The sequence below is a fragment of the Rattus rattus genome, chromosome 9 (genome assembly GCF_011064425.1).
Source record: "Rattus rattus isolate New Zealand chromosome 9, Rrattus_CSIRO_v1, whole genome shotgun sequence".
NCBI lineage: Eukaryota > Metazoa > Chordata > Mammalia > Rodentia > Muridae > Rattus > Rattus rattus.
Genome location: NC_046162.1, coordinates 61,635,411 through 61,856,519, shown reverse-complemented (window position 1 = coordinate 61,856,519; position 221,109 = coordinate 61,635,411). Strand labels below are relative to the sequence as shown.

Sequence of the window (221,109 nt, the reverse complement as noted above, 5' to 3'; positions counted from 1 at the left end):
GATTTGTTGATCTGGGCAGGTGGTCCTGGGTTCTATAAGGAAGCAGGCTAAGCAAGCCACAGGGAGCAAGCCAGTAAGCAGCACCCCTCCACAGCCTCTGCATCAGCTCCTGCCTCCAGGTTTCAGCCCTGAGTTCTTGCCCCTGACTTCCTTTCACGAAGTGCGCTGTAAAATGAAATTAACTCTTTCCTCCCCAAGTGGCTTTGGTCGTGGTGTTTATCACAGCAACAGAGACCCACCTAGAAGAGAACCCGAGGGACACAGTTGGATACACAGGGCCCTGGCAGGCAGGCACACAGAGCTTGAGTCCACCATCTCTACCCTGCTCCCCATAATAATAAAAGTTTGAGTCTACAGATCAGTGAGATATTTCTACTCCTCTCTCGCTGCAAAACGGTAAATAAAGTTACTCTTTTATTATTTTGATTGTTTTTTTTAATATCCATGGGTGGTTTTGCCTGCATGTATGTCTCTGTGACGGTGTCAGATGCCCTGCAACTGAAATTACAGACAAGTGTGAACTGCCATGTGGGTGCTGGGATTCGAACCTGGGTCCTCTGGAAGAGAAGCCAGTGCTTCTGACCACTAAGCTATCTCTCCCAGTAAAAAACTTTAAAAACAATCCTGAGTTCTAAGTTTCTTCCCATACTTATTACCCTTCAACTTTTCTGTTTTGTTTTGTTTTAGATAAGTCTTACTCTGTAGCCCAGGCTAGCCTGGCTGAAAATCAATACATGGTCTAGACTAGCTTCGATGCACAGCAATCCTCTTGCCTCCTGCCTCAGTGGTGGAATTGTATGTGCTTACTTTCAGACTTGATTAACTCAATTCTATTTTCTCTCTCTCTTTCTTTCTTTGTTTCTTTCTTTCTTTCTTCCTTCTTATCTAAGACAATGTCTCACCTATGTAGCTCTGGCTAGCCTGAAACTTGTTATGTAGACCAGGCTGGCCTTAAATTCACAGAGATCTGTCTGCCTTTGCTTCCCAGCTGTTAGGGTTAAAGCTTTGTACTACTACACACAGTCCTATAAATCTATTTCCTTGCTTGGAAAATGTGTGAAAACAATTGTTGTCTCTACCTCTGGGTGGCTGCCTTAGTTAGGGTTTTACTGCTGTGAACAGACACTATGACCAAGGCAACTTTACTTTATTTTATTTTTTTATTTTTTTCGGAGCTGAGGATGGAACCCAGGGCCTTGTGCTTGCTAGGCAAGTGCTCTACCACTGAGCTAAATCCCCAACCCACCGAAGGCAACTTTATAAAAGACAACATTTATTTGGGGCTGGCTTTCAGGTTCAGAAGTTCAGTCCATTATCGTCAAGGTGGGAACATGGCAGCATCCAGGCAGGCATGGTGCAAGAGGAACTGAGAGTTCTACATCCTCATCTGAAGGCTGCTAGGAGAAGACTGACTTCTAGGCAGCTAGGACGAGGGTTTTAAAGCCCATGCCCACAGCGACACACCCACTCCAACAAGGCCTCACCTCTTTTTTTTTTTTTTTTTTTTAAAATTAAGGCAATTTATTTAAACAGTTGACTTAGGCATCTGCAATGGTGACTTCAACCTCCACTCCTGGCTCAAAACTGATGGAAATAATCTGCTTAACAATCTCAGAAGGACTGTGTAAGTCAATGAGTCTCTTGTGGATTCTCATCTGGAAACGATCCCACATCTTGGAACCTCTGCCGCAACGTGTTTTTCTGGTAGTGATTCTCAGTGTCTTGGTAGGCATGCGCACCGGTCCTTTCACTTTCAGATTCTTCTCCTTTGCGCCTCTGATCAAGTCCGCACAAACCTTCTCCAGCGACTTCACGTTGCGGCTGGTGAGCGTGATTCGAATCCGGTGAATGCCACTTCGCCACTTTGGGCTCCAGGGGAGTCTTCCCGGTATCTTTAAATGCCATGGCTGAGGCGCAGCTTCCTGACCGACTTGTTCCTCAGCAGGAGCGAACAGCGGTGAGTCAGGACAGAGCAGAATGGACAAGGACAAGGCTCCGCAGCACGCACCACAGGTCTCAGAAAGCAGGACCACACCTCTTAATAGTACCACTCTTTGGGCCAAGCATATTCAAACCACTAGAGACAGTGGCCATAATCATTGAGTAGGATAATTCAAGTAAAAAATATTAGCATGAGGGCTGAAGTGATGGCTCAGTGGTTAAGAACACTTGCTGCTTTTACAGAGGACTGGAGTTTGGTTCCCCAGCACCTCCATAGTGGCTTGCGTTTGCCTGCATTTCCAGTTCTGGGAGATCAGAAAACCTTCTTCTGGCTTCTTCCCCACTACAGACATATGGTATAGATACATACTTGCAGACAAAAACTAACACACATAAAATAAAACAAATCTTTAAAAAATGAGTAGTTGTATTTTTACAGGTTTTTTGTTTTTTGTTTTTGGTTTTTTTTCAGAGCTGGGGACCGAACCCAGGGCCTTGCGCTTGCTAGGCAAGCGCTCTACCACTAAGCTAAATCCCCAACCCCGAGTAGTTGTATTAAAAAAAAAAAATAGCATGGTGTCTGTCGTAGAGAATAGCTCACAATGCTGCTCTGTGGGGTGGAAGCAGGGAGAGCAGGAGTTCAAGTCTGTCCTTAGCCATGCTTTCAAGTTTTGAGTTGAAGCCCAGCCTGGGCTATTCCAGACCCTATATCAAAACAAAACCCAAACCAAAAGTCAAACAGTTTGCTATTGCAGTAATAAATCTAGGGATGCATTTTAAAAGTGTTGAATAGGGCTGGAGATCTGGCTCAGTGGTTAAGAGCACTGACTGCTCTTCCAGAGGTCCTGAGTTCAATTCCCAGCAACCACATGGTGGCTCACAACCATCTGTAATGGGATCTGATGCCCTCTTCTCGTGTGTCTGAAGACAGCTACAGTGTACTTACATATAATAAATAAACCTTTTAAAAAGAGTGTTGAACAATTGCTCTTTTGGTCAAGTGTGGGGCAATCTGAGTATCAAAATGAATAACAGTGGTGGATTTGGTTTTGTTTTCTTGCTGTTTTGAGACAGGGTTTCTCCGTGTAGACCTGGCTATCCTGGAACTCACTCTGTATGCTAGGCTTTCCTTGAATTCAGAGATTTGGTATCTGCCTCTGCCTCCCAAGTGCTGGGACTAAAAGTGTGTACCACCACCACTGGCCCAATGATGGTGGGTTTTTTTTTTTTGTTTTGTTTTTTTTTCCCCCGGAGCTGGGGACCGAACCCAGGGCCTTGTGCTCGCTAGGCAAGCGCTCTACCGCTGAGCTAAATCCCCAACCCCCCAATGATGGTGTTTTAGGGCCAGCACTTGGGAGGCAGAAGCACGAGATCTCTGTGAGTTTGATGCCATCCCAGTTTATTCAGTGAGTACCAGGAGAGTACTATACAGTGAGACCCTATTTTGAAGAAAAACCAAAACCAAAACCAAAAAATGGCAAAGAAAATGGGCCTACTGATTCCTACCTTTAATCCTGGCACTGGGGAAGCTGAGAAATTTGAGGCCAGCTGGGGTTATTAGAGAGTACAAGGTCAGTCTGGGCTACATAATAAGACTCTTGTCTCAAAAAGACAAAACCAAACAAAAGCTTACAGTGTACCAAAGCCAAACAAAAGAGGACTATCAGCAGCTATCGGTCCTCGTGAAACCCTGAAAGAGTTCCTACTAATAAATGTATCCGAATCATAGTATCTATTTACTTACTGATTGAAACAAAGTCTCAATATGATGCTTCCTTCCAAGGCTTGACTGGAACTCTCTGTGTACCCCAGCCTGGCCTTGACTTGTAATCCTCCTGTCTCAGCCTTCCAAAAATAACCAGATAACAAAAGGATAATGGAAGGGGGCCCACTGATGGAGTGCCTGTAATCCTGGCAATGGGGATGCAGAAAATTTTGAGGCCAGCATGTGTGAAGGCCTGGGCTTGATTTCCAGCACTACATAAAACAAGTGTGATGGATAACACTCCCAGCTCTTGGGGAAGATCAGAAATTTAATATAAACTCACTACATAATGAGTTGGAGTCTAGCCGGGGACATAGGAGACCCTATCTTTTTTTTTTTTTTTTTTTTTTTTTTTTTTTTTTTTTTTCGGAGCTGGGGACCCGAACCTGGGCCTTGCGCTTGCTAGGCAAGCGCCTACCGCTGAGCTAAATCCCCAACCCTAGGAGACCCTATCTTAAAAAGGTGGATATGAGAGAAGAGAGACAAATCATCAGTCAAGAGCACTAGCTGGCTCCTCTTCCCAGGTTCAATTCCCAGCACCCACACAGAGGCTTACAACTGTCTGCAATTCCGTTTGAGGGTATCTGATGCCCTCTTCTGGCCCCCTTTGGTACCAGGTAAGTATGTGCAAAGACATGCATAAGACAAAACACCCACACACATAAAATGAAAGTTTTATCTTTAAAATAAGTTTCCAATATCAGGACAGGCAGGGTGGTGCATGCTTGTGAGCCTAGCAAATTGGGCAGGAGGATCAGGAATTCAAGTTCATTCTTGTCTACTTAGTGACTTTGACATCAATCTAGGATACAGGAGACCCTATTTCAAAACAAAACAAAACATTAACACGAGGAGAGGTGATCAAAGTGAATGGAATAAATATTTTAATTGTTTTTTTCAGAGCTGGGGACCGAACCCAGGGCCTTGCACTTGCTAGGCAAGTGCTCTACCACTGAGCTAAATCCCCAACCCCAATATTTTAATTTCTTTCTCTTTATCATTTATGTTATTTTACGTCATGACTGCTTGCCTGTGTGTGTCTTTATGTATGGCTGAATACTGCTGGATAGCAATTCCTCTGAAAATCTTCAACACTGCAGGGAAGCTCCATCAGCTTTAGGAAGTTCCTGAAACAGATGAGATTCACCTCTCCTGCCCCAAGCATATATATATAAGCAGTAAGGACTGCTGAGCAACATGCTAAGACTGGACCAGCTACCTAGAAGAGTCTCAAGGTAACCACATGGAAGAGGCTGGGACTGGCTGAACTGCCTGTGTGTTATGCAGTGTGTGTGCTCCAGGTACCCAGCTTTTGTGACCTATCAGTCATGCTGGGATAGGTTTTCGGCATTACAGCTGTGTATAGTTACCTCTCACCCATACTCCAGTAAGTAATCGCAATAAAACTCATGTGTTCACCAAGTTGGACTTGGGAGGTATCTGTACTTTGGTCTGTTTTCAGTTCCTTATCTGGGGTAAGTAGATGCTTATTCATGTCTCCTGAGGGGCAATGCCACACAGTATGTACCACATGCCTGCAGTGCCTATGGAGGCCAGAAAAGGGCATAAGATCCCCTGGAACCAGAATTACACCCTACGTGAGTGCTGGGAATCAAACCTGGGTCCTCTGCAAAAAACAGAAAGCATTCTTTTTTCTTTTCTTTTCTTTCTTTCTTCTTCTTCTTCTTTTTTTTTTTTTTAAGATTTATTTCATATATGTGAGTACACTGTCACTGTCTTCAGACCCCAGAAGAGGGCATCAGATCCTATTACAACCACCATGTGATTGCTGGGATTGAACTCAGGACCTCTGGAAGAACAAGCAGTCAGCGCTCTTAACCATTGAACCATCTCTCCAGCTCGAAAGCATTCTTAACTTCTGAGCCTCCTCTCCATCCTCCAAGATTTCTATCTTAATCTTCAAATATTCCTTGTGAGGGGGCTTCCAGAATAGCTTTTCTATGGGGTATTTGGTCAAGACTGTGATTTTTATGTTGGGGTAATACTCCTTCCATCCCTTGGTGAATAAGGAAGACCTTGCTTCTGTAAGCCAGTTTCCCACAGAAGGTACCTATGATAGTTTGCAGGGGAAATCTGACTCTGACTAGAATATTGGTGTGTTGGTTTGAATAAGAATGGCCCCCATAGTCTCATATAGTTGAATGCTTAGATGCCAGAGAGCTGAGCTGCTTGAAAAGATTAGAAAGATTAGGAGGTGTGGGTTTGTCAGAGGGAGTGTCAGGTCCAGTCTCCCTCTTCCTCTCCCCCCTCCCTCTCCTCCCTCCCTCCCTCTCCCTCTCTCTCCCTCTTCCCCTTTCCAACGCCCGTCTCCTGCTGTGAGTCAGGAGTCGGGCTATAGCTCTCAGATACTGCTCCAGTGCCTACCTGCATTCTGTCAGGCTCCCTGCCATGCTAATAACAGACTACACCTCTGCGATTGTAAGCTCCCCCTGCCCCCCCATTAAATGCTCTCTAAGAGTTGCCTTGGTTATGGCGTCTCTTTCCAACACTGAAACAGTGACTAGACAGTTGGTTTTTAACAGATCCTCGCATTTCAGCAAATTATCTACTTCTTGATTAGAGCTGACATGTTAGAAGTCCAAAGTCTGTTTGGTTAGCATTTCTAGAGGAAGCCTCCAGCTGCTACCAGAGTAAAGGACATGGTTTAGGATCCAACTGCTCTCTAGACTGCCTTGGAAGGAGTCCTTGGACTTTCAGCTCTGCCCACACCCTCACCTTCTCCGGTGCCAGGTACAAACCCCTGAGGCTTGCTAGTTGACTGGGGAGAGCTCCAGGTTTAACAAGAGAACTTGTCTTAAAATAAGGTGGAGGGGGCTAAAGAGATGACTTAGCTGTTAAGAGCTGTCTCTGTATCTATGTATGTGTGTATATATATGGAAAAATAGTAAAAAAGCTCTTGGCAGCCATGTGTTTGAGATTCTCTCTTCAAGATTGTGGACCCCTTCCTTGCTATGCCTTGATTTATAGGTAATTTTAAGATAGGTCGTTCATTAGTTTTCCCTCTCATGTAGTTTCACTTAGATTTTGTTGAGGAAGTTCTTATATAGCCCAGGCTAGCTTTGAACTCCCTACGTAGCCAAGGATAAGCTTGAGTTAAGCCTCAAGCGGGGCTATACCTAGTTTTAGACACTCGTTAATTATTTACAACTATTAGGTCATTTTATTGGTTATCTGACTTCCTGTCTGGAATGGAAGCCCTTTGAGAAGAGAGACTTTTTTGCTACTTCTTAAGTAATGCTCTCATGTATCAATGTAAAAAATACCCTCCTTGGACTTCGGAGGCGAGCCTCTACTACAAAGTCCAGCCCGGGCTACAAGAAACCCCGTCCAAAAGCAACAACAAAACAAACAAACAAAAAACACTTAAAAGTACTCTAGCTCTCATGCTACTGTATAGTATTATACTGTGTATTATTACAAATACAGGATGGGTTTGACTGTAAACAAGAGCATAAGAAAGATTTCTGAGCACCATTAAAGGAGCAAGTGGACACCTCCCAGTCCCACACACGCCCTGCCCTGCTGAACTTTCCCTCCGGAAGCGCTTGAGGCGCTCCGACGCGAGCGCGCATGCGCGGCCCGCTGGGGTCGCTCGGGGCCGGGCGTGAAACCAAGCGGTGAGGGAAAGGTTCCGCCTCCGGGCCTGCAAGGCGCCTGCGCCTTCGGGATTCCCGTCGGGACGCATTCTTGTTCCCTCCCTCCCAACACCCCCCCCCCCCCCAATATCTTCCCGCCCCCCCCTCCACTGCCAGCTGCGCGCGCCCGGTGGGCGTGGGAGGAGGCGTGGAAACAGGGAGGAGGCGGGTGTCGCGGGAGGGAAGGAGCGAACCGGAGAGCGTCGTCCTGAGGAGGAGTGAAGGCGGCAAAATGGCGGACCGCTTCTCCCGCTTCAACGAGGACAGAGACTTTCAGGTAAACACGGGCGTCGCCAAGGACCCCCCCCCCCGGAGGGCTCGCAGCGAGCCTGGGGCCGCCTCCCTCCGGTTCTCCTATCTTTCTCTCCTTCTGCTCTCCGCTCCGCCTTGCAAGCCGGCTCTCTTTTCTGCCTCTCATTTCTCTAGGGGCCTCCCAGCCTGAGATGAGGCCGTGTCTCCGGCTTCATCCCTATTCACGTCGTCTCTTAAACTAGGGTTTCCTCCTATTTGCCTCTGGCTTTCCGCTCCCCGGCCAGGCGCTTTGGTGGGGACGACGCTTAGGTTGTCTCCGGGCCTGTGCAGTCGGAGGGCTGGCCCCCAGGGGAGAGGGCTGGGGTTGGGAAGGCTTGGGCCAGCGGTTTTCAGGCCAGGGCTATGGAGCCATTGGATTTGCTCGCACCGATCTTCCTGGGAATCTTCTCTCCGTTTTCTCGTTGTGATAAACAAGCCCTTTATCGTCTATCTAACCTAGTCTTCACCCTGGAAAAGGGTACCCTTACTTATCAAAGACGCCTTTTTTGTTGAGGGGAGCCATCGAGCTTTCTCTGGGCATAAATAATAACTGCTGTTGTTTACAGGCCGTTAATTGGGTTGGGAAACAGTAAGGTATAGGTCTGTGGACTGGTGTAAACTTTACTTCGAGTTCTATCAAGATTTGTTAAGAAGCATAATATAATGGCCTTTCCAAGCGGGAGATAACTCCCTAAACCTTGATTTTTCTTTCTTCATTTGCAAATGAAGTCTGGGAAAGATGACCGTAGATTGGCAGGCATTAAAGAAAAAACAAAAACAAACTAACAAAAACAAAAAAACAAAAAAACAAAAAAAGAAAAACAAGGCCGAATTAGAATAATTCGGCTTTTAGCTGTTGAAATTGTTACTGCGGAAATAGTTGGAGACAATAAAGGATTTAGTAGCCTTTGGGTATTTCTAGGTAAAAATACATCCTTAGTTGAAAATCACTGCATTACTACCGCATCTCCTGGCAACAGCAATTTAGGTCAAGGAATGAGCCTCCGAACTCAAGTTTTGCTATTCCTCTGAGCTTATCCAGCGCAGCTCTAGCTGGGTCAGAAGGCAATTGGAAGGGTTTGGATTCTTGGAGATGATCGGACTGATAAATACACAAGGCAATTGGACTGGTAAAATCAACGCTTTAATAGTCTTGTGTGTAGAATGCTATGAGAAGTTTTGCAGCAGTAAGGGATTTGGGAGTTGCTGGAAAAGCCTTGTGGTCATGTGCCTGCTGCAGAAGCTGCATCACAGCACGGCATCTCAAGGTGTTTTAAGGATTTATCTCAGAACCTCCGAAGTTTAAGGTAATTCATTTTGGACATTTGAGAATGCTGTCTGTCTGCCTCTCAGTCTTCCTTTCTTTCTCCCTGTATAGCAAGCTCTATGAAACAGGTATAAAGAATGTAAGCTTTATTAGTTTTTATTAATTTAAAATTGTTTAGGAGACATACTGATGATGGAAAACTTCCAATGCTTCTCACAGAAGAGAATTTCAAGGTGACCTAATAAAATTGAAAATGGACAGTTTTGAGGAAAAATGGCCCTCAACTGTTTCAGCAGGCTCAAACGGGATTTTGATTGATTGAAGATATTGAAAACTGGCTATTAGGATGTGAGCGTTGTCATTTGGAAACTAATCAGGGTGATTCTTCCGTGCTTTAGTTGAGGTAATGTAAAATCTGATTTATGGGCTAATGAGACAGCTTAGTGGGTGAAAAGCCTTTGCCCCACCTCAGTTTGACCCCTGGAAGGTGGAAGGAGAGCCCCAACTCTGAAAAGTTGTCTTCTGACCCCAACATGTATGTCCCCTCACATAGTATACAAATAATAAAAAATTAAAAATATAATAATAAGAAGTAAGAGCCTTAGAGTGGCTGAGCGAGTTTGCATCAAATCTGACCTGAGTGGCGCCTGGGGATCCAAAAGGTGGAAGGAAAGAACCAAATCAGTTCCCCAGAGCTGACCTCTGACAGCCCCCATGAAGTAAATAATAATAAAAAGTTTTTAAAACCAGAAATAGATTATCCTTTGAGCTCTTTGATGTTAGTATATACATTTTAATTGTATTTTCTGCACTTGCTCTGACATAACCCACTTACAATTCTAAATGTCCTAGTGTTTTGCATTGGAAATGGAAAAAAAAAAATCAAAGCCATGTCTTTTTTTTTTTCCGGAGCTGGGGACCGAACTCAGGGCCTTGCACTTGCTAGGCAAGCGCTCTACCACTGAGCTAAATCCCCAACCCCTCAAAGCCATGTCTTATATATCCCATACTAGCCTCAAATCTGTAATGTAGTCAGGGATGACTTTGAGTTTCTGATTCTCCTTCCTTAACCTCCAAAGTTCTGGGATTACAGGTGTAGTCTTTCATACCCAGGATTTTGCTCATGATACTAGCAAGCACTTTTACCCACTGAGTTAAATCACCAATTCAGAAATAGAGTTATTTTATTTTAAATTATGGGGTGTGTGTGTGTGTGTGTCTTTTAGGGCTGGGGATATAATATGTTCAGTAGTAAGAGTATTCCCCTAATATGTGAAGGACTTGATCCTTAGCAGCATGGTAGTAATAATAGTAACAAAATAATAAAATGAGAATAGTTAATATATTTATCTCTGAATGTTTTGATAAAAGAAAAAAATATTGGGGCTGGAGAGATGGCTCAGCGGTTAAGAGCACTGACTGCTCTTCCAGAGGTCCTGAGTTCATTCCCAGCAACCACATGGTGGCTCACAACCATCTGTAATGGGGTCTGGTGCCCTCTTCTGGTGTGTGTGAAGACGGCTACAGTACTCTCATATGCATAAAATAAATAAATGAATCTTATAAAAGAAAATATTGACCAACTGTCAGTACTGTCTTTTGGTTTAGAGCCAGCTATTGAAGAGGGAGTGAAACAGGAAGATGCTCTTTGAGTAATTTATCTTGAAACATGTTTCAAGTTTAGGTTATTGAAGTTAAATGTAGCCTTTTAAGGTTTTAAGTAGTTGAGCATAACAAGACCCTTCTTTAAAAAAAAAAAAAAAGTGGAGGCTGCTTCTGGTGGTAAGCTAGCTCCCCTAGTCCCAGACCTTTGGAGATAGAGGGAAAGTTAAGGTTTCCATGGTATCTTTTGCTATATCAGCTAGTTTGAAGCTAGCCTGGGTTCTGTGAGACACATTTCTCAAAAATTAAATGAGGTGCCTCTAAGATGGTTCAGCTAGTAAAGGCACTTCCTCCCAAGTCTCATCACCTGAATTTGATTCCCAGGACCCACATAACAGGAGAAAACTGACTCCCACAGGTTGTCCTCTGACTAGCTCCACATGTGCGCTCCCACAAACACCACAAATCAAATTTTGAGACGTTAAGAAAATGAGAAAAAAAAAAGCATTATTCTTCAGGTTCTGTGTATATCTCAGTTTTTATAATAATACCTAAGAAGTAGCTGCTATCCATAATTGTGGCTTAGATAGTTAAGTAACTTAGTTAATATATCAGTTATATCATAGGGATTAAATTTAGATTGGCTTTTCCACCCAAATACATTTACTTATTTTTTTGTTTTTCAAGGGTTTCTCTGGATAGCCCTGCCTGGAACTCTCTCTGTAGACCAGGCTGGCTTCAACTCACAGAGCTCTGCCTTCTGAGTGCTGCGATTAAAGGCGGGATGTATCACCACTGCTCATTGAAAATAATCTTTTTTTTTTTTTTTTAACATTTATTTATTATGTATACATCATACAGCTCTCTGCCTGCATGTACACCTGAAGGCCAGAAGAGGGCACCAGGTCTGATTTCAGATGGTTGTGAGCCACCATGTGGTTGCTGGGAATTGAACTCAGGACCTCTGGAAGAGCAGACAGTGCTCTTAACCTCTGAGCCATCTCTCCAGCCCATCTTTTTTTTTTTTTTTAAAGATTTATTTATTTTATGTATGTGGGTACACTGTTGCTTTCTTCATATACACCAGAAGAGGGCATCAGATCCCATTACAGATGGTTGTGAGCCACCATGTGGTTGCTGGGAATTGAACTCAGGACCTCTGGAAGAGCAGTCAGTGCTCTTAACTGCTGAGCCATCTCTCCAGCCTGAATATAATTTTTTTAAAGGTTGTGGTTTTGTTTTTTCAAAGTGATATGTATATGTGAGTATCAGTGAGGGTTGAGCTTGGTGCGTGCAGCGTCTGTGGAAGCCAAAGAGGGTGGGGGTGGGGTTAGAAGCAGTTGTGAGTTGCACCATCGATGTCCTTACAGGGTGGCAGACGCCAAATTCTGAGTCTTCTGTAAGAGTACTTACTGTATGTTCTTACTACCAAGTCATCTCTCTTAACCCCTAGATTGACCTTTTTACCTTTTCACTGTAGCTGTCTTCAGACACCAGAAGAGGGCATCAGATCCCATTACAGATGGTTGTGAGCCACCATGTGGTTGCTGGGAATTGAACTCAGGACCTCAGTCACTGCTCTTAACTGCTGAGCCATCTCTCCAGCCCTTTAAAAAAAATTACATATGCGCGTGTGTTGTGTGTCTTGTGTGTATTGTGTGTGGGCACACTTGCCACAGTGTATGTATAAAGGTAGGGTTAGGTCACTACCTTATAGAGTTTGTTATCTCCTTCCACCTTTATGAGTACTTTTGGGATTGAACATAGGTAGTCAGGCTTGCATGGCAAATGCATTTAGTTGCTGAACCCCTGAACATGTATTCACAACCATTTTTTCCACTAGCAATTTTATCTGCTGTTTGTTTATTTATTTATTTTAAAGATGGGGGCTCACATAGCTCAGGCTGGCCTCACACTGAGTAGCATTAAATGTCAAATTCTTCTGCTTGTCAAATGCTGGGGTTGTAGGCATATGCCACCATGTCCACTTGTCCAGATTGAACCCTGGGCCTTGTTTGAGTGAGACTAATAGTACCAACTGAACTGTATCTCTAGCCTGGATTTTATATTTTATACAAGTATAATTGAGTCATGAATTATGAAGGGTAGATTTATAGGTCACACAAATAAGTGGCTTTTTAAACAGGCCATACAATTACAGTTTTTCTCTGTTCTGTTTTGTCCAGATCTGTATTTTGTTTTTCAAGGACTTCTTGACCCGTTTCTTACCAAGTAGCACTTATTATAAAGGATACATTGTTTTGTTTCAGTTTTAGACTTTTACCCTCTACTCTCTCACATTGACTGTACTTCCCACTCCCAACCCCAGGATTAGGGCCTGGATCTCAAGTAGCATAAACTGCCCTCAAATATACTGTGCAGCCCAGGATGGCCTTGAATTAATTCTGCCTATGCCGCCAGAGGGCTGGGATTACAGATGGTCAGCATGCACCACTCTCCACAGTGAGGCGGGCTCTCGCTGAATTGCCTAGGATGGCCTTTAACTGTTCTGTTGTCTCAGTAGGCTCTGTTTGAGTTTGTAGTCCTCCTGCCTCAGCCTCCAAATTACTGGGATTGCAGGCCTGCATTACCAGTCATGGCTTTTGGTGGGCAATGCTGGGTACTGAGTCAAGTGCTGCACACGTGTAGCTTTTCAAAGTGAAATTTTATCTTTGGAAATCTTTAATCTAGATTTTGTTTGTCTAATAAAGCTTTAATGACTCCTTTAGAATCTGACCTCAGATTCTGAGTGAGACATCACCTCTTTCTGCATTTACAAAATAAGACATTTGTTCACAGATTCAAATTTTACATAAACTAATGAAAATATATAATGTAATCAACAGTAAGATAACATTTTGTATCTAATCATTAAAGTTTTAGTTATACATTATATGTAGCTGTAAAGTGCTATTGAGCTTAGCATTTTGTGATTGTGCAGCTTTTAGTGGTGATGTGGCAAAATACTAGTGATCAAGTCTTCTTTAGTTTTGTATTATAGAGGACTAATGGTTCTTGTTATGTGCATTAGATTTTTTTAATGAAAAAAGGTGGGGTTGGGGATTTAGCTCAGTGGTAGAACGCTTGCCTAGCAAGCGCAAAGCTCTGGGTTCGGTCCCCAGCTCCGAAAAAAAGAAAAGGAAAAAAAAAAAAGAAGAAAAGAAAAAAGGTTACAACAGTAGATGGGAATGTGAAAATAAAATACATCTTTTTTTTTTTTTTTTTCCAGTCAGGGCCTTACTTTGTAGTCTACCCTTGCCTGAGACTCAGGGCAGTTCTCCCAAGTGCTGGGATTGCAGCATGAGCTGCCACATTTGCTTCATAGGCATATTTTTTAAAGATTAGAATAATTTGTTTATTCTTGAGTTTTTTAGAGACAGGGTTTCACTATGTAGCCTTGGCTGGACTGAAACTCAATAGAAATGTGCCTGCCTCTGTCTCTGCCTCAAGTGGTGGGATTGTGTGTGGCAGGCTTCAGAAGAATTATTTAAAAAAATTGTTTAAGAGATTATTACTGACTGCTCACAAATATCCTGGTGTTTTTTTGGAAATCCAAATAGATCCTGGTTTTTCTACTTTGGCCAAACTGATCATACAAGTGCATGTGTTTGGGTCATGTGTGCGTGCGTGCATGCATGCATGCAAAGTCAATTTGTTAGAATTAGTTCTCTCCACCATGCTGATCTCAGAGATAAAACCCATTTCAACAGCTTTGTTAACACAAGGGCTTTTACTTGTTGAGCCATCTTGCTAGCCCTCCCTTGATTTTTGACTGAACTGAAAATAATCTGGCACTGTAGTCTGTATTTCAGTTTGTCCACTATGTATGCACCTCTCATTCTGTAGCCAGTTGAACTGAGACTGCAGAGACCAGGAAGTGAGCCCAGTGTGGATATCTTGTTGTCAACAGCCCTGGGCTGGTCCAGTACCAGGGGATAGGAGTAGGCCTACCCAGATGGACTGAAGGAGCAGGGCCTGGCCCCCACCTTTTTATCCTCAGAGTGCTGGCTTGGAGATGGGAGAGGGATTTGGGAGCCTGGTGTTTACTAAGCAGATCCAGACCGAGTGCCCTTCTCACCTATTAGCATGGGGAAATAAAATAATGATAATAATAAAAGTAACATTTGCTCAAGAACTTTCTAGAATCTGCACAGTGTTAAATAGCAGTAAGAAAGCCATCTGTTACTTATGTAGTATGTTTATAGGATTCCTTTTGGGGGCCCTCTTCCCTTCCCTCCCCTTAGACTAGGTATCAAAAATTAGGGATCAATCATGCCATAAAAGCCTTTTACCATTGAGTTGTGAGCCTAGCATCTTTTGTGAGCCATTTGTGATAATAGAATAGGACTCTGAGAAGACATTTACTTGAAAAGAAGTTATCTATTTAGGTCACAGAAACAGGTTTTGTGTGTATGTTTGTGTGTACCTGTGTCTACTACTGTGGACTAGAGTTGCTATTCCAATGCAAGTGTGCAAAGGATAACAAATGGACAGGTTTTCATTACTGTTTTCTATAGTGGTGAATGACTGTTAATCTGCACTTGAGCTCCCAGTGGGTGATCATGTTTGTAGCCACACACCAGAGTTCTCTACACCAGCTTAATTTTGATATGCCTTGACTAGCTCAATGGCTGGGCACTTCCAAACCTCCCCAAAGCTAGCACACACTTCCCTCCAGTATTCTTTAGTTAACACTTTCTAAATCTATATTTTATCTTTGCTGCCTAACCCAAGCAGGGGAGTGGCCCTGGGGCTGCTTCCCTGACTTAAGAGTTGGCAGGCCCTTGATTCTGGTCTCTGCTTCCCCCATCTTGGTGTGGTCCTTCCTACGCCTCTCTCTGCGGAATCCCCTTTTTTCTTGCTCGGGAATCCTAAAAATCCTGCCTCTTTCACCCTGCCCAGCCGTTGGTCACTGGCTCCTTATTGATCAGTCAAAAACCTATTGAGAGGGGTTGGGGATTTAGCTCAAATGCTAAGGGTCCCTGTCCCCAATGGGTTGTTTTTTGTTTTTTTTTTTTTTCTTTTTTCTTTTTCTTTTTTTTTTTTTTTTTTTTTGGAGCTGGGGACCCGAACCCAGGCCTTGAGTTTGCTAGGCAAGCGCTCTACCACTGAGCTAAATCCCAACCCCAAGATACTTATTTTAAAAAGAGGTCTTTTGATGGGAGAATGGGTTTAGAAAGAACTATGGCTACAATGCTGTTGTGGTGGTGTTTACTTTGTCTCACCCTGGCGTAGGAGTCTCAGAGTAGACTCGGGCAACTGTACTATTAGTCTGATCCTTATTTAAGGCTGTTCTTGTATGATAAAGATCAGAGAAAAAATAGATGTTCTTGTACTTTTCTTTTTTTCCCTTGATTTTGTGTGTGTGTGTGTGTGTGTGTGTGTGTGAGAGAGAGAGAGAGAGAGAGAGAGAGAGAGAGAGAGAGAGAGAGAGAGATTGTTGTTAAAATAAGGCTTTACGGGGTTGGGGATTTGGCTCAGTGGTAGAGCGCTTGCCTAGGAAGCGCAAGGTCCTGGGTTCGGTCCCCAGCCCTGGAAAAAAGAAATAAAAAAAAAGAAATGGCATTTTGGGGTTGGGGATTTAGCTCAGTGGTAGAGCGCTTGCCTAGGAAGCGCAAGGCCCTGGGTTCGGTCCCCAGCTCCGAAAAAAAAAGAAAAAAGAAAAGGAAAAAAAAAAAGACAAGGCCTTATATTATCTAGTACTTTTGTTGTTTCGTTATAAAATTCTAATTAGAGTACTGTAGAGGGATTCTTTGATTATATTCTCAGCTCTGGTCCCTTCCCTTCCTCTTCTCCCTTCTCTTTTCTGTTTTTCTGTCCTTCTTGAGATAGGGACTTCTTATGTAGCCCAACCTGGTCCTAAACTCTAAATCCCCCTTCCCTTGCTACTTGATTTGGGTGCTAGGATTAGATACATGCCCCCACACCTAGCTTCTTAGGTCTTAATGATATTGTATAACCAAAATACAATTTTGGTTTGAGACAGGGTCTCTATGGTTCTTGGCTGACCCAGAACTCTATGTAAATGAGGCTGGCTTCCAACTCATAGAAATCCACATTTCTCTCTCTGGAATTAAAGCCTGGCCCTTGTTTTACTTTCTTCTTGAGCGAGTATCTCAACACTAACTCATGTTCTCCTAAAATTTACTGTGTATCCCAGATTGGCTTTGACCTCTTGGCAGTCTCTTTGTCAACGTACTTCAGTCTGGTATTATAATTATGAGCCTGACTCAAAAGAAAAATATTCTTTTGATACTGGGTCTCACATAGCCTGGGACTGTTTGTCACTGTAACCTTGAATCTTCTGTCTCCACCTCTTGGTTGCCAGGATTACCACTGTGTACCACCATATCCACTTTACGTGGTGCTGCAAATTGCATCCAGGGCTTTATACATAGTAGGCAAGCACACTACCAACTGAATTAGTCCTTCAAGGTAAAAGTTTTGACTTAATTATGTATTAATTGTTAGTGTGGTATGTGCTTCTGGACACATACATATCACATCTATGTGTGGAGATCAGAAGACAGTTCTTTTGCCAAGCAGATTCCTGGAATGGATCTCTTCTTGGACTTGGTAATAAGTGCCTTTACCCATTTTTCTAGCCCAATGACTTAAAAATGTTTTGTTTTGTTTTGTTTTTTTTAAAGATTTATTCATTTATTATATATAAGTACACTGTAGCTGTCTTCAGATACACCAGAAGAGGGCATTGGATCTCTTTACAGATGGTTGTGAGCCACCATGTGGTTGCTGGGAATTGAACTCAGGACCTCTGGAAGAGGAGTCGGGTGCTCTTAACCACTGAGCCATCTCTCCAGCCCCTTAAAAATGTTTTTTAAAACAGTTAACTATCCTGATTTGCTCCTTTACACCTGGGATACTTACATTTTATGCACTTTCTCTCTCTCTCTCTCTCTCTCTCTCTCTCTCTCTCTCTCTCTTTTAAGAATTATTTATTTATTAAAGAGGGTATCAGATCTTATTACAGGTGATTGTGAGCCACCATGTGGTTGTTGGGAATTGAACTCAGGACCTCTGGAGGAGCAGTCAGTGCTCTTTTTTTTTTTTTTTTTTACTTTTTCTTTTTTTTCAGAGCTGGGGACCGACCCAGGGCCTTGCGCTTGCTAGGCAAGCGCTCTACCACTGAGCTAAATCCCCAACCCCAACAGCAGTCAGTGCTCTTAACCGCTGAGCCATCTCTCCAGCCCTTTATACACTTTCTATTTGGGTCATGTGTTCTAAAGTTTCCTTGTTCTGGGGGTTAAACACACGGTGTCGTACATGTTGAACACATGCTCCATGACTGAGTTAGAGTCTTAGATTCCTTAAAACCTACCAGCTGTGGTGGCATTTGCCTTTGATCCTATCACTCTGAAGTCCGAGGCCAGCCTGGTCTACAAAGTGAGTTTCAGGACAACGAGGACTGTTACATAGAGAAACTCTGTCTTGAAGGGAAACAGAGTTCAGTGGTACAATGCTAGTTTTGTCATGTCAAAAATATGATCCAAAGTGGATGGGGAGAAGGAGAAAAAAGCTAATAGTATCAAAAGATTTTTATTTTGGTTTGGAGATAGAGTTCAGCAATGGAATGCTTGCTTACCATTCTTAAGTTTCTAGGTTCAGTCCCTAGTACTGGGGGGCAAAATACTTATTTTCTGAAAGAGAGTGGTGAAGTTTGTGTTTGTTTGGTTTTTTTAAGGTAGTTTTATGTAGCTCAGGCTGGACTAGAACCCCCAGTTCTGAATATTTCCACCTTTAACTCCCAAGTGCTAGGAGTCAGACCTGTTCTCTGAACATGGTAATTAATGAAGTCTTATTTTGATTTCCTTGTTTTTTGTTTTTGTTTTGTTTTGAGACAAGTAAGGACTTGTAGCCCTGGCTGACCTTGAACTTGAGGTTGTTCCCTGCTTCTGCTTTAGGAATGTAGGATTACAGGCATATGTCACACTAGATTTGTAGTGTCTTGAGTTGTGAATCTGGTGTATATAGAGGTTTTTGTCTTTTTCTTGTGATTTGATCAATTCTAATATTATTAATAAAAATGTATTCTAGCTTGAGGTATATGTCTATTTCTTGAATTCTGCTATGGTTTCTCCCTTGAAACACTTGCTTGTGTGTCTGCCCTTACTTCCCTTGCCATTTAGACTTGCCATTTAGACTTAAGTGAGAAAGTCTTACGGGGATCACCAAAGGAATTAAAAATGACTACACAGATATTAAAACAAGTCATTGCTATTACAGCAGATACCAGAAGGTGTGGTGTTGATTTACCTCTGATAAAAAGCAAATTGACCATTTGACTGTGGAACTGTAACCAGATATGCTTATTGTATATTGTATTAGTCACAGTAGAAAGTTCCATGTGCTCACAATAAAAAACAGTGGCGAATGCCTTTATAGTCCTATAGCATTCGGTAGGCAGAGGCAGGTGGATCTTTGAGTTTGAGGCCAGGAAAGCCAGGGCTACACAGAGAAACACTGTCTCCAGTACCCCCTCCCCACCTACTCCCCCCAAAAAAGGATAGTGTAATGTATTACACTAGTTTTGTTTGTTTGGAGACAGGATCTCACCGTATAGCCCCGATTGCCCTGGAACTTGTTTGTAGACCAGGCTGACCTTCAGCTTCCAGAGATCCTGTCTGGGGTTACTTTCCAGGTGCTGGGATTAAAAGCATGCATCAACACACCTGCCCCCACCCCCTTTAAGATTCGTTATTATGCTGTTTGTTTATTTTGGTTTTCTGGGACATGGCCTCTCTGACTCTGGGTGCTAGAATTAAAGACATGTACCACCTCTGTTCACTTTAAATTGCAGTAAACTTTATACTGATACTACAATGCCATTAATGTCCAGAATGTAATTTTTTTTTCAAAACAGGGTTTGTGTAGTCCACCATCATTTGGCCTAGTTTTCTTTTTCTTTTCTTTTTTAAAAAAGATTTATTAGTTTATTTTATGTATATGAGTACACTGGAGCTGTCTTCAGACACACCAAAAGAGGGCATCAGATCTCATTACAGATGGTTGTGAGCCACCATGTGGTTGCTGGGAATTAAACTCAGGACCTCTGGGAGAGCAGTCGTCTTAACCACTGAGCCATCTCTCCAGCAAACCCCCCCCCCCCATGTTCTTTTTTAAAGACTGGTTTTATGTTTTCTTCTTGAGACATTCCTTTTCAATTCCATTGTCTCCATAGTAAAATTTACTTCTTAGGAATGTGTAAAGAAGCTGCAAGCAATAAAGTTTTATTTATTTGGTGACAAAGGAGAGGGGGATTGGGTTTGTTCATAGTTTAAATATGAAGCTGTCTTGTATGGGTCTGTTTCGTGCCACTTTTTCAAAATTTGAAGTTTAAGCCAGGTGTGATGGCACATACATTTAATCCTAACACTCAGGAAACAGAGCAGGTGGATCTTCTGAGGTTCAAGGCTAGCCTGGTCTACATAATGAGACTGGCTTTTTAAAAAAGACTTTTTTTTGGTGCTGGAGAGATGGCTCAGCAGTTGAGAGCACTGACTGCTCTTCCAGAGGTCCTGAGTTCAATTCCCAGCAACCACATGGTGGCTCACAACCATCTGTAATGGAATCTGATGTCCTCTTCTAGTGTGTCTGAAGACAGGTGTAATATAGTGATATAAATAAAATAAATAAATCTTTTTTTTAAAAAAGACCTTTTATTTATTTATTTTTTTTAAATTGTGTTTGGATGAGTGCAGTCTGTGAGTACCACAGTGTGCTTGTGGAGGTCAGAGCACAACTATGGTAGTCTAGCTAGCTCATGGGTTATGGAAATCAAACTTTCTTTCTCCTGTTTTTTCATCTTCCTTCCGTTTTTCAACTGTAGAAGGTGAAATCAAAATCATTGTTATAATTTTTTTTTCTTCTTGAAACAGTCCTGGCCTTGGACTTGCTATATAACAAAGGATGACTTTGAATTTCTCATCCTCCTGCCTCTGCCTCCCAAGTACTGAGATCTAGGATTACTGGTGTATGCCACCACACTCATTCTGTGTAGTGTTGGAGCTTGAACCCAGAGCTTTATGCATGTTTGGCAAACATTATTTTCAACTGAGCTGTGTCTCTGCTCCCCTGCCCCCATCATTATATGGTTTGGATTTAGGAAGTCCCAATTAGGGTCAGCAAATAGCTTAGTGGATAGAGATGTTTGCCACCAGCCTTAGAACCCGAGAAAACTGACTCATCCATTTGTCCTCTGACCCCCATATGTGTGCTGCGACACAAATGTGCACACTTTCACACAGGTACACATACCAATAAATGCATTAGTAATTTTAAAAGTGGAAAATATAGATCATTATATTTGAATTGTGAGGTAGGGCAACAGTTACATGTTAGGTATTAGGTAATCTCTAAGCAATGTTGATAAATGAGGTAGAAGTGGCAGTTTTTGCCAGTGGCCCCAGCTCTTGAAACAGTACAAGAAGATCAGAAGTTCAGTGTCACCCTCAGGTCCTTAGAGTGAGTCCAAGGACAGTGTGGGGCCACAGGAGACTGTCTCAAGAAGCAAACAAACAAAAAAGAAATTTTAGTTGGTGAGAACAGAGAAAGACAGAGACATCTGTGTAATATACTTAAGCCAGAGTCTTGTCAAAGGTAGACTAAGGGGTGTGCCAAAGATAAAAATCACTTTAAACTTGGCATGGACCTCATCTAGATGGAGAAAGTCAGATGTTTACAGCTTTGTTAATAATTGATATGATCATTCATCAGAAACTTAGAATCTGGACCAGCGAAATGGTTTAACCAGTGCGCTTGCTGGGAAGCCTAATGACCTGGGTTTGATTGCCAGAACCTACAATAAAGTGGGAAGAGTCAGCTTCACAGTGACCCTCTGCTGTCCACATGAGGAAGCCTCACAGTGACCCTCTGCTGTCCACATGAGGATCATGGGTATTTATGTGCTCTCTGTTACACCTTCAAGTGAGTGCTGGGGCGAGTGCATACACACAAATAAAGTGAACTAAAAATAAATTACTAAAAGCTTTAATTTAGTAATAAAACCACGTTGAGGGGGGGTCAGGTGTGGTGCCTCAAGCCTTTAACCACTCAGAAGGCAGAGGCAGGAGGATCTCTGATTTAGAGGCCAGCCTGATCTACTAAGCTGGAACTGGTTTGCTCAGTAGACTAAATAGAGAGAACCCTGTCTCAAAAAACAAAAAACAAATCCACTTTGAATCCCCTGACTTTCGTTATAAGCAACATTTTCGTTACTGTTTTTTATTTTTATTTTATTTATTTATATGTTTATATGTGAGGGCACATGTGCCCCAGTGGGTTTGTGGAAGTTAGGGTGATGTTTTTGGCAAGTGGTTCTCTTTTCACTGTATGTTCCTGGAAATGAAGTCAGGATATCAGTGTTGTGCACTAAGTGCTTTTGCCTTCTCAGCCATCAGTTCTCAACCTTCCTAATGCCGCAACCCTTTAATGCAATCCCTCATGTTGTGGTGACCCCAACCATAGGATTATTTTTGTTGTTACTTCATAACTATAATTTTGCTGTTATGAGTTATAAAGTAAATGTTTTCGAAAGGTCTTAGGTGACCCATGTGAAAAGGTCATTTGACCCCCTCCTACCCACAAAAAGAGTTTCAACCCACGTGTTGAGAATACTGTTCTAAGCCATCAGGACAGCCCTCATCAGTGCTTTAGGGGCGGAGCTGGAGGTAGGGTGCCTGCTAAGAAATCTGAAGTGTGCTGTCTTATTGCAGTGACAATTAGCTTGATTATGGCTGCGTATTACATTGTAAAGGCATATTTATCTCTCAGCAGATCTTCTGCAAAGAACAATGCTGGCAAATCAAACAGTGGGATCCAACTTTTATGTACCTTCCTCTACTAGGACATTTTGTTTTGTTTTGTTTTGTCTTATATTTTGAAAAAGGTTTTGCTGTGTAGCCCAGTAAAGGATGATGGGGTGGAATTATCAATCCTTCTGCCTCTCTCTCTGCCTCCTAGAATTACAGGTGTACTCCACCAAACCTACAGGATAAAGAAAAATGAAATAGGGCTAGAGAGAGAGAGAGATGGCTCCATGGTTAAGAGTGCGCTCTGCTCTTGCAGAGCACTTGATGGAGTCCAGTTCCCAACCACATCAGGCAGCTCACAACTCCAGTATCAAGCACCTCTGGCCTCGTTGACAACTGTACTCCCTTACACACACACACACACACACACACACACACACACACACACACACACACACACACCATGAAAAGTAATAATACACCCCTAAGCACCCCTCCACATACCACACACACACCATTAAAAGTAATAATACACCCCTAAGCACCCTCCACCACCCCCCACTCCCACCCCACCCCCTCGTATTACTGTGTACCTTGGCTGTCCTGGAACTCACTGTAATCCAGACTGGCCTTGAACCTAGAGATCAGCCTGCTTCTGCCCCTGAAGTGTTGGGATTAGAGGGTCCCCCCTGCCAACTATAATAAATATTGAAAACAACAAAGGAAAAGCCAACACAATGACTTTTGCAGACAAGCCTGATCGTCTGAGTTTGATCCCTAGAACCCTAGTGGAATAAAGAACCAACCCCTGGAAATTGGCCTCCGACCTCCACATATATTGCATAGCACATTCATGAATGTGCAGGCACACACATATAATAAGTAAACATAAAAAATTTTTAAAAAGAAATACTGTCTATGAAAGTAAAAGAGATGGCTCAGAGGTTAAATGCACTGACTGTTCTTCCAGAGGACACCGGTGCAGTTCCCAGCATCTACATGACAGCTGGCTATAACTATCTGTAACAGGAACTGACGCCCTCACACAAACGTACCTGCAGACAAAACACCAGTGCACACACAATGATGGAGAAAGAGAAGAAGAAAGTAAAAGGGCACCGTGCAGCCAGTTTAAGCATAGGTGTCACAGTGCTTTATAATGTTTTTTGTTAACGATTAGACAGTTGTTAGGGGAAAAGAGGTCAGAATTCTAGATTTAGTCCTTTTTTTTTTTCCTTTTTTAATTTCCAGGTCTTGTGATTGAGTGTAGCACTTCTTGCATTCAAGGCAAATACTTAATCTCTGAGGAGGTTCTCCAGCCCCCAGATACAGACTCTTTTAAATTCTTTTTTTTTTTTTTTTTTGGTTCTCTTTTTCGGAGCTGGGGACCGAACCCAGGGCCTTGTGCTTCCTAGGCAAATGCTCTACCACTGAGCTAAATCCCCAACCCCCTCTTTTAAATTCTTATTATATTTATTAAATTTGTTTGAATGTTTTGTCTGTCTGTCTGTATATGTACTGTGTGCATGTCTAGTGCTTAGGGAGGCCAGAAGAGGACGCTGGATCCCTGGAACTGGAGTTACAAATGGTTGTAATTTGCTATGTGGGTGCTGGGAACTGAACCCCTCTAAGACAAACAGTGCTCCTAACCACTGAACCATCTATGTCTCCAGCCCAAGGCAGACGCTGAAGCTTTTTGTTTTGTGTTGCTTTGCCTGCCTGCCTGCCTGCCTGCCTGCCTGCCTGCCTGCCTTTAACAGTTTCTTCCTTTCATTTTGTTATTTTCTTGTCTGTGCTAGTGGTTGAATTTCTTAGTTCTTAGAATCTTGTGCATATTAGGCAACCCCCACCCCACAAGACAGGTAGCTCTGGTTATCCTGGAACCCACTCTGGCTTTGAACTCAAGAAACCTGTCTTCCTCTGCCTCCCAAGTACTGGGATTGAAGGTGTGTGCTTGTCTTACCAGGCCCTTACGTTGTAGTGAAGATTCTGTGCATGTGGAGACTCACATGACATAGCTTGTATGTGGAGGTCAGATGGTGACTTTATGGAGTCGTTTTTTCTTTCTACCCCTACATGGATGGGTTCTGGGGGTCGACCTCAGGTCGTCAGGCTTGCATCTTTGGGCAGCAAGACTTACTTACCTTCAGAGCCACCCTTCCTCTCCTGAGCTGCTTTTTATGGGTGAGTTTATACTTTCCATCCCCCATGACTGATCAAGGACCTTTGTGTGCTGATGAGGAGCTCTACCACTGAACTACATCCTCTGGTGGCAGTTTTTAAAGAAAATAACTTTATTTATTTGGCAGTATGTGGGGTATGTGTGTTCCATGGCACACATGTGTCTGTCAGAGGACAGCTTGGCTGAAGTAGGTTCTCTTTTTTTCCACCATGAGTGCTAGCAATCAAACTCAAGTGGTCAGGCATGGTGACACATGCCTTTACAATGTTGAGCCATTTCACTGGGCCTTGTAGATTTTTTTTTAAGATTCTCAATTTGTAGGTCAATTTTGTTTTTATACCAAAAATAAAAAGATAAAGTAACTTGTAATTGACTAGATTATCAGTTACTTTGATAATAATTACTTTAGAAAACTAACTGCAGTTTGTTTGTTTTTCCAGGGTAATCACTTTGATCAGTACGAAGAAGGACACTTGGAGATTGAGCAAGCGTCCCTTGACAAGCCTATAGAATCGGTAAGATGACCCCTGCTTATTTTGGGTCTTAGCCAGTTAGTTAGGTAGAGCTCGTGTGACACTTGATGTGAGTGAGGTTAAACGATGTACAACTGACAGCACAGTTCAGAGCCGTTCTCTTGCATGCCCTAGAGCAATCAGGTGGACTTTTGGGTATGATTTAATAATGTTAGAAAATCAGTGTAAACCAGAGAAAAGGTTAGGATTTAAAGGAAAAAAATGTCATTTTTGGCCCATATTAAACTTTGATAAAAGATAGAAAGTTGGGTGTAATTTTTTTTTAAATCGAATAAAGGAGTAAAATGTATTTTGATCCTTTAATATCATTTCTGGGCACCATAGTCACGTGTGACATGTTGTAGTAGAAACAGTTATGAAGTAGCAGACATTAGACCCCTGAGACGTGGTCAGCTTGGTCTCTGTCGCGTAAGAAATGTCTGCTGGGTTTTGGGTTTTGGTTTCCAGGTCAAAAGTTAGTTACTTTTGCCTTTTCACACTCTTAGTCTATGACAGTAATGATACCAAGCCATAGAACAGGAGATTTTTCTCTGCCTCTTAATTTAAAACGAGTGATGATGGCACAGGCCTTTAATCCTAGCACCTGGGAGGCAGAGGCAGGTGAACCTCTATGAGTTTGAGGCCAGCCTGGTCTACACAGTGAGTTCCAGGACAGCCAGGGATACACAGAAAAAACCCTGTTTTTGGGGCGGAAACAGTCTTAAGTTTTGGACGTAAAACATAATGTTATTTAAAACAACTGTCCATTGTTAAAGTGTCTGAGCTTGTTATTGTCAGTAGTTAAAATTTGTTCTTACGTGTATATACTTAAAAAGATTTCATGAGGCATTGGAAAAACTTGAGTAGATAAAAAGTCAGACAGAAATCCTAAGTTTTATATCAGTCAAGATAGACCCCCCTCTCCCTGTAAGAAACACTAGCTTTTTCTTTTGTGAAATAATAAAGCAGTTGAGAAAGTATCGATAATTTAGCTTTTGCTGTCAAAGCTGTGACATAGTAAAGGATCAACATATATTTATGTTCCTAATTAGGTTGGTGTCGTGTGTGTTTGTGTGTGTGTTTAGATGTTTACAGAAATTTACACAACTTGGGGTGTTCGACATTTTTCTTCCACAGCAGTTGGCCCATATTAGCTAAGCAGCCATGATCTGGTTTGTATTGCACGGTCTGCCTTTTTTAATTTCTTCTCTAGGGTTTCTTTCTCCCTACCTCCCCTTCTTATTTCTGTCTTTCTGGTCCAGTGAACACTGCATATAGTACTTTCTGTCTTAATGTGCTGGCATGATGCTAGACTAGGCATGGCGGTAATCGATGACGCATGCGATAATGCTGCAGAGGGAGAGTTCACATCTGATAATGTGCTGAAAGTCCAGTCTTACATTTGAACGTAAGATTAAAATGCCAAGCCCACTCTGCTAGGTTAAAGCCCACCAAGGCTTGTGCCTTGTTCTGTATCAGAGATTATCATCAGGCAGAATTTTATAATGAAATGTGTAGGCAAGATACATGATTTGTACTTAAATAATTTAGTTTTCCATTTTAATTTAAAAATATTTCTTTGCATCAGTTTTAAGAGCAAAATCCCTAGTTGTTAAAGCTTCCCAGTCTCATCGTGTGAGGCTCACAGATGTGTTGTTTCTGCTGAGCACTTGACTTGTCAGTATCAAGAAGTTTCACTAGCCTGAAACTGTAGCCTGCTTCATTCCTAATGTACTTAATGAGTATTTCTTTTAAAGCATTGACATTTAGCCCTTTTAAATTCTGTGTAGGTCCATATTATAATTTTTTAAGCCATTCTTATGACATGAGACTAATGATACTATTTCCTCACAGTGCCCAGGATTTTTTTTTTCTTGGACATGTCGTATTCGTAAGCAAAGCACTGTGACAAGACAGTTTGCTTGTGTAATCATTGCCGAGTAATCTCAGTGAGTAAGAGTAGAGTCGGCTTAAGTCTTGCTTATTAGAGAATGTTAATCTCTCCCTCTAAAATAACACATGGTGCTGTGCTCAGACCAGATCTTTACTTTTTAAAACAAATGTGTGGTCAGAGATGTATATGTTACATTAAGCTATACTTCTGGTGAAAAATTATTTCTGGAGTCTGTAAGCATACACAATCAATTGTAAATTGATAGTTTAGATAATAGTAGGAAGATTTTCGTAGGATGCACTATGTTAAATAGAAATAGGACTCAAAAAGAAAAGAAAAATGGGACCCAGAAAACACAGAGCTTTGTTTCTGCTACCTAGTCATTTGGAAATAAACTTTGAAGTTTTAAAAGAACACCTATATGATTGACATCACAATAGGTAGGTGGTGAGAGCGCCCAGCAGATAGTATGTGCTTAGTTGGGGGCTGGCTGGCTATCTCGAGCTGCTTTGTTCGAAGCGGGAATGTTGCTTTTAACACAAAAAGCCTCTGCTGAATTAGATCTTTCTCTGCAGCAATATCTTGAGAGGTGCTGACTGTTTTGCTACAGCATGCAACTCAAAAGTGGCTGGGAGTACACAGCTTTGGGAGTCTACAGATCATTGCAGGAGCTAAAATGTAGTCATTTAAATACATGAGCAAGGCGATCTGCAACAACTGGGACTGTGGAGGTCTGCACAGGTTTGTGTCAAGAATATGCCTATATGAAGGGCTATTATGAGTATGGAATTAAGGCTATTTGATTCATAATAGAGCATATTTGATACAAATCAGCAAAATATAAAATGAGATATAAAAAAGATAGTAACGAATTATTCATTAACCAAACTTCTGAAGTCTGGATTTGTTAGTGAGATGTACAGTTATTCAATTTTAGTAGGCAAATGTTAAAAACAAAATTTATAAAGTACAAAATTCATAAAAAAACAAGATTGAAAAAGTACTCTAATATTTGCTGTAAAGTTTTATTTTCTTTTATTTCAACTACCAAAGTATCCTTTTGGTCAAGAGTAAAATATTTTCTAAGGAAATTGAATTAGAATTGGCAGTTAAAATTGATTATCTGAATTATAGTAAAAGAACAAAACAGTTTTTCCTTACTGCAAACAACTTTTTTAGTTTCAACTTTAAAAGTTGTTAGTTATGAGATTTTAACATTCAAAGCACAATTATGACCTCTATATATTTAAAATATTGGGAAAACTAAATGTAATCAAAGCTATAGCCCAGTCTTAGATTCTGTTGTAATTACAAGAATCAGTTAGTACAATTTAGGACATAGGATTTTTTTATGACCTTTATTTTAGTTTGAAGCTGATAAATCAGATGGGATAATGAAGTTGAACAAAAGAAAAAAATGCCTGCATCATAGACTTGGAAAAAATGCTGTTATTGGTACAATTGGAAGCACAGCTTTCCACCAGATTAGTTGCTTTTTAATTCTAACTGACTGATAGAATCCTGACTTTAGGAGTTGTCAGGTTGAGTGGGTTTTAAAAGTTAGTGCTGAGTTTTCCAAATATCTAGTTGCTAGTGTTTAGTCTACCTCATGTAGGGATTTATTAGTACATGTATACCTGGAGTATTGTTATGTTGCATATCTGTGTAGATCTGTGGACTCCACTAGTTCCAAAATGTAACTCTGTGAGCCTGCTGATTTGACTCTTAGCAGTGACCTTCTGTGGACTGCACAACAAACAGTCTGCTTCTTGGAGCTGAATGGTGTAGCATTACTCTATGGCTTTTCTCTCTAGTCTCCATTGTCATCTGTAGTGAGCTATAGATTTTTTTTTGTTTGGGGAATTTTTACAGATTTGTTCTTTGCATGGGTTCACCTGGTAGCGTTGGTTCTTGCTTATAGAGTCTCTAATACACAATCAGCAAGCTTACAACCCACTCAAGAGACTTAGCATTTTTGTCCTACTGAGAACGGGCTAAATCATATAAATTAAATCCGGTTGTCAACTAAAAGAAAACTGAGTGTGGGATTGATAATCATCTAGTCACCGATGTATCTGAAGTGGTTTTCTCTTGAGAAAAGAGGTTCTGTTTTCTAGTATCAAAACTTGTAGTCAGCCCTTGCAATAAAATACATTTTAATCTGTGTTTTGGCATGTGCTGTGGTGCTGTTGCCCAATGATCCTAGTTCCTGGAGTGGTGTATAGTTACATGGAGCAGAGAGCAGTTCCTGAGGTTTATACGAGTTCAATGATAGATAAGAATGCTGGGGACCAGCTAGAATAGTTATTGAGGTTTTGTTTGTTTTTCTAGCATTGGTATTACATTTTCAACATATTGGTGGTTATAGAGCACTTTTTCATTTGAAGATCCTCCCATTTAAAAACTCTAACATAATAGACACGAACACATGTCGGTACTTCAGAATTTTAATTTACTTTTGAATTTAGAAATAGAAAGCCAGAACACGTCAATTGAGGTAATCATACTTCCTTCCCCGCAAAAGAGTTTTCAGTTCAGCTTCATTTGAACGCAGTAGGATTTCATTTTCAGCTGAAGATCATAAAGCTGCCATTTTGAACAACTCTGAAACCCTGAGTCAGACAGAATATTGTCTTTCTGTATCCTCCTTAAGAACATTTCATTTGCCTTATTTCTTAGTTTAAAATAGAAATAGCCTTGTAATTCTTGTTTTATGTAGAGGAGTACTCTGTAGCTGTTGTCTTCAGACACCAGAAGAGGGCATTGGATCCCATTGCAGATTGTGGTGAGCTACCACGTGGTTGCTGGGAATTGAACTCGGGACCTTTGGAAGGCAGCCACTGCTCTTAACTGCCAAGCCATCTTTCCAGCCCCCTCCTTGTAATTCTTGCATGTACATTTAAATTGAAAATAATCTGTCCTGTTACTACCACGAGTCTTCCATCTATTGTACATTGTTTGAAAAGACTAAAAGATTAATTTTTGTTTCTATGAAATATTTGAAACTCAAATTACATCTATGTGTAGATAGTAGATATTAACTTTTTTTGGGAAGTGGAGATAGGGTCTCCCTATTGCCCAGTTTGGCTTAGATGCCAGTATGTAACTTAAGATGGCTGTGGACACATGACAATCCTGCTTTAACCCTTGAGTGCTAGAATCTCAGGTGTGAACCACCACACCGGGCTGTTTTGTTGTTTGTCAAGACAGAGTTTCTTCCAGCCATTACTGGCTTCAGACCCAGAAGATTATCCTGGGCTCTGAACCTCCTTCCTCTTCTTACCACTGAGATTGTAGGCACACGACATTCTCATTCATTCTCTCTCCTCTCTCCCTCTCTCTCTCTCTCTCTCTCTCTCTCTCTCTCTCTCTCTCTCTCTCTCTCTATTATGTTGCTCTGGGTGTCCTGTAACTCATTATGCTGACCTCAAACTCACAGAGATCCACCTGCTGGAATTACTCCTTCCTCTTCTTACCACTGAGATTGTAGGCACACGACATTCTCATTCATTCTCTCTCTCTCTCTCTCTCTCTCTCTCTCTCTCTCTCTCTCTCTCTCTCTCTCTCTCTCTATTATGTTGCTCTGGGTGTCCTGTAACTCATTATGCTGACCTCAAACTCACAGAGATCCACCTGCTGGAATTAAAGGAGTGAGCCATCATGCCTGGCTTTCTCTTATTCTGTGGTCCTGGAACTCACTGTGTAAATAAGTTGGATTTTCTTTCTCAAGTGCTGGAATTGTAGGCATGTGTCATTATAAGGCCTGGCCTTATATATTATATTTTTATTACCTTAAAAAATAAAAATTTGCAATTATTACAGTGACAAAAATGGTAAAAAAAAATTGCCGAGTCTTCTAAGATTTTTTTCCAATTGTTAACAATCTTAGAGTTCTATTTAGTGCTCATTTCCTGTGTTTGTCATGATTACCTGTTTAAGTTTTTAATCAATCTACCATTATAAATTGTCTTGGGACTCTAATATGGGAAAACACAAAATCACAATCCTAAAGAAAATATTTAGTTTTCTGCAAGCCCCTTGTTTATTGATGGTGAAAATTTTTATAGTTCAGAGATTGGCAAGTGTCATTTTATTGTAAAAGTGTTTTTTTCCTTGTATTCAAAGTATGTGCTACCACACCTGGCCTCACCTCCTTCCTTTCTCTTTTCTTGTTTTCTTTTCTTTTCTTCTCTCTTAATTTATACGGTGGGCTGGAGAAATGACCAAGTGGTTAAGAATGAGTGTTATTCTCACAGAAGACCCAATTGATTCTCAGCACTCACATCAGGGAAGCTCATAGCTGCCTGTTAACTGCAGCTTCAGGGTATCCGACACTTCTGACCTCCTCAGGGACACACACACACACACACACACACACACACACACACACACACACACACACACACCAATTAAAAAGAACTTTACAGGTTTTTTACAATTTGTACAGGTATACAATTTCTTTTCCTTTTTTTTCTTTTCTTTTCTTTTCTTTTTTTCGGAACTGGGGACCGAACCCAGGGCCTTGCGCTTGCTAGGCAAGCGCTCTACCACTGAGCTAAATCCCCAACCCCAATATTTTTTTATCTTAGCCACCAGCACCTTATTTTTTTTCCTTTTTGGTAGGAGATCATACTGAATAGTTTGTAACAAGCCACACAGCAGCTTTTTCTGTCAGAAGCAGATAGTTTAAAATGATAGGAGAGGCTCAGGTTGTCTTCGGTTATTCGTTTACTTGAGGGGCTGGTGGGGAGATGCGTGTGCTGTTTTGTGGTCTGTCTTAGTCAGAAGGACTCAGCAGCGTGGTCAATAGTTTATAGTCTGGAACATTCCATTCTCTGCTCCTGCTTAGAGAAATTGAGCAAAGTATATTTAGTTAAAGAATAGTTTAATATTAGGTTTTAGAAGAGCAATGCCACTATTATTCCATATCAGTGGCTTTCTCCAAGGTGACAGCCAGCCTCTTGAGTGGTGGTGTAAAAGTGCTGCTAATGTGTAAACCTAAACTCTCCTTTGTTCTCCTTTAACATTTGCTCTCCCTTTCACTGTTGTCAGTCACAACACGCTGCTCTGAATCTCTCAGCTGCTCTTGACTCGTGATTTTACTTATGCTTCAGTCTTCTTTAATAAATACATTACTTGCAAGCAGTGAATTGAAAACAAGACAAAAAAAAAAAATAAAACGACCATTAGTGATCGGACAGTTTCTTACTTTGTGTTACATTTAACTGTTCTTTTGACAGCCCAGTTTTTAAAGCCAGGTTCGTATGGAAATGCTTTCACTCCACTTGCACTGCTTTTGGAAATAGCATACTGCTTCATCTGTCTGTTTATTTTAGTGCATTCATAATATAACACAGTAAGCATAATGTCTCATCTCATGTGGCCAAAGATTGACTTCTTTAAAAACAAAACAAAACAGAAACAGATGATAACAAAATGGGGGAGAAACAACAATTTTTGTCAGCATTACTTAATACATAAATCTTTGTGCCATACACAGAGCATTTGTGTAGCCAGAGAGTAACAATAACGAACTACAATTGTTATTTATTTAATTTTTTGAGATAAGATCTTACTTCTTAATTCTGACTGTCACTGAACCCTAGGTGAGCCTCCTGCTTTAGCCTCCTTGCTGCTGGGATTATAAGGAACGTTCCCCACATCAAGCTCAAGCATATACTCTAATAAGAGTCATTTCGCTATCCTTGTCATTTCCAAAGGTACTAAAGTAGCTAAATTTGTTTGATAGTAAGGACAATAAAAGTATTTTGCTGGGGTTGGGGATTTAGCTCAGTGGTAAAGCGCTTGCCTAGGAATCGCAAGGCCCTGGGTTCAGTCCCCAGCTCCGAAAAAAAAAAAAAGAACCAAAAAAAAGTATTTTGCTGTACGCTGCTTTCATGTAACTTTGTTGTTGCTGTTGTTTTTTAATTTAAAATTTTTATATATACTGAAGTTCTTTAGAGTAAGATCCTCAGGACTGGGGGAGATGCTGCTTTTCTTAGCAGTGTAGAAGAGAAGAGGAACAGCAGTAGTGTCCAGTGAAGTCTTCGTGATGTTTACTAACGTGAGCATCATCCCTGGGTGTTGCACAGAGCCTTCTTTTCTAGTTCTCTCCAGTTTTAGCAAAATAATTTCTAGTGCCCTTTTACTGTACCTTGTATGTGTGAGAGTCTATCATACATCACAGTAGTTCCTTTTGTTTTAAAAACAGCCTTTCATTTTTTCAAAACACCTTGGAACTCCATACAATTATGTAATCCAAGCTTTACTTAATTAGAAGGCCAAGGCGGGGGAAAACATGAGAGTTCTTGGGAGCTAGGGATACAATTTAGTTAGTAGAGTGCTTGCCTAGCGTGCCTGAAGCTTTAGGTCCAGTCTCCAGCACTATGTAAACCAGGCACAAGCATGCACGTCTGTAATCTTAGCCCTAGGGAAGTAGAGGCAGAAGAATGAAATGTTTAAGGTCATCCTTGGTCTGTCTGTAGCAAGTCTTAAGACCAGCCAGTGCTAATGAGACCCTGCCTGAGAGATTATACTATGATTTCTCCTGCAGTAAACTCGCAGCCACTCAGCTGCATGCTGTTTTAAACCTGTGGAAGAATTTTTTTTTTTTTAAAGAAAACAGACTGGAAATGGTCCCACAAATCTTTAATCCCAGCACTCAGGAGGCAGAGGCAGGTGGATCTCTGTGGACTCTAGACCAGCCTGGTCTACAGAGTGAGTTTCAGGACAGCCAGGGCTACACAGAACCCCACCCCACCCCACCCCACCCCCACCCCCCAAAAAAACGAAAGCAAAAGGTAAAAAAGAAAGAATGAAAGAGAGAAAGAACAGATAGATAGTTTACTAGGCTTTATTAATTTATTTTGGGTATAAGAAAATTCCAAAAATGACAGATTAGTGTTATAAATTACACGGACTATATAGTAAAGATTTTTTGGTTTATTTTAATTATGTATGTGGTGCTGGGAATTAGACTCAGCCTAGTGAGTGCTAGGCAGCCGCTCTTCTCCGAGTTGCAGCCCAGCTTTTCAGTCTTTTCTAGATTGATAGTATCCCCCACCGCCACCCCCACCCTCCACAGTATTCAGTAGTTCTTTTGCTTGGACTTGTTACTTCACAGTAGTCTTAAAATGTAGAGAAGTGGGGTTGGGGATTTAGCTTAGTGGTAGAGCGCTTGCCTAGCAAGCCCAAGGCCCTGGGTTCGGTCCCCAGCTCCGAAAAAAGAAAAAAAATATATATATATAGAGAGAGAAGTAAGCAGAGGGCTATGGAAGTTTTTGATTTCTTGACTCTTCATATAGTAGCTGACATTTAATTGTTGTTTCTGGTATCTTTTCATACGATTTACATTGAAATACCGTTCCAGATGAGACATTATGTATGTCGACCCCACATGCACTAATGGTTCTTTACTGTTGACTTATTGCTAGGCCTGTTTCATTCTAACATCTTAGCGTTTTTGTTAGACTACACGTTGAAATGCATCACTCAGTCTGTGCTTGAGCTCATTTTATTTTTTGTTTACTCGATTTAACTTCTTGTTTTACTAACCTCAATGTTTTCAGTTTAATATTGGCTGCATGCTGGTTATATTTATATGTTATATATAAGCCAATCAAGCCTAGCCTGGATTTGGTGGTTGTCTCCATTTCTCGTGCTGGGGTAGCCTTACACTTACAGCTTACTTTATGTCCTGAAAGCCTGAAACATCAACAAAGTAACTAAGCACAATGCAGATTTTCTTTTCTTTTCTTTAAAAAATTTTTAAAAAGATCTTAAAGTGGTGCTGTCTAGGTGGTGGATATGATTGTATAAATACCTTGATTTTATGCTTTTTAAGGTTAGCTTTAAAACTTTATAAGTGGATTCTCCCCCTCCCCCCTTGCTTTAAGTGTTCTGTACAGAAGTTGCCCAGCACACTATCAGAAAGAACCCTTCCCCCATATGTTCTTCCCATATACAATACTAGCCAGCATTTCTTTTTACATTAATGTCCCTTTTACTGGGCACATTTATTCTTTTATTAGCACCTTTTTTGCATGCGTATATGTAGATTATCTCTTGTTCATCACCTATTTTAACGTCACTAGGAAGGGAAGAATATATTATTGGAATATTTTTGGTTTGTCTCTCTGTTCTGTCTGTCAGGATAATATTGGACACCGCTTACTCCAGAAACATGGGTGGAAGCTGGGCCAGGGATTGGGAAAATCTCTTCAGGGTAAGTTTTTTAAATTTACTAAAATGATGACGACAACGATGATAATAAAAAAAAAAATGAGAAAATGTTTATGAAGCAAATCTTGTATCCAGATGTATTTGTTGTCTTTTTAAACAAGTATTGGTTTTCTCCCATCTTTTCCCTGCTAGAATAGCCTGTTTCTCCTTCAACCTTAAGTCATTGTATAACCTTCCTCCATATTCATCAGTAAGTGGTGAGAATAAGTTGCTGTGTCATTAAAACTTACAGGGCTATACATAGTAGGGTAACCCAACCTGTTTGAATTTTGCATATGGAGGTGACAATGGTGAACAACAAGGAGCTTATGTTAAGTTCTCTTTATGCTTTTCAGTGATGTTTATGTGGTTACTGTGTCATAAAGAGAATCATTAAGCAGCCAGGCTTCACTTTCAGCCTTCTCAGTTCTCCCTGAAGCCAGGGATCTTCCTGTGCTCCTTTGCTTTGTACTCAGAGTGGATGTGGTGGTAGAGAAGAAAGTTAACCTGTATAAAATGTAAACTGAAAGAAGAAGTTTCCTAGAACTGTCCAAGCTGAGGCCAGTTCTCAGATCTGGTTCTGGAAACTACATGGTTTAAAGTTTTTATTATATTTTTCCTTTTAACTATCCTAGTCCTTTGGGTAAAATACTAACATGTCTGCTTCTTGCTAGTTGCAACCAACTATGTTTATTATTTTAGTTCTTTCTGGTTGGGAAACTATTGATAGTTGCAGATTTGATATATGATTGCCAGCTCAGAAACGAGGGGAAACTGCATCTGACCACATAGGGCCTTATATAAAGGGAGGTTTGAAGGTAATTGTGCCAGTTGTCCTTTGAATTTTGTAAATGGTCACATGAATGCTGAGGTCTAATCAGTGTGTTCAGGTGAGCAAAAGAACAGGGAATGCTACAGAGTCTTTGGTGGGCTACAGGGGACCCATGTTAGCTTTTCTTTATGCTCTCTTAGCAAAACTTGCTTTTGCCAGGCAGATGTGGTAGTAATTCCAACATTTGGGAGGTGGAGGCAGGAGTTTTGAGTTCAGCCTGGGCTACCTGGTGAGACTCTGTCTCAAAAAATTAAACCAAGCTGGGTAGTGGTGGTGACAGCCCATGCTTTTAATTCCACCATTTGGGAAGCAGAGGTGGGCAGATCTGAGTTTGAAGCCAGCCTGGTTTACAGAGCCAGTTCCAGGATACCAGGGCTCTACAGAGAAACCCTGCCTTGAAAAACAAACAAAAACCAAAACAACAAAAACTGAACCAAAACCCTAGCAAACTGCTTTTGGCTTGTTGGTGAGATGGATTCAACTGGAGGCTTCATGTGTGTATTTTACCAATGCATAGGGCAGACATTCTGCTACATCCCTATCCCTGCCTTTAAAATTCTCCTTTTTAAAGTTTTTATTCCATCTTTTTGTTTTGGGTTTCGGTTTTTTTGGTTTGGTTTGGTTTTTTTGGGATAGGGTTTCTTTGTGTAGTGTATCCCTGGCTGTGCTGGAATGCAATCTGTAGACCAGGCTGGCCTTGAACTTGGGAGATCCCCTGCCGCTGCCTCTCTAGTGCTAGGATTGAAGGCAATCACCACCATCCTGGCTTTTAAGTTCTTACAAAAAAAAAAAAAACAAACCCAAAAACACAAATGTAAAAGTAACTTTCTCCTGTTATAATTGTTGTCTGGCAGGCGTACTGCCTCTGTCTGCTAACCTATGACTAGTTCTAGTCCTAGAAGTTTGTAGCCTCTGTACAATATAATCTAGGCCTAGAATATTTTCGCCTCTGATGTTGCTGCTGAATTAGCTCACTCTTTCTAGTTCCTTCTGAACTCTAGCTGGCTGGTTCAGCTCAGCTGTTGTGGCTCAAACTCCTCTCCCAGTTGATTTATTCAATCTGTCATTTCTCATTCTCATTCTCTTGCTCATTCTGTCTTTATCTGTGTCTAGCTTGTTCTCTTCAGCCTATCTCTCCCTGTAAAACTGCTTCCTCCTCTCCTTCTCAACCCTCTCTATGCACTGCTCTCTATGAACTCTACTGTATTCTTGTATTGCACTCTCTTCCTCCTGTCTCCCCCTTAAGTAGCTTCCTTTTCCTCTCTCTTCTGGTAAGAGTTGGGCATATCCTGCTCTGTCAAATCTTTCTCTGATCTGTCACCTTTTTTTTGCCACTCACTGAGATATCCCTTGCAAACAAATGGGTGCTTCCTTCTACAAATTAACTTTACCTTCATTGTTTGGGATTAAAGATGTGTGCTAAGGGCTGAGCCACACACTAAATAGAAAAAGGTTCAAATATCCTATAACACTCAAAATTTACTTAAAAATTGTATTCAGGGATGGCACACAGGAGATAATCAGTAAATATATTTTAAAAAATTTTTTGAATATTAACCTTTTCCTTTGTAGAGATAATACAAACATTTGACTGCCGTTAAAATTACTTTTCAAGTGGCATACAAATGTCCTGCAGAAATGCAAGAATGCTGTATTACTTAGAGCAATTTGTATGGTAGAGACCATAGGTTTTGTAAAAGTTCAAAATCAAAATTAAAGACAGGCTAGGTGCATTCCTTTAATTCTAGCACTCTGGAGGCAGAGGCGGGTGGATCTCTGAGTTTCTGTTTGTAGCCAGCCTAAACTACATAGCAAGTTTTAGCCAGTTAGGGTTATATACCTGAATAAGTTAGCAGATACATTTGAATCCAAAAGTAATTCATGTTGAGTGTCAGAAATTTTATAATTAGAGCATGGGAAGGGAAGTATTCTTTTCTTTTTGTGTTTTTGTGGGGTTTTTTCTTTTTCTGGTACCAGGGATCAACTCTTGTTTCATGCATGGTATGCAAATCTTCTGTCACTAAGCTGCACCCTTCAGCCTGCATGTGTGTGTGTGCGCGCGCGTGCATGCATGCATGCGTGCGTCAGTGCGTCAGTGTCAGAAAGGCTAGGTAAATGGATACTTATACAGACCTGGGTGGCCTCAGAAATAGGCCTGCCTCTGCACTCACTAAGTGCTGGGATCACATCCACTACCACCCATCCATCTAAGGTTTTTAAAAAAGACTGTTGAATTTTGATACTCTTTACCGTTTTACTTTCTTGAAAAGAATGTTTTGCTGAGATAGATATTACTGTGTGATTCAGGGTAGCCTCAAGCCCCCATGTTTCTCTTGGGTCTGATTCCCAGGTGTTGGGAATCTAGCTAGGTGTGAAGTACCATACCCAGTGAGCTCTTAGAGACACGAATCAAGCTTATTGGTTATATCTCTAGCTCCATGGTAACAGGCACACGGCAAGCTCACCATAACTCAAATATGTTTATTCAAAAATGTAAGGGATAACGGGGGTGGTTTTGGCGCTTGTGTTTACTCCCAGCACTTAGGCAGAAGCAGACAGATCTGAGTTTGAGGCCAGCCTGGTCTACAGAGTTAGTTCCAGGAAACCAAATATATACAAACTCTGATGGGAGGGGGTGGGGAAAACATAAATAAATAAACAAGGTTATTTGAAGTTTAATTTTGCTTTGCTATATTTTTTGAGACAGGATCTTGTAACATAGCCCTTGCTGATCTCAAACGACGTGTAGACCTGACTTGTCTTTTTTTTTTTTTTTTTTTTAAGATTTATTTATTTATTATATATGAGTACACTGTAGCTGTCTTCACACACACCAGAAGAGGGCATCAGATCCCATCACAGATGGTTGTGAGCCACCACGTGGTTGCTGGGAATTGAACTCAGGACCTCTGGAAGAGCAGTCAGTGCTCTTAACCTCTGAGCCATCTCTCCAGCCCCCCTGACTTGCCTTCATCTTGTACTTATTATCATCCTGACTCTTGAATGCTGAGATTACAGCTTTTATTTTTTATTTATTTTCTTCTTTTTGGGCTGGGAGTAAGGCTGGAACAGGACCTCCTTTTAGCCTAGGTTGGCCCTGAACTATGATCCTGCAGCCTCAGCTTGTTAAATGCTAGAATTACATATTTTTGCCACCATGCCCTGCCTCTTTTCTAGTCTGCTTGTGCTAAAACGTACAACTAATTGTTCTATCATAGCATCTTTCTCCTCTCTTCGTTCTTTTGTTTTGTTTTATTATGTTATTATCCATCCGGGGATTTTGCATACCTTTGTCCATGTCCACACTCTATTACAGAGCTACACTCCAGGCCTTTTTTGTTTTAATCTCTGACTTTGTTCTTTTGAAACAGGGTCTCACTTATATAGCTCAGACTGACTCTGGACTTTGTTTTGTGATGGCTAGGATGGTGTCACTTGGCTATTTGAAGTGTGTAGTTTAGTAACAATAAATATATTTACATTGTTGATCTTTTAAAAATAGCTAATCAAAAATCTTTTAAAGCTAGTCAGAAATCTTTTAAAGATTAATGGTCAAGTTAATTTTGTAAAAAGTAATCTGTAGCAAATTCTTTTTACTGTTATAAGTCTTTGCTGTAAATAATTATATAAGAAGAAAGCCCTGTTAGTCTAATAAAAATGAAAACTCCCTTTTGGTATCATACACTTTCAGTGCATGTTATTCTAGACTCATACATTATTGTGAATTCTATACATTTATCAACTCTCATTCTTGGTTTGAATTTACAACTCTTAACATGTATGTAACCGTTTACTAAAAATTAAACCTGGTCTTCTCAGGGTTTTTGTTTTGTAGGTTTTTGTTTATGTTTTGTTTTGTTTTTTTTTGTCAAGAATTGGAATACTGTTTCAGCGCATGCAAGGCTTTTCCAGGTAGCAGGCTACTTCTTGGGTTTTCCATGTCCATAGTGGGCACTGGCAGGGTTGAGGAGAAAGTGTGTTGACTCTAGAATAAACTTTTTTATGTTGGAATATACTTTTGGATTTAGTTTTGCATTTGAATTTTATTATTTGATCTCTCCTTTTGTTAATTGTAGTGTTTTAAATGCTCTTTAAACCCTTACTGTACATGGCACATACTAATTGTTAACTGTAAAAATAAAGACATGCAGAAAAGATATCTGTCCTCTGCAGGAGAGAACCCAGCTTGTGAGAAACATTTTGAACTATTATGTATCATAGAAGCAGAGGATATACTTAATTCAGAACAAAAGCCCAAGAATGATTTTCAGTTGTAGTTTGTGACCATTAGACTGGATGCATTTCAAAAAAAAATTAAAACATTTTTGCAGCTTTGCAGTGGAATCCTTGGTTTGCTGTAAGATATCTCACTCATTAGGTTCAACCTGGAGGTGGTGCCGAAACCTCCTTTGCTTCATGGTCTACGCTTTCCTTGGTTTGGCTGCTTTGTTTTAATGGCAAACTAAAAGTTGCAGTCTTGGGAAAAATGAGCGAGGTCTGATACTGTTGCAGTATCATCTTGTCTAGAAAAGTTAACGGCTGAGTGAGACCCTCACACATTACTGAGCTACTAACTTATCTGGCTATGCATGGTGGCCAGTGCCTATATTACCTTGAGTTCAAAGTGAGACCCTAGCTCAAAAAGACATTGTTTCTGCCTTTTAAGCTTATTTCCCAGAACAACCCCCCCCCAAAAAAAAAAAAAAACAACCTCCTTTAACTATTTGATACCTTTGAAGGTTTTTTTTGTTTGTTAGTTTTTGGTTTTGTTTTAGACCAGGGCCCATACCATGACTTATATTTTTGTGACTTAAGTTATTGTTAATTTTTATTTTATTATTTTATGTACTAGCTGTTTTGCCTGCATATTTGTCTGTGTACCACATGTATGCATGGTGCTCACAGAGGCCCCGAGAAGGCATTGGATCCTGTGAGACTGTAGTTACAGATGATTGGAAGCCCTGCTGTAGGACAAGGAATTGAACCTATGTCTTCTGGGAGAAAGCAGCCAATGCTCTAAACTGGGGAGTTATCTCTCCAGTCCCGCCCCCCCTCCTTTTTTTTAGCTGTCTAGACACACCAGAAGAAGGCATCGGATCCCATTACAGGTGGCTGTGAACCATCATGTGATTGATGGGAATTGAACTCAGGACCTCTAGAAGAGGAGCCAGTGCTCTTAACCCCTGAGCCATCTCTCCAGCCCCCAGCCCCTTATTTTTTAAAGCCTTGTTTTTATCTATGTGTATGTCTGTGTGATTGTTTGGCGGTATCTGTATGAGTGAACATGTGAAGGTCAGAGGACAACTTTCAGGAGGCAGTTCTCTTCTTTCCCCATGTAGGTTTTAGAAATTGAACTCAAGAAAAGGCTTGGCGACAAGTGCCTTTACCCACTGAGCCATGTCATGGACCTCTTTGAAGGTTTGCAGAGGGAAAGGGTTTTTTTTACAACACAACAGTCATGATTCAGCCAGCCAAGTTTTTGTTGGGATTGTAGGAGGTGACCAGCTGTGGTCCATTTCTTGAACAAAATTAAGAATGTGATCATCCTGAATATTCTATTGGTCTTCTTGAGAATGAGCATTTTCAGTTACTTTTATGCTTCATTTGGGTCAGGAGCAGTGTCCTGTTGTGTTGTTTGTTTTTGTGATTGTATCTTGCTCTGTAGCTTAGGATCCCTTCCTCCTGCCATTGCTTCCTGATCGTGTGGGCCACAGTTAGATATTTTAAATGTTTAAAAAGGTACATTTATTTGTTTATAGCTTATGCGTGGGTCATATGCATATGGAAGTCGGAGGACAACTTGTGGAAATTGGTTTTCTCTACCATTGTGTCATTAGGATCAGACTCAGCTTATCAGGGGCCTTGATGCCTTTTCCCACTGGGCCATTTTGCTAGACTTAGACATTTGTCAATTTTCTTTCTTTCTTAATTAGTATGTATATGCATGTGCTATGTACACAGTGTGCTCAGGTACGTAGTACCATGGCATGAATGTGGAGGTTAGAATTGGTTATTTGCTTCCCCCTTTTTAAGTCAGAGTCAGTCAGTAGTCCCTCCTCTTCCTCTTACCCCTCCCCCCTTTTTCTTTCCTCCAGATGTGCATATACTGTAAACTAGCTGGCCCAAGAGTTTCTGAGTTATTCTCCTGTCTCTACCTCTTATCCTGAAGTAGGAATGGTAGGATTACGGGTAGCCACCATTGTACCTGGCTTTTTATGTGGGTCCTGGGGCTTAAACTCAGGTTGTCAGACTTACACAACTACTGTTTTTACCCACGGAGCCATCTTCCCAGCCCTCATTTGTTTTCATTCCTTCCCTCCCTCCTTCCTTTCTTCCTTCCCTCCTTCTGTCCCTCCCTCCTTCCTTTCTTCCCTCCCTCTCTTCCTTCTTCCGCTTTTCTTTTTTCTTTTGGGCACTGGCAGGGGTAGTGTGGGGATGGTAGTGCTTGATACAGGGTGTCTCACATAGCCCTGGCTGTCCTGGAATTCACCATGTAGACCAGGTAGGTCTCTGATTCACAGAGATCTGCCTGCCTCTGCCTCACAAGTGTTGGGATTAAGGTCAAGTGCTGGAAATAAGAATGCATGCCACCAGGCCTTGCTCCTTCCACTTTTTTGAGACAAGGTCTCAGAGTCTGGTATCAAAGGCATTATATAACCAAGGATGACCTTGAACTCTTGATCCTCCTATATCCAGAGTGCTGAAATTTTGGGTATGCATCTGGCTTTATAGGTACTAGGGATTGAACCCAGAACTTTTTGTTGTTGTTATTGTTGTTTGATTTTTTGTTTTGTTTTTGTGGGGGGGAGTAGTTATTTATTTTTTGAGACAGGGTTTCTCTATGTAGCCCTGGCTGTCCTGGAACTCACTTTGTAGGCCTCGAATTTACAGAGACAGGCCTGGAGAGCCTAGGATTTCTTGCACTCTGCCAATTGACCAAATCCCCAGCCCTGTTGATCAGCTTTCTTTATATATTCTGTGACAGATGGTTTTTTGAGTGGCATATTTGTAAAAGTACAATCTACTTTTCCCTGAGAAATTTAGGAAAATGAAAATAATATTAAGTATATATTATAGGCCAGTTGTTGATCTAGGATCTATGTTTCTCATTGTCTTGTTTAATAAAATAAATAGATTGTAGTATTTTTTCAGGGGGATAAGTTGAAACAGTGTCTCACTTCCCTGAGACTGGCCTCAGGCTGAGGATAGCCAAAACTGGCCTGAACTCTGATCCTTCTGGGTCAGCTCCCGAATGCAGGATCACAGGTGCCTCAGTGTGTTTGTTTTGAGATGAGGTTTCACTGTGTAGACTGTGCTGGCCTCCAACTCTCAGTGGTCCTCCTGCCCTTGTCTTCCTAGTACTGGCATTATGAGTACCAGGCCAAGTTAAGTATGGTCATTTTATGAATTGGAACAGTTTTAGAAAAGTCCCAGAGCTACTGAGTATCTGCCATTTAAGTATAAGCATGACCTTAAATCTACTTTATGCCCCTTTTCCTTTCAGAGAAAGCTGATACTGAAAATAGGAATGGATTGGGGGAGGTCAGGAAACATAGCTCCTCTGAATCACGAAGCAAGGTATGGATTGTCAGGAAAGGCTTGTGCCTAGTATGGCGGTTCCCTCTGACCCAGGCTTCTGGAAGGTAAAGAGTCAAGATTCCCGGTGTGAGGCCTGTAGTCTGAGGCCAACTTGTCTCCATAGCTTACTTTACACAGAGCTTACGTAGTTTAGGAAGCACTGACTCTTCTTCCTGAGAGATAAGTAGGTCTAGTACATTTATCAAAGGCAAGCCTAGTCTTAGTAATCTCTGAGTTAGATTTAGTATTATATAAAATCATAAAGGTATTATTAAAAACTATTATGTAAATAAAAACATACCCTTAGTATTATATAAAACTAGTATTATATAATAATAAATGTAGTATTATATAAAAGTATAGATTTAGTATTATATAAAAGCATAGATTTAGTATTATAAAAGTATAGATTTAGTATTATATAAAAGTATAAATTTTATAATATTTGGGTTCTATTTTATCATTTTATGTGTATGAGTGTTTTACCTTCATGTATGTCTGTGTATCACATTTATGCTTGGCTTGAGGGAGTGGAGAGCTTCCGCGTGAGTGCTGTGGATCAGGGCCTTAACCGCTGAGCCAGCTCTCCAGCTTGCCTTTAATGCTTTTTTAAGCAAACTCCTACTATATAATCTGTAATCCGGGCTGGCATTGAATTTGTAAACCAAATGCTAAGATTATAGATGAACACCAACACATCTGGCTGTCTTTAATCTTCTTAGTAGAATTTAGTTGATATAGATTTAAAAAAAGGATAAACCCAGATAGTAAATAGAATTCAGTCTCGAGTAAGATGTTTAATTTTTTTTAAAAAAGATTTGTCTTTAGAGTCAAGAAAGATGGCTCTGTGGTTAAGAGCACTTGTCGCTCTTATGCAGGACCTGGATTCACTTTCCAGCATCCACAAGTGGTTCCAACCATCAGTAACTCCACTTTCAGGAGCTCTAATGCCTTTAGCCTTCAGGCACCAGTACACATGTGCACATGCATACATGCCATACATGCAGGCAAAACATTAGCACATAACATACATCTTAAATTTAGAAGAATTACTTATGTTTACATGTGCATTTCTTTGGGACTCTATGCTGCATGTCGGGGGCTCCCTGCACAGGACTGAAGAGGGAGCTGGAAGTACAGTTGTGACCTTCCCCAAGCTAGCGCTGGGCTCTGAGCTCCAGTCCTTCTGAAGAGCAGTATGCATTTTTAATCACTAAACCATCTTTCTAGCCCCAAGAGATCTAATTTTAAAGCTAAAATGACAGTGGTGGGGGGCGAGAGCTAGAGCTCAGCAGTTTAGAGCATTGTTGCTCATGCAGAGGACCACGGTTCGATTCCCAGCACCCACATGATCATGTGTAATTCTAGTTCCAGAGGATTCTACACTCTCTTCTGACTTCTGTAGATACCAGCCTTGTACATGGTGCACATATATTCAGGTAAAACACTGATGATGCATATAAAATCTTAAAAATACATACATGTAAGACAGAAAGGGCAGCTAATGACACATACTTTTAATCCCAGATCTTGGGGGACAGACACAAGTGTATCAGTCTAGTCTACACAGCATGTTCTAAGACCTCCAAAGCTAAGGCAGTGAGAACTTATTTCAAGAAACAAAATACAGTACTAGAAGGAAAGGGATTGGAGAACGGTAGCAGGAAGGAAATAGTGAACAGTAGACAGATGAAAAGTGCATCGTGGAAAAGATCACTTGGTTTTCATTATAGGGGTTGTCTGTCTGTCTGCCTGTTGTTTTTTGATGTAAAGGTTTTCTCTGTGTAGCCCTGGCTGTGCTAGGATTAAAAGTGTACCACATTGCTTGACTCATTAGGGTTATCATATCTAAAGAGTTCATCAAGGAGCTAGAGAGATGGTTTAGCAGTTAAGAGCCTATGTATACGGCTCTTAGCAGAAAATTAGAGTTTGGTTCCCAGAACTCCTCTATCAGGTGGCTCAAACTGTTTGTAACTCTAGTTCTAGGGGATTCAGACACTGCCAGCCTCATATGCATGTACACATAGTAACACATACACACATTCATAATGAAAAATAATAATTAAAATTTAAAGGATATATGAAGAGATTAATTATGTAGTAAGTTCATGGCATAAAAATAATTTCAAATTAAAATTGGAAGTAGAAAGCAATTTTTGTTTTTATCATTCTTCTTACTGTTTTTCTGGTTATAAAGAAAAGAAGGTAGGGCCGGAAAGAACTGGGTAGAGCTCAGTCACTATAAAGTGTGAACATCTACGTTTGATCCCTAGAGCCCATGAAAAAAGCCAGTTACTGTGGTGTACACTTACGATCCGAGCTGCAGAGGCAGAAACTGGCAGCAGCCTCCAGGTCAAAGAGAAACCCAGACTCTGTCTCTAAAAATGAGGATGGCATCTGAGGAACAATACCCAGGCTTACCTCTAACCTACACGCACGCATGCACGCACGCACGAACGAGTTGAGAAGTAGCTTGGACATTTCAAAGTAAATTAATTTGGAAGAATAACTAAATAAAAGGGGTTTTTTTTTGTTTGTTTGTTTATGAAGCAGGGTCTCATGTAACTCAGATTAGCCTCAAGCTTGCTATAGATGATGACCTTGAATTCCTGATCTCAGGCCTCTGCCTTCCAAATGCCAAAATTATAGGTCTACACCACCACCACGCTGCCTAACTAAATGCAAAACCACCTTTTTGTTTGTTTGTTTGTTGGTTGGTTTTCTTTTAAAGGTAGGTCTCACTATGCAGGCCTGGCAGCCCTAAGACTTGCACTATGTAGACCAGACGAGCCTCAGACTGAAAGAACTCATCTACCTTTGCCTCTCAAGTGCGGGATATGTCATGTGCCACAAAGCTCAACGTAAAGAAGCTTTTCTAGAGATCATTTTTATTGGGTTTCATTTTTTAAAAATGTTTGTGGATGATGATGTTCTGTGTGTGCTGTGTATGGAGGTCAGAGGTAGTCTGCCTCTGCATTTGCATATCCTGCTAGTGTAACAGTATTCTCCTCTCTCTAAAATAAAATTCCCATTTTTCAGATTCAGAAATTGACTCTTATTTTCTGAGATAAGCTTCTTTTGTGGCTCTGTGTTATTTAGGCAGGCCCTGAACTTCTGCCTCCAGTTCTTGGGTGTCTGTTTCACAGGTAATACACCACCATACCTGACAAGAAGTTTCCATTTCAAACAATAATTTTTCCAAGATTCTATAGCAAATAAGTAGTAGAATCACGCTAAAACATGTGCATTTTTCTGTTTAATAGAATCCTCATGAATAGGTTATTCCTATATTTATGGATTTATTTAGTGATTCTAGGTATTAAGCCCAGGACTTTTTTTATGCTGGTCAAGTGCTTTACCACTGAGCTCTTTCTGTGTTTAAAAAAAAAAAAAAAATCCATGCCTTTAATTTAGTTCTCAGGAAGCTAAATTAGGTAGTAAAAATCTTTCACAGGTTTTTATAGATTTTCTTTCTTTTGTTTTTGTTATTGTTTTGTTTTTCGAGATAGGGTTTCCTGTGTAGCCCTGGATATCTTGGAACTCGATCTGTAGACCAGGCTGGCCTCAAGCTCAGCGATCCACCTGTCTCTGCCTCCTGGGTGCTGAGATTAAATGTGTGTGCCATCATGACTGGCATGGTTGGTTGGTTGGTTCGTTGGTTGGTTGGTTGGTTGGTTGGTTGAAAGATTTTCTGATCTCCCAAAAGAAAATACTAAAACTTTGGTTCCTTATAATTTTCTCATTTTTATTTTTTGCAACACACACACACACACACACACACACACACACACACACACACACACACACACACACACGTGCACGCTCAATTTGCATGTTTTTTATTTATTGGGGACAAAATATCATGATGTGTGTGGAGATCAGACAGTACCACTTGGGAGTTCCCACCGTGTAAATCCTGCTGATGACTCAGGTTGTCAGTTTGGTGGCAAGCTAAGCACCTTTTACCCACTGAGCACCAGCTCTCCTTGCTTTCTTTGTTTATTTGTTTGGTTTTAGTTTTGGTGTTTGAGGCAGGGTCTCTCTGTGTAGATAGGTGGGCTTCAGGTTTGAGATGTTCTCCTTGCCTTATCTCCTGAGTACTGAGATCACAGGTATGAGCCACTCCCTTCCTTATGTTTTTTTATTTTCCTTCTCTATGGAATTTTTAGTGTTCTACATTGTATAATTTTTATTATTATTTGTGTATTTCTTTTATCCTTCCTGAACCGTAAGTTTCTAAAGACTTGTAATTGATAGGTTTTTGCATGTTCTTTGTTGTTACTTTGCCTGGTTTATTCTGTGTATGTTTTACAACTCCTTAGAATAACCCAAAACAACATTAATACTTGAAGACAGATGGGGCCAAGCATGATGTCTCGGTAGGTAAATGTGCTAGCTGTCAAGCTCAACATGTTGAGCTTAGTACCTAAGATCCACACGGTGGAAGGAGAGTATTGACCTCTGCCAGTTGTCCTCTGACTGCTGGTCACATATGCACACCATGGTATTCATCACCAAGACCACTACCCCAGTAAATAAATAAATAAATAAATAAATAAATAAATAAATAAATAAATAAATAAATAAATGGGTGAATGAAGAAATGTGTAAAAATGCCAGTTTTTTCTCCTGATTACTTAATTCCCAGAAATAATGACTCTTAAGACTAACTATTTATTAATAAACACCTAGGCCATAAGCTTCAGCTTGTTCTCTGATTTGTTCTTAACTAATTATTCCTTTATTCCAACCTGGGTTCAGCTATGTGCTGACTTAATCTGTCTCCTCAGCATTCTGTGGCCAATCTCTCCAGTCGATTTCCCAGAATCTCTTCCTGACAGTATCCCACCTCCTATTTTCTGCCTCAGTTCATTGGCCATAAGCTTTTTTATTGACAGATGATGCTTATGAGATTCTGTATACATGTAAATAGGGTGGGGGAGAAGGGGGAGTTAGGAGTTGAGCAGGTGGGGTGTTCTAGAGGCTGGGGCAGGAGGTTCATAACAGGCTGCCCTGGGCTATGTAACATAACTGGGCGTGAGGAGAATAAACATGTAAACTCATTCCTACTTAGGACTTAGAGGGAAACAGATATAACAAAAATACAATATGAGTATTATAATGGTGATACTAGAAAATTGAACAATTTAACTTAGAATGTCAGTTTATTTAACAATTGAGCAGGCAGAAATGTTACATTATAAGAATATTGAAGCAAGCAACTATTTCACATCTGACCAAATGTATTTGCTAGTAGATGTATGAGACACAGGTATCTATGGGTTGTTGGTATCTTTTCCATAAGAAACGGTAGTTATCACTTTTATTTAAAAGATTATTTTATTTTTTAGTTATTTACTTTACATTCCGATTACTGCCCCCCCTTCCTGTCACCCCCTCCCACAATCCTTCCCCATCCCTCTTCCCTTCTCTGAGTGGGCAGGGACTTCTCTGGGCATCCCCCAAACCTGACACTTCAAGTCTGGGAGACTAGGTTCTTTCTCTCCCACTGAGGCCAGACAAGGCAGCCCTGCTAGAAGAACATATCCCACATACAGCCAGCAGCTTTTGGGATAGCCTCTGCTCCAGTTTTTCGGGATCCACACAAAGACCAAGCTGTTGGGGAGGCCTAGGTCCAGCCCGTGTTTATTTAAAATTTTTATTCCATTTGTCTGTTGTGTGTTTATGAGTTGTGTGTATGGAGGTCAAAGAATAATTTGAGGGGGTTGTTTCTTTCCTTCTATCATTTGATTCCCAGATATTTGAACTCAGATTATCAGGCTTGGTGGTAAGCACCTTTTCCTGCTGAGCCATCTTGCTTGCTTACCCATCCCCAACCTCTGTCCACCTCCCACTTTGGTATTTTTTTCAGATAGTCTTATGTGGCCAAGGTTTCCCTGAGTCTTACTCATTAGGTAGCTGAAGATTCCTCTGAACTTCTGATCCTTTTGCCTCTGCCACTCTAGTTGACATTACATTTATGCAATGTTGGGATCTATGCCAACATGCCCTGCAAATCTGATTTTGTCTTTTTTTGTTGTTTTTGCTTTGGGACTCTGTGAAGCCCTGGCTTTCCTGAAACTCATTATGTAGATCAGGCTGACCTTGAACTTCAAGATGTCTGCCTGCCTCTACCTCTGCCTCCCTAATATTACCTGATTTTTTTTTTTTATTCCTCTTCTCCCCACCCCCTCATTAATACAGACCATATGTAGAACTAACTGGTCTGAACTCGGAGGGATCTTCCTCAATCTTCTGAGTGCTGAGGTTAAAGGCCTGTGCCTGTGCATGAGTGTTATGTGTGTGTTTGAATGCCATGATGTGTGTGTGGTCACAGGACAACTTTGTAGAGTTAGTCTTCTCCCTTTCCTTTTTACATAGGTTCCAAGGATTGAACTCAGATAGTCCAGCTTCACAGCAAGCTTTCCTCTGCTGAGTGAGCTTTTGTCAGCTGCAAACACATCACTTTAGATCATAACATTCCACTCTGGTTCCTAAAGTCACATTTTCATTTCATGATCAAAAACACATTTAGTCCATTTCTTGTAAGTCCCCATAATCTTTACCATTCTCACCATAGAACCCAGGTTGCAAAAAAATAGATGTGACACCTTTGTAATTCCAATGTGGGAGAATCAGAGACAGACAGATCCTTTAGACTGACTAGCTAGTCTAGGCTGCATGGTGAGCTCCATGAGAGAGCTCTTCTCCAAAAACAAGCTGAATGGCACCTAAGGAGCAATACGGGAGTTGTCCTGTGGCCATCTTAAGCACGAGCACCCTTGCACTTATGCAAACAGGTGGCTTTGAATCCTTGTGATGACTTGTAGTGTTCAGCAGCCTTCTGAATAGTAATGTGTTTATAAAGCTTGCTTTCTTTGTTACCTCTTGATCTATATGACAGTATTGAAAATAGAGAAGATAACATCTACTCATACCATCCTCTGGTTGTAAAAAGGCATTGTTTGGTGGTTGTCTTCTCTTGGAGAAATGGACTTTTATAGCCTAGCCTTTTAGGGGAACAACCCTTAAAAATCTGTGCTAAGGAATTCATGAAAGTATGTGTGTGTGCTGGGGTGGGCAGCTGTGAAAGTACAAGGAAAGTGGTTTACAGGAAGCTGGAAAGTCCTTGGGGGTTTTAAAATAATCCTGCAATAGTAACCATTGTGGTTTTAGAACACTTGTAACACAACCAATGGTAGGAGATACAACTGGAAGAAGCCATTTGCTTGTTGAGATAGCTCTGTAGCTCCCCAAATATTTTCTACTGTTCAGACTTTAGAATCAAAGTGAAGCATACAGACTGTTATTAAATCTTCCTAAGTCCTTTGTTTTGGATGAGCTAATAACGTCACTCAGTGAACACTGGATTAATTACTGAAATGTATGCGGTCACTGTGTAAGCACATTCTTTGTTGTGGTCGTGGTGGGCATTGCTTTTGTTTTTCAGTCCAGGTCTCCTTCTTGCTCTCCAGTTCTGCCCGGCTTAGAATGCACTGTGTATTTAGTCCCCGCTAGCCTCAGATTTGCCATAGTTCTCATCCTGAGCCTAATTCCCAAGTGCTGGTAATTCCTGATGTGAGTCACCATGCCTGACTTTTTTGGAGTTCTTTGATTAAAAGATATCTACATAAGGGTGGCTGGGGATATGAATCAGACAGTACCTGTGTCTGCAATCTGCAGATCTAAGTTTGGGTTCCTAGTTCATATCTATAAACATGGCAATAACAGAAACAGAAAATCTCTCGGGCCTGCTAGCCAATCTGAAAACTCTGGGATCACTGAAAGAACTTATCTCAAAAAATAAGGTGAAAAGACAAAGAAGACCCCTGAGGTTGAACTCTAGCATCTATATGCCAGTGTTGTACACGTTCAAGGCACAAACACACACATACACATGTGAGCACATAGACACAATCAAAATAAAGGAAAGCATCGATCATTAGACTGGAGTAGCTTAATGACAGCATTTGCGAGTTCATGGATTCTATTCTCCCCACTACAAAGACAAAACAATAAATAGATATAGAAACAAATTCCAGTTTATTAGCAAAACATCATTTAGCTTTATTTAGAAAATAAGGTTATCTGTCCAGTACGCTTACTCACTTACTCAGTAGGTATGGTTCTGAAGTGGAGTAGATTCTCCTTCCTTTTTTTTTTTTTTTTTTTTTTTTTTTTGGTTCTTTTTTTTTTCGGAGCTGGGGCCTGAACCCAGGGCCTTGCGCTTGCTAGGCAAGTGCTCTACCACTGAGCTAAATCCCCACCCCAATTCTCCTTCCTTTATGTGGATCCCAGGACTCAAGTTGTCAGCTTGCAGGGCAAGTGCCTTACCCCCGAGCCAGTTTATTGGCCACAGGTCATTTTCTTAAAATTGGGGACAGTGAAAGACACAACAAAAATAGTCTTAATAATTTAATAGAATTTAAATAAAAATTTCCATGCTTGAAAATAAGGAACTGAATTTAGCTTGTTTTAAAAAGAAGTTGGCTGTTCAAGAGAATATACACTTTGCTACTGCTGTGTTTGCCTTTTTTCTTTTTTTTTCCGGAGCTGGGGACCAAACCCAGGGCCTTGAGCTTGCTAGGCAAGTGCTCTACCATTGAGCTAAATCCCCAACCCCCTGTGTTTGCCTTTTTAAAAAAATGATCATGGGGCTGGAAAGATGGTTCAGTGGTTTAGAGCTCTGGCTGCTCTTCCAGTAGACCTGGGTTGAGTTTCCAGCATCAGCATGGTGGGTGGTTCACAGCTGTCTGTAACTCCAGGATGAAACACCTTTACAGACACACATACTGGCACAACACCAATGGACATAAAATTTAAAAGGAAGGAAAGCCGGGTGGTGGTGGTAAATGCTTTTAGTCCCAACACTTGGGAGGCAAAGGCAGGTGGATTTCTATGAGTTCAAGACCAGCCTGGTCTCCAGAATGAGCTCCAGGACAGACTACACAGAAAAACTGTCATTAAAAACAAATAATAAAAGCTTAAAAACTTGATTGTTACAAATTGTTATTTGGTTATTCTGAATGATATTCTTCATGATAAGCTCAGTCATTAATTGAAAATAAGTAAGGGGATTTTATAAAAAAAACCATGGTGCAGTCTCTTCCTATTTATATTCTTTGGAGTCTGTTTCCCACTGTGATTTTGTTCCTTTGACCTGTGTGTTCTCCTTAATAGCATAATAAAATAGTGTAATAATATAGTGTAATAATATAGCATAATAATGTAGTGTAATAATTAATGCAAGCAGTAACTTCATCTTCAGGTCGTTGTGTAATGTGGGTATTTACTGAGTTAACTCTGGAGAAATTATTAATGATGGCTCTTTTGAAGCTTCTTCTCTGGAGTTATTTCTCCTGGAGTTGGTCTAGTTCTGTGCAGAAGGATAGATGTGGGGGTCTATGAAGTCTTTTTAACAGGAAGCAGCGGTCCGAGCTAAGCCCCTTAGTTTACTCATCGTTAACAGCACTCAATTCTTTAAGCACTAAAGATCTAAAGTTGTTTTCTAGACTTCTAGTTATTTTAAAGTGGTCTTAACCCTGTCTCCTTAGGCTCCTTACATAGTTCTTTAATGAAAAAACAACAGATCGGTGTCTGGTTGGTTCCATCTAATTTTTACTGTGATTTATTTAAGGAGTCCCATCTTGGACTCCGAATACTGATTTGCCAGAATGAGTCTGTTAAGTGAAAGGTTGGAAGCTAGAGTTAGTTTTCTCCCTTTAACAGACTGACATCCTGACCCAGCCCCCACCCCTGGGTTATTACTGAAGAGGAGATTGTTCGTGTTCTCAAGTAGCAGTACAAAAATCTCACACCCCATCTGACCAGTACAAAAACAGCTGCTGTAGCACAAAATGTCCTTCCTCCAGCCTCACTGAAATCGGGGGAGGGACAAAAGCCCAATTGGTACTTTACCCCTGTCCTGTCTGCCTGCTAGAAGGCCTGTTTCCTACCCTGATGGTTTCTGCCTAACAAACCGTGTTTCTTTTTTACAGCATTATGATCCTGGACTTGTTGTGGTGATGGTAAACTTAGCAGTGGTAATTTTTATTTCAGACTGAATTACTCCTTTTGTCATCAGTGCACCAATATGTTAGGCTTACTCTCTCTGTTGTAGCCTCATCCTTCTGCTTGGTCTTTTCATTTCCCTCTCCTTTCCTTATGCAACTTGTCTGATCCCTGTTCATTAAAGGGTAATGTTATGAAGGGATATATATGTTCGAACTGCCAAAAAGAATCAGTTAAAATATTAAATTCTAATAGTGAAAACCTTGATTTCCCTACCCCAGTGTAATGGGCACTAGCACTTGCTACTGCATTTATAAATAAGTTAAACTCTGACTGCCTTAGAAGGCAAAAGTACTAATGCAGAATTTATAAACAGGGGTTTACAGAGGTAAACAATTTGGTACAGAGGCACCAAAACTTTGTTGAATCTTTCAAAATTAATTTTTGACCAATCAAAAAAGATTCTAAAATAAATTTCTTTGATGTTCTTTTTAATTGTTTCATTGGACTGTTTGCTTTACCAGTAAATCCCTGCCTGAGACGTTATGAAAGTGATGCTGCACCTAGGAAGTCATTTTTATAACCCGTCTTCACCTTGGTCCTTTTGCTAGAGATTGCAGTCACTGCTCACTCATTATACCCTTGGGCAGAGGGGGGCGAGCACTGCATTTGTGCTTGGTTCCACTGGCAGTCTTGGTCATATCTACTAGAAGACTGTGTTCTATAAGGGTTTGTTTTCCTGGCAAACAATTGTATTATTTGCCAAAAAAAAAAGACTATGATGATAATTACTCGTTTTCTACCTATTTATTGTTTAAAAACAATAATGGGATCTCATTGATAAGCACTTAAATTTCTAAGTGTCAATAATGGAATATTGTTGACAAGTAGTTAAATTTCCGGATTTGTTTTTCTGTGTGATTTAAAGACAAAGTAAAATATTAATTCCATAAATATATAGTGGCCAGACACAAGTGTGGCTGGTAATTTTCTTTTTATGCTTCAGGACTCAAACAAACCAATTTTTAAAAATTATTTTCTTTGATAATACCCAAGATTTAGCCTGATAAAACTCAAATTTCTTGCCCAAAGGTATAATATATATATCTATATATATGTATGTGTGTGTGTGTAACAACAAGAAAAACAAAACAAAAAACAATTGTTTACACCAGTCAGAGTGAGATGATGAGGGAAGTAAACATTGTGTTTTTTCACTGAAGGTGAGCACTGGGTAAGGTAAGTCCTGTTCTGTTACATCACAATGAACAGCGCAAGTTGTGATGTAAAACAGCTGTGGTAGTAAAGTGCTTGTCTGCCCCATTTTGCTTTGTTTGGCTGGTTATGAGTGGATTAAATATATATTTACTTTTTAAAAATCTCCAGCATAGATCAATTAGTTGAAAGTCAATTTTCTTCGCAACTAGTCCTTTTCACAGCTTACCACTTACCATCCGCAATCAGTTGTAAAGCAAAACCAGTCTTGTCCTTAAGGGCAAGTAGCTGTCGTTTTATATTTAAAATTTTCTTTTGATTGGAAAATGTTTTTTGAAAAACGAAAGTTAAACATACTGATTGATAATTTCGTCTGTTGTTTGAAATGCAACCCCCCCCCCTTCAAGCAGTTAAGATATTCATTACCAGTTTAAGGGATAGACAGGAAGATTTTGGAAACAAAGTTGTGATTGCGTACAGGAGGATCAGGAGTTCAAGGTCATCCTCACCTACTTAATGAGTATGAGGCCAACCTGGACTACATGAGACCCTGTCTTATAAAAAACAAATAAGAAAGGGAACTTGTAAAGTTTGTAACTGTGAACTTCCTTTGACATACCCCACTCAGCTTTGCCATAATAATCTGGAATTCTCTCTGACTAGGCCAACCAAAGTGGGTTGTTGGGTTTAATCCAGGAAAGAAAGGATTGGATGGAAGCTGTGAGAATGGCTTTTGTTTGGTTCACTGTAGCTTTCTGGTCTCTGCACTTCAAGGCAAGATCTAACCACCCAAACCTAATGTTAAGTGAACTATTAGACCAATTTTATGTCTCAGCTTAATTCTGTGTTCCTGTTACAGGGAGAACAGATCCTATTCCAATCGTTGTCAAGTATGATGTCATGGGCATGGGTCGAATGGAAATGGAGGTAAATTGGTCTCATTAAGACATTAGTGTTATGGAATATTTAAAATTGGCATTAACTTCCAACTCAAATATCGGTATAAGCATATACTTAACCAGATGGAACATAATTAATTTTTCTTTGATCAGTTAAAAGTATATTTGATGTTTCTATTCTGTGCTGTTTTTGAAGTGGAAGCACTGAGGATGTGTATAATGCCCCGTAGAGGAATTTTCGGGTATTGCACAGAAAGACCAGGTCAGGCCCTGGCACTTGTTTAATGGACACTAGTGCTCTGTGCTTAAAGTAGATGCACTGCCCGTGCAGGGTTATGTACATATATTACCTACAGTACCTTTGTTTCATTGTCTGAAATATTGTCTTCATCCTATTCTAATTCCTTGGAAGTAACTATTGAACTGAAATCTTGTAATCTGCAGGTGGGTGTACTGGCAAGCATCAGGAAAGAGATTAGGAACACATTTTGTTTTCTGTGATATGACAGTAAAGCTAGAACTAGCTGAGGAAAAACACAGGGAAAAATTGCTATCAAACATTACGCTTGTTCAGCTCCGAAAAAAACAAAACAAAACAAAAAAAAATTACGCTTGTGCAGATGACATTTTCATAACTGTCCTAGGGTTCTTTAGGAAATAAGAATAAATATATCTTTTTTTGTCAAGCTGGATTATGCCGAAGATGCTACCGAACGGCGCCGTGTCCTAGAAGTAGAAAAAGAAGACACAGAAGAGCTGAGACAGAAGTACAAGGTAACATAAACAAAGTCATTGTTGTCTGAGATGTTCATACAGAAAAGAAACCTTCATTTGTGGTGACATTTTGACTGACAACATTTGTTTACATTTGATAGTGAGTTGTGATAATCTTTTTATTATTGCCTCAGTAAAAACTGAAATACCTATTTCATATGTGTGCTGGGAAAATTGCATCAGTGTTTGAAAGTATTAGTCCTAGGAAGTATACAGCAGGTCAGGTAGTAGCAATAAAAAAGTGGTTGAGTCCTTGGAGGCTTTCTTTTTTAACAAACAAAAAGATGACGGCTTTTTAAAGGAGGGGGAGCATTCATTTTATGTGTAATGCCACAGTACGCATAGAAGTCAACAACTTTCAAGAGCTCTCTTTCCACCCAGAGAGCAAACTCAGGTCCTCTAGCTTGGTGGCAGATGGCCTTATCTGCTCTGCAGTCTCCCGAGTCCCGAGCAAAGGTGTTTACTGTGGCAAATGAAGAATTTTCTAGTTCATTGTTAATTGCACTCAGCCCTAAAGCAGACATCTGTCTGCTGGGTTTTGGTTGTGATACTTAAGGTGAAAATGAAAAAAAAAGAAGGGATTTGTTTTAAAATGAAAAAAATTATATTCTACTGTGTGAAGGGGAAGTAGAACCATAGTCTGCCTACTCAGTCGGAGCCCTGTTAAAGGTCCTTCAGAGTCTCGGTACTTGGAAGTGCCTATAAATTAAGCCTGGGTATTCAAACTTCCCTCAGTAGTATGGAGTAGAGAAAGGAGTGATGTACTAGTTGGAGACATAAGAAATCTTTGTTAGTCTTGGAACCCAAAGATCTATTATTTCCTTTCATTGTTAAGATAGATAACAATACAGTAAAAGTAAGATAATTATCATTTTACCAACTTAAAGATTAAAAGCAGCCAAGGCTGAGGTGATAGCATACCTATAAGGACTCCTGAGACCCTGGGGTGCGGCGCGCGCCTGGCTTCCTGGCATTGGAGAGGCAGAGCAGGTGCTAGACAAGATGGCACACGCTTGTAATCTCAAACCCTCAGGAAGAGGAGGCAACAGAACTGCCAAAAATTTGAGGACAGTGCCCAAGGACACAACGCATTAAGACTGACTTGGAAAAGAAGAAAAGCAAAAACCAACGCTTAGCAGACGCTCCGTGCACAAAGCACTACTACAAAACCCTGACAACCTGAGTTCAGGTTACAGGATGCCAGATGTGGCAATAGGTGCCTGTAATCCCAGTACTCCTGTGGGGAAACAGGAGGCAGTGACAAGATGATCCCTGGAAGCTAGGGACCATCTAGCATGTCCATATAGTGACATTGAGAGACCTTCCCCACACAAGGAGGGAGGTGAGGTTAACAACCCAGGTTGTTCTCTGACCTCCGTGAACTCACATACTTAAATATACTTCACACATATTGAATATACACAATTTAATTTTTTTTTTTTAATTCTTTTTTTCGGAGCTGGGGACCGAACCCAGGGCCTTGCGTTTGCTAGGCAAGTGCTCTACCACTGAGCTAAATCCCCAACCCCTTAATTTTTTTTTAATGTCTAGAGAGATGGCTCAGTGGTTAAGAGTACAGTTTGCATTCCAGAGGACCTGAGTTCACAACTATCTGTGACTCCAACCCTAGGGTTCCTATGTTCTTTAGCCTCCATAGGAACTTCATGCGGGTGGTACCTTGACACACTCAAGCAAGCACTCATACATATGAAATAAGAGTGGAAGATGCTTGCTACTGTTTGGGGGTTCCAGTGATGCCATAGCCATAGCCCTAGCCCTAGCCCTAGCCCTAGCCCTAGCCCTGGCCCTGGCCCTGGCCCTGGCCCTGGCCCTGGCCCTGGCCCTGGCCCTGGCCCTGGCCCTGGCCCTGGCCCTGGCTATCCCTGGATCTCAACTTTATAGGCCTGACTGCCCTCAAACTCAGAGCTCGACCTGCCTCTGCCTCCTGAGGGCTTGGATTAAAGGCGCGTGCCACCACACTTGGCTAGGTTCACTATGTTTGTTTCCTTTGGGATTTTTTTGGTGTGTTTGTTTGTTTGTTTGTTTTAGGTTTCTCTGTGTAGCCTTGGCTATCTTAGAATAGAACTCGCTCTGTAGACCAGGCTAGCTTTGAACTCAGAGATTCACCTGCCTGTGCTTCCCAAGTGCTGTGATTAAAGGTGTGCACTACCCAACCGGCCTGACCTAGGTTCATTTTTAAATGAATTAGAAACTGCAGAAAAGTTTTCAATCTGGAGCTTATTTTGTGTGTGTTAAGACTCTAAAGTGCTTGTACATAAAGAACTTGGTACCTTCACTGCTCCCCGTTAGAACCTGAAGAGTCATGGGTAGGAACTGTAGGAGTTTTGTTTACGGAACTCTTCCCTCTAGATTGTCTCACCTGACTGATGCTTTTTAGAGCTTATTATAACTTTGTGTGTGTGTGTGTGATTGTGTGTCTTTAAATATTTTTACAGATTTTTTTTTTTTTTCGGAGCTGGGGACCGAACCCAGGGCCTTGAGCTTGCTAGGCAAGCACTCTACCACTGAGCTAAATCACCAACCCCTACAGATTTTTAATTGCATGTATTTGCTTTGTCTTTCTGTGCCTGACCAAGTCCATTTCTATGTCTGTCCATGTCCATGCCATGCAGGCCTATGAAGGTCAGAGGACAGTCACGGAATGATTTCTCTCCTACCATGTAGGTCCCACAGATTGCATTCAGGTTTGGTGCCAAGTGCTTTTATCCACTGAACCATCATACTGGCCTATTCCTGTTTTTAAGTACTGAACCAGCATAGTAACATGTACCTATAATCCAAAAATTTAGGAAACTGAGAAAGAATGACTGGCTCAAAGTCAAAGCAAGCTTCAGTTACATAATGAATTTTAGGTCAGCCTGGGCTATAGTGGGAGTGACTTATCTTAAAACAATAACACGTCCACCCACTCAAATTGAAAAGGGTAGTATGTTACTCAGGGTCTCTTACCAGATAGATGGTGCATGTGTGTGTGCGTGCCTGCCTTCCTGCTGGCCTGCACATAGCGCATGTGCCAGTGAAGGCAAGAGGTCAACCTTTGTGCTGTGTTTCAGGTGCTATCTACCTTGGGTTTTTATTCATATAGTTCAGCATGACTATTCTATTCTATATGAATAATATGGACTATTCTAGCGGGTCTGAGCTGGTTTCTAGAACCCATAACCATCTTTAACTCCAACTCCAAAGGAATCCATTGCCCTCTTCCAGTCCCCTACTCACTATACACAGAGTACACACACATACATAAATAAAAATATATTTTATGGGGTTGGGGATTTAGCTCAGTGGTAGAGCACTTGCCTAGCAAGCACAAGGCCCTGGGTTTGGTCCCCAGCTCTGAAAGAAAGAAAAAAGAAAAAAAAAATATATTTTATGAGGCTGAAGAGATAGATGGCTTAGAGGATAAGAACACTTACTGCTCCTACAAAGGACCTGAGTTCTGGTTCCCAGAATCAACATGGCAAGTCACAACTTCCTACAACTCCACTTCCAGGGGATCTAGTTTCACAGACTTATATAACAGGTAAAATAAGCAATAAATGTATGCTTTTTAATGTTGGGTCTCAAGATATTATTTTGTATGAGTGCACGGTAGCTGTCTTCAGACACACCAGAAGAGGGCATCAGATCTCATTACAGATGGTCATGAACCAGCACATGGTTGATGGGAATTGAATTCAAGACCTCAGGAAAAGCAGTCAGTGCTCTTAACCACTGAGCCATCTCTCCAGCCCTAAAGGGTATGTTTTAATGTAAAATTAAAAGTTCACTTTCCCCCATTTCTGTAGTACACAACAAGCAAAACACCCTTAAATAGAAAATAAAATAAAATTTAAAAACATATTAATTTTTGGTTAAGAAACCAAGCATTGAATCTAGGGCCTTAGATGTGTTAGGCTGTATGCTCAGCCATTGAGCTGCATCCTAGTCTGAGAATCTTTTTATGGCTTACAGCTAAAAATCTTTAGACTATCAAAACCCCTGAAAAAATAGTAGATTAAAGAGCAACTTCAACTAGGCATTACATTCCTTTAATTCCAGCACTCAGGAGGCAGAGGCAGAAGCTGGTGGATCTCTTGTGAGTTTGAGTCCAGCTTGGTCTACAGACTGAGTTACAAGACAGCCAGGGCTACACAGAGAAACCATGTCTCAGAAAATTTAGAGAGGGAGGGAAAGGGGGGTGGTGGTGGATGAATGAATGAGAGAGAGAGAGAAAAAAGAATGAGAATCAGGCTAGGAAGAAATTAACAGACCAAAATCAGATAAGGTAACCTAAGTGCTGAGTTTGTTCTGAGTGTGGCATTTTGACCAACTAACAAACTTTAGATTTTAGTTTTTAAGTCCACAGGGAAGATTTAGGGGGAAAAGGAGTTATTTTCGGTATAGAAAACATAATAAATACTGCTGTGACTGGGACCCTAATAAACTCTTGATAACACCACAGCCTAGCATGCCCCAGCCCTGCAGAAGGGCTAATAGAAAAAATAAGCATCTTCAGGCATCCCGTTGCCCTCTTGGAGTGCATTACAAAAGGAGGAAAAAAAAAAAAAAAGGCTAAAATCTCTAAGCAGAACAGCTAGCAAAGAGCAGATCCCCATCCCTGGGGTCAAGGGTCAAGTCTTAAGCACCCTAAGCAAGACTTTTACCTCTGAGCTGCATACTCAGCTCTTGGTTGTTGTACATACCAAGGTAACTGAGTTAGTAAAAACTGAACCTAGGCCATTGACTTTTCTCTATGAGTTTAATAGAAACAGGAAGGCTGAGCATAGTGGCACACATTTTAATCAGCATTGGAGAGGCAAGTGTCTCTCTGAGTTTGAGAAATCTTGGTCTACAAAGAATTCTAGGACTGAACTCTTAATTCAAGACGACACAGAGAAACCCTGTTTCAAAACAAAATAACAACAAAAAAAATAGAAACAGAAATTATAAAAGTTAGGAAACATGAGCTATAGAATAAAACCATTTTTTTAAAAGATTTATTTATTTAATGTATAAGGACACTGTAGCTGTCTTCATGCACACCAAAAGAAGGCATCAGATCTCATTACAGATGGTTACGAGCCACCATGTGGTTGCAGGAATTGAACTCAGAACCTTAGGAAGAGTAGTCAGTGCTCTTAACCACAGAGCCATCCCTCCAGCCCCAATAAAACCATTTCTAACTTGACACTTTGTAGCCAGACTTTTGGCTACTTCTTTTTCCCTTCCACCCTTTCAACCCCCAACAGAAGATAGGAGAGAGAAAAGAATAGAGAGAGAAAAGGGGTGTTTTTATTCTTCTACTACTTCCTGCTGATTAGGGATATCCAGGAATAGTTTGGTCTTTGCAGTCAGGATATTTAATTTTTCTTGTTTCTTCTTTGCACACTACTTAGCAAAAGTTATAACAGCGTCTGACCAATAGCCCACTCTACCTCTTGGAGCTCAAGTATTTACACTCTCTGAAGAGTCCCCAGAATTCCAAACATCACAATCTCAGAAACTACCATTAGGGCAGAAAGCAAATCAGATGCTGTGGGCCATCTAAAGCAACCCCATATCCCACACCTGGGTTTAAAGTGAAAACACATTATTATAATATTTCTGTGTCTTTAAAGAAACCAAAATTTTCACTACAAAACTTGATTTTTAGAAGAAAAGGAAAGAGAAAAGGTAGACCTAGAAATTTTCAGCAACTGGGGGTTGGGGGTAAAATCAAAATTGGCATGACTCTCCACATCTTTTATTCCAGTGCTCCACTCTGGTGTACTCAGCCTGTAAGTTCAAGGCTGTTCTGCACAGGCCTGAACACCCAGAGGCCTGTCTCTGTCTCTGTCTCTGTTTTTTGAGACAATGGGGCTAGAGAGTTTGCTTAGGGGAGTGGGGGTGGGGGAGGTGGGGGGGTGAGGAGTGGAGGGGTTGTTTAAGAGCACTGACTACTCTTCCAGAGGTCCTGAGTTCAATTCTCAACAACCACATGGTGGCTCACAACCATCTATAATGAAATCTGATGCCCTTTCCTCGATTGCCATTTTAAATGCAGGCAGAATGCTATATACATAATAAATAAGTCTTTTTTTAAAAAATACAGCAACAACAAAAAGTAACAAAATCAATAAATGCAGCTGATTGTCGGCATGAGTTTAGGCCAGTAAATTGCAGGCTGGCCTGGATTGTGGTGGTATTGTGGATATTGTACTAAGTATAAATGGAAAACCCAAGGCTTCCAAGCTGAGCACATAGAAGATTTTCTAAAAACTACACCAGAATCAAAGAGCTTGAGAGCCATAAGGTAAAGCATGATTTTCTCTGAGAAAAATAACAATACTCATTCCTTTAATCCCAACATTTGGAAGGCAGTAGCAGGTAGATCTCTGGCACCCTGGGTGAGTTCCAGGCCATTTAGGGCTTTGTAACAACTCTCCAAAAACAAATAGTGATTTCTCAAACTCACAGAAGTGGCAAGAGTGGGACTGAAAATATGGTACCATTGGTATAGTGATTGCCAAGCCTGCATGTGAATGAAACCCTGAGTTTGATCCCCAGCATTATATAAACTGGACACAATGGTGCAGTTCAAGGTTATGTTGGCTACATAGCAAGTTTGAGGCTAGCCTGGAATGTATAAGACCCCATCTTCAAAGCAGACAAGTGAATATTTCTGCTTCGTTTCTGATTCTGAGAGGGAACTTTAATTCTTTCACCATAGCGATGTTAGCTGATATTTTTCTTTTTTCTATGTAAAAAGGGTTGGGAGCGTTGGAGGGGAAGGCAGGGAGAAACAGAGTCCTACTAAAGTAGTCCAAACAAACCTTCCTGGACTCATGTAATCTAGGTTGGCTGTAGTTTATGCTATCCCTCCCAAGCTTTCCAAGAATAGGATAGGGGTCAGTCACAGCTGGCTAGCTAGAGGCTTTTCATGGATTTTTTTTTTTTTCCCTATCCTGTTTGTTGAAGTTCTTACCATGGAAGAGAGATTAGATTTTGCCAGGTTTTTATTTGTTTGTTTTTAACCAATTGAGATGATCATGTAATCCCATTCCCCTTATTAATAGGATATGCTTCACTGATTGGTTTTTTCTTTATGTTGACCCTTGAGTCCTCTTAGATAGATCTAATTGCTCTTCATCCTGTTTAGTATGTGCTTTATTCCAATCACTATTTAAAACTAAAAACGGGGTATAATGGGACTGGAGAGATGGCTTAAAAGTTAAAGGCACCTACTGTTCTCGAAGAGGACCTGGATTTAGTTTCCAGTACCTACATGGCACCTCACAACTGCCTATGACTCCATCCCAGGGAATCTAAACACCCTGTTTTGTCTTCTCTGGGCATTGACACATATGTATTACACATACATAAAAGCAGACAAACATTCAAAACAAAATAACAGTATCTTTTAAAGATGAATCAAATGGAGGGACATGATAACACAGATGTTTGCTGTATGACCCTGGCTAATTTAGTAATCTCTCTGCATTAAGGATAGCTTTAGGGGTTGGGGATTTAGCTCAGTGGTAGAGCGCTTGCCTAGCAAGCACAAGGCCCTGGGTTCGGTCCTCAGCTCCAGAAAAAAAAACAAAAAACACTTCTGAACTTTGAACTCAGGGCAATCTTGCCAGTCTGGGCTGTCTTGGACAAGCAACACCACTGTGCCTGATTAAATTGTGTCTCATATTTTAGTCAAGGACAAAGTAGGAAATGATACAGAATCTTGTTTACAGTATTGCCAAAAGGAAAATAAGATCTCACTCTATTGAACACTTGCCAGCGCAAACACAAATTGTCACCCTACCAAATCCCCCGTGTTTGATGTGGCGTTTACTGGTGCCATTGAATGTTATAGAAAGTTATTTGTCTCTCTGCTTGGGCAGTGACTGTCTAAATTCTACTGAGTTTGGGTTTTTTTTATTATTATTTTGTGGTTCTTAACAGGATTATGTTGACAAAGAAAAGGCAATTGCAAAAGCCTTAGAAGATCTCAGAGCCAACTTTTACTGTGAACTTTGTGATAAACAGTATCAGAAACATCAGGAATTTGACAACCACATCAACTCTTATGATCATGCACACAAACAGGTAAGAAATAACTGACTACTTGGTACCAAGGAAAAAGACTTTTCATTGTTAACAACTGTAGATGTTTATGAGTGTGACTGGCTTCTTGTATCAGCCAGTCTTTATTTTTATACCTGATACTCTTGATTTTTTTCCATGGGACTATCCTAACATAGATAACATCCCTGCCACTCTGTTACCATTTTAAGTAGCATAGTAAGTTGTGAATTTCTTAAACCTGAAGTAATGCTTTAAGAAGTTTCTAATTTTTTTCAACATGGTGATTGATCTGAGAGAGCTTATGTCAATTTCTCCTTATTCCTCAACATGTTAAACTTCTGAATAGTTTTCCTTGACTGTGGTCATCCTAATATCTGCATATATAAGAATTCAAGTTTTATTGTCTACTGTTTCCTATCAGTAAGTCATTTTGTTACTCTATATGCCTTGAAAAGTACCTAAATCGGGAAGAAAAATAAAATTAGACACATTATCTTAACAACAACAAGCTACTTTTTCTTAATAAGTGTCTGCCATGAGGAAACTTGAAACACCTTGACCAAGAGCAACTTAGAGAGGAAAGGGTTTATATCCTAGGTAACAGTTCACTGAGGGAAGTAAGGGCAGGAACCTAGAAGCAGCTGATACAGAGGTTGTGGGAGAGTGCTACTTACTGGCTTATTCCTCATGGATTGCCTAGTTTGCTTCTTCATAGCACCCAGGACCAAACCTCTTAGATCTTAATAATGGTTTCAGTTAAATTGCTTTCAAACAAATACAGTCTTTAAATGTCCCAGAACTCCCTGTGTAGACCAAGCTGGTCTTTAGCTTATGATGGCCCTCCACAGATACCCAGCTAGTGTTAGGATTTCAGAATGATGCCACCATACCAAACAAGATGGCTGGGCTATCTCCCTGGCCTCACAGTTACTTTTTAAGAGGAAAGAATTTCTATCAAAGCAAAATGTGTAAGAAAGTGCCAAACTAATGGAATTCATACTGACCTTAATACCTCAGTGATGCAGCTCTCAGCCTCAGTGCAGGAGTTGTTGCAGCTTGAGTCGTTGATTTTTTTTTTTTTTTCCATTCTCATTTCTTCTCCTTTATATGCTGACTGACTTGTTTCACTACTCTACTTGATCACAGTAGTTATCAGCCTGAAGAGAACCTGTTCCCCAGGTGCTCTTCAGAGTTGTTATCTGGGTACATTTCAGGTCACCATAACTAAGTGGTGGTATTTATGAGATCAAGTGGGTGGAATCCAAAGATACTGTTAAATATTCTACAGAGCACAAGAAGTACCTCAGAATACAGAATTACCCTGCCCAGAACTATAATCTCCAGTACTGAGGTTAACTATTGAAAACCTTGAAATAGGGGCTGGAGAGATGGCTCAGTGGTTAAGAGCACCGACTGTTCTTCCAGAGGACCTGAGTTCAATTCCCAGCAACCACATGGTGGCTCACAACCATCTGTAATGGGATCTGATGCCCTCTTCTGGTGTGTCTGAAGACAGCTACAGTGTACTTATATACATAAAATAAATATTTAAGAAAAAAAAAAAGAAAACCTTGAAATAGATGATGCTATTGTTTCTTGTTTGCTTAGCACAGCTCATAATTATTTTACATCCTTAGTTGTATCATAAACATTTATAAAGAGCTCATCTAGATCCAAAATTTTTACTTAAACTGTTTTAGATGATCAAAATAAAAATATAAAATTAAGAATTCAGAGATCTGGGGTTGGGGATTTAGCTCAGTGGTAGAGCGCTTGCCTAGGAAGCGCAAGGCCCTGGGTTCGGTCCCCAGCTCTGGGAAAGAAAAAAAAAAGAATTCAGAGATCTGAGTAGATGGTTCAGATGGTAAAGTACTTACTCTACAAGTATAAGGACTGGATCAGATCTCTTAGATGGACGTGGTAACATCCTGGAATCCCAGGAGCCAGTTGACTACCCAGACTAGCCAAAATGGTAAGAAAGAGTTCAGTGAGTCACCCTGCCTCAGTATGTAAGGGGGAAGGTGATTAAGGAAGACACTCTCCACCAACTCTGAGCCTCCCCATATGCATAGACCATAGACACTTCTCTCTCCTCCCCAGTGTTTTACCCTGACGCCAGGCAGATTGCTCCTTTGTAAAGTGCTTGTAACGCAAGCATGGTATTGTAAATTCTGATTCCTAGCACCCATGTACAAAGCAGGCATGGCAGCCTGTACCTATCATTTTGGTACTGAAGAGGCAGAGACAGGAATATCCAGGGTCTATACCTAGCCTAACTAATGTAATTAGCAGGTTCAATGAGAGATCATGTCTCAAAACATAAGGTGGAAGGTGATAAAGACAACTGACACCCAACCTCTAGTTTCCATGTGTACAAGCACAAACACACACATGCATGCATACATGTATAATTCATAAAATTATGAATTCTTTACAGAGAACTCAAAAATAGAGAATATGTTTAAAAGCCATGACAAGGGAAGATCTTTAACTGTGTCATTTACAAATACATGGTAGTTCATTCCTTCTCCTGAATCAGAAGTACACTTCACATATTAAAGATCTAGGCATCATGGCACGAGCCTGAGATCTCAGTTTTTAGTAAGTGAAGGCAGGAAGATTTTTAATTTGAAGCAAGCCTGGGCTACATAGGAAGAAGTTTCTGTCTCTAAATACAAAGCAAAACAAAAGGAACAGTTATAGAATGTATGACTTTGGGGGTTTTTTTGTTTTGTTTTTGTTGAAAAGTAGACCATATCATCTTTCTTCATATTCTTGTCTTTCTACAAGTTGTAGAATCTCAGGAGAGCATGTTATAAATATATCAAGAAAAGAGTCTTAAATAAGCCTTTTATAATTCCAACTCTTCTCTCCACTCTTTCCTTCCTTCTGTCTTTTTTCCTCTTTTCAAGAGAGTGTGTTCATTGTAAACCACGCTGACCTCTAGAGTCCCTTGCCCCCTTCTCTCACCTTCTCTGGCCTCCGTTCAAAACTGTAAGGAACTATCAGTTGACTTTGCCACAGCACAGCTAAATCACACCTCACAGTAGATAGGTCACGTACTTTATCCTTTTCTGTGCATATGAACTTACATCTGGGTCTGCCAGTTTTCAAATTGGTGCTCTAAAATCATAAAGGCACCTTGTGTTGCCTTCAAGCAAGACACGGGATTATTAATGACTCAGAGATAAAAGGTAAGTACTTTACTCCATGGTAGTTGGTCCTAGCTTGCATCTTCTTTCAGATTTTCACCATTAAAACTTTAGAGACGGCTCAATGGTTAAGAGTGCTGACTGCTCTTCCAGAGGTCCTGAGTCCTGAGTTCAATTCCCAGCACCCACATGGTGGCTCACAACCATCTGTAATGGGATCCCATGCCTTCTTCTGGTGTGTCTGAAGACAGTGACAGTGTACTCATCATATAAATAATATATAAATATATATAAATAAAGTAATTAATTAATAATAAATAAATCTTAAAAACTTTAGAAAAAAGCTTTGTTCCTGGTAAACTAATGTAGGCAGACCCTGGGAAATGCTATGACCTTTCTTAAGGTCCAGTTTCTTAAAAAAGTAGCAGCATGGTTACCCTCATTTGTGGTCTTTTTTAGGGAAGAAGAAAAGAAGCTTTTAAATGCCTCTATTGCTAGCTTTTCTCACATTTTCTAAGATTTTTGTGAAGGCATCAATACAAAAATAATTGAGACTCTGCTCAACATTCTAAGCGTAAAAGTGTAGGCACTGTGTTTCTAATTCTTGTACTGTTTTATTACCTTTTGAAATTACCAGTGATGAAGCCAGCCATGCTTAAAGAAATAACCCACATATGATTACTTATTAAGTTCTGACATGCTTGTGTGCTTAATAAACATTGATCATGTCCTTGCCTTGTTGACTTAGTTGTAAGCCACAGTTAAATATGAAGCTTAAGGTTTTTCCATCCCTGCTTCCCTGCCCTTTTCATTATCTTGCATATCTTTTAAAAATGTTTGTCTGCTGGTAGATGTAAAAGCCTCAAAATCAGACTGCGGGGTTGGGGATTTAGCTCAGTGGTAGAGCGCTTGCTAGCAAGGCCCTGGGTTCGGTCCCCAGCTCCAAAAAAAAGAAAAAGAAAAAAAAAATCAGACTGCAAGGGAACTTCTTCCCAGAGGGAAATTTGTAAGAGAGCTCACTAGTAAACACCGGGGCTGGAGGGCGGATGTGTTCAAAGCCCGGCTTGCCCTTCAGGACTGCAAACAAACAGCAAGAGGAAAGGAAAGCACCTTATTCACACTTTGTCTGTAACTGCCTCTGTGTCACCAGGGATCTTTGCAATGAGCTCCCCTCAGCAAATCTATTAAGCTTAGTCTCCGTGATGTTAGTTTGTCCACTTAATTTTAATTGGTTCCCACATTAAAAAAAATCAGAGTCAAAGACAGTGGCATCCACTCACAGTTACTGAGGCAGAAGCTCAGAGCTAACTTCTGCAGCATGGCAGTCACGTGTCTTCTGCACTCTGTGATTTACTGATTTTGGTTTCTTCTCTCGTTGCTGCTGTGATTTAATTAATTAGACAGTTAATGGTGATGTCGTTGGACTTCTGATCCCTCTCGTAGGATTACAGATAAGAACCTACCATGCTTTGAGGCCCATCTCTTTAAACACCTAGAACTGCTCAGTAAGTCAGCCTTTGACTCATCTTGGACCATCTGATGACATTGGCACTATACTTCACCAAGCCTGGTCACAGCTTGGTAGTTGCTTCTCTCACTCACTCTCCACACAAACAGCGGTGTGCTCCACATCATCCTTTACCATCTGTGAGGCGTTAGTTCCTTGCCAGATTCCTTCAAACACTTGAGTTGTCACTCAGACCTACTCCATGTTCCTTCCCATGTTCCCGAGTTCGGACTGACACTGGACACACTGAAGCTCTCTCCAACCCTCCCGTGTTGGGCTCACTTCTTACAATCTCAGTTGTGGTCATCTGATCTGGTTGCTATAATTTGGCATTCTAAAGCAGCTTCTGGTAGTTCCTAGAAAAAATGTTGCTTTTTCTAAAATGACTTTAGTATCAAAACTTCTGCACTTTTTACATGTTCCGAAAAAACTGGTCTTAATAATGCCAATATCTATTTCATATATGAATAGTACTTTTCTGAACTTGGAAACAGCATGCCCATTACAGTCAGTAGTGATTTTATCACTAAGTGAATTAGGATAGAGGCTTTTAATGCATAGTTTCCCTAACACTCTACTGTCTGGCTGCATCTTGACGGTGTTACCTACTCATACTCGGTTCTTTTCATACTTAGTATTGCCAGATATCTGAAGTATTTGGTTTTCTCTCAGTACTCAAAAAGTAACTGACCTCTGAATTAAAGTGTGTTCTCAGAAACAGTGGGTTTGCAGAGGCCACTTTGCTCTTGATGCTTCACTGTTTGCTGACTTTTTTGTTTTATTTTTGTTTGTTTGTTTCTGTCATTCAGTTCTCTATGTGGGGTGTGTGTGTGTGTGTGTGTGTGTGTGTGTGTGTGCGCGCGCGCGCACGCATGTGTCAGTCGGGATCAGAACAGACATAACCAGTTGGATGAGGAAAGATAATCCTAGGGCTGAAATTAAACAAAAATAGTGAACTGTCTAGATCATACACCTGTGAACATATTCCACGTCTGTGTTTTGTTTACAGTGTTTGTCCTTAGAAAACCATAAAGTATTTCTGACTTCTAAAGCTTCATAAATATTGACTTAACACAGTTCCCCTCTCAAGTAGCTATGCTGTGGGAACAAAGTGTGAAGGGCAGAATGAGTCTTGGAGCCTGTGTACAGCTGTGCAGAGTGAGCTGTGCTGGGTTTGTGGTCGATCACTGTGGGTGCCGTTTTCTTTGGGACTGTTTTATTTCATAGAGAATGGAGTCTTTGGTCAGTCTCTACAACTTGAGCATATTTTGATCTTTTCACCAACTAAGAGTAGGTTACTTGTCCAGTAATCACAGCCTAATTAACTCTGGAAAAGGGTCTACTTAGGAAAGCCATCTGCTTTTACAGGTAGTTGATGACAAACTTGTCAGGAACGAGTATGGCAGGTAAACTACATATTCTCTTATGTGCCTACCATGTTCATGTTCTACTGTTTCAACTTCTTTTTCTTTGTAAATTTAAATTCATCTCAGTGGTATTACTACTCAGTGATACATTCTAAGATATACTGTGATAGTAATTCTAAGATGAAGCCTGTGTTCTGTTGTAATCTGAAAGGTTAAAGCAACCCAACTAAAAGCTTGTAAGTGGCAGTGCTGTGAGGAAAGCATTGGACCAGGTGCTTGTTCATACCTAACAAGTCCAACCCTGCAAAAGGAAAGCCAGGGTTCAAGGACAGACTGAGCTACACATGGATCTCAGTCATAGAGTGCTTACCTAGCCCGTATAAGGCCGCTAGACCGAATTCCCCGTTGGTTGGGAGGAGTATAAAGGCACTGTCCTCTCTGTACTGAGATGCCCCTGCTCTGTCCCGTCCAGTTAGACGTGGGGCTCTGCATTATCTCCCGCCACCGTTGAGTGATACCATGGATGGTCTTTTCAGAAACATCAAACGCTGGATCTTGAATTGGGCACACTGGCCCAATTCTTGAGGAGTTACTTCAGTTTGACAGAAGGTGGTCCTGTTATATAGCACTGTGCTATAGGAAAGGGAGACATAAAACAGGAGGGAAAAGAGGTGGTGGGACTTTTGGTATATAGGATCGTTGATATGAGAGGAGAAGGAGTTTACAGGTTGAAAAGGTCAGAGCACATATATATCCAAATAGAGACTGAAGCATAGGAACCACCCCTATGTTCTGTTCTGTTTCCAACTCTGCTCAGGGCAACACAAAATGCATAAGATGTATGTATAGTCTGTCTTCAATTCACTGACTTTAAAAAGAAAACAACCAGGCAGCCTGTGCTCTAGACTAGCCTCAGACTCAGCCGTCTGCTGCCGCCCGAGTGCCAAAGGTGCCACACCACAACCACCACCATCGCCAGGGCACGGTTTTTATTTAAAAAGAGATTTTCTTTAAATAGTAGTTAATCTTTGCGTGTGTTCGTTTGCTTGCTTGCAAGTTTTTTATTTAATAAAGCTTATTTTAAAAATAAAAATAGTAAATAAATAAATAAATAAAAAATAAAAATAGTAACTGGGTGGTGGTGCACACCTTTAATCCCAGCACAAGGGGGGCAGAAGCAGGCAGATCTCTGTGTTTGAGGCCAGCCTGGTCTACATACAGGGAGTCCAGAACAGCCAAGACTACACAGTGAAACTCTGTCTTGAACGACCAAAAAAGAAAAAGAATAGAAATAAAAGAAATATGAACAGTTGTGACCTGAGCAGCCTGGGCAGGTTGGTGATAGGGAAGGGCCTTTTCTATAAATAAAAGTTAAAGGAGGGCCGCAGACAGTTTAGTTGTAGAGCACTTGCCCATGAGTAAGGCCTAGAGTTGAAATATTAAAGAGGGTCATTTTGGCATTTAATCTCATAAACCTATTAATACCTCATTCTAATTTTATAATGAGGACAGCTGAGGCTGTGAGGTACTGGTCAGTTGACTGTGATTAGTGGATTGACCTGGTCTTTCTGACTGAAGTTTTACACTTTCTGAAAGACAGGAACAGCTGTTTTGAGAACAGAAACTGACAGTCATAGATGAGAGCTAGGGCAAGGTGCTGACTGTAGAGAATGCTATTCTGGGTTCTTAGGAGGGGTCAGGGTCAGGGACAGACAGCAGAGCCTTGGTGAAGGGAATTCTTTGACCTCAAGTGGGAAAGAAAGTTGGGTCAGATAAGGAAAATAGAATCTTAACCTTTTTTAGAGCCCATAAGATGGCTCAGGAGATGAGGGAGGGTCTGCTGCTCACTCAGCCTCATGACAAGTCTTTCCCTGGGATCCCACGGGAGAGAAGGGGAGTGCCAAGCCCTGCCAAGGCTTACACAAAGGCACAATAAATAAATGCACAAATAAACTGTTCTTTGTGAAGAAAAGGCGTGTTTTTCCATTCCCATCAGAACGTTACCATCTGAAAGGCGGCTGTGTGCCTGCTGGGTTTGGGGAGGTTTATATGCTGTCTCAAAAACTGACCTGGACCTGGGAAGGGCTCACTCTGCCTCCCTGAGACTCCAGGACTGACTGAAGTTTGTAAGGGATGTTTGCTGTACTTGATAGAGTACGCGGATGCCTCTTACCTAGAAGGAGCTTACGCTTGAGGTTTGTCCCCTCGACAACATTCTGTTTCCTGTCTCCCTGTGTGCTTGTGGCAGGACTTTTGGGTAGAATGTGTTGAGAATGCTGTGGACTTAGTCCTGTTCCCTCGTCTTCCAGAATGAATAGAGCCAGCCACCCCTTTAATATCTGTACTCAGGAGGCAGAGGCCAGCCAAGGGCTACAGTGAGACCTTGTTTCAAAGAAGCAAAAGAAAGGAGAAGAGGAAGAAAACTTAATCCTTGTCTGACACAATCTGAAGGCTCCAGGCTTTGATAAAAATGATTTTTTTTTTAACAATGTCCTATAGTTCAACAAATACCTGCTTTGAGTAAGATGCACATAGAAGAACTTCATGAGGTGTATAGGGAGACATGGAAAAAACATTGCATCCTATTTAAATTTTGATAAGAGAACCTATTAAGTGTTTAGGAAGGAAAAAGAAGATTTATCCATAAAAAAAAGTGGCATAATAGTCACAGTGGATCTTTCTTTGTCCCTTTCCTCTCAAAAGAAAAACATTAGAATTCATTCTTTCTAAGCTAGTTAATCCTCAGTGAGCCTGGTGGTGCAGATGTGTCATCCCAGCTCCTTGGAAGGCTGTGGCAGGAGTTCAAGGCCTGCCTGGGCCACAGACTAAGGTGAGTCCAGGTAGCTCAGTGAGGCCTTCTCTCTAAAAGCAAAGGAGGGTTGGGGATATAGGTGGTTCAGTAGTAAGCTTAGTACCAAGGAGCAGGGAAAGGCTTGAGTTTATAAAAATCTAAATCTCTATGGGACTTAGACCAGCACCAGCCTTGTTAGCTGTTGATTAAACTAAAGATGAGTGAGTGAGTCCACAGCACTCCCTGCTTCTAGATAGTAGCAGTCTTTTCTGAAGTTCCCTGACCATTTCTCTTGAGGAAATGGAACTTATTACAGAAGAAGGGTGACTTCGTTTATCTAGACGTGATTACTCTGTGTGCGTGTGCGTATGCATGTATGTGTACATGTGTGTTTTCCGACTCTTTGCTTCTCCCCAGCCCTTGTTGAATGGATGCTTTTGTCCCTGATTGTTGAGTATATCGTTTGTAGATTCACTGAGAGCTTATGTAGTAATGCTTGCCTTATTTTTTCTCTTCCACTCTTGTTTTATTTTTACTTTTTTTCTCTTTGTGATGTGACGTTTTCAGCTGATGTTTTGAGAGCAAATCCTTCTAATTTGGGAGCCCAGATCACAAGAGTGAGTTATTCTATAGTGTCTTTAGCTATATATCTTTTTTGTGTGTATGTGTCTATCTTCCCTTCCCCTTCCCAATTCCAAAAGATTTGAAACACATTTCATAAATATTAGGTAAGAAAATTCCTCTGTCTGTTGAACACCATGCCTTTCTAAAGCAATGTCCACTTTATATTGGGTCAGCTCCCTTTTCCTACACTGTTGGGAGAGCATAGGCTGATGGGTAGGCCTTGCTTTCACTTTTCATATTATGGAGTGTGTTGCACCGTCTTCATTGCAGATGGGTATGTCGGACTCTGTCACCAGCCTGTCTCACGACACTTCTTTGGTTTTTGTTTTCTTTTGTTTTGAGGAAAATTACACAGTAGCTTCTGAAAACAAAAGGCCCATTCTGTTACTTTAATTTTAAGTAACAGAACCTTCAACTTTCCTGTGTTCTCCTTCTTCCCTGGTGTTCCTCTCAGGGCCATGAAGGAGTGAAAAGGTACATAATTTCCATTTTAGCAGACAGGCTGGATGAAAGTGGTCAGGCTGAGTTCTGAACGTGCCAGGGTTGAAAGACCTCTCTAGAATTTAATAATTACAAGAAACCTCTGTTATCACTAAAACCAGACAAACCCCCCCCCCATACTTTTATGGTGGGGAAAGAAAATATTTCTGTTTGCTCTGATTCTGTTAACCTCCCATGTAAGCTGTACATTGCTTTTTATAGATCTTACACCTTGGGTAATTTTCTGTACCAGCCTAACCCCTTTCTGTTCACTTTGGCCTGTGTTACTACGATTTCTCTCACATTTGTTTGTCTGGTTCTGCATCCTGGAAGAGCAGGTGATTGGTCTCTTTTCTTTCTTCCCAATAGTCTAAAATTTGCGTGTTGCTTCTGAAATCATTTTGTTTTGTACAATAAGGCAAATGACTTGCTGCCCTAATTACAAATGCCCATAATCCAAGTGTCATGCTCAAAGTAATAAGCCATTGTGTTTCTGAGTACCATAAATAGTGTACTCCGTGCTAGTGCTGTGACATTGGTTCAGGGAAATATTGTAAAGGCTTTGCCTTCACAACTGTGTGTTAACTAAAATTGCTCACCTTCTGTTTCTTTCTTTCTACTAACTCAGAGATTAAAAGATCTGAAGCAAAGAGAGTTTGCCCGAAATGTCTCTTCAAGATCCCGCAAAGATGAGAAGAAGCAAGAAAAAGCCCTTCGGCGGCTCCATGAGTTGGCAGAGCAAAGGAAACAAGCTGAATGGTAGGGAAATTCATGTCAGGAATCCTGTAGATAAATAGAATCCTTAATGCTTAAATTTACAGATTTAAAATTCTAATTCAAACACTGAGTGTAATAGCTCATGCCTATAATCCTAGCACTTGGGAGGCTGAGGCAAGAGAATTGCTGCAAAATTAAAGCAAACCTGGACCGGATGAGACCAGATCTCAAAAAATATTGATCTTAAAAATATTTAAATTGGCAAGGCCCTGGGTTCGGTCCCCAGCTCCGAAAAAAAGAAAAAGAAAAAAAAAAATATATTTAAATTGGGTGGTAGGGTAGGGGCTGTGGAGAGATGGCTCAGCTGCTTTTCCAGAGGTCCTGAGTTCAGTTCCCAGCAACCACTTTGTGGCTCACAACCATCTGTAAAGGAATCTCATGCCCTCTTCTGGCATGCAGATGTACATGCAGAGTGCTCACATGTAAAAATAAGGTAAAAGATTTTAAACAAGTTTTTTAATTGGGTTGGATGTATATCTCAGTGCTTTACATAAGGATATATAAAGCCCAGGTTTGACTCTGCAGTACCACATAAGAATGTAGGCACACACCTGTAATCCCAGCACTCAGGAAATAGAGGCAGGTCGACCAGAAGTACAGGGCTGTGCTTGGTTGTGCAGTGAGTCTGAGGTCATCCCCGGACACCTAAGAATCTCTCTGAAAAGAGAAAGGAGAAGGGAAGAAAGTGAAGAACTCCTTGGAGTTGACACACTAAAAGATGCCTACTGCACACTGGGACTGAGTGATGCATGCATGACGTCATTGTCTCTATTACAGGCTCTCCAGCACACCCTTGTAGGAAAGCACCATACTCTAGTTTACCACTGCAGCATCCCAGCACATGTTTTCTGAGTCGAGTATTACCACTGCCTTTTAAAAACTGTACAGTTAGCCGGTGTGGTTTTCTGTCTACATAATGAGTTCCATCATCTCAAACACAACACAAAAACTTAAAAATTAAATAAAAGTTTTAGTATTAAAAAGTGTATTGGGGGTTTTAGGGATTTAGCTCAGGCTCAGGGTAGAGCGCTTGCCTAGGCAAGCACAAGGCCCTGGGTTCGGTCCCCAGCTTCAAAAAAAAAAGTGTATTGGGTGTAGGGCAGGATAGAGCACTTCTTTAAGGATCCAAGTTCTACTTACACCGCTATCACTGGGAAAAATAAAAGACATTGAAAAATGAGAAGAGGGGGCCAGGCAGTGGTGGCTCACGCCTTTAATCCCAGCACTTGGGAGGCAGAGACAGGTGGATGTCTAGAAGTTCGAAGCCATGCTGTTCTACAGAGTTCCAGGACAGCCAGAACTGCACAGACAGACAGACAGACACAGACAGGCAGACAGAAGGAAGAGAAGGAGGATAGGACAGAGCCTTGGCTTCTAAATGTTCAGAAACCTTTCCATTCCACCTCCAAAAGCGTGACTGACGCTTTGCATGTGAAATACATGTGTGCCTGAGTGAGTGAGTCACTCTCCAGAAAGGGAACTTTGGCTTTGCCATTTCTTTCACCCTTCCTGGTTTGTTCTTAGCCTACTTCAGATTCCACTTTGTGTTTAATTTCTTTGGTTTTGTGTTTTTTTCTATACTGCAAGGAGCCAAAGATAAGTAGGAAGTGGAGAAGAGAAGAAAAGAAAGTACTTAACCTATGAACTCAAGCATTGAGTTAAACTACCTATAACATGATTGCAATTCTCTCTCTCTCTCTCCCTCCCTCCCTCCCTCCCTCCCTCTCTCTCATTTTTGAGACAGGGTTTCTCTGTGTAGCCCTGGCTGTCCTAGAATTTACTGTGTAAACCAGGCTGGCCTCAAACTCAGAGATCCTCCTGCCTCTGCCTCCAGAGTGCGGGGATCAGAGGTGCACACCGCCATACTTGGTTGCAGTTTCTTAGTTGACAGATTTACAAACTGCATTGGCTTACTGTGTGCATCCATGGATCTATGTGCTGTGCATGTGTGGATGACAGAGGACAGGCAGCTCTGTCTGTGCTGTCTGCCCTCTTCACACACCTTTACAAACTCGGGTCACTTGGGCTTGTGTGGCCACCCTTCACCTGCTGAACCATCTCGCCAGCCCAATTTGTGACTTTTTCTATAGTAAATGCACCTTTCTTGGACATGTTCTAGGGATATCTCCAACGAAAGGGGTATTTCAGGCTTCTTTCTGTTCAGGACATATTATAACACTTGTTCTTCTTCAGAAGCAACTTCTAGCTCTCATTTTTAAATTAGCAGTTAAAAGATGACCAAGTAGGAATGACCAGTGTATAGGTTACAGGTACATGGAACATCATTTGTTCAAGGATATGAGGGAGACTATAACACAGTATAAATATGTTTTACTGTCTTTGTCTGTTTGGATTCCATCTTTGAACAGCATCAGCACATATAACAAAATTTAGATACCATGGTACCTGGATATCTAATTAATTGTCTTCAATTACTGAGTTCAGACTTGAGGAAGTGCCTACATATTAGTCCATACACAGCGAGATAGGCAGCAAACACCTGCTTTAAAATACCTTAGTTCTGTAGTAGTGGCTGGCGGGTTGCTTGTTACCAGCATCATTCTGAGTACCCCTAAAGGGGCATCATTCAACAGGGGCCAACAGCATGGCGCCACAGGTGGAGGAGCCAAGCCTGAAGTCTTTATCAAATCCTGGAACCCACACAGCAGGAGAGGACCAACTCTACAAGTTGTTCTCCGACATCCACACGCGCACCATGACTGTATATGTTCACACACACAATTAGTAAAATGTAACAAAAAATACGTTTAAAAATACACTAAAAATAAAGTTATAGACTTATTAATAAGTTTAAGCTGTGTGCTCTATGTATGTTATAATGCCTGAAAGATGAGTCATCTCTTTATTCAGTATGTCCATGCTCCCTGTCGACGGGAAGAAAAAGTTCATATTCCTGTAACTTGCATTATGGTGCATTGTTAGAACTCCTCTTCTCTTACTGTTAATCTCTTTAATTTAATTTATAATCAACTTATAAATTAAACCTTATTATAATGTAGCCTCTCTCTGTGTACATGTATGTGGTTCAGTACAATCCGGTACTGTCGTGTACCCACCTGTGTTCTTTAAATATCTACCACCATGACTAAAATACTAATTTGTCATTAAATCAAAGCATGACTTTAGGTATGATGCCCAAGACATAGGGACGAGTATTTAATTTATAAAACAAATATAACCACAGAGTATTCCAGTAGAGGCTTCCAGCTATGTTTAATTCAGAATATGTTCATTTGTAAGCTGCATATAACAGTATTATATGCTTGTAATTCCAGGCTTCTAGGGGTTGAGGAAGGAGGATTGCCATGTGGGTTCACAGTCAATCCTGGGCTGTATAACTAGATTCAAACCAATATCTTCTTCTACTTCTCCTCCCCCCTCTTCCTCCTCCTCTTCCTCCTCTTCCTTTTCCTCCACCTTTTCCTCCTCCCCCGTTCCCTTCCCTTCATTCCTTCTTCTATCTTAAATGAAATTTGAACCAAGTGTAGTACTGCATACCTTTATTCCCAATGCTCAGGCTTTGAATAATCTCTAAACTGAAGGTCTGCCTGTATACAAAATAAGTTCTAGGCCAGCCAAGGCTACATAGTAAGACCCTGGCTCAAAAAATAAATAAAGTAAAAGTGAATTTTGAGACACTTGCCTCCAGCTCTGTATAACAGAAGAAGATAACCAGCTCCTCAGATTCTAACCCCAACCTGAATGGCATGGCACAAATGAACACATAAACAGAGAGAGAGTTTTTAAATGTAAATTTGAAGTTGCAAGGAAAATTAAAGCTTTTCTTTAGTTAAATGAAATATAGCCCTTTTGGGGGGGAGGGGATGAAAATAAGGTCTTTATTGTCTAGGATGAACTAGAACTCACTGCATAGATGAAGCCAACCTTGAATTCAATAGTAATCCTGTGTCTCCACCTACTAAGTACTGTGCTTAAAGGCTTAAGCCACCATGCTGTGTGCAGAGTAACCTTTGGAATAGTTGCATATCCGTGTAGTTGACCGTGTGCCGGGTGGTAGGGTAATGAGATTGGAAGGACCAGCAAGATGGATGGCTCAGTTCTTGCCACCCAATTTCAAGCCTCAGAATCCACATGGTAGGTGGAGGGAACCAGCTCTAACCTCTATATACAGACCTTTGGCATACATTCTGTTTGTCTGTCTCTCAGTCTCTGGCATGCATTCTGTCTCTCTCTGTGTGTCTGTCTGTCTCTCTCTCTCTCTCTCTCTCTCTCTCTCTCTCTCTCTCTCTCTCTCTCTCTCTCAATACATGTAATCTTGAAAGTGGAAGGACTAGAGAGATTGCTCAGTGGTTAAAGAGGACTAGATGCCCTTCCAGAGAACCTAGATTCACTTTCCAGTTCACAATCTCTTGTACCTCTAATCCCAGGTGATTTCATGTCCTTTTCTGAGTTCCAGAGGCAATGCATCATGTAGTAAACAGGCATACAAAAAAGCAAAACATGCACATGAAATTAAAATGAAAAGGAAAAGTTTTTAGGGCTGGAGAAATGGAATAGATCAGAATTCAAATGGAGACTCACAACCATCTGTAGTGAGATCTGATGCCCTCTCTGGTGTGTGTGAAGACAGCTACAGTGTACTCATATAGAATGTGTTCTGTCTGCACATACACCTGTATGCATGTATGTATCAGATCCCTTTATACTGATTGTGAGCCACCATTTGGTTGCTGAGAATTGAACTCAGGATTTTGGCAAGAGCAGTGCTCTTAATCACTGAGCCATCTCACCAGCCCCAGAAAAAAATACTTTAATTAAAAAAAAAAAAAAAAAAAAAAACAAGGGGTTGGGGATTTAGCTCAGTGGTAGAGCGCTTGCCTGGGTTCGGTCCCCAGCTCTGAAAAAAAGAAAAAGAAAAAAAAACAAAAAACCAACTTGGTAACAAACTAGTGCAAAAACTGTGAGGTGGGGTTTAAAGAACTGGGTTATAAGATAAGCCTTTTTGTAGGGCAGATAGCTTAAAGGATGGCAGTGGCTAGCTAGCCTTGGGAATTTAGCATGGGGCATGGATCAAATGAAATTTTGCCTACCTCTGTTCAACAAGTTCCATTCGGGGGCTGGAGAGATGGCTCAGTGGTTAAGAGCACCGACTGCTCTTCCAGAGGTCCTGAGTTCAAATCCCAGCAACCACATGGTGGCTCACAACCATCTGTAATAAGATTTGATGCCCTCTTCTGGTGTGTCTGAAGACAGCGACAGTGTACTTATATATAATAAATAAATAAATAAATCTTTAAAAAAAAAAATAAATAAAAACAAGTTCCATTCACCAGCACATTGCTAGAGACAGCCACTCTGCGTCTTTGATGAGTAGAAGGACAAAGAAGAGGAGTATTATAAGAGCTGTAACTCGAATCCTCTCTTGTTTTCTCACTTTCTCAACTATTGTTTAGTGCACCTGGAAGTGGGCCCATGTTCCGACCAACCACAGTGGCTGTGGACGAAGATGGTGGAGAGGAGGATAAAGACGAGTCATCAACCAACAGTGGTGCGAGTGCCATTTCCTCCTGTGGCTTTGGATCTGACTTCTCCACAGAGAAAGGGGGCCCCTTCACGTCAGTACAGATCACTAATAGCACTGGACTGTCGCAGGCTTCTGGGTTAGCCTCGCAAGGTATCAGCTTTGGCATTAAGAATAATCTGGGACCCCCACTGCAGAAATTGGGAGTGTCGTTTTCCTTTGCCAAGAAAGCTCCTGTCAAACTTGAATCAATAGCATCCGTTTTCAAGGACCATGCAGAAGAGGGGACCTCTGAGGAAGGAACAAAGGCTGAAGAGAAGAGTTCTGACCAAGGGGTGCAGAAGGTGGGAGAGACTGATGGTGGTGGTAATCTTGATGGAAAGAAAGAAGATGAAGACCCTCAGGATGGAGGGTCCCTTGCCTCAACACTGTCCAAGTTGAAAAGGATGAAGAGGGAAGAAGGAACAGGGGCTACAGAGCCAGAATATTACCACTACATCCCCCCAGCACACTGCAAGGTCAAACCGAACTTCCCCTTCTTACTCTTTATGAGAGCCAGTGAGCAAATGGAAGGTGACCACAGTACGCACTCAAAGAATGCTCCAGAGAACAGAAAGGGCAGCTCTCCCAAGCCTAAAGGTTGCAGTAAGGCAGCAGCAAGCCAAGGAGCAGAAAAAACAGTTAGTGACGTTTCTGAGCCGCAAAAGGAAGCCACTGTGGTTGGGCCTTCCGAGCCTGGAGGCAAAACTGAAACAAAGAAAGGCTCAGGAGAGGGTGAAGGTGAGCAAAGTGTGGAGAGTCTTAGAGAGAGCTCAGAGAGCCAGATGTGTGAATCCGATCCTAAAGAAATTTCTCAGGCCACCCCAGCAACAAAAGCAGGCCAGGGACCCAAGCATCCTACCGGCCCGTTCTTCCCAGTTCTGAGCAAGGACGAAAGCACTGCCCTGCAGTGGCCATCAGAACTGCTCATCTTCACCAAAGCAGAGCCTCCCATTTCCTACAGCTGCAACCCTTTATACTTTGACTTTAAACTTTCAAGAAACAAAGATGCTAAAGCTAAAGGGACAGAGAAGCCAAAAGATGTCGGAGACTCCTCAAAGGGTCATCTCCAGAGCCCTGATCCTAGAGAACCGAACAAAAGCAAGGAGGGGGAGCAGAGTGTAGTGCTCTCAGAAGGCAGAGTGGATGAACCTGCTTCAGGGGCTGCCTGTAGCAGCCAGACCAAGCAGGAGCCTGGGGGTAGCCATGCATCAGAAACTGAAGACACCGGAAGAAGCCATCCTAACAAGAAAGAACCATCAGGCAAGTCTCACAGACACAAAAAGAAAAAGAAACACAAAAAGTCCAGTAAGCACAAACGTAGACACAAGGCTGACATGGAGGAAAAGAGTTCAAAGGCAGAGTCTGGGGAAAAATCTAAGAAGCGCAAGAAACGAAAAAGGAAGAAGAACAAATCGGCCCCAGCTGATTCTGAACGAGGACCCAAACCAGAGCCTCCTGGAAGTGGCAGCCCTGCACCACCAAGAAGACGGCGCCGAGCTCGAGATGACTCCCAGCGGAGATCCCTTCCTGCTGAAGAAGGAAACAGTGGCAAGAAGGACGATGGTGGAGCTGGCAGTGGTTCCCAAGATCACAGTGGCAGGAAACACAAAGGTGAACCGCCAGCCTCCTCCTGCCAGCGGAGAACTAGCGCCAAACAGAGCAGCCGGTCCAGCCATCGGAGCCAGCCCAGCAGTGGAGATGAGGATAGCGATAACGCTTCTTCACACAGACCGCACCAGAAGTCTCCATCCCAGTACAGTGAGGAGGAAGAAGAGGAGGAAGAGGAGGAGGAGGAGGAGGAGGAAGAGGAGGAAGAAGAAGACGAAGACTCGGGTAGTGAGCATTCTCGTAGCCGCTCTCGATCTGGCCGTCGCCATTCCTCACATCGTTCTTCCCGGCGGTCTTATTCAAGCAGCTCTGACGCTTCTTCAGACCAGAGCTGCTATAGTAGACAGCACAGTTACTCTGATGATAGCTATAGTGACTACAGTGACCGATCAAGAAGGCACTCTAAGCGCTCTCATGATTCAGATGATTCAGACTATGCCAGCTCCAAACACAGGTCCAAACGACACAAATACTCATCATCTGATGATGACTATAGCCTCAGTTGCAGCCAGTCCCGAAGCCGGTCTCGGAGTCATACAAGGGAGCGATCAAGATCCCGGGGTCGAAGCCGCAGTAGCAGCTGTAGTCGCAGTCGAAGCAAGAGGAGAAGTCGCAGCACCACAGCCCACAGCTGGCAGCGAAGCCGAAGCTACAGCCGAGACCGGAGCCGCAGCACCAGGAGCCCTTCTCAGAGATCAGGTTCCAGAAAGGGGTCCTGGGGTCACGAGAGCCCCGAGGAAAGGCGCTCTGGCCGTCGGGATTTCATTCGTTCAAAGATTTACCGCTCTCAGTCTCCCCACTATTTCCGATCAGGTCGGGGAGAAGGTCATGGGAAGAAAGAAGATGGCAGAGGAGAGGACAGTAAAGGAGCAGGCCTGCCCTCCCAGAATAGCAACGCTGGCGGCACAGGAAGAGGGTCAGAAAGTGACTGCAGCCCCGAAGATAAGAACTCTGTTACTGCCAGACTGCTGCTAGAGAAGATCCAGTCCAGGAAAGTGGAGAGGAAACCCAATGTGTGTGAGGAGGTGCTGGCCACCCCTAATAAGGCTGGACTCAAGTATAAGAACCCCCCACAAGGTTACTTCGGGCCTAAGCTCCCCCCGTCTCTTGGTACTAAGCCTGTTCTTCCAATGATAGGAAAGCTTCCAGCTACTCGGAAGTCCAGTAAGAAATGTGAAGACTCTGCCTTGGAAAGGGGTGAAGAGCAGGAGCATTCAGAGCCAGAAGAAGGGTCCCCAAGGAGCAGGGATGCTCCACTTGGGCATCAGTTCTCCTCAGAGGACACAGCTGGTCCCTTATCAGACCCTCCCCCAGAAGAGCCAAAGTCTGAAGAAGCTACTGCTGATCACTCTGTGGCTCCACTGGGCACCCCAGCACACACTGACTACCCTGGGGATCCAGCCATCTCCCATAACTACCTCCCTGACCCCAGTGATGGGGATGCTCTGGAGTCTCTGGATAGCGGCAGTCAGCCAGGCCCTGTGGAGTCCAACTTGCTGCCTATAGCCCCAGACCTTGAGCACTTCCCCAGTTATGCACCTCCCAGTGGGGAGCCTAGCATTGAGTCAACAGACGGGACTGAGGACGCTTCCTTGGCTCCTCTAGAGAGCCAGCCCATCACCTTCACCCCTGAGGAGATGGAGAAGTACAGCAAGCTCCAGCAGGCCGCACAGCAGCACATCCAGCAGCAACTTCTGGCCAAACAAGTAAAGGCCTTTCCAGCCTCAACAGCCCTAGCCCCAGCCACACCAGCCCTGCAGCCCATCCACATTCAGCAGCCGGCCACAGCCTCTGCCACCTCCATCACAACTGTTCAGCACGCCATCCTACAGCATCATGCTGCAGCTGCTGCCGCTGCCATCGGCATCCACCCCCACCCCCACCCCCAGCCACTTGCCCAAGTGCATCACATTCCCCAGCCCCACCTGACCCCGATTTCCTTGTCCCATCTCACTCACTCAATTATCCCTGGCCACCCTGCCACCTTTCTTGCTAGCCACCCTATCCATATAATCCCTGCTTCAGCCATCCATCCTGGGCCCTTCACCTTTCACCCCGTCCCACATGCTGCCCTCTACCCTACCCTGCTCGCGCCACGGCCTGCTGCAGCAGCTGCCACTGCCCTCCATCTTCACCCACTACTTCACCCCATCTTCTCAGGTCAGGACCTGCAGCACCCTCCCAGCCATGGGACTTGAGCTGGGAGTCGGAAGCCTATGTTGAGCCAGGGAAGGTGACCTATTCTTCCCTTGGGGGTGTAGAGCCATTTATACCAGCAAGTAAAAGCTGGAACAGGCAGTGTCTTGACAGCCAAAGAAATGAGTTTTGGCTTGCAGGGATGGATTTAGATTTGAGGTTTGCTTTGGGTTTACTATCAGGGATATCACCCCCCCCCTTTCTATCCCTCCCTCCCTCCCTCCCGTGTTTCTAAGCTAGGGAACACCAGTAAGAGCTGCCCACAGCCCTCTGCAGCAGTCTCCAGACTGTCAGTAATCCTCCTCCTCTACTTTCTGATCCTCTGCACTTACCCTCTGTGAGTTCAGAACATTTCCCTCCTCTAAAGGGTTGTCACCAAAGCACTTGCCATGGGCCCATCTGGTCCTGCCTTCTCAGTGCCACGAGGAAGGCCGGACTGTCTCTCCAGTGGTGAAAACTCCACTTTTCGGCAGTGTCTTTGACTATCCTTTGTGACACGTTATCCCAGGTGAGGTGGAGGAGGGGGTCTAACCTAGAACCAAAAGCAACTCAGGCTGCGATCGATCCCCTTCCTTACAGACAGCCATGCATTTGGCACTACTGTCCTTATGCCCTTCACCCAGAAGGGGCATCTACATATCCCAGAAAAGAAGATCCTATCGTGAGTAGAAGCTATGCTGAACATAGGGTCACCCATGTGCTTCCCAGAAAGGAGCTCGTGTCTGAAGGGTATACTTTCTTCTGTTATGTTGATGTTTTCTTTTTAATTTATAGGATTTTTTAATGTAAAATTGCACTGAACTCTATAAACGTAAATGCTGCTTTTTGTAGCTCATATTAAGAAGGTTCCGTATTTGTAGTATACTGCAATAATATTTTTTACATCAGCTCTTTAAGTGATCCTTGTTCTGGTGGCTTTCTGTAAATATGTTTGCCCTAGTTGAATTAAGAAACTTTAAAGGTTATAAAATAAAAAGAAAAAATAAAGTATTTGTTTTCTGCTAGATGCAAAAATGACTAAGCATGTATATTTTATCAATCTGTATTTTTTAAAGTTATGAACTATAAAAATGGTAACTTTTTTTGCTGGGACATGTTAATAATTCGCAGTAGTGGTTCGTGCTGTGCTGGGTTCTTGAGTTGCCGAGCAACAGGCAGCGGCCAGTGTCAGGAGGACGCTCAGTCGCAGTGGTCTCCCTAGTGTGCTTTGTTAGACATTGGACTCCACAGAGGAGGGGAGGATTGGTTCAACAGCTTTATTCTCTGGAAGCAGTGACACTCGGTGACTGTCTGGGAAGAGGGACTCTTGGGTTTCCCTGGGTACTTTGTTCCGGACAGTCTTATTTGCCTTCCTAGTATTTAGCCCCCCTCTGACAATTTTTTAAATGTGCCTTTTGGGTTGGCTAGAAACTAAAATAGAAGTAGACCAGAGGATAATAGGGTTGGGACAGTCTTCTCTTCGTTGGGAGGTGAGTAGTTCAAGATTTTTGGCTTCGCAGTTCTATGCCATCTGTCCAGCTCGATTTCAATTTCAGCAGTAGAGGCTCCTTTTTTCTTTTCTCCCCTGACACTGACCAGAAGTCTATCCATCCCTCTCCCCTTTGGCCTTCCCCCAGGCTCTCAGCCCTCCTTAACACAGACCCAAAGGTGCTTGTAATGCAGGTCTCATCTCCTTTATTAGTACTCTTAGGACTAGAACTAGCTAAGCAGTCAACTGACATCGCCCTGCTTGCCTAGGCTAAGCTTCGCTCTCCCTGCCTCTCAAATCCCCAACGGAATGGGCTTTGTAAAGGAGCAGTTGCTGGGCAAATGAGGCACTTACTTGGCTGAGCCCCTCCTACCTTCTCAGTGTCCCTGTCGGTTTACAAGTCTCACTTTTTGGATAACTAGCCCTGGAAAGATGGCATCTATTTGAAGTGAAGGGACTGGTTCTTCTTGCTTTCAGCTCGTGTAAATATTTAAATAAAACAGTGTTAACATTTTGTGCTGCTTCCCTTAGGTTGTAGACATCGAGCCGTGCTCTGGCCGCCTCTGCCTTCCTGGGGGCAGTTTTCTTTAACTTCCAGAATAGTGATTTTAAAACTTCCAAAAAAAAGAAAAAAAGGAAAAAAGGAAAAATAAAATAACCTGTCCTTACGTACAAGCATAACAGATTGTATTTGACTTTATCACACATGATAGAGAGATATATGCTGTAAAGTGAAGGAAAGGAACTTTCTAATAAACCAACACTTTGTGGAAACTTAGTGGCGTCTGTTGTGATTGCTCCTGTGTAGATGGGTGGGTGGGAGGAGTGCGGGTTGGACACGAGTAATAGACCTAGGCCAGCTTGAAAGGTTGGAGATTGCTCTGAGAGCTCAGGCTACCCAGGGGTCAGGGGTCAGTTACCGAAAGAGGAAGACCTCTGTATTTCTCCAGTCTTAGGCAGGTGACTGGGAATGTGCACTTTCTTTTAAAGAGCAAAGAAGGATTTATCTGCCTGGCCTTAGACCCCAAGTGAGGTTCCCTATAACCAGGCTTCGGTTACCACCTTCAACTCTGACGGCCACTGTAGTGTGGGGTGCTTCTGCCTGACCCATAAGCCTGAAGCCACAGCAGTAAGTCCCACAGAAGGGGCAGGAGGGCTGGCGTGGAAGGTGTCCAGTGATAGAGCTTCCCTCTTCCTCAGCCTTTCCGAGCTATGTGATGTCTGTCTTCTCCCTTCTTTTGGTCAAGTTGTTTGCTCTCTAGCTACCAAAGCTGAGTGCTCAGACTGCTTAGAATACCAATATCTGCGGTCAGCATTCGAAAGTGAAAAGTGCATCTCTGAGAGCAAGGAAGGGGGGCCTGCAGGAAAGACAGGGCTGCATAGCCAGTGCTCTGTAAGGTCAGTTGTTCTATTCTGATACAGGCTCAGCCATTCTAGTCTTGAAACAGAGTACTCTGTCTTAACGCCCTCCCATACCAACCCATCTGATTTTGCAGCTTTTTCCTAGCTGGCTTTCCTGCCTAGAATCTAACCCCCTGCCCCCTGCTGTCACCTAGCAGCTTGTCGGAACCCAAGTGCCATTCATCTTAGGTTCAATGCTTCAAGTAAAATTGTAAGCTTGGAGAGGACACGCTAAATTTTTTTTTAAGTAGGAATGCTGTTGTTTGCGTGTACACCTACATACCAAAAGAGGGCATCCAATCCCCTTTTAGATAGCCATGCATCACTGTGTGGCTGCTGGGAATTGAGCTCAGGGCCTCAGAACAGCCCATATTCTTTACCACTGAGCCATCTCACCAGCCCAGCAAGCTAATTCTTATAACTCCTTAAAAACTGACCCCAGGCATTCTATTACCTCGCTCCAGTGCCAAGACGTAATCAAAGCTCGATGGTTGTTAATTAAATGATGCTTAGACTGAACCCAGTTCCCTTGAAGGATTCTGAGCCCACAGACTGATGGACTAGGAAAGACGGGATATTGCCAGTCCTTAACCCGCTTTCAGTGGCCTGATAACCCAGTTCTGGCACCAAAGCCATGCAGTCCTCCCACCTCAGGCTTTTGGTTTTAGTTAATGGGAACCCACCATCAGCCAGCCAGGGACCAAGCCTTTGGAAAACCTTTGGCCACTTCTGGCTACTGATTTTGTGCTTAGCTGCTGTTTCTCTCTGTTTTTGTCACCTTGGATGGTCTTGGTGAGCTGGTATAAGGCTCAAGCCAACTTCAAGCTTAGTGTGTCATTCTCCTCCCAATTGCAGAATTAGAGTCTTGTGTCACTGCCCATCTCTGCTGCCTTATTCTTACCACCGGTGCCTGGTTCGGGCATCACCACCTTTAACCCAGAATTCTACCCTACCCAGCTGGTCTTAATACAAGGTCGTCCTTCCTTCTCCATTCCTTGTAGCCACAGGCAGCCAGTGTCATATTCTAAATTGGAACACAGTTCATTGAATCTCTGTCTTAGGGTGTCTATCGCTGTGATAAATGCCATGACCAAAGCAAGTTGGAAGGGGACGGTTTTCAGCTTACACTTCTACATCGCAGTTCATCATCAAAGGAAGTCAGAGTTCCTACTCACTCAGGGCAGGAACCTGGAGGCAGGCAGGAGCTGGTGAAGCTGGGAAGGGGTGCTGCTCCCTGGCTTGCTCCCCATGGCTTGCCCAGTCTGCTTTCTTAAGGAACCCAGGACCACCAGCTCAGGGACGGCCCCACCCACAATGGGCTGGGCCCTTGCCTCCTACAACCCAATCTTTATGGAGGCTCGCTCTTTTTTTGGTGGTGGGGGGGGATTTCTTAATTGAGGTTTCCTCCTCTTAGATGACTTTAGCTTATGTTAACTCGACATAAGACTAGCCAGCACAGTCTCTTTCCTAACTTTGTTTTGTACTTGGATGCTAGCAAGCATGCGGAGCTGGTCCGACCCCCTTGTACAGTGAGGATGGAACTCGCACCATCAAGCCTGCAGGCCTCTGCTGCTCCTGAGCCATCTTGCTAAACCTGGTGAAATCTCTTATTTCCTGACATCTTTAGCTAGCTGGCCATGTTAACGCACACCTTTAACCCCAGCACTCGGGGAACAACGGCAAGCAGATCTTTCAAATTCCAGACCAATCTGGTCTGCATAGTGAAACCCTGCCTCAAATAAAATGAAAATCTTTAGAACTCGCCATCTCTGGTAGATGTTCAAACCCCTTAGCGTGGCATTCAGGTCCCCTCCAGTGTTGTGAGTTTCTGCCTGCCTTTCCTCATACCCCACCCGCCCCTTTAAGTACGCCTCACTTAGCCTTCTACTTACTCCCCTCGATTCCTGAGCTCTGGTCTCCTGCTCTAGCTACTTGTGTTTCTCCCAGTATCAACAAGACAAAGAAACCTGTGTTTGAGTTTGTGTTTTGCAACCTGTTGGCATTCTACACATGGACAGTGTACTCAGAACATGTCTGAGGCTAATTTTTGTCTTCCTGGAAGAGTCCAAGTAGAGTCCATTGTATAGAGCCGCTTCCTAATTTCCGTTTTCCAAAGCTGACTTTACTTGCTGCCCCCCAATGGCAGTCCTGAGTGTCCTGGGAGCTCTGGACTGGGTTGAGATCCTTGACTCTTGTCTTTGCAGCTCTCATACCTTGAACAATAGAAATTGTTTTCTAAGACTCCAGTACATGGAGCTGGAGAGATAGCAGGTAAGAGGATTTACAGCTCTTCCAGAGGACCCAGATTCAGTTCTCTGCATTCCCTTCAGGCAGTTAACAACTGCTTGTAACTCCAGACCCAAGACCCTCTGGCCTCTGGCACTTGTGCACACATTGTGCAGAGGAGCACACACACGAATAATACATGGTTTAAAAAAGAAAAATCAAGAAGCCTGTCACGGCGGTGCACACTTTTAACTTGGGAAGCAGAGGCTGGCAGATCTCTGTGAGTTTGAAGTTAATGTGGTCTACAAAACCTAGGATAGCCAGGGAGGGCTACACAGAGAAATCTTGTCTTGAAAAACAACCAGCAAAAACGACTTCGGTGCATAAACCAGGGTTGGTGGTGGCATTCCTAGACTGTCAGCACTCCAGGGGTAGAGGTGAGAAGGCCAGCCTTCACTAAACAAGACCCTGATTTAAAAAGAGGCCACAGGGGTTGGGGATTTAGCTCAGTGGTAGAGCGCTTGCCTAGGAAGCGCAAGGCCCTGGGTTCGGTCCCCAGCTCCGAAAAAAAGAACCAAAAAAATAAAAATAAATAAAAATAAAAAGGCCACAAAGGGGTGGGAGTGAAGGAACAAGGACAGGGAGAAGGCTTAGTGAGTAAAAAGCACTTGGTGGGGCTGGAGAGATGGCTCAGTGGTTAAGAGCACCAACTGCTCTTCCAGAGGTCCTGAGTTCAATTCCCAGCAACCACATAGTGGCTCACAACCATCTGTAATGGGATCAGATGCCCTCTTCTGGTGTGTCTGAAGACAGCTACAGTATACTTACATGTAATAAATAAATATTTAAAAAAAAAAAAAAAAAAAAAAAAAAAAAAGCACTTGGTGCCAAGCCTGATGCTGGAGTTTGATTCCTGAGACCCAGGGAGGAAGAAGGCCAGTTTTCAAAAGCCATGACCTCCATACTCAGCCTCGGCACACCTGCCCACACACTTGCATACACAAAAATAGATTTTAAACTGGTTTATAAAAGTGTAAGGCAAGGGCCTGGAGAGATGGCTCAGAGGTTAAGAGCACCGACTGCTCTTCCAGAGGTCCTGAGTTCAAATCCCAGTAACCACAAGGTGGCTCACAACCATCTGTAATGGGATCCGACTCCCTCTTCTGGTGTGTCTGAAGAGAACAACAGTGTACTCACAGACATAAATATTTTTTATTGTAACGCAAAACAACTACCATGTTGTATGAGTTAATATTGGGCTACACAGAATAGACCAGCGATGCAGGAACCACTCATCTGGGAACATGGGGAGACAGAGGGTCAGCAGGTGCTGGTATAAGACTGCAGACCTGTCATGAGCTTGGCACTGGGAGCACATCAGTGAGGAAAGCCCTGAACAAAATCCAAGGAGCTTTTTGCTTAATGAGGGGCAACATCTTCAGCTGTGTGAGAGGAAGGGAGGAGTCGGGAGTTGTTCAAAGTTGGTAGGGCGGGAAAGTGGGGTAAGGCAGTGGTTAATCAGAAATAAGGATGGAGCTTGGGGGGCATGGCTGGGTGATAGAGCACTTGTCCTGCGTTGATGAGGCTATCCCAGCACTGCAGAAAAGGAGAAAAAAAAATACAGACTATATGTGGCTGTATTCCTACATCCCTTTGCTTTGGGGCAAAAGGCGTGCAAGGCCAACAGGGCATGGAGCTCTGCTCCCCTTTCCCCCCATATAGAAGGGGATTCTGTGGCCCTCACCCCTTTGTGGCCCTAAGAATCTGACTCCTCTCCCTTTGCTCCTTCCACCCTTGAGGAAGACCAGTCAACCTTTCAGCAACTCATGCCGGGCTGTGGGCTAGGCCCCCGACAACAGAAAGGACCCTTGCTCTCAAAGGATTCAGGTACTCAATTCAGTAAAAAGTGTCATCAGGTACTGTGCCCGTGTGTGCATATATGCCAAGGACTGAGGACTCAGGAGCTTTCTCCTAGACAATCTCAGAACAATGTCATCTCAGCCGTATCTCCCCCACTTAGGCCACGGCCATTCACTGCCCAGTATTGAAGGTGCCAGTGTAAGCGCACCAAGACCTGGTTAGGACGGAGATGTGAGGAAACCAATGGCCAAGTGCTGCTGCCTGGGGCTGCCAAAGGCTCGCAGAGGAGGAAGCCGATAAATGTCCTAGTCAAAATGATGACAACCTCAGGCCTTATCAGGGGAGAGCAGCTTCCCTTACCCCTTCCTCTCCCTCTAGCCAAGTCACAGTGTTCAGTGGTCAGCTACATGGGGGAGACAAGGGCAGTATAACCGTGGGCCGTGGTGAAGTAAGACAGACCAGTGAGTTCATGGTTACACTTTCCCGGGCCGAAAGAGATGGTGGCCAGACTTTTCACAGTGACAGAGGAGGAGAAAGGGGATTTCTGGGCCTGTGGCTGAGAAACTGAAACTACAGGACTTGGAGAGGAGCTTTTCTGGAGAGAAGGGAGAAGCAATGACTTCCGGTCATCAGCACCCATCCCCGGGACAGACCCTCCCTTTCCTAGTAGTTCCTAGAGACCGTGTGGTCCAGAGGCTATTACCCTCTGCCATGCCTGCTGCTAAGCCATGAGCTCCAGTCTGATAAGCCGAAACTTCCGGTGGTGGGGACTTGAGGGAAGGAGAAAGAGCTTGGCCATTCCTGCTTAGGACATTTGGGGAGAAGGAAGATGGCCAGAGCTTCATGTGTGTGGAATACCCTGTGGCTTCTGCAGTGGACACCACTGTTCCTGGGACCAAGTGCTGCTCCTCCTGCCTGGGCCTTGAACCTGGACTCTGTGAAGTTCTCTGTCTATACAGGCCCCAATGGCAGCCACTTTGGCTTCTCAGTGGACTTTCATAAGGACAGCCATGGGAGGTGAGCACTAAAGGAGAGAGGTCTGCCCCTTAGCAGTGCTCCTGTGGCTTCTTAGCGCCTAGTTGAGCAAGGTTGACTCTAGGGTCTGTTTGAGTGGTGCTCCTGTCAGGAATGCTGGGGGGGGGGTGCAGGTTCCAGGGAGGGCACTGTGGAGGGATAGCAACAGGGAGCACTGAGCAAACAAAGGTAAAAATGTCTTTTTCTTTTTCCCCAAGCGTCAGTGATGTGACTCACTTTACCTCCCTCTCCTCACCCTAAATTGACTGACTGGCAAAGCTACAAGTGCCTACTGGGTACACCTTGCTTTCCTCCATTCCTCGCCTCATCTCCTTCCAAATTACAGATGTTTGAAAAGAAGTAATAGATTGCTAACAGTCAGTATGGATCAGGCTTTGAGGTCAAACTGCTAAGATTAGAGTCCTGGCTTATCCACGTAGCTGTGTTTATCCTGAGTGACTTATTGAAATGGACACTGGAATGCCCAGGTCTGGGGAACAGTAATGACCATTCTCAAAGGCAGCAGCAAGAAATTATTTCTTCTGCCTGAGAGAGCCACTTCATCAAAAATCAGGTTCCCCTTCCCAAGATGGCTTGCATCCAGAGACTCTCCATGAGGGGGAAGGAACCTAGGGTTGCCTCAGTTCTGATGAGTATAAAGGGTGCTTCTCTAGCTGACCGTGGTAGCACATGCTAGTAAACCCAGTACTTGGAAGCTGAGGCAGGGGAACTACCACAAGTTAAATAGCCAGGGCCACATAACAAGATTCTGTCGGAATGAATAAATAGAACTCCTGAGCTGGGTGCCATGCCAAACACCTTTCATCTCCTTTAATGGAAACAGAGGTAGGCAGCGCCTGTGAGTTCGAGGTCAGCCTGCTAGTCTAAATAGTGAGTTCCAGGACAGCCAGAGCTACACACACACACACACACACAGAGAGAGAGAGAGAGAGAGAGAGAGAGAGAGAGAGAGAGAGAGAGAGAGAGAGCCTGTCTCAAAACAAATAAACAAAGCCAACCAAAGAAAACCCTCCTGGCTTCAGAGCTCCTGAGTGTTTCAGTACAACTCCTGTCGTTTCTTCCTCTGTCTCCTGTTTCTTCCCTGAAGGTCTGATCACGCGGACACAATAAGCATCCTGTGTGTTTATTAACATGCACACTCTTACAAAAGCGTGTTGCTGGGGCATACTAAATACCTCTCATCCGTTTATTGTATTAACTCTTCCAACAGCATAATTGGTTGCTATTACCTCCGTTTTACCTATGGCAGACCTGGTTTAAACAGAGATCTGCTAGGATCCTCAACCCTGTCAGCACCACACATCCCAGTTCACTCTCACCAACCTCCGCCCTTCCAACCAGTTCTCACTAAGTCCTCTCTAGAAGTTTGACAGGCAGAAATTTTGTCTGGTTCTTGTTGGGAGGGAGTAGGGGGCAGGAAATCAGCGTACAAAGTATAAGAGGTCTTTTCAATAAGGATTATTAAACCCTTCCCTTCCAAACCGAACCGACTGGTTTAGTCTGAGGTTAATTTCCTAAGAGTCCACTTTCAGCTGAAATGAAGAGGTCGGCCTCAATAGGTTATCTGTGAGGAAAGATGGTCCACTTTTTCCTATGCCACACCTCCTTCCAGGTACTGCTGGGGTAGTGGGCACTGGGCAGGATAGAAATGCTATAGTCTACTCACCCAGCTTTCCTATACAGCGTGTCCATCGTGGTGGGCGCCCCCAGGGCCCTAAACGCAAATCAAGAGGAGACTGGAGGTGTGTTCCTGTGCCCCTGGAAGGCCAATAACGGCACATGTACCTCGTTGCTTTTCGACCTCAGTGAGTCTCAATCATGGAGGGGAAAGGGGGAGTCAGGTGGAAATGGATGGCCGGGCTCCTGAGCGCCACCTTTTCTTGTGCCCTCCAGGGGATGAGACGCGAAAAATAGGCTTGCAAACTTTCCAAACCTTCAAGACCGGGCAAGGACTTGGGGCATCGGTCCTCAGCTGGAATGACGTCATTGTGGTGGGCACTGTGGACAGGTCAAAGGGAGCAAGTCCAGGGCAGGGACACGTTGGGGGAAGCCCGAATAAGCTCCCTTCCCCACTCTCCTGTGGGTCTGCTCTAGGCCTGTGCCCCCTGGCAGCACTGGAATGTCCTAGAAAAGTACGATGAGGCAGAGAAGACTCCGGTAGGAGGCTGCTTCGTGGCTGAGCTCCAAAGCGGGGGCCGCGCAGAATACTCGCCCTGTCGCTCCAACACCATGAGCTCCGTTTACTCACAGGGTTTTAGTAAGCGCTGGTCCGCCATTGGCTCCGCCCACTAGTCGCTGCAAGCCCCGCCCCACCACCAACCTCGAGCCCTGGGAGCCACGCCCTCCTCTATGCCACGCCCCCTCGGCCCCTCCTCTATGCTCTCCCCGCCCCGCATAGTTCCGCCTGCCCGCGCGAGACTCTTGGCTTGAACTCTAGTTCAGGGAGCCTCCCCTTGGCTGATCCCACTTGCCTCTTGTAGGCGGAGACAAGCGATACTGTGAAGCAGGCTTCAGCTTGGCGGTGACCCAGGCAAGTCACAGGCAAAAGCAAACAAGAGAACTCAGCTTGGTGGTTGAGGCAAGGGGAATCTCGAGTTTGAGGTCAGCCTGGACTACATAGCAAGTTTGAAGCAAGCCTCGGCTTCAAAATGAGACGGCTCTTAAAAGGAGAAGGGGTGGGGTGGGGAGGATGAGAATAAATGCATATGAGAATACCATATTCATACAGGCAAAGAGGTTTAGGGTTGTTCCAGAATAGGAGAGACCCTCTCACGACCAGGACTTCTTTTCCAGGCTGGGGAGCTAGTGCTTGGGGCCCCTGGAGGCTACTTTTTTTTAGGTATGTGCCCAGTAATCCAACCCACTCCCATCTCGCAGTTTGGGGAGAATCATGCTTCTGGCCCCCATAGTCCTGTCCCTGTGCCCTTCCTAGGTCTCCTGGTTCGCGTTCCAATTGAGAATATCATCTCTAGCTACCGCCCCGGTACCCTTTTGTGGCATGTTTCCAACCAGCGCTTCTCCTACGACGCCAGCAACCCAGTGTATTTCCACGGTTACCGGGGTAACCCTGGCATCTCCTTTCCAGGCTTCCCAAAACCCTGAGTCAGGTCCTGCCTCTGTTCAAGCCTCTGTGCCAATCTTAGCTAATCAACCCCAGCACAAAGGCACCCCGCCCTCTGTTCCTGCCTCTTCTCCCCACACATGTCCAGTTCCCATCCACACTGGCTCGCCCTTCTCGCTGTGGAGTCTAGTGAGATCTCCAGCACGCCTCAGTTTTCCTATCTGCACCAGGCAGTTTGTACGAATGACCTCAGTAGTCGTGACCCTTGAGCTCTTCCTCCTTGTTTTACTGGGAAACTGCTAAACTGTGCTGTATCTTCAGGATATTCGGTAGCTGTGGGCGAGTTCGACGGGGATCTAAACACCACAGGCAAGGAATGCAGTTATGGGGGCGGGAGGGGGGAGCCCTGGGGCAGGAGCAACCTCCGCACAATTTCCTCTGGGTCCTGGTGCGAGAATCGAGTTCATGGATACTAAGGATCTGATTTGCTGAGTCTTGCTCTCCCCAGAGTATATATTCGGAGCCCCCACTTGGAGCTGGACCTTGGGAGCGGTGAGTAGCCGCTCTCTCACCTCGTGGCATTCCTAACCCCGTGACCCTAGTCCTCTTGTTTACTCCCCCACATTTGTCAATGCCCTGCCCTTTCTCAATTGAAAGTGGGAGGCCAAAGAGGGAGCATGAAAGATACATTTTGGTGTCTCTCTCCATGCAGGTGGAAATTTTGGACTCCTACTACCAGACCCTGCACAGGCTTCATGGAGAGCAGGTGGGGGCAACGACCCAATGACCCCCTGGGCGTGACTGAAGTCAGGGAATTGGGACACACACCTAAGCTAGTTCATGGGATTTGAGGGTGATGGTGAACAGAAGAGGCTGAGTGCAGAGGCACAGACTGAAATGCTCTTCCTCTTGTAGATGGCTTCCTATTTCGGGCACTCGGTGGCAGTCACTGACGTCAACGGGGATGGGTGAGAGGAGGGAATGCCCCACCCCTACCCAGTTGGGTCTTCAATTACCAAAGGCGGGAATTACCATCTTCTCCCAAGGGTGGCTAAGACTTGACCTTGTGCCCTGCATCTTCCTAACTCAACTGCACCTAACCTTGCCCATCTGGTCCACAGGAGGCATGACCTACTGGTGGGGGCTCCATTATACATGGAGAGCAGGGTAGACCGAAAGCTGGCCGAGGTGGGCCGTGTATACTTGTTTCTGCAGCCTAAGAGTCTCCAGGCTCTGAGCTCACCCACTCTCGTGCTGACTGGCACTCAGGTGTATGGGAGATTTGGATCTGCCATTGCACCCCTGGGTGACCTCAACCGAGACGGCTATAATGGTGAGTGGAGGAGCTGCGTTTGGCCATAAGAGGGCTAGTAGCCCTCACAAAAAGATAGACTTAAGCCATTTATGATGGAGTACACCTGGAATCCCAGTGAGAGAGAGGCTGAGACACAGGGACACCGTGGATACCTGGAACTAGAAAAGGCTTGACTGTTGAGTGGAACGTGGGTACCGGTTCAAGGAATCCCATTGAGACAGTTTGTCTAGAAGCCAGCATGGTGATCCCTACACACAGACTTTGGAGAATGGAGTTAGAGATGGGGTGACTTTACAGATATTTAGGGCTTGGACTATTAGTGCTGGATGGGAAATGGAATATGGAGTCAGAAGGAAAGGGGAGTAGAGTAGGCGTGAGGAGCAGGGGGCTCTGTAGTTCCATTCCGGGCTAGCTGAGTTTGAAGGGCTTGGGAATATTAAGTGGAAACAATCCTCAGAACTGCTGCTATTGACTTCCCCCACTTCCATGAGAGAGAACCCAGGGCAACAAGATAAAGAATTTTGGAGAGTGGATGGGATCTGAAAGCTGTGAAATAGGAAGAAGCCCAGTGTAGAGCCCCAGGGAAGTAAAAGCGTTCAGGGAACACCCAGAAGGGAAGTTGGGAACCAGAATGATCAGATGTTGGGAGAGAGACCAAAAGATCAATGGCCCAATGCTCTAATAGAGTAGTTTGAACAGGAAGAAGGACTGGTCCTAGGAGCCCCTTCACTCCTGAAAGGTGCAGTTAGATGGGACCAGATAAAAATCATGGCATTAGCAAGAATGAGCTCATTGGTGGCCGTGACAAGAACCAACCAAGACCAGGCATGGTGGTGCATGCCAGCAATCCTGGAACTCCAGGAGTGGAGGCAGGAGGATCATAAGTCCAAGGTCATCATCCTCTGCTACATAGAGGTTGGAGAGCAGTCCAGGATACATTAAACCCTCTCTCAAAAAAACCAACCAACCACCCAGTGGAGGGCAGCTTAGGGACATAAACCGGAAGACCACGGGGGATGGGGCAGGACATGAATAGAGGTGAAGCACTCAGCCAGCGGGCAATGCAGACAGCCCTTTCCTGAACCTGAGACAAGAGAAGCAGAGCCACCATGGAATGGGGATGGGAACCATGGCAAGGTCATCTTTAATTGGAAGGATGGGGAGTGTGTGAATACAAAGGAAAATAGTATTTCGAGGAACTGGAGGGTCAGCAAGAGCTGTGATGCCTGCAGAAGCAGATGCTCCATCCGGCAGAGGCAGGAGACACTAATTCAAAGGTCACATGGAAAGCAGGGAAAAGTGAGCAGTAGGGTCCTTTACTGATGGAAGTGGGCTGACAGCCGGAAGAAGGGAGATAACTAGAAAGAAGTGCTATGAGGAGGTCCACGAGATGGGTGAGAGGCACTAAGGGTCCCCAGGGGGAGCTGTAGTGGGAGCCACAGTGCCACATCTGCTCTGTGTCTCCCACAGCCCTGGGCTGAATTAGCCACACATAGTCTGGCCAGGCTGACCCAAAACTGGGCACGGGACAAGAAGGCTGAAGAAATGAACGGCGAACTTAACGTCTAGGAAATTCATGAAGACCGAGTGAGACAAAGACAGAGACAGAGAGGAGGCGACGAGCCTGGAGGATACCATTGTAGTCAGAGGCCTCTGTCAGTCGTGTTTTTGAGACAAGGTTTCCCTGTATAACTTTAGCTGGCCTGAAACTCTCTATGTAGACCAGGCCGACCTCGAACCCACAGAGATCTACCTGCCTCTACATCCTGAAGGCGGGGATGAAATGCTTTTATTTGAGTTATCTATACAGTGATCTAGAAAATAACAAGATACACTGTAAAGAAAATCAGAAAACAATGAGAGGGTAGTTAAGATACACAGACATAGATCTAAATTAGTCTTAGGCAAAGAGCTCATAAAATAATGAGGCTATGCTAAAAGACACACTTTCAGGGAAGGTCTTAAAGTCCTTGGTGTCAATGAGCCTATGATGTGACTGTGAGTGGTGTCAATGAGCCTATGGTGTGACTGTGAGTGGTGTCAATGAGCCTATGGTGTGACTGTGAGTGGTGTCAATGAGCCTATGGTGTAGGTGTGAGTAGTGGTGTCAATGAACCTATGATGTGGGTGTGAGTAGTGGTGTCAATGAGCCTATGATGTGACTGTGAGTGGTGTCAATGAGCCTATGGTGTGACTGTGAGTGGTGTCAATGAGTCTATGATGTGACTGTGAGTGGTGTCAATGAGCCTATGATGTGACTGTGAGTGGTGTCAATGAGCCTATGATGTGACTGTGAGTGGTGTCAATGAGCCTATGATGTGGGTGTAAGTAGTGGTATCAATGAACCTATGATGTGGGTGTGAGTAGTGGTGTCAATGAGCCTTTGATGTGGCTGTGAGTGGTATCAATGAGCCTATGGTGTGGGTGTGGGTGTTGTCAATGAGCTATGATATGGGTGTGAGTAGTGGTGTCAATGAACCTATGATGTGGGTGTGAGTAGTGGTGTCAATGAGCCTTTGACGTGGCTGTGAAAGTTTGCACAGTGAGGATGAAACAATAAACATCTGGAGAATAGGGTTTGTTTGTTTGTTTGTTTGTTTATTGGTTTTGTTTTGTGTTTTTTTTAAAGATTTATGATTCATTTTATGTATGTGAGTACACTGTCGCTGTCTTCAGACACACCAGAAGAGGGCATCAGATCTCATTACAGATGGTTGTGAGCCACCATGTGTTTTGCTGGGATTTGAACTCAGGACCCCTGGAAGAACAGTCAGTGCTCTTAACTATTGAGTCATCTCTCTAGCCCTGTTTTGTGTTTTGAAACAGGGTCTCAATATATAGCCTGAGCTGGCCCAGAACTCAATATATAATCAGGCTGGCCTAGGACTCACAGAGATCCGCCTGCCTCTGCCTTCTGAGTGCTGAGAGCAAAGGTGAGCGCTAGCACAGCAGACCCACCACCACCACCACCCCTTACTGGGAACTGAGTGTAGGACCTCATATGTACTAGGGAGTTCCTTTCCTCAGCCTAGGCTCAGTTATTTAATCCTCCGGGACTCAGCGTTTTCATCTAATATGGAAATTATAGGATAGGGTGCAGCTGAGTTAATAGAGAGCTTGCCTAACATACAAGAAGCTTCAGCCCGGGGTTGGGGATTTGGCTCAGTGGTAGAGCGCTTACCTAGGAAGCGCAAGGTCCTGGGTTCGGTCCCCAGCCCCAGAAAAAAAAAAAAAAAAAAAAAAAAGAAGAAGCTTCAGCCCACCATAGACGGCGTGACGGCGCCCGTACGTCCTCCTAGACGTGGGAGGTAAAGGCAGGAGAACCAGAAGTCCAAAGTCATAACAAATGACTTGGCTACATAAAGCCAGTGTGTGACATACGCCAGCCTGTGTCAGGAGCATGGTGCCACACACCTTTAATCTCAGCACTAAGGAGGCACAGGCAGTCAGATCTCTTGAGAATTTGAGGCCAATCTGGTCTACATAGCAAATTCTAGAGCAGCCAGGGCTACATTGAGAGACCTTTTCTCAGAAAAACAAAACCAAAAACCCCGTCTCAAATGAACACTAATAACAGGAAACATGATTAACAACACCCAATTATACAGGAATAAAGGAAATCTTTTGTTTGTTGAGACAGGGCTTGTGTGTGTGTGTGTGTGTGTGTGTGTGTGTGTGTGTGTGTGTGTGTGTGTGTGTGTGTGTGTCTAGCCCTGGCTGTCCAGGAACTCACTCTGGACCAGGCTGGCCTTGAACTAACAAAGATCCACTTGCCTCTGTCTCTGGATTGCTAAGATCAAAGGCGAGCTCCACCAAGGGGCTGAGTAAATGGATAGACAGTGAAGACTGTTGGAACTTTTGTAACAATCTGTTAATAATTGATGGATTTCTCTCCTGCCTCCTTGATACAGACTTTGCACCCTTCTCTTGGTCTCCCAGGAGAACAGGGCTAGAGAAGCAGCTCTGGAGAGAGTGGCAGAATCCTCTGGGGAGTCTCAATCACAAACAATCTCTCTCTCTCTCTCTCTCTCTCTCTCTCTCTCTCTCTCCAGATGTTGCCGTGGCTGCCCCTATGGGGGTCCCAGTGGTCAGGGCCAAGTGCTGATATTCCTGGGTCAGAGTGAAGGGCTGAGCCCACGCCCCTCCCAGGTCCTGGACAGTCCCTTCCCCACAGGCTCTGGCTTTGGCTTTTCCCTCCGTGGTTCTGTAGACATCGATGACAATGGATACCCAGGTGACTGTGGGTTGCAGCCAGTCAAGACAGGCCTTTGAGCACTTGCTGGAAATATGGAGAAACGCACGGCTGGGGGTTCATGTCTGCCCTGGTGCCAGCTGTGGGTTCTAATGGCGTACATGGCTGGGATGCTTGGATTTGGCTGCAGGACAACGTGAACTTCCAGGGGGTTCATAGTATGGAGAATTTTTTGGAAGATACGGACTCACTCTGCCCCACACTAATAGCCACTTTTGACCCTTCTCCCTATGTTTATAGACCTGATCGTGGGAGCATATGGGGCTAGCAAGGTAGCTGTGTACAGGTGAGCACTGGCTGGGGGAGGGGCCATATCATCAGAGGAGGCTGAGTCAGGAGGGACAGAGTGGTGAGCCTCCTCCAATCCCACCAGAGCTCAGCCTGTGGTGATGGCCACTGTCCAGCTGATGGTTCAAGACTCTCTGAATCCCACACTGAAGAACTGTATCCTGGAGCAGACCAAGACACCAGTCAGCTGGTGAGGAGGTGGCGCTCACAGACTTGCCAGGGTTTGGGACCTTAGGAGACCCTAACCCACAAAGCTGCCCTCATCTTTGTAGCTTCAACGTCCAGATGTGCGTGGGAGCCACAGGACACAACATTCCCCAGAAGCTGTGTGAGTGGCGTGGAGGGAGGGGTTGGAGGAAGGGAGGTCTGGGCGTCCCCCACTAGAGGGAGACCTGGATTCTTCCTGCTTGTCCTGCAGACCTAAAGGCAGAGCTGCAGCTGGACCTACAGAAGCCCCGTCAGGCCCGCCGGGTGCTCCTGCTGGCCTCTCGACAGGCGAGCCTCACTCTGAACCTGGACCTGGGTGGAAGAAACAAACCCATCTGCCACACCATCAAGGCCTTCCTTCGAGTATGCTCAGGCTAGAATGGGAGGAGCTGGGTGTCCAGTTCTCCTGGAGCCAGCCTAGGACTCCAGCAAAGGGTGTGGGCACAGCAACAGATAGCCTGACTCTTGCCCTGTGCTAGGATGAGGCCGACTTCCGGGACAAGCTGAACCCAATTGTGCTAAGCCTCAATGTGTCACTGCCCCCAGAAGAGACTGGAGTAGCCCCTGCTGTGGTGTTGCATGGAGTAACCCATGTCCAGGAGCAGGTAGGAACAGCGAGATAAACAAGATCCCGGATGGGGAAGGACTTCATTAAAACCGTGCATCCCAAACCCTGAAGTCATCCCAAATCCTGATAGATTCCCCCAAATCTCAGTGTCCCCCCCAAACGTTGTTGTAACCCCTAAGCCAACTATCACCAGAACGTTGGCATCATCCCACACCCTGGCATATACTCCAATCCTTTTTCTTTTTTTTTCTTTTCTTTTTTTTTTTTTGGAGCTGGGGACCGAACCCAGGGCCTTGCGTTTGCTAGGCAAGCACTCTACCACTGAGCTAAATCCCCAACCCCCATATACTCCAATCCTTATTCTCTAGAGTCTGAAGAGCGCCCCTGGAGCTGTGGTTGTTCTCTGAGCTCTGAGGTGACCCCTAAACCTCGTACCCCTCAGCTTACCCACACATCCTATTGCATCCCCTAGACACGGATCATCCTGGACTGTGGGGAAGACAACCTGTGCGTGCCCCAGCTCCGGCTCACAGCCACCGCGTGAGAGAACCTTCCACTCTACCTACCCTGTACCTCCCTGCCCTGAATCCCCTTTCATGACCCGGGCCTCTAGGACTAAACCAAGCACTCCCCATACAGGGGGGACTCCCCACTCCTAATTGGTGCTGACAATGTGTTGGAGCTGAAGGTCAACGCATCCAATGATGGCGAGGGGGCCTATGAGGCGGAGCTGGCTGTGCACCTGCCCCCGGGTGCCCACTACATTCGGGCTTTCAGCAACGTTAAGGTGAGGTGCCACCTCGGGGCATAGCCAGCAGGCAGCAGATGTGAGAACCTTGAGTCCGGCCTCTCACCCAAAGATCTAGTGTTTTAATGCTTTGACTATAAAGATGTATGATCTGCCCAGCTCTCAGACGCAGCATTATACAGGCACAATGTACGTATGAGAACCATTGGCTCATATGTTCAAGTGTCTTGAACCCTGTTTGTTTCAAAATCCCCGAAAGGCTCAGGAAGCAAATGATAATTAGAATCGCTTTAACATCTGCTGGGGAGCTGCGGTAACAGTTCAGCTGCTAAAGTTCTTTCCACCCAAGCAGAGAACCTGGCTTTGGCTTCCCAGAACCCACGGGGAAAGCCAGGCACAGCATTGTGAGCCTGGACCCTAGTGCTGGATTTGGTGATGGGTACATCCCTAAAGTTCATTGGCCAGGCAGGCTTGCTACAGCTAGGAAACCCTGTCTCAATAAACAGCTACTGGGGAGAGATACCTGATACTAACCTCTGGTTTCTGTATTCATGCACGCACACATACAATCTGCTGGCTTCGTCTTTCCCTCTCACATTATAGGAAAAACATTTAAAGTAAGTCAGATCCAGACTTTGTGCATGCACGTGTGTACATATGTATTCAGTCATGCAAGGATGTATGTAACATGTGTGCATCTGTCTGTGGAAGCCAGTTATCAGTTCTATGTCGTTCTTTTTTTTTTTTAAGATTTATTTATTTTATATGTGTGAGTACACTGTCTCTGTCTTCAGACACACCAGAAGAGGGCATCAGATCCCATGACAGATGGTTGTGAGCCACCATGTGGTTGCTGGGAATTGAACTCAGGACCTCTGGAAGAGCAGTTGGTGCTCTTAACCACTGAGCCATCTCTCCACCACCAACCCCCCCCTTTTTTTTTCTTTTCTTTTTTTTCCAGAGCTGGGGACCGAACCCAGGGCCTTGCGCTTGCTAGACAAGCGCTCTACCGCTGAGCTAAATCCCCAACCCCACCAACCCCCCTTTTAAGATACGGTTTCTCTGTGTACCCCTGGCTGCCCTGGAACTTGCTCTGTAGACCAGGCTGGCCTCCAACTCAGAAATCCATCCACCTGCCCTCGTCTCCTGAGTGCTGGAATTAAAGGTGTGCACCACCACCTGGCTTATATTTTGTTGATGTAATTTATAGCAACTAGGTCACTCCGTAATATTTTTTTTTTATTTCCAAAATGGAAATCCTTTAAAAATAGTAAAAATAGCAGTGCAGAAATAGAAGGTGGCAGTCCCTCGAAATCCCCCAGGACCCTTCCCCCCGATTGTCCAGCAAGTCTCCTGCAGACATGTAGGACACCCCACGCTCACACTGCCCTGTCCTGCCTCTATGCACTTCCAGGGCTTTGAGAGGCTCGTGTGCACTCAGAAGAAGGAGAATGAGTCCAGGCTGGCACTTTGTGAGCTGGGCAACCCCATGAAAAAGGACACTCGGGTAAGGGCTCCGTGCTGTAACTCGAGCTACGTCCCAGGTGGATAAGCTCCTGGGGTATGAAGGCGGAGGGTAGTAATGGTGTTTGGAGCAGGGGGGATGGGCCCAGAGTGGACACTGGGGTGGTGACTTTGGCTTTCCCCTCTTCCAGATCGGAATCACGATGTTGGTGAGCGTGGAGAACCTGGAAGAAGCTGGAGATTCTGTGTCCTTCCAGCTTCAGATCCGGAGGTATGAGTTGGGCTGCGCGGCTGCCTCCTGTCCTTCCTCCATCCGACCCTCATGCACAGACCTTCCACAGCGGAAGGCCTTCACAAGAGCCCTGCTCCCCTTTTCCTCAGTGACTTGTTTCTGAGTCTCGGGCTCCCAGAGGACAACCTTTCTCAGGTCCAGTCAGGATGATATGCTCTTTGGGGTGGGATGAACTCTCCCTGAGCCTTCTAAAATTCTGCTGTCCCTCTTCTTCACGCCCTCGCCCCTCCAGCAAGAACAGCCAGAATCCAAACAGTGAGGCTGTGCTGTTGCCTGTGGCAGTCCGAGCTGAAGCCACAGTGGAGCTTCGAGGGTGAGAGCATGGGAAGGGAACATGGCAGAGGAGGCTATGGTTAGGAGGAGGAGGTGGGCGTGTAGCTTGGTCCAATGCGTGATTAGCATCCCCCGGATCTCATAAAAGGGTAAACTTTGAGGGGTCCTGGAGGATCCACCAGAGGTCCATCAGGGAGTCAGATGCACTCTGGGGGCCTTGGACACTTGTAGGAACTCCTTCCCTGCCTCCCTGGTGGTGGCAGCAGAAGAAGTTGACAAGGAGCAGGATGATTTGGACAGCTGGGTTTCCAAGGTGGAACACACCTATGAGGTAGGAAGGAGCCTCTGAGTAAGACGGGGTGGTAATGTCGGTGGTGGAGGGGACAGTGGCGGTGGCAGTGGCGGTGGTGGTGGTGAGAAGGTCCTGGAAGCTACAGCCTGGCAGCTGAGCCACTGGCCACCCCACTGTCTCCACCCCCAGCTCCACAACAATGGCCCTGGCACTGTGAACGGCCTCAGTCTCATCATCCACCTTCCTGGCCAGTCCCAGCCCTCAGATCTGCTCTACATCCTAGATGTGCAGCCAAAGGGGGGTCTCCTTTGCTCCACACAGCCGCCCCCCAAGCTCCTCAAGGTAAGATTCTAGGAGAGAGAAGGAGCTGTGAGAAGGACACCGGACCGATAGCCAGAGCAGGGTGTGATGCAGACCCTGGAAGCCAATTGATTGTGCCCTTGCCCCCCACTCCCCAAGATGGGCCGGAGGCTAACCACTCCCAGCCCTTCTTCCATTCGCCGGATCCATCACGACCGGGACCGCAGAGAGGCATCCCCGCAGGGGTCCAAGCAGCCGGAGCAGCAGGACCCAGTTCTGGTGGTGAGAAGGCTCAGCGGGGCTCCAGCTGGGGCCCTTAGAAGAAGGTGGGAGGCAAGGACAGTGGTGCTGGTGAGATGCTGGGCCGGGCACTGGGCAGAGAGGACACGTGGCGCTCTCTCTCTCTCTCTCTCCCTCCCTCCCTCCCTCCCCCCCCTCTCTCCTTTTCCTTTGAAGAAATATCATGAGCCAGTGTGGTAGTGCACACCTTTCCTCCCAGCAATCGGGAGGCAGAGGCAATTAGATCACTGAGTTCGAGGCCAACCTGGTCGGTCTACAGAGCTAGTTCCAGGATAGCCAGGGGCTACACTCGAAAACTGGAAGAAAAAAAAATTGCCAAACCAATGTCACAAAAACACCGAGTACCGCACTCAGGCTATGGATGGCCCCTGCCTCTGAACCTCATCCCTGTATCCCTGCACTGTTGAGCAAACGGAATATAGAGGAAACGATCTGAACGAAGCTCAGCCAGACACCAGCGCTTCCTGACCCTCCTGGCTCTCCCTGTTGGGTCCTAGATTGATGGGGGGATGATTGGCATGGAGGGCCTGTGAACTAACTTACGACACATCCCCCTCAGAGCTGCAACGGCTCAGCGCCCTGTACGGTGGTGGAGTGTGAGCTGCAGGAGATGGTGCGCGGGCAGCGGGCCATGGTCACGGTGCAGGCCACGCTGGAGCTGTCCATCCTCCGCCAGGTGGGGCTGGAAGCTGGTGGGCGGGGCGGAGCCGTGGGGGCGGAGCCTGTGGGAGCAGGGCCTGTGGGGACGGGGCAGGAGTTTGCTCTGGGTTTGAGCGGGTTCACACAGGCCTAGGGAAGATTTGCTTTGGGGCGGGGATGGGGTAAAACCCGGGAAGAACTCAAAAGCAGGGAGTCCCTGGCTTGGATCGAGGCCGTCTCCAGGCCTCGAGTGGCTGCAGTAAGCGCCTGTCACCCTCGCCCCCTACAGAAGCCCCGGGAGCAGTTTGTGCTGCAGTCGCACGCCTGGTTCAACGTCTCCTCCCTACCGTACTCGGTGCCGGTGGTCGGCTTGCCCAGCGGGCAAGCTCTGGTAAGAGACCCTAGTTCTCCTGCTATCAGCGCCCAGCCAGCGTGAGGTTGGACCTCCGCAGGGCTGAGGGGCGGAGCCTCCCTGGATTGAAGGACAAGGTCTGAGGAAGAGGGGCGGGGTCTCTGTGGGACTGAGTTATGGTTACTAGGAGATGGTTTGGCTGGGCATCTCGCTCCCTGGTCACAGGCCCTCTGAAGTGACATCTAGTTTGCCATCAGGTGCAGACACAGCTGCTTCGGGCCTTGGAGGAGAAGGACATCCCTGTCTGGTGGGTGCTGGTAGGCGTGCTGGGCGGTCTGCTGCTGCTGACCCTACTAGTTTTGGCCATGTGGAAGGTGAGGCTGACAGGGAGGCACAGACTTCCCAGGTGATCATAGACTAGCAGACGCGGGGTATAGGACCTTTCTCATCTCCGTATCCGCTATTAGAATGCCATTTTTCTGAGGACTTATGCTGGGCGTGTACCATCCCTCCCATCCCCTTGCCCCCCCCCCAAGCAGGACGCCTGAAATCCACAGGCCTTCCGATCCCTTTGCTGTCAGGAAGTCAGAGGAAACTGAGACCTGCCCTCAGAGTTTCCTGACTGCCATGGGCAGGGTTCACCTCCTGTCCTAGTAGGTTTCTACAGCTGTGATAAAACACAATGACTAAAAGAAACTTGGGGAGGAAAAGATTTATTTAACTTTACACTTTACAGTAAGTGAGATAAACCAAGGCAGGAACTTGGAGGCAGGAACTGTAGTAAATAGAGACCTTGAAGGGCAGCTTCTTAGAAGCATGCTTCCTTGCTTGCTTGCTTTCTTTTCTTTTCTTTTATTTTATTTTATTGTATATGAGTACACTGTAGCTGCCTTCAGACACACCAGAAGAGGGCATCAGATCTCAATACAGATGGTTGTGAGCCACCATGTAGTTGCTGGGATTTGAACTCAGGACCTCAGGAAGAGCAGTCGGTGCTCTTAACCACTGAGCCATCTCTCCAGCCCCCTTGCTTGCTTTTTTTTTTTTTTTTTTTTTTTTCGGGCTGGGGACCCGAACCAGGACCTTGCGCTTCCTAGGTAAGCGCTCTACCACTGAGCCAAATCCCCAACCCCTTCCTTGCTTGCTTTCTTATACACACCCCAGGGTCAACTGCCCAGAGAGGGCACCACCCACTGTGGGCTGGGCGCCTACATCTATTAACAATTAAGAAAAGTCTCATTGGGGCAGTAAGGATGGGCTAAGAACACTGGCTGCTCTTCCAGAGGACCAGCGTTTTGTTCCAGCACCCACACTGTCACTACCCTGTTACTCCAGTTCCAGAGGAACTGACATCCTCTTCGGGTTTCTCTGCATATACTGCACAGACACACATGTAGGCAAAGTGAAAATGCCCATACACATGAAATACAATTTAAATTACACTTTTATAAAAAAGAGAATGCCTCCAAGCCACATGGCCACAGGCTAATCCGTCTGAGTAATTTTGTTTCCTCGTTTGTTTTTCTGAGTCAGGGTTTCTCTTGTGTAGTCCTGGCTGCCCTTGGAACTTGCTCTGTAGACCAGGCTAGCCTGAAACTCAGAGATAGCCCCTGTTTCTGTCTCTCAACTGTTGGGATTAAAAATGTGCACCATCGTGCCTGACTGACCTGGGTAATTTTTCAATTAAGGTTCCCTCTTCCCAGGAGACTTTAGGTTTGTATCAAACAACTGAAGCTGACTATGACAGCATCCAGAGCTACCCTCCTCCTTGTCAGGATGGGAAGCTAAAGGATCTAGATCTTCCTAACGCTGCAACCCTTTAACATAGTTCCCCACGTTGGTGTGGCCCAAACTATAAAATTATTTTTGTTGCTACTTCATAACTGTAATTTTTTGCCACAGTTATAAATTGTAAGGTAAATATCCGATGTTTTCCAATGGACTTACGTGAAAAGGTCATTCAACTCCCGAAAGGGGTCTGGACCCACAAGTTGAGAACCTCTGATCTAGACCCTGTCCCTGGCTCCCAAGAGGGTCACTCACTTCTATGTGCAGGGGAACATAGGGATGAGTTCTGTGGAGGGGGAAAAAGGTTAAAGCCAAACATGGTGACGAAAACGTAACCCTAAATGTTTGGGAGTGCAGGCTGCACAGCAAGTTCTAGGGCAGCCTGGGCTGCGTGAGATCCTGTCTGAAAAAACAGAACAAAACAGAATAAAACAGAAGCTGATGCCTCTGGGGATAAAGATACTCGCCACCAAGTCTAATGACTTGAATTCTAACCGGGGGACCCACATATTAGAAGGAGAGAACCTTTTATTTTTGGTTTTCAAGACAGGTTTTCTCTATGTATCCTTGGCTGTCCTGGAACTCACTCTGTAGACCAGGCTGGCCTCGAACTCGGAGATCCACCTGCCTCTGCCTCCTGAGTGCTGGCACTAAAGCGGTGTGCCACCACTGCCCAGCTGAGAGAACCAATACTTAAAAGCTGTCTTCTGACCTTTAAACATGCACACGCATAAATAAATAAATTGTATTTTTTTCTTTAATCTATGAAGGAAGCATCTCCCAATTTTTAAAAAAATATCCCCCTTCTCAGATGCTGGGGCTATATCCCCACAGCGTGCTTTTTGTTTGGGGCAGCTGGTGGAGCATGTAACCTCCGTGCCCTGACCCCAGTTCCTGTGCCCTTCCCCCTCCAGGCTGGCTTCTTCAAGCGGAATCGACCACCTCTGGAGGAAGATGAAGAGGAAGAATGACAGCGGGGTGAGGGTGGGGGCTGGTGAAAAGGCCAAGTATCTGCTTTTTCTTTGCAGCCAATTGCCTCTGCTCAGAACTCCACGGGTTCGAACCATGGGGTCCTCCCTTTCTAGCAGACCAGGTGCATCCCTTTTTTCTTTTTCCTAATAAAGAGTTTGACATCAACATCCACCATGCCTCTCTTCACTCTTCGGTCTGAGAAGAAGCGGGAGCTAGAGGGATGTTTGTGGGGACTGGGGCAACTTGAGCCAGGACTGACAGGGCAGCAAATGACTGCCCTGGAGCAGAGAGCAGGGTGTCAGGAGTGAGGGAGCAAGGGAGGAATCGGAAGGGCCTCCCACGAGACTCTGGGCAGTAAGTTGGGGGTTAGGAGTGCCAGAGAAGTAATGTTGGCTCTCTGGTATCTGTTTTGTTTTGAGGCAAAATCTCACTATGTAACCCTAGATGGCCTAGAACTAGCTCATTGTATAGACCAGGCTGGCTTCAAACTCAGATCTCTCTCCTTAAACTTCCCAGGTACTGGAATTAAAGCCATGAGCCACCATGCCTGGCTCTGCGGTGCACAGCTTTAAGCCACCCGTTTTGCATAGTTTTGGAGGGACAAACCTCAAAGTAGTCCAAGTCTTGGGAAAATAACCTTCATCTCCTTCCTCTCTTTCCCCAAACAAAGACCTTTAAAGTGCTATTCTGAAGGAAGAGAGGCAGAAGAAACTGGCTGGGCTAAGCTTGAGGAGGACTGTGCCACACCAGGAAGGGGACAGCAAATGTTGTCCCCTGCAGGTCCCTGGTGCTGATCCTTCTGAGGAGACAGGTCTTGCACTAGAAAAGCAGGGTGCGGTACAGAAGGCATAGATTTCCAGCTGTGTTGGGGGGGGGCAATCAGGCTATTCTCCGGAGTTCTGTGGAGTTTGTTGGTTCACATGTGCCAGAAATGGTTTTTGAGCACCCAACATGTGCTCAGACTATTCCAAAGCTGGGCTGAGCAGTGAATAGAGCTAGTCTCTATCCCATGGGACCTATGTTCAAGAAGATGAATGAACTAAGCCAAGAAATAAAGATGTAGCCAGTGCTGGTCAGGGCTGCGAATGAAAACAGAGTGAAGGGTCTGCAATCCCAGCTATTCTAGAGTAGAGGCAGAAGGATCACAAGTTCGCAGCCTGCCTGGGCTACAGAGTGAGTTCAGGGCCAGCCTGGGCTACAGAGTGAGTTCAGGGCCAGCCTGGGCTATAGAGTGAGTTCAGGGCCAGCCTGGGCTATAGAGTGAGTTCAAGGCTAGCCTGAGAAGCTTATTCTAAAATGATGTCTCAAAAAATAGTTATATATAATATATAATATAATTAATATATACATATATCTGTATATACACACACACACATATAAATATATATGGCTAGAGATGAAGCTCTGCTAGGGTATATACAGGAGACTCTGGTCAGGTTCAGTCCATGACCCTGTGTAAACCAGGAGTGGTAGCACACACATTTTAAACTAGAATTCATGCAGTGGAGAGAGTAGGATCAGAAGTTTGATTGAGTTATGAGTATGAGGCTAGCCTGGGCTAAATTCTGTCTCAAAAGAAAGGGCTTTGAGCATCTGCCTGTACTGGCTGCTATTGCATGTCAGCCCGACACAAGCCAGAGTCATGAGAAAGGAAGGAGCCTGCCTCGGATGAGAAAATACCTCCCTGGCACCCAGCCGTATAACATTTTCTCAATTCTAGCACAGTAGTGACCAATGGGGGAGGGCCCAGCCCATTGTGGGTGGGGCTGTTCCTGGGCTGGTGGTCCTGGATTCTATAAGAAAACAAGCTGAGCAAGCCAGGGGAAGCAAGCCAGTATCACCCCTCCATGGCCTCTGCATCAGCTCCTGCCTCCAAGTTCCTGCCCTGCGTGAGTTCCTGTCCTGACTTCCTCCAGTGGTGAGCTATGATCTAGAAGTATGAGCCAAATAGACCCTTTCCTTCCCAACTTGTTTTTGAGTCATGGTGTTTTTATCAAAGCAATAGAATCCCTAACACAACATCTTTTCCCCAGCATACTCCCATTCTTTCTTAATAAAGGTCCCTATTTCTATCACATTTTTAGAAAATAAGAAAAAAAGAAAGCTGAGCCATTGTTCAGTGGGAGAGCAGGTGCCTACTATGCCCAAGATCCTGAGTTCAATCTACAGTACTGAGGGTGGGGAGAAAGACAGAGAAAGAGGAGCAGGGTGTGGATGAAGAGAAAGGAGAGAAGAAAAGAAAGGAGGAGGAGGAGGAGGAAAAGGAGGAAGAGGAGGAGGAGGAGGGGTAGAAGGGAGGGGAGAGGAGAGGACATCAGTGGGTGCTGGTGGAGTTGCCACTCTCCAAAGTTTTCAAAGTGTATTCAGGTAGTCAAGGACAGGTGGATCTGAGGAATGAAAGAACCACCCCAGAGCAAAGTGTTCAGAAAAGAAATTTCCCCAAGTAACAAGGGAGCAAGTTCTAGCAAAGAGGGAGTCGCTGTGGCTGTAGCTGGTGGGGAGGGCCCTGGGGTACATGTCTGTAGAGAGGCAGGGGTGGCGGCTGAGCAGACACACCTTGAACATTGAACTGAATGCTGCAGGTCCAGGAACAGGATAGGCGCATAGATTCGCCTCACCAGAGCCGGTACTTGTTGGTACCCAGAGGGCTAAATGATAAATTCTGAAAACAATGATTTGACATCCATGCATGGCAAGTTCCAGAACAGGTTTCTAGTTGGGTGACTGAATATTTAAGTAAAGATTAAGCCATGCTCATTGAACACCAGCCAAATTTCCTCTGGAGTCAGTCAGTTGTTGCAACGTTGATCCTTGCTCTAGCAAAGCCCTTTAGCATTGTTCCTCACAGACAAGAGAAACATGAACAGGGGTGTAGCGACTGGGATTTAGATCTGGATGATTTTGGTAAAACTGAGGTGTGGTGAGGGGGTCTTTCCGGGATGTCTCAGCTCCGTGCCACCTCTGGGCTGCCTATAGACAACAGGAGATCCTTGAATGGAGGCAGCAGAAACCTCTCTGCCCCACAGATAGCTCCTGGCTGCGGCGGTCACAGGGTTGATACAGCTGGCGAGCGAGAGAGGCAGATTCCAGGGAGCCCTGACAGATTGTAAAGTCGGCTTGAGACCAACACGATGAAATTCACCAAGGATGAGTGTTAAAGCCTGTGCTTAGGTTCCAAAAAAATTTGGTTACATAAGCCCAGGGCTGGGGAAATATGGTTACATGGAAATTTCTATTAAAAAGGAGGAGACGCGTGCGATCCCCTCTACACTTGGCTGGCTACTCCAAGGTCTGAGGGGTGAGGGGTGGGAGTGGGGAGCCCAAGGACTGCTGAGTCTGCATAGTGAGACACTGCCAAAAAGGAGGAAGAGGAAACAGATGGAAGGGGGGGGAAAAAAAGAAGGAAAAGAGGCAAAGAAAAAAAAAAGGGACGAAGGCAAAGACCTGGTGGCTTTGCCTAGTCAGACCTAGTCAGAGGGAAGGGAAGCCTGCTGCGTCCTCTAGGGGAAGCCATCCTTGTCCTAGGTCTCCTCCTGGGCAGCAGGCTGTGCTGAAGAGGTGACTCCGCAGGGAGAACCAGGGGAGGGTAAAGTGTGTGGTTCGAAGTGGACCAGGCTCATGCAAAACAGAAGCTAAGGGATGGTGATAGCCAGAAATGTTAAGGACAGAAAGATTGTTAGGGGGCTAGTCTTCAAACGTGGGGTTCAGCGAAGGAAGATTCAGCTTGTCAATCATGACACCGGAACCAATGGGATTCTCTTGTGTGGGAGAGGCGTCTGCTTCTACCTTTCCAAAACCTCTCTAGCCAGATGTCTCCTGCAGAAGAACGGGGTCTTATTACTCCAAGGGAGGCAAGCCCCTCCCTCGACCAACAATAGTACCATTTATTGCACTGCTCCTGTCAGACTTCTGTTAGAGTACCAGGAACTGGCTTTGTAGATCAAGGTGGGCTTGAACTCCCAGAGCTCTGCTTGCTGGGATTAAATGTGCGTGGTAATCCCCCCACCCCCAACACACACACATCCGGGCATCTCAACCACACTTCTAGGTAGAGATTATTATAATTATCACGTTAGGATAAGTGGGGCTGAATATAGTGGCTCACATTTGAAATCCCAACACTCTGGGAGAGAAGGCAGGAAAATCGCCGTGAGTTCGAGGCCAACCTGGGCTATCCAGTGAACTTCAGACCATCCTGTTTAAAGCAAGAGAGTGGCCAGGAAGGCTGTAAGAACTTGTCTTGCCTAGCCTATTTCTGAATGGGAGGTATGGGCGGGGGAGATGGGCTGACATAACCACAGGTCAGCTTCCCAATGTTGGAGACCGCAGCCTCCTTAACACTACGAAGCACTCAATGTGGGAGAAGGCGATTCTCTTTCCAACTACAACTCTTAAGAGTAGGCAATAGCCATTTTCCTACCCCTCAATTTTACACCACATCTCAAGAGCTCTTCAACCCCAACCCGGGTAATTGCCCCCTAATCGCTGCACTCCATTGCTGTCTGGAGTCTTGGGTTACCGGGTGGGGGCTGCTGGGTGGGCTGAAGGCAGAGCCGGGCCTCGAGGGGGCGGTGCCCACTGGCCCGCCGTGCCAGGTGCCGACTGCAGGGGGCGCTGGCGGCCGCTCCGGGCGGAGACAATCGCGCCGAGCGGGCGCCGCAGCCGGAGCGGGAGCCCAACCCGGAGCTGCACAGAGCGGTGCAGAGCTGGGGCTGAGCGGGGCCGGCCGAGCAGGGCCGGGCGGCAGCGATGGACCGCTAGGGCCCGGCCGAGCCCCGCGATGCCGCCGCCAAGTGGCCCCGGAGTCCTCGCGCGGCTGCTGCCGCTGCTGGGGCTGCTGCTCGGCGGCGCCTCCCGGGCTCCGGGCAAGTCTCCGCCGGAGCCCCCCAGCCCGCAGGGTGAGTCTCGGCCTCGAGGGGCGGCGATCGTGGGCCTGTACCCCGTGATCGGCTGCCACCGCTGGCCCCCTCTTCACGGTGCTAGTGACTTGAGATGCATTCTGCTCCCAGGATGGGGGGAAGGCGACATGAGATCGGTGTTTCTGGGGGAGAGATAAGGGGACTGTTTGCTGCGGGGCTCTTGGGGAGACACAATGGGGAGGGCGAGGGTCTCCAGGCTCGGCGCTACTGCCTCCTCCGACTTGTTTTTCTCCCTCCTGGTCCGCGAGGCACTGCAGCCAGAGCTATTGTCTGCGGAAGACACCCGCCCAGGGGCGGGCTGGGGCGGGCGCCGGCTCCGCAGCCCCCCGCGGGTCCCTAGCTGCGACCCAAGCTGGGTGGGGGCGCAGGCATCGGCTGCCACCCTGGCCGGACTGGGGCTGGGAGCTTAGAACTGGGCTGCAAGGGGGGGAGGGGAGAGGGGGAGTGGGTGAGGCTGTGGGCGGGATTGACTGCTCGAATGGGGTTTTCACCCAGGAGCCTGACAGCTTCCAGCCAACCCCCCAGGTTTAGAATTTGGGGCGCACCGAATAAACACTGATCAGCTCATGCTAGAGGGAGGGGATGCATTTGGAGGGGGGGCTGAGAATAGACGTTATTGTGATTTCCCCAGCTCAAGGCGCATGGCAGGGCTGTGGTCACGGAGCCATGCTGAGCTGGCTGGCTAGCTGTGGCAGTACCAGCTGAGAGGGCAGGTGTCTGGGTCCTTGTCCAGTCTGTCTACCACTCTCCTCCTCCAGCTTCCAGATCTCCCGCTCTCAGGTCACTTAACACCCCCCCCCCCAGGAGACCCTCCTAATGCCTAACCTGGCCCACATGGCTGTGTGAGGTGAGGGTAGAGCCGGCCCCTGCAGGGGAACTGGAGACCCTGACTCCACTGCTCACTCCGAGGTGCTCCGGGCCTCCCCCTCCTCGTCCCTGCTTCCCTCTCCCATCTTTCTGGTTCCTGCGCCACCACCACCCCACAATTGCTGTTCCTTCCCCTGCCTGCGGCTCCATCCTGAAACAGTGTTCTTTGCGCCTTACCCCCCCCCCCCTACACACACACACACACACACACACACACACACACACACACACACACACACACACACACACCAGAAGCTAGCAGGAAAGGCGGAAGGGGGTGGGGGTCTGGTTGAGGGAAGTAGGGTCCGGATGAAGGGAGGAGGTCGGACTTCCTCCTGGAATAGGCAGAGCTAAGTGGAGAGATGCCGATGCTGTATGGAATGGCAAGCTTTGAGGGTGGGGAGGGAACTTCCTGTGCCTCAGTCTCCCCTGATTTTCCAGAGAAGAGGCCCAAGCTTCTTAGGAAGCTCCTCCTCCAAGGCTCTGCACCCCAGGGAAGGGAGGGCCCAGGGAATTGGCTGGAATAGAGCCAGAATAGGGGGCTCTCTCAGGCAGCTGGCTGGGAGCCCAGGCTGTGGGGAAGAGGGGAAAGAGTCTGCTAGACACCTGCCCCACCTCCCGGCCTGGCCATGATGAGCCTTTGGACCTTACCTGCCCACCAATGTTGTGTTCCCAGGTCCCTCCCACCCCTCTTTTGAGGCTTTGGCCCTTGAGCCAAAAGGCTTCCCTCAAGTGACAACATTTCAGACTCCTGGGTCCCTTCTTCCCAGCTGCTCGCCCCAGCTGTTCCTAGCCTAGGATGGGGCCAGACTCTTTTAGCTTCTCAGAATTCCTACTGGGGCAGGAGACTGCCACTCCTTGGAGAGCCAGAGTGGGAGTGGGCAGTGTGGGTGCCCCACCCTGAAAAGCTAGACTCTGGCCTATCCTGGAGAGGGAGGTGGGCTCTGGGAATAGCCGGATGGGATGCCAGGACCAGGCGTGGTATCCTGCGTTGGAAGCCTGAGAAGAGACACCTGTCACTGTCGAGTGTCAAGTCAGTGAAATGCCTCCTCGAGGTTCAGTGGCTGCCCACCCCACCCCGGTCCCGCCCCCTTCTGCTCTCAGCTCCAGAGTCCTTCTGTACCTGGGATTTCCCCCAGCACCCAGGGTATCCTCCCACTTGCCTCCTGAGCTTCCAAACCTCCCCATCTATGACACTCATTAGGAAGGCAGGGGCGGGGCATAGTCTTGAGGGAGAAGCCGGTGCTAAGTGGAAAAGGTTAGATGGCAGAGGCGGCCTATAGAAATCCAGGAGAGTAACTCAAGTCCTCGTCATCTCTCCAAACACCTCACCTTCCGGGTCTGCATGGCCAGATTACCCTGAGGCGGGGAAGGGGGGGCACAGATAGCCTCGGGATTAGAAGTTCATGCTTCCTTCCCAGTCCCCTGCACACTATGTCCCCTGGGCCTGGGTCTGCTTTCCATGTAGCCCTTCCTCATCAGGGCCCCAGCTCCTTTGCTTGATCTCCTGGGAGGAATGAGGGCGTTGCCATGGTGACTGACTGTAGCTGACCAGCTATAGACGTAAAGGGAGGGATCAAGATACTCCTTTGGGCTTAGGAGATGGTACAGGTCCCTAAATTTGAAGGGAAACAGGTTTTTGGAAAGGATCCTGGAAACAGGGTGTGTGCTAGAAGTGACAGGTTCCTTAGCGACTTGATTTGATTTTTTTTTTTCTTTCTTTCTTTCTTGAGAACTCAAGCAGGGACCCAGCTTCCATCCTTCCTCTAAGTTACTTGATCTTGCCCTCTCCCCCTCCACCTGAGGTTCCCCACCGCCCCCCACACACACACACTCATTTTTTTCTTGGTCTCTCTTCTCTTCTCCATAGATCACTGGTCTCTTAGGGTGGACCGGCTAACAGTTTATATTCTGGAAGTAGACTACTAGTTTCAGAGCTCAGATTTCTCATTTAACTGTAGTGCAAGAACTTTGCATCTTCTAAGCCTCACTTTCTTTATCTGTAAAATGGGCTGAGGGCATATTTTAGCAAATATAGCATTTCCCTGGCTCTATGATATAGTCATGTTTTGTGAACCAGTAAGAATGAGAGTGGGGTGGGTGGGGAATGCTGTCGATTGTAACAATGACATCACCCATCATGGCCATTGCCCGAGTTTAGAAATGTGAAAGTATGCATGGGCTAGCTCTGGTGAAAGGGGATAGCCCTCTCTCCTCCTCTGCTGGCTTTGGCAGAGAGCACAACTCAGTGACAGAGGCCCTGGATTTGATCCCAGCACTGCGCTGGAGTCAGCCCCCAAATCTCTCTCCCCCAACAGACCCCCTCCTCACTCCTCATCCCCTGACCTCGTCTTCCCACAGAGATCCTGATCAAAGTACAGGTATATGTGAGCGGGGAGCTGGTGCCCCTGGCCCGGGCCTCAGTAGACGTGTTTGGGAACCGCACTCTACTGGCTGCTGGTACCACGGACTCAGAGGGCGTGGCCACACTACCCCTCAGTTACCGCCTGGGTACCTGGGTGTTGGTCACTGCTGCCCGTCCGGGTTTCCTCACCAACTCAGTGCCGTGGCGTGTTGACAAGCTGCCATGTGAGTGCAGGGGCAGGTGGAGGGTGGGGGCGGGGTTGGACAGCAGCTGACCCACCATCAGCCCCTTCCCAAAATAGTCCTTGGGGGTGGAGGGGGGCAGTTTCCCAGCAGCTGCTGCCTGGGCTGGGGCATACTGGGCTGTGGGAGGATGAAGCCGCTGGGATGAAGATGAAGGGGGTACCTAGGGAATGCTTCTTCTAGAGCTGACAGGCCACCCGTCTCGCAGTGTATGCATCCGTCAGCCTCTACCTGCTCCCAGAGCGGCCAGCCACCCTCATCCTCTATGAGGACCTTGTGCACATCCTTCTAGGCTCTCCAGGTAAGCCACCCTGCCCTTCGTCCCATAGCTCCTCTCCCTTCCTTGACCTGTATGCAGAAACCTCAGCTTCTTCACACAGTAGCTGGGTGTCCTTGGGCAAGTCACTTAACCTCTCTGAGCCATACTTAATGCATGTATATGATGTGGAAGAATAATACTTATTTCATCAAATTTAGGTAAAAATGCATCAAATGTGCTAAAAAGGGAAAAAAACAGGTATTTAATAAATATTGATAGTTTCTTTGGGGCTTTTGTGATTTCTCTTCTTTCCCAATTTCCACCTCCCCGACCTGTTGATCGTCAGTGGATCTACATGTATTGTTGTGCACCTACTGGGTGCCTGGCTATTCTGACGCCATGAGGGCTTTCCAGGGCAACTGGACATCCATCCAATGGCCCGGAGCAGTCCTCGGTGGTCCTTATGCACAAGTCTCATATTCTGCACTCGCTCTGTGCCACACACATAGCTGGTGGTGTGGCCTGGGGGTGAGGAAGAACAGAGCCTCAGCCTGCCTTGTGGTCATGGGCTAGAAGGAAGGCAGACAGACACCACTGCATATCCTCGGAGCGTTACAGAGCTGGTGGGAGTGGCAGAAATGCCCCTCACCTTTGGGGAAATCCGGTGGAGCTAATCAAGGGAGCTGGGTGGGCTGGGAGTAGAGCATCTGGCTGGAGAGAGAGCTGGGTGGAGTTGGCAGGCAGGCAGAAGGGGCAGTGAGGGCTCAGGGTACTTTCTGGCCTGGTATGTTGTATAGGGTGCTTGGCCAATACTATAGCCATGGTGGGTTTTGGAGCTTGAAAGAGCCCTCCCCTGTTTAAATTTTATTGAGTTATTGGCAAATTGATTGTTTGCCACCTGCATCTAGCTGACCCCATACTAGAGGTCTCCGATTCCCCCTTCCCCCGGAACTCTAAAATGCCAAATGGATGTTGGTTGCCCCAGAGCTTACCGGCCTCTCATGGCTTCCACAGCTCTCGGTGTGAAGTGCAGGGAGCTGGCAATATTGGTCAGAGTGCAGCAGCCGCTACATCATTGTAGCCTGTGACTCCTGCATGGCGAGAAAGGCAACTCCCACTTTCTTTCCCCCTTACCCTACAACGTCCCCACAGGGCTAGCCCAGGCTCCCAACATTCAGTAATAAAGCAGGACAGAGTTGTGTGGAGGGCCTTGGGGTGACAGGGCCAGGCTCCAGGATAGTGGCCCTGGTATGTGGCTGAAGTTCTGGTTTCATTTCTGCATCTATAAAATGGAGTTGCTACCTCAAGGGCTGTTAGGCTAATTAAGGGGGTTACTATACATAGCCTGCTTAGGACAGCATCCAGCATGTTTTGAAGCTTAATAAATGTTACCTATGACCACACAGGATTGGAATTCTGTTTATATATGTCTGCTCCCTCAGCACACACACACACACACACACACACACACACACACACACACACACACACACACACACACCACTAATGGTTGTTTATCTAAATGGAAACATTTGGGGCTGGAGAGACGGTCAGTGCCTGAGAGCACTTGTTGGTTTTCCAAGTACTTGGGTCCTCTTGGATTCCCGGCACCCACATAGTACCTCACAGACTAACTTGTCCGAGGGAATCTCACGCCCTCTTCTGGCCTCTGAGAGCATTGCACACCAGTGGTACACAGACAAAACACCCATACACATGAAAATAAAGAAAACGTGATTTTTAAAAGGTAAATTCTGTTCCTCAGCCACTTTTCTCCTTGTCTCTAATTTTTGAGACAGTAACTCAGAACTCTGTAGTTCAGAGTTCTGGCCTGAGAACTCTGGCCCAAGCCTCCAGATCCTGCCACAGACTCTCACACGCTGGCACGACATGTGTGCCAGCAGCCAGTCTCACTTGCCACATGTATTCAGTGAGTGCTAAATGGAAGCCCGAACAAAACACTTCTTCTCATCATGCTAGAAGGTTCTAGAGAAACTGTAACGAACAACACCTATGGCCCAACAGTGGCAGCGCACAGGCCTTCGATGCCCGCACTCGGAAGGCAGAGGCAAGCAGACCTTTGTGAGCTCCAGGACAGCCTGGTCTACAGTGTGAGTGTCAGGACAGCCAGGGCTACATAGTGGGACACTGTCTCAAAAAAACATAAAACCAAAATAAATAAATAATTACACACACACACACACACACACTCATGGGGGGGTGGGGGAGAGAGAGAGAGAGAGAGAGAGAGAGAGAGAGAGAGAGAGAGAGAGAGAGAGGGAGAGAGAGAATGTTAGCATGAAGACAGGGAATCTCAGCTGTTAGCTGAGGACATGACTATTATTTGTCCATGTGCTTGAGTATATTTCTGTGTACCTCGTGCAGAAAAGGGTATTGGGTCCCCTGGAACTAGAATTATAGGTGGTTGTGAACTGGGAATAGAACCCAGAACCTCTGTATGAATGGTAACCCTCTAAACCACGGTGCCTTCTCTTTAGCCCCATTAGCCCTCGTCATTTATGTTTGTAAGGAAACTTCAGAGAAAGCAAATCCTTTGTGAAAGGTCACACACTCACCCGGACTGGAGGTTTCGGTATCACATCCCTTCAAGTTAACAATCTGTGGCTACCCACTTCTCGCTATATTCTCACGCTCCCTGGCCTTTCTGATCAGCCTAATCTGGTGGTTCTCCCTTCTGGATACTTGCTTTCTGCTTTGGTCTGGGTCAGGCTACCACAGTGCCTGCTTTCCATCCAGGTGCCCGCTCCCAGCCCTGGGTGCAGTTCCAGCGTAGAGCTGCCCGCCTGCCCGTCAGCTCCACCTACAACCAGCTTTGGGCTTCGCTCACCCCTGCCAGCACCCAGCAGGAAATGCGGGCTTTCCCTGCCTTCCTGGGGACTGAGGCCTCTAGCTCAGGTAAGCCATGTACTTAATGTAGAGGCACCTTCCTTCCTTAAGGGCATAGCCATTAGTGCCAGCGTCTTCTTCCCTCAGGCAATGGCTCCTGGCTGGAGCTGATACCCCTGACTGCTGTGAGCGTACACCTGCTAACGGGCAATGGGACAGAGGTGCCTCTCTCAGGCCCCATTCACCTGTCCCTGCCAGTACCCTCAGAGCCTCGTGCCCTTGCTGTGGGCACCAGCATTCCAGCCTGGAGGTTTGACCCCAAGAGTGGTAAGTGTTAGGGGCAGGGTGCCCGTGCTAGAGGCTGGGGCTTCTGTAAGAGGTGGCAGAACACTGGGTTTGATGAACTCCTCTGGCCTCTTCCAGGGCTGTGGGTGCGAAATGGCACTGGTGTGATTCGGAAGGAAGGCCGACAGCTCTATTGGACTTTTGTCTCCCCGCAGCTAGGGTACTGGGTAGCTGCCATGGCCTCCCCTACATCTGGTGAGATCGGTGGGGCAGTGGGGGAGGGGCAGAGGGGAGCGGGAAGGCTGGGAGAGCTCAGGCCTTGTGAAAGGCAAGAAGGGCATCCTAAGCCCTTGCCTGGCACAGGGCTGGTTACCATCACCTCAGGCATTCAGGACATCGGCACGTACCACACAATCTTCCTGTTGACCATCCTGGCAGCCCTAGCCCTGCTGGTTCTCATTCTGCTGTGTCTTCTGATCTACTACTGCCGGTGAGTACGCCTGGAGCCCGCCCCGCCTTCTCCATATCCCTAGGCTTGCGCTTGTGCTCTGCATTGGGGTCCCAAAGATGCTTCTAGAAGATCAGTGCTTCCAGGAAAGAATGGCAAGGCAAGAGTTAGACTCCAGAGACTGGTGGCTTTAGAGAAACGGGTGACAGGTGGCAAGACCTGCAGGTCTTGCCTCTTCAGAGACCATCTATAGTGGCTTCAGCCAGCCCAGCTCTCACTTCCAGGAGACCCCCAGAGCAGGCACTCCTAGCTGGTGTACATGCCAAGCGTTGCCAAATTTACCCCAGTGAAACTGAATGAATGCATCTCCTGGATGAATGAATGGTCCTCGTTCTACAAACAGCTCCTCCCAGGCATCATCTGGGTTCCCCACCATTTCTCTTGAACGTTCCCGGCATCCTCCATCTCCACCCCAACTGCTGTCTTCATCCCTTGTGTTGGTTTACGGAGATACCTTTCCTTTCAGCATCCCTGAGCGCCTGTCTCTTTCCTCCTCTGCAGACGACGCTGCTTGAAACCAAGACAACAGCACCGAAAGCTGCAGCTCTCCGGCCCCTCGGACAACAAACGAGATCAGGCTACGTCGATGTCTCAACTCCATCTTATCTGCGGGGGACCCCTGGAGCCTACGTCGTCGGGAGACCCCGAGGCCCCTCCCCCAGGCTCCTTACACTCGGCCTTCTCCAGCTCCCGAGACTTAGCATCCTCCCGGGATGACTTCTTCCGTGCCAAACCGCGATCCGCCAGCCGACCAGCCGCCGAGCCTCCTGGTGCCCGCAGCGTTGAAGGTGCTGGGCTTAAGGGCGCCCGCTCCGTCGAGGGTCCCGGCGTGCTGGAGCCCAGCCTGGAAGAATACCGGCGGGGTCCAGCCGGAGCCGCTGCGTTCCTGCATGAGGCCCCCTCGCCCCCGCCGTCCTTCGACCATTATCTGGGCCACAAGGGGGCGGCCGAGAGCAAGACCCCCGACTTTCTGCTGTCACAGTCGGTGGACCAGCTGGCGCGGCCGCCGTCCCTCAGCCAGCCCGGCCAGCTCATTTTCTGCGGTTCCATCGACCACCTCAAGGACAACGTGTACCGCAATGTCATGCCCACCCTGGTCATCCCCGCACACTATGTGCGCCTGGGCGGAGAGGCGGGCGCCGCGGGAGTGGGCGACGAGGCCACCCCGCCGGAGGGCTCGGCCGCGGGCCCCGCGCGCCCCTTCCCTCAACCTGATCCCCAGCGCCCGCTGATGCAGGGCCACGCGGGTGCGGGAGGCGACAGCGGTGGCGGCGAGGGGTGGGGCGGCAGGCGCTCCGCGCAGTCAGTCCAGTTGGTCACCATTCCGGTGCTGTTCAACGAAGTCCACCATGGCGCAGCTCAACGGCGAGCTGCAGGCTCTGACCGAGAAGAAGCTGCTGGAACTGGGCGTGAAGCCTCACCCGCGCGCCTGGTTCGTGTCCCTGGACGGACGTTCCAACTCGCAAGTGCGCCACTCCTACATCGACCTGCAGGCGGGCGGCGGCGGCCGCAGCACAGATGCCAGCCTGGACTCAGGCGTCGACGTGCACGAGGCTCGACCTGCGCGCCGCCGCCCCCCGAGGGAGGAGCAGGAGCGCGCAGCCACCCGCGCCGCCGCCGCCCCGCGCCCCGCGCCTGGCGCTCAAGCGAAGACACAGAGCCCAGCAGTGAGAGCCGCACGGGCCTCTGCTCTCCAGAGGACAACTCGCTAACGCCCCTGCTGGACGAGGTGGTGGCACCCGAGGCCGGGCAGCCACAGTACCTAGGGGTCGGGGCCGCAGCCGTGGGGACAGTTCCGCAGTAGGCGCCAGTGAGCTGCGCGCGACTCGCTCACCAGCCCGGAGGACGAGCTAGAAGCGGAGGTGGGTGATGAGGCTGGCGACAAAAAGAGCCCCCCGTGGCAGCGGGAGGAGCGGCCGCTAATGGTGTTCAATGTCAAGTAGTGCGGCCCGGGAGTCGCCCACCGCCCCTGCCGCCAGTGCAGATTCCCAGGGTGCGCGCCCCGGGATGCTGCAGCAGAGGGGCATACGCTCTTAGCCCGGAGAAGAGCTCAGGGGTCAGCTGAGCTCATCTGTGGTTTGTGCTGGGGGAGTGTCTTGGGAAGGGACCCTGGATTGGCCTCCAAGCAGAGGGAGGTGGGAGGGACCCGGTCCCCCAAGGGAGGGGCTGGGGAGGAGGGCAGGGGTGGGGAGCAGTGCCTGTATAAACGTGGCTGTACATAGAAAGATCTATTGTGGGAGAGCAGGAGGGGCAAGCCAGCCTCAGCTGCTAGGGTGAGGGCTGGGAAGGGAGGGGCAATCTCTGTGGACCCTTGGGAGGGGAGGGGTGCTGCTTGGATGTCACAGGGCTGGTGGCTGGGGCGGTCCTGGGGACTAGAGGATAATATGATGACACTCTGGACAACAACAAAAAAAAAATACAAAACTGGTGAGGTTAAAGCTCTGTGTGAGTGTGTGTGTGTGTGTATGGGGGGGATTTCCCCCCTATGGGGAATGCTGATACCAGAGGACCCTGGCACGCCAAATCAGACACTGTTAAGAAAGTGTACAAACTTTATTGGAGCAACACGCTCGCACGCGCGCGCGCACACACACACACAAAAGCAAGCTCACACAACACCTGTGGATCGAGAAGAGCACCTGGCCACAAGGTCCACAGAAATCAGAAGAAATGGCAGTTTGATACGGGGCTTTTGCCACAGCCTTCTTTCCATAAGAGAAGGTCTTAGTTTGAGGCCCCACCTTCCATGGTGATGGGTGACTCAGAATGAGTAGGCCGGGGAGACTAAAGGAAGAGGTGCCAGGGAGGCCTGAGTGGTGGATACCCTCGGAACAGGGTTCCCAGGACTGTGGAGTTCTTTAGTCGTTAGCCCTTCCTCACAGTAGCGGTCTTGGGGCTGGATCCCTCAAAAGTATGTCCCAGCGAGGGGTCTTCTTCCGCAAACACTTGGTTCCCTTGGCTGAACAGTGGAAGCCAATGGGACAACAGTGACGTCCATCTCTACAGCAGACACCCTGGATGGTCAAGGGAGAGTAAGTACTGGACAAGACAGAACACAGCCATGGCCACACCCAGCCACAGGGTCGGGGACAGCACTGACCTTTGCGTAGGGACAGCAGGCCCAGCCTCCTTGGCTGTCTTTACAACAGGACTGGTTATCGTGGCAGAAATGTCCGGCGCCACATTCCACATTCCCAACATTAGAGCCAAAGGTCAGGTCCATGGAAGGCTGGACAGAGCCTGCATCCTTCTCACAGGTTCTCGCCTTCACGTTGCAGGTGTACCCAGCCGGGCAACAGTGCTGCCGGTCCTCACAGCACACAGCCTGTGGAGCGAGAGAATGGCTTGCACTCATACCCCAAGAACACAGCTCCCGGGGTTGGGGATTTAGCTCCCAGGGCAGTGGGTGGAGACTCACATGGGGCAACTGGCAGCAGGCCCAACTTCCCTTCAGGCTTGGGCAGCAGGTTTGCCCTACTGGGCAGCTGGTATGCTGGTCACAACCAATATCTCCATGTTGGAGCAGAGTTGTCTGGCGGGCGGGCATCTTCTCCAGGCCAGCCACCATTCTGTCTCCCTTCTGACAGTACCCCTCATCCATACATTCGAAACCCTGAGGGCAGCAATGCTGGTGGTCTAAGCAGCAGACAGCCTAGCGGTGGGCAGAGAAGAATGTTCCTACAGAGGATCATCGGAGTCTACCTCTCCTGCTCATAGCATCTCCGGCTGGGGACAAATCACAGCACTGGGTGCCACCCCGGACTACGCAGAGTGCAGAAGAATAAGGAAGGCTACAAGACTCTTGTCACCTACCTAACCAGGCCAAGATGCTATCCCCACCCCTCTGGGCTGTTTCCCTTCCCTCGTTACCTCTGGGATGGGACAGCAGCCCCAGTCCCCAGAACTGAGTCTGCAGCAGGTATTGTTAGAAGGACAGCTACTGAAGTCATCACAGGGGACATCACTCTTCAAGATCTGTGGGTCTGGCAGGCTGAGGAAGGCCGTGACCTTTTTCATCCAGGGTACCAGAAGGACTCCCAGTTCACAGGTTCCTGTCTCTGTGTGACACTGAAACCCGGCTGGGCAGCAGTGAATGTGGTCTTCACAACACACAGCCTTAGGTAGACAGAGAGAGGCCCCAATAAGCACTGGAACCAAGCTAGCTGCCCCCTCGGCTCGGACCACTTGTGCCCACTGCTCCCAAGTACCTTGGTGAATGGACAGCAGCCCCAGGCCCCAGTGTTGAGGCGGCAGCAGGTGTAGCCATCAGGACAGCTCACTTCCAAGTCGCACTTCACCTCCTTCACTGTGAGGTAGGGAGAGAACAAGTCATCGAAGACAGTGTGACCAGGCGTCAAGAATGGAGCACACAGCTATCCCAGCCACAGTGAGCCTCATGCAAGGTCCCTCCACGCAGCCATCAAAACCCACCCCATAGCCGTTCCGTAACTGAGAACCCTCTTTATTGAGCAGATGAAATGGGGTCCCCTACCTGGGTATCCAGGCAGCTTGGTCATGAGATCTGTGGTGTAGTCCTTGGATAGGCACTTGCTCTGGATCAGGTCACATACAGTGTCCTGGGGGCAGCAGTGCAGGTGGTCGGAACAGCAGATGGCCTAGGTTGGGACAAGTAGAAGTCTCTGAACTCTGGCGAGCACAGGGAGCAAGCCAAGCTGATAGCATGCACTGCTCCAATCTGCCACTAGGGGGAAGCACGAGCCTTAAGGCTCTCAGAGATCAGCCCAGTGCCTGGAGCCCCCTTGTCCAGATCCAGGGGAATCCAGCCATTCACTCACGTTGGGCATTGGACAGCAGCCATACTTCCCAGTGGGTAGCTCACAGCAGGTAGAGTCATCAGGGCACTGGGTCTTAGCATCAGGGCACACCACGGAAAAAGGGAAAGCCACTGAAAAAGCAATGAAGCATGAGGGAGGGGCTGCTAGGATGGAGGGAACTTTTCCCCTTCACCCCCAGGTGCTGGCAGGGTGGCTTCGGGCCTCCTCACCTGCCCTGTTGGTCCTTTGTGCGGGGAATTTCTTTAGTAAGGGGTGGGTGCCCGTGGGTGAAACGCATCGCGTGTGAACCAGGTCACAGGAGGCCCCGTGGGGACAGCAATGCACTCTGTCTTCACAGCAAGATGCCTGAGAAGAAACAAGTGGTCCTAAGTCCATCTGTGTCAGCCCCGGACCCCAGCATTACCCTTCTACCCATAGGTGCCACATTTCCCACACCCTATACCTGGGGCATGGGGCAGCACCCCCAGGAACCATCAATCATAATACAGCAGGTGGCGGAGTCAGGACATTCGAACTGGCTACCAGGACACTGGACAGCACCCAAGAGGCTATCTGCAGATCCAAGAATCCAGAATTCCATTAATCCAGTCAGTCAAGTACCAGTACCATCACTGAAGGAACTGCAGGTCCAGCTGCAGGAGGCTTAGTGGTCGGTCCCAGGGCTTAGGTGATCTCCCAGGACCCCACCAGCTAGCTAGCCCCTACTGCTAAGACATCCAGTGAAACTGGGCTGGTGCTCAAATCACTCCGGCATGGCCTCTCTGTGTCCCACAACACTGGAGTGTCTGTCACCTTCTCTCAGAACTGCCCCTCCCAGGGCCACCCAGGCAGTTGGGCTCCTGGGCACTTCAGGTAACTCCTGATGTCCCTCCCCACGTGCCCCCTCCCCTGTGCCCCACAGCACCTGATATCTGAGAGCAGGATTTCCCATCCGCACTACACTGGAAGCCCTGGGGGCAGCAGTGCTGGCCATCATCACAAGATACACCCTATGGACGCAGAGAGGCCTGTGTGAGCAAGACCCTTTTGCCTAGGACTAGAAGAGTGAAGGAAAGGGGTAAATGCAGATCTTAAGCAATCTCCTGTCCCCCTAAGCCAATGGCCGCCTCACCTCAGAGAACGGGCAGCAGCTGGAAGTCCCAAACACAGTGAGAAGACAAGAGTAGCCATCAGGACAGTGGTCACGGATCTGGCAGGAGCCATCTAGACGGCGGCTCGTTATTATAGGCCATGTGTCCTGGAAAGAAGAGATGACATCAATCAAGGGATCTGTGCCAGTCCTCTGGCCAATCTGAGGTAGACAGTCCTTCAGAAAGCCCAGGCTGCCAACTGGGGCATGAGACACTCACCTGAAGAGGGTTACAGCAGCTGTAGTTGGCTCCTCCCTGGTCAAGGCAGCAGGCAACAGGGCAGAATTGACCATCTGGGCACTGTGTTCCAGCCACCAGCCTTGCCACTAAGGCCAGCCAGCTCACCAGGATCCACATGGTCTGCCTGCAAATGCCAAGCAAAGTCTGGCAGCCATCTTGAAGCCTGTGCCACCTTCTACTCCGAGGCCGTGCATTCCCCTGTGCTCAGGCCAAGGCCTTGGGTTTATTGAGCATTCTCAACGGGAAAGCAGGCAGATGTGTCGCTCGAGTCAGCGCCCTACCCGTGCACGGCACGCGTGTGTCAGCTTGCACTCACTGTGAGCATGAACGCTGGCAGGAACACCAGTGTCGATTCATACGGCCTAACACCTGAGACTCGGAGTGCGTGGAGAGGAGGGGTGGGGGTTATGACAGCCGGGAAGGCATGTGGCTTTTGTGGCTTTGATTTATGGAACTGAGGACTAATTGGGAGGCAGAAGAGACTTCAGCAGCCATAAGAGGAAGCCAGCCCCACACCATCCCGCCCGCCTAACTCCACCCCGGCCTGGTACCAAACTGTCTGCCACCTGTAGCTTTCAAAGGCCTTGGGGGACAGAGTCATCAGTCACATGATCATATGGGAAACCTGGCGGTGGAGAAAGTTGTAAAAACAGAAGTACTGTGGCCAGTGGGGTCTGGGCTGGCTTCCCTATGGGCCAGCCACTGCCTACCCACAACTGTCCCCACCTCACTCAAGGGAAGGGGACACAGAGGCTAGGTCAGCCTCAAAGCTAACTTCATGATGAGGCCTTCCGGACATCACCAGGGTCCTTTTGGACTCCTCAAACAGACCGCCTCTGTCTCTCCCTGATCAGAAATCGAAACTCAGCTGCAAGTGGGAAGAACCAGTAGACCTCTTCACTGCCTCTCTGCCTCGGCAGGAGGAACTGAACCTCTCACTTCCCTATAAGCCTTTTCCCAGCTCAGATGGTCTACCCAGCAACCCAGAAAGATGTTATTCTGCCTAGAGCAGCAAACCCAGCAATATTCAAAGACCCTCCAGGGAGCCATTTTCCCCTCTCACTGTATTTCTCAGCAATCTATGAAAAGCAATAATTAAAATATTACTTTCACTTTTCAAATCCATGCCTAAGGAACAAGCCAGGGGGAAAAAGACAGGGTATTAGACTGGGTTCATATGCCAACTGTTGTCTCTGGTCATTGCCAGGGAAGGACCCTGATTCCCAGAGGCCAGAGGTGCAGAGGGATGGGGCAGAAGATTTCTTGGCAGGTGACCCAAGCAGGATAGAAGTAGGGTGGGTACAGGGACTTCGTTGAAGCTGCAGTTGGGTTTTAGTCCTGGAAGTAACACTCTAATCTATGACTGAGGGCCTCAGAAATTGTTCCTTCCCTGTGTCTCAAGTCTTCAATCTCTGCCTGGACACTGGTGGCTACAAAAGGCAAGAAATGCCACCCACGCATGGCAGGCATGCTTTTGATCCCAGCATTTGAGAGGCTGAGGGAGGAGGGTTGCAAGTGCCAGGCCAACTTGGGCTACAAGGTGAATCCGAGGGCAGCCTGGGCTACAAGGTGAATCCCAGGCCAGCCTAGGCAACATAGAAGGATCTGTCGTCTCCCCCACCCCCCTCTCTTTCCTTCTTTAGGTCCTTCCAAGTGCTCTTTAACCTAACCACCACCCACATAAAAAAAAAAAAAATCCCAGAGGCCATTTCCTAACCAGGAAGGGGTAGGGGAGACCCAATTCCTCTCAATAGGACTGGGGAGTGGTGAGCCCCTGACCACCTCTACACTACACAGCCAGGGAGAACCGGAGCTTTCAAAGCCCTAGCTCCGGCATCTTCCACTAGGTGGCACCCCCCATCTCCGAGTGTCAAGGGGAGATGAATTTCCGAAAAGGTGAGCCAATCCTAATGAGAAGGAGCAGGGAAAAGTGGCGGGGAGAGGCAGGCGGAAGTTAGCTCTCTCGCCCCCAAGAAAGGAAATACAACTGACACAACCCAGGGATTCAGCCATCAGGCCCGGGTCCTGCCCCCAACCCTTCTGAGCTCTGGGGACCAAGGGCGGGAGACTCCCCACCCACTGCACGCCGCCGCGGAGACCACTTGCAGCAGCAGAAAGAGAAAGAGCCGGGACCTGGAGACAGGTGGCAGGTACAGACAGAGGAGCTGGCCCAAGAGTGGGGTGGTTCCTGTCCTGGAGAAAGGCCTGCAGCTTTCCAACATGCTGGGCAAGAGGAGCCTCTTACTGGGGGTATCTACGACAACCGCTCGTCCCCCAAAAAAAAAAAAAAAAAAAAAAAAAAAAAACCTCGTTAGTGCATCAGAAACCCCTAGAGGAGTTTCAAGAGGCAGGTCTTCTCTTGTCTCTGAGCTGAGACTCCAGAGGACCCTCAATTGCACAGCAGCCTGGTCAGGCCTCTGGACAGTAGCGGGGGAGATATCTGCAAAGGATCCTCCTACCTGCGTCGGGGTCCGCGCTCCCTGGGAGGCATCTGGCGGTCAGCTCCAGGACTAGGGCTTGGCCGCGCGATGGCCCGCCCACCTCAATTTCCATTAGCCATGGCTCAGAGATCCAGGGCTTCCATTGGTTACTTGTCTACGTAGAGGCGGGACTCTCCGGGAATGCTGTGTTTCTTTTTCTACTCATTTCACATTCCTCCTCCCTTTCCTCTGTCTCCCCACACCCCATTTCTAGGGATCATGTGATTAGAGAATCATATGACAGCATAGCCCGCCTCCCCCAGGGCAGCTCTAGCTTGTTTGGTTGCATTTAACCCTGGGTTCTGGCGGCGCCCGGCAGGGTGTTATGAGACGAGACACCGCTTGCCTAAGGCCACCAACAGTTAAGAGAGCTGCCCTGAGGGCACACGTTCAAGGTCGTTTACTGGAGAGTGTCTGCTTCTGGATCGCGACTTTTGTACATTCTCTGCCTTTTCACGCCTGGCAGCCAGGACTCGAAAGAAGTTGAAAGATGGTTGTGAGGGTGAGGATAAATAGTCCCCTGGTTTGAACGGGGAGAGTGGCTTAGACTAAATCTAATAAAGGTTCAAGGGCGAGCACCAGTCACTATAGATGTGTGCAGAGAGAAGACAGGAGATTAGCTCAAGGTTAGGGAAGAAGAGATTAAAATCCAGCTTGATAGTGCAGCATTAAGTTGAATCTGAAAGAACTTTAAGAGGTTGATTCGAGGGGTTGGTGATTTAGCTCAGTGGTAGAGCACTTGCCTAGCAAGCGCAAGGCCCTGGGTTCGGTCCCCAGCTCCGAAAAAAAGAGAGAAAAAAAAAAAAAAAGAGGTTGATTCGGCGGGACCGAGGAACTTGAAACTAGATAGGAAAGACAGCCTCTAGTAAGGATTGAAAGCCACGTTCAAGATAAGGGCCTTTGGACATGGACTAAGTGTGGGGCGTGGGCTTGTGGAGCAGGCTGGTGACTGTAGAGATCAAGGGGTTTCCTTGTTTCAGCTGTCCCCACCTTCGAGGAATTGTTATGGTGGGAGAAAAGAGAAATTTTAGCTGTAGAACAGATTAGCCAGATGTAAGAGCCAGACTGCTGAGTGCCAAAGGGCCTGGCCAGACAGAGACGGGTGATTGGAGAAGGGCCAAGAAGACAGACTCTAAGAAAGGCCAAGGCTGGGCCTTGGAGAAAAGACTGTGTTTGCTTTCAAAGTAGAAGCTAGGTTACCCCACTCCTACCCCTAGAAGCAGAAACCTTTACTGGGAGGCCAGTCAGGATCATGGGGTCAGCCACACAATTCAGGACAGTGGGAGTTCTGCACAGAGAGGAGTGCGGGCTTGTGGAATTCTGTGAGGGCTTCTTTTTTTTTTTTTTTTTTTTGGAGCTGGGGAGCGAACCCAGGGCCTTGCGCTTCCTAGACAAGCGCTCTAACCACTGAGCTAAATCCCCAACCCCCCGTGAGGGCTTCTTAAACTGGAGCTCCAGGAGTCTCGGAAAGTGTGTAAGACTGGAGCAGAGAATCTAACATAATTCTGTACCCTGACGATGTTAGCAGAGGTGTTCCATGACATTCGTATAGGTATCCCCAAAACAGACCACGGCTTAGGCTTCTAGTGAGACACAGCCGTGATGTGGAGGTTGAGGAAGGGAGGTTGCTTAACCCCAGGAGTTGGAAACCAACCTCAGCGACATTGCAGCTCTCCCTCTGAGTCAGGGTTTCCTGTGTTCCAGACCAGCTTCAACTTGATAAGTAGCTGAGAATGACCCAGAACTTCTTGTTTTCTGCCCCCCACCACGCAAGCGCCACGATTGCAAGGGCAGATAGCCATGTTTAGTTTATGCCGTGCTGGGATTAGACCCAGGGCCTTGTGCATGCTGAACAAGTGCTACCCACTGAGCTACATCCCAGACAGGGCACTTCCTCAAGAGAGAAAAAAAAAAAAAGGAATGGGGGAGGGGCAGGAAGCTCAGCAGGTAAAGTCACTTATCAACCAACGTGATCTCTTTGACTCACACGGTTTTAAAAAGAGAGAGACAGACAGACAGTAATGGCTCCCAGAAGCCACCCTCTGTCTTCTGCACATAGCTTTAGTGCACTCACAGACTTACATACACGATCACTTGAAACGACTGAAAAGATAGAGCAAAACTCCAGGGTTACAGCTCAGTGGTGCTGCTCTCATCCAGAAGAGAGGTTCTGGTTTCCGTCTGACGGAGGGAGGTAGGCTCACCTATAGCAGAGAACATTTGGACAGTCTCTGCCCACCTTGTTTTGTTTTTTCAAGAAATCTCTGTGTAGTTCTGGCTGGCCTGGAACTCACTCCTAGACCAGGTTGGCCTCAAACTCACAGAGACGCATCTCCCTCCGCCTCCTGAGTGCTGGGATTTAAAGGGCATGCACCACCACTGCCACCACCACCCATGTCTACCTCGTTTGTTTTTTTTTTTTTTTTTTTTTTTTTTTTTTTTGCTGGGGGCCGGACCCAGGGCCTTTCCCTTGCTTGGCCAGCGCCCTCCCCCCGGGCCAAACCCCCCCCCCCCAATTTTTTTTTTTTTTTTTAGCCTCTGCACTGTGGGCTTCATGGTACCTGGCCCTTAAGCCTCCATAAGATTTTCTTGACTCTGCCTCCCACTTTGCCATGGGAGATCAGCCTCTTTAAATTTTTTTTTTTTTTTACTTTTTTTTTTGAGATGGAAGCTCCCTACGTTTTCCAGGCTAGCCTTGAACTCACCATGTAGCCCATATAGAACTTGAACTTGGACCCTTTAGCTGAGATTATGGACATGAACTTATAGCCTTTGCCTGTCCCCCCCCCCCAAAACCCCTAACTGAGACAGTCTGTCAGGCCTCAAATGTACTTTGTAACCTACACTAGCCTTGAACTTCCTGACCTTGATCCTGGTGCCTCGACCTAAGTGCTGGGGTTACAGATTTGAGCCCCTTTATGCAGCTTGCCATCTTCGTAGTTACCATTTCAGGACTTAGTTTTTGTAAGCTTTGTAAAAATTTTTTAAGTTATATGTATATATGTATGTATGCACCATGCATTTATGTGCATCATGTATGTGCAGGAACCTTTGGGGGCCAGAACGTATTGGATCTCTGGAGCTGGAGTTATAGCCCAATGTGAGTGCTGCAAACCAAATTCTCTACAAGAGCAATAAGTGCTCCTAACAGCTGAGCTGCCTCTCCAGCCCTAGAACTTACACTAATTTTGTAAGTGCTTGTGGAAAATGGAAAATTATATTTTGGAGATACTAAAAACATTATTAATAAAATAAATAAAATAGGATAGTATAAACTTTTTGCTAAAAAGCAGAAATATTGGGGTGTTGTGTAGCTATTTCTCTTGAAATGAAACATCACCTCTTAGAGAGAAAAAGAAAGCTCGGGTAAGATTTAAGAAGTGAAAAAAAAATGTAAACAATGTCCAGGAGGAAAACTCAACTTACAAGGCCCAGGAAAATCCTGAAATTTACAAGATTCACAAGGTAACACCCGAGGTTCATGTCACCAGGGAGCTCTAGAGATACAGCTTTCCTGAGGTGTCTCTAACGTTGGGGTGGCCTTTTTGATGATACAACTGCCCTTGAATCATCTACACGCCCATAAATAACACCATTAAACTCAAGTGTTCACTAAGATAGAATTGAGTGTTTCTGGTCTGACATCAGTGTCCTATCAGGAGCAAGCAGATATTTGTTCAAGTCTTAAAAGTCACAAAGCGGGGTTGGGGATTTAGCTCAGCGGTAGAGCACTTGCCTAGCAAGCGCAAGGCCCTGGGTTCGGTCCCCAGTTCCGAAAAAAAGAAAAAAAAAAAAAAAGTCACAAAGCATACAAGAACTTTATAACTTGATTCCAGAAAACCCAAGTATGGATCCCAGGAAGCCCACAGTTTCTGCGAAGGTGTCCCTTGTACCACATCAGCATCTGATCCAGGTGCTTCCTAAAAGTCGCAATGAGCAGTCTGACTGCAGCCCTTTGTGTCTGCTAGTTAACCACATCCTCCAGGTGAGCGGCCTCACCATCCAGGACACAAACGACTGTTGTCTATATATCAGGGCACTGTCCCTTCTCGATGGCCCTCATTAGTGTGGAGCATCTTGGTTGCTTCATTGGTTGCGAACAGCACCACCGGTGTGTGAGATCACACAGTGACCTCACTTCTGTGTTAAACCTTCTGAGCAACTGTGAGAATGTTTTCCCAAAGCAGCTGTATGTTCCACTTTGTATTCCCACCAGCAACAAAGACATGAGGATTTCAGTTCTCCCCTAATATAGGGTCTCGCTGTATAAACTTCTGTAGACCAGCCTGGCCTGGAATTCGCAGAGATCCATCTGCCTCTGCCTTGCAAGTGCTAGGATTAAAGGCACATGGTGGCACGGCACACAGCTTTAGCCAATCTTTTGATATCTTCAATCACCCACAGAGCTGGTAGACAGCCATTTCAGCCAGACTGGCTTGCCCTGGGCCCCTGGGATATCTCCACTCCCTCCCTCGTTGCAACGGATGTGCAGAGTCCTTATACCACGAGTACTTGACCTGCTGAGCCATGTCTCTATCCCTAGCCTCTGTTTTGTCTTGTTTTTTGTTTTTGTTTTTTGTTTGTTTTTTTGTTTTTTGTTTTTTTCTTTTTTTCTGAGCTGGGGATCGAACCCAGGGCCTTGCGCTTGCTAGGCAAGCCCTCTACCACTGAGCTAAATCCCCAACCCTTGTTTTTTTTTTGTATGGTGCTGGGGTATGTCCAGCAAATGGTCTACCTCTGAGCCACATCTCCAGTCTCTGCCTTAAATCTTTAGAGTGCAATGGGAGGCTCAAGCCCCAGGACAGCTGATGGTAGAGGGAAAGTCCAGGCCCATCGTTTTGTATGATTCGGGCCTTCCATGGATTAGGGGAGCCCCACTCGAATGATGAAGGGCAGTTTGTCCTACCCAGAAACCTCTGAGCTAAACTTAATATTATTCAAAACACACAACAGTTACTCTTTGCTTTGCTCCCCATTCGTTTTCTCTTTCTCTTTCACAAAGTGCTTGGCTCTTTCAGGTATTATTACATATTTGGCAGCCATTGCCTCTCAGCTGGCCACTTGCGTTTTGTGACATTGCATCATCTGAAATCTGTTGATCAATCCTTTCTTTGTGGCTTCTGCTTTTTTTTTTTTTTTTTCTTTTCCCTTGCCTGGTCAGAATTTATAAATAGGGAGTGGGCGTGGCTCCTTGTCATATGCCTATTGTGTGTAAATCCTGACTCAGTCATTGTTAACACATCCTGTCCATTTCCAGCCTGATGCCCAGATGCTAGACCTATGCTGGCGCTGGCGTGAGGCTGCACCGATGCCAGAACATCCTGTTTTGGATGGAAGCGTAGGTGTGCCCAGGAAAGTCACCCCCCCTCCTCTACTTCCTGTGGGCCAGCCCACAGAGTTGCACAGCCAGGTAAGGGCTCTCCCTCCTCTGACCTCCTTCTCCCAGCCTTCCCTGGTTTTTCAGCAGTCCCTCAGGGTTTCTTCAGTCAGGGTTACTGCTCTGTTCCAATAGCAGGGCCATGACTATACCAGAGTAGGAGCTCCCCAACCCTCAGGACCTTGACATGCCAAATAAAATTATAGAATGCCCATTTAAATTGAATTTCTCATTCATTTGATTATTTCTGAGACCGGGTCTCGCTATGGACATAGCTTTGACTGGCCTGAAACTCACTATGGAGACCAAACTGGTCTCAAAGATCTGCCTACCTCTGCCTTCTGAGGGCTGGGATGGAAGGCATGTGATGCCACACCCACCTCTAAAGGAAAGTTCCCTTTAGCCTGAGTTTGTCTCCTGCACAAAAATAAAGAAACAATAGTAACAGAAGCACAACCCACACATCACTTGAGACCACACACTTGAACGGTAGTTGCTGTGTATCTGAAAGTGAAGTTTTGCTGGTGGTTTTGTGTTTTTTACTTCTGGTGGTTTTGTGTTTTTTTACTTCCCTGCATCTCTTTAACCTTGGAAGGCCAAAGCAGGAGAGAGCGCAGAAGCAGCCCAGCCTCCCATCCCCCACTCTGCCTCTCTTGCCTGAGTCACACTGTCACGAGCAGTTTTTGCTCTCCTTTCTCAGGCCCCTGCCTTCCACGTGAGACAGACCTTCCAGCCCTGGCCCCAGGACACACAAGGTAGGATGAATCACAGCACAGAAGACTAGCTCACCCTCAGACCCTGTACCTCCTGTGTAAACTGAGTCACATAATCACCCATCTTCCATGGCCAGGATAGGAGACCAGGGAGACCAGGATCCTGGGAGGTGGTTCCAGAAAGTTAGCACAGGAGGAAGACTGGAACCCAGGGATCCCCTCACTTCGCAGAGGAGGAAACTGAGACCCGGTGGACTCAGGAGATAGATAGTGTCCATGGTTGAGGCAGGGGCACCTTCACAAGGAAGCGACCAGGGCACTGGGCTTGGTTGATTCTCTCCTCTCAGTTTTTTGTTTGTTTGCTTTGAGCCCTATCTGACCTGGAGCTCAGTATGCAGACCAAGCAGGCCTCGAAGTCACAGAGATCCACTGGCCTCTGCCTCCCGAGGGCCAGGACCAAACATATGTGCAAGCACACTGGGCTCCAATAGGCTCCTTGAAATTCCATTTTCCCCTCAGTATTGAGGATGGAAGCTAAGCCCTCCTTCATGTACGCTGTACAAGCACTCTCTCCTTAACTACACCCCTGCCCATGAAGTTCTTAGTAATTTTCGAACAAAGGGACCCTGCATTTTCATTTGCTCTGGACCCTGAATGATGTAGCCTGTCAGGGATCCCAAGTCAGGATTCCTCTCAGCCTCCAGCTTCTCTGATTTTAAATGCAGTGCCAGTCAGGTGAGCTGGTGAGAGCCTATGATTCCAACACTCAGAAGGCTGAGACAGGAGAATTGCTTTAAGTTGAATGCCAGCCTGGACTACAAAGCCAACCTGGGGTAGATAGCAAGACCTTGTCTCAGTTCCTGACCCTTGAGATACAGTGTGAATTCCTGGGACCCTTCCTCATCCTAAAATCAATCGTGAGGAGAACCAGGAGATGCTCCACCAGCCGCACAGGCTCGGGAACAGCATGCTTTAGTTCATGATGGGACAAGGAGGCTGGCGAGATGGCTCGGTGGCTCAGAGCACTGGCTGCTCCTCCAAAGTTCCATTCCCAGCTTCCAAATGGCAGCTCACAGCTGTTAGGTCCCGTTCCACAGAATCTGAGCCCTTCTCTGGTTTCCATAGGCACTGGTCACACCCGTGGCCCATAGGCGTACATGCAGAAAAAAAATACCTATACTCATAAAAAGGAAAGAAGATGGGGCTGAGATTTGAGCGGGTCTCCGGGAGCCTCCCTTGTTAGTCAAAGATTCAAAACAACAGAAACAGACTTGGGCTGGTGAGACGGTTTAATGGCTAAGAGTTTCGCGTCATGCCTGATGACCTGAGTTCAATATTTGGGGGCCCATACGTTGGAGGATAAAATTGAGTCTGGTAAGTTGCCTTACGACCTCCACATGAACCCCATTCCACTTTTACGCTCCCATTCGTTCGCATCCACATGCATGCAAGATAATTATTGTATGTGTGTATCAGCTGAAGAGAGGAGAACATTTTTTGGTCAGTTTCCAATGTTTTGGGATTCAGTTGGCTGGCTCCATTGTTTTGGGAGTTGGATGAGGCTGAACCCCTTGGCATTCAGGATGACAAAAGCAAGGGGACAGTGTGTGTGTGTGTGTGTGTGTGTGTGTGTGTGTGTGTGTGTGTGTGAGTGATACATCCTTCAAAAAGGCCCTACCTGCTAATAGCCCATTAAGCTATCATCCCATTTCCTTTTGTACCTATGGCTATCCTGGAACTCTGTACACCAGGTTGGCCCCCAACTCAGAGATCCGTTGCCTCTGCATCTTGAGTGCCAGGACTAAAGGCCTACACCACCACTGCCCGGGATGTGGATTAACTTTTTTTTTTTAAGATTTATTTATTTATTATATATAACACTGTCGCTGTCTCCAGACACACCAGAAGAGGGCATCAGATCCCATTACAGATGGTTGTGAGCCACCATGTGGTTGCTGGGAATTGAACTCAGGACCTCGGGAAGAGCAGTCAGTGCTCTTAACCACTGAGCCATCTCTCCAGCTCATGGATGAACTCTTAGGGTATTGGCACTCTCGAGGGCACCACCACCTATGGATCTAACCTTCCGCACTGGAGCCTTTTGTGAGGGGACATTTCAGATCCAAGCCTAATCTGACCAGCTCCCTCCAGGGACAGCGAGGCTGTGTCCCTCCTAAGATGTCTGACCTTAAATTCTGCTACAGATAGAGAAAGTATCCCTCGTTAGGAAGAAAGGGCTATTGGAACTGGAGTGGTCCCCTGGGCTGGAGAGAGGTGGGGAGCAGCTTAGCAGCCAGGCTAACCCCAAGTCTCTGAATCTGTGAACTCTAAGCTTAGAGCCTCTCTGTGGTCAAGGGCAGTCAGGTCCAGGGACCGGCATAGGCGGAAATGAGAGCAACCTGGACTGTGGACACTGCCGTCTTCCCAACTGTAGGGCTGAGAGGAACTGGAAGGAAGCACAGAGATGAGAATCCAGTGTGCTGTGAATGTCGGAACTGCTCCGCATCACAGAGGACCCACGTAATGGAAAGAGAACTAACTCTTACAAGTTTTTCTCTTCCAACACACACACACACACACACACACACACACACACACACTCAACTCCACATAATTTTAAAAATTAGCAAAAGAAGTTTCCCTCTAGGCTGGAGAGATGTCCCATCAGTGAAGAGCACTGACTGCTCTTCCAGAGGTCCTGAGTTCAATTCCCAGCAACCACATGGTGGCTCACAACCATCTGTGATGGGATCCAATGCCCTCCTCTGGTGTGTCTGAAGACAGCGACAGTGTATTCATATACATTAAATAAATATTTTTTTTAAAAAAAAGAAGAGTTCATCTTTTTTAAAAGTTTCTTAGCTGAAAGGAAATAATAGATTCTTTAAAAAAAAAAAAAAAGTTTCCCTCTGACGGAGGCTGGGGCGAGGATCCACAGGGTATAGGCACAAATGTTTAGAAGGCAGTCTGACAGGCACATTGTACCAGTTTAACAAAACAGTAGCAGGTCTTTTCCCACCGGAGCCTCCGACCTCCCCAGCCACTGGTTTCTGTCCTGATTTACACCACCAAGCATGAATTCCCTCCCGTGGCACAGGCATTGAATCGGGAATAATCCGGTTGCACCGGAAACACATAGTGCCAATACTGCCTCTGCAGCCGCACCTTCCTTGGCATTTTGATCGTGTAGCATGCGGGGACCACAGCCAAATAGAACTGTGGACAACAAGTCTCCCTAGCAGCCTGCCCAGTGCCTTCCAACATTAAGAAAGTAGGCCAGCAGGACAAGGGTTTCAGTTCATCCTCAGGTCAGTTTCTTCAGAGATGTGTTGTTTTTAGAAACAGGGTCTTCTGTTTATGGCATGCCACCAACAACAATGGCAATAGCCTTACCATTTTGGGGACTTCTGGTGCCTCCTCCTTGGCCAACAGTTCATAGAGCTGTAGCCCACCTCGGGCATTGGGATTTTTATTATTTAATAACCTTATGATTTTTATGGTCATAGTGGTGTCTTTCCCCATAAAGGATATGCTTTTTAAAATATTTGCTGTTTTTATAATACGTGTATAAATCCTTAAGATGCTCAAGACTTAGGATTATGTAACAAAATCCCGTTATAGAGGATGGATAGGGTCTTGGAATGACCAGCATCATTTTCTCCAGGTATGTGCTAGTTGGTCTTGAGTTGCTAAGGGGAATACAGACCACCAGAGAAATCATAAGGAGGTTCCATGCAGCATGGAAAGATTTTTTTTTCTTTTTTTCGGAGCTGGGGACCGAACCCAGGGCCTTGTGCTTGCTAGGCAAGCGCTCTACCACTGAGCTAAATCCCCAACCCACACGGAAAGATTTTTATCACTTGAGTTAATGTTTTCATCAAAAGAGTAACATTGGGTACAGTGTCATGGATGGGAGACACTACCTCCAGAATCTATGGTCCTTTCCTTCAAGCCACCCTGCCCCCTCATCCTGGGTACTGCTGTTGCTTCAGGGCTACTCTGATGATGTCAGCGGGGGCCAGCTTGCCTGACTACTCTGGCCCAGGCTCAAGGTCTGCATGGTAACCTGTCATGCCCGCTGCAGGAGCCAGCTTCCTTGTCAGACAGGCTCCTGCCCAACACCGTAGCCCTTGCCTTTCCCCTACATAGCAGACTGCTGAAAGGGCCTGGGTTAAAAATCTCTACCCTCCCCACCCTCTGAGGACCGTACACCCCATACTCTGGGGAAAGTATTTTCCATTCCTCAGGACTGACCTAATATCGTTTATGGCCTGCTGATTAGGTTTCAAAGTCTTCCAGAAGCCCTACTCTATATAGCATTTGGCTTTCTGTTGATTCATTTTGTTTTGAGACAAACTCTCACCATGTAGCCCTGGCTGATCTGGAACTCACTCTGTAGACCAGGCTGGCCTTGAACTCACAGAGATCTACCTGCCTCTGCCTTCCGAGTGCTGGGATTGAAGGCCTGTGCCTGGCTTGTCAGTTTTTTTTTTTTTTTTTTTTTTTTTGGTTCTTTTTTTTTCGGAGCTGGGGACCGAACCCAGGGCCTTGTGCTTCCTAGGTAAGCGCTCTACCGCTGAGCTAAATCCCCAGCCCCGGCTTGTCAGTTTTTTAAAGTTGCCGTTCCACATCTGCCTGTGAGTGATTCTGACCCCTTTCTCTGTCTTCTTCTAGCCTCTTTTGTATTTCTCGAATCTCCTTTCCATGCTGGCCTGCACTGCACAGGCTTGCCAGAGTTCTTCCTTCAAAGATCATGACCCACTATCAGGTTTATCAAAGTCACAAAAGCCCCTTAGTGCCATTTTTAAGGTCCTGGTTGGATCGATCAATTAAAAAAATTTTTTTTAGGGGCTGGAGAGATGGCTTACTGGTTAAGAGCACTGACTGAGGTCCTGAGTTCAATTCCCAGCAGCCACAGGGTGGCTCACAACCATCTGTAATGGGATCTGATGCCCTCTTCTGGTGTGTCTGAAGACAGCTACAGTGTACTTATATACATTAAATAAATCTTTAAGAAAAAATTTTTAAATGTGTATGAGTGCTTTAGCTGTGTCTGTGTGCCCGTTGCATGCATAGCGCCACAGAGATCAGGGATGAGTATTGATTACTCTGGAACTAGAAACAGTTGTGAGCCACCACGTGGGTACTGGGAACTGAACCGATCCTTCACAGTGCTCTCTTCCAGAGCAGAATGCTGTTAACCACTGAGCTATCTGTCTAGCCCACATCAACCAGTCTTTTAATCCTCTAAACACAGAGCCACCAGGTCCAGGGACCTGGGCACCAAGCACCTCCTAATTCTCTTAATAACACCTGTCCTCCCTTCCTTCCTTCCTTATCTCCCAAGGCCTGACTGATAATTATGGGAACCTCAGCAGGTCATAATTAGTGTCCCAAATGGCTCCTAGGAGCTAGTCCACCAGAGACTGATTTTTCTTAGGTTATGTGGCCGAAGCACTCAGAAGAAACCCATCTGCCTCCATGTACTGGCCAGTTTTTTGTTTTTTTTTTCTTTTTTTCTTTTTTTCGGAGCTAGGGACCGAACCCAGGGCCTTGCACTTGCTAGGCAAGCGCTCTACCACTGAGCTAAATCCCCAACCCCACTGGCCAGTTTTATGACAACCGACACATGCTAAAGTCATCTGAGAGAAAATGCCCCCAAAGATTGGGCAGTGGGCAAGCCTATGGGATGGGATCTCTCTCTCTCTCTCTCTCTCTCTCTCTCTCTCTCTCTCTCTTTCTCTCTCTTGTTTTTCTTTTTCTTTTAAGATTTTATTTTATGCATATGAGTACACTCTCGCTGTCTTCAGACACACCAGAAGAGGGCATCAGATCCCATTATAGATGGTTGTGAGCCACCATGCGGTTGCTGGGAATTGAACTCAGGACCTCTGGAAGAGCAGTCGGTGCTCTTAACCACTGAGCCATCTCCCCACCACCTGGTTTTTATTTTTCAAGACAGCTCTGGCTATCTTGGAACTAGCTCTGTAGCTCAGGCTACCTTTGAACCCACGGAGATCCACCTGCTTCCACCTCCCTAGAGCTGGGATTAAAATTGTACCCAGCTACATCCACAGCCCACCACTATCTGAGCATCCTGTTAATTAGTGATTGGTAGGAAAGGGCCACTACTGTGGATGGTGTTATCCCTGCACTGGTGGTCCTGGGTTCTAGAAGAAATCAGGATGAGTGAGCCACGATATAAGCAGCACCCCTTCGTGGTCTCTGCATCAGCTCCTGGCTCCAGTTCCTGCCCTGTTTGAGTTCCTGTCTTGACTGCCTTTGATGATGAACAGTGATGTGGAAGTGTGAGCTGACTTAACCCTTTCCTCCAAACTCGCTTTGGCCACGGTTGCAGCAACAGAAACCCTAACCAGGACACTCCATACCCTACAGCCTCATGAGTCAGGCTGCAACTGAACTTTTTATGGTTTGTTTCATGCTCTTGCGACTCAAGCTGATGGGAGAGCGAAAGCTCCAGACTCCCACTGTCTCTTGCATCAGGCTATTTTTATGGTTGTGTCAGTCGGCACAGTGAGCCAGGATCCTGCTTTCTGGGCGTTGCAGGCTGGCAGGATCTCATTTTTTCCCTTCGCCGTCTGATTCGTCCCATAAGCTCCAACTTTCTGGACCCCAGTAAAGGCTCTTTAAAACGAAATAGTCCTGGGGCTGGGGATTTAGCTCAGTGGTAGAGCGCTTACCTAGGAAGCGCAAGGCCCTGGGTTCGGTCCCCAGCTCCGAAAAAAAGAACCAAAAAAAAAACAAAAAAAAAAACAAAAAAAAAAAACGAAATAGTCCTTTCTTCACCGTTAGTCCTCTGGCCAACACCTTCATCTCATTCACCCATGACTTTTTGCTTTATTTTCCACATCAGAAGCTAATGTAGGGGCTGGAGAGATGGCTCAGTGGTTAAGAGCACTGACTGCTCTTCCAGAGGTCCTGAGTTCAATTCCCAGCAACCACATGGTGGCTCACAACCATCTGTAATGGGATCTGATGCCCTCTTCTGGTGTGCATGAAGAGAGCGACAGTGTACTCATGTACATGAAGGAAAGAAAGAAAGAAAGAAAGAAAGAAAGAAAGAAAGAAAGAAGGAAAGAAAGAAAGACAGAACTTCACAACTGCATGCTCTGTTATCATTCCTTCCTTCTGGGAAGACAGCTGAGCCTCATTTGAATGTCTTCTGTCCATAGCAGGGGTCACACGATTGCCACCAGAGCTGTCAACTCTTGTACATGCTGTTTTCAGGGACTTTAAAGATTTATTTATTTATTTATTTATTTATTTATTTATTATATATAAGTACACTGTAGCTGTCTTCATGCACACCAGAAAAGGGCATCAGATCTCATTACAGATGGTTGTGAGCCATCATGTGGTTGTTGGAATTTGAACTCAGGACCTCTGGAAGAGCAGTCAGTGCTCTTAACTGCTGAGCCACCTCTCCAGCCCATTCCAGGGACTTTAATATATTTCTTTACTCCATTAGCTGTTTCGGGGACACCCTGTACTCAAGGAGGCACGCTACCGCATACCAAGTAGAGGATGGTGGTTATCAATGGATTCCCTCCACGGACACTTCGTTCTTAGCTCATAAGGCATTATTTTTCACTTCCTATCATCCATCACAGGGTGCACATGACCCCCACTACAGCAAGGAGGGACTCCATCCCAGACCACACCGGGAGAGGTGACCTTACCAGGATTTCCGCTAGGATTACTCCACCCTCAGGCAGACCGCCTTCAATTGCGTGCCTCAGCATCCGGGACAGGGGCCGTGCAACCAGTGCTCTCAACTTGTATTTGTCCAGGCATGGACTGTCCAGGCCTCGTTGTGGGACACTATTCCTGGGGAGACATGAGGAAGCATCTACTCGCCCTGAGTAGGGAACCCGTGACAGGTCAAATTAATGCCAGTGAGTTTGTAAGTGTCGCTGATGGGAGTGTGACTGGCGAGCAGCAATAAAGGCCTGCCCCAGCATGGACTGTGACTCACAAAAGCTGGAGTTCTAGACCTCTGTGTACTGCTTAAAGGCAGCTTGACAGCTCGGGATCGCCTCCTCCCCTCTCTCCTCAGTCCCCTCCCCTCCCCTCCTCTCTTCTCCACAGCTCTTATGTCTTATTTGATCTTTGGGAGGGAGTTTTGAGAATCTGATAGTTTCAGGGTCTTCCTGAGGCTTTAGGAGCCTTATTTTAGAACTTCCTGAGCGCCCAGAACGTTTCAATTCAGGGGAAATTGTTACATACAACACTACTTAACCCTCCACCCCCACCCCTGCTTCCTCTCCCCAGTTCAGTTTCCTCCTTATTAGAATGAGCACACAACACCCTTGGCACGCCTTCTGCATGTGAGATTCAAATGGGATAATGGAGATGAAGAAATCCTGTAAAATGGCGTATTAAAAGCAGAGAGGAATTTTGTTTTGTTTTACAACATCAAAGGGCTCCTATGACTGACCTGTTGCTCTGTCTCCAAAGCAGTGGGAGGGGACCCAGGCTTGACTGCAGCATCCACATCCCCAGGAGCCCAGAGAGACAAGAGAAGGCTGCAGGGATGGAGGGAAGTGGCCAGGAGCTGCCCATACAGGACGCCTTTTCAGGTCACAAGCCATAGCCACCTTTCTCCACTGAGACCTTAGTGGCTCCCAAGAAGGGAGCAGGGTCTCTCTTGGTAGCATCAGCGTTGATAAAGTTGAAGAAACCGAGATTCTGTAGCTCAATGGGGAAGCAGTTGCCTAGCACAGGCAAGATCCTGGGTGCAGTCTGGTGCCGAGGGGAAGAACAGGTCAGAGATCAAACTGCTGTGAAGCCTCGAGAGGAGACAGGCCAACCAGTTAGGGAAGAAACCTGTCTCCATGCATCAGACTTTCTGCCACCCGTCAGGTAGGCTACTGGTTCACCCTGTTTTAGTGTTTGTAAAAAAGTAGGGACTTAGCCATATTGGGTTGACTTGTGCCTGTAAATTCCAGCCAGCACTGGGGAGGCTGAGGCAGGAGGATGTTAGGTTTAAGGCTAATTAGGCTACATAGCAAGACTGTCTCTAGAGACAAACAGGTTAAGGCTGTAGCTCTGTAGAGTGCTTGCTCTGTAGAGGCAGGAGGATTAGGAGTTCAAGATCAGTTACACAGAGAGTCTGAGGTCAGCCTGGGACAACCAGGTCTCAAAAATTACAACCTGGAACAAACCTCAAAGCCAAACCAGCAAGAACAATTGTGTTCTGCTAGTACCCTGATTTTCAGGACAGTAGCCCTTCCAGTAAGCTTGCCTGGAATCTTTAACACAAACCTTTGTGGTAGGTACAGCCAGTGTACCTGCTTCTTGGTCTACGGTGATCTAATGGATAATTTACCCCCTTTATCCCAGAGGCCTTGTTCATGGCAGTAGAATGGTCTTGGAAAAGGAACTTCTAAATGCACGAGAGCCTCTCAGAACAATGAAGGCCACATACCGTTAAATCAGACTTTCGGTTTCCAGAGGCATCGGGCACTGTGTGGAATGGGGAAGGGTCTGCTGCACTCCAGTCTCCAGAGTCTGCTTTTGGTAATGCCTACTCTCTAGTTCACCTTAACGTTCAGCAGTGTAAGTTTGATGTGGCAGCACCGGCCTGCATTCCAGAACTCAGGCAAGGGAGGAAGAGGAGGATCTAGAACCAGGCCAGCCTCAGCTCCATAACAAGTTCTGAGCTACTCTGTCTCACCCCCAGCCCCCAAAATAAAACATTCATTCATGAAATTCATAGGTCCTGTGGTCTTCATACACATAACACTTAGAAACCAGAATAAGGTTTCAAGCTGTAATGTGGTTTTTTTTTTTTCAAGATGTATTCGTTTTATGTAAGTACACTGTATACTGACATCATCTTAAGACACACCAGAAGAGGGCATCAGATCCCATTACAGATGGTTGTGAGCCACCATGTGGTTGCTGGGAATTGAACTCAGGACCTCTGGAAGAGCAGTTAGTGCTTTTTTTTTTTTTTTTCCCCGAGCTGGGGACCAACCTAGGGCCTTGCGCTTGCTAGGCAAGCGGCAGTTAGCCCTCTTAATCGCTGAGCCACCTCACCAGTCCTCAAGCTGTAATGTTAAGGAAAAAGATAAATTACTGTTTTCTTAGGGTCCACGGTAGCTTTATTCCTGGAAAATGAATAGCAAACATTTTTATTATGTTTTAATTGTGTGTACCAATCCATGGGTATGCTGTACCCATGGAGGTGAGAAGGTGTCAGATCCCCGGGGACTGGATTTACAGATGTTAAGCTCCCCTGTGGTTGCTGAGAATTGAACGCTGTTCCTTTGGAAGAGCAGCCAGTGCTCTTAATCCCTGAGCCATCTCCCCAACACTGAAAAAAATTATTAAATATGTGGGGGCACCGGAAAGTTGGATCTGCAGTTAAAAGTCTTTATTACTCTTGCAGAGGACCAGGGTTCTATTCCCAGCATCCATGTGGCGACTCACATCTATAGCTCTAGTCCTAGGGAAATCAGAAGTCCACTTCTGACTTTGTGGGCACCAGGCATGCATGTAACACACACAGACATGTAGACAAAATATGCATAAAATAAAAGATCTTTAAAAAGGATTTGGACGTGGGGACTGAGAGACAGCTCGATTGGTAAACTACATGCTTTGCGAGCATGAATACCTGAGTTTGATCCCGGCGTCCACATATAAAGCTGAGCGTTGGGGTTGGGGATTTAGCTCAGTGGTAGAGCGCTTGCCTAGCAAGAGCAAGGCCCTGGGTTCGGTCCCCAGCTCCGGAAAAAAGAAAAGGAAAAAAAAGGGTTGGGGATTTAGCTCAGTGGTAGAGCGCTTGCCTAGCAAGCGCAAGGCCCTGGGTTCGGTCCCCAGCTCCGAAAAAGAAAAAAAAAAAAAAAAAAGCTGAGCCTTGTGGCATGCTTTTATGTCCTCAGTGCTGGGGAGATGGTGACAGGCAGAGCCCTGAGGATCAGCAGCTAGTTAGCCTAGACTATGCTGCCAAGTTCCGGATTAGTAAGATAACTTGCTTCAAAGAAAACAAAAGTAGACAGTAGTTGGGGAACGACATCCTTGGTTGATCCCTGACCGCGCATGCGCGCGCGCGCACACACGCCCCCTCACCCCTCACACAGATACATCATCGTACACAAAAAGTTGGGATGAAGTTGTCATCAACAACTGATAATCATGAACAAGTTTTTCATGCTTGTAATGGCCCCGATGAAGGAAAACTTAGCGACGTGTGGTTTTATCGTTGAAAGTTCATGTTGTGTCGGAATGCTCTGCACGCTACAGGACGTTTCCAAACTCCAATACTTCTGATAACCCAAAGCCGCGGCCAGTCAGCGTCAGATTTCAGAGATGTCCCCTAGGGGGCGGTGCTGCTCCTGCTAAACGCGATGTCTGGTATTACCGCCGTTCAACTTTCTGGTTTCCATGCTGGGGATGGAACCCCATGTGCTAGGCAAGCGCCCTACTACTGAGCCACGTTCCCCGGCAGCATTTCACTTTAGAAATTGCTTTATATCAGGATGCAGACCTCTGACTCCCTTTCACAGTGGGTGAGGCTGATCATCCGGCCTCGTGCCCTTAGCATTTCGGTAATGTGATTTTTGGCTGATGCAAACAGTCTTCGGCGAAGGACAACTCTGTCATTTTGTTCTTGTGAAATCAGTTGGCCAGGAGGAGTTAAGTAGCTTGGCTGGGTCGGTGTTTAGACCTTTAGAGTGCTGATAGTTCTACGTCCCTAAACTGCCTGGCACAAGACACTCAGAAATCCACCCTCTAGCAGTCAGTGCTCTGGAGGCAGAGGCCAGTTCTGGAAGGTCGTCTTCAGGGCCCCATGGGGGTATCTACCTCTGCAGGCCACATTCAAGGCAGGGTCTCTCAAATGAAGCACTGGGGAGTCAGCCACACACACCATACTTACTTAGGCCACCAAGTGGGAGAGGAAAAAGCCAGGAAGGGAGGCCTGTTGCCAGTGAGGCTAAGCTGGATAATTATATTGTTTGGTTGGTGGAGCTGCGGATTGAACCCGGGGCCTTGTGAGTGCTAAGTGCATGGTGTGACACTGAGATACAGTCTTAGGGGAACCATGTGCCTTACATTTCAAAACAAAGCCATCCTTTGGGGCTGGACATGGTAGTGGATGCCTTTGGTTCCAGCATTCAGGAGGCAGAGGCAGATGGACCTCTGAGAGTTCAAGGCCAGCCTGGTTGGCAAAGTGACCGTTAGGATAGCCTAGTCTATCTATTGATATCCCCTCCCCTCTCTCAAAATAAAGGAGGATAAAATAAACAAAAGCAACTTTATACTAGCTCTGATTCTAAAAATAAGATACTGCAGTTAGGAAGGGCTCCTGTTGCTTACCAGCTTTTTAAGGATGAGACCGTGAGCCCCAATATACCAGAGTTACCTGGATTCACCACAACCATTGCACTGGCTCTGGTATTGTTGCTCTCCCCAGCCCCCCACCCCGTCCCAGCGTGTGTTGCTTAAGATCAATCCCAGCACTTGGGAGACAGATGATGTGGGTGGATCTCTGTGAGTTCAAGGTCAGCCTGGCTCATTTAGTGAACCCCAGGACAGCTAGCTACATAGTGAGCACCTGTCTCAAACCACAACAAAAATAAGTGATTGTGGCCTCTGTTCTCCACGTTACAGAGCATCGCGGTGATCCCGGCCCACTTTTCTCCATTTCGCTGTGGCTCTGCCACCCTTTCCTTCCCTTGTTCCACTGGTCAGAATTCACATTCAGTCCTTCCTGGGCCTGAAATTTGGACTTCTCTTGGGAGGGTGGGGAAGAACTTGGTTGGACAGAAGTTTGCCTCTGGAAGGTTCCACCAGATGGTGACAGTGTTGGCCTTGGACAGAGAGATGTTGCTTGGATCTCAACATCGAACTGAAGTTCTGCCTCCACCTATAAATGTTTTCACAGGCTTTGGGGATGCAAACTGGAGGCTTCCCGATCCTGCCTGCCCCAGGGCTTGCCTTGTTCTAGTTCCTAGCCAGGCAGGCCTTGATACTAGTCCATCTCCATCTGCTGCTATAGTTCTCAGTCTCATGTCAGTGCGAAGTGATTGTTTGGATCTTTTCATCCGAATGATGGCCCCCACCCCCTGGCACAGTGACCTCATTGAGAGCAGGTATGTTCTTTTGGGTGACTTCAGGGGACTCTTTTCTCATCTGTAAACTGGAACTTGGGGCAAGGGGCAGGGAAAGAATTAATTACCGCTGGCCTATGGTCTTTCATGCCTGCAATCTCAGTATCTAGGAGTTCAGGGTAATCCTTGCCTAAACATGGAGTTTGGGGTTAGCCTGGGCTATATGAGGCGCTGTTTCAAAACAAACAGAAAACAAAACCAAACCCCAAATCATAAACAAGAGAGGGAGGGAGGGTAGGAAATTATACACAGGGCCTTCAGTTTTCCCCTCTACAGAATAGAAAAGCAAGCTTTCTGTTCTGAAACTTGGTAAACCATTAACTTTGAGGTTGAAAGGACCTTAGCAGGCGCTTAACCGCTGGTTTATGAAACGACTTTTGTGTTACTTTTAAGCCAGGTTTAGGGTGAAAGGAGAATGGGAAGGACAAGGCAGGGTCTACTGTGTAGCCCAGGCGACACTTAACTCGTGACTCTCCTCCCGCCTCAGCCTCCCCGCCAGCCGATCGCCGAGGCCTCTAGATCATTGGCTGCTTTCCTAACTATCCGTTTGCGCTCACTCCGCCCCCTAAAACTGGAGGTTCCGAGCTCTGGAAATGCCGTAAGGGTTTTCTCGGGGAAAAATTATGGTTGGCCCCTTGGAATCCACGTGCTGGCCGGGCTGGCTGGGCGGCTCCAGCACCGTTCGCAACCAGTCCGGGCCTGGGGGGCGGAGAAGGTAGTGACGTCAAAGCCGCGGCCCATTCTTCTTAAAGGTGCAGGCTCCCACCGCGTGCTCCCGTTCCTGTTAGACTAAAATTCGCGCTAGTGTGGAAGTCTTAAAGGCGAGGCGGGTGGTGGGGTGCTGGGTACTGAGCTGGTGCGGAAACAGCTCTGCGTGCAAGCCCACTCAGAATCTGAGAAGGCAGTGACAAAAGTTTTAACTTGAGTCCGCTCCATTTTCTGTAAAATGGGGGCACCTTCGTCAGTATTAACCTAGGAAAAGTTTTGGTAGAGGCCATCCTGGCCTACATTGGAGGCTCTGTGCCAGCCAAGTTACATAGATTGTCTCAAAAAAAAAAAAAAAAGACAACCCTTAAGTTTTGAAAGTGTTAACACTCTTAAGATCTGTCGCGAAACACGGGTTTTCTTCCCTGCTCTACGCTCTGCGTGTCCCTGGAATCCTCAGCCCAAAGAGGTCCTGTAAACTGGCCCAAGGCCCCACCATGCCTGGCCCAGGTTACAGGTCGGCTAACAGGGCTGCCCTGCAGTTCCTAAAGCCTTCCGGGGTTGCAACCCCGTTTCATCATCCGTAAATGAAGAGGATGGTAATTCCTGCCAACACGCTCGCTATAAATTGTAAACTCCCGCCACAGAGCTAAGTGGGCAGAAGTTTGCCATTGCTGTCCGACACTCTGATGACCTTGAAGAACCGACCCTCGCGGCAGCTGCCTTCTATAGGACGCGGAGCAGCAATACCCACGCGGTCTGGAAAGTTCCAGCGATCGCAAGTCTGGACTCTCCGGGCAGCGCTCCTCCGGGGCGCGGGCACAGGAGAGCTACTGTGGCCAGGTGCAAGCGCCGTCCAGGCGGCGACCTTGACCTGCGAGCCGCAAGGAGCGCGGGGCCGCGGGGACCCGCCCACGCGGCCGCGGCGCAAGGGCGGGACTCCGGTGGGAGGGGGAGGGCCGCGAGTGGGCGGACCTCGTTGCACTCCGTGCGCGCCGCCGGTCGGCCACGGGGCGGGGCTTAGCTTGCTGGGGGCGGAGTCGGCCCCACCGCTCTCCCAGGCGGCCGCTGTGCGAAGCGGGCACGCGCGGACCCTGCACCGGCCGCGGAGCCGCTATGGGCCCGCCAGGCCCCTGGCGTGGCGCGGCGCAAGGACCGGCTCAGAGCCAGGTGGGCGGGCCAGGAATGGAGTGGGTTCTCTGAGGGTCCCCGGCTGGGAGGCGAATCGAGGCTATGGGAAGGGGTGGGCCTCGCCGTGAACCTTTTTGCTGGGCCTGGGCATGGAGTGCGGCCGAGTCTCGGTGAAAGGGTTTGTTACCGGGTCTCTGCTTCCGTCTCCACGGCTTGTATTTAAGAGAGAGAGGAGGCAGAGAGAGAATGTCCTCTCATTCAGGCCTTACGGCCTGTCCCGTCTGGCCACGGGCTGGCGGTGTGGGGGGAGGGCCAGCAATCTTGGGAAAGAAAATGGACCTGCCTCTGTATCAGCAGATTTGTTTACACGTTTCTCTCGATGCCGGACTCGACCTCTCCTCGCCCAGGGCGTTCATGTGCCCGCCCAGATGTTGGGTGGAAGGGCTCAGGCGTTTTGATCTTTTGGCCTCTGAGATCCCGAGGAGCATAATAAGCATGTGGCTGAGGAAATGGCCATCACTACCATTGGCCAACGGCTATTCTATCTTCTTTCTAAACGAATGACGTAACCACGAAGGTCATAGCAACCCTTGAGCCTTAGTTTCCCCCTCGGCAAAGTGAGCACGTTTCTAGATTTCAAAGATTATAGAGGCAAACTCTGGATGAGTGTGCCGTTGTTGAAGTCCCAGAGCATTTTACTTTATGCTTGCTCCCCCATTCCCAAGCCTTTCTTGTCATGGGCTTAAGCTCCATTTAACTGTGGTGTGTGTTTTCAGGATTGAAACTCAAAGATGGATGATCAGGATCCTGGGGGCATTAGCCCCCTTCAGCAGATGGTGGCCTCAGGAGCTGGGGCTGTGGTCACCTCCCTCTTCAGTAAGACCTGGGGAGATTGGGGTGTGGGTAGCTGGGGGTTAATGTGGACTGAGGTTGGAGGCAGTTTGGTTCTAATGAAGAAGAGGGTGAAGGAACCTTCAAACTTACCTCCTTCCCCAGTGACACCCCTGGATGTGGTGAAGGTCCGCCTTCAGTCTCAGAGACCCACGGTAGCCAGCGGTAAGTACCAGAACTTAGAACCAGACCAAGGGGAGCTGCCTGACAAAATAATGATTTCCCAGAAATGGGGTTCCAGTGGGGGAGGCAGCATTCCTGACCACCAGGGCTGACTTGTGTTTCAGAATTGACAACTCCCTCCAGATTCTGGAGTCTCTCCTACACCAAATGTGAGTGCCCTGAGCCCCAGGTCCCTGGGAGGGCCCAAGGAAGAAGTGTTGAGTGTCCCTAGAATACCTGGGGTCCCCACGATCATAGACTAGTGCATACTTTGAGATGATATGAGCCAGCCTTCTGTCCCACACAGGAATATCTGCATAGCGGCCCAGCCCTGTCGCCCTGCAAAGCTCCAGGCCCTCTCCTCCTAATGTCCGTTCTCTTTCCAGCACCCTCCACTCTACAGTCCCCAGGGAAGTGCCTCCTGTACTGCAATGGTGTCCTGGAGCCCCTGTACCTGTGCCCAAATGGTACTCGCTGCGCCACCTGGTTTCAGGATCCTACACGGTTCACTGGCACCTTGGTAAGCTCTGTACCAAGGACACACATCCGTGTTTCCCTGAGGGACTCGATTTGGCTAGGCTGCAGGTGTGGGCAGTGTGAAGCCAATGGGGTGGCTATTCAGTGTAGGAAGGGCTTGCTTTTTGGTCCTGATGCTGAGAACCAAAACCAGGACATAATACCTGAATGCATATTAGGGGTGTTTTACTGCTGAATTGCACCCTAGCCCTCCCTAAGGTTTGATTTTTTTTTTTTTTTTTTTTTGTGGTTTTGGGTTTGTTTTGTTTGTGTGTATGTGTGTGTGGGTGGTAGTGGTGGTGGTAGTGATGGTGGTGGTGGTGGCAGCCGGAGGTGGCAGGAGACAGGGTTCTCTATATAATAGACCACACTGGCCTCAAACTCCCAGAGATCCAACTGCCTCCTCCTCTCGAGTGCTGGGACTAAAGATGTGCAGCACCACCCGTCCAGCTACCTCCTCAATGTTTGGGGTGTGACTAGAAGTCCACCTAGAACTAAATGGGGGGCCATGTGTGTCGAGCTAACTGGCTCTTCTCAGGACTCAGAACTATGGGCAGAAGCTGAGCCCAGTCCATTGCAGACTGGTTCATGTCTGTCTTCTTTCCCCTGGGCTGCTGCTGGCTTGGTCAGGATGCCTTCGTGAAGATTGTGAGGCACGAGGGCACCAGGACCCTGTGGAGCGGCCTCCCAGCCACCCTGTGAGTACCCTAGTCATGGGGCGTTGCCTTCCCTTGACTCCGCTGGCAGGGTGGGGAATGGGGTGCTTGAAAGGTTTGGAAGCCCTTAAGTGATTTTCCTGGCCTCTTCATTCTCCCAGGGTGATGACTGTACCAGCCACTGCCATCTACTTTACTGCTTATGACCAACTCAAGGCCTTCCTATGTGGTCAGTCCTTGACCTCTGACCTCTACGCACCAATGATGGCTGGTGCCCTCGCCCGAAGTGAGCACAGCTCTGGCCCTTGACCTTCCTCTGTCCCTCCTGGGTCCCAGTCCCAGACTCTGCTAGCCTGGGGGGGGTGTGTGTGGGGGGGAGTATATTAAACTCTCAGACCGTGGGGCAAGAGCTGGGTTTTAATGCCTGGCGTCTGTGACCTGACCTCTTTCCACTGTCTTACCAACCCTCTCCTCCCTAGTGGGCACTGTGACAGTGGTCAGCCCCTTGGAGCTTGTGCGGACCAAGCTGCAGGCACAGCATGTGTCATACCGCGAACTGGCTGCCTGTGTTCAAGCTGCCGTGGCTCAGGGTGGCTGGCGCTCGCTGTGGCTGGGCTGGGGTCCCACAGCTCTTCGAGATGTACCCTTCTCAGGTAGGCACTCAGGGTCAGGGCCTGGGTTAAAGAGCTCTTGGTAACGTTTAACCAAGTCCCTCTGTTACTAAAATGGCTGTGAAGTCTTCACTTCCCTGAGCCTTGGGTCCCTCATTATATAAGGACGGATCTAGCAGGAAGCTAGGATTTTGCCTAGGTTTTCCTGAACTAAGTCCTGAGGAGGGCCTGATTCAGAGCAGGCAAGCCTGCACCTGGGATGGTGTGCTGTGGGTGGGATGAGAAGTCTGGAGCCCCCTTCCCTGGCTCCCGGGTTTAATTAGTGTGTCTATTTCCCAAGCTCTATACTGGTTCAACTATGAGCTGGTGAAGAGCCAGCTGAATGGGCCAAGACCGAAAGAGCAGACATCTGTTGGCATCAGCTTTGTGGCTGGTGGCATCTCAGGAATGGTGAGTTGACTGCATTGGGGGTAAGGCCACCACAGGTGTCCTACAGGAGTGCCCGAAGGTCTCCACATAGCAGGACCTTCCAGGGAGCCTGCTTGCTTTCCTCAGCTGCCCTTGAGATGCCTTAGTCCCTCTCAGGGCCTAGGAATGGAGCTGAGGCCTCTCCTCACCTTACCAGGTGGCTGCCACCCTTACCCTACCCTTCGATGTGGTGAAGACACAGCGACAGATGTCACTGGGAGCCGTGGAGGCTGTGAGAGGTGAGCTGGGGTTAGTGAGGGGGTCGGTCAGGCCGGGGCCCGGAACTGAGTCCGACTGAGCTGGGCCTTGCATCTGCAGTGAAGCCGCCAAGAGTTGACTCCACCTGGCTCCTGCTTCGGAGAATCCAGGCTGAATCTGGCACCAGGGGACTCTTTGCAGGTGAGTGCCTGCCTGTGCATGCACTCCATGCATGATGTACGTCCATGTCGTGTATGTGAAGGGGCCTGGCCCCCTAACCGTGGTCTGTCTTTGTACCACAGGTTTCCTCCCCAGGATCATCAAGGCTGCGCCCTCCTGCGCCATCATGATCAGCACTTACGAGTTTGGCAAAAGCTTCTTCCACAGGCTCAACCAGGAGCAGCCTCTGGGCCACTGAAGGTTGAGGAGCAACTGGCTCTTGCCCGGGTGGGAAGAGGAGACTGAGCCAAGTGCCTTCCCTCCCAGTCCAGCCACCTAGGCTGTCCTCACTTGGATTCCTGCTGTTTCCCTCCCCCACCTCCGAGACCAAATCTGATGATTCCCTGCTTTGTGTCCCTTATGTTTGTTATAGCTTGGCCCTGAGGAGCCGTGAGCTCGGGCCAGGCGGAATTCCCAGCCATTTGTTCCCTGTCTAAAGATGATGATCTTCTGTGCACTGCTGTGGCTGAGGTGTCTTGGGGGTTTGTGTGCACATGTGGGGGGTCTCTAGTTAGACACATGGGAGGCTGAGACAGGAGGAGCGCCTTGAGTACCAGGCCAGGTGTGTTTTCACAGAAAAACAGAGAAGGCTGGCATCTCCAGTGTGGTGGCACCTTCAGTCCCAGCACCAGAGGGTTGATGGCAGGCAGATCTGCGGCCTGCCAGGTCTACTTAGTGAGTTCTGGGCCAGCCAGAGACCCTGTCTTACAAGTTTCCCACCGTGGGGTACCCAGACGATAGGGGTGAAAAGTTTCCTGTGTGGTAGGTAGTGAGGTCCTTTCATGTGGGACCCACTGTGTTGGGGTGAGAGCAAGGAGCCATCTCCCCAAGAACATGCTAAGGTGGTGTCATTGGGACAGGGTTGTCCTCTTGCCAGCTCTGGCATAATTACAATTTTGGGCTCCATCCCAAAGTTGTAAGTTGGTTAGGCCCATGGCAGGCACTGAACCCACTAAGGCACACCCTCAGGGCTCTGCTAGGGATTAAAGTATTAGAGGGGTCAGATCCAGAATGCACCTGCAGACCCAGACGCCGAAGCCCACACCCTGAATTATGGCCCCATGTGGTCCCACAGGGCACATGCTCCTTCTGGGGTGGTTACCTTGGCCAAGAGACCCTGTTGTGGAGCCCTTACCCCATTCTCCAACAGATGAAACCACTTCAGTCCTCTGGTTTTTATTTGCCTAATCTCTCCCCGCATAGGTACCGAGGAAGGGTGACTTCAGAGGGTACACAGGGTTAGACCAGAGGCAGGGCAGCAGGAATGCCAGGGCTGGACCACCTGCTTCTGAGGCAAGTGTGGAAGATGAACAGAAGGAACCAGGCAGCCTTCAGGACCACAGAATGGAGTGGCTTCCCCAGGGGACTGACGACCTGTAACCTGGGTGTCCCTCCTGGCCCCACCACTTCCCCATGTAGCTCCTGCCTCTTTGGCAGGAAGCTGAAGCAGGAAAGAGGCTCAGGTTGTCTTTCCCTAGAGACCCGAGGCTAGCTGGGACCTGAGGCTAGCTGGGTGTTGTTCTTGAAGGGTGGCCTGGGTTGGGGGACTCAAAAGGTGGCAGTTGTCCATGGCCCCTGGCAGGTGGGGCTGGCATTGCCCTTGCTGCTCCTCAGCTGGGGCTGAGTGCTGGGCTGCCCTCAGGGCTGTCGCTCACCAGGCATTCGTTGGATTTGAAGCTCGCCAGGGACTTGCAGCTGGGGATGGAGGCCAGGGAGCCGCAGAGGCCCAGCATGGAGGGCGTGGGGTCCTTCCCTGGGGAGAGAGGGCGGGTAAGGCTGGGCTAACCGGTCTGCCTGTATGTGGGGAGGAGGTCCTCATTGGTGGGCAGAAAGGGGGCTATTCTCAGGTCATCCCTAGGAGACACGGCCTCTTCTGCAGCATCAGCCATTTTTAATTAAACCTTGATTGAACATCCCTTGCACAGGGCTTGAGACACTGTCATAAACCATCAATTTATGTCTCTGTCTCCCCCTGAGGTTCAGCCTCTCTTTGTTCATTTATTAAGCATACAGTGAGCATTTGCTCTGTTTCACACTCTGGGGATACAGAGAATGGACAAGACATGGTCCCTGCCCGCGTGGAGCTCACAGTCTGGTGGGGGAGACAACACACACACACACACACACACACACACACACATACACACACACACAGTCACAAACAGTGTGGTTAGGTTACATGTCCAAAGCCTGCCTTGCCTCAAAGTCAAGTTATCTGATACAGTATAATTATATATCTATATATTAAAGAAAAAAAAGACAGGAGGTCCAGGCATGGGGGAAACTAGGAAGGGTGTAACCAAGGTGGAGCGGGGGAGGGGGGTCAACACAAAACGCATGCGTTGAAGTCCTGGGCATTCACTCGGAGGGAGCCACTAATTTGGTTCTGAGCTTCCTGGCAGCCAAAGAAAAGGGGAAACATTGGTCAGGCAGGAGTTCACAGTGTGCGTGTGGGAAGAACAAACTAGGCTGAGGAGTCCCGGGAGTAGCCCTGTGAGGATGTCATGACACAAAAAAGCCACTGAGCCCTCTCCATACATGCACCCTGGAGGTTCCTGTTCCCAATATCCCTCATTTGCAGATGGAAATAATGGGTCAGCAAAGTACAGAGGCTGACCAAGTTTAAAGGTTGAAGAGGTACAGCCCAAGTTGGGACTTTTTTTTTTCGTTTTTGAAACCCCAGGCCAAGCTCCTCATTGGCATATAAGTACAGGAAGGGCTGAGAGAAAAAGGGGTTCAGCCATGGCCTGACTACCGGGCCTGTCCACTTTCTGAAGTGTGTGGGCAGGGTGTGCTCACCGATGGGGCCCCAGGGTTCCTCGTCCCTCTTGCCCTCACCCAGGCGCTGGGAGTCTGAGCTCAGGCTGGCCTCTGCAGACAGTGGCTCCGTACTCATGAAGCTGTGTCTATAGCAAAACAGGAAAGGGTATGGGGCGTTACCCACAGCTCCAGGCCCTGCTTCCTGGGACTGGGATGTGGGGACAGCATTCGGCTGAGGCTTACCTCCGAAATAGCTTGGAGTTGCTGGCACCCTCCGGTCTACTGAGTGTGCTCAGGGAGGGCCACTGGTTGACCAGGGCTGTGGTGAGCTCCTTGGAACCCTGGGCCAGGGGGGCATGGTCACCGGGGATCAGACCTGTCCTGGGAGGGGGAGGGGGATCAGGCCTGGCTGGGAGAGGGAAGCAAGACTCAGCAAAGGTGGGGGCCAGGGTTTAGAAAGGAAATTTGAGTGGTAAAAAAATGGGGATATATGCTGCTCAGGGAGGGTGGCACATGTCTGGAATTATGGCACTAGGATCTCTGAGGTAAGAGGCTCACAAGTTCTGCTCCTTAGTAAGGTGGCCAGGATTAATGATGGAGTGTTTAGAAATCAGTTGGGATGTTGTCTGGGAGGAGAGTAGAAAGGGTGGGTGTTCTTGAAGGGGTGGGGTTTGTGCTAGCTAGCTGGGTCAGGTTCGGGGAGGTAATGTTCCAGGTTGGGGGAGGGGGTGTCACTGGGTGATGCCTATCAGAGGCCTGTACAATGGGGATGATGCACAATAAAACAAGCCTGCTTAGGTCCTGTGAGGAATGCTTGGTGTCGCTAGCTGATGGGTATTGGAAGCTGCCAGGTTTTAAGGTGGGGGGCAGGTAATGTTTGGCAACCACAGGATCTTGGGAAAGGGGATGGGATGAGTGGGCTGATGCGAATTGGATGTCCTCATGATCCCACCAATGGAGTCATGTTGGGGTTCACAGGGGTCAGGGCGGGAGGCGGGCTCACAGCTGCTCCTGCAGCTCCAGGATCACTCCTTCTAGCTCCCGCTTCTCACGCTGATTTTGTGCCGCTGCCTCCTCCAGCTGCAGCTGCAGCCGCCGGTTCTCCGCCTCCAGGTCCTTCAGCTGCGACTCGCGCAGACGCACCAGCTCCTCCAGGTATCCCTGCGGGGCGCCCGCTCAGCCCGGACACCCAAAGGGGTCCCGGCTGGGGTCCCAGCCCAGGCCCTGCCCCCACAGCGCCCAGCTCCCCGCGCCTCGCCCCGCGCACCTTCTGTGCGTAGACAATGCGAAACTTCTGTTCCATCTTGTGCCACTTGTTGTACCAACTGTCTTCATCGGTGACGAGAGGCAGGTAGGGGTGTTCTGGTGAGTTGTCCTCGCTGGTGCTGCTCTCTGCACTGTGCCTCTCCTCCTCATCCGTCAGGTAGTCGTAGCTTAGGAGCGGGAGCAGTGGGTGGGGCCGGCTCCGCCCCGCCTCGCCCCACTAGCACCCCAACTCCGACCCTTGGGCAGTGACACCAGGATGACACTCAGCGCCCTTCCGGTACCCATCTCCTCACCCACCGCAATAACCGGGCTGCTCACCTTTGGGTGAATTTTAGGTAGGGTGTGTAATCGATGACCACCGGCGTCTTCCCGTCCAGAACTTCGCCCTTTAGACAGAAGCTGGGGCAGAAGAGCCACAGAGGTGGGGGGAGGGAATGAGGGGCGATGGACAGTTGTGGGTGAGAAAATCCCCTTCACCACCGCCAAGCAGACCCCACCTGAAGTCGATGGCGCTGAGTCCGATCAGCATCCCTGTGAGGACAGTGGCTTCCTCTCGCAGCATGATGGCTCCGGAGTCATAGAACCGTCTGCGGAGAGAAGAAAGCTGAGACTCCAGGGAACCTCCCCCGACCCAGGGTTTCTCTGCCTGGCGTATTTATTACAGACTTTCACAGAGGAAGGAGACTCCTTCCAGCTCAGCACCTCCTTGGACTGTCACTGACTGGTACCTGACCCCGCCCCGATCACGGTGCCTGTTTCCTGACAAAAAAAACTTTTCTGTTCCCTGGGCTAAGCAACCACTATCAAAGCACTGGGTCACCTCAATCCTTTAAAGCAGGGAGCAGGTCTTAGTCTTAGTGCTTGTCACACAGTAAGTGAGGTCCTCAAAAGAGACCTTACTCTAGGAATAGAATGTAGTATTAAAAAAGTCAAATGGGGGGAGACCTCCAATACCTTCTACCACCACCCCACACACACACTGGCACATTCTGCCCTGGGATCTCTGATCCTCAGGACCCAACTTCTCAGCAAACCCCACTCTAAGCACTGATGCTCTGCACACTGGGACCCAAGAACAGAGTGACTGCCTTTGTTTGCAGAGCTGGCGGGGATATGTGTGGTAGGTCATGGCATAAGGCCAAGTAAAATGGCCTGTGACTGAGGCCTCTGTAGTCCAGTTACCATGTCATCTGGGGGAAGCCAGTTATCATTGCATGCTGGAACTTGTAGTCCAGGTATTGAAGTTTGCTATGGGGATCTGCACCTTAGGTAATGCATATGCATACGACTGTCTGAGAGGTCTGACCTGGTAGTTCGGTTGTCCCGCAGAGCTGTAGTGATGTATTCTGACATACGCTTCTCCATCAGAGCCACCCGGATCCACGCCCGGCCCTGAAAAGCACGATCACCTTTAATTGTCCCAGAGGAACCTATTGTCCCTCTGGTGTGGTCCACATTCTGAGTGCTTTGGGCAAAGGGTAAGGACTGGACCCCTATATCCAGAGCAGGGGTCAGGTGTGCTGACCCCGTCATGGCCCCTCACCTTGGCTCGAGCTGTGCTGATGTTCTCCATGTTCTCGATGCTGCTTACGCAGTTGTTGGGCACTTTGCTGCAGGCCAGCCGGATATAGTCCCAGAAGCCCCGTTGCCCATCTGAGCTGAACCAGCTCACTGGACCTGCTGGGGCACAAGCTGAGCCAGGGCAGGGAGGGGACTCAGCGATACCGAGGAGTTTGGAAAAGGTCCACGTCACAAAGCACTTGCATGCATGAGCTCGAGCCAACATACACACGTGTCCTGCCTCCCCCAGCCTAAGCAGCAGGCTTACCAGCAGAGAGGGAGAGCTGCATGCAAGGCGACGGAGTGCTGTGAGCACGTGACCCTCTCCCCAAACTCCCAACACCATGCTTTAGTCTCTCTGTAGGGTCTAGAATGAGGCCCTGGACCAGGGACGGGGTCTAGAACTTCATAGAGGATATTGGGGCGGGATGGTTGGTGGAAGCCACAGGCTAGGGTTGGAAGGGGTAGGTGAGGTGCCTACCTTTAAATCGGTGGCTGAGGATCTGCTCTAAAATGGCTGCGAAGTTAACAAACTCCTCGGATGAATCATCGATGGGTTCTGCTGTGTACTTCTCTAGCAAGGTTTTCACAGAGAACCTGGGTTGGAGGGAGGGGAGGGGGAAGGGAGGGTCAGATGGGGTAGTGGAGGAAGGGTGTCAGAGTAAAAGGCAGAGAAGAGGTCATGAAGGGCTTGGGTGTAATGGCGGGGGGTGGGGGATGGATCTAGACTGAAGAAGGTTCCAGGCTAGATGGGAGGAGATGGAGGGTGTTGGGTAGGGGGCTGACTAGAAAAGTGATGCAGAAGACATGGTGGCCAGACAAAGGAAGCTCTGGGGACAAGGTATGAGAGAGGGTAAGACGAAATGTAGAAAAGACAGCAAGAGCTAGGGGACAGTCCCTAGACGCTTTGTCCCTGCCACCCTTCCGAGTGGCATTTTTCAAACGTGTGAATTGACACTCAACCAGGAGTCAGAAGCCAGTGTGAATCCCGTGCCCCCAAATAGTCTTTCGATATTGTCGGCAGGAGCTTTCCTCTCTCTGGGGGTGGGGGGCTCACCTGTACCAGAATGTATGAGCCACACCCAGGAGTGTAGGCATGCATTCGTGACCAGGTGGACACTCAGCCCTGGGACCTCCCTCCTCCCCCCTCTTTTCAGCCACCCACACACCAGCTGCCCCAGAGCGAGGCAGTGTGGAGCCTGGAGTGTGGGGGCACAAGGCAGGGTGTGGGTCCCTGGAAGGGATCTGGGGACCCAGACACTGGTTTCTCAGGAAGGAAGATAGCCAAAGGAGGCAGGCGAAGCCAAGGGATTGGAGCCAAGCAGCCCTCACTGCTCTCTGCATCCTCTACCATCCTCGAGCTAGAGTCTCCATTCGCCACCTATGCAGTGGAGCGGAACAGGGAGAGGATGCGAGCCTCCTAACATCTCATTACTGCTCTGCTTCAGGAGACAGCAGGAGCCGGGTGCCCTGGGATACAGGAGGGACTTGGGTCTGTCCCTTTATTCTATCCATGTTTAACCAAGCTATGCAGGGTGCCCAGAACTACATTTCACATTTACGTCCTCACCACAGCCCCTGGAGATAGGTCCTCTCATGACAACCTGCCCCATATTACAGATACGAAGGCTAAAGGCTCTGAGACAGACTGATCAGTCATTTAACTTGGGACGAGGCAAGCATTTTGGCCCATTCTCCACCCTTGGCTCTTTCTGCTCTGTTTTACAGCTTCCCATTGGCTGTTCTAATTACCAAGGCTTGGCCAGTGCGCTGGCTCAGTGGATAAAGGCACATGACCCTCCACCCATTGACCAGAGTTCATTCCCAAGACCTACATGGTGGAAGGAGAGAGCCCATTCCTGTCGGCTGTCCTGTGACTTCCATACTCACACGGTGGCACATGTACACACGGTTAAATAGATAAATAAATAAATGTAATATTAAAGAAGAAAGTACTAGCCAGGCATGGTGGCACATGCCTTATCTGATCCCAACACTCAGGAGGCAGAGGCAGGAGGATTTGTAAGTTCCAGGACTGCTTGCTCTACACAGTGTATTAGGGGACAGCCAGGACTACAATAGACCCTGCCTTTAAAAAAAAAAAAAAAAATTAAATATACAATTACTGAGGAGCTGAGTGACCTCTGACCTCTACTTTAGAAGCCTCCAGTCATTAAGCACTAGTTACTAAGGCTCCCAAGAAAACAGCACAACCAGGAACCCCTCCCCATCACCTTCCTTTGGGGTTACCAGGGGATGGAGCCTGAGACCAGATCGGTCAGTGTTAGACTGTGCTAGGGGGAAGCAGGCTGCTGGATTCAAAGCCTTTTCCTTGGGTGCAAATAGAAATATTAGCACTTGCCCCATTCCACTTTGGTTCAGATCCCAGAGAAGGGTAGGAGAAGGTGAGAGTGTATTGATTACTGGGCACAGGCCAGGTGAGGAGGCAAGGCTGGCCCGGCCAGCAACTGGGCTTTGTTTTGCACACCACCGATCTGTGGTCATCTGGGTCAGACTTCAGTAGAGGCCTGGGGCTTGGTCAGCTCGGCAACCATCTGCTGTCTGTCCTGGGGGGAGCGGAGAGCTGCTCCGAGCCTCTAGGAACCCCATGGTGTGGTCCTGGTTAGGAGGAGGATAGCTGCTGGGGTTACCATGGAGACAGGGAGGCCAGGGCCCAGGGGAGCCCTCAGCCTGCTAAAGGGAGCTGCTGGAAGCTGGAGGAGAACCACGTGACAATAATGAGGTAGCAGGGTCCCTCAGGATTTGGAGAATTTGTCATATCCCCAAGCCCGTAAACTATTCCTTGTTCCCCACTCTGAGCTACCTCTAAGTCCCTTGAACCTCTCTTTCTCCGACTCAGGTCGAGTGGCTTTTTCTCCTTTTCCTACACAGTTCTCCTGGCAGGCAAGAGAAAAAGATGCACCTAGATTGCCAAGAGAGGGGCCAGCAGGGTGTCATTGAGATGTTTCTGTGTGCCAGGCACGGGCTAGTATCTAATGTGACACACCATGACCCATTCTTTGGTGTGGCTTTTACACCTAAGATACAAAACCTAAGAAAAAACACCAAAGGCTCAGAGCAGGACTAGGAGACTGCCCCGGTGTTGACCAGATAAATACTGAAGCAAAAACTCGATCCTAGGACTCTGTAGTTCCAAGGGCAGAAACCGCACAGGCAGGTTTGGAGTACGAAAGGCAGGGACGGCATCTGCGCTCCTGGCTAGGTCACAGGTGCACACTGCAGCCACCTTCTCACAGGGGGATGAGACACAGGGAAAGGGATGCTCTGACACAGAGGCAACATGGCTCGGTACGTGTTCAGAATCCAAAGGAACACTGGGTAACGGGAGACTGGGCATCAGGTGGGCATGACTTCCAGGAGAAGGAGCAGGGAAGTGGGGCTGGCAAGAAAGGACAACTCAGTCTTGCGCCCAGGAGTACTATGAGCCAAGACGCAGCACCCCGTTGAACATGGAGGCTGCAGGTGGAGAAGGCAGCTGGCGTGGAGATCCCAGAGGGAGCAGCAAGGACAGGTGGGGGTTTGGGAGAGAGCCTGCATAGCTGGTGGCTTTCGGGCCTCAGGGCAGGGCAGGGAGGGTGAGTCACTGAAGGCTGGAAGTGAGAAGGGTTACTTCCTGGTGTCCAAGAAAGAGGAGAATTTTCCTAGCCCTGCAACCGCCCCACCCTCAGGGATTTAGGGATCTGGGCTCCCAATCGTCACTTGGACTCAGAGCCTCAGCTTCTGCCTTCCTAGAACAAGGTAATGAGTACCCTCACCTTCTTCATTGGATGGGTTCAGGGCCTTTGTGCACAATTGGTGCTGTCACTGGCTGCTGCTACCCAGAAACACCATCCTTGCTTTAGGGCCGAGCATAGGAAAGTCTCTCAGGAAAGCTCCAAGAGGCCATGCTGGCAGAGGTGGCAAGAGGGGACTTGGAGGACATCCACCCCCAGCCCCATTGAGTCCCCTCTGCCCACCCTGCCCCCACTGCCAGGAAGAGAGCCAGCCATCCTCCCTCCTCCCCCACTCATACACAATGTCACTTCCTGGTTCTCACAGGAAACTGCAGTGCCAATTAAACTCTCTTCATCCCCCCCAAACCCCAGGCCAGACATAGGCCTGGCTTAGCCAAGAAGAATAAGGACCGACATTTCAGCCTGCCTCCCGGTTCCGGACCCGGGAAGGACAGAGAGCGCGTTCCTTCTAACCCTTGCTGCCCTGCCTTTTCTCAGCGGCTGCAGAGCATCCTCATGGGCATGCTCAACCCTTAGATTTCTTAGCCGGTTCCAACCACTCTCACCATCCCACCCCACCCCGACCGCTAGCGGCACCCACCTGCACACGGTGATCAGGTTCCTGCGCTCCACGATCACGTTGCGGGAAGATGCTTTCTTGGAGGGCAGCCCCAGAGCCATGGTGGTCTGGACAAAGCTCGCTTCCATCCAGATGTGCGGCCACTACTGCCGCCGCCCGCTGCCCCCCACCCCACCCGGCGCCCCGGCCCCCCTCGCAGGATCACGCCTGGGCCCTCTGCCCCCGGGGGCCCTTCGTCCTCTTCACTGCCATCCCTCGGCCTCCACACCTAGGGCCAGCCCCTTCGCTCCCTCCCCCAGCAGCGATTCCGGAGCAAAACAAGGCCGGGGAGGGAGCTCTCCGAGGTGCTGAGCCGGGGCTCGTCACCCCCCTCCCCCAGTCGCCCGTCTCCCCCTCCCTCCTCGGCCGGTGACGTCAGGGCCATAAGGCCCCGCCCCGGCAGCCTGGGACCAATCCACAAAGGGCGCAGGGTTTGGGGGAGGGGAAGGACTGAGGCCCTTGAGAGAGCGGAGGGGGTCCCCCGGAGAGACAACAGAGATTGTATAGAGAAGGGCCCTTTTCTCCACCCCCACACTCAAGGCTGGGGATCCTCGCCTGGCATCTCAGCTTTGACGCTTCCCTTGTTTCTGACCTGAAGTCGGTGCTGTCTGTCTTAGATTTCTCATTGTACCCTGAAGAATGGAGACCCTCACCTCCTTATCCCACCCCTACCCCCTATCCACTCATCCCTGACTTGTCAGCCCGACCCAGGCCACTTTCAGAGACTGAAGGTGGCATTAAGGTGCTAACACTTCAGAAACTAAAGGCAGCACAGAAGCTGCCTCTTCTGTCTACCTCTGCGGGGGCTGCATTCATCTGCGCTAGCCAAGCAAGCCAGTCTCTCCACGGGTGGAGGATGGGAACTCAGCGAAAGCATTTGAGTCGAGAGCTTGGAACCACTCAGGATAGGGATTTGGGGTTGCTGGCAGTCTGGCGTCCTGGACTCCAGGCAGGTTCTTAGCAGCAGCTCACCGACCAGTAGATTTAAGGATTTAAGTAGATTTACATTGATAGGGAGGGCCGTCAAAAATGGTTAGCTTTTAGCTGGGCGGGACTTGAAGGCCCAGTTTGGCTTCTGTGCTACCCTGGGTTCCCATGTTGCTCTTCACGTCCTTGTTTGCCTGCTCCATTCCTGGGTAAACCACTTCCAGGATTTGAACATCGCCCGTGTTCGATTGGGTAGCTCCTCTTAATGTGGAATGTAAGACTATACATTATGGATATCTATGACTTATCAGATCTGATTTGCACCACTTTCTCCCACTCTGTGAGTCGTCTTTTAAAATTGTTGATACTGCCATTTGATACTCAGAAAAATTTGAATTTCCATGAAGTGTCCAACCTGGCCTTTGTTGTGGTCTCTTGTCTTTGGTGTCAAATCAATGCCTTTGTATGTTTTTGTGTTTTGTTGTTCGCTTATTTGCTTGTTTTGTTTTGAGACAGGATCTCACTATGTAGCTCTGGCTAGCCTGGAATTCCCATTGTAGGACCAGACTCACTGAGAGCCCCCTTCCTCTGCCTTCTGAGCACAGGAATGCACCACCGTGCCCAGCTCCTTTGTACATTTTGAGATAGTTTTCTGTGAGACTGGACTGGAACTTGATCTGAAGCCAAGGGTAATCTTGAACTCTGGATCCTATTAGTGTTTCCGCCATGCCTGGCTGCTTTTCTTCTTTTCTGTTTTCACTGTTGAGCATTGAGCCCAAGGCCTGTGGGTTCTAGCCAAGTGCTCCTCCACTGAACAGAACCCCCAGATTCCCTGTTTTCTTCCTCTTTAAAGGCTTCACTAACGTGAGTTTCGGAAACAGTATCACGTACTATCTTTCTCTCCAGTGATCGGCCCTGTCATACACACACAAAATGATCTGAGCATATACCTAAGACTCTGTAGCCAAGCTCTCTACTCTACCCCATTGGTCTATATGTCTGGTTTATGTCTGTTGTAGATTTTGATAAATGATTTCTAGTAAGACATTTTCCCTTGTGCTGTGGCTTTTTTTTTCTTTTCTTTTCTTTTCTTTTTTTTCGAAGCTGGGGACCGAACCCAGGGCCTTGCGCTCGCTAGGCAAGCGCTCTACCGCTGAGCTAAATCCCCAACCCCCGTGCTGTGGCTTTAACACAGGGCCTCACACATCTAGACAAGTACCAGTGAGTTACAACCCAGATCTGTCGTTTGGAGATCAAGAAGCATGACCTATTCTTGGTCATATCCTGACTTATACGCTTCCTTCCTTTTCAGGATAGATTTATCACCTGTGTGTTCAACAATATGACATTCCCAGTGTTGAGACTTTATAGAACTAAAGAAAGATATACAGGGAGACGTGACTACTTCCTCTTCCTCCTCTTCCTCTCTTCTTCCTCTTCCTCCTTTTTGTGAGACAAGGTCGCATTATGTAGCCCTGGCTGTCTTGGAACTGTATATAGGCCAGGCTGGCCTCGAACTCAGAAATCCAATGCCCCTTGCCTCCTGAGTGCTGGGATTAAAGACGTGTGATGCCACACGTAGCCAGTGATTACTTCTTTCGACATTTGTTTAGGAGACTAATTTTTCTTGTGCGTTACTTCAGTGTGTGTCTGTGGCATGCGTATCCATTCTACCATGAGGATAATCTTATATATAAGATGAGGTGGAGTCAAGAAAGCAGGGAGTGCATCGTGTGCCTCAGTAGAGGGGATTTAAATACAAGAAACTGGTTCAGGGGGTTCGGGGGGGGTACAGAAAGAGCATTGAGAAGAGAATACTGAGACAACACAAGAATAGTAGCAGTTGGCAGCCAGGACTGGGGACCAGAGGAGCCCTGGGAACCTGCATGGTCGAGACTCTCGAGAAGCTTCCTGCTCAAAGCCATCTCAATGGTTCTGAGAGCATAGGAAGAAGCACAAGGCTGGACACTATGTGCAGTGGTGGAATAACTCCCAAACAGAGCAAATGGTGGCTAGCTAACTAAACTAACTCTCCTTCCCCCTACCCTCCGCTCTCCTTCGCTATCTCCTTTTAGCAGAATCTTAGAGAAAGCAAGTGATGGGGTCTGGGGAAAGAGGCAGCAGAGTCATAACTCAGCTGTACGCCAGGGAGATTTGGATAGAAAGATAAGTATTCAGTGGAGGTAAGTTCTGCCTTTTCCTCGCTCAGCTTCCAAACAGCTCCCTGTACCTGTTGGAGCAAGAACAATTCCGTGATTCTGCTCGACAAGACACCACTGTCCTTTGCCACGGGGGGATGCTCAGGTGCCTTAGCCAACAGTGGTGCCAAAGTCTCTCGGCAACAGGACCGTCCCCCCATGGGGCTGACACCCTCCATTTCTTCAGAGTCCTGTGACCCGATGGCTACATTGCAGTCCTTGAGTCAAGTGTGAGAGGAAAATGAATAGTCAGAGAGACTATGGAAGGCGAAACTATTTTTTGAAAGCATGCACGAGACTTATTGTGCAAACAAGAGGACCCGTGCTCAGATCTCCAGCACTCACGTTAAAAGATGGGCTGGCAGGATGTGCCTGTCACTCCGGTCTGGTGAAGGCAGGGAGATGGGGACAGGATGACTCTTGCAGCTTGCTGGACAGCTAGTGTAGTGGAACGGGCAAGCTCCAAGTTCAGTGAGAGAATTTCTTAGGATTTTAACGACAAGAAGAGACAAGGTGCAACTCTTATAAAGGAAAATGTTGTGGTTTGCCCTGGAGTTATCTGTATTTTGATGCTAATTCCACTGCCCCAGGACAGCAACCTAGTCACATACTCAGTTATCAGGTGACTTGACCAGAACCTTTTCCCCATTGAATTTGTAAAGTACAGGTGAGGGGCAGGTACAGGATAGAAGGAGGCCTGTCATTGGAGGAGAAGGAAGGATGGGCGGGAGAGAAGTTTGAAGGAAGAGGAGGAGACTAGGACAGAGAAGAAGAGACAGGAGAGAGAGGGGGGAGAAGCCGTGGCAGGACAAGATGGCAGGTGACGTTAAGATTCTGCTCTGTGGGGCTGGAGAGATGGCTCAGCGGTTAAGAGCACCTGACTACTCTTCCAGAGGTCCTGAGTTCAATTCCCAGCAACCACATGGTGGCTCACAACCATCTGTAATGAGATCTATGCCCTCTTCTGGTGTGTCTGAAGTCAGCTACAGTGTACTTATATATAATAAATGAATAAAACCTTAAAAAAAAAAAAGATTCTGCTCCATGTATTTACAGGTTGTTATTAATGTTCTCAAGGGATGGATAGTACCAGGCTTTGTATGTTTAAGTGGGCAATTATATCTTACCAATTGGATCTAAGATTATTGTGTTGTGTGTTCTTTTATGTGTAGGAAAGTGTGGCTGGGATGTGTTTTCGCCAAGATATCTAGCAGATATCTTGGGACGCCACAGTGAGGACCTAGTGGGGTAAAAGACACCAATACTTACTTTTTATTATATTTTTACAACAGGAAAAGATTTAATTGGGGTTGGCTTACAGTTTCAGGGGCTCAGTCCATTATCATCACGGCAGCGTCCCGGCAGACAGACGTGGTGCTGGAGAAGGAGCCGAGAGCTCTATATCTGGATCTACAGGGGAGCAGAATCAGACTGTCCACCCACTGGGCATAGCTTGAGCATTATGAGCCCTCAAAGCCCTTCTCCAAGTAACGTACTTCCTCTGAGGCCACATCTCCTAATAGTGACGCTCCCTAAGGATCAAACACTTGAACCCATCGGGCCACTCTGACTCAAACCACTATAGAGATCCTGCCTCAAAAAAGAACGAAAGCTGGGTATGTAATCCCAGCACTCAGGAGGCAGAGGCAGACAGATCTCTGTGAGTTCAAGGCCAACCTGGTCTACAAATCAGCCAGAGCTGTTACACTCAGAAATCGAGTCTTGAAAAACAAACAAAAAAAAAAAGGAGGAATAGAGGAAGACATCCATTGTCTCTATACTCATGCACGCATGCTCTCCTCCATAAACCACACACACAAAAACAAATACTCTCTATTCCCAGGGATTCTACAGTCCTTGGTTTGTTTGTGTTATTTGGGTTTTTTGTTGTTGTTGTTGTTGTTTTTTGTTTGTTTGTTTTTGTTTTGTTTTATGTCTTCCTGGTTTTGCTTCTTCTTCTTTTTTTTTTTTAATATTTTATTTATTTAATGTATATGAGTACACTGTAGTTGTCTTCAGATACACCAGAATCCGTTACAGTTGGTTGTGAGCCACCATGTGGTTGCTGGGAATTGAACTCAGGACCTCTGGAAGAGCAGTCAGTGCTCCTAACCCCTGAGCCATCTCTCCACCCCTCTGGTTTTGCTTCTTGGAGACAAGATCTTTTTTTTTTTTTTCCTTTCAAGAACTGATTCATTTTTAATTAAAAATTTCAGAGTTTATATAAGTTTATAAGTTTAGCTGTAAATCTATAATCAAAAAGTTGTAAGCATGAAGTTGCCTTTAAATGACAAGGTTTTAAACTGCGAATTTGCCCTGAGTGGTTTACTTTTTTTTTTTTCTTTTTTCTTTTGTCTTTTTTTTTCTTTTTTTCCGGAGCTGGGGACCGAACCCAGGGCCTTGCGCTTGCTAGGCAAGCGCTCTACCACTGAGCTAAATCCCCAACCCCACCACTGAGCTAAATCCCCAACCCCCAGTGGTTTACTTTTAAGTATAAACTGTTGTACTTTTCAGTATTACATATTTAAGTTATCCAAGAAGCAGCGGAGTTCAAGTTCTGTTCAACCTTCCACTTCTGCTTCTGCTCTGGCTGAGAGCTGAGAAGGAACCTGAGCTTTAGGTGGCTGGGAAATCCCTCCCGTGCGTGACCTTAGGTGGGAATCAGAACCGATCTGCTGATCTGCTGGCCACAGCTCGGATATTGCCATACAACTTTGATGGAGGGTTTCCTAGGATGAGGTTGCAAATGGCTATCCTTGCCATATTGATGTTTTGGAAAGAGCCGAGAATGTGAACTTTCACATCTGCCAAAATGATCCGTGTCCGTGTCACATTCTCTATGGTAAATTTGGTTTTGCTTCCTCTGCCAGCGATTCTTCCTATTGCCCTGGACAGGTGGTCTCCTTTCAGGGGCTTAACATCGGTTATTTCAAAAGATTCTAGGAAGGGATCATCTAGACGAATAAGGGCAAGCGCATCCTCTACCTGAAAGCCAAGAACAAAGGCTTTCACAAAGTCGGCGGCTTTGGTCAGGGCACTGACATCCTTGGTGTCTTTACAAGTCCTTATTTCTACATTCCTTGATTTCAGGTTAAAGCGTATCTGAAGTCCCAAATGTTCAACAATCGGGGTAAATATCTTCATCCAGTTTTCTTTCAACGGTGTGTATCTGTTAGCTGGGACGGGAGTTTTTCTCGTTTCTTCTTTCCCAGTCAGGAACTGATCTCCCGAGAGCGGCGGGAAGACCGGCCTCTGCTCCGGCCGCGCCTCCTCCGTGTCCATGCGTCCAGCGTCTCCATCCTGTCCTGCCGCTGACGATTGCTCACCCTGTCGCTTCTTCGCCCGGCGGCCCCCTCTGTGCGTGACCGGAGTAAAGCCGTCCTCCATCCCGGTGTTTTGCGTCTCCATCTCGGCCATGTTCAACCCGGATAAGTCGACAAGATCTTTTTGTAGTCCAGGCTGGCCTCAAATTATAGTTCTCTTGCCTCAGTCTCCCAAATACTGGAATTAGAAGCACGGGGCTGTGTGCCCAGCAAATTTTTTTATGGCCAGATATAGATATTTATATATTTCCTTTATTGTGTTAATTTTTTTTTTCCTTTTTCTTTTTTTTTGGAGCTGGGGACTGAACCCAGGGCCTTGCGCTTGCTAGGCAAGCGCTCTACCACTGAGCTAAATCCCCAACCCCGATTTTTTTTTTTTTTTTTTGGTTTTTTTTTTTGGGTGTGGGGGCCTTGCGCTTCCTAGGGCAGCCGTCTACCCCTGAGCTAAATCCCCAACCCCCCGATTTTTTTTTTTTTTTTTTTTTTTTTTTGAGACAGGGTTTTTCCGTGTCCTGGAGTTCCATCTGTAGACCAGGCTGACCTCGAACTCACAGAGATCCTCTTGTCTCCTAAGTGCTGGGATCAAAGGCATGTGCCACTCGGGGCCTGGTTGGATAACTAGATCTTTGAATTCTCATGACCAGTGAGGTGGATTTATAATACCAAACAGGCACTCCCTCCAATGGGGCAGGCCTCAAGTCCAAACAGAAACTGGCTGTCACCCCCACAGCAGTTATGCCTCTATGGTTCTAGGAAGCATGTCTTGCTGGTACGTTGGTATCATAGCATGCAGATCCTCATACTAGTAATACAGCTGAAGTCCTTTCTCCCCCAGTGTTCTGAATAACACCATCACTCTTAAAGCTAGCCAGCAGGGAAGAAGTTTCCAGGTCAGTTCCAGATTGATTTCTCTGTTGCATCCAACCAAAGTGTGTCTTGTCTCCTGCCAATAGAGTCTAGTTACGGTGTGATCACTTGCAGCCTTAACTTGCTTGGTAGTACTCTATGTACTACCAAGTACCCTTTTTCCTGTCACATTCCTGGGTGTTCTTAACATCACTTTGCAAGTAAATACTTGCCTTTGACTCCTTGACTCAGATGCTACTTTTAGGAGGAAGCCCAAACAATAGCATTTGATGCCCAAACAATAGCATTTGATATCCAAGTTGTCCTAGGGAGCAGACCCCCCAGAACAGAATTATGGATTGGATCGAGCATTACCCATATGGCAGCTCCATGTGGCAGAATTCCATTGCTAAGATGAATGGGAAGCTAATGCCACTGGAGTGTAAGACCCCTACCCGTGCTGATAGAGGCAACACCTATGCAATTGCTCTAATAGTTGAGTATAAGTAACCAGTGTAACCAGTGGTTATAAAAATGGTAAAAAACAAAACAAAACAAAACAGGGTATAGTAAGATGGTCCATTCCTGTAACCCTGACATTCAGGAAATAAGAGGATCTTGGACTTCATAGTGAAAACTTGTCTTTGAAAAAGTTGGCTGCTGTTGATGTCATCAAAACGTAAAAGGAAAAAGATTCCTCATCAATCAATTACAAACTTGGGATATAGATAAAAGCCAGAAGTCTTCCATGACAACATCTAAGGAAACACGTTACATCTCCTGCAACCTATAGAAGCAGAATGTGCTGAAAATCGATCCTGCAATCTGATTTGGAAAGTATGAGACCGCCCCTAGGAGCTCACAGCCCACTAATAGAAGGAGCAGACTCTACTCTGAGACCCGGCACCGGACTGTAAATTCTGGTTCCTGAGGAAGGCTTCTTCCCAATCCTTAGAGCCAAAGAAGTAGCCCCTCCTCCTTGGTGGGAGACACCACACAAAATGATACCTGCCTCAAGGCCTGAACCTGGCTCCACGGCTCTCAACCAATCACTATGGTCAAGTCTTATCATGGACAAAGTGTGGAAGAACTTTCCCAGATGTGGGAACACAAGAGGGCTGCGGGGTCTGATTAATACCCCAGCAGACATCGGAAGAGCGTGCTTGGGTAGGGATTTGGGAGTACCGTACTGGAATCAGGAGCTGGAACATTGGGCTGAATAGAAAGGAGTTGATTGATATGGGAATGCAACACTACACACAAGCTTAGCTATAACCTTTTAAAGGTTTGACAAGGACTCCTGAAGGCAGTTGCTGAATATCACTGGGTAGCATGGTCAAAACACTGGTGTTAGTTAATGAGTTGGGAACATTGGAACTTCTGCAGGGAAGGGGAATGAGAAGCCCATAGAGGTGGGCATGCACCATAGAATTCATATCATATAAGATGAGAAAACACTGCTGTCCACCACACTTCTCTCAAGGACCCAGAAACGCTCCCGTCAATAAAACCATAAGTGTGGCAGGTGGCGTAGAGCAATGGCGTCCTCAGCTCCGTGGTAGCTGTCCTCTGCAGGCTGCGCTGGGTGGGCGTGGAGGCCGTTCAGGCCCTGACTTCCTGGAGTCAGTGGTTTTGACAGGAACTCAGAACAGAAACCAGAAGACAACGTGTGGTCATCACAACACATAGTCGCTCATTCACCAGCATGACTAAGAAGCTCGGTCATAAAAACACAAAGTAAGCAAGCAAGTCAGAGCAAGAGGCCGACAGCAGCCAGTAGTCAAAGGCAAATCACAAGCGTTACCTGGTTTCCAGGTCCAACCATGTTTCAGATACACGGCCTACTGAGTGAAGGGGAAGCCAGTTCCCTTCTGGAGTCTTCCAATACTATAGGAAGTTGTTGACACCACAGTTCTTCTAAGGTGCAATAAGCCATTTATCTGAACTGTTGTACACTGGGCAGGGGGAATCGTCAGATCTTATAAGGCCCTGAGTATAGAATCTGAGACTGGGGGACCAATATGTCATCACAGATACTTAGCAGAGTGGACATATTGCAGAAGGCAACGGTCAGAGGAGATCTGACCACAGTCAGTGGACGTTTCTTCGGTCCCTGAACATAATTGGGATCGATGTGCTTAGTAGCTACCAGAAACCTCTGTAGCTCAAGGGGCTTGCTGCCAAGCTGGGCAACCCGAGTTCAAGTTCCAGAACTCTCATGCTGTAAATTATCTTCTGACCTTCACATGTACCCAATGACATGCTTATGCACCCCATACATAAATATAATTTTAATATTAAAAAAAAAAAAGTGGAGTTGGGGATTTAGCTCAGTGGTAGAGCGCTTGCCTAGGAAGCGCAAGGCCCTGGGTTCGGGTCCCCAGCTCGAAAAAAAAAGAACCAAAAAAAAAAAAAAAAAAAAAGTAAGAAAAATCACACAGGAAGACAACCCCTCCTGCTGAAATAGGATATCAGAAATAACTCCTTGTCCCACATGCTGCTATAAGGGACACAGCCATGGTGGTACCTAAAAGGTCTCTGTTTACCTGTCCCATCCAACTTCAATCCCCATAGAGGGCTGCAGGTGAGGTGAACACAGCCATGCAGTGTACCAGCTGAACCACCAAGCCAGAGGCGGTAGCAAGTCGGTGTTGATTTGGTGATGGAAGATTCGCAGCCCTTCTCTTTCCCAGGGGGCAGACAACAGGAGGAATTCACGGTCACTTTCCCTGGGGGCTTTCCTGCTTTCTGCTGCAGGAGTCCGAGGGGACCTGGACCACTCTGGTATTCCACGGGACATCTTCCTCATCCGCTGTATTGGTATGATGAGCAGGCTGAACCTGATGTACAGGAGACCTGGATGCTCTCAGAGGCCTCTGCTTGCTACAGGGGGGAAGTAACGCTATAAAGAATCATGGGTCTGTGTGCAATTTGTAGGCATCCGACGGGCTGGCTTTCTACCGTTAAGGGAGTCTAGCAGATTCCTTCGGCTCTCTGAGCTAGAACAGACTATACTTGAAAATGCAGCTCCTGCCTATTTACTGGGTAACTCAGAAGGCTGCTGGTTTTTACTGAGGCCCCAAATAAGAGGGGTTTTCAGCTCTAAGCTAAGATGTAATTTCCCTGCCTCGTGAGTCCTTATAACCCAGCAAACGCTGCCTGGCTTTGAGTCATACCGATGCGTTAGGAAGTCTCTGGCAAACCCGACGAGGCTCTGGAATGAGGCCACACCATCTGCAGTGAGAGGGTACGGAAAAAAAGAAAAAAGAGAAAAAAAAAATCTGGTGTAGCCGAGATGTAACTGGCCATGCCTGTAAGCCTCTTCACTCCTGGGGGAGTAGGGCAAGAGCGTCCTGAGTTGCAGGCTAACCTGAGCAATAAAACAAGATCTTGATATACTTGATATGCTAATGAGACTCAATCATTGTCGTGCTGTCCATAATGAGCTGTGTTCTTTAGAAACAAGTCACAAGGGGTTGGGGACTTAGCTCAGTCAATGGTAGAGCGCTTGCTGCAAGTGAAAGGCCCTGGGTTCCGACCTCAGCTCTGGGGGTGGGGGTGGGGTGGGAGTAAGTCACAAGGTTGGGTGGTCCCAGCAGTAACCCCGGATGATGGGGATGTCACATCCAATATGAGACCTGTGTAAGTGGGAAGGGCACAAGCAAATTGCACAAGCAGGAAGACGGACCCCAGACCATCTCCTCAGCTAGACCCGCTCCTCTCCCTTAACTCGTGACTCAGGCTGCTTGGTGAATTCTCGGTTAGCAGCTGACTGAGAGGGAAAGCATCAGGTCTGCTTCCCACACAAAAGAGTTGGTGTGGACCCCACACAAAAGTCTCAAAGAGTTGGGGTGGACCCCAGTCACCCTCAAAAGCATCAGTGAGGCTAAACCCCTCTGGGGGACCGGACTTCAAGCGACAGAACCTGGTTATCAGCACAGGGCAGAAGGACAAAGTGATGTAAGCTAAGGACAGACAGATCACAAACTACAAGCAGTAGCCAGTGGCTTGTCTGGTGGGAAGAAACAAGACTGGAGACTGGACACAGGACTTCGTGTGGGGACAGCAAGCAGATGCATGGATGGACTAGAGTTAGCACCGAGTCTGAAGACCTGTGTGTCAGACACCAGGACCCGCCAGGAAGAAGGGACATAGAGCAACCATAGGGACATGGTAGCTTAGCTGGTAAAGGCCATTTGGCAACTATTAGAGCGTCTGATTCACCCATGGGACTCTGAACAGCAAGCATTATGTTGGACTGGCTCACTTGATTACAAAGGAGCTGTGACAGCTGACGTGTGACTTCAGGGTTCCCTGGTTGCCATTGTCTTGTTTTTTTTTTTTGAGACAGTGGGTCTGGCCTCAAACTTGCTCTGGAGCTGAATTCCCGATCCTCCTGCCTCCGCCTGAGTGCTGAGATGACAAGCATACACCGCACACCTAGCTCTCCTCAAACTTTACTGGTTTGCTTCGTTTTATTTTGTGAGGGTGTGAGTAGAGACGCACACACTGTCCTGGTGTGGATGAGATCAGAGGACACTGAGCTGTGAGTCAGCTCTTTCCTGCTGCCTTGTGGTATCCAGGAATCAAACAGGCGTCAGGCTTACAAGCACCTTTTCCTGCTGAGTCACCACACACACAAGCGCAGGCGTGCACTCGCTTGCCCGCGCGCGCACACACACACACACATCTATATTTATATCTATCTATCTATCTATCTATCTATCTATCTATCTATCTATCTATCTATCTATCATCTATTTATATATTTATATATTATCTACCTATAATAGCCGTTTTAGGAAACTTGAAACAGTATTTCATTGTGGTTTTGTTGATATAGTTTTTGGCGTTGGTTTTTGGTTTGAGACAATGTTTCTCTGTGTAACAGCCTTGGCTGTCCTAGAACTTTCTCTGTAGACCAGGCTGGTCTCAAACTCAGAGATCTGCCTGCCTCTGCCTCCCCAATGCTGGGAATCAAATGTGCACTCTCATCACCCAGCTTCTCACTGTGGTTTAAATTCACCTTTTCCAATAACCAACGTTGCCAAATCTCTTCCCATGGCCCTATGTGGAAATTTCAAGAAATTCTATTCAGTTCTTTTGACCATTTCGCTGTATTTTACTGCGGTTTTTAAATTTATTTTTTGTTTTATGTGTATGTGAGTTTTGCCTGCAGTGTGCACCCACAGAGGCCAGAGAGGCCACTGGATCCCACGGAGCTCGAGCTATAGGTGGTCGCAAGCATCCACATAGCTGACGTGAATGGAATCTGGTCCTCTGGAAGAGCAGCCAGTCCTCGTAACCGCCGAGCCCTCTCCCCCTCCTCAAGTACTTTATGTACTGAATTCTGCTAGTTGACTAAACATGCCTCTGAAATAAAATAATTCATGTAAAGGCTACTTTAGATTTTCTGCCTATACTGAGTCATTGACAAATGCTAGGCTTGTTTCTCTCTCCCTAAGCGACAAACTTCATTGTCTGCCTGTCCATACACGGGGGAGGAAGCATTTCAACGGCAAGTGGATGGTTGCTATAGGCCACACCAGAAGGGCACTACCAGGCAATAGAGGTCCGATTCTAATCTTAGTTTATTCAATGTTAATCATTAATACATGGCTATTTTTGCCAATGCTCTGTTTCTGAGATGAATGTGGGTTTTATTACATATGTGGATTTTCTAACATCATGAAATTTTATTTCCCAGGAGTGTCCATTGGATTGAGCTGGGCAGAGGAAGAAATGAGAAATGAGGTGGAGGAAGGCATTACTCTGTTGTCTATCCATCATCTGTCTATCAAGATCGGTTACTTCATTGGCAAGGAATCATCTCGCTCATCTGGCGGCTGGTTAGGCACTCACAAAATCCACAAAGCAGGCAGGCCCGCCAGGCTCTCCCGGGCAGGAGCTGATGTCACAGCTGTCCACAGCATAGTTTCTTCTTGCGGGGGGAGGGGGGGCCTTTTCACCAATGGGGTGCGGAACATTCAGACAATCGGGACCGGGATGTAATTCACTTTGCCTCAGGTCAACTGGTTGTAAATGTTAACCACATATGCAAGACATCTTCCCAGCAATGCTTAGACGGGGACAAGACTGAGGAACTGAATACCAGAGCCAAGATCTCAGACACATCAAACTGACCATTACACCACTCTAGTGGGACTTGCCTGATGCTTCTCTCAGGATTTGACTAAGGTTATGAGCTGTGCGAAGCAGCCAGGAGCTCTCCTTTCATGCGGTTGTATTAATAAACTGCGACCAATGTAATCATTAAAATGCTTTATTAGCATATACTAATTATATGTAAGGCTTGGTTTTAACATGATATTTTCACACATGTTGTATCTTCTTCCCCAGTACTGACCAGGCCCAAGACTGCTTAGCATCTGAGATCATTGTGCATTTGGGGTGGTGTGGCTATATGTTTCATAAGGCCTTTCCTTTTTTTTTTTTTTTTTAAGATTTATTTATTTATTTTGTATATGAGTACACTGTAGCTGTCTTCAGACACACTAGAAGAGGGCATATTACAAATGGTTGTGAGCCACCATATGGTTGCTGGGATTTGAACTCAGGACCTCTGGGAGAGCAGTCGATGCTCTTAACCACTGAGCCATCTCTCCAGCCCTCATAAGGCCTTTCAATTGTATTCCCTCCCTGTTCTCTCCACTGCCTCCCCCACTGATCCCCTTCTTTCCACTGGTACCCTTGATACTGAGAGAGAGAGAGAGAGAGAGAGAGAGAGAGAGAGAGAGAGAGATTCAATGAGTTTCACGAGGATTTGCTTTCAAAGGCATGGGTGAGACTTGAAGTACAGGAGTATGGGTATCTTGTCAATGGAAACAACCCTAAAGAAAATGTCTGCCCTCCCCCACTGATCTTTGACTGTATATAAATTGTATATAGATCTTCAGGGCAGTATAGGGGTCCCGGGAGCCACTCCCACCTCCCTGCACAGGATGTCGGCAGTTTCAGTCTTAGGCAGACCTTGTGCAGGTAATGCCAGCTGCCATAAAGTGTAGCGACCATGCCTCACCTGCCCACCCCATCTCTGGATTTTACATCCTTTCTGCCTTTTCCCCTTGATGTTCCCTGAGACTTGGAGAGAAAGATGTAGATGTCCCACTTATAACCTGGCATCCAGTGGTCATTTATTCTTGGTACTTGGACGGGTTATGAGTCTCTGAAATCATACCAATACAATTTATGGTTGTTGAAGGGGTGCCAGTTTGCTGGCTCAGGCTTGTCAGGCTGTCCACTGTAGAAATGTCCCTGGCTTTCCAACCTCCACTTTACACACAGTTGACCCCTAAAGATCTCCAACGTCGAGGGATTCTAGATATTATTTGGAATTTCTCTACATGGAGGATTATCTCTTCTCTCCAGCTATTTATTTACCCAATCATTTAAATGTATCAGTATGGACTTGTGGATATTTATTGAGTAGTTCTGGTTAAATACTTTTGTGTGTGTTTTTGAGGCAGGGATCACTCTATAGCATTGGCTAGCCTAGACCTCACAGAGATCCACCTTCCTCTACCTTTCAAGTACTGAGATTAAAAGTGCACATCACCGTGCTTGGCTTTTGTATGTTACCTGTTTGTTATGAAACATGTTGTGTTGGTAGTTGTCTTAGTTAGGGTTTCCATTGTTGTGAAGAGATAGCATGACCAAGGCAACTCTTATAAAGGCAAACATTTAATTGGGGCTGGCTTACAGTTTCAGAGATTCATTCCATTATTGTCATACCAGCATCCAGGCAGGCATGATGCTAGAGAAGGAGCTGAGAGTTCTACATCTTAACCTGACTGCAGCCAGGAGAAACTGACTCGTCAGCACTGGTCAGCACAGTCAGAGCTTCAAAGCCAACCCTACAGTGATGCACTCCTCCAACAAGGCCACACCCCCTAAGAGTGCCACTTCCCATGGGCCAAGAGTATTCAAATCACCACAGTAGCTTTTCTATTGATGTGGCAGAATATCATGACCAAGGCATCTTACAAAAGAAATCCTTTAACTGGACTTACAGTTTCAAAGGGTAAAAGTCCATGACAGCAGAAAAAAGGCCTGGTCGCAGAGACAGCTGAGAACTCAGACACAAGTTAGAGAGACAGATGCTTGGAGTGGTGTCAGACTTTTGAAGCCTCATGGCCCCCATCCCCACTGCCCCACCCTACCCCCTGTAACAAATCTCCTTCAATATGGTCTCACCCCTAATTCTCTCCAAACAGTTCCACTAACTGGAGACCAAGTATCCAAACATACCAGCCTATGGGGGGGGGGGTTTCTTACTCAAATACCTGTTATCTGTCACTTTCCTTTGTTCTGTCCTTACAAGGACAGTCACTTACAAGTAGCCAAAGTGCTTTTCTTTTTGCTTTAACTTTCTTCAGTCTCTCATCTACAAAACCCCTCCCTCTGCTACGTTATTTCTATTTTGTGGGATGAAGTGTTGCCTGGAGCTGGGAAAGAAAATAACAATTGTGATTGCTAAATTGAGATGACTGGCTACATTTTTTTTTTTTTGTAATTTTATCTTCAATTTTATTGTTCAGCCCTCTCTCATTACAGCTACTAAGAAATGCCCTGTCTGTTTTTCTGATCTCCTAGATGCCCTCAGTGCCATTCTTCATGCTCTTGCCATTTTTTTTCCCCTTGGAGGAAACAGTGTTTTTCACTGACCTAGAACTTGCCAAGAAGGCTGGTTGGGTGCCAAGAAAGCCCATGAATCTGCCTCTGTCTGTCTCCACATACTAGGATTACACACACACACACACACACACACACACACACACACACACACACACCACCACCACCACCACCACCACCACCACCATTCCCAGCTTTTTGAGAAACATGGATTCTGGGTCTCGAACTCTGGTCCTCGTGTTCACAAGACAAACGCTTTACAGACTGAGCCACTGTTCTGTGCCATTTCTTTGCAGAACACTTTACAAACACTAATTGAGCCATTCCCTATGTGTGGTGAAAGAATGAGGAGCTGAGCAGTGTGTGCAGGTCCTGGTGGTGAGTAGGTTATACATTGTGTGGGGAGAAAAGGGCAAAGCAGGCTTCATCAGAAGCAAGCAAACTCAGAGTGTCTATGAGGTGCTGGGCTATGAGCGTAACAGACCATTGTTTCCATGGAATAGACTGGACCTTCTTTGTGGGCTTCTTTAAGGGCAGTAAACAGCATGAGCCCCCTGGAGGCCAGGAGGTGTAATTACCAAGGGGTTTTCAAGGTTAGGGGAGGGGAGAGCATTTATTAGCATCAATATTTTCTATTCCGAGTTTGAAATGAGACAGAACCTCTTAATTCGACTCCTTTGAACTTGATTTCTTGTCCACTTTATTAATAATCTTATAAATTAACAATCATAGTGGGTGTTTTGTGTGTATGTGTGTTTGTTTTTGTTTTGTTTTGTTCTTTGAGACAGGGTCTCTCTCTATGCAGCCTTGGCTGCCCTGAAACTGCATGTATGTCTGTGTAAGAGTGTCAGAAGCCCTAGAAATGGACTTACAGACAGGTGTGAGCTGACATGTGGGTGCTGGGAATTGAACCCGGGTCCCAGTGCTCTTAACCACTGAGCTATCTCTCCGCCCTCCATCCTGACTTTCATTTTCTCCAGGGACATAGAATTTACTCATCCCTGGCACTTTCCTTTCCCCTGTGTGGGAATAGGTTAGAGAGCATCTCTGGGTGCTGCCATAGTTGGTGGGAGCCATGACCTCCAGCAGGGAAGATCCCTGGGTGAGTGGGCATCCGTGGGGGTCCACTCCCCCAGGACTAGGCTGGGTTGGGCAGAGGAGGTGGAAGATGAAGGTGTCTGTCTGCACGGAGAAGGTCACGGTAGTCACCAGCAGCTGTTCTCTGAGCTCTCCCATCTGCAATGGGAAAAGGAGCTGCCAGGCTGTTGCAGGAGCGAGCGCCTTAGTTATCTGTTTACATCTCTGCCGATTCACAGGAGGGAATCCCTGTTCACTCTTGGGGCTTGCCACCAAAATGTTGTAGGACTCTTGTGTGAAGGAGGTCCCCAGGGGGTTCTGGGCTTCTGCGTGTTTACCCCGCTCTCCCCCCATCCCCCACCCCTAAGATCCCAGCGTTAGCTTGGCTTTTGTGCTTTTGTGTCTCCTTGTCCTTCCTAGCGCTTATCAGCAGGAGTAAAGTAAACATTTGTTGCAGACTGACACCTGGACAGATAAAGGAACCACTTCTCTTCACAGAGTGGAAGCGAAACAAACCTTCAGCCTGTTTCCAGAGCTTAAGGTGAGGCACAGGCTGGAAAGCCTTCTGCCAGGCTATCATCAGACTCAGCATTTTGCCTCTGAAACAGGACACCTCAAGAGACTGGGTAGCTGACAGGGTTGGGACCCCAAAGAGGAGCACCCCCTGGTCGTTATCCTGCTTCCTGCCCAGGAACCCTGCCTCCCCCAGCTTCACTGGCCAGGAACCAGAAGTTTCAGTCGGCCAAGGAAGGCACAGCCTGAGACCTCAGTTCCGATTGGCTGCCCTGAGGTCTGTTCAAAAACAAACAAGCCGAGAGCCGAAGGGAGGAGAGTTTGGACCTGGAGGCCTCCTTTCTCTCCGCCCTTTGCCCTTCCAGGGACAGCTGAGTCACTGTGAGCCCTGTCTGTTTGCTCTCCCCTTCACACGCAGAGAGACTGAGGCACACTGAAGGAGGAACTGGAGTTGAAGTTTGACTTGAGACGATTCTCCAGGGTGACCCACCAGCTGGGACTGAGATGGACACAGCTCAAGGCTCCTGTTTGAGACACTCCACAAAGTGAAAGCTACCTGGGCTCAGGAGCTCAAAAGGGAGAGGTTTTTGTTGGGCCTGAGCGTCCCTCCCCCTCCCTCTGCTAGTGAGTATCATGAAGGCAGAAAGAGCTCCTGGTCTCAGGGACCACCTCCACCACCTCCAACAACAACTGTGGTTTTCTCCTAAAAGGACACTCCGTTCACCACCAAGCTTCTCTGGACCCCGTCCTCCTACCTCACAACCTCTTGAACTTGAACCTCCAGAGACTTCTGGAAACTCTGTTTAGGTTGCACAGCTAGAGGAAAGGCAAGCTGGCTCAAAGGCAGTGTTTAAAGCATTTTCCCCTAGACACACACATGACAGGGAACACGCCCATCGGCTTGGGCTCTGAGACGCTGCCGTTAGCTGTCAGGTTGAGGGCCTCAAACATCTGGCTCAGCAGATAGGAGGGGTCAGTGGGGCTGCAGCTGTTCTGAAGGGAGGGGCTGTCCCTCCTGGTAGGGTGTGACCCTTTTCTAGGAGAACTCTGTTTTTCTGACCAGGATAGGCAGGGAGAGAATTTTCTCAGCAAAGAAGGGGTCTTATGGACCGGGAGGGGAGGACTGGACAGACAGGGTTGGGTCAGCCTCAGATAGGACACACTTAGGGGATTCCAGGGAAGGGCAGGGACAGGAGAGAGAGGAGGTGCTCACATAAGCCTTCCCAGGCCCTCAGGTGTCCAGCACTGCCCCTCTCGCAGATATTCACCGGAAAGTAAGCCATATCGGATATATATCCTTTTGCCAGCCTCCAAGGCCCACACAAGGCCTCAGGTGAGCAGCATCTGTCTCCCCAGCAGATGTTCACCAGGAAATCAGACGTATCACATGCACATCCTTTTCCAGGTTCCGAGGCCCAATTACCAGTGACGTCAATACCAACTGCTGTTTCAGTTTAATTTTTTTATTTTTCTCTCATCTATATATATTTTTTCTCTCAGTGTGTGTATGTGCGTGTGATTGAGTTTCAATAGCAAGGGAGTGTAAGTTCTGTTGTTTTGAAGCAGGATACTAGGTAGTCCTGTTCTGAAACTTTATGTAGGCCAGGCTGGCCTTGAACTCACAGAGATGCGCCTGCCTTTACCTACTGAGTGCTGGCATTAAAAGCATGTACTACCTACCATACCTGGCTTCCTTTTTTTTTAAAGACAAATTCTCCTGTATTATAGGCTGACTTCATATTCTCTACATAGCCAAGGCAGAAGTTGAATTTCTGCTCCTCCTGTGTGGGCCACCACACTATGTTTATGCAGTGCATGGGGTGGACCCCAGGGTGTGTGGTGCATGCTGTACAAACACTGGGCTACAGCTACAGCAGCTCTTTAAAAAAAAAATTTTATTTATTATTTACTCTGTGTGTGTGTGTGTGTGTGTGTCCATGTGTGTGTGTGTGTGTGTGTGTGCGCGCGCGCGCGCACGCGCGCGCGGGCGCGCACATCACAGCACACATGTAGCGGCTAAAGTGCCACCCTAGGGAGAAGGTTCCCTCCATTTGGGTCCCAGGTATCAAAGAGAAACTCAGGTCACAGGTTTGGCAGCAGGGTGGAGGAGGTGGGGGGTGGGGAGGTGTCTGTCTTTCTCAGCAAGCCATCTTTTCCAGTTCCCCTTAGCCGCGCTTTTGGTTTTAAATAAACTATACAGCAAGTGGTAAGGAGCCTCCCGTTCACCATAGGGTTCCTGTCACACTGGGAGAGTTGCCTGCCTACAGGCCGGAATGCTTTCTCTGACAACCCTTCTCTTCTCTCTGGAGGGCCGCCATGATTTCCGGGAAGGGGGGTGGGGCCAGAGGAGAATGCAGTTCCTGCTTGACCACTTAGTGTCATTCCCACTGCATCCAGGGAGGATGGGTGAGACCAACCGGCCTGAGGATCTAGAACAGAGGCACTGGGATCAAATCTCAAGGTTGTAGAATGGACCTGGCCTCCCAGGAGGCCAGCCTGGGAGGAAGAATCGGAGATAACTCTGGTTGAAGCCCCTAGGAGTGTCTGGCAGGACTGGGTGGTGGGGAGTGGTGGGACCTTTGATGCTCACAGGGGAACCCCTCGCAGCGATGGCCACCTGCAGGGTGCAAGGTACAGGCCCCGCAGCATTCTTCCCACCTGATCCTTGGCGTCCTGACCTGCGAGTTCTTGCAGGGGTGGGCTGCCCTACAGCCGACCTTGTGTCCAGACTCCGGGAAGTGGGCAGAAGAGATAGGCTTATAGGCACTGGCCGCCGGTGCCAGCCCAGGTTTCATTCCCGCCCTTCCCCGCTGGTGTTCCGGGTCACCCTCTATGCATCCCGCAGCAGGTTCTGCTCCGCTGCAACCCCGCCCCAGTCTGACTCAGGAGCCTGTCCCCTTCCCGTGCCTTACCAACTAAGACTTCCAGGAGGGTTTTCCTTCCCTGCCCACAGTCCAATTTTAGCCATCTGCTTCCTGTGAGCCAATGCCGTTCCAGCGCACGGCTAGTGAACAGCTGGACCTGAGGAAATCACTGTGCCTCCCTGTGCCCAATGTTTTTCAAGCATTGGGAATATTGGGTTCATGAACGATAGCAAAGAACTCAGTGCATTTCCACAAGACCCTGCACGCAGTATATGCTGACGGACTAAATAAGTGAAGGGACAGAAGCCGCTTCCAGACTCGCACCTTAAAGCCCTGGGGTCTCTGGGGATTTCCCAGGCATCCTAGGCTGTTGTAGCCATCTGCTTACTGGCCTGAGGACATCACGTTGTTCCTTTCAGTTCTGATCTGAGACTGGGGCCGCCTGTGGGTGTTTTATTCACACTAGCTTTCCTAGAAGCCCAGGGACTAAGGCAAATCCTGGTGAGTTCTACAGTTCTCTCTTGCTGGAAAGGAAAAAACCCTATCCGTCCACGTGAAGTTCGCACCCTGTCCAAGGCTTAGGTCCGGGAAGAAGGTAGTTCACAGATTCCGTCTGACTTCCGTCTCACCCACTGATCTGTCTGAAGGCTACTGAATCTTTCCAGAACAACCGCGTGTCATGTTGATCCAGTTAGAGGCTACTGGCTCGGCATAAGTGAGAGCTTGAAATGGAATTTTCCAGGAGTGGCAGCAACAGGCTGCAGGTGAACTTGTCTCCCTGGCTTGAACTTGTGTCCTGATAAAGCTGAGCGTCACAGCCTGCCTGCACGGCCGAGAGGGCTGAAATACTTACAGTTATATCAGTCTGAATATGGCTCCAGTTGCCAACTGGCTGACCTCAGCTAAGTGACCTCGGGTCACTGTAGATACAAATTACTCTCTGAACTCCCTGTCCCCATTTGCTGTGTGGGAATAAGAATAGCTCTAGACCAGTGGTTCTCAACCTGCGGGTCTCGACCCCTTTGTGGGTCAAATGCTCTTTTCAAGGGGGTTGTCTAAGAACAGATATTTACACTGTGGTTCTTAGCAGTAGCTAAACTGCACCTATGAAGTTACAACAAAATAATTTTATGGTTTGAGGTTACTACGGCATGGGGACTGTTGTTTGTTTGTTTTTTTTTTTTTTTTTCGTTTTTTTTTTCGGAGCTGGGGACCGAACCCAGGGCCTTGTGCTTCCTAGGCAAGCGCTCTACCACTGAGCTAAATCCCCAACCCCTATGGGGACTGTTGTTAAAGGGTCAGAGCATTAGGAAGGTTGAGAACCACTTGCTCTCGGCCAGAGTTTCTGAAAGCCAATCATTATTCAATAAAAATTCAGAACTTGGGGCTGGAGAGATGGTTCAGAGGTTAAGAGCACTGACTGCTCTTCCAGAGGTCCTGAGTTCAATTCCCAGCAACCACATGGTGGCTCACAACCGTCTTTAATGGGAATCAATTGCCTCTTCTAGTGTGTCTGAAGACAGCTACAGTGTGCTCATAAAATAAATAAACCTTTAAAAAAAAATTCAGAACTTTTTTTTTTTTTTTTGAGAGGTCCTGACCCTAGGCTGTCCTCCAGTCCTGGCTCCTGTCCTCTATCATCCTCCTGCCTCAGCTTCCTAAATAGTTAGGACTTACTTTTTTCTGGAACTGGAGACCCAGTGTCTTAGTCAGGGTTTCTATTCCTGCATAAATCATGACCAAGAAGCAAGTTGGAGAGGAAAGGGTTTATTCAGCTTACACTTCCACATTGCTGTTCATCACCAAAGGAAGTCAGGACTGGAACTCAAGCAGGTCAGGAAGCAGGAGCTGATGCAGAGGCCATGGAGGGATGTTACTCACTGGCTTGCTTCCCCTGGCTTGCTCAGCTTGCTCTCTTACAGAACCCAGGACCACCAGCCCAGGGATGGCACCACCCACAAGGACCCTCTCCTAGGGATCACTAGTTGAGAACATGCCTTACAGCTGGATCTCGTGGAGGTATTTTCTCCAAGGGAGGTTCCTTTCTCTATGATGACTCCAGCTTGTGTCAAGGTGACACAGAACCAGTCAGTACATCCAGTGATAGAAAAGCCCAAAAAAGGCCTGTATTCGTGGAGCTGATAGTTTGGTTTGGTTTTCTGTGCATGTATACAGTGTGTGTGTGTGTGTGTGTGTGTGTGTGTGTGTGTGTGTGTGTAGTATGTATATATGAGCAGTGTGTGTAATATGTGTACGTATATTTGTATAGTATGTGTGTGTATGTGTAGTGTGTGTATGTAAAGTGTGTATTTGTAATATCTGTGTATATAGCATGTTTGTAGTATGTGTGTATGTATAGTGTGTAGATGTGTATAGTATGTGTAAGTGTACAGTATGTGTGTGTAGTGTGTGTGTGTGGTGTGTGTGTGTGGGGGCATACACTCATGTATATCTTCTCAATTGCTCTCCTTTTTTTTTTTTTAAGTTTTTGACACAGGGGCTTATTATGCAGCTCTGCTGATCAAGAACTCACTACATAGGTCAGGCTGGTATTGAACATGAAGATCTTCCCATTCTGCCTCCCAAATGCTGGGATTGAAGGTATATGCTATCACACATGGCTTATTTTTAAATTTTTATTTATTATTGTTGAAGGAGTCGGGGGTGCCATGCCATGGAATGTGCATGGTGGTCAGAGGACAATTTTGTGGAGTTTGTTTTCTCCTTGCACCTCTATGTGAGTTCCAGGGATTGAACTCAGGTCCCAGGTTTGTCTTTACCCCCTGAGCCATCTTGCCAACCTCTTCACCTAATGCTGACAGGGTCTCTCATTGAACCGGTACTCGCCCGTTGGCTACGGTTGCGGGCCTTCAAGTTTTAGGGAATCCCCCTGCCTCGTGCATGCTGCTGATGGCCTGAAATCAGGTCCTGAGCCATCTCCCCAGCCCAGACCTCTGTTTTACTGGCAAAAGATAGTAGTAAACAAGTTATTAAAGAAGAAAATGGTCCACTGGTCCAGTGGTTTAGTGGGTGTATTGGGGCACAGAACCCTGGACACAACACTTCCAAGAAAGGAGACTCCACCATGCAGCCTCCCTTCAAGCTAACTACAGCCATGTAACTAAGCCTTGATCTCAGAAGACATCCTTAGAAAGAGGGTGAATGTTTTCTTTACCCCTGTCAGGCAGGCATGCAGAAGGGACAAGTGAAGTCCAAGCAGCCACACAGGACCAAGTGGGAGAAGCTACTTGCTAACAATGATGAGTGACAGGAAGTCCTGCAGAGCACCATTGCATTCTGGGACAGCCTATCTCCAGACTTCTGTATTAGAGAGAAATAAACTTCTATCTTGTTTAAGCCACAAAGATTTTCAGGATTTGCTCATTTTCAACCCATTGTGAATTTCCTTGAAACAGTGACAGACTGGCACGGGGTTGTATCCAACTGAGTAGTCAAAAAAAAGGAGGGTTCCGTTGAACTGAGGCCTGAATGGTGAGTCAGAGCTGGTGTTTGACACAGGAGCAGTATCATGATTGGCATTTCTTGTTATTTTGTCTCCCCCCACCCCCGGAGCTGAGAACAGAACCAAGGGTTCTGTACTTGCTAGGCAAGCGCTCTACCACTGAGCTAAATCCCCAACCCCATGATTGGCATTTCTAAAAGGTCATTTGACTTGGCTTCTGGCAGCCAAACTGTAGGAGCTGGGGAAGTATAAGGCCACTTGGGAGACCCTTGACTGATTGGAAATATGAGAGCTTAGGGAAGACTAGTAGCACTAGAGAGGCAAGGAGGAATGGGCTGAGGAGCGGTGTGGGGGCAAGGAGAGGAAACAGTCAGAGAAACAGCTGTTGGGGAGGGGGTGAGGATGGAGGGGGCTGGAGGAGGCCCAGGGTGTCTTCTCCATGGCTTAAGAAATGGTTGGAAGTAAGTGAGACTGCCACTATGACATTCAGATGACCTTTCTTAAACACTGTTGTCTCAAATATGCTTTGTCAGTGTGACAGGGGACCCAGTTCTGCCCAGATCCCATTCAAGTCCACAAAGACATGGACCGTGGAGCCAGGCATACATCTGGAGACCCAGTGTCTTGGAGGCCCAGGACAGAGGATGAAGAGCACGAAGCTTATGGAGTGAGACCCTGTCTCAGAAACCACTAACAAATTGGCAGTCCAGGCCAAAGCGGAGGGCTGAAAACCATGGTCTCTGTCCTCAAAACTCATGGTCCCTGGAGCAGAGAGTCACCTGCACACCACAGAGGGGTGAGGGCACCCAGCACATCTGGGCTGAGCTCCTCCCTCCCTCTATCCGGGGGCAGAGCCAGGAGCACACGTGTTGATCCTTGAAGGTCACAGCTTTAGTTCAGTTGGTTTGGGACTGGGGATGAAGGGTAGCTCGGGACAAGCAGAGGAACGTGAAAAGTCCAGAGATCAAGAGAACAGAGAATGTTCCCGGGAGGGCATGTATCCAATGAAGAGAGCCTAGAACTGGGTCTGGGGTTCCTCAAGCAGATCCTATGTTCTCTGAGCCAGCCTGAGCCAGCCAAGCCCTCTCCTGTCCCCTTAGGAAAGCAGTAGCTCCCCACCCCTGCCCCCACAGCTCACTGGACCCTGAAGAGCAACCCGACTTGTGTTTGTTCTGAAGAGGCCAGAGCTACCTATCTGCACGGACCTGGCCCCGCTGCCCCGCCTAGATTCCTCCTCTTTCTTCTCAGGTCCAAGACCCAGCTGAGGGTTCTGGCCAGGCAGATGAGGGGACCCAGAGCTCTGAAGGAATAGAAAGAATGGCCTTTCTGGTCCCTTGGCCACTCCCAACTCCTCACCTTGTTCCCTCAGGAGAGGAGGAGCCATGAGATTGTGTGCATCTCCTGTCAGCTTCTGTCATCATCCCCTGAGACTCTGTCTTGTTGGTCCTTTACCTCTCTGGTCGTGTGTGTGTGTGTGTGTGTGTGTGTGTGTGTGTGTGTGTGTGTGTGTGTTGTTATTCCACTCCCTCTCCATCTTTGCCCCTCCCAAGTGTCATTGTCATCCTGTCCAAGTTCCCCCTTCTCATCCTGTGTCCTATCCGTGTCCCTTTCTGTCCCATCCGTGTCCCTTTCTGTCCCATCTGTCCTGTTCTGTGTCCTTCTGCTCCCTGTCTGGGTCCCCCCAACCCCATACACATACCTGGATTCCTAGCTCCTTTTTCCCCCTAAGGAAGTTCTTCAGAGCTGGGCTCAGATTACTCCCTGGGGACAACTAGTACCTCCCCAGTGACTTATCTCTCTAGTTCCTCGCCACTCTTTATCTACCACATCTCTTGTTGCCACACTCCGTGGTTATTGTGGAATGGTATCATCTACCCTGATAGACACCAGCTCCTAAGGACGGGTGATTTGAGGACTCCAGCTCAGGCATCCATCTTCCCAGGAGATCTTTCACCCTCAGTAACGTCTCAACCCAGCCTCGTTCTGCATCCAAAGGGGACTGTGATTCCAAGCTCCCGCCCATCCATTCCTCCATTCAGTCCTAACGTTCAGAAAGGAAAGGGATGACCTCTCGGTGACCATGGTCACACTGCAAAGTGGTAGAACTTCCTGTCCCAGCAATTCAGTGAAGCTGGGTTGTGGGAGATTCCCTTGAATTCAATTCTTGGGAATCTGGATCCCCAGTCTGTGGGGTTATGACTTCCACAGGAAGTCAGTGGTTCTCCCAGGCCACCCTGTACATATCTTGCCCCCACCCAACTACAGCCCTGGCTCCAGCTTGCTTTATTAGAGCACTTGCTTGCTTTGGCTACCATTTCAAACCAAGCCCTTCTTTCCTTCAGACTTCCCTCCATCCCTGTGGAGCAGGTGAGACAGTCCCTCGGGGCAGGATGGCTGGACTGAGGATTTGGGGCAGCATGGCATGAAGGAGTGGATGTGACATTGTTAAGGGATTCCATCTTCAGTGGCCACAGCCCCATGCCAACACCCGACTCCTCCTCCTCACCCCACTACAAGATTCAGCTCACCTAACTGCCACCAAATCCCTGTCCCATCTGGCCATACAGAAAGGGAGGTTTGAGCTGGGACTTCCTGTGAGAGGCGACAGTGGGCTGAAGAATGTGGCACAGTTGGCAGGGTGTTAGCTAAAATTCCCAAAGCCCTGGGTTCGATCCTTAACACTGTATAAAGTGGGCAAGGTGCTGCACACCAGTTAGCTTGGAACTCAGGGCCAGGAGTTCAAGGTCATCCTCAGCGGGGTTGGGGATTTAGCTCAGTGGTGGAGCGCTTGCCTAGGAAGCGCAAGGCCCTGAAAAAAAAAAAAAAAGGTCATCCTCAGCTTCATAGCAAGTCAGATCCTGTTTCTCTATGAAGCCCTGGGTGTCCTGGAACTCACTCTATAGACCAGGCCGGCCTCAAACTCACAGAGATCCACCTGCCTCTGTCTCCCAAGTGCTAGCATTAAGGCATGTGCCACCTGGCAGTTTCTCTCTCTCTCTCTCTCTCTCTCTCTCTCTCTCTCTCTCTCTCTCTCTCTGTCTGTCTGTCTGTTGTCTGATGACAGGGTCTTTCTACAGTGGCTCTCCCGGAACTCAGTATGTAGACCAGGCAGTTTTGAACTCACAGAAGTCCACCTGCCCCTGCCTCTCAAGTGCTGGGATTAAAAGCATGTGCCACCACACCTGGGAGAAAATTGTTAAAAATAAATAAAAAGAAGAAAGGAGAGAGAGAGAGAAACCAACCAAAAGCTGGACACTGGTGCTCATCCTGAGGGCGTCATGAGCTCAAAGAGACTTGAAGTCCAGCATGAAGAGTTACTATCCCCTGGTCATTTCACTTAGGGGAAGTACATCACCTCTGTCACTTTAAGTGCTTCCTCTGCGTGGGGAGCAGAGGGGGGGGCTTGGGAAATTGAACTTGGCACCAGCTGAACACCCAGCACAGGCTTTGCAACCAAGGCCTTCTACCCTAGAGGACTCTGCCCTCAGCCACTGTCCCTTTAGCTTTGCTGGGACTCATGAGTGAATGAGGAAGACCAGTCAATGTGTTCTGTTTGTCCATCTCTGAATCTTTCTATCCTTGGAGCCTGAACTTAGTGGGGGGAGGGTGGGGGATGCTTGAGTGCTCACTGTCTTTCATACTCTCTTCCTCTCTCTCCTCAAGTATCCCAGGCTGGCTTTGAACTCCCTAAGAATGTATCGGAGGATGACCTTGAACTTCTGATCCTCCTGTCTCTACCTTTTGAGCCCAGGGATAACACCTCCTAAGTGCTAGAATTACACGTGAATTACCCCACCCGGTTTTTTGTGTTGCTGGGGATTAAAGGAGGGCTTCACGCATGCTGGACAACACTCTGTCAACTGAGCTACGTCCTCAGCCCTGGAACTTTTCTCCTGATAGAAGAGGAAACCAAAGCTCCCAGAGACCACGAGGCCGCCCTGGTCCCATAGCAGTACCAGGCCAGGCCGAGCCTTCTCATCCCTCCAGGGCCGCAGCACCCAACTTGGTCTGCTCTAAACCATTCCATTCCCACCCAGGGGAACTCATCTGTCAGTCAGAGATAGGCGCCCTAGCCAGGGCACCCCCCAAGAGGAGAGAATAGTCCTGTTGGAGGTGTCAGGGGAGGGGCATGCGGGGGCCAAGAATGCAGGCACTCTCTGCCTAGGGGCCTGGGCTGGGCTGCCACAGAGGAGCCAGTGTGCCCAGACATTGGTGCTTTGTGAGAAGAAGCTTGTGTGGGGACGGTTGTTTTCTTGACCTGACATTGTTTCAGGTTGACTGTCAGTGTCCTAGACCCTAGAGGCCAACTCTCAGGAGCCAGCAGGGTCTTTGGGAGAGGAGAATGGAAGTCCTCTAGTCAGGGTCAAGAAGTAGAGAGGATTGATGGGGTCCCACGTGCACCAGGCAGGTCCCCTGGAAGGCTGCTGAGAAAAAGCCAGTCTTAAGGGAAGACAAGGGTAGGAGAGAGAAGATGTCTTGAAACTTGGAGCCAGAGAAGACCCGGACAGAGTGGAGTGGACAGAGGCCAGGTAGACGTGTCCAGGAGCCAGCACCCTCCTGCCAGAGATCTGGAAATTCTAAGAACTCAGTAGTCAAGCCTCAGTCCACAAAGGCAGAGCCAGAGGACTCTCCAGGGCCAGAAGGGCCCAAAGGTCTCAGGGACTGGCCAGGTTGGGTGGGGTGGGCCTGATGCACAGCTGTCCAGATGTGGGTGAGAGATAACTCTGTTTATGGGGCACCCGGTCGGAGCGGGCCAAGGGGGTGGGGTGGGAAGGGGCTCCCGGCTGTGGGACGGGCAGATTAGGAGGCAAGGGCATGAGTCAGGGGTTTGGGAGCCTCCCCCAGGGCACCTGCCGGTGCTGTTAGAGCAGTTGGGAGCTCGGCCAGTCTCAGAGGGCACCGGCAGCAGCAGGCGGGACTTCACAAAGGACCCCCGAGACTCCTGAGCAGGTGGGCAGGGCAAGGGGGTGGCTGGGTGGTCCTTTGGCATCTGTCTGAGGGTTTATGAAGGTGGTCAGCTTAAATCTGTGTCCGAGGGGTATGATCTCTGACCTCCAGGAAGGTGGGATGGTGTTGTGTCCATGTGCGTGTCGTCCCTCGGTGCACCTGTGGCAGGATGAGGGGGCAGTTCTCACAGACGAGGTGTGTATAGCTGGAGTGTATGTTGGGAGGAAAGTTGAGCCCTTCCACTGGGTGTAAGTCCCACCTACTCTCTATCTCCTAGCCCCATGAGCCCCATGGGCTCGGGCCTCATTTCTTCAAGACGTGGGGCATCCCGAGGCTACCCTGCCTCTCACCTGGGAGACCATATGTCAGCCAACATGGGTTCCTCTATGAGACATTTCTAGGGGTTTACTTGGGGGCTTGCACTGTCCCCAAGCCTGTAGACCATTGGAAGGGAAAAGAGAAGTGCAAGTCTACTGAGGGTTGATCATCTCATAACTTGGGCTAATTCTATTGGGGAAGGATGAAGATCCCAAGCCTGACTGATCTGGTCATCAGTAGCAGGCATGCGTGATGACAGACTGTGTGCCAGGCACCGGCCATGTGTTCTCTGCCTGAACTTCATCTGCACAGTGGGTCTATCATGTAGGAACCATTCTATTTTACAGATGGGAAAAAAAAACCCTGAGGCTTGGGTATTCCATCCCTTCCTTAGCCCACAAACTTAGTAAAAGGAGAGGGTCAGGATTAAATAAACACAGGGAGTCTGACTGCAGAGGCCATGTCTGAACTTCTAACTCCCAATCAGCTAAGAACTATTTTCTTCTCTGGGAGGTAGTTCAGTGCAGTGGGTAGAGAGGTTTGTGGAGTTGTAAGCCAGAGATTTAATCCTGCCTCTGATCCATCCGGTACCCCTGAAGTAGGCAAACTCTTCTGAATCTTGGCTTTGTCAAATGTTACCAATGACATTTACTGGCTTCAGTGATCTGGAGACTGGGAGAGAGGGGCACCACAGCTGCTTGTGAGGTGATGGGTTGATGGCAAAAAGGTAGTATTGTGCCACCAGGGAGCTGTCTCTGTCCTCTGTCCCCCTTCCCCGCTGTGTCTTTCCAGCTGAGCTCCACCTCCTGGGCTCCAGATGGCCTACTCGCCCCTTATCTGTTCTGGCTGGCAGCTGGCCCTCCAGGTGTTTGGGGTGTTTCCAATTCAGAGCACTGAAGGCTCAGGGGTCTGGGCTCTTATCAGTCCCAGGCAGAGTGGGGCAGAGCTAAGAGTTCAGGACCAGCAGGCAACAACCTGGGCCTGGAGCACCCTCCAAGGCTCAGCTGGACTCCAGATCCCTTCTGATCATTTTACTCTCTGACTGAGTTCCCAGGGGTTGTCATCTGACAGACGGGTGACAGAGTTGAACCCCTGAGAGCTTCCTAAGGTCATGGGTCCCAGTCAGGGACGCAGCCAAGGACTCTGGATTCCTGGGTATACCATACTGTCCCTCAGAAGACTCAAGGTACCAGTCCCAGCCCCACAGTGGGATTTGGGACCTCAAGAGCTGAGGCCCAGTCAGAAAGCATTGTGAATGGGTCCAGAGAAGGAAAGAAGAAAAAATAAAGATAGGATAAAGGAACTGGGTGAGAACCTTTGGGAAAGGAAGACAGAGAGCAGAGATGGGAAAAAATGAATGACACCCAGGGCTGCCAAGGGCAAAGCCCAAGAGGACTGTCCCATCCTCAGACTCAGAAACATAGCTGTGACTATCACTTGTCACTCCCAAGGACTTGACGGTGTCTCCCCCTCTCAAAACCCCAGGACTCTCTAAGACCAATGTGTCTTCTGCTCTAGATTCTTACATGGCCCCTCGCATGACTGTGTGGTTCTACGTCCACGCCTCTGTCTGTCACCTTCCATCCCTCTGCCTCTGACCATCCCCTAGCCTTGGCCTCCTCTCCTCTGTCCTTTGTCTTCTGCTCTCTGTGTCTTGTCCCCTGCCTTCCACTCGAGGGTCCCTGCTCCTCTGTCCTCCTCCCCTCCACCTCTGTCCTAGTCTACTCCCCATGCCTAGGCTGGTCCTTTTTTACCTAGGTCTTGAGACCCATGCTGCGCTCGCCATGTCCTGTACCTATGTCCTATTTTTCCTCTCTGCAGTATCCAGCACGAGTAAATCCTAAATTCCATCCATGTAGGAACCACTTAAGTCACCTTAAGAATAAGGACATGCTCAGCTCAGCTCAGTTCAGTCTGTTGTACTCAGCCAAGTTTGATGACCCTACCCAAAGCCTGTCACCCCAAGGTTCCATGTGGCAATGACAGGGCAAAGTCAGCCCCTCCACATCCAGACTGGCACACTAGATGAGTGGTCTACACATCCTAGGATGGATACACCTTTGTCTTGGGGAAATGAAGGCTGAGGTTCTGTGGACTCCAAATGGATCTTGGTCATTTTGAGTTTGTGATGTAGAGTCAGGATGACTGCTCAGTGTGGGGACCCCATGAGGACCAAAGTGTGCAGGGACTTACATCCAAGTGTCTTCCTTTCCAAAGGACATGTCTGACAGTTGCACACAAATCAATTAGGAAACCGTGCTGGAGGCTGGAGGGATGGCTCAGTGGTTAAGAACACTGACTGCTCTTCCAGAGGTCCTGAGTTCAAGTCCCAGCAACCACATGGTGGCTCACAACCATCTGTAATGAGATCTGATGCCCTCTTCTGGTGTGTCTGAAGACAGCTACAGTGTACTTATATATAATAAATAAATAAATCTTCAAAATAAAAAAAAAGAAAAGGAACCATGCTGGACTAGGTCAGCCACTGCCAGGGTGGTTAAGGAGGGCCTGTGAAAGGGTGATATTGGAACTGAGGTAGGAGAAGGACTGAGCTGTTGACAGAAGGTGTGCCCAGGAGGAGACACTGAAACTGCAAAGGCCCTGGAGTCCGCAAGGTCTTGGTGAGTTCTAGGAACTGGGCAGAAGCCAACAGAGCAAGGAGAAAGCAAGCCAGAGAGGTAGGGATGGAATGGAGAGGAGAACACAGGCCCAAGTTCTTCAGGGTCTGCGATCCACTCCCAAGGACCCTGCAAGCTGTTGCCCAGGCAAAAGCAGCCATTTCTAGGAGAAGAGAATGTGTTATGGAGACTCTCTCGGGGAGCCAGGTCCTGCCCTGGTAGTTGACTGAGCCCTCGGGGCTCAGGAAGAGGTTAGTTAAGGCCTGGCAGATAAAGGATGGAGCTAGACGCCATTGACCGCTCACCCCAAACATACTAAGGAAAACTCAGCCACACTGATGTCTCCTGTCCCTCAGCCCCTGCCTATCCACCTACAAACTCTGTTTCTTCCTCCATGGCCACGGCCTCCATCTGATCCACCTCACATCCCGTGGGCTCTTCTGGCTCTAAAAGTCAGCTCCTTTAGGGGGACCCAGAAGCAACAGGAGGCCAACTGAGGTAGATAACATTACTGTCCTTCATTCAGCCTGCACCTCTCTTCCAGGGACCTGAGGTGCAGGTTATGCTGGGGGCTCAGAGAGCAGAGGACAACTGGACACCAAGGACAGCATCATGGGGGACATACAGGTAAGTGTCCCCTGATCCATGCAGGGCTCCTGCCTCAGGCTCTGGGTGCCACCCTGGGCTTCTCCTTAGGATACTTGGGAAGCCACTTAATCCAACCTTTCCCCACAGGACCACGAGGAAGTGCTGGAGATCCCAGACCGTGACAGTGAAGAGGAACTGGAACATGTAATAGAACAGATAGCATACAGAGACCTAGACATCCCTGTGACAGAAATGCAGGAGTCAGAAGGTGAGACCCACCCCAGGCCTTCTGCCTCCGCCAGAAGAGCTGCTGGGTCCCCATAGGGACAGAAGGGACCCAGGCCTTCCCCTCTCTACTGCTCCGGTCCCAGCCCTGGGGCCAGTTCTCCCCACAATCTTGACTGATTGAAGGATAAACAGTGTTTTGTTTGAAATGATCACAGGAGGTGATTGGGGGGTGGGATAGGGGAGGGAGGCTGGGTCCCTTTCACATGTGACAGGGCAGTCAGGTATGTCTGGGACAAGGGCACAGACCCAGCTGTTAGCCTGTCTGTCCCATATCAGCATTGAGGCCAAGCAGTAGGCCTGTTGGCTGAACGTCATTCAGTCTAGACAGCTGAAGATGCAGAGAAAGGAGAAAAAGCTGTGGGGACCCCTGAAGCAGAGACCCCAGGAGTCCATACCACCTTCCTTGGCCTGCCCAAGGTCTTAGATGGGGAGCCTGAGGTGGGGACCTGTTTACTGTCAACAGGGCTTAAGTGTTAGTGATTAGATTTGAAGGTAAGAGGTCCCCTTGGGGAAGGAGGGGTTGGGGTTGCGGGATATAAGGGACTCACCCCATCTGACTGGTGTATGGTAAGAGGCTGGCGGCTTGGCTAAGCGGGTGGGGAGAAGAGAGGAGATACAGCAGGGGAGGGAGGGATGCTAGAATGGTTTCGAACAGTGACTTGGGGCTCTCTCTCCTCATCTCAGAGGAGGGGTCGGGCTGGGGGCTCAGATCACCACAACAAATTCCGGGTTCACCAGTAAAGTTCACGTGGAGAGTGGCAGCAGACCCACGTTAGGCCCAGAATAGGCATGGCTGTGGGGCTGGGAAGAGGTCCCAGCCCAGGGGATGTAGAAGGAGTGGGTCTGGCTTCCTGAGGCTCCCTGAAAGTAGTACGGTAGGGCCTGAGCGGAGGGCCACATCCCGGACGATACTAACTGGCTCTTGGGTTTTCAGCTCTTCCCACAGAGCAAACAGCCACAGACTACATCCCCACCAGTCCCTCCACAGCGCACCCAAGCTCCAGTCAGGTGAGGACTCGGATCCAGCCTCTTTCCCGAGCTGCCCTGAGATTAATTTTGTAACATAGGAAGGGATAAAGAGAGACTCAAGCTGGAGGAGAGGCCCACACACAGACCAGCAGAGAGAGGGGACATTCTAGGACATCAGTGGAAGAAAAGGGGCATGCTCACTAACGGAGAAACGGGCCCTTGCTGAGTTCGCCAGACAGATTCTGCTGAGGACTAAGCCAGGGCCTTCAGGCCTGGCTGAGCTATATACTCTCTAGGCTCATAGAGAATCAAGTACGCACTCCCCTCTCCCAAGATCCAAGTCCCCACCAGACTTCCCAGCTAGTTAGGGAATTGGCGCCCTAAGCTGAGACACCAAGAGAATCCACCTGGCCCAGAGTACCATGTCCCCCAATAGTCTTGGAGATGGAGATTGACCCAATGGCTTCCCAAGTCCCTTCAGCCTTAGTAACCAGGCCCCAGTTTTCTGGCCAGTGGCTGCTTGAGGCCCCTCATGGTCCAGAGGTCCATGCCTCTTCTGAAACACTGGTAACTGTCTGCTGAGGAGGGTGGATAGAGTCAGGGGAGTGGGCCAGACCCACAGGAACCTCCATATCTCCCCACTCTCTGAGCAGGATGCCTGCCCTGAGCCTTCCAGAGCCCAGGGCCTTTTCCAAACCTAGCTTAGAGCTGAGGGCCTCAGGATACAGGCTCCCACTCTCTCCACGGGCTTGCCCACGGCTTGAGAGACTAACTCAGGCCATGGGCCTCAGGTCTATGTAGAGCTGCAGGAACTGATGATGGACCAGAGGAACCAGGAACTACAGTGGGTGGAGGCAGCGCACTGGATAGGGCTGGAGGAAAACCTTCGGGAGGACGGTGTGTGGGGTCGTCCACATCTCTCTTACCTCACCTTCTGGAGCCTTCTAGAACTGCAGAAGGTCTTCTCAAAAGGTGAGTCTTCCTGGGCCCCCTGTGGCTGCCGCACCGGTGGCTTTCGGGGACAGCTACTCAGCTCACCACTTCACTGCCCGCAGGCACCTTCCTTCTGGATCTGGCTGAGACATCCCTGGCTGGGGTGGCCAATAAACTTCTAGACAGCTTCATCTATGAGGATCAGATTCGGCCTCAAGACCGAGATGAGCTGCTCCGGGCTCTGCTACTCAAACGCAGGTGCTTTTGCCTGCCAGGACCTGGGCCTCACATCCTATGGTTCCCTCCCTAATTCCCCTGCCCCAAGGTCTCCCTACCCTCCCTCAGCTCCAAGTGGACCCCACCCCATCAGGCAAGAGAACTACCCTTCCTCCACCAGAGTTCCCAGTTCCCATAGCTGTCTGACATCCCCAAATGGAGCCAGGGACTTCAGGTTCACACTTCCAGATCTTCTATCCTTTTTCCTTTCTCCCACCTAAGCATCCTAGACAGGGGCCACCTGTCTTCCATCCACACTGTCCTTTAAGAGGAGACTGATTTCCCTTCTCTGGGATCTCTCTAGTTTGGTCACTGAAGTCCTACTTAGTGCTCTCCTTTGTCCCCTCCGGCCAGTTTCTCTTTCATGGGAAACAGCTGACTTGGCTCCTGTCCCTTGTGTGCTCCACAGCCATGCTGAGGACCTAAAGGATCTGGAGGGAGTGAAGCCTGCCGTCCTGACCCGCTCTGGGGCCCCTTCTGAACCTCTTCTTCCTCACCAGCCATCACTGGAGACCAATCTGTACTGTGCACAGGTGAGGTTAGGACAAGGTTGGAGGTGAGAAGGATTGGGAGAAGAAATGCTAGAGGCTCGGGTCTCCTAGGTTTACTGTGATGTAAGACTCACCTTCCTTTCCACAGGCAGAGGGGGGCTCGGAAGAACCCTCGCCATCTGGGATTCTGAAGATCCCCCCCAATTCAGAAACCACATTGGTGCTAGTGGGTAAGAGCCCCCTGCCCACCGCACGTGCATTCTACTTCGGCCCTGGGTAGCCACCTCTCTTGGATTCATAAACTACCTGGTGTCTCTCACAGGCCGGGCTAGTTTCCTGGTGAAGCCTGTGCTGGGCTTCGTGAGACTGAAGGAAGCTGTGCCACTGGAGGACCTGGTGTTGCCGGAGCCCGTGAGCTTCCTTCTTGTTCTTCTCGGACCTGAGGCTCCGCACATCGACTACACCCAGCTGGGCAGGGCTGCAGCAACTCTCATGACAGAAAGAGTGAGCAGGGGCCATGTGGCTGGTTTGCTAGGGAGCTTGTGGGAGGGCAGAAGAGGTCAGACCCCCCCCTCGTACCCCCCTCCTGCACTGGCTGCTTTAAATTCACTATTTGGATCCATTGGGTTGAATTCTACCTGTTCCTGGCCAGTTCAGTCTTACCCTAGCTTAGATTGGAGTGGCTGGTCCAGCCTGGTCCACTCTGACCTGGTTCTAGCTGGCCCAATCTGCTGTGTGGTAGGCCTAGCCCACCAGGGACACTTTAGCTCCTTTTACCCAACCCAGGGTGCCTGTTTTCCCAAAGCTGGTCCTTAGAGGTCAGAGGAAACAGAAAGAACCAGACTTTATTACGACAGCCCTGGTTTTGGTGGTTGGTCCCTAGTTACACCTGTCCAGGTCTCCCCCAACTACACCCCACCTTCAAGATTTTTAGATAAAGTCTTAGCATGTACCTCTGGCTGACCTGGAACTCTCTACGTAGCCCAGGATAGCCTCAAACTTAAGGCTGTCCTCCTATCTCCTCAGTGCTAAGACTACAGGCAGGTACCACTAGGCTACCCTGCTCCCCTGGGACCTTTTGGCTACAGTCCTAAGTGTTCTTGACCTTTCTCCTGTCCGTAGGTGTTCCGCGTTACCGCCTCCCTGGCGCAGAGCCGAGGGGAGCTGCTGAGCTCCCTGGATAGCTTTCTGGACTGTAGCCTGGTGCTGCCGCCCACAGAGGCCCCTTCAGAGAAAGCTCTGCTCAGCCTGGTGCCCGTGCAGAAGGAGCTGCTAAGGAAGCGGTACTTGCCCAGACCTGCCAAGCCAGACCCCAACTTGTTCGAGGCATTAGGTACACAGACAAGGTTTCCCGATCCCCCACGGGCCCCTGGACATTTGTCCGTGTGGGTAAGCCCCTCTGACCCTTTTCCTATCCTCTACGGCAGACGGGGGAAAGGAGGGCCCCGGCGAAGAAGACGACCCTCTACGGCGCACCGGCCGGATCTTTGGAGGCCTGATCCGTGATATCCGGCGCCGGTATCCTTACTACTTGAGTGACATCACCGATGCGCTCAGTCCCCAGGTGCTGGCTGCTGTCATCTTCATCTACTTTGCTGCCTTGTCACCTGCGGTCACCTTCGGCGGCCTCCTGGGTCAGTGACAATTACCGTTCTTCTCCCTTCCCCTATCCCAGGAACATTCACCTCTAACCCTCTGACCTCTGTCTCCTCACCTCTGACCCAATCTGATGCTCTGTACTTGTACCTCGATACCCCATAACTTACTCTCGCTCCCGGAAAATAATCTCTCTCTTGATCCTTGTATGGCTTTTTTCCCCACAGGAGAAAAGACCCGGAACCTGATGGGGGTGTCAGAGCTGCTCATCTCCACAGCAGTGCAAGGAATTCTCTTTGCTCTCCTGGGGGCACAGCCCCTGCTTGTGCTCGGCTTCTCAGGACCCCTGCTGGTGTTTGAAGAAGCCTTCTTCTCGGTAACATTGTCTTAGCCCCACTCTGACCCCCAACCCTGTAGTTTACCCTAGTGCACCTGCCTGGTGTCCACGAAGTCACTAATCCTGCATTTGTCTCACCACGACTGCAGTTCTGTGAAAGCAATAACCTGGAGTACATCGTGGGCCGCGCGTGGATCGGCTTCTGGCTCATCCTGCTGGTGGTGTTGGTGGTGGCCTTTGAAGGCAGCTTCCTGGTCCAATACATCTCCCGCTACACTCAGGAGATCTTCTCCTTCCTCATCTCCCTCATCTTCATCTATGAGACTTTCTCTAAGCTGATCAAGGTGGGGCCAGAGAGGATGCTAACACTCATGCATCATCGCATGTCTTCGAGAGTGTGCTACGTGTCTGTAGAGCGTGACTGTACATGTTTCCACCACCTGTATGCGCAGTATGTGTTGGCGTTCATCTAGGATTCTGCAGTGGGGTTTCTTGGGACCGCTTGAGACTCAGTGCTCATGTCCTGACTGTATAAGGGAGGTCACCTCTATCTACGATTGTTCATGTTTATGACCACACATCACGTGACTAGTGGGCGCTCTCTGTGGGATGGCCAGGAAGTCATGCACAGAGAGGGAGGAGATGCTTGGAAGCCCTGGGCCTTTTCTTTCTTTCTTTTTACTTTATGTGAGTACACTGTCATGGTCTTCAGACACACCAGAAGAGGGCATCAGATCCCATTACAGACGGTTGTGAGCCACCGTGTGATTGCTGGGAATGGAACTCAGGACCTCTGGAAGAGCAGGCAGTGCTCTTAACCTCTGAGCCATCACTCCAGCCCCCAACCCTAGGTCTTTCCTTTTCTGCATTTCCCCTGCAGAACCCCATAGGGCCTCTGCCTCCATAGCTTGCCTCCTCCCCCCAAGAGCTCCTCCCACCTCCACATCTGCACTGTGTATGAAAGAAGGGTGACCTGTGCGTGTCCTGACTCTGTTGACTGACGGGCTCTTTTATCTTCTGTAGATCTTTTTTTTTTTTTTTCTTTTTTCTTTTTTTCAGAGCTGGGGACCGAACCCAGGGCCTTGGGCTTGCTAGGCAAGCGCTCTACCACTGAGCTAAATCCCCAACCCCCTTAAGCCCTTTTTATAAACCTTCTTATTACTCATTGCTGTCTCCAGAATTCTCACCTTCCACACAACGTCTGGAAGCATATACCTGCGCGTGCAGTCTCACTGCTTCTCGGACACTTCCCACACAAGCTAACTTGATCTTGGTCCTAAAAACAAACAAACAAACAAACAAGCCAAGCAGGTTAATAAGTCAGATGAGAAAGAAGGTGGACTGGACGAGTGATGGTGTATGGGCAGTAGATGGGTAGATGGATGTTTGGGCGTACGTATGGATAGATGGATGTACAAACAGCGGGTTGATAGTGCCCAGTCAACTTCTCTGATGCTGTCTAGCTCAAGCCAAGGCTTGGGAGGGAACACAGTGTTTTGTTGGTTACAGATTTTCCAGGACTACCCGCTACAAGAGAGCTATATCCCTGTTGTGATGAAGCCCAAACCTCAGGGCCCTGTGCCCAACACAGCCCTCCTCTCCCTTGTGCTTATGGTTGGTACCTTCCTACTTGCCATGATGCTACGAAAGTTCAAGAACAGCACCTACTTCCCCGGCAAGGTCAGTACACCCTACCCTTACCTTCACCAACCCTAGCTTCTCCAGGACCCTCTATTCCCCTTCCTACCCCAGGTTCCCATTTCCAAGGACCATGTTGTATACAAACCTACAGAACCGTCTCAGCTCAGCACCAGGATCCAGCAGGGAACCAGGGATAGACAGTTCTTGGGAGAGGGAGAAGGGTAGGGCCAGGCTGGGAGGAGTCAGAGGAAGAAGGAAGGCGGAGATAGCTGGAGTAAGGTCAGTCATTGGTCCTTGATGGACCTCTCAGAGCCCCCGGTAAATGTAAGATAGGGAGGGAGGTGAGTGGGAGGAGGAACATGGGTACAACTGGTTTTGTCTGCTTACAGCTGCGCAGAGTCATTGGGGACTTTGGGGTCCCCATCTCCATCCTGATAATGGTCCTAGTGGATACCTTCATCAAGAACACCTACACGCAGGTGAGTCCTCCTCCTTCTCTGACATCCCGCCATAGCCTTCACTTCCTTCCTTTCCTCGTACCCTGCCAGAATGGCTTTTCCTAACTGGAAGCCAGCTAGAACTCTTTCCCCATCCTTGGTCTTCCAATATTCTCTCAAGGCCCCTTCACTCAAGCAAGAGCCTGGACCACCTTGCTCTTTTTATCTCTTTACCCCAGGGCTGTAGGATGTGCATTGAGCCAGGCAGATTCAGGTAAACCTCAGCTCAGCCACCAGATAGGCGTGCAGCGTGGGGCAAGCTATACAACCTCTCTGATCTTGCTTGTTTGCCTACAACGTCAGGAATGAGAGGACACATACAGGGGGCTTAGAGAAGTAGCTAGGAGCAAAGCAAATGTCCGAAGAAGCAGGTCCTTGAGCACTTTGACCCAGATTCCCTGCCCTAGGACCCCTGGCTTCCCTGACCCCATGTCTCCCGAGCCATCTGGTCCCAGGTTCTCACCATCTGTCTCTTCTCACAGAAACTCTCGGTGCCTGATGGCCTCAAAGTGTCCAACTCCTCTGCCCGGGGCTGGGTCATCCATCCCCTGGGTCTGTATACCCATTTCCCCAAGTGGATGATGTTTGCTTCTGTTCTGCCCGCTCTGCTTGTCTTCATCCTCATATTCCTTGAGTCTCAGATCACCACGTAAGAGCAAGGAGAGAGGCTTGGCGGGGGGGGGGGGGGTGGGAAGGGGTGGAGGGTAGGGGGGTGGGGCGGCTGGAGGGAGGGAGGGAAGCAGGCTCTGGGCCAGGAGGAGACTGGCCCTTGGCTGTCTGGGAGCAGATGGGAGTGATAGAGGGTCAGAGGAGGGTCTGAGTTTTGTGGCCCCTGGGGTGGCATCATTTGAAGCAGGGAGCTATGGGCTTCATGGCTGGATGGTGGGAGGGGCCTGAACAGTGGGGTTTGGGGTGGGGTGGGGTGAGGGGCGCTGAACAGTCAAGGCTCCTTGAAGCTGAAGTTCCAGGATTTAGGCAAAAATGCCTGAGGGTGTTCTGGAGACTTCTATCCCTCAGAGTCTGAATTCTCAAACGGCCAGAGGGAGGGAGCCGAGAACGCAGAGGAAAATGGGAACAGAAAGCAAAAATGGACCCAGAGGGACCAGTGTGAGGAAAGAAAGAAGAGCCTGAGGGGAGGGCCCAGCTCACCTGGCTTCCCTCCACCCTCAGGCTGATTGTCAGTAAACCAGAGCGGAAGATGATCAAGGGCTCCGGCTTCCACCTGGACCTGCTGCTGGTGGTTGGCATGGGCGGGGTGGCCGCCCTCTTTGGGATGCCTTGGCTCAGCGCCACCACTGTGCGTTCTGTTACCCACGCCAACGCCCTCACAGTCATGGGGAAGGCCAGCGGTCCAGGGGCTGCAGCCCAGATCCAAGAGGTCAAGGAACAGCGGATCAGTGGGCTCCTGGTCTCTGTGCTCGTGGGTAAGTGGGGCTAGCCACGCCCCTCCGTCCTGCTCCACCCCTTTCTGGCCCTCCTTCTTGGGATGGGGCTTCTTCCCACTCGGAGATCCTACCTCTGCTATCTCCCCTATCTAACTTTGACTCTTCCCCTTGGGGTTGGCGAAAGAGGCTCCCATCCCATCCATACTCCGTCCTGGTCCCTGTACACCAGTTACTCAAGCTTTCCTAACACTAATTCCTCCCAGGAGGGGATCGAGCAGAAGTGAGGAAGCACAGGGCCCTGGGACACTGTGATAGACATTTGTGCAGGGCGGGAGGGCTGCACTGCTGCTCTCTGTACAAGTCAGAGCCTACCTCCCACCTGCTTAGCCAAGAGGAATGTAAGAAACTGTGGGGATTGCCCTGCCCTGCTTCTGGCTGGGTACCATTCCTAGCCTCCGGGCCTCGGTTTCCCTATCTGCACAGTTAGAGGATTTGTTAAATCTCTGAGATTCTCTTCCAGGTCAGTTGCTCTAAGGCTGATAGCATGCCTTGGTCTGAGGGGCGGTAGAGCATCCCTGGGTTCTGTAGGGTTCTCAAGAAGCTGAGTCCGGCTGCGTGAGCAGGGTTATAGTCACTGATGGAGCGAACTAAAGTCTCCCCCTCCTTCCTTCTCTCTGTCTCTCTTCCTTTCCATAAAGGATAATGGGGTGAGGAGAAAGACAGGTCCTCTGAGCACTGTGACTGCCCTAACTAGGTTCAGGGAGTGGATATAAAGCAGGGAGAAGTTGGACTCCTTGGAAAGATAGCCTTCGAGGTTATTTCCTCTCCAAGCCTATAAAAGGATACTGCAGAAAAGGGTCACATGGCATTTGTGGTCTCACGCTTGGTCCCAAGTAGGAGCGAAGCCCCATTGGTGCTGATCCCTGGGTGACCCGAACTAAGAGTGTGTCCCTCCTCACAGGACTGTCCATTCTCATGGAACCCATCCTGTCCCGCATCCCCCTGGCCGTACTGTTTGGCATCTTCCTGTACATGGGGATCACATCCCTCAGTGGCATCCAGCTCTTTGACCGCATCTTGCTCCTGTTCAAGCCACCCAAGTACCACCCGGATGTGCCCTTTGTCAAGAGGGTACTTGGCTCTGTAGCTGTCCAGCTAGGGTGGGGTAAGGGTGGGGTCAGAACAGGGCAGACACTGACCTCGGCTTCCCCACAGGTGAAGACGTGGCGTATGCACCTCTTCACGGGCATCCAGATCATCTGCCTGGCTGTGCTGTGGGTGGTGAAGTCCACTCCAGCCTCGCTGGCCCTGCCCTTTGTCCTTATCCTCACCGTGCCCCTGCGTCGTCTCCTCCTGCCGCTCATCTTCAGAGAGCTGGAACTCCAGTGTGTGAGTAGTAGGGGGCCCTGGATGGGAGAAGGGCCCGGTAATAGGAATCGAGTGTCTCGGAGCTGGGGAGATGTCCAAGTGAGGCGGGTAGGCATGGGTTTAGGAATAGATGTAGTTCAGTTGGTAGAATGCTTGCTTCCAGTGCACAGGATCCTGGGTTCAATTCCCAGCACCCCATAGATTGTATATAGAGGTGCATGCTTATAATCCCAGTGCTAGGGAGGTAGAGGCAAGGGAATAAGAAATTCTAGGTCATCCTTGGCCACGTGGTTCAAAGCCAGCCTGAGTTTACATAAGACCCCTTCTTAAGAAGAAGGAAAAAAAAATCCAGGTCCTTTGTGTCCGTCTTGGTCTGCTGTGTCCTAGCATATGATCTGGAGCAAGCGACCTCGTTTCCCTCCCCAGTGCAGTGAGGAATCATGACAGGCTGAAAGCCTTCCGCGGCATACAGGGCATGTCCTACCTGAGCTGCTGGGCCATTAGTTGTATCATCGGCCGAGTTATTCGGTGCATTCGGTGTGGGGCTGCCATGGTGAGGGGAGCCCCCGCTGACCTTTTGCAGGCTCTCCTCACCAGAACTCCAGGGGCCACCTTCCCACCTCCTCTTCGTAAACCAACCCTGTGCTCTAGGGACAGCATGGGGTTTGTCTAGGCTGGTTCTTACCTCTAGAGGCACCTCTGAAGTCCCCAAAAGGGCTCATCCTGTCCTGGTCTCTCACTCTTCTTCCCTCCCACCCCTCCAGCTGGACGGTGATGATGCCAAAGTGACCTTTGACGAGGCGGAAGGGCTGGATGAGTATGACGAAGTGCCCATGCCTGTGTGAGGGGCAGGCCCAGGCCCCCAACCACTCCACTTTCCCACCCTCCTGGGAAGACCATTCATGGGCATGTCATGGCTGTGGGTGGGGAAGGAGGGGTTGTCTAGGAAACTCTCTACATAAGGTATACGGGATTTTCTGGCTGGAGACGACCAGAAGTTATATAAGGGAATTGGGGTCACAGTCTCTTGCGACTATACGGGTCCTATGTGGCATAGTTATAAATAGCAAAGGGGAGACACTTTTCAAGTTCCTGCTGGCTGTGTGGCCTTAGGTAAGTCCCTTGACCTCTCTGGCCTCTGCCCCCTACTCTATAGAATGTATGCATTGGTAATAATACCCGTGTTACCGGCTGCTGAGGACCAAGAGCAAATGTCTAAGAACTATTACAGCCTTCATTGTTCTCAGAGCCTGCCCAGATCACACAGCCCCCTCCCCTCCACCCGGGGCCACACAGCAGGGACCTGAGCCTCCTGACCTGGAGACTACAGCTCTGTCCTCCGTCTTCCCAGTCATGCCCAGAAATATCCCTAATGTCTTCCATTTTCTGTCCCACCCCCACCCCAAGTCTCCCTTCTCTGCATCTAGAGAGACATCCTGATGAGAGTAAGATACAGGTGAGGGACTGAGGCTCGTACTCCTAAGTACTTGCTCTCTCTCACCAGGTGTTCATTCATTCATTCATACATTCATTCATTCATTCATTCATTCATTCATACATTCCATAGCCATCTACTAAAGGCCCTAGACCTAGTGGACACAGAGGGGCTGGTTCAAGCTTCTTTTGTGGGGTGAGGCCAATACATAAGTCTGCTCTGGACTTGGATGGGGATAGCGGGAGGATGGGAGGGTTGTAATTTATTAACTGTGTATTTTCTGAGTGCTTTTTCTGTGCCTTGGTTTTGCCCACACACTCAACCCTCATGAGAGACTTGCTGCGTCCAACCCCAGCTAAACTGAGTCTTGGGGGAGCGAAACCCAAGTTTTGACCCATTGGAATAGGAGACAGTAGCTTGCTGAAAATATGGATAAACAACTATTTTTATTTTTGACAAAGCAATATATTTTTTAAAAAAAAAAAAAGTTGAAAGAACCAGAACTTGAGAGAAGAAACAGAAGATCTGAGTGATCAGGCAGCAGGGGGCTTCCGGTGGAAGATGCTCAGGGGGGGATTTGAGAGCCCATGTTTGCCTCCCAGGACATCACCACAGACTCTTGTTCCCTCATCATAGAAATAGGGACAAGGATGCACCTACCTTGTAGGGAGTTGGAAGGATTGACCGACACCGTATAAGAAAAGCATTTGCAGAGCACACAGCCTTCCTTGTGGGGAGCTGCTGATGTGACCACGCCGCTGGGCACACCCCTATCCTCTCCTGCCTTTCCTGCTCCTTGAACATTACCAAAGAGAGTGGGGATCCTGCTGCCCACTCTCCAGCGCCCTTCCCCACCGCCGTGCTTGGGAATAGGTTTTGCCAATAAATGTGTCTGTGTTAAAGGGGTGCCTTGCTTGAAGTCTTTTCCTGGGGGGGAGGGGGTCTTAACCAGCCCAGGTGGACATGATGGTATTAGGGGGAACCCATGTAGGGCTGTGACCATGGGAGGGGGCGCATGGTCCTGAGTCTATGCATGAGGCCTGCCAGTTCCCCTAGGGTGGGTGATGAAGTCGAATTCTATACAACCTTCCCCTGCAGAGTAAGAAAGACCTAGCTGCAGGGGTAGGGGAAGGAGTTGTCAAGAGACCTGACCCTCTGCACTCTTAGCTCCGGCCCAGCCCCTCCCCAAATCTCTTTAAAGCCACCAGCTCTGCATCCTAGATCCTGGAGCCTTCGAAAGCAATCTCAGACAGACACCAAGGCCAAGAGAGGAAGTCAGCTTTCAGGATGCCATTCATGAGAGCAGCCTCTCTTCCTCTCTTACCTCAGACCAGCCTCTCTTAACCAGCCTTCCATTTACCCTCACTCTGATCCCTTTTCAAGTTGCTGCCCCCACCCCAGCTGCTTCCTGCATTTCTAAAGGTACTCAGGCCAGGGTGTTACCCACCCCGGAAAGGAGGATCCAACATAGACTTTCCTCACATTCCCGAGCCTTCAGATAGAGGTCAGCATCTCCACTTCTTTCCCTGGGTCTATATCTACGACCTGACTACTGCCTCCCAGGCTGGAACAAAAGGCCTGGGTGCTAACTGGGCCGGAAGGAGAGCTGTCTCAAGGCCTGCTACTCATTCGCTACAGCTGCACAATCACCACAGGATTAGACCTGCCCCCGGGCTTATATTATCTTCACCCCCACAGCTAGTCTCTGAGACTGAGACAGGCCTGGAGAGGTCTGAGGCCCAGCCTGTTCCCAGCCCCTTTCACAGGAGCGCCACTGTGCAGCCCTAGGCTACCAGCAGCTCTCAGGGCCTGGATTTCCTGCTGGGCCTATTATACATCCTTCCTTCCACTCTCCTCAGGGAGGAACCAACCAGATTTAAGAAACAACTGCTGCCGTGACTTGGAGAAGTTCCTGCCTCTCAAACCTTACGCTCACCTCCATTTAGCTTTTGAGATTGGGTCTCTTATCGTCCAAGCTGGCCTTGAACTTCCCGTTCCCACTGCTTCTGAACACTGGGATCCTAGATAGATGAGTCTCACCACGACTGGCTTTCACATCATTTTTTGTCATGGTTTGGGAACAGCCCTCTCCAATTTGTATGTTTGTTTGAAACAGGTTTCTCTGTGTAGCAAACCTGGCTGTTTCTGGAACTTGCTTTATAGTTCAGGCTGGCCTCAGAGTCAGTGTTAGCATTTCTTCTAGGTTCTGCCCCAGTTACCTGGCAACAGTCAGGTATGCCTGCCTCACTATAAAAGGGACTGCTTTTACCCGCTCCTCTCTCTCTTCTTTCGCTCTTTTCCTCTCTTCCCCCACTGTCCTTTCTCTCCCCATTCCTCTCCCCACCCCCACCCCCCACCCCCATGTTCATGGTTGGCCTCCTCTTCTCTCTCTCCCTCTCTCTCTTTCTCTCCCCCCTACCCCCCTCAACTCCCCTCCCCATGCCCTAAATAAACTCTATACTATACTATACTATACTATATTATACTATACTATACAATACTATACCGTTGTGTGGCTTGTACCTCAGGGGGAAGGGATGCCTCAGCATGGGCACCCCCTTCTCCTCCACACCCAACCCCCTACCCCACACCATACCTCGCCTCCACAAAACATACCCCTTCTTTCTTTTTATACAACACAACACACAGAGATCCACCTGCCTGTCTCCCAAGTGCAGGGATTAAAGGTGTGCACTACCACACCTAGCCACCGGAAGAACCAGCCTGCCTCCATTTTAGGCTTAAAAGCCATCATGGTAAAGACAAAGTAGGCTCCTTTTCATGGTTCTAGTTCTCAAGGATTGGGCTATGCCCCACCTGCAACCTTGACCAGAACCTTACCCATGGTTCTGTTCTACCTGCTCCAGGAATGGAGATCATGCCTTTGTTTCAGAAAGTTGTTTATAACCACTTTGCAACCCTACCTTTGCTTCAAAAGGTTATTGGGCCGCCAGTGACCACTCCGCTCTGCCCACCTGGCAACCACATCTTTGAGGAGGGACTAACTTTCGCTCTGCTCCTGTAACATCACTTATTTTGCCCACCAAATGCCCCATTCGGGAAGCCCCTGTCCCTGAGTTGACTCTCAAGCCTCACCTTAGGGGAGGCAGTCCAAGGAGGTGAATAAAAGAGCTTGCTTTAATTAAATTATCTGCTTTAATTAATTTGGCCATGATGATTCGGGCCAGTGGTCTTTCTCCTCCCATCTGTGGGATTAACATCACTCTCTCCAACTTTTAGTCTCTCTTGTGAGACTAACATTGGGGGCGAGGGAGGCTGAGACCCACACCACTCCTCACCGCACCACTCCTCACAGGATTGGATTCAAGCCCCACAACTGGCAAGTCCGTCCCTACTTTGCAGCCAGATTCCTGGTTATTTGTGGGTCTGACCCAGAGGAAACGTTTATCTTTTTTTTTTTTTAAAGATGTATGTATATATTTATTTATGAGTACACTGTTGCCATCTTCAGACACACCAGAAGAAGGCACCAGATCCCCATTACAGATGGTTGTGAGCCACCATGTGGTTGCTGGGAATTGAACTCAGGACCTCTGTTAGAGCAGTCAGTGCTCTTAACCACTGAGCCATCTCTCCAGCCCGAAACGTTTACCTTTTAAGATTTATGTATTTATTTTATGGATATGAGGTTTGAGTACACAGTTGCTGTCCTCAGACACACCCAAAGAGGGCATCGGGTCCCATTACAGATGGTTGTGAGCCACCATGTGGTTGCTGGGAATTGAACTCAGGACCTCTGGAAGAGCATTCAGTGCTCTTAACCACTGAGCCATCTCTCCAGCCCAACATTTAACTTTTTTTTAAATAAGAAAACTACAGGAGTCAGTGAGCATCCTGGGATTAACCCCACCCCCCCCCGGCGCTGAGCCATCTCCAGCCCCCAACATTTTAACCCCATTTTAAATGGATGGGGTGTTTGTAAAACTACAGGAGGACTGGGAGTGCTGGGTAAGCCAGTCTCAAACCTCACACATGATCTGATATTAGACAGATTGTGTGGTTCTGGGGATTTATCAGGCTTCTCACAGAGATCCCCCCTGCCTTCTAATTGAGCTGAGGAAAGATATGAGTCCCAACCCAGGGCCTTGGGCCTTGCCTAGGCAAGTGCTCTACCACTGAGCTAAATCCCCAACCCCTGAAAATCTTTTTCTTCCATGTATGTATGTATGTATGTATGTATGTATGTATGTATGTATGTGCGTCGGTGTTTTGCCTGCACGTATGTCAGTGAGGGTTTCAGATCTTATAGACATCTGTGAGTTGCCATGTGAATGCCGGGGATTGAACCTTGTCCTCTTAGCCGATGAGCTATCTCTCCAGCCCTTCTTGTTCATTCAAAAGACAGAAGCAGTCAGATCTCTGAGTTCAAGGCCAGACTGGCTTACAGAATGAGACACCATCTCAAAAACAATATCCCGTGTATTTATCGTGGCCAGAACTGAGGGCAGAACAGTCACTGAGCAAGGGCCATCGTGGCCTACAGGTTCGAGAACAAGTGGAAGTCCGTGAGCAGCCCATGGGAGTTAGCTGTTTCTTTTCGCTCTGTGGTTTCTGGGCATTGAACTCAGGTCATCAGGCTTGGTGGCAATCACCTTTACCCACCGAGCCATCTAGCCAGCCCTGGGAAATCTAGAAAGCCACTAGACACCTGAGACTGACTCAGGCTGCTACAGCCCTAAGGGCCTGTGGACTCTCATTTCCTGCCTCTCCCACATACCTGCCCTTCCCTGCCCCACCCACCCATTCCCTTTCTCAGAAAAATCGATGCCATTTTCCTTTATTTCTTTCCTTTATTTTTTTCCTTGTCTGTGTGTGCTTGTCCAGATGTGTGTTGGTGTGGGTGTGAGTGTGCACGGTGGAAGCCACAGGTGCTGCTCCTGGTGGAGAAGCCACATTAATTACAGCAGATAATTTAATTAAAGCAAGCTTTTTTAAAAATTCATGTACGTGGACTGCCTCCCCCTAAGACACGTTATCACCTCATTCTTGTTCTTTGTTTTTGATGTGTCTGGGGCGAAGGTATCCGGTCTGTGTGTCTGTGTGTCTGTGTGTCCGTGTGCGGGTACACACACAGGGAGAATATCGAGTGTCTTCCTCTATTGCCCTCTGCCTTATTCTTTAAGGAGGAATCTCTCCCTTAGCCTAAAGTTCACCATTCTGACTCAGCTGGCCGGGAAGCCCCTGGGATCCTCCTGTCTCTGTCCCCAACCTTGGTGTTCCAGGTTTTTAATGTGTGTGTTGCAGATTTGAACACAAGTCCCTGTGCTCAGTGGTCTCCCTAGCTCTGCAACTTCTTTATGGCTTCAGAGTCTCTCACTGGGACCCAGAACTCACCAGTTCTGATTAGTCAGGGAGCTTCAGGGATCTACCTACCTCTGCCTCTCCCTGCCCCAGTGCATGCTGGGATTACAAACACCGGGCAGGTGCCACCACACCCAGATTTGTATGTGGGTGCTGGGCCTTGAACTTAGGTCCTTACGCTTCTCCGTAAGCATTTTACCAGTCCGTCTCCCGGACCCGTGCTGGGCCTTGAACTTAGGTCCCCAACCCCCGGACCCTTTTTTTTTTTTTTTTTTTTTTTTTTTTTTCGAGGGACATTTTACCAGTTCACCACTGAGCTAAATCCCCAACCCCTCAGACCCTTTTTCTTTTTTCTCCTCCTCCTTCTTCTTCCTCCTCTTTCTCCTCCTTTTATTTTGTTTTGTCTTTCTTGACAGGGTTTCTCTGTAGCCCTGGCTGTCCTCGAACTCACAGAGATCTGCCTCTGCTTCTCGAGTGCTGAGATTAAAGGGTGTGCACCAACACGTCTCACTCTTTTCCTTTTTTTTTAATTAAAGATTTTATTCTTATTTTTTGCCTATGGATGTGTCTGTGTGCATATGTGTGTACAGAAGCTCATGGAAGCTGCCAGAGGTTGTCAGATCCCATTGAACTGGAATCACAGGCAGTTGTGAGCAGCCAGACAAAAATACTGGGGACCAAACCCCGTCTTCTAGAAGAGTAGCCAGTGCTCTTGACCACAGACCCATCCCTCAGAGTCTCGCCTCCTTACATACCTTAGCTCTCCTGTGTGGTTTATTTTGCAGTGCTGAGGATAGGGCTCAGGCCCTCGTCCATGCCAGACAAATGCTCTACGCCTGAGCTGTTCCCAGCCCATTACCTTGGTTCTCAGTTCCGCTGACCCTCTCAGGCCATTCATAAACACTGCCTCAATGTGAACGAGCTGTAGTAATGAGGCAGGAGCACAAAATAACTCCACCTGGGAAGGGGATAACGGTGCCAAATAACACTTGAAAAAAGCTCTTGGCCTAAAGCTGCTTTATACAGAGCTAGCTACGGAAGCAAAGAATCTGAAAGAGACCTGAGGCTCAGAAACAGCAGTTAGTAGATTACAGAGAATTAGCCCACATCAGGAAAGTGGACCACCAGGCAGGTTGTCAAGGCATAATAACGAGGACGTCCCCGTCAGAGCAGGCAGGCGCAATCTTGTTCTGTGCCTGGAGACTCAATGGGAGCTGGAACATGCAGCCTCTCTCTGAGCTCAGTTAATGCCTCTGCAAAGGAGAGGTAATAAGCTTCACCTCACGGGGCCAGGGAGGGTCACAGTGACACAATGTATCTGGAGTGTCTGGCGGAGCACACAAGTGCTTAGGAACACTCCTGTGTGGTTTTGTTCTCTGAAGCTGAGCTGGGGATCTAACCAAGGGCCTCCAGAGTGCTCTCCCACTGAACAGCACTCCTAAGCATGGCTTCTGTTTGGTGGTTTGAGCCAGTTCTCACTTTGTGCCCTCAGAGTTGCCTCTAAACCACAGTGCTCCTCCAGTCTCAGAATCCAGAGTACTGGGATCACAGGTTTGTGTGTCTCACGGGCTACGTCTTTCAGACTTGTGCCACTCCGTCTGGCTGTCAGGTCTTCTCATTCAGCTCAACTTTAAAACCAGTCCTGTTGCTCTGTCAGCAGCCAGTGGAGTTAACATTCCCACCCACCCCCCACTCTCCTATCCCCCCACCCCCAGACTCTGCATACTCCTCTCCCACAAGAAAATCTGTAGTGCGTGACCTTGAGGAATGCCCTCCTACTTTTCTCCTCCTCCCTCTCCTTCTCCCCTTCCCCTTACCTCTCCTCCTCCTCCTTCTCCTTATCATCATCATCAACAACAACATCATCGCTTTGAGACAGGGCCTCACTAAATAAATTCTTTAGTCTTCTCTGCCAATTAGACCAGTGGTTCTCAACCTTCTTAAGGTCATGACCCTTTAATATAGCTCCTTGTGTTGTGATGACCCTCAACCATAACATTGTTCTTCTTGCTACTTTATTATTTTTCTAATGTTATGAGTCATAATGTAAACTTTACTGCTGTTATGAATTGTAATGATATTGTTATGAAAGTATCTGATATGCAGGATATTTGATAGATGACTGTAGTGAGAAATGTGGAATTTGGGCTTCTTAAAAAGCCACAGAAATACTTTAATAAGAGTTTGCTGGGGTTGGGGATTTAGCTCAGTGGTAGAGGGCTTTAGCCTAGGTGTCGGTCCCCAGGCCCTTGGGATTTAGCTCAGTGGTAGGCGCTCCTTGGGCAAAGGCCCTGTTAGATCCCCAGCTCAAAAAAAAAAAAAAAAAAAAAAAAAGAAAAAAAAAAAAAAAAAAAAGAGTTTGGGGTTTTTGGCTCAGTGGTAGATTTTAATCCCAGGTCCCCAGTCGAAAAAAAAAAAAAAAAAAAAAGAGTTTGCTTGGGTTGGGGCTCCAGTGGTAGAGGGCTTGCTGGGCTGTTTGTTTCAGGTGTAGGGATCATTCTCCTCGGGCTCTGGCAGAAGCATGGCTTTGCCAGCTGCAGATAATTTCTGTGATTGTGCGATGTCTGGAATTCTGGGAACTTTTCAGAGGGTATATAAATGCTAGGGCCCTGAAAGAGTAGTGGGTGGTCACAGAAGAATCAAAAGGAAAGAAATTAGATTCAGGAATTTTCCTAATCCCTCTCTCCCCTTGACACTTGTTTCTCTCAGATCTAGTGTGAGGGGATGAAACCTGAGAGGCTAGGGTGGGAAAAAAGAAGAACCCACAAAGTAGCAAAGACCAGCTACATATGACTTCCATAAATGGGTCCTTTGACCCCTTAAACGGGTCTCAACCCACCGGCTGCTTTGAACACTTGGTGGCACTATCTTAAACAGTTAGGAAAATGTTGGCAGCTGACCTTCCACTGTAGGAAGTTGGTCTGTGGTGGGGAGGAGGGCTTTGAAGGTTACACTGGGTCCCCCTGGTCACTGCTCTGTATCTGCTTCCTGTCTGTCCTATAATGGATGAGCCCCTTGGCCGTACAGTCCCACCACCATGAGGGCCCACCTTAGACCATGGGTCCAAGCAGCCACAGATGAGACCCTGGGGAAATACTTAGTGAAATAAATTCTTTCTCCTTTAAGTTGCCTCTGCCAGGAGTTTCACATAGGGACAGTTTTGTCTTAGTTATGGACCAAGACACCCTTCAAGAGCATGAGGCTCAGAAACGGGAGAAGAGATACAAAGTGTCTGGTCTTGAGGGCGGGAGAGAGCAGAGGGTGGGTTCCCTGCCAGGTACAAAGGAAAAATGGTTCGGCTAGGGGCAGGAAAGTGGAAAGCGCAGGAAAGATTTGAGTGGAGAAGCAAGTCTTTCTTGTAGAAGTGTAGGCATAATGTTTTGTATGCTGTAGTGGGTAGGTCCAATGCTGCTTGTATCCCATAGCTAAAACTGGTTTCTCAAGATGTGGCTGTCCTTGAAGAACTGATGCTCACACAGTCGAGTGATGCCGTGTGAACCTTCTCCCCAGTTTAACTGGTCAATAAAAGGCTAGAGCCTGCGATTGGGCAGTGGAGGGAGAAAAGTGGGACTGAAGGTTGGAGAAGAGGTTGTAGGTGGAGAAAGAGGACAGACAGACAGGGAGGAGAGAGCTGCCATGGACCGGAACTGTGTGTCCAGGAGAAACAAAACAAATAACCAAGGTGAATGGGTTAGAATAGCCCCAGATCTACCCAATCCAGGCATTTGGCTTATAAATAAAATATCTGGATTGTGTATCTTTTACATGGCTTTATTGGAACACTGATCCCCAACAATAGTACACAGTGCAAAGTTTACCCCTGGGTTATTCAAATGCTCATTTCTCTGCACTCCTATCTTGTTTCAATCTGGACACAGCCCTGTAATGCTTATACCAAGAGTCTCCAGTTTCAAGTTTGTGAAAATGATTCTTACCATTTATCCTCTGCCTTGTCAATAAATGCTGATCATCCAATGGTTGAGCGGAACAAAGTCCTCCAGTGAAAAGAAGGAGAAGGGGAGAGAGGGAGATTCTGATAGTAAGGAGGATGGAGGATTTGGGGCCGTGAGGAAGGGATCTGAAGAGCCAGATCAGTAATAATATGCAGGTATCAGGGAGTGGGCATGGGAGGGAGCCATATTAGCACAGAAGTTTAAGGTACAGCATTTAACAGGCCAGCTATTGAGGTGCAGGTTTATATAAATCTTGACTTCTCTTTGAAGTTATTGGGGATTAGCATAAGGTAAACAAAGACAGCCACCAGATTAATTCACTGTTTACATTTATATCTGGAATTAATTTATATAGGAGTTAATATAAGTCATAGGAAATCAGGTCGGGTTTGAGGAAACTGGAACGTCAGGAATGAGGAAAGGGGCTGGAGAGACGGCTCAGGGGTTAGGAACCCTGGCCACTCTTCTAGAGGACCTGGGTTCAGTCCTCAGAACCCACGTGGCAGCTCACAACAATGTGCAACTCCAGTTTTAGGGAATCCAACGCCCTCTTCTGGCCTCCTCAGGCACTGCATGCACTGGTGTACAAACAAAGGCAAACGGAAAGTACGTGTACATTTAAATTTAAACGAAGTCTTTACAAATGGAAAAACAATGTCAAGAGGAAGAGTTTAGGCTTGACTGAGAGGTACTAGGAAGTCATTTGCAGACCTTTTCTATCCTTCTTCTCACAATCAAACCCAGGCCCTTGAGAACACCAGACAAGCATTTTACTACTGAGCCTTCATTACAGATTCTTTTTTTTTTTTAATTTATTTATATGAGTACACTGTAACTGTCTTCAGACACACCAGAAGAGGGCATCAGAGCCTATTACAGATGGATGTGAGCCAGCATGTGGTTGCTGGGAATTGAACTCAGGACCTCTGGAAGAGCAGTCAGTGCTCTTAACCGCTGAGCCATCTCTCCAGCCCTCGTTATAGATTCTTTTTTTTGGGGGTTCCTTTTTTTTTTTTTTTTTGGAGCTGGGGACCGAACCCAGGGCCTTGCTTGGGCAAGCGCTCTACCATGAGCTAAATCCCAACCCTCTCGTTATAGATTCTTGATCTGTGGAATGCCTTGTGCAAAGTGATTCCCTTTAGGCACTCCATGCAGGAGACAAACTGGGAATCTCTGAACATTAGTGAGCCCATTGCAGAGACAGACAAGCGAGGCAGGCCCTCACACCTATGAGGAGCTTGGTGCCAGGTATTCCACACAAGGGAGAAGTACTCTGTGCAGAGAAGAAATGGCGCAGAAGGCTACCACTAGGCCAGGCTCCTTGGCAGCAGCGACATTTAGCCCATCCTTTGAGGGACATGTAAGAGTTGTACCTGTCAGGATGGACGTGGAAAATCTGCAGTAAGTCTGGAAAGAGCATTCATGATGTTAAGGTCGCAAACCAGCATGTGGCAGGACCCGTTCAAAGTTACCTTTAGCCATGTAGCAAATTTAAGGCTAGCCTAGGCTACAAAAAAAAAAAAAAAATACCCCAGAGACTAGGCATGTGGCTTATGTGGCTTAGTCGGTAGAGTCCTTGCCTCCCAAGCACAAAGCCTAGAGTCCAGTCCCCTGCACCACATAAAACCAGACCTGGTGGCTCACACCTGGGAGGTAGAGGCAAGAGGATCAGATATTCAAGGTCTTCCTCTGCTACACAGTGAGCCTCAGGTCAGTCTGTGCTGTTTGATGTCCTGTCTCAAAATAAAGTGCAATCAAACAAAAAGAACAGAGAGCCAGACTTCATCTGAGAAGCATCTGGAACATTAAAAAAAAAAAAAAAATGGAGACATTTGTTCAGCAAAGTCAAGTGACATCATGGAAAGCCTGCTGGGCTGGCAGTCCACATAGTGACCTCAGAACGTTGTCTCATTCTCAAGTCCCTGGGCCCACAGCCAGCTGACAGGAGGTGAGGAAGGAAGGGAGGGCTGGTAAGCCATCGATGTAGCCGGTGGAGCTGCAGGCTTGGTGGGAGCTCGGCAGGAGTGAGTAGCATTCCAAACCAGACCAAAGAGTTCCTTGCCAATTAGGGGACAAGGTCATGTGCCCATTGTTCTTTTCCTTAAAGCTCTAAAGATTTCAAACCTTTTATGTGTATCTTGCAAAACACTTAACATCTATTATGGACTTAATGTAAAAACCTAAGAGCATGCAGTGGGAAGGTCAATTAGTAATTTAGAGTACAGCCCTTCAAATTTAGTTACAAGAACGATATAATTTGTATCTATTTTAATGGAGCCTTTGGACTTTTTTTTTTTTTTTTTTTTTTTTTTGGTTTTTTTTTTTCGGTGCTGGGGTCCGAACCCCGGGCCCTGCGCTTCCCAAACAAGCGCTCCCCCACTGAGCTAAATCCCCAAACCCACCTTTGGACTTTTTAATGTTTGTTTACTTATTTAGAGACAGGGTCTCCTGTAGCCCGCTGACTGAGAATTCTGTAAGTGTTACAGTTCTGAGAAGAAAGGCTCTCCTGCTGCACATGTTACAGCTGGGTTTTCCCCAATGAAAGTGTTACAACCCCTAGGGGAAGGTTTCCCTAATTGCAAGCCGTACAACTCTGAAGGGAAAGATATCCTAGCAGTCAGGTTCCAAGGAACATGACAAAGTCACTCCGCGCAACAAACCTTAAGCAAGAGATTTTTTTGGGAGAGATACAAAGAGATACCTCTGCTGAGGTGAGAAGCTGTACAGAACTTAGCAAGAAGCAGGCAGTATATAAAGTTTGCGGTGGGGTGGGGGTTGTTCTCCAGGGTGGAGATTTCCAGGGTGGGGATTGGTGAGATTTCAAGCCAAGCCTGGGGATTGGTGGGTTTGGGTAGTTTTTTGTTTTTTTTTTTCTTAATTTATTTATTTTATTTATATGAGGACACTGTTGCTATCTTCAGACACACCAGAAGAGGGCATCAGATCCCATTACAGATGGTTATGAGCCACTATGTGGTTGCTGGGAATTGAACTCAGGACTTCTA

The 221,109-nt window shown here is 47.4% G+C and overlaps 8 protein-coding genes and 1 pseudogene across 18 annotated transcripts; 5 read left to right on the top strand and 4 right to left on the bottom strand.

The window, feature by feature from the left end:
* Window positions 1-1,538: 1,538 nt before the first annotated feature.
* LOC116910178 lies at window positions 1,539-1,905 on the bottom strand (annotated as a pseudogene).
* Window positions 1,906-7,478: 5,573 nt separating this feature from the next.
* On the top strand, window positions 7,479-85,532 carry Gpatch8 (G-patch domain containing 8). Its single transcript, XM_032913618.1, has 8 exons — window positions 7,479-7,639; window positions 24,913-24,987; window positions 35,030-35,102; window positions 55,594-55,661; window positions 56,321-56,407; window positions 64,346-64,489; window positions 75,018-75,148; window positions 80,602-85,532. Exons 1-8 carry the CDS (start codon window positions 7,595-7,597, stop codon window positions 84,515-84,517), a joined length of 4,539 nt encoding a protein of 1,512 aa, XP_032769509.1. The 5' UTR covers window positions 7,479-7,594; the 3' UTR covers window positions 84,518-85,532.
* A 6,730-nt stretch (window positions 85,533-92,262) lies between these two features.
* Itga2b (integrin subunit alpha 2b) lies at window positions 92,263-109,787 on the top strand. The gene is given in 31 exon segments (XM_032912432.1): window positions 92,263-92,487; window positions 94,189-94,310; window positions 94,399-94,496; window positions 94,600-94,762; window positions 94,986-95,035; window positions 95,299-95,344; window positions 95,438-95,566; window positions 95,888-95,935; window positions 96,075-96,118; window positions 96,279-96,332; window positions 96,482-96,534; window positions 96,688-96,899; window positions 100,934-100,945; window positions 100,948-101,115; window positions 101,374-101,419; window positions 101,507-101,611; window positions 101,694-101,749; window positions 101,840-101,991; window positions 102,108-102,233; window positions 102,669-102,736; window positions 102,836-102,983; window positions 104,359-104,451; window positions 104,600-104,679; window positions 104,933-105,013; window positions 105,205-105,304; window positions 105,455-105,607; window positions 105,725-105,847; window positions 106,425-106,541; window positions 106,794-106,895; window positions 107,114-107,230; window positions 109,559-109,787. Coding segments are annotated over 31 exon segments (3,111 nt in total). The 5' UTR covers window positions 92,263-92,299; the 3' UTR covers window positions 109,616-109,787.
* Window positions 109,788-114,259: 4,472 nt separating this feature from the next.
* Fam171a2 (family with sequence similarity 171 member A2) lies at window positions 114,260-124,346 on the top strand. The gene is given in 13 exon segments (XM_032913102.1): window positions 114,260-114,514; window positions 117,764-117,991; window positions 118,218-118,310; window positions 121,026-121,184; window positions 121,263-121,442; window positions 121,539-121,655; window positions 121,764-121,890; window positions 122,410-123,250; window positions 123,252-123,511; window positions 123,513-123,552; window positions 123,554-123,647; window positions 123,650-123,724; window positions 123,727-124,346. Coding segments are annotated over 13 exon segments (2,457 nt in total). The 5' UTR covers window positions 114,260-114,396; the 3' UTR covers window positions 123,852-124,346.
* A 96-nt stretch (window positions 124,347-124,442) lies between these two features.
* Window positions 124,443-130,645, bottom strand: Grn (granulin precursor). The gene is made up of 13 exons (XM_032913215.1): window positions 130,534-130,645; window positions 128,054-128,198; window positions 127,816-127,941; window positions 127,609-127,693; window positions 127,147-127,256; window positions 126,914-127,049; window positions 126,705-126,814; window positions 126,401-126,524; window positions 126,117-126,214; window positions 125,779-126,024; window positions 125,327-125,560; window positions 125,009-125,233; window positions 124,443-124,922 (listed from the first exon to the last, which is right to left on the bottom strand). The coding sequence occupies exons 1-13, from the start codon at window positions 130,563-130,565 to the stop codon at window positions 124,785-124,787; spliced, it is 1,809 nt and encodes a 602-aa protein (XP_032769106.1). The 5' UTR covers window positions 130,566-130,645; the 3' UTR covers window positions 124,443-124,784.
* A 20,377-nt stretch (window positions 130,646-151,022) lies between these two features.
* Window positions 151,023-155,797, top strand: Slc25a39 (solute carrier family 25 member 39). Of its 3 annotated transcripts, none has more exons than XM_032912164.1 (12): window positions 151,023-151,331; window positions 152,396-152,495; window positions 152,616-152,675; window positions 152,798-152,842; window positions 153,059-153,192; window positions 153,819-153,886; window positions 154,006-154,130; window positions 154,324-154,497; window positions 154,796-154,905; window positions 155,081-155,162; window positions 155,242-155,322; window positions 155,424-155,797. In XM_032912164.1, exons 2-12 carry the CDS (start codon window positions 152,411-152,413, stop codon window positions 155,537-155,539), a joined length of 1,080 nt encoding a protein of 359 aa, XP_032768055.1. In that variant the 5' UTR covers window positions 151,023-151,331; window positions 152,396-152,410; the 3' UTR covers window positions 155,540-155,797. The 3 variants fall into 3 exon arrangements, with proteins under 3 accessions (XP_032768055.1, XP_032768054.1, XP_032768056.1); XM_032912163.1 differs by lacking the exon at window positions 151,023-151,331 and adding an exon at window positions 151,521-151,658; XM_032912165.1 differs by lacking the exons at window positions 151,023-151,331; window positions 152,396-152,495; window positions 152,616-152,675; window positions 152,798-152,842; window positions 153,819-153,886 and having other exon boundaries at window positions 153,104-153,192.
* A 703-nt stretch (window positions 155,798-156,500) lies between these two features.
* Window positions 156,501-165,624, bottom strand: Rundc3a (RUN domain containing 3A). 9 transcript variants are annotated; one of them, XM_032912153.1, is made up of 11 exons: window positions 165,262-165,624; window positions 161,408-161,523; window positions 160,910-161,058; window positions 160,673-160,758; window positions 159,864-159,953; window positions 159,685-159,765; window positions 159,368-159,533; window positions 159,104-159,261; window positions 158,344-158,505; window positions 158,140-158,246; window positions 156,501-157,093 (listed from the first exon to the last, which is right to left on the bottom strand). In XM_032912153.1, exons 1-11 carry the CDS (start codon window positions 165,366-165,368, stop codon window positions 156,951-156,953), a joined length of 1,365 nt encoding a protein of 454 aa, XP_032768044.1. In that variant the 5' UTR covers window positions 165,369-165,624; the 3' UTR covers window positions 156,501-156,950. The 9 variants fall into 9 exon arrangements, with proteins under 9 accessions (XP_032768044.1, XP_032768046.1, XP_032768045.1 ...); XM_032912155.1 differs by having other exon boundaries at window positions 158,344-158,481; XM_032912154.1 differs by having other exon boundaries at window positions 160,910-161,043.
* A 5,278-nt stretch (window positions 165,625-170,902) lies between these two features.
* Window positions 170,903-171,832, bottom strand: LOC116909546 (RNA-binding protein PNO1-like). The gene has a single exon (XM_032913162.1). The coding sequence runs from the start codon at window positions 171,819-171,821 to the stop codon at window positions 171,066-171,068; it is 756 nt and encodes a 251-aa protein (XP_032769053.1). The 5' UTR covers window positions 171,822-171,832; the 3' UTR covers window positions 170,903-171,065.
* A 25,805-nt stretch (window positions 171,833-197,637) lies between these two features.
* Window positions 197,638-209,735, top strand: Slc4a1 (solute carrier family 4 member 1 (Diego blood group)). Its single transcript, XM_032913683.1, has 19 exons — window positions 197,638-197,652; window positions 197,761-197,881; window positions 198,836-198,909; window positions 199,662-199,842; window positions 199,926-200,061; window positions 200,489-200,612; window positions 200,719-200,800; window positions 200,893-201,074; window positions 201,693-201,903; window positions 201,998-202,204; window positions 202,394-202,542; window positions 202,653-202,847; window positions 204,013-204,183; window positions 204,534-204,623; window positions 205,124-205,290; window positions 205,812-206,065; window positions 206,988-207,157; window positions 207,242-207,415; window positions 208,159-209,735. Exons 1-19 carry the CDS (start codon window positions 197,638-197,640, stop codon window positions 208,237-208,239), a joined length of 2,784 nt encoding a protein of 927 aa, XP_032769574.1. The 3' UTR covers window positions 208,240-209,735.
* The last annotated feature ends 11,374 nt before the right edge of the window (window positions 209,736-221,109 follow it).

Coding starts and splice junctions, on each gene's coding strand:
- Gpatch8 (XM_032913618.1), top strand. CDS start 7,595: ATGGCGGACCGCTTCTCCCGCTTCAACGAGGACAGAGACTTTCAG. Junction 56,408..64,345: donor AGCTGAGACAGAAGTACAAG/GTAACATAAACA, acceptor GGTTCTTAACAG/GATTATGTTGACAAAGAAAA. Junction 64,490..75,017: donor ATGATCATGCACACAAACAG/GTAAGAAATAAC, acceptor CTACTAACTCAG/AGATTAAAAGATCTGAAGCA.
- Grn (XM_032913215.1), bottom strand. CDS start 130,565: ATGCCTCCCAGGGAGCGCGGACCCCGACGCAG. Junction 128,199..130,533: donor GAGCGCGGACCCCGACGCAG/GTAGGAGGATCC, acceptor TGGCATTTGCAG/GCAGACCATGTGGATCCTGG. Junction 125,561..125,778: donor GCTGCTGTCCCATCCCAGAG/GTAACGAGGGAA, acceptor GCCCACCGCTAG/GCTGTCTGCTGCTTAGACCA.
- Slc25a39 (XM_032912164.1), top strand. CDS start 152,411: ATGGATGATCAGGATCCTGGGGGCATTAGCCCCCTTCAGCAGATGGTG. Junction 153,193..153,818: donor CACGGTTCACTGGCACCTTG/GTAAGCTCTGTA, acceptor TGGCTTGGTCAG/GATGCCTTCGTGAAGATTGT. Junction 153,887..154,005: donor AGCGGCCTCCCAGCCACCCT/GTGAGTACCCTA, acceptor TCATTCTCCCAG/GGTGATGACTGTACCAGCCA.
- Rundc3a (XM_032912153.1), bottom strand. CDS start 165,368: ATGGAAGCGAGCTTTGTCCAGACCACCATGGCTCTGGGGCTGCCCTCC. Junction 159,534..159,684: donor TACCTAAAATTCACCCAAAG/GTGAGCAGCCCG, acceptor CCCGCTCCTAAG/CTACGACTACCTGACGGATG. Junction 157,094..158,139: donor GGAACCCTGGGGCCCCATCG/GTGAGCACACCC, acceptor CTCTCTCCCCAG/GGAAGGACCCCACGCCCTCC.
- LOC116909546 (XM_032913162.1), bottom strand. CDS start 171,821: ATGGCCGAGATGGAGACGCAAAACACCGGGATGGAGGACGGCTTTACT.
- Slc4a1 (XM_032913683.1), top strand. Junction 199,843..199,925: donor GCAGAAGGTCTTCTCAAAAG/GTGAGTCTTCCT, acceptor CACTGCCCGCAG/GCACCTTCCTTCTGGATCTG. Junction 201,904..201,997: donor CAACTTGTTCGAGGCATTAG/GTACACAGACAA, acceptor CCTCTACGGCAG/ACGGGGGAAAGGAGGGCCCC.